Source organism: Canis lupus, chromosome 1, assembly GCF_011100685.1.
Source record: "Canis lupus familiaris isolate Mischka breed German Shepherd chromosome 1, alternate assembly UU_Cfam_GSD_1.0, whole genome shotgun sequence".
Lineage (NCBI taxonomy): Eukaryota > Metazoa > Chordata > Mammalia > Carnivora > Canidae > Canis > Canis lupus.
In genome coordinates, this window is record NC_049222.1 from 44,520,162 (window position 1) to 44,754,592 (window position 234,431).

Here is a 234,431-nt window from a genome sequence, read left to right on the forward strand (position 1 = left end):
CCTATTACTTTGTGTGAAGTGAGAATTCCATTTAAATCTGCACTTGAAATTTTACCTAAACTTTATAAAATTACAGAGGAAACTGGGACAATTACTGCTTTCTCTGCTCTTTGAGAGAGATTCAGGTTTGTATTTCATAGCTGACACATCTGGAAACCAGTGCTTAGAGCTCTAATGTCTCCAGACCCCTGACCTCACACATTGAAAAAACAGCCCTTTGACTTCATGTGGTATAAGGGGTGAACTCCTTCCTTGTCTCCCAACCTTCAGAAACTTAGCGAAGTCTCTGACCCATTCACATCCAAAAGAGTGTCCCAATCTGCTTGAAGACAAAATAAAACAATAGATTAAGATGTTCATAGAGTATACCCCCAGATCTGAAACAGTGCAGAAGGTTTACTATTTATTTGGAAAAAGTGAATTAAGAATCAAGTGGAATCATAAGGGTAAGGAGTTTACTCATTTTTATCATTCTACCATCAGAATTACTTGGCATCATACTTCACTACCATTCAGAAGAACTGGTTGGCATTATTACCCTTTATACACAGAGATTACCTCTAAAAAGTGTGCATTTTGTAGAGCAGGTAGTGATCTATTCAAAGCTGCAACTGTTCTTTTAAAATATATTAGACCAGAAACAGGACCTGCAGAAACCACGGTTGAATGCAAACAAGTTTTATAGCTTTGTGTTTCAGTAAAACCTCTATATACGTGTAGAAAGAGCACAAAGCAGTCTTCTACAGTATAAATGTTGCCCAAATGAACCATTAATAGCCCCAAATGTTTCAATGTAAGCATAGATATGCTTTTATTTTTCAGATGAGGTATCTTCAGTTATGATTTTTAAAGAATGGTAATATTAATATACATCATAAGGGGAGATAATATTTTGCAGACACTGAATTGGCCTTCTATACATCTCAGTGATTGCACACTTTCAATGAGTGGCCATTCAGAGCTATCTCATGAGTCAAAACAGAGTTTCCTTCTCCCCCTACAATTTATGTAAATCGAAACCAGGGAACAACTGAAAACAAAAGTTTATTGCTTAAGTTTCAACTAATAGTGCCTCATTCTTAGTGATGTGTGCATTGCCTATAAGAATAAATGTATATTTGTCTTATGGTTTCAGAGAAAGAACATAGAGGTCCTTTGGAGACAGCAAAGAAATTCATCTTAGTATTGTCACATGCCCTGTACTAAGCATGTTTAGCAAAAACATTCTTCAGGAAAAGATGTATTTTAACATTACCTACAACTTCCTTCTTCTTACTTTGCTATTGATCTTTGAAAGAACCTAAATCTTGAGAACAGGCTATCATATTTACTTCCAGTTCTCTTAAAGACATTCTGTTGTCTTCCTTCTAATACATAAATGTTTTGTTCAAGTTAGCCTTACCCACTAACGTTAGAAAGTTTTTAATGAATACACAGGGTTACAAAATGCCAAATGGAAATGAGAGAAGTGATACACACAAGGGAGATGCAAGAGGAGAAAAGGAGGGAATAGAGGGGATACTATGTTCCTGAAAGCCTAAGTGAAATTGAACACAGTCATATACACTGAACAACATAAGTGAGCTTTCTGAATATCATTACAGTAAACCTTTAATTAACAATTCCCAGAGAAAAGGGAGAGGAAATCACATTCGTGTGATCTAATGACTGAGATTTTACAGTCCATAGTGGAGAACAATGCAGATAAACTACTGAGAAAAACAATTATTTTTCCCCATTTTGAGGAGGGAAGCAATGTCCCAACAGTATATGATATATGCAAAATTTATATGTCTCATAGGCTCTCTTTTCTCTGGTTCTCTCAGAGATGGACTTCTGAGATGCAGAGATACTCTTCACATTCCATATCTTGTCGTAGCCATAATGTCACCACCCCACACTGCTATGACATCAAAACAACCAAGCCTAGAGATCAGTTGGTGCCTCTTCTGGTCTGTAGATTTGACTTCTACGGATACTCCCAGTTCTGAGTTAGGAAGGGCCAGTCACAGGCATACAATCTTTATTATGCCCTCCAAAGGTCTCTAATCTGAGATTACCCTATGAATCCACTGGTATTTGCATGCCATATTAGAGTTTTTACTTTCCCAAAATAAGACAATGCAATTTGCCATGAAATTTCCATTATACAGCACACCATTGAGATGCAGTATTAATTTCTACAGTTTTCCTGGCAGAGTAGCATATGTGATTTTTTTCTTGCCATGGTCAAGATATCATGCTCTAAAATCAGTGGACATTATTGCCTAATGAATCTGACTACCAGAGACTTTCAAAAGAGAAGAGTTCTCATTTATAAAGTAAATTAGGATAAAATGGTCAGTCAGATATTTCAGAATGCCTATTCCTTATTTGTCAAAACTCTTTGAAGTTTTTTTGTTTGTTGATTGTCCGGTTGGTTGGTTTGGGGATTTGTTGTTGTCATTGGCTTATTTTTTGTTGCTATTCAAAATTTTTGACTTCTCCCTGGGATATTTGTCATCATATACATGCATGCTCCCCAATTTTCTCTACTTAGTGCGTTTCCCTTTGTAATGACCAGTGTAGGAGGTCATCATTGCCAGAATAAAGTGGAAAACTGAGACATATCTTTGCTCATGGCTTGCCATCATGCTGGGCCACCTACATTCTCCATTTCATCAACTAATGTCCTTCTTCTCTGTATCATTTTGATGCTAGAACCAATCAGAATTCAATCTCTAATATACTGACTAGCACAAGAAACCTATCAGCTGATTCTTTCTTTGCATCTCTGCAGGCGGTAAACCTGCTTCCTATTGCCTGCTCTTGCCTCTGCAGGAGTCCATTCAAAAAACAGAAAAATAACAAGGCCTTCCTGTTACTCTCTTTGGCTGTGAGACAATTTGTTCCCATCTGCCCCCAGGCTCACCCAGCACTCTGACTCAGTGGGAAGCTGCTACTGATCATTGCTGTATTAACTCAAAACTCATTTGCCTTATGGAAATTCATGGCCCTTATTTCTCAAGAGAGTGGAGAAAACCAATAGGCCTCCTACCCAGAGAAGCACTTTCCATGTAAGCTACTACATCTATATAAATTAGGTTCAAATAGCATCAGGTTATTTTCAAGATTTATAAACTCAATATTGCAAATCATAGGAGCTGGCAAATAATTCTTAGGATCCCCTTGCTGCCTGTTAATCAATCACATAACTTCTACATAGATTGGGGGTTGTGGAATAACAATAATAAGGAAATCTTGTATTTACATCAAAAACTGCCCCATTGATTTTTGTTTGTTTTAATAAATTTCATCCATTTACTGGGAATGGGAGGGGGGTTAATGTTGATTACACAATTTCTTTTTCACTTTTATTATGAAATCCTTCCTATTCTAAGAATGAAATAAATCTTACCATATCCAAATTCAAAAACCAAATGTATACAATTTCTGTTAAGGCTGGTGATCCATTTATTGTAAGTAATGTTCACTACAACATAATTCCAGTCAAATCTAAAACCAGGGATAATCCATTGAAGTTACTTGCACCAGGATGTAGCTTGGCCCATAACATGGATATGCACCTAAAAATGTGAGCACCTCTTTTGAAGTATCATTTTCTCATAACAAACCTGAAGCTTCCAGTAGGAAATTGGGAGATCAATTTGGTTCCTTTTCTTATTGCCCCTGAAGACCATTGATGTGATCATGCTAGTTGTTTCTCACTGAAAAGTAAAGACACCACTGGGGTGGGGGGGGGGGGCAGGGAGCCACCCTATATACTTCATGCAGAACTGAGGGAGAGGAGAGGGGAATCCACTGAATAGTAACTGCCAGGTAACTGACCATGCTGCTTCCGGCATAAATGTCAAAGCCAGAAGTCTTTCTTCTGGCTCTGGTTTTGCACAGTACACAGATGTCTTTGTAAATAGTAGGAAATTAATATTAGATTGGATCCATAAACTCATTTTGACTCTGTTATGTTGGAATAATCTCAACCTCTAACTGTATTTTGTAATATTTTAAAGTCTAAGAAGCTCTTCTTAACATTTTATGATTTGGAGACTCCTACAAACAAAAAACAATTTGAGTTTGACCGCCCACTGTTTGAGAAAATCCATAATGGAAAAACTAAAATGTCAATAATGCTTTTAGATGTGTATTTTATTTCATAAGAACATCTACATTCACTTGGAAAAAAAGTTTTATACATATTCTCAAATATATATATATATTTCATCCATTCATATATATACATTCATATATATATATATTTCATTCATGGCCTGACAAACATGTGACTTTCCAAACTTCTGGGAATAGTTCTGCAGCCTCTTGAAGATCAGAGGAACCTGTGATTCTCAGAATGTCTGGGTTTGGATGAAGTTTCTGTGATCAATCAGGTGCTTTGCATTATATAGTATGTTTGAAAATAACTATCACAGATACACACACACATGTAGAAAAATGGAGCCTTGAAAATTACATGGTAATTGTCATCAAAATGAAAAGCAGTCAATGCAATAAAATGTATCAAGACCTTAGCTCTTTATTGGGAAGGTCCAGAATCAATAAATTACTTGCAAGCTCTTTTACATTTATACTCTGGAGAGTATAAATGTAAAATGGAGAAAATACATTCTCCATTTAAATCTTAATTTGAACTTCAAATTATGCTTTTATCTTTACCCAAATAATTAATTTCACTGAAAAATTTGAATGGTCACAAATACAGAATTCATAAAATTCAAAAGTACAATTTATAATTTAGTATTTCCACCATAAAAATATCTGCCATATGAATATAAAAATATACACTCCCATTAATTTAATGGGAATTTAAAAAAGAAATGCCAGTTTCCACTAACACAGCCTTCTCTTGGCAATACATTTTCTGAATTTTTCATCTACTTAATAATAATTCTGGAAACTTAAAACAAGTGATCTTGCTGCTTTTATTTAATTATGTTAAATGAAAAAAATTGCAAATGGAATTTTAAAATATTAGAAAATCTGTTCTATAAAATATAACAAATAGATGAGTTTCCTCAAAGTGTGAATCTAGGCATTAGGTGCTCTGTCACTTGTCATTAAATTTTTTGTAACATTAATGACACATTTTTGTTTTTCAAAGATAATTTCCATTAGAAAAGAGAAGGGATGCTGCATGCTTTTGATTATATTTGAAATTCAGATAACTAAAAACACTTAGTTTTAAAAAGACACACATGTTTCCATGGGAAAAATCAAATATTATTTTTAAAATGTTTAATTAGATTCTCTGTGGTTGATTTAGCACAAATATTTTTATACAGATTCTTGCCCACACTACCCACAAACTACTTTTTCCCCAGCGATAGAAATGTCAGCAGAATTATAGTTTCTTTTTTTCTATAGTTTGAAGTAAAACCTAACTCAAGCAATCAACTCTCTAAGCATTGATTTTGTTCTCATGGCTCCCATTCAGGGGTCTGAGAGAAAAGCAGAATCGATCCTTTTCCTTGAATGTATTGGGGATGCAAAGAGAGAAACAGATCCGCTGCTCTGCATATGGATTCAGCTTCTATGCAGCTTATATCCAAATGGCTGATTATACAAATGCCAACTGGTAGCATAAAAAGAAAAGTCCAGAATGGTTCATATTTTACAGATTTTCTAGCTAAGTAAATTAAAGCATGACCACATCATTAGAAAAACAGGATGAAGTCCATAGATTTAACAATGAGCACAACATGCTTCCTGTTTATTTTAAGAAATTCCCTGTATCTGTCCTTACCACAATAAGTCAAAAATATTGACCAAAGTATGTGTATTTCACCTACATGGCCCTGCCAGCAAAACAGAGACAAATTAATACAGTTGACCATCGAACAACATGGATTTGAACCCCATAGGTTCACTTTTAAGTGAAGATTTTTTTATAATTTCAGTCTAGTCCTATAAATGTAATTTTTCTCTTTATGATTTTCTAATAACATTTTCTTTTCTCTAGTTTATTTTATTGTAAGAATACTGTACATAATATGTGTAACATGCAAAATATGTTAGTTGACTGTTTATGCTGATCGTATGGCTTTCCGGTTAACGCTAGGCTAGAAGTAGTTCAGCTTTTGGGGGAGTCGACAGTTTTATGCAGCTTTTCAACTGCATGTCAGGGGTGATCAGTGCTCCCACCCCCCACGTTGTTCAAGGATCAACTGTATATTGTTGGTTGTGGTAACACTAAAGAGAAATGTTTTAAAAATACACAACATTTTTTTTTCATGTTGATGGTCTGGTAGGTGTTTCTTCAGTTTTTTAAGGTTTGGGGTTTTTTTTTTTTTGGTTTTAATTAATGTGTTGGTCCCATCATAATGTCTTTTTAATTGTAGGAAAATTAATATTTCACTTGCAGTAAAGACTAAGCTATCATTTTACACTTTATGCACATTTCCAGGTAGGAGAAGATGGTCAGCTCTAGCTTTCAAAAGAATGAACTGCCAGATAACAGTGATCTCACGTGCAGATCAAAATGTTGACTTGTACATCAAACAGTGAGCACATCAGTAAATTATGTTTGCCTTATTCTTATTTAACTGTTGAAGATAGTTGTATGTAAAAATATAAACTTTTGACTGTATTACTCTTATTGTGCATTGGTTATTATACATAACCATTTGGGGCTATATTGTGATTTTCTTGCATGTAATGTACAATGATATATATGTCTAATAAAGAAAATCTGTTAGTGATATATAGATTCTCCTCTTGTCTTTCTCATTTACACATGATAACTTACCTGTTTAAAAAGAATATTCTCCAAGTGAATGTTGTACCATAGATAAGGAGCCCAAGAATTGACTAACAGATGACTTTGATAACTATTTTTTAAGTTTTTATTTAAATTTCAGTTAGTTAACATACAGTGTAATATTAGTTTCAGGTGTACAATATAACGATTCCAACATCTCCATACAATACCTGGTGCCCATCAAGCAAGTGCACTCCATAATCCCCATCACCCTGTTTCACCCACTCTCTCACCCTCCTCCCCTCTGGCAACCACCAGTTTGTTCTCTATAGTTAAGAGTCTGTTTCTTGGTTTGCCTCTCTCTCTTTTTACCCCCTTTGCTTGTTTGTTTGTTTCTTTTAAGATTTTATTTATTTATTCATGACAGTCACAGAGTGAGGCAGAGATGTAGGCAGAGGGAGGAGCAGGCTCCACACAGGGAACCCAATGTGGGACTGGATTCCGGGACCGCGGGATCATGCCCTGAGCCAAAGGCAGACGTTCAATCACTGATCCACCCAGGCGTCCCTGTTTGTTTGTTTTATTTCTTAAATTCCACATATGAGTGAAATCATATGATATTTGTCTATCTCTGACTTATTTCACTTAGCATAAAACTCTCTAGCTCCATCTACATTGTTGCAAATGGCAAGATTCCATTCCTTTTTATGCCTGAATAATATTCCATTATGTGAGTTTATTTTATATATATATATATATATATATATATATATATATATATATATATATATGTGGGTGTATGCATATATGTATATGTTTGCTTTATTCACTCATTAGTCTGTGGGCGCTTGGGCTCTTTCCATAATTTGGCTACCATAGAAATGCTGCTATAATCATTGGGGCACATGTATCCGTTCAAATTAGTATTTTTATATTCTCTGGGTAAATACTTAGTAGTGCAATTACTGAATCATAGCATAGTTCTATTTTTAACTTTTTGAGGAAATTCCATAGTTTTCCACAGTGACTGCACCAGTTTACCTTCTCATCAACATTGCAAGAGGGTTCCCTTTTCTCCACATCCTTACCAACACTAGTTGTTTCTTGTGTTGTTGATTGTAGCCATTCTGACAGGTGTGAATTGATATTTCATTGTAGTTTTGATTTGTTTGTCCCTGATGATGACTGATGTTAAGCATCTGTACGTCTTCCTTGGAAGAATGTATATTCATCTCTTCTGCCCAGTTTTTTAATTGGAACATTTGGTTTTGGGGTGTTGAGTTTTACAAGTTCTTTGTAGATTTTGGATAATAATCCTTTATCAGATATGTAATTTGCAAATACCTTCTCCCATTCCAAAGGTTGCCTTTTAGTTTTTTTCAATTGTTTCCTTCACTGTACAGAAGTTTGCATTTTGATGAAGTTCCAACAGTTTATTTTTGCTTTTATTTCCCTTGTCTCAGGAGACATATTTAGCAAGAAATTGCTAGATGTTCAAAGAGTTTGCTTCCTGTGTTCTCCTCTAAGATTTTTATAGTTTCAAGTCTTATATTTAAGTCTTTCATCCATTTTGAATTTACTTTTGTGTTTGGTGTAAGAAAGTGGTCCAGCTTCCTTTTTTACATATTACTGTCTAGCTTATTGAAGGGACTGTCTTTTTTCCCACTGGATATTCTTTCCTTCTTTGTCAACAATTAATTGACCATATATTTATGGATTCATTTCTGGGTTTCTATTCTGTCCTATTTATCTATGTGTCTACTTTTGTGCCAGTACCATATAGTTTTGATCGCCTACAACTTTGTAATATAACTTGAAGTCCAGAATTGTGATGCCTCCAGCTTTGCTTTGCTTTTTCAAGGTTACTTTGGTTATTCAGGGTCTTCCATAGTCCTATACAAATATCAGGATTGTTTTTTTCCAGCACCGAAAAATATCATTGGCATTTTGATAGGGATTGCATTAAATCTGAATAGTGCTTTGGGTAATATAGACTTTAACGATATTTGTTTTTCCAATTCATGAACATGGAATATCTTTCCATTTCTTTGTGTCATCTTCAATTTCTTTTATCAGTGTTTTATAGTTTTCAGAGTACAGTTCTTTCACTTCTTTAGCTAGATTTTTTTCCTAGATATCTTATTATTTTTGGTGCAATTGTAAATGGGATTGTCTCCTTAGTTTCTCTTTCTTTCTTTCTTTTTTTTTTTTTTTAGTTTCTCTTTCTGATGCTTCATTATTGGTGTGTAGACATGCAACAGATTTCTGTACACTGATTTTTGTATCCTGCAATTTTGCTTCATTTATCAGTTCTAGCAGTTTTTTGGTGGAGTCTTTCTGGTTTTCTATACTGAATAAGTACTTTAAAATAATTTAAATACATGGACTTTGTCTCTTCTACTGTTTCTGTTTTTAAAACCAAAGTGTACCTAAACTTTAACAATGATGACTCTTCCATTTAGAATTGCTAGTCTAACTGTATAGAGAATTAAAAAAAAATCCTCTGCTGTAAAGTTCATTGTTGAAAATAAATGTAGGTACCTTCACTTCTAGTCTACTTTTCAAAAATGAATTTGATATCTTAAGTGGTGAAATTCTTTGCAAGAGACAAGAAACTCAATAGGGTAAATTTTGGAGCATACTTTAAGTTGTTAGGTATGATTTTTTGAATGGGGAAGCTGTCGCCACACAAAAACACTATGACAAGAAAAATTATTTTAAAATAATGTTGGATAACTGAAGATTACATATTTTAAAAAGATATAAACATGAACCTTTTGAAAATAAAAACCTTGGTCCAAATCCCAATATATGCAAATGTCTTCTCCGCCTAGTATTACCACATGAATTTCCTGAAGCACAGCTTTGTTCCTCTGCTCAAAACCTCTGAATAGTGTTCTAGGACCTAACTTTAAAATCTAATGCTTTCCTATGATATCCAGATTCTCTGCACTTTGTGTGAATATACCACAATTTATTCTTCCATTCTGCTATTAATGGATAGTTGGGTTATTTCCAGTCTTAAGCTGTCATAAACAATATTTATATGTCTATGTTTTCTGCACATATACAAATCAATTTCTTTCAGTACATACTTGAGGATGGAATTGCTTAGTAAACATATCAAAAGATTTTCTAAATTGACTTCATTATATTACTCTCCCTCCAGCAGTGTGTGAGAGACTTTCAGTACTACATATCCTTGCTAATATTTCATCTTGTCATTTTTAAACAATTCTAGCCATCTTGGTTGTATATAATAATATCTTATCAGGGGTTTAAGTTGCATTTCTTTGATAATAATTATGTTGAGCATCTTATCATACCCTCATTGATATTTGCAAATTCTCTTTTGTGAAATGCCTATATAAGTTTGTTTGACTATTCTTTATTGAGTTGTATGTCATTTTCTGTTGTTTTGTAGTTCTTTACATTCTGTGAATATGAGTTTTTATTGGATATATTTATTGAAAGTATCTTTTCCCATTTTAGGTCTTGATCTTTTACTTTTTCACAGGTATGTTTGGATGAATGAAAGTTCTAGACTTCAATATACTCATACACTCTAACTTATCAATGAAGGTGGTTTTTACATCCTGATTAAGCATCTTTGCTGACTACAAAATGAAGAAGACATTCTCCTATACTGTTTTCTAGAATCTTTTACCTTTTGCAGTCCATAATCCTTTCGTAATACACAATTATTTATGGATGAAATCAAGAAGGCTTTTCCATATGGACATTCAACTAACCAACCACCATTTATTGAAAATACGGGATCCCCTCTGCTTTGTAGTATACATATGCTATAACTCAGGTAACCTTATATATCTGGGTCTGTTTCTCTTTAATCCATTCCATTGGTCTAGTGACACTGTTTTACATACAGAAATTTTGTAAGGAGTCTTGATTATCTAATCCATAAGCCCTCTATCTTTGTTCTTTGCTCTCAAGATTGATTTTGCTATTCTTGGCCCTTTGCTTTTCCATATGTTTTAGAATCAGCTTGTTGATTTCTACAGAAAAGGTCAAAGAGATTTTGATTAATACAAAGTATTGTATTAATACTTAGGAAGGACCTGTGACTGGGGCATAGGGTTTGAGAGCTGAACAATGGAAGCAGCCTTAAGTTTGACTGAAACTAAATTTTAAAGGACTTTGAATGTTATTAAGGAATGTATGATTTATTCAGTGGACAGTGGGGAGCCAGCAGAGATCTTTAAGATCTCTGACTTAAGCAGGAAAGTCAGATGATTAGATTTGTATTTTTGAAAGATCACTAGGAGGCAGCATCCATGCCCAACTCCAACCACCTAAATTCCCAGATACTTTCCTTAAAAGTAGAGTTATATTTATATTCAGGTGCTAGGCAATGGATGATTCCCCCACCCCCGAACCTCAAGGCAGAGAAGTTGTTCCATGTTTAGAGTTGGGGTGGGGAGAGGCATCCCCACATGCTAGAGCAAGCATAGCCAGCAATGTGCCCCTTTCCCATGTACCAACTTTCAGTCCAAAGCTTGTTTTGGGAATCAGCAGAGTGTCACCCTCTCAGCCAGCTCATGTCTGCAGGAAAGATGTGTAGTTCTCTGGAATATCAAGATGATGAGAGAAGATACAATGGTTCTGTACTGGAGTTGTACCCAACTGACCCACCCATCCCCCTACATTCTCCATCTGCCTTCCTCTAACCCCTGAAAGAGACAGGGAACACAGTCAGCACTAAAAGTGCTGGACATAGAACACATATAGTAACCACACTGTGTACAATAAAACGCACAAAAAACCGCAACTTGTTAAAAGATCTTCATCCATGACTCAGACTCCTTTCATTCCAACTTCTGATCCAGACTGCAAGAGCAATCAAACAGTCCTACAAAAGTACAGACAGTTCTCTCCCAGAAACTGGCTGACTGAGCAGCTTATTTTAAAATTTGTATGCATTTTTAGGACAATAGTCAAAGAAACATGCTATTGGAAAAGAGGAAACAAGAATTGTAGTTAACCCACTTATCAGAAATAGATGACAGGAACTGTCTATTTAAATTAGATTTCATGTTGAGAAGAGAAGATCTCCGAGTCCTTCTTTGTTTCTCTCTCATTTCCTACACCATCATGGGACTTTCAGTCTGGTGGCCATCTGAGACTTGGACCATTTGTGTAGATCAGATCTATAGTCCGCATCCTGACAAAGCTTTGTTCACTGTGGGTATCATGGATTACTTGGAGCTGTCTTTTGCAAAAGCAAACTAGACCAAATTAACTAGAAATCTATGAGAATAGATGTCTTCTCTTACTAAGTCTGTGTACCCATCCTAAGGAATATTGACAGATTTCATCTCTATCCAGATCTAGTGGGATCTTTAGTTAGTTTTTTTTTTTTTAATTTGATCATCTCCCTAGTGACAGGCTCCATGTAAGTGTATAAAAACTAAACCAGCCACAGTGCCCAAGCTCTCTGAGCTACCTGGCGTTTTCATCCAGGCCTCTAGAGCCTCTCAGTCTCATCAAGGAGACACAGAGGCTCCCAACAATGAGCAGTAGAGGGCCTCCATTTACAATTTTCCTAGTGCAACCCCAATGCTGGCAGTAAGATCTTCCACTGAAACTAGACCAACTCTTTCTTAGAGGAAAAATCAAAGTAGACATATATTAAAATCACAAGCTAGAAAGAAAATTGAAAGAATTTGATATTGAATATTATTACCTAAAGAAGCACCAATGTAAATGTAATAGAAAAATTCAAAACTTCCTTGGACTTTTCTTCTTTTCAGTATTGAGTATTTTCACTCTTTTGATTTGCATATGGAAGGCAGATAAACCATTGTCTTATGAGTGTTTAGAGATTTTAAAGACATAATGCAGCTCTGCCCATCCAGAAAGCCTGAGACATATCTCAGGGAGGCCTGATTGGTTATATGGATAGCTGAATGAATGTGTCGGTTTAGGGCTATCATAAAAAAAAAGTAAGAAGCCATATCAAAAGGAGCACGTGCACAATATCCTACCTGTGTCATAACTTGTTATTAGTGCTGTTTTCCTGCCCTGCTATTTCTTCACCTCTGTTACCACTCCCTCACTCCTCCCATTCCTGACTGCACCAGAGCCCCATTTTGAGGCTAATAGTTAATATAAAATTCAACGCTCTGCCTAAGGTACAGGAGAGAAGAAGAATTAAGACGAAGCCCTATGGAAATTTATGATATTCAGCTCTTCTTGATTCTTCTATAAAGCAAAGGTATCAAATTTCCACAGAATAATGTGGCAACTAATGCTAGATATAGCCAACTGCAAGCTAAGCTCACCTGTACACCTCATGCCCACCTTACACTCCCTCTCTACATTGACGAAGGGACTTCATGTTAACCTCTTGACCCCTTTTCTGAGCCTCTTCCCTCACTGGCCCTACATCCCAGTAAACAGTCACCAAGGCACAATGTGAAATGAAGGCACAACAAAAATTTACAGTTCCTGAAGTCCAAATACATGGAGAATGCAATGGAAACTAGCAGGCATTTTCCATGATTTACCCATATAATGTGGATGGAGCTAGACTTCGAAGGATTCCAACCTGTTCACTTGCCATGGAAGGGTGAATGAGTGAAGCAAGCAGAGTAGTAGTTAGTTGCCCACACCTACCCCCGCTACTAGTTTGGAATGTAAAGTGCCTTTAAAGAACACTTGCTTCCTAATCCTGCCACTGACAATGACGATGTAAAGGGATATTGTGAACATTTCTCAAAACCAAACTATCTACAGTTTTTCTACTAAGTGCTTTATAGTTATTATTGCATTTAATCAGCACAATACCTTAACAAGTAGTACTACTAGCATCCCATTTTACAAATGAAGTAATCAAGACTGAGAGATTATATTCTCCATAAAACCCCGGTAGTAAGTTATTTCAAAACTATGCTCTTAACTTCCACATTGTACTACTTCTTTCAAAAATTATTCCCCAAGCATATAGGTGACATGCAAATGAAATATAAATAAAAGTCCATAATTAGAAAAACAGAGCTCAAGGTGAGCTTATGGTAAAGAGAAGATTACAGCTGTGTACACTGATAAAAAGAAAGGATAGATAGGAATATGTTTACTATTTAAAAATATATCTGTTCTCTCAAACATGCTTATTTTCCTTGGCATGACTTAGGCAACATCAACAAATTATTTTATGATTAAATAAAGAAATAAGCCTTTATATTCTCAGTTCTTGATGCCAGTAATTTTCTTTTCTAATGATAGAAATATTTTTTTCTATAATTTGGACAGAGGAAGTTAAACAGAAATTAATCACCAAGTGCTCCACATGTGGAGTAGAGGGGGTTATTGGAAATTCAAAAGAGAAGATTCTGGTCTGTTGACCATCTTACGACAATTATCTTACGGATCCAAATGGAGATGTATGGTCTTTATACATAAGACAGAGAATGATACAGATTCAGTCATCAGTTATATAATACACGTTTTATGCGCCATGAGAGTGAAAGAAGAAAAACCACTCCAGCCAAGTTAGCCTGGAAAAGTGGGATGAAGGAAGGAAGTATAGAATGAAAAATCAGGTGAGTAGGATAATGAGGGACATTAGAGGCAGAGAGATTCACAGGAGGGATTCACACAAGAAAAGGAATGACTCTTGGTAAAAACATGGCAACAGACCCAAAATGGAGTTGTTTTTGCTAAGCCACACGTCACCAATGGAACCTTAATTACAGTTTCAGCTTTACTAGAAATGGAATCTTCAGAAATGGAATCTTCAACCAATCAGGAATCTCCTGGCCAGCACTAGTAGGCAATCTTCCTGATGGACCCCTGCCCTCCCCCATAAGGAAAGAAACCTACAACTCAACAACCTGCCATGTTGCCTAATACCACTTCCTTGTTCCTGCTTCCTGGTCCCTGTTGCCTGTAAAATCTCTCATGGAGTATAGCTCTTCCAAGCACTTTTCTATCTGCTACATTGGACACTGCCTGATTCATGAATTGCTGAATAAAGCCAATAAGATGTTTACTCAGTTGAATTTTGGTTGTTAGCACTGAAGACACAGAGTTGGGTTGAGACTCATGTCTCTGCCGAAGGGCCCCAGAATTCATGAATAGCATGTGGTATTCACTTCTTCGAAATTTTCATTCAGAACAATACTAAGTGCTAGACAAGAGAGATAGAAAGACACCATCTTCATCTTCATGGGGCTCTGATCCCAACGTAAAACAAAACAAAACAAGAAATTAAAGCAACATCTGTAATCGTGTAGCATGTCATTAAAATTCTGAACTTTAGAGCCACACTAATCAGGTTGAAGACCTTGGCTCTCTGCTCACTGGTGTATCTTTAACCTCTCTGAGTCTGTTTCTGCCACTATAAAGTCACTAATAACTGAAATGAGGATCAAAGTCGACAGCTTACAGAAAGCTTTCAGTAAAAACAAAAAAGACAGGTACATAGTTTTTAATATTAATATTTTAGAATGCCTTCATATAGAAGTGATTCTCATCCCAGTTATTGACATAGGTAACATGATTGTTTTAAAAGATGCCAATGCCTGGGCCCCAACCCACAAGAATTATATCAGTTAAGGGTATCTAGTGGTGGGACCTGATAATCAGGACTTTTGACAAGTTCCCCAGGTAATTCTCACATGTCTGCCTTTGGGTTGAACACACAGAAGGGATAAGGCAGCGGGGGCAGACAGCCAAGGTGGATGTGCTGGGACTGATGATTCCTGACCTGTACAGTAGGTATGAAGAGAGAAAAACTCTCTAAAAGCCTGATATATGAAGGGAGCCAGTTTAGATTTCTTAAGTCTAAGTCAACATGACTGTGTAGAAACTTTATTCAAACCAAAAGCCTGATTTAGAGCCCACCACGCATACATTGTACATCTGTTTTGTGAATGAGTAGCCTAAAGAAAAACCATCTTATCCTTGAGATATCAATCAACATTCCAACTCCCTGCATTCCTTTGTGATGAAACTTCTGACTCCTGCCTATATGCTCATCGGTAATCCATAATCTTTTGAGCTTTTACAAGATATAAAAGTATCTAACCCTGTAAAAACAAAAACAAAAACAAAAAAAAACCTGTTCATTCTCCAGAGTATCTTCTTCCCTGTGACGGATATGTTTCCTGGGCAGCTATCCTAACTTGAGTTCAAATAAAACTTTCTTCCTTACTTTTAGAGATTCTGAAAAGTTTGCTCATTTTGTGCTAACAGGTATCAGAATCCAGCAGAAAAGATGGGAAGAGGACCAGGTGCACACCACATGTTGGAGAGGTCAAGAGCAATCCTCTGGGGACTTAAACATGGTTCCCCTTTATGATACATCTCAAACTCCTTGAGTTCTCCCCTTACAATCTCTTGTCTTTTTAACTGTAGGTTGAAAGAACAGTTAAACAACTGCAGTGGAAGGGACACGAATCAGCAGTAATACCTTTTGAGTGGTCCCATGTTCCCATTCACTCTGACCATGATCACTTCCTCCAATCTGGTCACTGGCATGTCAAAAAGAGTCCCTAATGTGGGGGTTACTGAGACATCCTTTTTAATATAGAATTGTCCTTAAAGAAAGGAAGAGAATGACTATGGTTGCAGCTGGCTATTACATATTTTCAGAGAAGCAATCAGGGTGAATGATCCTGATTGCTTAAAGACCCAGGCAAGTGTGTGGCCACTTACATCAGCCCCTATCGCCTGGCTTGCTAAAAATTTAATCAAATGCTCTTCATTTTCTCCACTGTAAATGAAAGGAAAGACATGATCTGCAGACCAAAATGACCAGAAACAACGAGCATGAGATCCCACTACTCACATTTTAAATTTCACCCTGATCAGCCTAGCCCAAAAGAAGAAGAGGAAGCACGTGTGCAGACTCCAGTAGTGACACATACCCCATTTGTATACCCTCTGTGCTGACAGGGGGCCTGAAACATTGATATGCAAGTCATTCTCCGGATGAGTCAGTTTTCTTCTCAAAGCAATTAGCAATTACCAGCATTTATTCAGTGAGCAGGATTCAGGCAGACAGACACTGACAGTCCGTCATTATCACAACAAAAGAACCACAGCTTTTATCCTCCCCAAAGGAAGTAAGACTTTAAGAACTCTAACTTTCGAGCTCTCGCTTTCTTCCGAGACCTATGATTTATTGCATCATCAACCTTAAAATAATATAAAGCTCAGTCATTTATTTATGAAGACCTGCTTATAGATAGATGCCCCTTCCAAGAATCACATGCCGCCCCAGAAAACTCTGAGACTATTAAATATAGATTTAATAGCTCAACCCACAGAGGGCGCCATCTCCACACTCATCACCATTGATTACCTTCTGAGCCCACCCTTTCTGCAAACCTCCTGCAGACTGCTTCCACTTTGTCACACTCTTAACAACACAGCTGCTCTTATAATGTAATCAAATCAATCATTATTTGCCACATTCCTATTATAAGACAGTACTAGACACTGTAGAAGCAAGAATGAGCAAATGATGCAGGTAGAGCCGCAGAGCCTAAGTAATGGAGCCAAAGCCAAACTGGAATGGAAAGCAATCCACTTCCAGCTCTTACTGGATGCACAATTTTGAGCAAACCATTTACCACTCTGAACTTTAGTATAGTTTCCTCATTTATCAGAAGGATAAAACCTACCTTACATAAAAGAGATAGTTTATATAAAGCACATTGCCTTACACACAATATGTAGGCAACATATATTAGTGTCAGAAGTTACCAGCTTGTCCCAGCTTTTACCAGCTGGTAAGTATAAATATTCTGATAATCAGCTCTACCCCCTAAGTCTTAGCCTGCACCCCCCAGTCCATCATGGCTGAGAGTTCAGCCCTTTCCATTAATTACTTCTCTATTCCCTCAGAAGTTTTGAGTGGAGTGGAGGTGATGGAATTCCTTGCAGCCCTCACCCACAGAACTTCAGACAACAAGGCTAGAATTCCAGCCCTATTGTCTGACATTCCATACTCTTGGGCTGCAGCACTACAAAGCATTCCCAGTCTACAAGCCTCCATTATTGCTTTGTCTTGGACCTCTCATGACCAAATTCCCATGTAGACCTGTAGTGCTATGGATTTCTTTTTCCCAGGATACTTGGGCACTTGAATTGCAGAGAAAATGCAAAAAGCCTAATCCTCACTCACTCTGAACCAGGAATCTGGGACCATGCATAGGTCATTTATTCAGGCTTGTTTCTACAGTATCTAATTTTGGCTTATTTCTATGCTACACTCAAGTGCTATAATTTCTCATCTGGATTCCATATCTCTCATGAAGGCATTTTCAAGTGGAGATAGTAGCTCAAACTGATGCTTCTTTGAGGGGACAGGTGCTAGAAACTCCTATTCCACTGTCTTGCTAATGTCTTTCCCATTGTCTGAACTTTGATAGGAATTTCATTAAACTTGTGTATCAGAGGACCTGGGTGGCTCAGTGGGTTAAGTGTTTGCCTTCGGCTGTCATGATCCCAGGGTCCTGGGATCAAGTCTTGCATTGGGCTTCCTGCTCAGCAGTGAGCTTGCTTCTCCCTCTCCCCCTCTCTTTGTGTGTGTGTGTGCACTCTCTCTCCTAAATAAATAAATAAAATCTTTTAAAACACCTATCAATTTGGGGAGAATTGACATCTTTACTGTGTTGAGACTTCTAACTTCTGAATAAGGTATGTCTCTCCAGTTATTTAGATTTATTTATTCAATACATTTAATTTAATGTATTTATTCAATACATTTGGTTTCTTTCTTCAATATTTTGTAGTTTATAGCATAGAAATCCTATATATTTTTGTCAGATTAACACCTAAGTATTGCACTTTTTTGAGTGATTCTAGATGGTATTCTATTTTTAATTTTAGTATCCATTGCAAATATATGGAAATACAACAGATTTTTGCGTGTGTGCATTTACCCTAAGTCCTGTGATTTTGCTGAACTCCCTTATTAGTTCCAGGAGGTTTCTGTTTGCTTTTTTGGCTTTTTATTTTTTTAAGATTCCTTGGGACTTTCTACACAAACAATCATATCATCTGCAAACAGGGGAAGTAGTATTTTTCCCTTGTGATCTGTATGACTTTTATTTCTTTCTCTTGTCTGATTGCACTGGCTAGAACTTCCAGATTCATGATGAATAAGAGTGGTGAAAGTGAACATCTTTGTCTTTTTCCCAGTCTTGGATGGAAAGCACTCAGTGTTTCACAGTATAATGTTAGCTATAGTTTTTTGGTATATATGCTTTAACAAGTTGAGAAAGTTCCCACCTATTCTTTAATTTTTTGAGAATTTTATTATAAATAGATGTTGAATTTGTCAAATGAACTTTCTGTATCAATTAATATAATCATGTGATTCTCCTTTAGCTTGTTGGTATGGTAAATATCTTGACTGATTTAAATGTTGAATCAGCCTTGCATTCCCAGAATAAACTCCACTTGGTCATAGTACATACTTATTTTTATATATTGCTGAGCTTTATTATTTTAAGAATTTTTGGATCTATATTTATGAGGGACATTGGTCTGCTTTTTTTCTCCTGACTTTATCTGGTTTGGGTACCAGTGTAATAGTAGCTTCAGAGAGCAATCTGTCCCCTCCAACCTTTGGCCCTCTCTGCCAAACTTCTATTTTTATAGTTCCACAAGCCCTGTTACTCCTCTTGCTCATCTTGTGGTCCTGCAATCCATCAATTAGGTATGACCTCATCTCGACCCCAACTGTGGACCAGTTCTTTTTCATGTTTCTTTAAGTTCTGTTCAATTAGATAGTAACTTCAAATTTCCTAAACCTACTCTGCCCAGACTAGAGAATCTCCAGCCACAATAACAGAGTCTCATTTCTAACATAGCAAAAGAATTGGTCATTAATATATACATACACATGGCTGTATGTATATGCATATAAATGCCCCAGGTATGATACATGTTCAATAAAAGAAGTTAATATTTATTTTGGTTACTTTTTTACAGGAAGCCCAACTGCTTGTTTCATTAATACATCTTGTATTTTTCTGACTTCATGCTGTCCCTTTGTGTCTCACACTAGCATTTTTAGTTCCTCTCTCACTCTTGTTCCATCTCTATCTCAAGATTCAGTGCAAACTTCATCTCCCCCATGAAGCCCTTCTTGACCACTCCAGCACACAGTTCTCTCTTCTTCTTCTGCACTTTTTATAATTATTGTCTGTGATACACATCCAACAATGAATTTATTCTTCTCCAGGATAGGAGGTAAAAATTCATAAGAATGAATAAAAACTGTCTTCACTTGTATAAACCATTGGAAAGGGAAGTTTGAGTAAACCACCAGGAGCATCTTTTGAAGAGGTAAATGAATTGCACTTGAGTCTAGGAGGGCCTGATGACCTACTAGTAAGCATTCATTAACTGTTTCCATTTCCAGAAAAACTGAAGAAGTGTACTTTTTCCTATTTTTTCCAATAAAATACAACTAATATTGAAAACAGGAAAACAATAAAGTTAATAAAATTAAAAACTATCTGTGAAAAGATCCATAAAATTGACAAATGTCTAGCAAGATTAACAAAGGAAAAAAGAAAGGATATAGACTACCAATATCAGGAATAAAACAGGAGTTATCAGACCCTGCAGACATCAAAATATACTAAGGAGATATTATAAACAACACAAACAAATTTGCCAACATAGATAAAATGAACCAATTTCTTAAAAATCATAAACTAACACAACTTGTCCAATATGAAATAATTTGTATACCCTGTATTAAAGGAAATAGAATTTGTTATTTAAAAATTCCCCAAAAAAGATATCTTGAAGCCTAAATAGTTTCACTATAGAATTATACTAAACTTTTAGGGAATAATTAACACAAACTCTACATGATATCTTCCAGAAAATAGAAGAGAATATTTTCCACTTTGATTAGCTATTATTACTATAAATATAAGTTGATTAAATTGTCCAGTGCAAAGACAGAGCATCTAGTATGGAAAAAATAGGATCCAAATTTTTGATATCTACAAGAGATTCACTTCGAGTTTAAGGATGTAGCTTTAGCAACATAGTTGAAAGTGAAGGGATGTAAAAAGATATTCCATGCAAGTGGTAACCAAAAGAAAGCATGTGTGGCTATACTTACATCAGACAAAATAGACTTTAAGTTAAAAACTGTCAAAAGAGACAAAGGCCAATATATAATGAAAAAAGGTCAACCCATCAAGAGGGTATAAAAATTGTAAATATATATGCCCCCCCAAATTGCTTTATAACAAAATGTCATAAACTGGGAGACTTACAAACAACAGAAATTTTTTTCCCACAGTTCTAGATGCCGAAAGTTAAAGTTCAGTGAATGAGCAGGATTCAGGTGAGAGTCCTCTTCCCAGGTGCAGACTCCTGACTTCTTGTTTTATCATCACAGAGTGGGAAGAGAGTGAGCTACCCTACTCTGGACTCTTCTTAGAAGAGCATTAATCCCACTCATGAGGGCTATCCATATTTATGACTTCATTACCTCCCAAGGATGCCACCTCCTGGTATCACCACATTGGGGATTAGATTTCAACTTATTGTGAAGGGGCACCAACATTCAGTCCTTAATAGTGATGTTATGTGGGACCCCATACATAGATAGGACATTCTGTGAGCCCCTAAATGATAGTGTTGGCTGAGAAACTTTAGAAAGGGAAATCCTAAAATGGATGCTCTTTAATGGGTATTAACATTTATTACAAAGGTCAAATCTTCACATATTATGCCCACTTTTATGAGTAGATTCTCAAGTTTCTCCCCCAGACCTCCTTGTCCTTGATGTTCCTTGGGCCACTTCTCTCTCCACACAAAGTGGATGATCTGGTGCATTGCCTGAAGTTCACACTCTTGGGAGGTTTTCCGCTCACCAGTGGCTTTTAGAGTTGCCCATAAGTGAAGCTGTAAAGGTACTAACAGTCATTTCTGGCTTGAATTTACACATCAACTCAACTCATTAATGACCCGAGTGCTGGCATTTTTCTCCTCTACCTGACAGAGAACTCCCCCATGAGATCAAATGTGTGAACTGAATGCAATAGTGAGAAGTGGCTCAAGTATCACTTTTTCATGGAATTTCCTATTCTCTCTGGAGCTGCTAAAGCCGTCTTGCGTGTGCTGTTTCTATTTCACAATGAATTTCTTCTGCACTGCTCTTACTTACATCTATTAATACCTACCTCTTAATGTTTTGTTCTGGCTGCGAAGTTAGCTGATACTGCATGGTAGACACTCTGCCATAGTTAGTATCTACCAGAGCTAAATAGCATGCTTGGAGCTTTTTTTGTTTGTTTGTTTTTTTAATGGTGAGTCTTTCTGTTGCAAATGGCATGGCCTTGGTCCAGTGACTCTCATATTAGAGATTGTCAGACTCCATGTTCTTTCTTTCTGTATTGTATATATCTCTATTACCATGGGGTTTCTTGAGTCATAAGTCCAAGCAACAGAATTACTTATAGTGTGGCCTATTTCTGCTGCCGAAGCCATTCTTGTTCTGGGCCTCACTTGAAACTAGAGGTTTCCCATGTCAGAACAATCTTCCCAAGTATAGAATATTTTAAAACTGAAACAGGCCCACCAAGCATAATGCTTCTTTCTTATTGGTCAAGATACAGTAACTTGGTCTCTACTTTGAATGAGATGTCCTAGTTTTTCCCAGGCCACTGGACCCCTAAATCTCTCACATATTTTGCAGGCTCCCTAATCTTTGTAGGGTTTATGTCTCACTCTCTGGAGTTCTTGAGTCTAATCATAGCCTCCAGTGCACTTGCCACTTCTTGCTCATCAAGTTCTTATTGTTTATTACATGATATTATCAAAATAGTGGACCAATGTGATCATGTGATGTCCTGTTTAAATGGTCCACTCTCAGATAAGGGAGGAAAATGACTCAATTTTTGACTATTTTGTGACACATACCAGCGGAGTTAATATAGACCTGGGGCAAGACCATAAATGTGTGTGGTCATCTGTCACATATAAACATGAAATGCCTCTGATCCTCCTTCCTGATGGATAGTGAAAAGAGTTTACTCACCTCGTCAAAGTCCATGTACTTGAGGTTGTAATCTGCTCTAGTAAAGATACCACATCCAACATAGCAGCTACAATTGGGGTTATATTTTGGTTAAGTTTGCAAGAATCCACTATAATTTGTCATGATCCATCTTGGTTTGCCAGAGTCACAGACTGGTAAATTAGTATGAGTTGTACCACTACTCTTATATTCTTAAAGTTTTTTTAGGGTGGCACTAATCTTTGTCATTCCCTTTGGATGTGATACTGTTTTTTTATTTACTATCTTTCCTGAAGGAGGTAGCCTCATGGACTTTTATTTGGCCTCTCTCACTACAATAGAACCAACAGTTCTTCCGGCCACTAAGTATGGCCATTCCAATTATATATTCAGAAACCAAATTATATGGGCCTTTCATCACTTGACTTGTATATGTCTCTACCCTACTCTAACATATGCTATGATATTCGGGAGTGGTTCCTGGGAATCAGCAACAAATTAGACCATGTATCCAATTTCCCTTGAAAATATATGTACTGTATATTGTTGGCTTCCCATATATCTTGTCTCTAGGAAAACCATATTTTATTAGCGATCTTCAAAGATCCTTATGGCCAGCAGATTTCCAGGCTGTCACTCTGACCTTGCTGTCCATTACAGCAATTCTGACTACCTTGTTGATAACAGGTGCTGCCATCTGGTCTCAACTAGTCATTGGCCGTGGCCACTCTGGCTGAGAATGGGGAACAGAACCTCCTGGCGTAGGTGGCTCTCATTTAGCTGAGGAAAGTTTTCTGTAAATGAGGGATGCTGTTAGCTACAAAACCTCATTGCAACTAGGGAATGAGAACTTTGGCCAGATGAAAGCTCTGGGCAGGTATCCATGGCATCCACAACAATAACATTTGGCAGTAGGATAATAACTAAATATCCAGGCACCCTGTTTGCCTGGGAATTTTGTCCCTTCCCCTACACCTCCTGCCCTGGACAGAACTGTCAAGACAAACCTAGTGCAGACTTCAGTGTTGGTAGAGTGTTTATGACTTCCTAAAAAATGTGACTAGAAAAATTAACCAGCATCATGGAACTATCTATAAATACAAGTTTGTTTGTTTGTTTGTTTAAGAGAAAAGATGGATATAATGTTCAGATTTATAAGGGTCAGGATGTCTGAAAAGTCTATGCTTATCAGTACATTAGAATGTCAACCCACACTCACTATCTCTATCCTGTGACTTGGCCACACCCTTGGTCAGTCTGACACCTCAAGGGCAGCTCATAAATCGAAGAATATGAAGCCTAAATTATCTTTGCTTTATGATACTTGATCCTTGAAAGTGACTTTGTAAGGCTTTGTCCTTAAATGCAGATATTATTAAAACCTGATCTGATTATTAAAATACTGTACCTGTAACACCTATGTACATGTGCTTTTAAAAGCTAAGACTTTTCATTTATCTTTCTTATGGTAAACATATTTGGATGAAATTAAACTCAAGTCACATAGTATGGCAAAGAACTTTCATGCTTGTGGTTAAAACTTGGAAACCCTAGAATTTCTGGGAGAAATTGATGGTTCAGGGGGACTATGCAGGGTATTTGAAATGAAGGTTTGCTATAGACAGAACAATGGCCATCTCCTAATCACTGGAAGCTTGTATAGGCTACAAAGGGGAATTAAGGTTGCAGATTGAAGTTAGGTTGCTAATCAGCTGACATTAAAACAGAGACAGTGACCTGGATTCATCAAATGGGCCCAGTGTAATCACCAGGTCCTTAAAGGAAGGAAGGCATGACTAGAAAGAAGGGTGCACAGAAATACAGTATCACTGACTTTCAAGATGGGGACAGGGAGCCAAGCAGCAAAGGAGAGAGAAGGAAATGTATTCTCCCCTGGAGCCTCCAGAAGGAACATAATCCTGCCAACACCTTGATTTTAGCCCAAGAAAGCCATTGTCAGACTTTGGACCTTCAGAACTATAGAAAAAAACAAAAACAAAAACAAAAACAAAAACAAACCCACGTTCCTTCTTCAATCTGCTAAATTTGTAGTAATTCATTACAGCAGTGAGAGAAAACTCATATGAGATTGTTGTAGGAAGCAGGAATATACTGTTATCAGTGCTAAGAGTCATGCCTTTTGCTGATCCCTTTGGTTTAGAATAATTTTTCCTGCTTCTATGTGGAAGCCCAGACATAATGGGTGGTGGCTGTATGGAGGAAAAGAGAGGGTAGGGCTCAACATGAAAAGTGGTAACTGAGAGAGAGAGAAAAAAAATAACCTTTTATTTGTTTGTGTAGACAGCAATCAAGGATGTGTGAATCAAGTTCAAATGCAGGCTAACTTCCTCTCATCAGTGATCCAAAATAAAGGCAATTTATTATGCTCTTTCTACATTTTTTCTGTTCATTCTTCACACAGAAACAGCTTATGCTTTTTAAGAAACATATGTGCCACAGGTCTTAATGTTATGATCTGCAACTTTTTCTAATTTTCTAAACAAAATGTGGGTGCCTAGAAATGATAAGGGGTACATAATGTGCAAGTCAAGTTTTATGAAGACCAACAATTTTGATAAATATATCTTTTTACTAAAAAGTCTGTAAGGTGAAGGACCACCGAAGAAGAGCCCATCAGTTATTATTGAAATAGATTTCCCAACATAATTAAATGCTGTATTTAAAAACAAAAACATCAAGTCTAGATCAGCTATTCTTATGATGGCCACCAGAGAGCACTGCAACCTTTGTAGAAGCTAAAAGCCCAGCCAGCAAATTCTTCCCAGAGAGTTTGTTCTTGAAGAAAGCAACACTGTGCAGGGCAGAAAACGAACACCAGGAATAGATTTCCATTTTTTTCCATATCATTTTACTAGATATGTTTTCTCTTGTTTTTATTTGTATCTTACAAGGCAATCTCAAAAAACATAATGCAGAAGAAATGAGCCATGCCTCTTTTTTTCAGTTCAAAGAGGACAGGTGACAGAGAATGAAAGCACAAGGAAATTGAAGATATCACTCCCACATTGTCATCTTGCCCCAAACACCATGCAGTGCTAAATGTCATATCCCCATCATGCAAGGACATTAAATTCTATGGTGATTACAGATCCTGGTGTTTATTTCAGGATGCTAAATGTCTCTATGGAGCATGCTTCCTCCCCTTTGGACTCAATATAAAGAAATATTGGTATAGAACAGTGAGATCTCACGGGAAGAGATCTGGAAGGACTTTTCTGAATGTAGAATCATGTTTAATGTTTTCCGTGGTCTGTGGTAGTACGGGGAAGAGTAAAAATGTGCAGAGGAAGCAAGGAAATTGCTTCCTGTCTCACAACATAGAAAAATGTGGAGCTGTTCGGTATCTTGTTCACAGAGAGGTGCGGCTTTCAGGGAAGGTAAGAATTATTCCTCCTCCTTAATCCATTCCCTATGGACTGTTAAGATCTAGTTTCAGGGGCTTTCCTTCTTAATTACAAATTACAAAACCCTGACATTTCTAGGACTGTCACCTGACATTTCTAGGACTCGATTTCTCTTGTGAGATAAGTACACACAAAATTGGAAGGAAAATAAAATGGGAAATCTCAAATACCCTATTTTATTAGACTGAAGAAGAGATATATTCTAAAACTAAACAGAAGTTATTGGTTATTTTATTATATATTTTTATTATATTATTGGAAAGGTATCCTCTGTACTTATATTACTCACTTAAACATTCTGTGTGGCTAAATATCAAAATACTACCTTTCAAGGAGACTATTTTAAAAGGGGTGTGTGCCCATGTACTTAAATATAGCTGGGATTTGTCTGGTACCTCTCCTTAAGAGACTTAAAGCATATTTTCTTTTGATCTCTCAGTTCTATGATATTGTTTGTCACTTCAAGTCTATCTGAGGAAGCTACCATAATTACAGGAGAAGAAATTGGGAGAGGAAGGTGGAGGGACTAACGCCTGGTCACTAGGCTCTGTCTCTGACATCTCCCGACATGCTTTTAAAAGAAAAAAAGTGAATTCCATTTCTTCTAACTACTTCTTCCATCCAAGGATCTCTAAGAAGCAGTGAAATTTCCAGAAGAAAGGAAAGGAAGCAGAGTGACTAGGTCACATGTCGATCCAGTCAGCTCAGCAGCCAGTGGCTGCAGGAGGGACAGTCACCCTTCAGCCCTGAGAAAAAGAGGAATTGAATGGTCCCACAGGTTTCCAGTGGATGACTTCACAAAAGCCACCATGGCCGTGGATATGTTTAGCGCAATGCACACATACCAAACGTCACAGGGCTGGGACCCCACAGTGACTGGGCAAGGTAAAGGGAGAGAGGAGTGGGAGGAGCTTATTTCCTCCCTGGTGAGAAAAGAGGAATGATAGTCCACAATCATCCCTGCAAAGACCACTAAGAGGGAAGGAGAGAAGCCTGAACACACAGATTTGCAAACTACAAAGTGCTACATAAATATAAGGCTTGGGTTTCACATTGAAATCTGACTCCACACACAATCTTTCTTAGGCTTCCTGGAGTCTTTGAAGTAGTATGCTTTATGATTCTTCCTAGATCTTTGATGCTACACAGAGATTAGAACTAAGAATTATTAAAAGCAGTATATGCCCATCAAATGTGGGACCATTCAATTCAGTGTATGCTGCAATGAACCAGCCATGGAGGTATCCTATCGGGCACTAGTCTGGGTCTGCAGGCTAACAACAGAGAGAAGTAGTCTTCCTTACAAACTCAAAGAGGAGTCCCATCCAGATCCTAATCCACAGCAGGTGCCCCAGGGTTGGATCTGATTATGCTCAGATTATCTGCTTCCTGAGCAGCCATGGTTCTGGGTCATTCCCCAGCCCTCAGACACTATGTCTACAGGAGTGGGTAACAGAGTCACCCTTTAGACCGCATGAAAGTACCCAAAATCCATTTCAGAGATGACCCAATTCCCAAGAATAAAATGGAAGTAATCTAGTTTTCCCAATATCCTTTGAACCAGAAAAATGGCAGGGTTATTCCTAAATTGAGTATCATGGAAAGTGTCACCCACTCTGTCACTTCCTACTGCCCCTCCCAACCCCAATTCCTCTCAGTGGCCACAGCTGAAGCTGCCTCACAGAGGCAGCCCCCTACTTCCTAACACAAAGTAATGCAGAATGGAAAGCATTTACAGAAAGGTCTTGACACCAATAGGCAGGCAAGCTTGGTCTAGAAGAGTGGGTGCAAGATTGGGCAGTTTGGTCTTTCACTGGGGGAGCTTCTGCAGAGTAAGTGCTTTAACAAAGCCAAAGCTTCTGGATTGACTAGACCTTGACAAATAACTGAAAGGTTTGATTCCATAATCTCTTGGACCTAATCTGCCTTTAAGTTTGAGTGCTCCTAAAGGAATTTACACTAAGTGGCCAGTTAAGTGTGCATTAATGAGAAGCCAAAGCAAAGCATGGAAGTGTATTCTCGAGCCCTGGCCAAAAGCTTCTGGAGCACTTCAATTTAAAAAAAATGGTTTCGGAGTTTCTAGATTGGTATCTCAAGCAAAGGGAAAAGAAGGTGAAAGAAAACTTTGCCATACAATTATCTCCTCCACTCATACTTCTCATTCCCTCGAATTTTGTTTACATTGTGAAGAGATTAAAGCACTGGCTGCTCAAAGCAGAAGCTTCAAGATCCTATCTGAGGACTCCCATGGTCACCGTTGCCAACAGTAAATTCACCATAAGCCAGGCCCCTGAGTCTGGGAAGCCATTCTATGTGGGGCAGGCACTCCTAAATGTCTGCTGGGCCATACTGCCTGACACGTTCTCTTATTTTATTTATTTTTTAAGATTTTATTTATTTATTCATGAGAGACACAGAGAGAGAGAAGCAGAGACATAAGCAGAGGGAGAGGCAGGCTCCTTAGAGAGCCCCATGTGGAGCTCAATACCAGGACCCGAGAGCACCACATGAGCCCAGGGCAGATGCTCAACCACTGAGCCACCCAGGTGTCCCACGCCCTCTTATTTTACAGAAGCTTCTAGAATTCTAACTTGTTTCCTGCGGTTTTTCTTTCTTCTTTCTTAATACTGAGGTTGTTTTTGTTTACAAAGTATTAACACTTCTGAGTAAAACTTGGGGAAACATTCAAGGACTCTTTCCATTTGGTTTGCAGATAAAATTCAGAGGGTTATTTCCATTTGAATGTCAAGCCACAGGTTCACTCTCTGAAACATACCCCGTGTGCGTTTTTGGCTGACAATTTGCTAGGGGTAAGGGCAAAATGGGTTTTTGGTGGGTTGTGGTTATTCGTAGGATGAAAAATATTTGTGGTGATTAATAAGGGAAGATATTACTTCTCTAATAACTTCATATTACTTCATAACTACTTCTCTATTAACAGCAGACCCCAAAATTTCTATCAGACCCCAGATAAAAGACTATCTTCACTGTGTTTCATTTGGTTTAGGGTTTGTGGGCATAAATGCCATAAGGCTTAAAAAGTTTATTTACTTGAAAAAATAACCTAAGGTGAAAGTCCTTTTCTGGTTAAGCGAGTGACACAACTCTAAGCACTCTGGGTTGAGAAAGAGAGGGAGCGAGAGGGAAAGAGAAGCTAGAAATTGAACCATTATTAATACATGCCTCCACATTTATCCCACAAGTTATCCTGAGCATTCCTCATACATCATAGTGCAGCATAAAAGCTCCACTGAATCAACAGTATTCCTATTTTCTCAAGCAAAAAAGTATATACTTGGAGAATATATATTGAGCAAAACATATAATTACTTTACCATCTTTTAAAACACTAGTAATTTGACCTTCTATAAATATACTTAAATAACAAACATATTATAGATAGCTATTCACATAGGACACAAAGTGACACGTAAATATACAAAAATAAAACAATCATATTGTAAGTCTCTTGTTGCTTTTGTGGGGTTTTTTGGAGTAAAGATATCAATCAAACCCATTCAGACACCAGAATTATCTTGTCCATCTTGATCTTGGGGAAACAATATAAATTGACACTGTGTATTGGCATCACACCCAGAGACAAAAGCAAGAAACATTCGTTGCTGGACTTACTTCTATCTCCTGCAATGGCTTAGAGAAGCTAGGAGGGAGTAGAGGTCTCTAAGTGTGATGACATAGATCTCTTTAGCTGTTCTGTGGAAAGGAAACTAATCAGATCGCTTACTCCCAACCCCAACCCCACCCCCACCTCCACCCCACACCTGGGTAAAGTGTGGAAACATCAAGCCTGTCTTTTGAGGGAGTGTTTAACAGAACATGCCACCTCCTTGGGCTATCCCACACACCAATCACTGTGAAGTATTTCTCAGCTCATGGAAAAGGCACCACCATTCCAGACCAAAGGTGAGAGATTTTGGTTCTGTAATACCACATTTGTTCCCTTCCAGTTTCTGCTGTAAAACACATTCCTCCACTCAAAGAAATGATTTGAAGAATTCAACTACCCAACCTGGTGGAATCTGTAGATTCTTCTTTTGGAAAAGAGAACATTTCTCTGAATAATTATCCCTGGTAAAACATGATCTTTGTCCATAGAACACTGTGATTCTCTTTAGAGCAAGGAACCTACACTTCTCACATCTCACTTAGAGCCCAGCATAACCATGAGCTCCGAGTAGAAACACGATGTTTGTTCAACTGGACTCAATCCCTCCAGTCTCAGTGTAAGCACTACAACCAGAATGAAGAGTCCTGTTGCTGTCAGAGTGGGTCCTCACTTTAGTCACATCTTTAGAGAAGGAGCCAATGCTTGAATAACTGGTTTCAGTTTTCCTTTTAAGGAAAGCTCTTATAACATCTCCAAAAGTTGCTTGGGGTAATATAAGGGAAGAAAATGCTGGCTTGTTCTCAAATAGAATTTTCAACACAGGCAGAGGAAGGTGGTTTCTCAAGTCCCTCGGGGGTGCCTTCATGGGCAGACATGGGGGCTCGCTGCTGCTGATAGATATCCTGGATCAGCAGGGTGTTCATCACCTTCCACTCCCTGTATTTTCTGGCAGTCAGCTTCGGATCATCCAGCAACTGGTTAATCATGGCCAGGTCATGTTCTTTACACTGCCCAAGTAGAAGATAAGGGGGGGGGGGGGTCAATAAGATGCAGTGAGTATCTTAATTTCAATAAATCCTCTTCAGCCCTTTTCAAATACACATATACATTCATCATAACATTATCAAAGTGTTTTTACACATTACTATTCTAATCCCTAAGCAAGCCTAAGAGATATGGCAGGACATCCATTTGTATATATTTGCCAAAAAGAAGTTAAGTATCCTACCCAAAGGCTATTGGAAGAACTAGACATCTAGCCAGGATCTCCCATGTGGCTTTTTCCAGATCAATTCTCATTCCATACCTCAGTAATATTTCTATCTCCAAGTGAGCATCATTCCATCTAAAGCTTATAATTGTATCATGTCATTGACCACCCAAACTTCACTATGAGTAAAATTGGGACACAGTACTTTCCCTAAGACATCAGATAATCCAACATATGTCTCTATTTTTATTAAATTATCTTGATTTTTTAATAACTCACACACATGTATTTAATTAACATATACCAAATTAATATATAGGCTATCTTTTTATTCAAAGACTACTACCCTTCCATCAAAACAGTATGTGTTCCAATGACACTAATAGAGCAAACAAATCTATTCATATTATTTTACCCCACCTCCTCTGTAACCAATAACAAACATTTCTGAAACGTCTGGCTCAGGTTAAGGGAATGTTCTATAATCAAAGAATGGGCTAAAAAATGAGATGTAAGAGCCTCCACAATCCAAAATCATCCAGTCCTGATAACTTTATCTCAAATCTACTCTTGTCCCTCTGACCATAATCCTAACTTTGGCTACAAAATGCAGTTCATCACATTTGATATGTCGCTGCTCCAATCCTCACTTTAAACCCCCCTCTGCACAGCAATGCAGGGCATCCACCTAAAAGGCTAAGTCCTCATAATGGCTCCCCTTCACATCAGAGGTTCTCCAGATTTGTGCTCCATTTTCTAACTTAACTTCCTCCTTACTTCCTGTTCAAACAGTGTTGGTGTGCATTTTCCCCACACAGAATCAGTTCACATTCCATGATACTGTGCCACATGGAGGACCTTCTTCATCTTTCTTCTGGTAAACTCTACTTCCTTGAGTTGGCTTTCACATGGAACACTTGCCAATCTTTTTGTACCAGATTTTACCACAACTTATAAATCTATACTCACTTCAGGCATCATATTCTCTAGAAAACGTTGTCTGAACCCCTAAATTGAACTGAAAGGCTTTTTTTTATGCTCTCGTGCCTTCCAATCCTTAGAACTTACCATGTTGTCCTTAGATGTTCCTGGATCTGCATGCCACCTATTCTAAAGCTTCTTAAGGAAGGTGACAGAAAGCATTTTATTCATCCCTGTATTCCTTGCTCCTAACACACTGCTGAGGGCCAGGGAGACATTCAATACATGTTTGTTATTGAACCAGTCTTTCTGTCTATCCCTAGGCCAGCATGTGTATAGCTAAAAATTCACAACCAGGCTCACTGGTTGCAGTTCAAATTCATGACCACAGCCATTGAGTGGCTTTTACTACTACCCAGTACTCATATTTTCCCACCCCTTTTCTCTCCCAATCTCCCAAATTACTATTTCAACACTTTTCATCCCTACTCAACCTCCTCCCCCATCCTCCCTTAAAGTTCATGACCCTGGGGCACCTGGGTGGCTCAGTGGTTGAGCGTCTGTCTTTGGCTCAGGGCATGAGTCCGGGGTCCTGGGATCGAGTCCCTTGTAGGGCTCCCACAGTGAACCTGCTTCTCCCTCTGCCTCCATCTCTGCCTCTCTCCCTCTGTGTCTCTCATGAATAAATAAATAAAATCTTTTAAAAAAAAACATTAAAAATAAAAAAGTAAAGTTCATGACCTTGTTCTCTATTTTTGTTTTTTGAGGAAATGGAAAAAATGAGAACATTTCTCTCAAATTCCTACTGCCCACTACCTACATCAATACAGGTATAACCCAGACTTCCTTCCTGTTCTTTTGGATGAAATATCTGTGCTCCCAGCAAAGGCGAATTTCTCTCCACTTGTGCAATATCACCCAACTCTCTCATACTCAAGAAATTCACTCCCACAATTCTCCCCTTTTTTGTGACTCATTAATTTCCCATCTCCACTTAATCATTATGCATGCTGTCACCTCTCCCATCTTCTAAGCCCTCTCTTAACCCCATATCTCTGTTCCAGCAAATGCTTCACTTTTCTCCTTGTCTCCAATGTCTCCCCTGCCCATGCCCATTCTCTCACAGACCCATTCCCATTGGGATTTAACCAAAACTGTTCTGGTTAAGGCCAATGACCTTCATGTTGCTAAATCCAAGAACTATTTATCTTCAACTTGTTTATCAACAGCATCTAAAACTGTTGACAACCTCTTCTTGAACACTTTCATCACGTCATTTTTGTGACATATTTTCTTGATTTTTCTCATCCTAAAATGACCACTTATTCTTAATCTCCATTGATGACTCCTCATTCTGGCCTCAGTCTTAACATTGGAAAGCTCCAGAACTCCCCGTTTAGCTTATTCTTTCTTCTACGTATATCCATGTTCTTGCCATCTCTTATGATCTCATGTCTCCCCTTCTCCCTATATACTAAGGGCCACAAATTTATCTTGCAAGCCTTATCTCTTCCCTGAACTTCATACTTGTTTGTCTAAACTTCCTCTTCAGCAGCTTTACCTAGACACTTATTAGGCATCTCAAATATAACATGTCCAAAACTAAGCTCCTATTGGGGTACCTGGGCGGCTCAGTTGGTCAAGCAAGTGATCCTTGGTTTGGCTCAGGTCATGATCTCAGGGTCATGGGATTGAACCCCTCATAGGGCCCCATGCTCCCCACAGGGTCTGCTCCAGATTCTATCTCTCCCTCCCTGTCTGCTCTTCCCTCCAAGTGCACACCTACTCTTTCAAACAAACAAACAAACAAACAAATAAATAAATACTTCAAAACTAAGCTCCTATTATTCTCTACATGCCCGACCCACCCCAACTTCCAATACACACTGAAACCTGTTCCTATCATGGCCTTTTGCAAAACACCTAATAGCAACTCCAGCTTTACAGTGGCTCAGGCCAAACACTGCAGTCATCCTTGATTCCTGCTCTCACTGCCAATCCACCAGCAAATCCCAAGTTCTACCTTCAACATATGTCAAACTATGGCACACTTCAGTTCAGGACCTTCCAAAGGCTTCCTATTTCACTGAGTAGAAGCTAAAGTATTATCAATGGCAATAAAGCACTATATGTTATAATCTCTCATTACCTTTCTGACCCACTGCTGTTCTCTTCATGCCCCTTCCTCCTACAACCCTCCAGCCACATGACCTCTTTGCCCTTTCTTAAGCCTACTAGGCATATTCCCACCCCAAGGCACTTACATTTTTCTCCTTTCTTCCTATAATACTCTGCCTTGCATAAGCTCAAGACTCACTCCCTTTCCTTTTTCAGACATTACTCACACTCTACCTTTCAAAGAGGCTTTTCATACCTATCTTAGTTAAAAATCAATCCATCAGCATTCCTCATCCTCATTCTATTCTCATCACTCAGCATACTATAAAATTTATTTACTTAATTAATTTCTTCTTGTACCTAAATGTAAGCTTCTTAAGGACAGGCATTTTTGTCTGATATGACCACTCCTGTATCATCAAAGGCTATAAAAGAATGATTCACGCATGCTAGACATTCACTAAATACTTGTTGGGAAAAAAAAATGAATGTTTGAAATAAAATGTGAGTGAATAATTATCCATTTGTTTTGAAATCTCTTTTATATCATGAACCCTATTTAGAGCCCAAGGAAATCCTTGCCATAAATAACAACAAAAAAGGTTTATATATATATGTATTTACAACAGGTTTTACAATATGTAAAAAGTTTACAATATGTTTTATATACATATTATTATATATATTTGTTTTATGATATAGAGATATAAATCTCTATCTATATATTTGCATATAATTTTAGGATTCTAGCATTGATAGCATTTATTCTATCCAAATAAGGGATCTGGTCTTAGATGATCCTAAACATTGGCACAAAAAAATGTATTATTTGTGCTTTACAATTAGCTTTAACTTCTGTTTTACATGAAGCATTTATTACATTTTCTTTTCTTTTTTTCTACTTTTTTTTTACTACATATATAATAGTTTGAGTGATAAGATTTACAATTCTGAATCAAGAGAGCAAGAATGTGATAATAGATGGAGGTTAAAATATATATTTAGACTCCAGGAAGGAAAGAAAAATTGTGTAGTGAGAAAATAACCAAAGAGTAATAACAAGCAGGCTGACCAAAAGGCAAAAGCAGAGGTTAAATAAGTGGGTAACTAGAAAAGATTGCTGGTAGAAAATCAAGCAAGGCCAAGAGAATTTTCTTTCCTTCCTCTGAGTTCTCAACATCTACATTCAAATAACAACCTTTTCCCCCCAAAACAAGCTTCCATCCTTTGATATCACCATAATGCTATTTATGTGAAGTTGTGTAAGGAGTTTTACTTTGCTCTTAAGAAATTTTGACAGGTAGGGTGAAATAGTTGTTGGGAATAAAGAACACACCATGATGAGCACTGAGTAATGTATGGGAGTGTTGAGTCACTATATTTCACACCTGAAACTAATACAATACTGTATGTAAACTATATTGGGATGAAAATTAAAAACCTAATAAAAATTATTAAAAATTATAATTTCTTCTACACAAAAAAAGTTTTGACATCTGCTTCAGAGAGAGAGCCTAATATTTTATTGAAAGAGCTAAATAAGATCTTTGCAGATAAACATAATTTAAAGAACTGATTTTCTTAAGGCAAAGTGAATTAACCACTCCTCTAAATCTGATCAAAGGTTTTAGGAAAGGTCTTTTCAACTTTGGGCTAACACTTCTCATACGGTTTTCAGCTCTAAACAATTCAAGTTCCTTATTATTTAGCTCAAGTCTGTGTTAAATTCTTTTTTTTTTTAAGATTTTATTTATTTATTCATGAGAGAGAAAGAAAGAAAGAGAGAGAGAGGCAGAGACACAGGCAGAGGGAGAAGCAGGCTCCATGCAGGGAGCCTGATGTGGGACTCGATCCCAGGTCTCCAGGATCAGGCCCTGGGCTGAAGGCAGCGCTAAACTGCTGAGCCACCCAGGCTGCCCTGTGTTAAAGTTCCTTTATGGACAAAAGAAGTAACTACACACACGAATAGAGAGGAAGGAAATTAATGAAATGACAGAAGGCTCTGCAGTGCTTCTCAGCACAGCACCCCAGTCAACGGCATGGCACACCGGTTCTGCTTCTCTCCTGCAGTGCAGGAGGCCCACTGGATGCTTTGAACTACATTTATGATATCCTTCTTGCCTTCTGGCAGGCAGGCAAGGTTTGGCAGGGCCTCTAGAAAATACCATCAAAGAGACAATGCTCTACTTTCCTTTTTGACTCCAAATAGTCAGTATATGATGACTTAAGACCTAAGCATCGGAAATGTGTTCTACCAGAGAAGTTGGGGAAAGCAGGGTTCATTCCTCTTTTGACATAGACCAGAATAATCCTGAGAGCAAGTTTAAGTTGTATCTATTAATTACTCATTTTAAAATAAAGACAGGCTTAGTCAAGAGTCCATGGATGTTGAATTATCAGAAATTCCTAAAGATCTACATTTACGGTATGACATGATGATTCGGCTCAACTTCCTAGAAGAATTTCCATAAAGAGAATTTGTTCCAATACAATCCCAATGTAGGGATTTTTCTTTATTTATGAAATGTGCCTATCACTAATATAAACATTATTGTTAAAAGTTTCCTTGTTTCTGCATGAAACTATGTTGTCTTTGCTTGTTCACATGGCAGTTTTGAAGTATTATTTAGATAAACATTTATATCACAATGTAATAAATATAGACAAAAATGCACATATAAAAATGTTTTTGCTTGGGGCACCTAGGTGGTTCAGTGGGTGAGCATCTGCCTTCGGCTTAAGTTGTGATCCTGGGGTCTTGGGATTGAGTCCCGCATCAGGCTTCCTGCAGAGAATCTGCTTCTCCCTCTGTCTATGTCTTTGCCTCTTTCTCTGTGTCTCTCATGAACAAATAAATAAAATCTAAAAAGATAAAATAATAAAATAAAAAGGTTTGTGCTTGATGAATTACAACAAAATGGACATATCTGTGTAATCACCACTGAGGTTAGAGGGAACCCTTATCCAGCACCTCAGAAACTGTACTGTGGCCCCCTCCGAGGAATTTCTTCCCTTCTCCTCAAAGGCAACCACTATCCTGACTGCTCTGAATTTTAAAGATAATTATGATTCAATTCAATTCAATTAAAGATAGTTAAAATAATTTTCATAGCCTTTGAATAAACCTACACAAACCAAATTATCTTTCTCCAGGCTGATGTGCTTTTTTTTTTTCCCCCAACAAGGCAATTTCCATATCAGCATGTCTTTCTATCTCATGGATTCCATAACATGGACTATGTTTCACCAGTCCCAGGATTACACTTTGGTGACATCTAAGAGATCTGTGAAAAGGGCTTTTTCTAGGAATGCAAAGACTGCAGATCTTCAGAAGGGTGTGGTGGATGGCCTCCAATGCTTCTTGCTCCCTGGCATTCTTGCCCTTATGTAATTTCCTTCCTTCAACATAGGCTGACCCTATGTCTTGCTCCTAATGCATAGAATGCCATAATTGTGATGTGGTGTTGCTGCTGAAACAGGTCTGATCCATCTTGTTCATTTACTGTTGCTGTCTTCCTCACTCTAAGGAAAGCCAACTTCCATTGGGAAAGCTACCATATGTTCACAGGACAAGGAACTGGATAAACAAGTGGGACTTCGGTCCAACAACCTGCAAGGAACCAAATCCTGCCAACCAGCATGTGACAGAGCTTGGAGGCACTCCTTCCCCAGTGGAGAAATGCATGCAGCCCCCACTGATGCTGGGATTGCAGCCTGTAGGAGACCTGGAGGAGAAGCATCCAGCCAAGCCAATACCAAGATTCCTGACCCAAGGAAACTATGAACTAACAAGTATTCATTGTTTGTAGTGGCTAACTTTGGGGCTATTTTGTTATCTCACAAGAGATAATTAAAACACTGGGAGAAAAGCAAAAAGCTGCTAACTTCATAAATGCCATGGCCACAGTGCATGGAGAGCAGGAGGGTCACAGAGAAGTGTACGGACGGCTAGTAAAACCTTTGAATTCTCTGTACAAACCTGGCCTCCCAGTGACCAGGTCAGAGCACAGTCCCATGACAGTCTAGAGTCCTGAGCTGCTGTTCTATGGAAAGCTAAACCCAGTCTTTCTCCTTCTAGAAATGGCCTGAACTGTCCAACCTTTCTTTAGCCTGTTCCTTGTTTCTCCCAACATGGGCTGCAATGTATCCTCCACTGACATACAATTTGTCTAGGCCAGTTCCTCCTCCATGAAAGTCCTTACTTCTCACCCTGATATTCTTTACCTCTTACTTATGGGCCAGTTGTCAGCCCCTCCATGACTTTGTCCCGAATGGCCTCAGATAGGCAGCCACGTCCCTCCACCTTCTTCCTCCCTCCACCAAAGCACTCAAGCTTCTATCAGCTACACCATTCAACACATTGCATTCTGTTTTCCTCTCTGTTTGCACTGTCTGGTGGTGTGCATTCAATGCTCCTGGAGACCAAGAATAGAGTCTGGGACTTAGAAAGATTCAGGAAATATTTGTCTAATGAAAAACATAGGAGTTCCTGGTTGGCTGAGTCAGTTAAGCATCTGCATTTGGTTCAGGTCCTGGGATCAAGCCCCACATTGAGCTCCCTGCTCAGCAGAGAGTCTCCTTTACCCTTTCCCTCTCCCTCTGTTCTCTCTCTCTCTCTCAAATAATTAAAGTCTTAAAAAAAAAAAAGAAAAATGTATTCACTCACATCAGTTATTATAGCTAAAATAGTAAATCTCAACATGTTATGTATGGCATATTACATTGAATGATCAAATATATTTATCAACTTCATGCATACCATAAAATATAACATATTTGGCTTTGAAAAGAGTTTACTAATGTCTTTCATCATTAAATGTTGGCAAATTTCTCTGCATTTGGGTTTTCTTTGTATAATTAAAATATTCCTCTGTCTTCTCTTTTCAGCCTCATTTTTTTGCAGCCTTTTGGGGTGCCTAGCTATTCTACTAACAGGGATATCTGACTAAGACTCATTCAGCCATTTCTTTGTAGCCTTGTTCTTTGATTGCTGGTATTTCTTCCTGGAAAGAGACTCAAATTCTTGATGCAAAAGGACATGTACAAGCCAAAATTAAATTGCAGAATCTATCAAGGCTTTTCAGAATCTATAAATCTTCTGCTAATGTGGAACTATTTTGCAAAGTTTCTCAGCCTCCTCCTGTTTATGCTATAATTTACATGTGAAAGCAATATGCTTTTGTTATGAAGAACCACTTTTGTTCAGGAAGCCCTGAAAATAGCCTCAGTATGTTGTGTACTGTGTGTCCCCCATTCCCATTGTGAAAACATCTGCTGGCTCATTACAATCTAGTATACATTTCCCATTCCCCATCTCTCATGGCGTTTTCTCACTCCAGAGCCTTGGGCTGACAATCACGAAGTCTTGGATCTATCTGAAATCTAGAGATTTTCTTCTGGATGTAGTTGGAGAAGAATGGTACTCTTTAATGAGTCAAGTGAAATTCCAAGATCTTATTTCATATCACTGCTTATTCTCACAAGAATATCTCACTCTCACTATCTTAAGCCCTCATTAACATTTATTGTGCAAGGTAAGGGATTTGAACTTTTATACCAAAGTGAATGTAAAGGTCAAAGCCCTATTTTAGGAAAGTGCACTGAGTGCTATTGTGTGAATGTTCTAGTGCTTCAAGGATGCCAAAGGTCATTTGACCCTACAGACGATTATACTTGTTCTCACTGCCCTCCTCTCCACCCATACAAACACACTAGTGAGCATGAATCTCTCTGCAGAACCAGCCATGCCATGCCCCACATCCACAGAATTCATCCACAATCTGAAATTTTTTACCTTCAATGTGCTATTCAAGGTTCGGATTTTGTGAAGTTTCTCATTTATGGATGGATTCTTACATCGCTTAACAAAGGACTTTCTCAACTCCTTTTTGGTTGAAGGCCGACGGTCCCCAAGAGGAGAAAGACTAGCTTGTTCTAACGATTTGTAGAGTTTCTCCATTTCATCATCCTCAGACAATTTTGTTTCTTCTATTAAAATAAAAAAAAAAAAAGCAATAACAATAAACCCAGTTAAAATCAAGTTGAGAACATTAGATGCTGTGGTCCTAACACAAGGCCTAACACAGCTGCTCTGCTGACACCTTGATCTCACACTTCTAACTTTCAGGACTGTGAGACAATAAATTTTTGTTGTTCAAGCCACTCGTTTATGGTACTTTGTTAGGACAGGGCCGTATTCCCTTTGAAGGTGCTAGGGAAGGATCTCTTTCAGACCTTCCTCCTAGATTTTGATAGGTCTTTGGCTTGTGGCAGGAGAACTCCAATATCATGGGGTGTTTTCCCTGTGTATAGGTCTCTGTGTCTAAATATCCCTCTTTTATGAGGATGCCAGTTGTATTGGATTGGGGGCTCACCCTCCCAACCTCTCTTAAATAATTACATCTGCAATAACCTAATTTCTAATAAGGTCACATTCTAAGGTATTTCTAAATTAGGATTTCAACATGAGAATTTTGGAAGGACAAAATTGAACTCATAATAGCCCACCATGTAACTCCCTTCCTCCAAAATCATGTCCTTCTCACATGTAAAATGCATTCACCCCATTCCATCATCTCCAAGAGTCTTAACCCATTCCAACATCAATTCAAAGTCCAAAATCTAATCCAAACATCATCTAAATGTGGTATTGGTGAGACTCAGGGAATGATTCATACTATGGCAAAATTCCTCTCCATCTGTGAACCTGCAAAACAAGTTATCTGCTTCCAAAACACAATGGTGGAACAAGCAAGCCCTTGCAAACTAATACATACTCTAAAGCTTGAGAACCATTGTCCTTGGTGAGTTTTAGTTTGTTTTCTTTTTTTTGTTTGTTTGTTTGTTTGTTTTGTTTTGGGGGTATTTTTCCCCCTGAAGAGTTTTAATGTTCTTCCTAGAACTGCCCTTTGAGAGAACAAATCCCCTTGTGATCTGTGGCTTTGAGCAGATAATGATCATTACACATACTCCCCACCCCCTTTCTTAACTACAACTTGCTAGCTTCAGCCCAAATGCATCCCGTGAAGTGACTCCACACAGGATCCAGGGGGGACCCACATGAACTGGGCTAAGCTAATGGCAGTTCCCTCATGCTGCCCATAGTCATTGATTCAGGGATGAGCATGTGCTTCAGGTCAGGCCACCTGGGGCTAGGAAGACTCAGTTCTGAGACTTTGGTTGGGGTATAAGGGATCAATTTCTCTTTTTTTTCTAAACATGTGATGATGTGAGCTAGAAGCCTGCAGGGATCACCCTAAGAATACTAAGAATGTAATCAATATATAGGATACAGCTAAAACATGGATCTTGGTGATTTTTTTGGAGCCCTTGCAACTAATGGGAGCCTTTGTTAAGCTACTCTCAGGGTAGTTTTCAGTCATGTACAAATGAGGACCCCAAGTGATACAGATTACCCAAAGAAAAATCTTCATCTTTTGATACTGCTTTAATATCCCACTAAGAACTTTGGTCCTTTATTCCTTTATTCTCTGAAAATAATTTTAAGAAAGATACACAATGAGATTTCTTTTTTCATCATGTCCTTTTTAGTGTCTATGTATTTCACATCTTATCCTGAGAATAAGCTTGATAGAAGGCCATCTAAAAAGTATGACATTAGGAAGAACTACAAAAAGGGGCCTCTCCAAAGGGGAGAGAAAAGCATATGATATTAATGTAAGAACTTCAAAATCAAGCAAACTTGACTTACTTTACAGTTTACTCTTGTGAAATTAGAAATATTTAAGCAGTAATTTTCTCTCATCTACTGCCAGAAAACTACCATGGGTGTTCTCAATATTTTTTCAGAAAACAGAGGGCAAAGATGTTGATCTAACTTTGTGACCAACTTAAAGTATTGGTCAGTAAACCCCTTTTCTTTCTACCAAAGCAGACTCCAAAAGGGGGAGATCTTCAAAACTGAGTTTGAACACAATTAGACTTTTTGACTCAGACTGTGTACAGAGTGAGTTTTTCTCAAATAAGCACATGAAAAGATGATCACATCATTAGTCATTAGATAAATACAAATCAAAACCACAATGAAATACTACTTTGCACCCACCAGGATGGCTAAAATTACAAAGACGGACAATAAGTGTAGAAAAGGATATGGAGAAACTGGAACCCTTATACATTGCTGGTAAGAATGTAAAATGGAGCCACCACTTTAAGGAAAAGTTTGGCAATTCTTCAAAAGCCAAACACAAAGTCATGATATGACCCAGCAATTACATTCCCAGGTATATACTCCAGAGAATTAAAAACATATGTTAGCACAAACTTGTACCTAAGTATACGTAGCAGTACAATTCATAGTAGACGAACGGTGGGAATAGCTCAAATGTTCATCAACTGATGGATGGCTAACAAAATATGGTATATGCATAGAGTGAAATATTATTCAGTAATTAAAAGCAATGAAGTACTGATACATAACAACATGGATGAAACTTGAAAGCATTCTGCTATGTAAAAGTCAGTCACAAAAAACACAGACTGCATGAGCCCATTTGCATGAAATGTCAGGACAGGAAATCCACAAAGACAGACAGTAGATTTAGTGGTTGCCTGGGGCTAGGGAAGGGGTAAGCAGGAATAGGGGATGATAGTTAAAGGCGTAGGGTTTTTTTTGTATATGTTGTGTTGAAGATGTTCTCAAATTAAGTTGTAGAGATAGTTGTACAACTCTGTAAATATCTTTAAAAACATTGAACCATTTTTATATGTGGATTTTATGGCATGTGGAATACTTCTCAATAAAACAACAAGAAAGTAGGTTTTTATGAGATTGTTGTGATAACTGATGATACTTGCACAGTAAAAATACTAAGGATGGTAACAGTGTTGGATTAGGCTGGAGATGTCAGAAAGCCTTAAGAAAATTAAATGAAAAGACATCTGACTCTCAGAGGGGACATTAGGATTGAGGACCCTGGGACATTTCAGACATACAGGGACACAATAATTTTTGTATGTCCTTTCCTTTTACAGCAAGGTAGGTGAGATTCTACTTTGAATATAGTCTTAATACAGAACTTTCAATGCTACCATATTTTTTAAGTAAACTTCAGAAAGTGAACCAAATAAGTGTGTAATGAAGAAAATAATAAAATGATTTCTTTAAATTTCTGTGTTCATGAAGCAGCTCAGTAGTGCTATTAAAGATTGTGATAATAAAATTACCTTTGACAATACATTGGTTTGTAATTATGTCAGAGTAAAATGATCATATTAAGACTACATATCAAATTCAAAAGATATTAAATTAGTAAAGATAAAAGTAATTTTAGAATCTTGGAATAATGTGGCATAAAGTACATTTCCTAAATGAAAAATAAACAGGGCTGCCTTTTAGGTAGATTTATTATTATTTAAAATATTTATATGGATATATGTTATCTTTATGTTAAAAAATATCAGAAATTATCTTTCTTCCCCATACACATTCCTTCCCCTGACCTAAATTTGAGAGCATTAATCATGAGAATACAGGTGTACGTGTGTGGTATTTGTGTGTGTGTGTGCAGTGTGTGTTGTGTGTGGTGTCTGTGTGTATGTAGTATGTATGGTATGCATATGTGTAGTGTGGGGTGTGTGTGTGTACAGTATGGGGTATGTGTGTATAGTGTGTGTGCATGTGTATGTTGCATGTACAACTTTATCTTCTAGTCTCTCAAGAAACAGTGAAACTTTAAAATTAACACATAGGTAAAGTGGACCTTTGGGGATTACTGAAGTTAATACAGAATTCACCTAAAATAGGACCAAATAATATTTAAAAAAATTCTCTATTTGAATTCATCTAGAAACTGGTGATAAAAGGAAGGGGCAAGTATGCTCAGATAAGGTTAGAGCTGTTGGGAGAAATGGGGAAAACCTGAAAGGTAAATGTTCTTGCTGTACTCCTGCTTCTAGCCATCCACCTTTCCTGGGGGGAACCTGAAACTGAAAGACTATAGATACGTCTGACCTCTAATAACTGGATTCCAGAATTGCCCACAAACATAAGGACGATAAAATAATAAAAGGTGATGTTAGGAGTCCAGAAAAAAATCCCTATTGGCTTTTTTGTGTCATAATCTGAGAGATGTGCAATATATCGCTAAATACTCAGGGGACATACCTGTGATCCAGCCATGTCCATGACCCAACCAGGAGCTCGGTATTGTTTTTACTGCTGCTAAGGGCTGGTCCTTAGGTCTTCACAGGGCCATAAAATGAGCATTCAATAATAATGGGAGCAGATGATAAACAGAATTCATAGGACAACAAAAGACCCAAAGGGTATAAGCACACAACAAAATACAACTTACACCTGACCCCAGAGCACAGGTCTTCCCAATCCCCCCAGAGAGGTTAGAGTCTTCCCAATCCCCCCAGAGAGGGCAGTGCTGGTATGTTAACCCCATGCCTTTATGAGGCTTCTGAATAAAGTAGTGTTCTAAAATCTCCCTGTTGTATTTTTATGTAAATATTGTTCTACATTATAATTTCATACTAGGAAGCACTAGATCATTTATCATATTTTACCAGATTGTAGAAGGAGCAAGGAAAAAGACTGCCAGCAAAGACCACTGGTCTGTCTCATGTTAGGAAGAGAAGCCAAGTCCATCATTCCCACCTCCCTTGTCTTCTACAGCGAAATAAATGATCTGACAGTCAAGGGTTTCCAGTGCAACTGCTAGCCTTCCTCTCAAGAGTGTATCTGCCTTCTTGCATAAAATAACAGGACGTTAACTCCCTCCACCACATAAGGCACTTTCCAGACTATCTCATCTAGCTCCCAAGGCTTTGCCAAAACTATTTTTATTTTGTGGAGGAGAAAAAAAAAAAGGAGATTCTTGAAAAACAGTAAGTGGTCTTTCCAACATGTAAATCAGTGATGGAATTAAGAACAGCTCAATTCCACACTGTGCAGGCCCATGTGTTTCTAGACCAGTCTTCTCAAACTTTAAAAGGCGAACAATCACCCATGGCTCTTGTTAAAATGCAGACTCTGACTCAGCCAGTCTGGGAAGGCCCTGAGCTTCTCAATTATTAACAGGCTCTCAGGTGATGCCAGAACTGCTGGCCTGTGGACCATGCTTTGTGTAGTAAGGCCAGACTGTCACAGATTTGTCATGTAACACCGGCTTCAACCCACGAGAAGAGAAAGGAACTGGAGTTAACAACTTAAAAGTAGGGACTCATCTAGAGAGCTGCACCTACTTTCTCTGTGACTCTTATTAGGCTAGCTCAGAATGTCTCAGGGGTCCAAACAGCAAACTTTCTCTAAATTTTGGTCACTGGAGCAGCCCCGGTGGCTTAGCGGTTTAGCGCCGCCTGCAGCCCAGGGCCTGATCCTGGAGACCTGGGATCCAGTCCCACGTCAGGCTCCCTGCATAGATCCTGCCTCTCTCTCTGCCTGTGTCTCTGCCTCTCTCTCTCTTTCTCTCTCTCTCTCTCTCTCTGAATAAATAAATAAATCTTTTAAAAAGTAAATAAATACATTTCGGTCACTGTAATATAGATTTAGACTTAAGAAAGAAATGGGATTTTTTTTTAAAATAGGATCTTTCTTGGTGACTTTAGCAAATGAGGCAAAACAACATTTTAACTAATGGTTAGAGAAGTTCACTTCTTTCCAAGATTATGCCAGATGAGTGTGCTGTTCCCTTGCCATCCTCCCACATAACCTACACTATTGTCTGCCTCTGACAGGACAGACATGCTCCCGTAGGCCCAGAATTTGGCTGTCGAGAACATTGTATGCAGATTATCTCTTTAAATGCAGCATTTTCAACTTTGCCTCCCCCACTATCTTATTTTTGGTGTTTCCTTGTGCTTTCTAGAATGTGGTTTTTATTTTCTACTTAGAACAGAAGTGCCAAAGGAAATTCATATGCCATATTTCATATCAGAATTTGAAAGGAAGCCTGTTTTGAAATTGAAAAAGTCTACATGATGACCCAAGGAAGAGAAGGTTAGCTCCTGAACATGAAATACTTGGAAAGGTTTATGTAGGAAGCAGTATTCCCTGCTTTAGGTGCAATGTTCAAAGTGAGAAAGCAAGACCGTGGAAGGCACTTATCACAAAAAGATAACTACATAGTCATTTCAATGTTATGTGTAGCCATTAATACTTTGCAAATGTTATTTAATAGAATACCTGATGCCAAGAGATTCAAAAACTTTTATAGGCTTTCTCTAATTAGTGACTTGACAACTCTCCAAGATAGCAAAAGACTTAGAATCATACTGTCAGATAATTTTGAATTATGTAACTAAGATAAATCTGGATAATTCATTTTAAAAGTAAGGATACTACTGACCAAGAACATTACCATAGGAGAATTTTGAGAGAGAGAGAGAGAGAGAGACTGCTTGCTCTTGCTATTGATGGAGAACAGCCATTATGTATTGAGTTTTTAGCATGTAGAAGGTCTCATATTAACCACTATAGACCTTATTATCTTTGTAACAACTCTATGAAAAAAAGTGTTATTAGCCCTCATTACAAGGGAGAGACTGTTGAAACACATAAAAACTTCGACCAAAGCCACAACGAGACAGACATAGTGATGACTCAAAACCTTCAGCCTTAAACTATTCTATACTATAAATATATTTGATGAACTGTCTTTTGAATAAAGCCCAATGAAGAAAGATTTCACATCAGGCAACATACAGTTAGTTAGATGATAGCCACTTGGACCACACACCAAAGCTTGGATTCTTGCTCCCACCATTCTGTCTTCCAAGGGAAAAATCCCCACCCAGAACCTCCGTTTCTGGGGTGGCCAGGTTTTACACTAAGAAACTCTATTCTCACAGGGCCATAGGGTACCAAACCAGGAAATTAATAAGCTGGCCAGCAACCTTGGAGAGAGGCTGGATGATCGGATTCTCTGTTGGGGCATTTGAACTGAGCACCTGGGGATAATCTGGTTCCAATCAGGAGCAGAAGCTGAGACATGGTCACAGCAGGCTAGGCTCCCATAAAATAAAGATAGAAGAGCTTAGAAATGGAGAATAGAACATTGGAAAAATAGTATTTGAAAGATGATTAAAACAAACAAAAAAAGAAGGCAGGCAAAATAAATTCTATGATAGAGAAATCAGATTGAGAAAGAGTATCTAAATAGAAAGCCAGTACTTTCACTTGTACTCTTTTAAGTCTGAAAGATGAGTAGTTTCATTTTGATTTCCCTCACTCTTTTTTAATTTTAGCTTTACATTCTCTACCAGAGTCATATACTTTTCTTTTCCTGGGTATTTGATGCTCCTGTTAAGTAAGGTGACTCAATACTCTTCTACCATATTATTGCTTTTATTGATAAGAACAAACCTGGTCAAAAAAAAAAAAAAAAAAGAACAAACCTGGTCTATTGGGCAATCTTTAATGTTGTTCTTTATTATTATTATTACATCTTATGGCAGTGATTTTTAGAAGCAATCTTAGGCTGAGTCTGTGGTCCAAGTATCTGATAAGCAGCTCTACATTCTTAAAACAGATATTCTAGGGAACCCTGGGTGGCACAGCGGTTTAGCGCCTGCCTTTGGCCCAGGGCGTGATCCTGGAGACCCAGGATCGAATCCCATGTTGGGCTCCCGGTGCATGGAGCCTGCTTCTCCCTCTGCCTGTGTCTCTGCCTCTCTCTCTCTCTCTCTCTCTCTCTATGTGTGACTATCATAAATAAATAAAAATTTTTTAAAAAACAGATATTCTATTTGTTTTAAAAATGTATTTGTCCAATCATATAAGCACCCACAATTAGGTGAAATATTTAACGTAGACATAAAATTTCTACATTTGCTCACATTCTAAGAAAACAAAAAACATTGGCATGCATACAAAAAAAGGCATTTCCGGGATCCCTGGGTGGCGCAGCGGTTTAGTGCCTGCCTTTGGCCCAGGGCGTGATCCTGGAGACCAGGGATCGAATCCCACGTCGGGCTCCTGGGGCATGGAGCCTGCTTCTCCCTCTGCCTATGTCTCTGCCTCTCTCTCTCTCTGTGACTATCATAAATAAATAAAAAATTTAAAAAAAAAAAAAAAAAAAAAAAAAAGGCATTTCCTTGGGATTTTTTTTTTCTTTTCAAAATCCTTGCAAGGATTTTTTTCTTTTCAAAATACGCAAGAGGTTGAATGGGAACTAAAAAGGGGGAAATAGCTAGAAAATTGCCTAAATTCAAGGATTCAAAGCCAATGGACTCTAGTTAAATATGTTGACCTTGGGTCCTAAACTATTGAGTCCATCTACCACGTGGGTCCATTTTGGAGACAAATGAGCACAAAATATAAAAATGGAAGATGCAAAAGGAGAGAAGGTATGGGGGAGAGTGAGGCAAGACAAAGGAAGAAGTTAACCTATTTTAAGTTCACTAAGCAGAAAATAAAGGTTTGGAGCAGATAAATGCTCTTACCTTTTTAAGATGGCACTCCCTTTTCCTTATCTCGATGATTATAGTCTAGTGTGATCTATAATTATTTGTATAACATCCTTCTTTTTACCTTATAGGAAAGCCACAGTGTACATATTTAGAGTTATGTATTTAATTATGGCATTAAATCTCTACTAGCAAACCTTTTCCCAGGAAATGATACCAATCCTAAAGAGTTGCAATTATATTTAGTAATATAAGAGATTGAATGTGCTGGAAAACTTAGAACTCATCCTGATTCCTCTCTTTCCCTTTGACATTTGATCCATTCATTTACTCGATTCATCCATCAAATACTCTGAATGTTCACTGTGTGCTAAGGCAGTGTATTTCAGAGACTAGGGATAGACTAAATAGACAAGAATATTTTATGATTTTTATACTCTTACATTTAATTGTATGATACATCCCAAATGCATATTCTTCTACCCCTGGCCCATTTCATTGCTATCAACTTAGTCCAGGCCACCATCATTGCACTGTTGACTTATCTCAACAACTACATATCTGGTCTACTACAGCTTCCTAATCCCATTTTCCAAATAGTGAAGTAATATTTTTAAAGCTTAAGGAGGGGATCTGAGTGGGACAAATTAGCGAGGGAGACAGATCATGGAAGACTCCTAACTCTGGGAAACAAATAAAGGGTTGCAGAAGGGGAGGTAGATGGGGGGATGGGGTAACTAGGTGATAGGCACAAAGGAGGGCAATTGATGGGATAAGCCCTGTTATACTATAAGTTGTCAAATTGAATATAATTTTTTTTAAATGTAAAACAAAACAAAACAAAACCTTAAGGCACACCATAACACGCCCCAGCTTCAAAAATCATCCCATTTCATTTAGAACAAAATCCAGGGATCCCTGGGTGGCGCAGTGGTTTGGCGCCTGCCTTTGGCCCAGGGCACGATCCTGGAGATCCAGGATCGAATCCCACGTCGGGCTCCCGGTGCATGGAGCCTGCTTCTCCCTCTGCCTGTGTCTCTGCCTCTCTCTCTCTGTGACTATCATAAATAATAAATAAAAAAAAAATTTAGAACAAAATCCAAACACCTTATGGGTTCCACTATTAGCCACATAAGCCAGCTGCTACCCACTTCTCCAATCCCTTTCCTGAGCTTCCCCTGCCCACTTTGTTCCAGCCACACTGGATTTCTTTCTGTTTTTTGTATAACTACAAAACTTATACTAGTCCTAGAGCTGTTGTTGCATTTTATTTTCTCTCTGTCTGGGGCACTTTGCCAGCTATTGTTCACTTGTGTAGGCTCCTTTGTGCCATTTGGCTCTCAGATCACCTTCTCAGGGAGGTCCTCCCCAAATAGTCATCTAAATCAAGGTCCTTCCTCCAACACCCTATTATTACATACTCCTACTTTATTTTCTGTATAGAACTTATTCACTACCAGAAATCATCTTGTTCTTGCATTTACCTAATTGTCTCCCTACCCTACCATAACATATATATACACCAGATTGTGAATTCTATGTAAGAGACCTGTTGCCTCTGTTGTTATTCATATCTCCAAATGCCAGTTGTGCCAGGAAGACAGTAGATTCTCAGTAAATATTTGTTAAACATTCATTATTTGGTCAAAAATTTTTTTTGATTTTTTTATGAGTTTATTTTTTATTGGTGTTCAATTTGCCAACATATAGAATAACACCCAGTGCTCATCCCCTCAAGTGCCCCCCTCAGTGCCCGTCACCCAGTCACCCCCACCCCCCGCCCACCTCCCCTTCCACTACCCCTAGTTTGTTTCCCAGAGTTAAGAGTCTCTCATGTTCTGTCTCCCTTTCTGATATTTACCACTCATTTTTTTTCTCCTTTCCCCTTTATTCCCTTTCACTACTTTTTATATTCCCCAAATGAATGAAACCATATAATGTTTGTCCTTCTCCAACTGACTTATTTCACTCAGCATAATACCCTCCAGTTCCATCCGCGTCGAAGCAAATGGTGGGTATTTGTCGTTTCTAATGGCTGAGTAATATTCCATTGTATACATCTTGTTCTTATCCCCTTCACCTATCCCATCAAATAAGCACAATGAGCTAATTTTGGAATTGCATTATTAAGAACTCAATAAGTAAATTATACTTATTAAATTCTGAGTATCTAGATGGGCCATAAGTAAAAAAATATATATTTTTTAGCTAGTTAAGAAAAAAAGAGGACACAAATTAGAAATGAAAAAGGGGGACATTACTAGAGATTAATTGGACACCAAAATGATAACAAAAAAATATTATGAACAACTCTATGCCCACAAATTTGATAACCTAGCTGAAATGGACCAGTCCCTTGAAAGACACATATATCATAACTAACATGAGAAGAAATAGATTATATGAATAGGCCTATCTCTATTTTAAAAATTGAAACATTGATAACCTTCCAAAACAGAAAGCGCTAGACCCCAATGGATTCATTGGTGAAATCTACCAAACATTTAAGGAAGAAATTATACCAATTCTCTACAATTTCTTTCAGAAAACAAAAGCAGAGAAAGTACTTCCTGACTTATTCTATGAGGCCAGAATTATTCTAATACCAAAACCAAATAGAGTACAAAAGTTGAAAACCATAGACCAACATGTATCATGAACACAGACATAAAAGTCTTCAACAAAATATTAGCAAATTGAATCCAACAATGTATAAAAAGAATTATATACCACAATTAATGGGATTTATTTCAGGTTTGTGAGGCTAATTCAATATCTAAAAATTAATTAATGTAATCCAGCACATCAACAGACTAAAGAGGAAGAAAAAAAACACATGATCCTATCAATGGGAATACAGGAAAAAAAAATTGAAAAATCTACAGCCCATTTATTTTTTTTTAAAAAATTCAGTAAATAGGAATAGAAGAGAATATTCTCAACTTGATACAAAAGATCTACAAAAACCTACAGCCAACTTCATAAATGGTGAGCAACTTGAGGCTTTCCCACTAAAATCAGTAACAAGGAAAGGATGTCCCCTCTCACCACTCCTTTTCAACACTATACTGAAAATCCTAGCTAATGCAACAAGAAAAGGAAATAAAAGATATACAGATTGGGAAGGAAGAAATAAGTCTTTGTTTGCAAATTACATTATATGACATTATGAAAAGGCAAAACTACAAAGATACTAAAAAGGTCAGTGATGGCCAATGGGGGGAAACAGAAGGGAGGGCTGAATAAGTGGGTTACAGAGGATTTTTATGGCAGTGAAAATACTTTACAGGATACCATAATGATGGATACATGTCATTAGGCATTTGTTCAAAACTATAGAGTACACAACCAAGAGGGAACCCTAATGTAAACTATGAATTTTGACTGATAATGATGTGTCAATGTAGGTTCATCAGTTACAACAACATCCTACTCTGGTAGAATAAATGCTACAAGTGGAGAAGACTATGCATGTTTAGGGGACAGATGGGAAATCTCTGAACCTTCTGCTCAATTTTGCTCTGAACCTAAAATTGCTTCAAGAAAGATAGAAGTCTACTAAAAAAATATTTTTCAATTTTATGCTTACTATAGTTGTGTAGTTTGAGGAAGATAGGACCTTATTTGCTTTAGCTTTAATTAGGAAAGCATAACATTGCAAGGAGAGAAATTAGAAAGTAACAATAAAAGGATAGTGCAAGAATAGATGTCAAAGGCTTAAGATCTTATCCTAATGAGAAGGGTCTCCCTGGAAAATTAACCTTTGAACTGTCCTTTCTAGCTGCAAATTCAGACATGTGTTGATATCTTTACAGTTCCTTGCTCTTGATGAACAGAGAGACATGTGTTCATGTATCCAGAATAGTCAAAAAGAGCCAGGAATATAATTATAGAGACAAGACAATGAATCTGATACCATGATGTTAGAAGCATTTCAAAGAATTGCACAGGTTTCTTCCCGGAGCAAATAGTGTAAATTGCAGGTCTCTGTTCTTGAGAAGACTTGTTGATCAGGGGAATAAAGTCATAGTTCTCTAAATTATGTCATTGACCTTTTGTTATTGACCTTTTATGAATCCCACTCAGATAGTCAAAAACATATTAACTTTGAAATTTTTTAAAAATATTTTCTGTGTGTGTTTAAGCTTTTATTTTAATTCCAGTTAGCAAAAATATGGAACGCTTCACGAATTTGTGTGTCATCACTGTGCAGGGACTATGCTAATCTTCTCTGTATCATTTCGATCTGTATGTGCTGCTGAAGTAAGCACTCATTTTGAAATTTAAAAGCATTCTTCTAAAACTATGCTTATTTACAGAAGAAATCAAAAGCTGAATTACTCTTAAAACTTACTGTTTGCAAATGGCCAATAATGAAAGTACTACATTATACAAACTACAAGTTCTAGTCAGAGGTACACAGAACCTGCATGTATTTACTAGGAAAAAGATAGGAAAGTGAATCGACTAGGCAATTAACTTAAGGAGCAAGCAAAGATCAAACAAAATAAATCTAAATAAAATAAAAGAAAGAATTCATAAAGATAAAGCAGAATCTTATTAAGTGGATAATAAAAATAATATGCAATCAATAATAGCAGACTGTATTTTAGAGTACAAAAGCAAATAAACTTCAGGCAAATTCAATTCTGATCACACAAGTAAGAAAAAAATGAAACATAAATATTAGAAAGGAAACGCTAAAATGGTCATTACATAAAGCTAAGATAACTTATCTAGAAACACTTAAAACAACTTCTAACTATAAGGTAGGGTGACTACTATAAGACAAACATAAAAAAAAGCCTTTTATTTTCACATCCACAATAATAGTGATAAAATATAATAGAATTAAAAGATTTCACTCACAAATGCAAGAAAAACTATAAAAGGTCTAAGAACAAACTTAATAATATACATGCTACACTTGTAAGAAGAAAATCTACTTAAAATAATACTTAGTACTTAAAATTGTAAAATGACCTGAGTGGAAAAATATACCATGTTCATAAATAAAGTGACTCAGTGGTTTAAAGATAGCAGTTCTCACCAAACAAATCTAAACAAATTCAAGAAAATTTTAATCAAAATCCAAATGTGATTTTTTTAAATTAAACTTGAAAATCAAATCTGAAAATTTACCTAGAAGATAGAGCCAAAGAGAGAAATGTTTTCCTGAATAATGAAGCATGCTATAAATGAAGAATCTAACTACTATACTGACAAAGTAGTGTCAAGGAGAGAAATGTTCTACTGAATAAAAAAGTGTGCTATAAAGGTAGAATCTAACTATAATACTGAAAAATTAGAAGATAAAAACATCAGTGAAAGACTACAGAGATTGCAGAAATAAGCCTATATGTATGAATTTTGATACTACAAGGTGATGATACAAGTCATTGGAGAAAGAATATGTTTAATGTCATCAGGCAATGAATATTCACTTACAATTAAGTTAGATGCTTATAATCATAAATAAAATGAACTAGTTATATTGCCCAAATTTGCAGGTAAGCTAATCTGCATTATTTCATGACATCCTCTAGGGTCTGTTAGCCACTTGGCACAGAGCAGACAAAGCAGGTAGATCATCTATGCTTGAGAACAATGCCATTGAAGTCAACAATTATAGATTCAAGATTTTCCCAATCGTAAATATTTACTTCTATTTTGAGATTCCTTCTCAAATTATAGTTCAAAAAGTAGAATCACTGGGAAATTTTCTAGGGACTAAATTAAGTAATAGAGATACAAAGACCAAGATCAGTCCTCACTTGATAGGCATGCTATGGAAGCCCTCCAGTCTCTCCTTTGCTTCCTATGTTCACTGCCACCCCAGCTACTACAAAAGTTTCCTAACTCTTCTGATTTTCTGTGTCCCCTTATATGCTTCTGCCTCACATTCTAGAGCTGACATAATTTTTCTAAAGCATAGAATCTTAGAGATTTGTCCAGCCTGACTGTTGCTGGCTTTTCATGACTTTAAAACAAATTGTGATTAATAATAATAATAATAATAATAAACCATAAATTATGTGACTACCTTGATTAGAAACAGTCATCCATTATCTACTGCAATAAACTAATGACTAGCCCAGTATTCAACATCATCCCCCAAATTTCTTTTTCATCCCTCTTTGTCGTGGCTCCCCTCTCTATGCACAGGTCCTCCCACTTAGATCACAAACTACTTAAATATGATCTTCCATATTTTGAGTTCCTACTTTCCTTTACATCCCTCGAGTACCTTCTCTCTCTCTGTGGCACTTACTTTACTCTGCTTTCTTTTTGTTAAATGAGTCTCATTCCTCCCACTCTCCCCATTAATATGTTAAAATTTTCTAGTCCAGAAGTTGTATTTTGTTCATCTGTGTCTTCCTGTTAGAGCAGAGTACATGAGTACATGTTAGGTACTCAAAAAAATAAGGCTAAATTGAATGGACTTCAGTATTCAACTTTTTTTTTAATGTTCTTTCTCCCTAAAGAAACATGCTGCTTAATTCCTACAGCAGCATCTAAATTAGCTAGCTAAAATAATACAGCATCCATCCTTTTGCAATCAGATTATGTACAACTTTTGGTAATATTTGCTAACCCGTAAAATCTGGCTCATTTATGTCACATTCTTAAGGTGTCATGCATATTTCCAGTAGGCTCATTTCTTCATAAACAATTCTTTTTATTCAACTTGATTCCCAGACTAGACTTGTACTTGATCATTTATCATACATCGAGTATAAGTCTTATTAGCATCCAGGACATTCACGATGTAAGTATCAGTAAAATCGTCTCCACTTTGTCAGCATGATGTAAATAGAGACATGCATGTGAGTCATTATGACATAGACATAAGTAATGTCCTAAAGGACATTACTAAAGGAGGCTAATAAAGGACATAAAGGACATGTCCTAAATGAGGCTAAATAACCTCTCACGGAAGAAGGAAATAATTCAGGGTAAAATTGAGTTGAGACTAACCCTATCACCTCTTTTCCCAGTATGTTTTGAGGAAAGACTCAGTGAAGAGTCTGGATAGCTCTGGAACTCCCAATGTGGAAAGGCAATGGGATGCAATTAACACCCTGCATTTTTTTTTATTAGCTCACACCACAGGGAAGAAACAAAAGGCTATTTCAATTCAGTATAAAATTCCAGCAACCACAATTTTAATTGCATAACTGCAAAACATTTCTTTCATTGTCGAAATAAAAAAGAAGGCTGTAATGCATGCTGCCTGCTTGTTTCAAGACTCAGTTATTAACCTTTAAGAATCTTTTCTAGGAGAAAAGCCTCTTTCTCCAGCAAATGCATCTTGAGACTGAGACTTAACCTAAAATCCTTACTCCTGTCTTGGACCATGTCGACACTTCATTCCCTGTCATAAAAGCATCCTGAACAGTATTTCAGACACAGGAATGTCAAGGCTTTTCTTTTATAATTGGCAGCTAAAGAATAATTTTTAGCAGTCACAGAAATGAAAAGCTAGCTTATTCTCTAACACACAAACACATACATGTAAAAAAATGCATAATACGCAGTCTGATTACTCAACAGCAAATCATTACAAACACAAGAAAAGACCTGGTTGCTGTTTCCATAGCAATGACTTTATGTGGTTTAACTCTTCTGGGAATTTAACCAAATCCCCAGCAGCAGGAGAAAATCATCAGCAAAAATTTTGTGACATATGGCAACTGCCAACACATAACCAAGGGAAAAATACTTTTATTTTATCTTCCTTTCTACTAAGAGGAACACCTTCATGTCAAGTTGTTTGAAGAAGCATAGAGATTTTGCTGGTCACGCTGCACTTAACTCAAAATTTTAAAATAGTAGGTTTCTTCTTCCTTAGATTAAAAGGGATGTTTGGTACCTAGCTAGCTCTGCAATTCATGCATCCCCAGAATGACGTTCGGACATGGACAGAGAGCTACATACATCTTTCCATGACTTGCAGCTTATTCATCCTCAAGGAAAAAAAAAATCAGTCTGCAGGGTCATCTCTCAGAAAAGAATGCAAATGGAATTTTACTGTTTTGCTTTTAAAGCCATCCTCATCCTGGGGTAGTATGTGTGTGTGTATGTGCACATGCACTTTTTAGTTCTACTTATGGCCCAATGACTAAAGAATTTTTCACAGGAAAATAATAGATGTGGTACTTTTTATTTGTGATTTTCTTTAGTTCAAGCAGCTCCATATCTGGAATGCTCTTCCAAGTATCAAGTTAAAGAACATGCAGTTCAAGTTACCTTAGTGCTCTCTTAGGTATATCTTTATAAGAACCAAGATTGTGGGGCGCCTGGGTGGCTCAGTCGGTTAAGCATCTGACCCTTGGTTTTGGCTAGGGTCATAATCTCAGGGTCAAGAGATTGAGCCCCACATCAGTCTCAGTGCTCAAAGCAGAGTCCTCCCTCTCCCTCCTTCTCTGCCCCTCCCCCAGCTCCTGCACTCACACAAGCTATTATGTGCTCTCTGTCTCTCGTTATAAAAATAAATAAATAAAATCTTTTTTTTTAAAGAATAAAGATTGTGATCGATATGTATATGCAGTTGATACCCAGTGAAAATGGTTGTCTCAGAATGAGGAAACACCTCCAATGACAAGGAATGCATTACTTTCCAAGAAACCCATTCAATTTTGAACCGTTTTCAACATTAAAAAGAAGTTTCTTATGCTGAGTCTAAAACTATCTCCTTTTTGCTTGTGCTTCTAGCCTCACCATCTGCATTAGTTTTGTACTTCTAAGGAGAAGGAGATTATGCCCAAAATTCCTTCTATGTGACAACACTTCTCAAACCTGAGGCCAGCTTACATCCTGTTTTCCAGCTGTTAGAGTCCACTGGTGACCTGCTGGATTCCTCACTGGTGCTGTTTCCACCCTCCTCCCTACCCTATCTCTTTACCTCTAGACATGTTATTCTGCCAATGACTTTTTTCACTCTACTTTTTTTTTTTTTTTTAGAGATTTTTAAAAGATTTTATTTATTTATTTATTTGAGAGAGAGAGAGAGAGAGAGAGAGTACACAGCCAGGGGATATGCAGAGGGAGAGGGAGAAGCAGGCAGGCTCCCTGATGAGCAGAGAGCCTGACATTGGGCTCAATCCCTGGACCCCAGGATCATGACCTGAGCTGAAGGCAGACACTTAACTGACTGAGCCACCTAGGTGCCTTTCCACTTTTTTAAGTGTAAAGCAGATCATTGGCTTAAATTAGGGGTATTAAGCAAAAATGCCATCAGTTGCCAGACAGGTAACTCAACTGGGTGAAGCATCTTCAGGTAAGGCCACAGGGAGTGATGACAACTGTGGTGACTTATAGAATGAGTTCTCAACCTGAGCATTCAAATTGGCATATTTCAAAATACTGTACACACACACACACACACACACACACACATACACAGGGACTATAGTCATGATCCTGGGCTTAAATTATCCTGAGACCAAATATTAAATTAACAGGGTATATCTAAAAATTTGAGAACTTAAACTTTCCCTGGTAAGGCTAGGAAAGATGGGAGAGCAGCCATTTGTGTCTTCAGGCCACTCTGGCAAGGTATCATGGGAATTTCACCAGTCAACCTTTTTCCACAATTACACTCAAAAAACGCAAACCGAACTCAGCATTCCCTCACTGCTGAGTATCTTATATTAGATAAGCTGGTTTTTACACCCAAGTAAACAAGGTACAGACCATCTGAAAGGATACATCATGACTGAAAACTAACAATAAAAAAAATCCATCTGCACAAACAATAAAGACCAATTATCACAGAGTATTAAGAAAGTTCATATTATTAGGGCACCTGAGGGGGCTCATTCGGTGAAGTGTCTGCCTTGGGCTCAGGTCATGATCCCAGGGTCCTGCTTCTCCTTCTGCCCCTCCTCCTGCTTGTGCGTGCACACTCTCTCTCAAAAATAAACTAATTAATTAATTAAATAAATTTACAAAAAAGAAAACACACCATTATTAATTTCTTTACTCCATTAAGTGTTTCCTTTGCTAAGACTTAAAATGTTTTGTTGTTGTTTTTTTTTCAAAAACATAAACTGTGCTCTCCTTTGTGTTTAAAAGATCTAGAGCTGGGGCACCCTGGGTAGCTCAGCCGTTTAGCACCACTTTCAGCTCAGAGCATGATCCTGGAGATTTAGGATCAAGTCCCGCCTTGGGTTCTCTGCATGGAGCCTGCTTCTCCCTCTGCCTGTGTCTCTGCCTCTCTCTATCTCTCTCTGTATATATCTCATGAATAAATAAATAAAATATTTTTTTTTAAAAAAGATCTAGAGCTGCCTTCCAAAGTGCATGCAAGTTGTCTGTCTCCCTGTTAACCATGCTGGCACCTTCAGGAGCCAACTCAACTCACAAAGACCCAGACCTTTTCAGTGGTTATGGCCCAGGGCAAGTGGATGCTCTCTATTTGTTCAGAACCACAACGTATCAATCTACAAAACCCTGCTCTAATCACCACAAACTCCAGGGCATAGAACATAGGACCAAAGAGGAGTCAAGCTTTTCCTCAGATGGGCGGAAAATCACATGTCTCCTAGCTGTAAGCATGTGTCCAGTGACCCAGTGGGTAACTAACAGCCTTGAAGTTGGTGTCTTCCACATACAAACTCCTCTACAGAAGCAGCCCTGGTGCTTAGCTCCACCTGACAGTTTAATTATCAAATCATCATTCATGACTTTCAACATTCTTTTTACAAATTAGCCTTAAACTTCTATACCCACACATCAATATTCATTCTCCAGAAAGGAGTAGACAACTTCTTGGTTTACCTCTGTCTGCCATCTTTGATCCAGTGGGCTGGTCTGGGACAGCAAGATGGTCCAGGTTGCTACTCAGTGAAGAAGTATCATCACTAGACAAAGAGTTCAAAAATCCACTTTCTGATGTGGCAAAGCTATTCTCCAGAGCCCTGCAACTGTTTGCTTCAGCAGGGGCAGATGAGCGCACTGCCACAGCAAACATTATAGACTGTTCCTCATTGTCAGCAGCGGCCGAACTGTTGCCCATGTCGATCCAGGACTGTCTGTCTCTAGAGAAGGAGGCCAAACTGCTTTGTGTCTTTATCGTACTTTCCAAGGAAGAGCAAGAACATGATTTGGGTGAAGATGAAGGTGCCTGCTGGGCAGCCTGTTTCATAAATAAAACCAAAAAAGAACGAAATAAATCATGATTAAACCAGCATTCTCTACTTTCCATTTTTAACAAAGGTACTCTAGTGTTTCAGAAACAAATTATTAGTCACAAATTATTTGAAAAACCATTCACAAGTTTTGGATTCCTTTTTTTTTTTTTCATTTGTTTTACCAACTGTAATTCAGAACAAAAGCTTTTTGTTCTTGTATTTAACCCCTGCTTTTTTTTTTTTTTCAAACAGCTGAAGACATCATATTTAGCTTTATATTTCAGTGATAGGGAAATAGCTGCATTGCCCTTACATAAGACCTTAATTCTCATACTTCATATGAGGATTATTAGTACAATCCCTTTTTATTCTGTTTGAGTTAAATCTGCTATAAGGGGAAATTAAAATTCTTAAGCTTCCACGTTATTTATTTTGAAGATTCTTTTTTTTGTATATTCTTTTATGGAGTTTGATTTGCCAACATATAGTGTAACTACCGGTGCTCATCTAGTCAAGTGCCCCCCTCAGTCACCCCATTCCCCCTCCCCACCACCCCTTCCACTACCCTTGTTCGTTTCCCAGAGTTAGGAGTCTCCCATGTTTTGTCACCCTCTCTGATTCTTCCCACTCATTTTCTCTCCTTTCCCCATGATCCCTTTCACTGTTTTTTATATTCCCTGTATGAGTGAAACCATATGATGATTGTCCTTCTCCGATTGAATTTGAAGATTCTTGAACAGATCACAGCAATGTTCATTATAAAACTGTTACAAAGACTTATAAAATACACTGAGAGAGAATTTCTCTGTTTGTATTCTGTATTTCCATTAGTTGCCAAAAGGAATGAGGTTAAGATTAAATTTAAATTTCATTCTATTTCTTATGGATCTACATGCCATGTTTAACTGACACACTGGGTGCTCTGTAATGTCTTATTAAAGAAGATAAAGAAACCTAAACTAATCTAAAAAAAGAACCAGAAGAAAAATGTATAATATTTATATTCACATGACAAGAACTACAATGACATTGTCCAAAACCAACTTGTGTAACTGAAATTGTTAGTGGGATAAAGCCAAAGAATAAACTAGGATTTTCTCCCAAAACCTTCAGAACATTGCAACCAACTCAGAATGGTTGATTTTGTTCCCATCCTGTGTGTTCCCAAGAATTTTGCAGGTTCTAAACTCAGAGTTCTAATAGGAAAAGCCAGTATTTACCCAATCTATGCTCAGTTTGCTGAATATTAGACATGCTTTATCAAATAATCAATAAATCCACTTTTTAGTAGCATGACGTTAAAATATCCAGTTAAGATACTGATTCATCACGTACACCTTATTAATAACATATTTGTACAGACATGAAAACTTTCATTCCAGAATGTGTCAATGAGTTTGTAAATCAGCTGTCTTAAATCACTCAGACCATTTAACAACTAAGAGCTTAATCTGCAATTCACTAAATAAAACCTTAGCTATCTAGAGGAGATAGTACATACCCTTCCAAGCTGTCCAAATAAATGCCAAGACTTGCTTACTCACTAGAATGATCTGCAAAATAAATATTAGCAAAAATACCATTCCAATCTAAGTCCTGACACGTTCCCCCATTGTGAGCTATTTTAGTAAAACTTGGCTTTGGTGGGGCCAGCTTCCTTTTCTGAAAAGAGACCAAGTGCAAGCTTTTCCTGTTGCTCCTGCTATTACTGTAATTTGATTAGCAAAATGGGCTATTTGAGCAAAAGCCTGTGTACATAGCTGCTTCAACACTTTCCATGAACCTTTCTGGACCTCAAAGCTCTGCTTATGGGCCAAGGAAAGACATGTTTATAGAGCACCAGAAATTTCTGTTAAGTATATTCCTTTGGGAGTACTACTCAAACATAAATGTTTTCAATCCATTGCTCTACTTTTGTACCATGTAATATTCATAAATGTGATTTTTAAAATTTATTTATTTGACACGGAGAGAGAGAGAGAGCGTACGCACAAGCACAAGCACAGGGAGCAGCAGGCAGAGGGAGAGAGAGAAGCAGGCTCCCTGCTGAAAAGGGAGCCCAACGTGGGGCTTGATCCCAGCTCCCTGAGATCATGACCTGAGAGGAAGACAGACGCTCAACCAACTGAGCCTCCTAGATGTCCCTATAAATTGATTTTTAAATGGAAAAAAAGAAGAGTGAGCAAGAAAAAACAAGGAAAAAGTAGAGAGATGGAAAGAGAACATGAAAAAAAAAAGATGTGTATTAGAAGAGATATTAACAAAATAAGAATCAAAGTGATCCTGGAGTGTCATCACAGAGGGCTCAATATGCAAATGTGCCTTAGAGATACTGTGGTGCTAAATCACAGGTGATTATTTCTACCATCTGTAGCTACCAATAGCCACAGTTAAACAGAGAACACTTAACTCAGTGCCTTATATGAACCATCCAGGTAATATACTCACAACATTTCTCACTGCAAATCAAATGACAGTCCTCCTCACTCTATCCCAGTGGATTAACACAAACCCGTCCTTTATCTCAGTTCAAGGACTGGCTCCTCCAGGAAGCCCTCAGTGGGCTCAGAGCCTGGTGGGTGCCTCTATCTGGTGCTCCCAGGCTTACTTCTATCATACTTGAGAGAAGTCATTTTATTTGTCAATGAATACTATAATTGCTGATTGACTCATTCATCTTTTTTGGTGAGCTACTTGAGAACAGGCTGTGTTTAAGTATTATTTTTACACATCTATTTTTACATCTATACCTGACCTACAGTTGATAATAAATTAATATCAGTACAAAATGGTCTAAAAGAAAAATAGCCCAGAGTAGTTTAGTCTCTTATGAAGGAGCACCCTGAAATTCTCTGTAGAATTTCTACAAATGATTTATCCTAATCCCAGGACCTGGCAGTGACAGTCACTGATTGTAATGCAAATACTCCCACAAAATGTTCTCATGATCTCCAACAAAATTATTATTTTACCTATTAAAGGTAAGTAATTGCATGGTGGTTCATTTCAGAACATTTGTGTTTTAAACATTTTACTTTTTGATGAGAAAATTTAAAGACATTTTAAAAATCTAAGTTTTAATGAGACTATATGATTAAATTAAAAATCAATATTGCTTTCCCATTTCCTCACAAATTTGCATGTCATCCTTGTTCAGGGGCCACACTAATCTTCTCTGTATCAGTCCAATTTTTTTTAAGATTTTTATTTATTTATTCATAGATACAGAGAGAGAGAGAGAGAGAGAGAGAGAGAGAGAGGCAGAAACACAGGCAGAGGGAGAAGCAGGCTCCATGCAGGGAGCCCAACACGGGATTGGATCCTGATGTCCGGGATCACACCCTGGACTGAAGGCGGCGCTAAACCCCTGAGCCACTTGGGCTGCCCTCAACCCAATTTTTGTATATGTGCAGCCAAAGTGAGTATGCTTTTTGCCATTTAATGTATATTTTTTAATTCAAATTCCAGTTACTTAACACACAGTATAATATTAGTTTCAGGTATAGAATTCAGTGATTCAACATTTACATAAGACATTTTTTATTGATCAAAGAAGCTCAGTTCAAATGTTGATTAGCTCTAAAATTTTTTTCTTTGACTTGTTTAAAAACATAAATTTGACATAGGGAAAAACAGTTTAAGACAGCCACCAACAGTCTGTCATTAGGAAGAAGTGAGTCAGCATATAGATTTTAAGCATATTTGTTTTTTAAAAGAAGAAAATACAGGAATAACTTAAGACTAAACATAATAAAACCAAATGAGGAAAAAAAAAAGGAACGTGTATGGCTTTTCTTTTATGGGCCACATTAATAAAAACAAATTAGTCAATTGCTGCCAAACCCCAAGAAATATTGTTTGTATTTCTACAGTATGCTAGTAGTAGCATTCTCTAAAAACCCAAAAATCTTGTAGAGCACACACCCCCATCTGACCCTGGCCTCCTGTATAATCATGGAGGACCTGCTCCTCACCCTAATCCCCAGTATCCTAGTAAGCTTGAAGAAACCACTTTACTGCTAAATCCTATTCCTTAACTTCCTCCTGCCACCATTACCCGCCCCCTCCTTACCTTATCTTCTCAGTTTCTCTCATATCCTGATCCACCCACTGGGTGGTCTACATTCCAACCAAGTTCAAAATCTGCCCATTCCTTTTTTCAGTTATGCCCTGACCTGCATCACCACCACCTCTCACACTAGATCCCTGCAACCCTCCCTCTGATTTATTTGCTTCTATCGTACCCCCCACCTCCCAGGACAGTGGGGACCTCTCCCGCACAGTAGCCTGAGTGGCTCTTTTAAGATGGAAACTGATCACATCGCATCACTCCTCTGCTCCAAACTCCCAAAGGCTCCCTTAAGTAACTCAAAACATCAAAGTCTTTAACAGGCCCTGGGGCCCTACATGGTATGGCCACTGCGACCTTGCAACCTCATTTCTGCTGTTCTCATTTTGACTCACTCTGCTTCAGCCACTGACCTCCTTAACTCTGCCACCTACACACCAAGGATATCTTAGCTCTAACTGTTCCCTTTGCATAGAACTCCCCAAACATCCACTTGGCTCTCACACCACCTTTCAAGAGTTTTGCTCAGACCTCAGCTTTCACTCAGGCCTATCCTGGCTACTCTGTTTGCAGCTACGACCCGACTTCCAGAAATCCTGTTTCTCCATAGTCACCATGCTTTACTTCCACTGCATAGTACATCATTTACTTAGTACATTGATTGTTTCTTACCAGACTCCCTCAACTCAGTTTGACTTCATGAAGAAATAGATCATTGCTTTTTATTTATTTATTTATTCATATGTCCCAAATATTTGGAACAGTTGCTCTCAACAAAATTTGTTAAATGAATGAGTAAGCGCATAAACATAGATCAAGTTACTAGACTATGCTTTTTAATGATTAAACTTAGAAAAAAAATATGTGTAACAGATTTTTAATGATGATTAAGCTCTTAAATCACTTTGTAACATCACTGAATAGGAAATATGAAGGAAGTCAGTTCCTTTTTTGCTCTTTTGTTGGTTTCAAGGAATTGTGGATTTCAAGGAATCATGGATACTGATTTCTACAGAGAAACTTCCAAAGTGAAATCTACCAGGTCCCAACTGTCTTGAGCTTTTTTAGCAAGTCTGTCAAAAGGTCCCCATTTCTAATTTCTCTTTGAATAAATGGATGTCCTTTCCTATCCATCCTGTGAAGTCTTCTCAAGAAGCAGCAGGATAAACAGAAACCTCTTGTTCACTCAGAGAAGATCCTGAAGTGTTCTTTATTCTCTTGTTGAATGTGGTCCCACCCGTTAGAAGCAGAGGTCCAACTGATCTTGTGCTGAGGTCTTAACCATTTGCAGCAATTAGAAAGACTGGACATTAAATTACATTTTTAATTCAAGATTCTGACTTTGGGGAGATGATTTTCCAGCATTGTATTAGTCTATAATTTTGAGTCATCATTCCAAAATGAAAGTTCATTACCCAAAATATCTTTTCAAAGCAAGAACTTAGAGAAAAAATGTTTCCACCTAGGCATATATAGCTCAGTCCTAGATAGCCTATCGTGGATTAAGCCAACACAATAAGCTGATTCATCCTCTGGATAAAAGTTACCATGAGTTTTTGAATTTTTGTATTTGAATAGAAAGCTTAAATGTTATTTTAACCAAGTGTCTTGCATGTCTATTTTTCAGAAACAAGAGGAAACAAAAACAAAATCTGCCTGGAAAATATGTGAGCCTGAGGAACATATTCTGTTTCTAAGGAAAATAAAATCTAACTGTTCAACATTTATCTATTTCTGATATATTTCTTCAGAAAAAAATGTTAGGAGCACCTGAGTGTCTGAGTCATTTAAATGTCTTCGGCTCAGGTCATGACCTCAGGGCCCTGGGATGGAGCCCCACATCCAGCTCCCACTCAGTGGGAGTCTGCTCCTCCCTCTGCCTCTGTCCCCCCTCGTACTCTCTCTCACATAAATAAATAAAATCCTTTTTAAAAGAGGAAAAAATGTTAACCTTGGTGGTCTTCCAGAAAATGCTCAACTTAGAACCTTAAGAAATAACATTTGATCAATGACTCAGAAAATTCTAGAGAATCCTCCCACTTCAATGACCCAACTTATTGGTCCCATATGCCTCTCTTCATTTATTTGTTTTGTAACAAGCATTTCCTGAGCTTCTACTGTAACATCAGGTAAAACTGTTATTGTATGATGCAATTGAGCCTTGATCCCTCATCTAAGAAGATAATTTGGTTGCTTTTAGTCTTTTTTTTTTTTAAGATTTTATTTATTCATGAGAGAGAGAGAGAGTCAGAGACATAGGCAGAAGGAGAAGCAGGCTCCATACAGGGAGCCCTGATGTGGGACTCGATCCCAGGACTCTAGGATCATGCCCTGGGCTGAAGGCAGACGTTCAACCACCAAGCCACCCAGGGTCCCTGCTTACAGTTTCAAGTAGAGTTCTAGATCTCTAACAATGCTCTTAGTAATCTGTGATACCAGTTGCCACTATAAAACTAAAAACTGCAGTATTTTAGAAACTAAAATAAATCATATAAGAATCATGAAGGGGTGGCAGACAGTAGGAGGGAGAGAGAATTTCAGGAAGAGAAAGATGAAGAACCAACCAAATCATTGTGTTACAGGTTAAAAAAAGGAGAAACAGGGGCATCTGGGTGGCTCAGTCGGTTAAGCATTTGCCTTTGGCGCAGGTCATGATCCCAGGGTCCTGGATGGGGAGCCCTGTGTCAGGCTCCCAGCTTATCGGGAAATCTACTTCTCCCTCTCCCTCTGACCCTCTCCCTCACTCATTCTCTCTCTCTCTCTCTGTCAAATAAATAAAATATTTTTTAAAAATTAGGACATACAGAGAAAAGAGAAAAGACAGAGGTAGACAGAGACAAAAAGAGAGGGAGGAGAGAGAGACAGAAAGAGAGAAACTAAACAAAATATATACTTCTCTATTAAACTAACTGGGCACATCTATTTAGTCCTTTTTAAATTCAGAAACTGATTTTAAAAGAGGAGAAAGACTACATTAAGGGCAAGTTATGAATATACTAAGATAGGACATATTATAAGTCTAATTCAAAAATTAGTCTGAATTTTACCATATTCAAAGTTTAGTTTTTATTTATATCTTAATTTAATAGGCTAGTCCTTCTGAATAGGAATTTTGATAAACATACTCAGTCAACAAATATTTATTTCTGGTCTTGGTTGCTAGCCAAATAAACTAGAAAAGGGACCGCAATTCTCCCCTCAGAGCAGGTGACAATAGTAGAGGTCATCATTTAAATGCTATTTAATATCCTAAATCCAGAAACTGGCAAAACAAATAAAGATGAAAACGTCATCACACAAAATAGAAAACTCTGGCAGAAGAGGTCCAGTAGGTGAAGGAGCTGCTGTAACCTATCAGAACCTATAGTCACTTGGGCCCTCGGATGGGCAAGTGCCATAGTGGGGTGGAAAGAGCCTATATGACAGAGTGAGACACAGCAGGGTATGTCCATCTCAGGTGCCCCATTCACTGCATGTGTAGCCAGGCCATTCTATCTGTCTGAACTTTAGTTTCCTAATCATGAAATAAGGATAGCCACATATACCTCCTCATGACCCAGCAATAGGAGACAACTTTTAAAATCAGATACAAAGACATAACCACAGCAGAAGAAATGGATAAATCTGCCACATTGAAATCCAAAACAACTATCTATAAAAAGAGATCATGAAACAGTCTAAAAAAGTAAAAGTCATGAAGCAGAAAAGGAGATGTGCCTTCCTTCTGACAAAGAGCTAACATATAGGATAATAAAGATACTTTACAAAAACAAAATAATACCAGTAAGAGAGCTAAAAATGTGCTAAAGACTAAACAGACAGTAAACAAAACAGAAAATCCAAGTGACCAATAAATATGAAGAGATGCTTGGCCTCATTAGTAATAAGTGAAATGCAGACTAAATAATACTACTTTTCAGGGTTATGGGGGTGGTTAAATGGTTATATACTTAAAGCACCTACATAAGTCCTGGCACATGGTAGGTAGAAGAACCATAAATAAACTTCCCCCAAAGATCCTTGCTTTATTCCTTTTAAGGGCCATCACTCTAATGCCAACGAGCATCTAAATACAAAGCAAGATGTCAAGTCTTAACATCCATTAATAACCTGAATTTACATTGGATGCTTCTAAAGCTGAGAATTAAACTTGGACTTCTCTCTAGAGAATACACAGAACACTTATTTCATGTACAGATTGAATCCACTAACCCTACTTCTGGCTTCCTGATACCCTTCGGACTCTAATTTTCTCTTCATCTATTGCGTTCATCCCCTTTGTGTTCATTTTACATTGTTGTAATGCACATGCCCAGGACAGGCACTTTCAATTCTTTCCGAAGACCATTAGGGTATAAACACTATAAAATAAATCTTTGAAAGCACTGGCTTACCACCCAGAAGCCCTCTGCATTACCCTAAGTCCTGTCAGCCTGATACATCTGTGGGTCCCATGCAAATGCACTGAGTTTGTCACACCAGGGGGTTGCTACGGAGAAAAGTGAAAAATCTGAAAATTATACTTGCTCCTTGGAAGGTACATCAATTTAGCCTGTTCTAAAAACTGATTGATCAAAGTAGATTCTATGCCACTGGAAGGAATGAGATCCATGCACTTGATCATGACCAATAGAAAAATGAGGTCAGTACGTACCAAAGGAGAGAAAGTCTCTGCAGAGTAAGGAGGGGGTGGTGTCTCCACAGCTATTTCAGGGTCCTCCTGTTCACTCTCACTATAACATTCTATACAAAAATGAAAATGTTTAATGTTTCAACACTGTCATCACTTATTCCATAATGCATGAGCAGAGGTTTTGCTCCATCTGGCTATTATAATTCCAATCCGTTTCAGAAAGGACTCATCTACTGAGCTACCTGGTACAAGGCAATTACATAAGAGGGAAAAAAATGAATAGCCATATTAGAATTTCTGCCCTCATGAGAGTGTAATACATAGGAAGAGGACTAGCCATGGCTCACGGAAAATAAAATAATTCCTCAAAAGAGGTTAAGAGTCATACACTAAGCTTCAATTCAATAGTGATTAATTTTGATCATAGGAGCTATCAGGAGCTGAAAATGGCTGGATAAGTAAACCATCAACAGTGCACACAGAGTAATGGGAGTACCAGGTTAAGGGTATAGGTTGAGCCAACTATATAAAGTCCCCTAAGGGACGTGGTAAAAAAATAAAATAAATAAAACTGAGGCTTTAGCACAGAAGGCCTTAAATACCAGGATAAAGAGAAGATCTTTGTGTCGTGATTTTTTTTCCTCACAATCTATAAACGCACTTCAAATATACAATGGTTATTTATGTTGTGGCAAAGAAGACCAAGGAAATGGTAAGGACACTGATTTCACACTCTTCCATTGTAGTTCTTTATTGTTTGAAATCAAGTTGCCACTTTTCCATTTCTCAACTTCAGCTTTTATAATTTTTGCTATCCAAAGATATAACTCCCCACCTTCCAATTTCCAAGATTTATGTGATCTGAGCACTTCAAAAATTGTATCAACTCTGTGACTCTGGCACTTAAATCCTCCATCCTCTCAATATTCAGGAGTAATTGCATCATTAAGAAGATTTCAACTCCTGTGGCTTTTGAACCAAAAGAGTTACGGACTGAGCTAAAAATATGGCCTGTGTCCCAATCTGACATTCAGTTTCCTAGCACAAACTTAGAGTAATTAGCCTCAGCATACACCTGGTGGAAATATTAAAATATCAGAGAGGAAATAGTGGGATGAAAGTTATCTGTCTAGATCATGACGAGATCATGTCTCTGAGTAAGAACTGAGTGAGTGGGGCAATAAAACATTTGTACTGGCAGTTGTTTGAGATGTCAGTGAAGCCTACAGCTGCTAATGTGTGGGTGAAGTGTAAAAAGCATTCTTAGCCAGCATGGGAAGCTATTCCATGTTGGTGAGTCTGTGTGAATTTGTCTGCTTCTACATATTTTCAGATAATTTCAAATGCCAAACTATGTTTCATTAGGACAAGACTATGCATAGAACTTGACATTGTATTTTCATCCTATCTCATCTTAAGATTACTAAATTTTCAGAAATTGAAAATAGAACATACCTTCATCCTTTGTAGCAGATTCATGATGGATTACAGCTAATCCAAGCTTGTTTAACCACCTAAAATTCAAATAGAAAATAAATGCTTAGCCAAAGAGATTGGTCATCTCCTATCTACCTTCCCCCCCATACCCCTATACCCTGAAGGAAGGTCTTGTGCCAGTCTTTACAACGCAATTGTCATAATTCTATAGTTGGTCTAAACATTTCCAGAAACAGCATAACTTTGTGGTATTGAAATCTAAAACCACTTGTTTGACAATACTTTGTTTACATGGGATATTCTTTGTAAGACAAGAAGTAAGGCTGTCCATTATCCAGTTGGCTAAGGTGGGCAACTATATATTCTAAATATCTGAACAAATATATCTTTTGCAACTGTGCATTTGAAATTTTTAGCAACCATCAAAACCTGTATCCTTGAATTTAGTAACCTGACTATTAAAGTACCATCTTTATAATTCTTAAAATGTAATTTTATTTCACAAAAAATAAAGAAAGGATGTCCATTTTTAAGCCAGATTTTTATATTAATCAATAAAAGATATGGCCAGAGTTTGACAGGTATTCCTAAGCTGCGGAAATGTTTAATTTCTTGAAGAATTTTATGTTAGGTAAAAATTTACAATGTCCTATCGTCTTAACAATTTACCATTTTATTGGCAATAATTTGCAACTAAACATCAGTAATAAAAATAGAACTAGACAAACTTGAAGGAACTCAAACTTGGCTCATGACCTCAGGCCATTGGAGTTCCTTTTCAAGGGATTAGTCAGGAACATACTTTATTACACAAATTCATGAAAGACAGAATGTGTCTACATCATATGTTCTTAGCTATATAACTTTCTATTTAAAGGGAAAATATTATTTTGGGGTGGTAATAATCTGATTTATTTCCTACCTCTTTCCAGTTTTCTATATTTTTAAAAAGTATTCCATATTATGTGTTCACTTTTTTTTTTTTTTTTTTTAGAAACCAGTGTATTCAGTAGTGGCCTAAGTCAACCAATACCAATAAAATAAAAAGAATGTTATGCATTTATTGACTCACTTATGCTTTCCATTTCTTCTAGTTCTGTATTGCTTCATGAACTATCCAGCATGCTGGTCCCTCACTACTGCATAATTGTTGCATATTCCCAAGTCTTTTCAGCTGTTAACAAATTAGGAATCCTTACCCAACCCTCAACCTGTCATGGTCCTGCCATATTTATTATTATTAATAGGAAATATATAAATTTCATTTTAACAAATAAGCAGAACTTTCTATAAGAAGGAAGATGAACTTCAGATGAATTTAAGAAGCCCCTCAGGGGTGCCCAGGTGGCTCAGTCAGTTAAGCAACCAAATCTTGATTTCAGCCTAGGTCATAATCTCAGAGTCATGAAATTGAGCTCCCAGTCAGCCTCCATTGGGGCTCCAATGGGCTCTGTGCTCAGTGGGGAGTCTCCTCTCTTTCTCTCTCTCTCTCTCCTCCTTCTGCCCCTCCTCCTGCTTGTACTCTCTAAATATATATAAATATTATATATTATATAAAATATATATAATAAAACATATATTTTTAAAGGCACTTTAAGAAGCCCCATCAGCACAATGATAAACATGAACTCTTTAATGGCCACTTAAAACCAGACTAATACATGGGCCCAGACCCCACTATAGAAACCAGAAAGTGTTTAAGACCCAATAGAATAAAAAACAACTGAAAAAAAAAAAAACAGGAAATCAAATAGAACAAATTTATCAGCCTCCATAGAATTTTGGGAAATGCATATTCAAACACAGGAAAATATTACCACTAGACTGGCAAAACTTTAAAATACTGATTTCTAGAATTGAGGAGGAAACATTCTCATCCTTTGTTCAGTTGAACTTCAAAATTGATACAGCCAATTTTAAGCAGGCAAGTTGACGATACTAATCAAAATTTAAATATCTACCCCCTAATTATAAATGTCTGTCCTACAAACCACAAATAAGTGTGGAAGAATGTTAATTCAACAAGACATGCAATGGCAAAAAGAAAAAAAACACTGATACAATATAATCATCCTTTAATAGGAAAATGGATAAAATATGGCACTAATTTCATCAGTACAATTAATGTTATAATGAAGCTAATAAAAAGACTGAGATAGGAAGCCTTGTGATGGCCTGGAAAAATCCTAACATACTGTTAAGTGAAAAAAGCAAGTACAGAACAATATGATTAGCCTGATTCACTGTACTTTTAAAACCTTGTATTTGCACATGTGCATGAATTGGCATGCAAAGAAAAGCATCAGGAAGGATGTATGTCCCTCATACTGTTAAAAGTGGTTAATCCTAGGGAGAGAAGATGAATTGGAGAGTGAAGCTAGGAGTCTGGGAAGGTTTTCACTTTAAATACTTCTGAATCATAGTATTTTTTACAAGAATATGTTTTGTGTGTTATTTAACTGAAGGAAACATTTTAAAGTACATTTCTAAAACTTGATCAGGCAAAGCACAATGTCTTTATTCACTTTCAAAATACCCAAACTAACTATTCTTAATTTATACCCGATTTCATAAGTGCATACTGACCTTCCCCCCAAAACAGCATCTAAAAATGAAATAGACAGTTTTTAACATATCAAGACAAAAAATAGTTTTGAACTGAGTAAGCCTGAAACAATAAAAGGCATTTCTAAGTTCCTTTCCAGAACACAGAAATACAGAAATATAGCAAAACGAAAGAGTATTGACAATAAAGAAAAGATTCCTCCCAGCTCTTACCCAAAACTCATGTCCTTTTCATTGCCACCATTAGATACTTGCTGTAGAAAACATGATCGTTCAGAATCTTGTTTGACTGTTTCCTTTCTAGAACCCACTAGCTTAGAGTACCTCCTTTGCTAAGAACTTTTTTTAAAACTAAGGCAGTAGAGAAATTTCTATTTGTGGCTAAATAGATGGATGCACAAAAAGACTTATATTTACATAAAAGAAGATGACAGATGTTTCCTGGGAGTTTGTTGTATATTAAATCGATGTGTTGGAGGAGCACAAGTGTTAAGAAATTGATATACAAAACAAGAAGTTTCTTCCCACAAACATCGTCTGAGAAAGGCAACTACCAACCAGTCTTTGTTTAGAAACCAACTCTTCCATTACCCTTAATTACTTACCCCTGTGCTTGTAAATTGAGGGTCCCTGCAGAACACACAGCATTTCTATTAAATGTAATTACCTTCCCCTTCATCGTCCCTGAGAGAAACGTCACTGCCAAAAAATGCAGTTTCCTAAGGAAACAAACTTCTAAAACAGGACCCGTCTCTCCACTTGCCAGTCCCTCCATCCCCAGATTCTCTGCATCTCACAAAGAAATACCCAGCTCCATTATCAACTGGCTCAAACTGGCCTCCTCAGTAAGAAAGAGAGCTCTTCAGGTGCCCCTCAGAACAAATCTTTAAATGTCATCTGCATCATTTGGTGGGAGAAGAGGAAGCTAACTTGGAGGCCCCAAAGAGATTCCACTTGGATGGCTATTAACACCACCAGAGAATGCCAGAAAGGACACTGGGAATTAATTGGTGGCTCACATCCATACTGACCCTCACTATGGCAGGGCTCCAAGTACTGCTGGGTGAGATGTAAGCCTTTCACACACCACCAACATACCTACAGCTTATTAATCAATAAAATTTAGTTACCAAAACAAAAAGAAAAATAAAGAGCTTTGTGAAGTTTTTTAAATCTTCTTTTGGGCATCCGCTCTTATTTTTCTCAGGCACTTGAGAAAGCCAGGGGGAGAGAGCTAAAATCAGAAAGAGTGTAAAAACAACTTCTCTCTTCATTTAAGTAAATAAAATTCTTGTTTGAAAGACTCAATTTGTCAATTCCTTGTCTCGTTATTTAACATGGGGTGTCCCAATGGTCTGTAAAGAGCCATTCTGCCCTTATCTGAAGGTTGTGGTGGGAGCTTAGGGAACAGGTGAGAAGGTTTCCAGCTAGATGAGGTTGCTGATGGGGCTTTCCTATAAGAAGGCACATGTGGGGGGGGGGGGGGCACCTGCATGGCTCAGTGGTTGAGTGTCTGCCTTTGGCTCAGGTCGTGATCCGAGGGTCCTGAGATTGAGTCCCACATCAGGCCCCCCATGGGGAGCCTGCCTCTCCCCTTGCCCATGTCTCTGCATCTCTCATGACTAAGTAGATAAGCTCTTTGGGGAAAAAAAAAGGGTGTGTGTGTATCCACAGCTTATACATGTTTGGTGAAAGGCAGCTTTTTTCTTTAGGTTTCTAAAGCAAGAGGGTAAAGAGAAATTAGAGCAGAATGATAAGGAAATCATTGTGTATAACTAAACAAAAGAGATTAAACCATAAACTCTTTAAATGAATTATGTATATATTCTTTATTTCTTTTGCCCAGGATCTGCCACTGTGGACATATAGTAGGTATTCCACTGACACATTTTTATTAGTTATGTGATGGTAATGAGGAACACTGAGAAATCTGAGAATAGGGCTTAAATTAAATAGAAGGCCCTCCAATGCCTCAAGCACCTCAAATATATATAGCCTCTTTCAATTAACAGCCATTGTGCTCACACTATAATCTAAACCAGCAGGGGTTGGAGTCGGGCAGGTAGTGCTCTATGCATATATTCCACTTACTTAAACAGGAAAAAAAAAAAAACAGGAAATGGAGTTAGGGACATAAAATTTTATGTGAGATGTACTCTGAGCAAGAACATTTTGCAAAATTTTCATGATAGAACATGGATTAGTAATAAACAGAGGGATCATCATGATAATTACACAGGACATAAGAAATGCTACAGATATTTTTCATGTAGAATTCTAAAAGCTGTGAGATTGGTCACAGTACTTTCAGGCCTTTCTCCCTGTGATGCTGATTCTCACTGTAACATTTTCTTATAATGACTTCTGTCCTTTCCTTTCTCAACTGAGTGGTTCCCTCAGAAGAATCTTATTACTTCTTCCTAAAATAGCCATTTTGATAAAGGTAGTTCTCCAAAATGCTTCCAAATAGCCTAGAAGAAAGTAAGAACACTTAAAGTGCTAAGGAGACTAATCCTTAAAGTAGCAGTAATAAATAAAACAGGTGATATTAACATATGCTTAAAATTCAAACACCTGACCAAAGTAATCTATTTCCAAAAAGATTGGATTTAGCAATTTTCTCTACTTACACACTCATTTCCTGTGCATTCTCAGCTGCGAAAAAAAAGGTCTTGATCTGTGGATGGCTGATCTTAAAAGCACTTGAAGGGAGAAAAACGCAGACACATGAAAAATTAGAAATTAGTGTAGTTATCAATGGGTTTGAAAGTAAATCAAATACAAGTGTAGAAATTCGTCTGCTTTCTTTGTAATTTACAAAAAATAATTTAGTCTCATTAAATATCCATTGCCTAATCTCTATTTCATGTAGAGAGCAGACAATTAATTTATCGTGTTGAGACATCCAGACTAGGACTGAGTCTTGGCTAGTTAATAGTTTCTATTTAAAACATATAGGCATATGCTTTTATTTTCATTTGCTAACTGCTTTGCTATAAAGAGACAATAAATTAAAATTTACAGTCTTAGAGGTGTCACTTAATATTCAATAAATTAAAATTTATAGTCTTAGAGGTGTCACTTAAATATTCAGATCAACCTCTTAAAGCAAAATACTTATTCAAACTCAAATACATACAAGAATTTTATTTGTAGGAAAATAATCAAGTATAGAACTTCCACACTGTGACAACACGTCAAAAAATTTATCCAAGCTACCTTCTAGGAGTAAAGGAAAAATATACTTATTTTTAGTTTAAAAGAAAAGTATAAAACACTGAAGATTAGCAATGAAATGCTTCCTCTTTACCACTAGACCGGAAGTCCTGCAGTACAGGCCAGCATTCTGGTAAGTAACCAGTTTGGTCAAAACCACGAAAATCAACACAACGTCATGTATCACTGGATATGTACAGTAACAATAGAGTGGCAGGGACTTAAAGCTAATTCAATTTTATTCATTTTCTTAGAAAAATCTAGTCAGTTGCCACTACTGGTAACATAGGTCACTAAGGAGATAAATGCTTTTTTCTGATAAAACAGAAAAAGATGTCAAAGGCAGAAGAATAAGAAAAAGGTCAAGAGGGCACATTTGCAAAATGCAGCTGGATGCTTTCATGAAAAGAGCACATGAATGGTTAGCTAATCTAGACCAGCTCTCCTGTGAGTTCTAGGCAAGCTCAGACTCTCTGAGCTGTTCCCTTCTCAGTAAAATAAGGACTGTAGGCTGGTGACTTCTTTGGTTCTTGTCTATTCTCAAATTTTTTGGACTTAAATTATATCAGAGTATAATCCCAAAGTCTACGGTATCTCAGAATTAATTCTATTTCAAGGATGACAATGTTATGAACTAAGTCAAAGAAAGTGGTCTTGCTATCATATCTTAAGCTCTAGTGAGTCCTATTGAACCAGTCATTCTCTTCACCCAGACAAGATCTTGACATCTGATCTCCCAGCCAATCCTGGATGGGAGCTTGTTTTTCATTCCATCTCAGACACAGTTGTCAAAAATATGTCATGCCAAGGCTCCACAGGGTTTTAAAATCCATCTGTTCCACAAAATGAAATTACAGAAAATAAGAGGTTAAAAGCTTACACTGTTTTTAGGATGCTAACCCATAGGTTCAAAATTCTCAGGCATTTGGGTGTTACCTTCACTAACTTCCAAATCACCACATCACTGGAGAAACTAAAATTATGAAGGGATGTTACCCTGGCACAGAGTTTTGTGGAAAATGATAGATAACTTACTGCTTTTTCTTGCATTCAGATGCTCTCTCTACAGAGAAATCGGGCAGATTGACAAATCCATCAGCCTTCTCTGCCTGAGAAAAATACATACAACAGATATGAATAAATGAGTCAATCCTAACAGTAAGTGTGTAAAGATCATACACATTGAATAGAGATCATATAATGAAATGAAAGAGAACAAAAGATACCTCCTTGAATCAGCATTGGACTTACCCAGATCCATATTTGATGAGAGAAATTAATAGTCTCCTAATAAGTCATCCAGAATCTTTCCATGAGAAGTACCATGACCCAGCTTAGGGATGGCCAAGGTATGACATGCATAGGACTTGGCCCAACCCCTTCCTGTATCCCTGGAAGATACCAGTGCTAACCCATCAGAGCTCTACTCTGCCATGTTAGTAGGCAACCTCAGTATCAAATTCACCTCCAGGAAGCCAGTTCTCATACTCCACTAAGCCACAAGCACAGAAGGTAGAATGTAACCAGCATCCTAGCATACGGAGGACAGAGGCCAGATTTTGGAGTTAGCAAATCAAGGTTCATATCATAACATACCTAACAACTTACTGGTTGTTAGAAGGCTTGAATGAGCTTAGATAAATAAAATGCTTAACAGATACTCAACAAACATTAGTTCCTCTCCCAAGTCTGTAGGCAGTTCTGACGGGATTAAACCATAGAACAGTATCTTAGAACATCTCAGTTCCATATCATTTCCTAGGAAGACTTTTTTCAAAGGAAAGTCTTCAGAAAAAAAATGACTCTTTTGGACATCGCTTGAATGTCCCTTCAAAACATCAAATATTCTATAGGAAATATAATTCTTGTTCTACCTCTCTGAGAATTTGTTAATCTTTATGGATAAAATATAACTACACCACAAGGAGGCTAGATTGCTTGTCAGATAGAACTCAAATATTCTTCCATCTACACTAGTGTCTCTGAGTAGGGAAATACAGTCCACAAGATTAATCCTTAATGACTCAGTGCTATTGGGAAATGAATTTTAAAAATTGATTTTTGAAAATATAATCTTAGTTTTAAAAGTCCACTAGCTATTAACTTAGCACCATGGCTCCTCCTACCTCATTTCATGATTCTGCAACTCTTTCCCTTATTCCCAACCTGAGCGCAACTCCTATACTTCCTTCAGAAAAATTAAACTGTGAAAACTCTAATCCTATGCCTGTCCCATCTTCCCTCTCCTATATGAGTTAATCTATCCAAATTCTTCACTTGAAATGCTTTCTTCTTACAAGGCTCAAAACTCAATTCTAAAGGGAACTTCCTTCTTAAAAAATTATATGTATCTATATATCTATCTATATCTATATCTATATTTATCTATATATCTATTATATATATATATATATACTCTCTCATTCAACTTAACTATTTCTTAATGAACTGTTTACTCACTGGATGGTGGTTTAATCAATCCTATCTCCAAAAGAATTTAAAATATTTAAAGAACATAGACTGTAGATCAACTTTTTCTACAACATACAATACTTCCTGTGGATGTTCATCAGCATTATATAAAAGCATGGTTTTGAAAAACTGTCAGGCTCTGGTAATTCTACTTCTAGATGTATACCCAGAAGAAGCAAAAGCAGGTACTCAAATAAATACATAAGCATCCATGTCCACAGAAATACTACTCACAATAGCCAAAAGGCAGAAACAGTCCCATCAACAGGAGACTAGATAAACAAGTTGTAGTTTATTCATACAATGGAAGATTATTCAGCCATAAAACCAAATGAAGTACTGATACAGGCTACAATGTGAATGAATCTCGGTAGCATTATACAAAGTGAAAGAAGCCAGACACAAAACATCACACATTATACATATAACTACCCAGAATAGATAAATCCACAGAGACAAAACACAGATGAGTGGTTGTCAGGGGCTGGGGAAATTGGGGAATAGGGAGAAACTGTTTAATGGGTATGAGTTTTCCTTTTGGAGGGTTGAAAATGTTTAGAACTAGACAGCAGTGGTGGTTGCACGAAATTGTGAGTGTATCAAATGCCCCTGAATTGCTTAGTTCAAAATGGATAAACTTGGGGTGCTGGGGTAGCTCAGTCAGTTGAGCATCTGACTCTTGATTTCAGTTCAGGTCATGATCTCAGGGTCGTGAAATCCAGCCCCGCGTCAGGCTCTGCACTGGATGTGGAGCCTGCTTAAGATTCTCTCTTCCTCTCTCTTGGCCTCTCTCCCCCTCTTAAAAAAATGGATAATCCTATGTGAATTTCACTTCAATTAAAAAACCATAATCTGGGATCCCTGGGTGGCCCAGCGGTTTAGCGCCTGCCTTTGGCCCAGGGTGCGATCCTGGAGACCCGGGATCGAATCCCACGTCAGGCTCCCGGTGCATGGAGCCTGCTTCTCCCTCTGCCTGTGTCTCTGCCTCTCCTTCTGCCTGTGTCTCTGCCTCTCTCTCTCTGTGTGACTATCATAAATAAATAAAAATAAAAACAAAAAACAAAAAAAAACCATAATCTATATTAGGCTAAAGTATTTTTATGTAAATTTCTATAATTATTTTAGAAAGAAAACAATTTATATTCACCATTTGTTTCTATTTCCTCCCCTCATTCATAGCTATGCCCACTGTTCCACAGAAGCTGTAGTTACATGAACCCCAATGATTTTTATGTTGCCAAGTTCTATGTCTTTTGTTCTTCAGTCAACTGAACTCTAGTAATTGATACTAAAACTCAAGGCCTTCCTCTAGAAACACCTCATTTCTTGCTTTTCTGACATATTCCTGCTGCTCCCTTTCTCCTCCAACTACTCCTTGCTTGCTTTTGTGAGGTCCTCTTCTCTTGCCTGTTTCTTAGATGTCAGTGTTCCCCAGACTTCCCACCACAAACCTATTCTCTTCTCACTCCAATACTCTCTCTGGGGGGACTACACAGCCTACAGTGGCGGCATGTATTGCCACTGCACACACACATATCCAAAATCTATACCTCAAACTGGGACTTTATCCTGAGCTCCTGTCCCAGAGATCTGACTGCTTTGCATACTTGTTCTCATGAGCATTCCACAGATTCCCTGTTACAGACTGAATATTTGTATCCGCTAACTCCAAATTCCTATTCTGAAGCCCTAAGCCCCAGTGTGATAATATTTGGATGTGGGACCTTTGGGAAGTAATTAGTTTTAGATGAAATCATGAGAGTGAATCCCATGATTAGATTAGTCACCTTATAAAAAGAGGAAGAGACCAGAGGCCCCCACTGCTCTCTCTCTCCTCCAAATAAGGTTACAGTAAAAAAGGAGACATGCAAAGGGCCAGAAAGAAAGCCCTCAGCAGACACAAGCTGTTGGCACCTTGATCTTAGACTTCGCAGCCTCCAGAACCATGAGAAATAAATGACTATTGTTTTAGCCACCAGTTGAAGATATTTTGTCATAGCTATACAAAGACACTACCTGAGAATGACAAATCCAACCACCAAACTTATTACCTTATTCCACAAAAAGCCTGCTCCCCTTTCTCCTGTGTTCTCTCTTTCATTGAATATCACCTTCAGTCCTGTTGTCAAACAAGGAAAGGTGGCAGACATCTTTGACACTTCCATCCCCTTGTCAGCATGTATACAAGTCATCACGGTGATATATCACCGCTGCCTCTGCCCCAGGTCTTCCTTCCATGAACCACCTAGCACCTCCTTCTGCTCACCACTGACTCTCACCTCACTTACTATCAAGTCTCTCAAACCATTCTCAACCTCCTTCTAAATCTGTCCTTTCCTCTCATTTGGTGCCCAAATCACAGTCACGGCAAATCTTAACTCCTTGAACACGCTTCATGTCACTTCATGTCCCAACTGCCCTTCGACAAAGTCTGAGTGCCTTAGCAGAACAGGAAGACCCGTTGTAATCAAGGTCTGCTTAATTACACTATTTCATCTCCTCCAATGCCCCTGGCCTCTCACTCAACCAAAAATAAACAAAAAATTGAAACAAAGAAAAACTATATTTCCATTTGTACTGAATTAGAATTGAGGCCTAATTTATGGCACTATTATTCTCTAGACAATTCTCTAGACAATTTATTTTCAATACAAAAAGCCCATCATAGATGATAACAATATAAAGTCAATCAACAAAAATCAAAATATAAATAATACATAAGTTGTAAATCTTCATTTGGGTGGATTTTTTCTGCACAACTGAAATGCCTGAGAGTCCTTCAACTAAGAACTAAATTGAATTTGAGTTGAAAGATACCTTAGCATTTCTTTAATAAATCTTTCCTTCATTAGCAAAGGCATTTGTTCATCGTACTGAAGACATTCGAGCTGTATTCAAAATCACGGATAATGTGTCAAAAATTACCTTTGCTTATTTGACTTGCAAAAATACCTTAAAAAATGACAATCACATTGGGAAAATCCTAAAGGAATGACAGTTTTCTCCTCTTCCTCCTCCTCCTTCTTCTCCTCCTACCCCCTCATATCACTTGTTCCTTGTTACATTAACTAAAATAACTTTCTCAAATGTATCCTTCCTCCTCAATAATTCCTAACTTTCCATAAAGTTACTTGCAAGTTCTGCATCAGTACCTGCAATTTTCCCTCTGTATACTAATGTAACAAAAATCTTGCTCTCTTGGGATGCAGGTGGCTCAGTCAGGTAAGTGTTTGACTCTTGATTTCAGCTCAGGTCATGATCTGAGGGTCATGAGATCAAGACCTATGCTGGGCTCCACACTCAGTGGGGTGTCTACTTGGGATTCTCTCTCCCTCTGTCCCTCACCCTCACCCTTGTCCACACCTTTCTCTCTCTCTCTCCTTCTCTGCCTCTAAAATAAATAAACAAAACTTTAAAAAATCTTTCTCTCGCCAGAGGTATCAAGCCATCCTTTGGCCATTGTATAACCATGTCTTACCAAGTCTGTCTGAATTCTGAAGTGAGACAATGGTTTTCAATTGCTGGTATGATGTTCAATAATTTCAAAGGTATTCTTTCTCACATGTGAGTCTATCCACTTTCCTAAGCAACTCTGATTTTGTTCATCTCATTGGGATCTCCTCTTCAGCTGCTTTATTAGACAGTACTGAATATACATTTTTATCAAAGCTGTTAGTACTACACATTCATTTATTCAACAAAGATTTATTATTATACCTTCTTTGTGTCAGGCACTGCACTATGTCAGACATCTGAGATACATCAGTGGACAACATAAACAAAAACTTCTACCCTTGAGGGGCAAACAGACAGTAGCTCAACGTATAAACACATTTATCAACATAAATTATATAGCCCATTGCATAAACACATTTATCAACATAAATTATATAGCCCATTGCAAGCAATAATTGCTATGAAAAAAAAGTAAAGTTGATCAGAGTTAAGGGGTTCTGACTACCAGCAGGGCAGGTTGCCTTTCTGTTCTGAGACTTATAATGCCCTTCCAACCTCACTCCCCTAGATACAGCTCCACAAATCAATTTGGTCTAACTTTTCCAAACCTTTCCTCTGCTCCTCCAAGCCTAGAATAAGTGCCCTTCTCTTTAAGTCCAGGGGCAGGCTTTGCTTCTATACTTCTCTTAACTGCATTTAGTTACCTATTTCTCTGTTTCTTCAGTAGACTGTGAGCACTTTGAAGGAAATGATTTTATCACTTATTGTTATATCACTAATACTTGGAACAATGAAGGTGTTCAATACACATGAAATAAATAGAGAAGTTCTATGAATAAATGAACGACAGGAACATTGTCTTTTTCTTTACAATAAAGAAAGTGCTAAAATGAGATGCAGAAGCCACTTTGGAAAACTGGCAATTTCTAAAACACATAAACATATTATTACTATACAACCCCAATATTCTATTCCCAGGTATCTACATGAGAGAAATGAAAGCTTATGCCCACACAAAGATGTGCATGCAAACATTTGCAGCAGCATTATTCATGATAGCCTCAAACTGGAAACAATTTAAACATCCATCAAAGAGTAAATAAATAGGGTGATCTACTCTTATGATGAAATATTGTATAGTGAACATGTGCTAAAAGATGGATTAACCTTGAAACATGATGTTGAGTGAAAGTCAGAGATAAGAACCCACATATTACTGGATTATTCCTTTATGTAAAATGTAGAGAAAAAGCAAATGTATGGAGACAGAAAGTAAAATAGTGGGGTTGACTAGAGTTGGGGTTGGCAATGAAGATTAACTATAAATAGGCATGAGGGGTTTTATTGATGTCATAAGAAATTACTTAAAACTGATTCATTATGATGGTTTCATCACTCAGCACATTTACCAAAAATTATTGAAGTGTAAATTTTAATAGGGTGAATTTTAAGTTATGTTGAATATATTTCAATAATATTGTTTGTAAAAATATGCAAGGAAGGTTTGGGGAAATAGAAAACCATAATGAATTCCCTCTGCTTTGGATGTCAGTAAGACATAAAATAAGGTAAAATATGAAATCTCAGCTGTTCCTATTGGTGACTCAACATGATTTGTTCAAACTTGAGACAAAACTGGTTTAATATTTCCCATATTCAATAGTTTAAGCTAAATTATGACTTCAGTTTTGGACTACAGGAGTTTTACGAAGATATTTCATATACAATTTGCCACACTTCAAACATATTTTTGAAAATTAATTAAAATGAGACATCAAATTGAAATATTTAAATGCAAACATCAGTATCCATTGCCATCAATAATGCTTGGCTTTTTCATACCACAAATACCTTGCAAAATAGACAAAATTACTTCATAAGTACTACATATATCAGAAAGGTAGACCTGAAAAAGAGTGTGTGTGTTATGAATATACATATATATTCCAGAGAGTAAGTAGGTTAAAGAAGACCAAACCAGAAACCAAGGAAGTGTGATATAGGAAACTGTCATATATTTCATGGTTAAAAATAAGAGGTATAATTATCTCTCTATTCTCGGTGGAATCATAATTCTCTGATTCTAAGAAAACTGATTTTTTACACTTTAATAATTCTGAAATCAAGAAGCACCTTAGAATCCATATGCGTTTTTAGTGCTGTATCCCCTGCCCCCCCCAAACCTGGTAGTAAATAAATTGTAGGTCTTTAAATGAATAGAATCTTAAATTTGAGGGAAAACAAAATATATGTTTCTTTGTAAGATGCTTTTGTATTTATTTGTGAATATGGATTTAACTCTTGCAATGACTTGAAGTAAATGTAAGTGAGGTTATCTAGTCAATATCAGAATCAGGAAAAGCTGAAAAAGCTCCATTTTCTCCAAATAAACCTGTGATTTGCTAAGTTCTGCTCTGAAACCCCCAGCATGCTGGTAACAGGCAAACTCTAAGCTCTAAGCAGAGCCATCCTTTCTCATGTCATCTTGAATGTGACATGATAAAAATTGTTGTTACTAAGTCCTCATAGTTGTCACTAAGTCCTCATAGTACACATAGACATATGACCACTATAGAAATCTGAGTTACAGTCTCTAATACACAAACTCATATGAATAAAAGAAAAGAGAACCTACAATCAATTGTGAAAGCTCTAGTTCTACAGAGAAACAGTCACTCTCAAAAATGGCTGCAGAGTGGAATCCATTTGGAGGATACTGGGCAGTAACTAGTAAAATTGCATTTACCCTCTGACTCAGAAATCCAACTTCTAGGATCTGTCATAAATACAAATATGTGCAGTAATGCACATTTTTGCAATGCATATTTGCAATAACAAAAATTCCAAATATGTATCATCGAGAGACTATTGAATAAACTGTGGCAACTACATGCAATGAATAACTCTAAAACATGACATATATAAATATAGAGTAACCTTCTGGACACAGTAGGAGAAAAAGTAAGGTACAGGACGGTAGTCATAGTATGCAAATTTTATGTACAACACAGATAGGATATGCCTCCACATATATACTTGCCTACGTTTGTAAAAGGAAGCTATGTAGGAAATGCAAACATAAAAGGAGGGAGCAAAATGGGCAGAGAAATAGGAATGAGAGCAAGACTTATCTGATTGTAATCTGTTATATAGTTTTGACTTTGGAATTAGGTAGATGATTTATACTTAAAAAAAAAAACTAAGAACAAATGAAGCAATTCCTAAAATTAAAAAAAAAATAGAAACAAATGGACCTAACTGAATATAAATGTGATGATGTCACCCCACACAAATTATAATAATTACTCCAAGATACTTTAGAGCACAGAATTTTAACTTTACATAGTTGGTGGAACATGGGCTAAGGACTTTTAGTAGCAACATTGTCATTTTTTTTTTGGAGAGTTGTGTGTGTGTTTTTTTCCCCCAGAATTCTCCCCACACACATAAAAGAATTGCATGAAACTCAAGGGCTCCCTCATTCTCTGCTTGCGCTAGAGGCCAGGCTGCTGCTCTGTTCTGATAAGCAACTCATCCCTCTCTTCCCTTCAGAAAGGGAAATGTACGCACATTCTGCAAGTATTACCTGGGCCCACAGGCAGAGCTGAGCGTATTAGCACTGAGCTTATGAGCACTGCAAGGGAAGCAAGAAAAAAATGATGTTTGCCTTTATATTGTCTTCCTCTCTTCTAGATATCGGAGCAGGCCTGACAGTGACAAGGCCTAAAATCCTGTTAAGAAATATGATAAACTTGAGAAACATCTAATAATAGCTAACGTTTGCTGAGTGCTAAGCATAGGCCATCAAGGTACTACCATCTTAGTCTGTGGATGGAAATTAATCACATTTGAGCACCATCATGAAACTGATTGGTTTTTACCTCATCATCAAACTAGATGGACATTATAAAATGAGGAAGTAATGGGGTTATTGGTAAAGAAACAGAACTCAGACCAAAACCCAGAAATCGGTTAAATAATTCTAAATATGAGATCAAACGGTCTCAATCAGGAGCTAAAATAGAAGATAATCTACAGTCTATGGATGGCACAGAAGAAGAACCCCAGATTTAGAATCAAAATATTTTGATGCAAGCCACTGACTGTGTGATCTTAACCAGAGCATGTAAGCTCTCGGGTCAATATCCACACAGTAAAAAAGCAGATATAGCCAGATCAAGGCTAACTAGAGTTAACATGGAGACATGTTGTCCTATAAAACTATTAGTTATAAAAAATTTAAGATTTTATTCACATTAATTCCCAGGCATCCATGATAAGAATGGGGAAAAGGAATAGAAAGAAAAGACAAAGAACAATCCAGAAAGAAAAAGATGAAGTAAAATAAGTTTTTAATCTGTCCATTGTCAGCTGAGTGCTCTGAACAGCTGTCTCTATGTCTTAGCTCTCCCTTGTCTTCTTTGTATCAGATTTAATTGCTGTAAAAAAATATTTTAGGAGCTCAGTTAAACATCCAACTCTTGATTTTAGCTCAGGTCATGATCTGAAGGTCATGGGATCAAGCCCTGCCTCAGGTTCCACAGCATGGAGTCTGCTTGGGATTCTCTCTCTCTTTCTCCCTCTGCCCCTCCCCCCACTCATGCTCTAAACAAACAAATAAATAAAATATTAAAAATACTTAAAAATTTTTGGACAACAAGAATACTAGCAAGCTCACTATCTTCTTCATCCATTACCTAGGTAATGTTTTTGTTAAAATTATCATTGCATTTGAGGGGTATCTGGGTGGCTCAGTCAGTTAAGTGACTGCCTTCAGCTCAGGCCATGATCTCATGATCTCAGGGTCCTGGGATCAAGCTTCACATTGGGCTCCTCACTCAGTGGGGACTCTGCTTCTCCCTCTCCCTTTGCCCCTCTCCCCTGCTTGTGTGTGCTCTCTCTGTCTCTCTCTCTCTCTCTCAAATAAATTAAATCTTTAAAATATATATCATTGCATTTGAGTTTAACATTACCTTATGAATATAATGAGATTTTGATCCAAAGAGACTCTATTTACAACAGCCTAGAAATAGATCCTCCACATAGAAAATAATAGTTAAATTTTTTAACTAATAAACAGCAAGGTCGAATTTCCTACAGAATCCACACATTTCTGGCAAGAATTATAAAAATGGACTGAAGCTTTGCTAGTGATAATCATGCTGGTTCTGAGGATGCTCCAAGGGGGAAAGAAAGATATCTGAAGGAAGCAGACCACTTGTAGCAGGTGCTGTCAGTAAGCCAATCATATGTCCCCTTCCTTACCACCAGGCCAGACTGGCCAGGCTTCCCACTGACAAGACCTGCGACTCTATGGGAGGGCTTCTCTGGCTGCCAGATTCCATTTCTCCTCCCATGTGGAGGTGTTCGAGAAGCACTGGCCCTAGAATGAGTTCTCAAGCAATGACTGATGGGACCTGGTATTTAAACACCTCCAGCTCCCTGTCCCTTGGGAGGAAAATTCTAAGGTACGTGTTTTCTAAAGGCTCTCAGAGTTGCCCAGCAGAACGTGGCTTCAGTTCCTCAGTCATAATTTGCCCACAAAGGAGAGTTTTACTAGCTAACTTTCCACTCTGTCTCACTTCCCCATTCCCCTTCCAAGTATTTCTGGTATCACTTCCCAAATATACTGCTTGTACCCAAATCCTCTTCTCAGGGTCTGCTTCTGGGCAACCTAAAACAGGATGCTATTTGTCTCACAGAAATGTTTCTCCTCATGGTTCTACTCATGAATAGCCCAACTGCATGGTACCATAATCTCTCTTCATTGTTTCCTCCTAAGTACCACCCAAGGCCATGACTACCTACTATCATATTAGGTCACATTTCAGTAGTGAACAAGAAGTGACTGGCACCCTATTCTATGATTTGTAAATCAGCTCTCCTAGTTAGCATTCTTCCTTTATTCTTCCATTCTCTTTCATGGAGTCATATTTTAAATGAAATTAAGTTACTAGTGAACTTTCTGGTAGATGTGAAGATAATCATTGCCTTCTGAAAGGGTATTTAAAAACAATAAGAAACCTCACAAAATAAAAGAGTCTTATGTTATTGTTCTCTGTAATATAAAATCCTGAGCACACAGGCCCTTCATGATCTGGCTCTGTCCAACAACATCTCTCACCTTTCAGAAGCCTTAAAACCCTAGAGATAATTTTTACCTATATAGTATTGATGTCTTCAGCAGGAAAGAAAGAAAGAGGGGTGGAGGAGAAAGGAAGGAAGGAGAGAAAGCACTACATAGGAAGAAAAAGTTTTAAATTAATAGGAATAAATGTGATAAAATCTCACCATTACAGAATAAATTGTATATCTTGTTATCTAATAAACATTATCTACCATCCATGGTTAGAGCAAGAGTGAGGAAAGAGTAAAGAAAGAAATACGATTCAGAAAATTTGAATTCAGAGAATTCAGTGTATTCTCTTTCAAAATCAGAAATTAGAAGAAATTTTTTAAAAAGTTCTTTTAAAATCACAGTCAATATAATACATAATCTTGTCTTTACACAATATATAATAAATCTTCCAATACTTCATGAACTTCTAAATATCTTCAAACCGTTTTCACGAGTTTCATGAGTGTTATCAAGGTATGACTCAACCCAACCAAAAATAGGAAAAGGTATTTCTCCAACGAGGGCATACAAATGGCCAAAAAGCACATGAAAAGATGCTCAAAGTTAATAATCATTAGGAAATGCAAATCAAAACTGCAATGAGATAATACTTAACACCATTTAAATGGCTACTTTAAAAAAAAGTATTTTTAAACATGGGGCACCTGGTGAGCCAGTTAGTTAGGCATCCAACTCTTGATTTCAGATCAGGTCATGATCTCAGGGTCATGAGGTCGGGCTCCATGCTCAGTGTAGTCTGCTTGAGATTTTTTCTCCTTCTCCCTTTGCTCCTCCCCCTCACATATATGCATGTTCTCTCTCTCTCTCAAAAATAAATAAATCTTTAAAAAATAAAATAAAAATAGAAAAAACTTAAGTAACAGAAAATAACAATCATTGTTGAGGATGTGAAGAAATTGGAGCCCTTATACACTCTTGGGGGCAATGTAAAATGGTGCAGCCACTATGGCAAATACATCGGTTCCTCAAAAAATTAAAAATAGAACTATCATAGGATCCAGCAATCCCCCTCCTGGGAACATAGCCAAAAAAAAAAAAAAAATTGAAAGCAGGATTTCAAAAAGATATTTGTACACTAATGTTCCTGGCAGCCAAAAGGTGGACACAACCCCAAAGTGTCCATCAGTAGATATGAATGGATTAACAAAATGTGGTATGCACATACAATGGAATTTCAGCCTTAAATAGAAAGGAAAATTTGACCCATGCCACAACATGCATGAACCTTGAAGACATTATGCCAAGTCAAATAAGCCAGTCACATAAGGGCAAACACTGTGTGATTCCACTCCTAGAAGCTATTGGAGTGGTCAAATTCACACAGAGAAGGTAAAATGGTGATTGTCAGGGATAGAAGAAAGAAAAGAGTATAGCATTTTAGTTTTATAAGACAAAGAGAGTGCTGGAGATGGTTGTACAAAACTGTGAATACACTTCTTGTCACTGAACTATATCCTCAAAAGTGACTAATGGGAAATTTCCTGATATGTGTATTTCACTACAAGTCTTCAAAATCAAAAAATAATTTAAAAAGTTTTAAAGATACTACTGCAAAACTCATTATTTGTCAGTAAAGGAAAATGCAATTACCATAATAATTTTTCTAAGACTGAAAGTATGAAAATCGTGGTTAATGTGCTGTGAATGAGCACCGTCTCTTTCACAGGTTTGAGCCATCTATTCACATATCTCATAAGCAGATAAGGAAGAAGGCACAGCGAGAGCAGCTAATTTGCTTGAATGTTAGTTAGCTAGCTGAAGGGTCAGAGTAGAATCTGTCCTCCTGATTCCAAATCCACGGCCATCTTCAACTATAGCATGTTATTTCCTTGTGTCCTTTTTGAAGACATTGTTTCTTTTTTTAAAGATTTATTTATTTATTCATGAGACACACAGAGAGAGGCAGAGACACAGGCAGAGAGAGAAGCAGGCTCCATGCGGGGAGTCCAACGCAAGACTGGATCCTAGGACCCCAAGATCACAACCTGAGCCAACCACTCAGTTGCTCAACCACTGAGCCAACCCAGTGCCCCTAAAGACATGGTTTCAAACATGTTGTCCTAAATTCTGACTCCTTTAAGAAATATTCAGTTTTTTTAATTTCCACTGTATAGTTTCCTTTTGAAATGTTCTTGAAACGTGCTCCAAGGGGGACCAAACGCAGCAGCACAGTGACAGATGAGTTCATCACTTAGCTTTTCTGTAGAAGCAGCTGGGCTCTTGGCCCTTAAAAAAGAAAGCTCCAGAGGGATAATAAATCTGCAAATGATGACCTCAGGAAAATCCTCAGCTCTAACCAAAAGTTCAGCTCATCCCATGGGCCATCATGTGTCATTCTATTGCTTGGGAAATGTGCACACAAGCCTCATCACAAAATCACGTATTACCTGAATTCTTCCTCCAGGTTAGGAATTACGCAGCTGAAGAATCCCCCAGAGTCTTCTAGTTCACTCCTCTGTTTTTAAAACTTAAAATTAACCTTTACTGGGGTTCGTTGGCACATTTTTTAGCATTGCCAGCACAGGATAGGTCATTCTTGCCAAAAGAAACCATTTCTGGTATCTAAAAACCTTTAGTACAATTCTTCTGCAACCCCAAATCACAGCATTATGTGATTTCATCTCAGCATATATCAAATTGTGTATATTGTTTTGATTTTTGAAAATATTGTTTTCAGATGCATTTCATCTTCTTAAAGTTGCTCTGAATTACATTAAGGATATTCTTCTTGCTCAAAGTGCACTTGTAAGAAAATAGATCCATAAAGAGTTATACCACTGACCTAGGGTTACCTAACTCTGCTAAGAAACTGCAAGACTAAAATCCAGGTGATATTTCTCCCTTAAACCATGTTGGTGAAATCCACCTTCCTGCTGCTTGCTTAACAGAATTTACAAATTGGGAAGCCTGGGTGGCTCACTGGTTGGGTGTCTGCCTTTGGCTCAAGTCATGATCCTGGGGTTGGGGGATCGAGTCCTGCATCAGACTCACCACAGGGAGCCTGCTTCTCCCTCTGCCTATGTCTCTGCCTCTGTGTGTGTGTGTTCCTCATAAATAAATAAATAAATAAATAAATAAATAAATAAATAAATTCTTTAAAAAAAGAATTTATAAGTTATATACACACATACACATATGTACACACATTTATACACATATTATGGCTGTATAAACATACATATATTTATATATAAGTTAAAAATATGTATCATTTTATTTTTAAGTTACATACATACATATACTTATGTATTCTATCACCTGTTGGCTATTTTAAGAAGCTTTAGAATAAAAGCCATTTCTGCTTTTAAATTCTATGGATCAATAAACAAACCATAGTATAACAACATGTGTTACATTAGAAATGACATGGAGGGACGCCTGGGTGGCTCAGCGGTTGAGTGTCTACTTTTGGCTCAGGGCGTGAGCTTCTCTCCCTCTGTCTGTGTCTGTCTCTCTCTCTCTGTGTGTCTCATGAATAAATAAATAAAATATTTTTTAAATGACAGGATATGTATGTGTTGGCATGAAAATATATTGATAATATATTGCTTAGTGAGAAAATCAAGTTACATATTAAACATAGTATCGGGCAGCCCCGGTGGCTCAGCGGTTTAGCGCCGCCTACAGCTCAGGGCATGATCCTGGAGGCCCAGGATCGAGTCCCACATCAGGATCCCTGCATGGAGTCTGCTTCTCCCTCTGCCTGTGTCTCTTCCTTTCTCTCCTCTCTGTGTATTCTCATCAATCAATAAATAAAATCTTAAAAAAAAAGAAAAAAAAACATAGTATCATTTTATTTTTGGAAAATATAGAAAAAATTGGAAACATATACACCAAAATGTTTACAGTGATCACACCAAGTTGGAAAGATTGTGATTCATTTAAATAAGTAACTGATCGTAATTCACTTATTTCTTTCTGTTGGCCTCCCATCTCCTTTTCTTTATTTTGCTTAATTTTGTTTTCTAATTTTTCTAAATGAACACATTTTATAGTATTTTTTAAGCATTTATCAAAATTAAATTTCCAACAAGCAAGAAGATGGATTGTACCAAAAACAGATAAAGTAAAACAAAGAGAAGTTGTGGAGACTCCTACAAAAGCACTGTGCCCTGCCCACCAGAGGAGAGACAGTGCTGCATCCCCTGAATGGGCACATCGGTCAGTGCTGTGAGCTATGAGAACGGGTCTCTCTTGCAACCCAACCTACATCACTAACCCTGGCATCCTCTTCCAAACCAACAGTGCCCGAGCATGTTACTGCCTCCTGAGAACAAGACAAGAGAAACAAAGGATTTCACAGTGTTGGTGTTTCACAATTGATTATGTAAAGCTTGGAAAGATTTTAAAGGAGAATCATATTGGCAACATAAGTCATTGTTCCCACATCATATGAACTGAACAACAAGAAGTTATTGAAAACAGTCTGCCCCAAATACAGGCTGAGCTGATCATAAAGCTTCAGTGGGAGACCATTATTCTCAAAATCTATTCTGGGACCTACCAAGGAAAATAAACATTAGGACACAGTGATAGATAGCATCAGAGACAATAAACAAAGTCCACTTTAAAGATCTTTTCCACATACTTGAAACTATAACAAGGGAAGTAATAGAATTCAAAAAGTCCTCAATCATTCTTACATTCAGATTTTGAGGGGTACTTACACTATCCTTTTCACCCTGTCATCCACCAGTTGTCTCCTTGAGGTAAAATGCAACTTATAGCTGCTAAAACATCCCACTTTGCTCATTAGACCCGTCAGTTCTACACCATCTAGTTTCCCCTCTCCAGGACAAACTCTAGGAATATATGTTGGCAAAGAGTTCATCACTTTTATACAATTAGTCTGAATCACCTTCTCCAAAGAAACATTTTTAAATATTGGAATTTCATTTGGGATACACTCAGCAGTTGGTATTTGAATTACAGAATAAATATGAAGTTCAACTAGAGACCCATTATTAATAAAACACCGCATTTTGGTATAATTCAGGGAATACATAAGGTGCTCAATAATGCTCTGAGGAAAAAAAAATAATGCTCTGAGGAACTGATTTACAGACCTAACTGATGATTAAGTAATTCGCTCAACAAATGCCTGGTGCCCACTCTGTGCCTAGTCTATAGGCTCTAGTGACACAGTTTAAACCAGAAAGATAAAGAATATACCCTCAAGTGTTTACACTGTAAGTGGGTAAAAGAAGAAGAAAAGAATATAGTAAGTTCTGATTGAAGTATTCATAAATTCCTCAGAAATTAAGACCTGGGCTGAGATCAAGAGTCACTCAACTAAAAAAAAAAAAAAAAAAAAAAAAAGAGTCACTCAACTGACTGAACCACCCAGGCACCCCAGTATGTGCTTTGTTGAGGGGGAAGAGTCTTCTCTTGCATTTATTCCATTTAGGAAATGTATTTTGTATCACACTGGACTTAGACCATTTATTTGGATGAATTCTGCTGAATGAACTTTGTATCTTTTGAGACAAAAACAAGTTCCTAAATAAAATTGAAATGTTGAAATACAAAAAAAAAATTTTTTTCCTAACCTTTGGTAAACTCAGGTAGAGATTTTTCCAAAATCTATGCCATCAGGTGATTGCTAATGAAATGTCTCTTTCCATTCTTTGCTTTTCTTATCTGAAAGACACTCGATATTCACTGAAAGTTTCAGAGGAGTTGTCTCACAGAAAGAGAAAATCTGGCTTTCAAGTGTCATTTTCTGCAAAAGTAAGTTCTACCTAATCTAAAAACTGGTTAGATCTTTGCTGTAGAGATTCTCATAAAACTGATTCCAAGAAAAATCCCTTCCTCTGAAATTCACATCAAGTTGCACATGCAGCTAAAGACCAAAAACACATGATACAGGCCCAACTGCTTGAACTCACAGACACAAGGGACGATGCAGACGGGGAGAGGGAAAGAGGTCACATTGGGGCTGGCAGATTGGATTCTCAAAAACTGAACAGTCTTCATAATATGTATTAAACCAGATATTAACCTTAAACCTCATCAGTTCTCATGAAACAAAGAGTTGGTCAATTTCACCTTTTCTGTGTGTGGCCCAGGGGCTCCTAGGAACCCTTTTGCTGCATAAGAGGAATAAAACAAATGAAATCAATGAACAGTTACTTTATTAAACAATGCAGGTTTCTAGTAATTTTATACAAAGATAGAATTTACAAAACTAAAAGAAACCAAAACACTAAAAGACAATGAATCTAAAGGAAATTCACATTTTAACCATATTCTTCCTCCCTCAGTGTTCATATTATTTTCTCAATCTCCCAGGCTCCCAAACTTGGACTCATTCTTATTTTACCCCCCAAAATTTTGTGTTTTATATCCAAGCACTGAACACATTTTGCCATATCTTACTGTTAAATGCATCCCCCATTTTCACCATGTCCACTCCAGGTCAGGAGTTCCTGTCTCAGTACCTGCATTTTGTCATATCTACTAACTGACCTTCTGGAACCTCCTTTATTCTCCAATGCATCCCATTTATTACTGATAAATTAATATTTTCACTTGCTGATTTCATTAGATCATTTTCAGACTCTCAAGAACCTGCAGTGACTCCCTACTTCCTACCAGACCAAATCCACATTCCTGCACTATGCATTTGATGCCCCCATGTACTGGCCCTGGCTCACTTCTCAGTGGGGATACCAGCCCAGGGAAAAGAGCCTGGCTTTGATATTGGTAGATCTTGTTTTTTAATCCCAGCTCTACCATTTACTCCTCACTCGACTTTGAGCAAGTTACTTCAATTCCCTAAGCTTCAGTAAACTCCCTTGAAAAATGGGAATAATAATATCTATCTTGCTAGGTTATGGGAAGTTAATATAGTGTCCAACACAGTGGGTTGGCACAGCTCATTTATATTTTCATTCCTTTGTTCACATATTCCCCTGACTGGAATGCCCATCCCCCCACCCTCCTTCCCTAAAAAAACAGAAAAAGAAAAAAGAAGCTGTCTTCCAAGGCAGATCTTAAGAAAATCTCCCTGAAGATTTTCCATATTCACTGAAATGCATGGAAATAATGTTTTCTGATTGGTGAAAACTGTGCTTAACTCATAAAGGAAATCTGACCAAGGAAATCATGCAGCTTTGGAAACTGATTAAAAAAGGGGGTAGGGGGGCAGCCCAGGTGGCTCAGTGGTTTAGCACCGCCTGCAGTCCAGGGCCTGATCCTGTAGACCTGGGATCCTGTCCCACGTCAGGCTCCCTGCATGGAGCCTGCTTCTCCCTCTGCCTGTGTCTCTGCCTCTCTCTCTCTCTCTCTCTGTCTCTCATGAATAAATAAATAAAATCTTTAAAAAAAAGAAAGAAAAAGAAAACATAGCTTCTTAGATAGGAAAAAGAAAAGAGAGAAACTTCCAGAGGTTTAAAAAAAAATCACTGTAACAGAACTCCCTCACATTTGGCCCAAACTATTTCCCCCTAACCCTAGAATTTACAGAATTCATCCATACTGCTCCATCTCCCTTTTTTTACTAAAAAAAGTTTTTCCCAATCTTTCTTTGATTGTGTCATTTACATAGCTCTGTCTCCTCTACCAGTCTGGAGGCTCCTAAGTGTAAGAAGAAATGTCATCTCTTCTTTTTTAACCCTATAGTAGCATTTACAACTGTTAGCCCAAATTATTTTTAATATCTCAAAAATACTGTAGGAAGCTATGTAGTTGGGTGGGTAGATGGGTGAGTGGGTGGATGGATGATAAACTTTTCAAGTTGGGTTCATTTAAAAAGAAAAAAAATTTAAATCTATTCTCTACAACTAATATTAAACTGTGCTCTGTTAATTAAAATCTAAATTGTTTAGGCAATGCCTTCAAGTTGTATACCAGAATAATGTATATGTCACCTTGTTGTATTTTAATAGTCCACACACACTCCTGAATAATGTAAGTAAATACACCGGTGAGATGAGTAAATGCTCTCTGAATAGAAACATTTAATAATGTCACAAATTTTAAGCGGGTTATATAATACACATTCACTTTATAATCAATATATCTGAGGTATGAATAAAATCCAAAATATATATCCCAAGGAACTAAGCAAGATTTTAATTAAGAATTCTTAGAAAAGAAAAATCAATTATAGCAAAAGTGGAAAAATCTAGAACCTTAAAAATATGAGATAGTTTTAATAACTAAGTAATAATATTAAGTACTTATCTTTTTACTAATTTATAGCGACACGCCTGAAAGGAAAAGGAACTCAGAACTTCACTCCTCCTTCACTGGAGTGAAGTTGGTCCCAAACTTCTCCCACTGTGCCTGGTATCCAGGTGAAGTGTTAGAGTGCAGGGGATTTCCCTGGGAAACCTTCCATCTCCCTTTCGACATTTCCACCCCAGCCAGGTGATCTTGATCAACACACCCTTGTTTATAACCAGATGCCATGGTTATGCCATGGAAATATGCTAAAAATCAAAAATAGCCCCTAATACAATGTCACCCAATGGGAGCAGCTGTGTAGGACTTACTTAGGACCATGGAGCTCTTAGCAAATCTCAAATTGTACCTTTTCCTGTATTTCTTTTTAAGATCACAAGTGGAAATCTCTTTACCAGAAAATTACTTTCCATCAAAAGCAGTCTTTATCCAACCCATTCTCAAAATTCGCAGAGGTAATGTAAATGCTGATGATTCTTAAACCTCGTGTAGTTTATGAGATCAACAAATATTAACTGAGTGCCCCTGCCCAGTTAAGTGTCAGACAATGCACTAAAAATATACTTGTGATCCTGCTCTGCAGATATGATCAATTATGGAAAATAGAATGCCTAATAAACATGTACCAAAGAGAAAGATGAGTATAAAACTGAGAAAAGCATAAGCTGCTATGGGAATAGGCAGAGGTGCCCTGATTTAGGTCAGAGGATAAAGTAAGACCATGTAGAAGAAAGGCTACATAAGCTAAAATTTGACTTCTGAGGAGGTCAATGGGATTGTGTGGGAGAAAGACTTTTGGGCATGAAGACAAAGAGTGTTCTGAGCAGAGAAACAGCATGTGCAAAAAGGCTTAAAGAGAGTGCCAGCATATGTGATGTTAACAAGGAATTTTTAAAAATTCTGTAGTTGAAGGCTGAGTGGTGACATAAGAGAGATACAGGTCAGGAGATTCTCACAAGCAAGGGAAGAAATTTATACTTAATCCAAGGCGAAAGGGAAAACAATTGTGTGGATTGTAAATAGCTTGGATTTTTATGGCTGTAGAATGTGAATGTGGTTTTGTAAGACCTGGCATGCACTCTTGCTTGCTGTAGCACATTCTAAGCACATTATATGGGGTGTGAAAAGAGCAGATGAGTGTCTGGACTTGACCTTTCTCAAGGAAATCCGGGTAGGGCTGTCTGAAGCAGCAAAGTGTCATGAAGGAAGAAGGTAGACCATGCATCCATTACTGACTAGCAATATAACAGAGAGGCATCCAGAATGACGAGGGTGACACAGCCTCCTCAGGTGGTGTCAGGGAACAATAAAGACAATCAAAGGCGTCCCATGAGATCACTGTACTTTCATATGAGAATTGCCCTAGATCCAGCCTCTAGAGCTGTTCCCTCAGAACCACACTGAAGACTGTCATTTACCCTGGTGTCTGCATGGGGTCAGGCTGGCATGTGGCAACAATCCCAGCTGTGGAGTCAAAGGAGGTCAAGGTGATCTGTTTTCCCTGCTTACTACTTGTGTCATTTGGGGCTACAAACACAATCCCCTGAGTCTCAGTCTTCCCAACTTTCAAAATATGGTAACAATTACTACCTCAGAGGGTGTTTTCTGAGAGGAAAGAACATGTGTGAAAGGTACCTAGAATATCCCTTGGCATAACAGTAGGCATTCAATAAGAGATGGTTCTTGCTGGGATGCTATTGGCTCCATTACCTCCCAGCACCAGGCCATGGAAGAAAGAATAGGGAATAGGGAAGAGATTATAACAAGAAGTTTGCTCATTAGGCATAGGTGCCTTGGGAGCTACTTTGTTGAATCTGAATTCTTTGGGTGGCAGAAAGTAAATAAATGTTCTTAGTTTGAGGATATGTGTTTGGCTCTTTTTTTTTTATATATTTTTTATTTATTTATGATAGTCACACAGAGAGAGAGAGAGAGAGAAGCAGAGACATAGGCAGAGGGTGAAGCAGGCTCCATGCACCGGGAGCCCGACGTGGGATTCGATCCCGGGTCTCCAGGATCACGCCCCGGACCAAAGGCAGGCGCCAAACCGCTGGGCCACCCAGGGATCCCTGTGTTTGGCTCTTATTTCACAGTTGACATTCACACGGATACCAGGAATATGACTGCTAATTAAGTATTCATTGAGTAGCCTTTTTTCCCCCGTAACAAACATATAATTAAGATGTCAGTATGTGCATGCACACCCACTCATGTGGGTGCATGTATGTGTGTGTGTAAAGAGAGAAAATTCTTCTATAACAGAATCATAGAATTAGGGAGTTGGAAGGTCCTTCTGTTATGTACTGCTAGTTTATTAGGGTAATTCCAAGGCCAGATAACAGTAAACCCATTCTCCATTCAGTGTTGCTAATCTAACTCTATTCAAGTATATGATCTGTTACCTGAATAGCTTTATACATTTGAATGAAGGCCAAGTGGAGACTGGGCACTTGAGTGTGTCTGCTGCTTTCTCCTTTTCCTCCTTCCAACCTCATCTCAGCCAACACTTCTGCTCCCTATGGAAGCATGAGATTCCTAATGCCCAAAATAGGTAACTGCCCTCTAAGTTGCTCCTGTAAGAGAGGCTTTAACCAAATGAGCCAATGAAGCTACACCAGCCAAATCTGTAATTGTGTGTGATTCAGAGGGGACTTCCTTTAAATTCAATGAAGACTGACCACATGCAGAACGTATTTGTTAAATAATTTGTTTGAGAAAATCAATGTCATACTTATATCTGAGTTTGTTACTTGCCACGGATGTACCATTCCCCATCAATACCCAATCCTTGCAACAGCCTCTGGAAATTCCCAGAAAGTATTAAAAGGTGTATCTGTAAGTCCTCTTGTTCTATGAAAGGTGCAGATTATCACTTGCTACAACTACCCAAAAGCAAGAGCCTAAAATAGTAGGAAACAAGAGGAAGAAATTTATATTGACCTTAATTCTTCTTAAGAAAACAGCTGTGTTTATTTAGAAACAATTACTGAGGATAGAAAGCGAGACCTCAGCCACAGGGTACCTTAAATTGGGTAAAACTATTCCACATTAGACAAGAGATGATGAATGTATCCAGAAAGGGAGATGAAAAGAGAGAAGAGAGATAGTAGGAGACGGCCTACGCTATAAGGCGATTCTTTCTTGCAACTCTCCCAAATCTTTGATAAAGTTGTTAAAGCTCACCAAAGCCTTGAAAAAAATTTTTTTTACAGAACTCAATGAAGGATTTTGTACCATGTGTCACATGGGGTGAAACCAAATAAATAAGCTTGAGAACAGGGGACTGGAGAAGGGTTGTAGAGAGAGAAGCATGGGGGTAGAAGGGAGAATGCTTATTCCAGAGCACTGGAGTTGAATGTGGGTCCAGTTTCACCAAATCTTTACAGGACAGGTGCCTAGGGGCACATGGGTAACATAAATTTCTTATTGATGGTCAGTGAATGTGTATTTATCTTACTAAAAATCTTGCCCACAAACTATACCCAGTATTTATATTACATTTATGAAGTTACATGCTCTAAAGCTCTGTTGCTTGAGTGATGAGCATCCACAGCCATATTAGAAGAATGGTATCACAGAAAAAAAATGTCCTGTTTATGGGAAATCCCTAAATAATTTCCCCTTAACTGATTAAAGGATCATCAAAGGATTGTTGATCTTCACTAAAAGAAACTCCAGCTCTCCTGAGATCAGCAAGGGCTACTCAGGGGTAGTGGAGAGAATTCCTATATGAAAAATCTCTACTCATTCAATAATCAACAACATCGTTGTCTTCAAAATGTTTCCAGGCAGCACAGATCAGCAACTCTTCTAACAATAACTTTACTTCCAGCCCTTCCCAACATTTCCATGAAGCAGATCACAGAAGTCTACTGCTGATTAGGGATAAATTAGGCAACTTTCTTTTCAAGTATTGTCTGATCATCACTCAACGCCATCACTTAGCATGTCAAGGAACAAGAGATAACCGTCAACAACACAGTGCTGGCACACAGGTAGTGATTCCAAAACCAACCCACCCAAGAAAAAAGGGCAGAGGAAAATATAGTAAAGAAGGAGAAATGAAAATATGTTCTGTGGACTGAATCAGTTTATACCACTAATAGGTCTTAAAGCTGATTCCCTTCTTTTTTTTCATAGAAATCTTAATAACACAAAGGTTCCATATAAAGTGCTGTCCACGTAAATCCTGAAGTGAGTACAATTTGTCATGGAATAGTAACATTAACAGATGCGGAAAACCTCCTTCAGTTAGGATATAAATTTGGACACCCCTCTCCAACCAAAGATGAGTCAAGCAGGATAATTTTTCTCTTACATAAAATACAGTAGAATAACCTACATATCTCTTGGATCACAAACGGTTTCTAGAACTCATTTGTTTATTTGCTCTGTTCCAAGTCCCAGAAATAAAAATGAACTTCCCATAGGAACCACCTGCTCTTCAGTGATCTTTAATCCATCCACCCTTGTCAAAGCGTTTGAAAAGGAGAAGACGGAAGACTCACCATTTGATTGCTGTACCAGTATAGCGACGTTCCCTTCAGCACCACCCAGAACTTTTTCCATTTGTTGCTCAGGAAAGTTCCTTTTTCTTTTTTCTTATATAGCCAACCTTGGCAGTCAGCATGTCCCAGGTCTTTACAGGATATCCTCCTCCGACTCATCGTGAAAAAACCTGCAACAATTATATGAAGAGGTAGGTAACATATTACCCTGGTTTATGTGACAGAGTGAAAGGTTACTGTTAACTGTTTACCTCTTGGGAGTTGGATTTTTTACCAAGATTTATGCAAAGTAAATGCAAAAATAAAAAAAAGAGAGAGAGAGAGTAATTTATTTTTAAGCATTCATTTGGTGCTTACAAGGTACAAGATAGGACCAAAGAAACAGTGAGACTGGTATGCAAGTGTAATTCTAAGAATATTATTCAACAAGGATAAGTTGAAAAAAAATAAAATCGGGAAGCTGGCAGGCACATCATTGCACTAACACAGCTCCTTTCAAAATAATAGCAGTCATTATGCAATAGATCGAGAAGGGTTAATGCCCACCTAAACACAGCCACTTCCCGACTCAGTGCCAGCTTTTCTAAGCTTTATTGACACACCACGAGGGATTAATCCAAATGAACAGCATGCCGTCATTTCTTAAAATCGATCCAAAAATAACCAAAAATTTAATCTGCCCTCCACCTTCTGATATTAGCATGAAGACAGACAAAAATCGGATCCCAAAGAAAGCATCGGACAGAAAACCCACACTCAGGCACACAAAAAGGGGAATAAAGAAACAAAAGAGATCTAATTACCTTGAGTTTTCTTTCTCTGCTTCTGACGCAAGGGAACCTGCTGATAATGCAGAAAGGAAAGAAAAGAGGAAATTTCTGATTGTGTTGTAACATTTGTAAAGAGAGAAGGAGGGAGGGGGTGGCAGTGTTTATGAGCAGGATGGAAGCTAAAAAAAAACTCTCCAAGCAGAGCTAAAGGGGAGCTACTCGCTGAGGCACAAAATGTGCTAATTAGAATCGGTATACATTGAGCTTGAACCTGAAAGACACATACAAAGATGCGTAACTCGGTCTGTATCACTAATGTTTCCTGTTTCCACCACAGGCAGCTTTCGTGCTACCACTTCAGTTAAGGCAGGATGATGTGCTCTGAAGTTCTTAAAAATAGTGAAATATTTCCCCTTTGATTGTGTGTGTGTGTGTGTGTGTGTGAGAGAGAGAGGGACAGAGAGAGAAGAAGAAAAAAACAGATTCTGCTTCTTCTCCTGCAATTTCTAAGTAACATCAATTATTTCTATAAACTGGGAAGATAATTGTGATCTCACACTATGACAGGTTCTCATCAGATTATTAAATCCATGGCCCTGCCCCGACCTGGGGTGACACCTAAACCACAGGAAATAAATATCCCAGAAAAAGAAATTCCACAACTTCTTTTGGTGACATTGAAGTAACTATCAACCCTCCTTATCAGGAAATTCTTATCAATAGCCAGATTTAAATTACTCACGCACCTCTGAATATTTCTCACACGTTCTACAGAAGATAAATTAATTTCAATTTCTATCTTGTACTAGCTCTTCAGATATTCAAATCAGACATAAGATATCTGAAACACACATCTTTCACAATACATTTTAAACAGTGTATTTGTGTCTGATCAGACTACCAGCAAAAACAGATACCAAAATAAACTGCTTTCAAATAACCTAGTATATGCGTGTGCATAGAAACATTTTAGATGAAAGAAGTTTCACTTTTTCTGCACAATATCTAAGATTAATTTACTCAGATTTAAAAGATTTAATCTTATATGTCAACAAGAAGAGAATTTGAAAACACTGTACCTAATCACAAAGCAGGTCTAATAGTCGGCATGTAATCTTACTATAGCATTTTATGTTATTGTAGAGGTACCTGGGTAATATTCTACATACCTAACTATTGGTCTAACAGCTATTCTATGTGGTTCTATACGTGTGAAGAGAGAATATGATATAGAGGGAAATAGGATGGCATTTGTAAATCTAGAGGCCTGAAATCAACTCCTTGCTGTCATAATTAGTAGCTGTTATTACACAGGGAAAAGTTGATTTACCACTTAGAGCCCACTTCCTTGTTTGTAAAATCAAGATATTTCTAATAATTCCAATCCTACAGGTTTCATAGATATTCAACAAGATTTCATGTGAAAATGCTCCAAAAACTAAAAAATAGTATATAACTATATATAGTATAATATTATGTTATTACAGATAAAAGCAAATGCTTCATACTAATAAACAAAAATTTCAGCGTTTTTAGGATAGATAGGATTTGTATTTCCTTCTGCAATGATGATGAAGTCAATGTGCTTCAATGAATTTCCTGGGAAATCTCATACTGAATTTTTATTTTACAAATGTCAGAAAAAAAATTTATCCCTAAAGGAATCAGTCATCTTTGCAAGAAAAGGACATAACAAAGGCAATATTGCCCTAAATTTTAGGCAAGGATAGATTTATTACAGTCATGACACATGTCTAAAATTTAGGCATATGATGATGGTCCTAGTCTCAGCTCCACATTTCCAAATCCTTCCCATCCTGATCTGCATCTTGGTCTGAAATTCCCACCCTTCCCTCAAGTGGTCTCCTGGGGTCTTTTTTCTGTGCAATTATCTGAAATTGGGGAAATCAGTACCTATTCAAGCATTTTAGCTCAAATATAGATATCATTTGGAGAATTAAAAATTAGGTGAGAGCCAAGACTAAAGGCAAAAAAAAGAGAATAAGTAAATTTAGATGTGGGAACAGAGGCATTCCCAAGGGTCCTAGCCCCAGATGAACAAGGTGAATCACACTAGTTCATATAAAAAGAGCAACTGTAAAAACAACAAAAGAAAGGAAATTCACGAGAGGATAATTGTAGAACCTGTGAAGAGAGGCAACGCTTAGGCTATCTTTCTTCACTGGGAATCTCTGAATCTCCTCCATCCACCCTTTCTGAGCTCCGGTGCGCCTGGGAGCACTCTCCAACTCCAGAGAAAGCCCAAATGAAACTGTAGGTGTTGTCTCAATTTTGCCAAGACTAGTCCTTGGTGTTTGCTAGATTCTTCTGCCTAAGGCTGAGTAAGAGTCAGAGATCCAAGCAATGGACAACACCTTGTGCAGGGTGAGCACCCAATACCAAGAAAGGATTTTTTTATCCAGACCGTCTTTAAGGAGGGCAAAGGAATTTAGTCATCAAGTACACCCTCCTCTGACAATACTCTCCTAAAACAAATTATTATAAACTGTTCAAACTGTTTCCCCCAACCAGAAACAGAGTGCTTATTATAGAAATAACAAATTACAGGGAGTTTCAGTTGCACTTGATGTATATGAATTTGAAACCTAGTGAGTTTACATGAGAGAATGAAAACAATCTTGAGAACTTCAGTGAGCTTAAGGTACATTTTACTCCTCACAACAGGAAGTGGAACCCACGAACTAGTCAGTTTCAAAAAGATCTTAGATGTGGTTCTTTTCACTAGGTAAGTGAAAAAAGCTAAACAGCCAGTTGAGCAATCTATGAGATAATTTTTCAATAGAGAAATTGCAACTCATTAATAACAAGTATCCAGAGCCTAATAACATCTTTCCATTGGGATGTTGTGCATAAAAGTGAAGAATTACTCTAAATTCTGAATTTGCACTAACTTGATTCTAAACTGTGGGGGAAATTTTTCTTTTAAATATCTATTTCTTTTTTTACTGGAAAACAGCACCTTTATTTTACAAAATGCTTACAAAAGTTCATTTGGTTACTAATCACTTAAAAACACAGATAAACGTGCAAAGAAACCAGTACAAAATATACAAAGGAACCTCCTTTGATGTTGAATGATGGTGCTAAGACCCAAGTTATTAGTACAGTGACCTCTAATCTATATAGTAATTCGTAAATCTTGCAGACACAATTTATCCCCATGATATATTAAAACTCACAGTGAGATGGTTTGTCATTACATGAAAGTTGATAATGATCCCGGTCTTTAGCCAAATTATACAGTGATATGTTACTCAATGGGCCCTGATTTATAACATTAACCAGTTTTCATGGCGTGAAGCCTCACTTCATTGTCAATTTCAAGCTACCAATGCTTAACCAAGCCACAAAATTCCTAAATATTTTATAGACAAGTCAGTTCCAGCTGACAGAGCTGTTAGGAATATTTTTCCACAGATGGCTTTCCCCCCACAAAGATCTTTTCTCCTTTCTGGAAAATTAAACTCAACTTTATAAAGGAAATTTTAAAGCTTTCAATTATTAAAATTTTACCAGAGGAAATACTTGAAAAACTCACTTATTTTTTTCAGAAGACTAAGCACCTAAATATTACTTGATAATTCATATGAAAAGAGAATCTCTAGTAGTGAAAAGTGGAGATAGATAATAGACATCTTAGGAGATTTGTGTGTTTGTTGTTGATATTATATAAAAGAGTAGGACAGGGAAGCAAGGACCAGAGTCTGAGGGTAAGGACTGAAAGAGGGATGACTAGGAAGGAGAAGGAGAGATGGGAGAGGAGAGAGGGGAGAGAAGAAGTCAGTGAGTGGAGCCAGAGAAGGGTGGAGGGACCAGAAGGGAAGGAGTAGGAGGAGGAGGAAAAGGAAGAATATAGAAAGTGAGGGAGAGTGGGATGTCAGGGAAAATCCTGGAGTTTCTAGCTTAGACAATTGAATAAATGACAGCAATGCAGACAGCATAGTTTTAAATAAACACGTTCAGTAGTAAATATCAAATTTGATGTTCATCTGAGGCATCCAAGTGGAAATGCTCTGTATATATTGTACTTAAGGGTCTGGGATTTGTAGAAAATCTGGAATCAGGATATAAAATTGGGAATCATCCATCTACAGAGAGTAAAAAGCTTGATATGGGATAAGATCACCATGTGTGTAGAATGACAAAGAACTGAAGTCAGAAAAAAAAAAAAAGAACTGAAGTCAGAATCTGAAGGAGGCCCAATTTGATACACAGGAGCAACAGAGCAGACAATCAAGGAGACCGAGTGGAATAACCAATGAAAAGATAAAATTAGGAGAGGGGTTGTTGTAGAAGTGAGGGAGAGATTCAAAAGAAAGGTGAGTCCAAGCCATCAAATGCTGCCAGAGTAAAAGAGAAAGATCCACTTACAGATATAGACTGTAGCCCCAAAAAACACATGTGCAACGGAAGTCACACAGTTGTTAATTGCAGCACTGTGGTGATAGTGCCCAACTGTAGGAAGCTGAATGTGTTTGAGTATGTGAGTGGATAAATAGTGTCATTTTCTTTTTTTTTTTTTAATTTTTTTTTAATTTTTATTTATTTGTGATAGTCACAGAGAGAGAGAGAGAATGAGGCAGAGACACAGGCAGAGGGAGAAGCAGGCTCCATGCACCGGGAGCCCGACGTGGGATTCGATCCCGGGTCTCCAGAATCGCGCCCTGGGCCAAAGGCAGGCGCCAAACCGCTGCGCCACCCAGGGATCCCAATAGTGTCATTTTCATTCACTGCTGTGCTCTATTAGAACTAGAGCTATAAGGAAAAAAAATCTCAAAAATCCTATATTGAAAATCAAATGTCTATATTAATGTTATTATTTATTGTATTGTTAAATATTGCTTATAAATACTAAAATTTCATGGAATGATAAACACCATAATGTAACCTGGGGCAAGTGAGAGGGAGATAGTAAAAGGAAGGCTTCGGTAGGAAAACACAACTGTATTTATATTTTCTTACTTTAAAAATAATATCAAGGGGCACCTGGGTGGCTCAATGGGTTAAGCATCTGACTCTTCTAACTTCAGCTCAGGTCATAATCTCAGGGTCATGAGATCAGGCTCCGTGCTCAACCAGGGGTCAGCTTGGGTTTCTCTCTCTCCCTCCCCCACTGCCCCTGACCCTGCTCGCTCTCTCTCTCTTTCTCTCTCAAATAAATAAATGAATTTTTTTAAAAATTAAAAACATTATCAAAAAGTAAGAAAGAAAAGAAGAAATATGTACTCAATGACTTAGAATATGAATATATTTGATGTTTATTTAACTTTTTGGATAGTCTCAAATTGCTTTCAAGGGCCTACTTACACCTCTCACAGTGTATAAAATGTTCACTTCTCTGCAACCGAAAGTGTATTTTGGTGACTTGTTTCAGAATTTCAGAAATCTTACTACTTGTTTCTTTTTTTAACTATTCCATTAATTTCTGCTCTTTATTATCCCTGTTTCTTCAAAACTCTTTATATTTACTCTGTTATTCTTTTTCTAACTCCTGCAGATAATATTTATCTCATTTATTGTTTTTAATAATACATTTAGAACTATACATTTACATCTAAATTCTACATATGGGGATCCCTGGGTGGCTCAGCAGTTTAGCACCTGCCTTTGGCCCAGGGCCCGATCTTGGAGTCCCGGGATCGAGTCCCATGTCAGGCTCCCAGCATGGAGCCTGCTTCTCCCTCCTCCTGTGTCTCTGCCTCTCTTTCTCTCTATGTCTATCATAAATAAATAAATCTTTAAAAAATAAAAATTAAAAAATAAATAAATAAATAAATTCTACGTATGTCTCCCTGTTTTTCAATTCTAACTCATTTCTTTCCATCCAGTAAGATACTCTAGAATGTACTTATCAGTTTCCTAACATAGGAGAACTTTTCACTAATTTTTTCTCCTTGAGTTCTAACTTTGTTGCTTCTTGTCCAGAAAACATGATCTTTATGATATCAATTTCTTGAAATATAATAGCATTTATTTGTGACCCACTGCATAGTTCAAATTTTGTAAGCATTCTATGTAAACTTCAAAGTTCCTATCTCTTTTATGAGTTTTGTTGCTGGAGCTAGAACTTTGTTAGTATTTCTATTTCTTTATTTTAAGTCTTTCTGTGTGGCATTTCTATGTGTAGGGTTTTTTGTTTACTTTTGCTTTTTTTTAAAAAAGATTTTATTTATTTATTCATGAGAGAGAGAGAGGCAGAGACACAGGCAGACGGAGAAGCAGGCTCCATGTAGGGAGCCCAATGTGGGACTTGATCCCGGGACTCCAGGATCACACCCTGAGCCAAAGGCAGACACTCAACCACTGAGCCACCCAGGTGTTCCGACTTTTGCTGTTTCCTTCACATGCATCCTATAATCAGATTTTTACTTTTTAAAATATGATTGCATGTGCCTCTTGATAAGTGTTTAATCAACTAACATTTACTGTAATTTCATGTTGAGTTTTCATTTACATTTATTTTATTTTTTCCATTTCTTTCATTTCCTTACATGGTATTCCCCTGAGGCTCAATTTAGTATTTTTAAATTCATCATGAATACAACATGTAATTCAGCACATTTTTAACTCCTGCTTCAGTGTCTTCTCTCTTGGTACTATAGTCTGGATTTTTATTTTTCTGTTAAAATGTTATTATTATCATTATTACCATCAATGTACAATTAAATTTAATGACATGTTATCAATTTCTGTGACCACATTTATTTCCTTTATCAAATGTCTGTTGGACTCATTTCTCTTTATGCTAGGGTATCTCCTTTAATGGATGTTTGTAGGTAGCAAATTCTTAATCTTTGTGTAAGTAGTAATGTCTTTATTTTGTCTTCAAAACTGAGTGATAGTTTAGCTGAGTATAAAATTATTCTCATCTGGCACTTTGAAGATTCTGATCATCTATCTTCTACCATTTATTGTATTAATTAAATTGCTATCAGTCTGTCATTCTTTATATGTAATCTATCTTTTCACTCTTTTAAGATATACTATTATCCTTGATATTGTGTAGTTTTATTATTGTGTATCTAGCTATGGAGTTATTTTTATTTATACTTCTCATTCCCAGAATGAACTTTTAATTAGAGAATTGTTATCCTTTCTTAAGCATGAAAAGTTAGCAGAGATAGTCAAATAATGCTTTTCTAATTTTTCTTTATTCTCTTATTTTGCAACTACTATCAAATACATATTTGTTCCTTTTTCTTAATATTGAATCTATTTCTCTCTTGGTGCCATATATGTCCTGTAAAAGTTTTTCAGTTTACCAATATTCTTTTTGGAAGTATCCAAAGCTGAGTTCATGCCATTTGCTGAACTTTCTATTTCAAAAAATATATTTTCTCCTCTAATACTTCTGGATATTTTCAAAACCCACTTATTTTTCACATTTTTAAATTTGTGCCTGATAATCCTTTAAAAAAATTTAGAGGATATTTTGAGTTTTGTACTTAAATTTTTCTGTCAGTCTTTTAAAAATTAATTTTCATTGTATATTCTTTCTTGGCATTTTAAAAATCTGTTTTGGAATTTAAGTTTGAAGAATATGAGTGGAGAAGTCTTATGCATTCATCTTTTCTCTCTCCCCCACCACCCTTCTCTCCACTGTGTCCATGGTTTCCTCTTTCAGTTTGGAGACTGCCTCTATGGGATGCAAAAACAGACCTACAATCATGTCCTAAGGTGACCATAAAGAACCATGCATAACCAGTCACTGATCTTGCTGGTGACTAGGTTCATCTCCTGATTTTGAAACTGTGTCCCACCTCCTCCCTCCCTAACCTGAAGGGGGCTAATTGCATAACCCCAGGCAGTGGTTCAACAACTGTTTTCATCTTTAGCCCCTTTCACAAGTAGGAAAGCCCCCATTTACCCATCATCAAGAAATGAATATAGCTCTCCTCATATTTAGTGAAGCATTTTTTTTTTTACCCCCTTAACCTGAGCCAGGAAGCAAACTACATCCTGTATCCAGACTAGCTGCCCATTAGGCCCAGAGCTTCAGACTTGCTTGCTGCTTTTCATTTCTGGTCCACAGAGATGATTACTGTATTGGTGAACCTATCTGTGGTTTTTGGTTTTCCATGTTGTTGTTTTTTTGTTTGTTTGTTTGTTTTGTTTTTGTCTAGCATTGCTCTATGTTTGCAGCAGAGTGGAATATTAAAGTGCAAACTCAGGATCATTACTGGATGGAAGCCAGTCATTCATTAATAAGAATCTATCTTGAAATCATAGTTCCAATGACAAGCAACTCTCTTTCTATAGTAGCCTCTATATACCAGCAAGACATCTATTCATTTCCTTCTCTGGACCTTAAACTTTATTGTATTATGCAGAAATGGCAAGTATTTTGATTAATCCATACTTTTGAATATTTTATTCCTTGTCCCATTTTTCATCTGGTTTAACCTTACTCATCCTCTCTGATCCAAGTCAAATGCCACTTCCAACATGAAGCCTCCTCTGACTTTAGAAGGCAGTTAGTTTCTATAAGAATCTTATATTCATGCAGTAATGTATACTTGTAGTCGTTATAATAATTGATTCATCTTATCTCCCCAAAATCTTGATGATAGGTACTATTCTTATCTTCCTCTCCACAAAGGAGAAACTTCATCTTGGTGTAGTTAAGTAACATTTCCTTAGATCACACTTAACAAGTAGCAGAGCCAAGATTGGGCCCCAGGCCAGTCAGCTACTAAGGCTATTTTTGAACTCTATATTACATTGCTTATCCTGTCTTCTATATTGACAACATTTTGCTGATGCTCTGAAGTAGACAGTATAATTTAACTGTTTATACATCGGTGTGGTACACATGTGGTGGTAACCCTACCCACCCAGTGGTCCAAACTAGAACCTGTGAGTAATCTCAGACAGGCCCTTTCCCTTAGTTCACACATTTACTCAGTCACTACCCCTGCTCATGTTGCTTCTTAAAGTTTTCAAATCTTTTATCAGCTCTGTAGCTGAATGACTACAACCCTCTTTAGATTCAATGACTGACCAAGACTTCCAGGTAGAATTAATGTTCTAGAACATGTCCTGACTTCAAAAGCTAGCACCTAGCCCAATGTGTGTCACATGGGGAGCACTTAATAAATATTTATCAAAAGATTAACTGTGTCTTATATAAATTTTTATTTCATATGATGCCTTACTAGTAGTCCTGGCACAAGTGGAGATTTAACAAATATCCAGAAAGCCATCTACTGCCTGATTACTCAGAGCTGAGAAATGCCTCTACTAAATAACAACAGCAGTGTTAAGCAACCTGAGATTGCTCCAATACCTTTCTCACCCTCAGAGAAGTACATGCATAGAGAAAAGCTTCTGGTATTGATTGACACTCAATTTGAACTCACCTGGAGTGTTGACCCTTGCTATTTTCTTTTATTGACCAAATCTCTACTTTTATTTAGAATACCATTTCCTCAAAAACTCTCACAGCTCTCTCCAGCATCCTGTTTTAACCATATCGTCCACATACTGAGAAACTAAAATCAAAGACACAAGAATGCATGGGGTGAAGGAGGAGGTCTAGCAGCAGGGATAGAAATTTTCCAGTGGTAGCTCACAAGACCCTACCCAATGATCCTCTCCCCAAGCAGCTGTCAGGCACTGCTCTGCTGAAGTCCTACTTGGAATAGCAAATATGTTGAACAGCTGTCCAGGTTTGATCTGCGCCTCAGGCTTGTGCACCACAGCACTGGCAAAGCCATCTTAACATAGCGTGATGTGCATGTGGCCTAAAAAAACAAGCTGCCAAAAGGTGAGCTCCCTTGTTGATCAAAAAATGTGAAAAACAAATTCCTCACTTCACTCCTGAATTATCCCCACATCCCTGAGACACACACCATAGGCATGGAGTTGGAGGGAGGAGCAGGCAGCTTTCCCATGGGGGCCAGAATCATGTCCAGGCAGTTCACTGCACACGGTACACAACAACCAGACAATACATGATCTGTAAGGACTAAATACTGAGCCTTCCTGTGAAGTATACACAACACAGACCAGTTTGCTGTCAGACCAGCCATCCCACAGATGGCAGTCCAGGAAACAGCAGATAACCCAGCCACAGCTCCAGAAATGAATGTCGCTTCCTACTCAATAAGCTTGTCCTCATTGAGCCTGGAAGCTGAGCCCAGTTACCATGATTTATAGGCAGAGGTTTTTGTTTCCAGAAAATGTTTTCCCTTAACATTTTATTTAATAATAAGTTATATTAATATATCTATTATTAATATTTATTACATTGATTTTATTTAAAATAATTCTCAAGAAATCACTATCATAAAGTTTTCATCAAAGCTGACCACTGGGGGATCCCTGGGTGGTGCAGCGGTTTGGCGCCTGCCTTTGGCCCAGGGCGCGATCCTGGAGACCCGGGATCGAATCCCACGTCGGGCTCCCGGTGCATGGAGCCTGCTTCTCCCTCTGCCTGTGTCTCTGCGCCCCTCTCTCTCTCTCTCTCTCTCTGTGGCTATCATAAATAAATAAAAATTTAAAAAATTAAAAAAAAAAAAAAGCTGACCACTGCTTTCTCATGAGAGCCATCCCTGAAAGTAAGAATTCTCAGAAGCTTTAGGTAAAAGAATTACACATGACAGTGTGTCCCATTTCTTCTGAGCCTCTCGTCTTTAAGGCCATTCTCCATTCTTAGCAAAAATGTGGTTACTACAATCTGAGAATAGAGAACTTTCTTAATTAAGCCTTTAAGATTCGGAAATGTGGTTGTTATTTGTTTATGCTTTTATTCATCTATTTCTTTAGTTTAGTGAGAAACTAATCGTAGAAGAAAACTAGTGATACTGACTTAGCATATAATACTTTGTTATCACCATAGCATGATGTGTGGAAAAGCTTCTAAATATCAAGGACTACACAAGTAGATTCTTAGAAATGTTTAGGGATTACACCATAGCTAATCATTACGTCGAAGATTTCCCAGCAAGCTATGACCTGGATCTTAAAGATGATTATGCTAATTCTTTCTTTCAGGCTACAGTTGGTAAATTATGACTTTTGTTTATTTAACCACCAGTTTTTGTACAATTACTTGGTGCCAATTCAGTGGCAAGCAAGCTCTCACACAGCTTCCAGTCAAACACAGAAAAGAGGAAGTTGAACAAGGATAATGAGGTCCACATGGAAGTGCTATTACCTACAACTGGGGAATCAGGGCAGGTACCCTACAAATTGATAAAAACAAAAGCCTGAAAGATGAAGACCTGAGCATGAGAGGATCTAATACAGAAATGCAGGTGTGAGCCTAAAGGCACCAACCACATAGTGTTAGGGCATAACTACATTTGGAGTAGTGAAGTCACATCGTGTGGGGCCTAATAAGTTATGTTTGAAACTATAAGGTTTATCCAAAAGCCAATAGGAAGCCACCGAACAGATGTCAGCAGGCGAGTGGCACAATCAGATCTGCATTTAAGAAAGTTCACTCTGGCTGTCTCATGGCAAGTGGACTGGAGGGGCAGATGCAGAGGCAAGAAGCCCAGTGGGCAGACAGAAGGGCATGTCTGTGAAGGCGAAATATTAAGAAGGTACAACCAATAGAACTTGGTGAGTTAATACGTTCAGTCCTATGTGAAGCTTTGGCTCTGAAAAGTCTGCTGTTTCCTTCAGAGAGAAAAGACTACTATCAGATAACAAACAACTCAGCTTAACAGGAAAAAATGCTCTTCTACCACACGCATAATAAAATTTCAAATGCTTAAAATCTAGTTTCTTGAACAGTTTTACTGGAACCATTTATCATACCAACCTCAATAACTATCAGGTCAGGATCAACAAAAGTACCTTAAAAGTATTGCTTTCCCCCTTCAGATGTAAGCTCCTCGTCATATTACCAAGCTGAGTGCTCAGCACATAAAGTTCAATAAATGTTAGGTTAGTGGAAATGAAGTGTAATTCGGGATGTGATTAGGTCAAATGTGTCAAGCATTCTGAAACTACCTAGCATAAAAATAGGTCTCCTGTGCTACATTTTATTTAGAGAACAAATGACAGCAGAAAATTGAACTAATTTTCTGAATGGAAATATAAAGTAGGGTAACCGCTGAAAAGCAGCTGGAAGAAATGCTTAAGAGAAATATTTAGCTATACCACCTAGACACTGATGACTAGGAGATAAAAATAACAGGTAAATAGGCATACAAGGAGAGTAGAGCTGATTGAGTCTTGGTGTGGAGGCTGTCTCGGGAAATGAGAAAGATCCATAAACAGCCAGAGTTCCCACCAATAAGGACAGAATCTACCTGCACCCAGGTCCAAGGGGAAACAGGTTACATATTACAGCAGTACTGGCTCTTGATTAGGAATTACATGGGTGGTATGTTGGCCCTTTGGTTATCACATCTGCAGTCTGTTCTAATAGCCAGAATTTTGTTTGCCTTAAGATGTGGATATTTCAACTTTTTTTAAATCATACTTCCATCTCCAGGTCCCACCTAGTACAAGGGCTGATACGTGATAGAGTCAAGGAGAGGAATCAGTGAACATTAAATGAATGTTTGAATGAATGAATGCACGCATGAGTGAGTGAGTGGATGAATGAATGAATGAGTTCATTAAAGTACTTAGGTGCTCTCTTATTATCATAGTTTCCATTTCTTCTTAAACATGTATGATGAACTCCTTCCAGTTGGAACACCACATTCTTTCAGTAGAATAGGGAAACATTGTAAAAATTAACCCCTCCATTACTCTTCTCAAGGATCCAACCATTCCAGCTCTCCTTTTCCATTTCTTTGCTCCATATAACACAAGCACATGTCCTTATAATCATATGCATTTTTTTAAAAAAAATTTTTATAAACATTGGGCACTATAGTCTTCCTATTTTACAAATCTGTATACCCACCTTCTTTTGCCCTTGACCACAGGAACCTCCTTTAACACCCTGTGCATATGCCTTCATATCTATTCCCAGCCAAGGCTCCAATTACAGCTGCACTTATGTTCTTAGTTCTTCCTCTTCTTTATCTTCATCGTGATTATTCACATTTCTATGATCAAACAACACCTACCCATTTGCATCCAAGGGATCACATTGTCCTTTTCTGCAATTTTTAGATGGCAAATTTCCCAGGGTACATAACTGACTATAATTTGTGTTTTCATTTTTAGTTTCCTGCAGTCCTGTCTCCCAAAGTTTCTACCATTTTCATTATTAACAAGTTTTTCCTCCTCATTTAGAATTAACATCAGACTCAAAGTGCTCTCATTGTTTTCTCTATTTCTGGGATATGAAATTGTTAACAAACCAGAGAATTAATCAGCTGCTCTGCTTTTTAGTAAGGTGTCCCTTCCAGGAGCTATCTAGTTCAATTTCTCCATCAATGTTCCTTCAACCTGCCTTGACATCCATTTCCCAATTTGCATCAGAAAACCACTGGCCATGTCCTCTATTTTCAGGAAGTCTCTACTTCCCCACTTTTGATTCTGCTTTTGGCTCTACTCCAGAAACTATCCTATGCACCCAACATGAGGTCATTAGATTTGCCAAAAGACGCACACCATACAATCCCACACTACCTCACATCCCCTTCTATTAGAAATATGCTATTTATATCAACTTTTTATTTTTTCCTGCATCATAAGTATACTTGGCTCAATTGACTTTCCTAAATAGGCAAATTTATAGCTGTAAAATTATTTTTAAAAAGTCTACAATGGGGATCCCTGGGTGGCGCAGCAGTTTGGCGCCTGCCTTTGGCCCAGGGCGCGATCCTGGAGACCCAGGATCGAATCCCATGTCGGGCTCCCGGTGCATGGAGCCTGCTTCTCCCTCTGCCTGTGTCTCTGCCTCTCTCTCTCTCTCTCTCTCTCTCTCTGTGACTATCATAAATAAATAAAAATTAAAAAAAAAAGTCTACAATGTCAGCATAATTATTGGCAGAATGTTTCCCAATAGAGGTTGCACGAGAGGTTGTGCTAATACCATAGTTGACCTAAAACACAGAGATACTTAAGTACCATCGTTACTTATATACCATCTGTTAAAATCATGGTTATGTTTTTTACCTTTAAAAGCAAATAGCAAAATAAATAAATAAATAAAAAATATAAATAAATAAATAAAAATTTTAAAAAATAAAGCAAATAGCTAGTAGTCTTAAATGTTTTGTGATCATAAGAAACCCCAAAACCTTACAAAAGGATCATTTAATTCCATGGTGGCTAAGGAAACAGAGGACAATAAATAGCTAGCCCAACTTAAGATCAACTTGTTTATTTTTTACTCATTCATCAAACTGATAATTAATATTTAAGTGCACAGTGTCTCGAACGGTACTTACAAGAGCATTGCCATCAGTAGCCATGTATGATGTCAAATTAGTAGAAACAAAAGCTAGAAGAGAAAAAAAAAAGGTTCTAAGTTAAATGTGGGATTAAAGTATTCATAAAGCATACATCTCTTTTGATTGATGAATTTCACAATAAAAGCAATTAATTAAAAGGGCTTTTAACACAGAACTCAATTAGCCAATATTTAAAACTAAGTTCATAAAATAACCAAGAATTTCATCTGCACATTGGTCAGTATTCTTTCAAGGCTACAGCAAGACATGCTCATTATTTACATACTTAATATTGTGCTAAATATAAACAAACTATTTTCTTCTTCATAATGAACAACACAGTATTCTGGAAATATTTGATCTATTGCTATTATTCTGATTGTATTAACTAAGCAATTTCAAAAATGTAACTAATCCCAGTGCCCCAGAAGTCCCATCTTTAGTGTGAAGATGAGCCCCTTTGATGTATTCTACTTTGTAGTGCATTACAAGTGGAAAGACAGGATGTTCTGTGGTTTCAAGAAAAGCAGACAAAAACAAAAAGAAAAAAATTCATATTTTCAAAATTCGACAAGCAAAAAACTTGTTAAACATTCACCAGCCACTGAAATTCTTCCCAAAGCAGAGAGACTTTCAGTCTCTGCCAGTGACACCAGAAATACAGAACCATGCTCTGTGTGACTTTATTCCTTATACCAATGGTTCCCAAATCTCAAAGAATGGATCCTCCTTTTTAATGTCAAAAACTTCGTATCTATATTATATAGATATGAATATAATATTTATTTGTAAAATGCCAAAGAGAAAAGCCACAGTAAAAAATGATAAATTTAACTGCTTATTTTTATTTATTTAGGAGAAAAGACTGAAGCCTAAGTAAAAATCAAATCACAAGCTGGTGAAAATATCTGCAATATATACTTAATACATAAGAATTAATTTAAAAAATGGGCAAAAGACATGAATAGATGTTTTTCCAAAGAAGACATACAGATGGCATGAAGAGTTGCTCAACATCACAGATCATCAGGAAAATGCAAATCAAAGATCAATAAGATTTCACCTCACACCTGTCAGAATGTCTAAAATCAACAACACAAAAAACAACAGGTGTTGGCAAGGATGGGGAGAAAGGGGAACCCTCTTGTACTGTTGCTGCAAATTGGTGCAGCCAGTGGGGAAAACAGTATGGAATTTCCTGAAAAAGCTAAAAATAGAACTACCCTACAATCCAGCAATCACACTTCTATGTATTTACCCAAAGAACACAAAAAATACTAATTTGAAGGGATACATGCACCCTGATGTTTATAGCAGCACTTTATCTGTGAAACAGCCCGGGTGTCCATTGACTGATGAATGGGTAAGGAAGATGTGGCACGTATATATACAACAGACTATTACTCAGTCCCCCAAAAGAATAACATCTTGTCATTTGCAACAACATGGATGGAACTAGAGTGTATTACATTAAGTGAAATGTCAGTCAGAGAAAGACAAATACCATATGATTTTACTCATATGTGGAATTCAAGAAACAAAGCAAACAAGCAAAGGAGGAAAAACAGACAAGGAGACAAACCAAGACTCTTAACTATAGAAAACAAACTGGTGGTCACTAGAGGGGAAGTGAGTGTGGAGAAGGGTGACATAGGTGATGGGGATTAAGAAGTTCACTTCATGATGAGCACTGAGTCATATATGGAAGTGTTAAATCACTATATCATACACATCAAACTAATATAACACTGTATGTTAACTACCTGGAATTAAAATAAAAACTTATTTAAAACATAAGATAAAGAGTTCTTATATACTAGTAAGTAAATAATAAACTAATAAGAAAACAAGTGAGGAAAAATTCAAAAAAATAAAAATACAAATGACTAATGTTTCACCTCATTAGCATAAAATAAGTGTGAAATAAAACAACATGATTCCATTCTTTAATCTTCAAGATTAGCACACACACAGGAATCAAGTAATAGAAGCCACATTTGCTGGAGATGCGCTGAAAAGAATTTGCTGTGTTGGAATGTCAAATTATTACAGCCCAGCTGGAGGGCAATTCTTCAAGATAATGATGATAACAATCAGTGACCACCAACATTTGCTGAGGCTTTACTATCTGCTATCAACTATGCTACACTACCGTACTAAATGTGCAAAGAGCTTTATAACATATCTTTTTTTTCTTTTTTTTTTTTTAAAGATTTTACTTATTTATTCACGATAGACATAGAGAGAGAGAGAGAGGCAGAGATACAGGCAGAGGGAGAAGCAGGCTCCATGCTAGGAGCCTGACGCGGGACTCGATCCCAGGACTCCAGGATCGCGCCCTGGGCCAAACGCAGGCGCCAAACCTCTGAGCCACCCAGGGATCCCCATATCCTTAACGAAAAAGTAGGTAAAAACATGTGCAGGGTGATCTCGTTCATTTTTTATCATAAAAACATAGGTTTATATACATGCATATTATACATCAGTGCATTGGGGGGAATGTCTGAAGGTATTTACAGCAAAATGTATACAATAATCACCTATGAGAATTGGAATAAACAATAATATATTGCTTGTTCCTTTATGTATTTATTTCCTATAAGTATTTTTAAAATAAAAATGTTCTGATAAAATGCTAGAAGTATTTTATGGACTCTATAGCAATGTATTCTTAATATCTATTGATTGAGCAAATACATAATAAGCAAAAGCTTGTTTGAATTCAGCAGCACTTTTAGGTAAAGAAGCTTGTAAACTTGTAAAAGTTAAGGTCAAAGCTCTGATTTGGTATGAACTGGGTTTAAATCTCAGGTTAGCAATTTACTATGTAATCTTGGGCAAGTAATTGATATTGTGGGACCTCAGGACTCTATCTGTGAAAGAGGCATAGTAATAGGATTTCCTTCTTAGGGTCAGACAAAAGTGAAGTTAGAAAATATATTTTTTTATTAAAAAAAAGAAATTATATATTTTTTAAGATTTTATTTATTTATATAAGAGAGAGTGAGTGAGAGAGAGAGAGCACGAGCCAGGTGAGGGGCACGGGGAGAAGCAGACTCCCCATGGAGCAGAGGACCCAGTGCCAGGGTCCATCACAGAACTCTAGGATCATGACCTGAGCTGAAGGCACACACTTAACAGACTGAGCCACCCAAGCCCCCCAGAAAATATCTTTATAATACTCACAGCAATACCTAACATGTAATAAATGTTTGATAAATTATTTTATTGTCATAAAACATATTTATTCCTTAAGCACAAACGTATTAAAGGTCAGCTATATATACCCTTTAAAGATAATATAAAGCATTGTTTATATAACTTTTCCTGACTCAGAGGGCTAAGCAGCCCCTCTCCTAGAACAATAGAACAGCTGAATCTATTGTATTCCTTAAGCCACTGCTAAATTCTCTGCCAATTGATGATTTTCATGTATCGTGCCATATGATTGTTGGAACTACCTACAAATAATCTACTGTTATTACTCCCATGTTTTAGATGAGATAGTTTAGGCAACATAGAGGAGGAAGTTAGTAACTGGGTATTTCCAAATTCAAATCCAGACTCTACATCCTGCTCTCTCTCTCTCTCTCTCTTTTAAGATTTTATTTATTTATTCATGAGAGACACAAAGAGAGGTAGAGACATAGGCAGAGAGAGAAGCAGGCTCCATGTAGATAGCCCAATGTGGAACTTGATCCCGGGACTCCAGGATCATGCCCTTGGCCAAAGGCCGATGCCCAACCACTGAGCCACCCAGGAATCCCCACAGCCTGCTCTCTTAACCGTGCAGTACCACCCTCACTCCCTCAAAGCCTCCCACAGGATGTTGTTCATAATTAACTCCTCAATGGCCATGGTATTTCATGAACCATGATGCTGTGGTCAGGTCTCCCTGGTTGGATGATAAGAATACCAATGGTAGAGACCAAGACCCAGTCTCCTTCATGCCCCAGGGCCTATCCCAGTAAAGCACTCAGCTTAGGCGAGAGTTGTCAAAATGATTTTTTAATTAATAGATCTATTAATTAGTGGGAATTATTATTTTAGTGGAAATCTAATCCCTTTGCTCAGCCAGCTTTCTTTCTTTTTTTTTTTTCAGCCAGCTTTCTAATGTAAAATAAGAAGAGCTGATAGAGGATGATGGAAGACAAAAAGAAAAAATTCATCTCTAATTCTTCCAGTAAGCATTGGGGTTTGTTCACAATACACTGCTCCAGTCACTAATATTAAGATTTCCTTTGATCATGTGGAATATTTCCCTTGTGCACATCGTATCCCTTACCCTCCTAACAATCCCTTAGGTGTGTTCACTCTGTCTACACCCATTGCAACCACTGTAGTGAAAGGCACCTCTCTCTTGAACCATTGCAGAAACATCCCAACTGGGGTCCTGGCTTGCTTTCCTGCCCAGAGTGATGTTTTTTCAATGCACATTTGACTATTCCTCTCTTTCTTTAAATATCTACAATGGCCATTGAGATAAAGGCTAGTATCATGAAAATCTACAAGGAAGCTTCTGCCTGGCCACTGCGTCCTTTCCAGCCCCATCTTGGATCATTTCCATGTCTCTTTCTTTCTTGATTCATTGGCTTTCTTTTTAATTTTTTAAATATGTTTCATCAATCTTAGAGCTTTGTGCCTGTGCTTCAACAGCCCCCACTTAAGATGGTTTATAGCTACCATCTTATTCAGCCCTTAGACCAAATGTCATTTAGTCAAGAAAGTTTTCCTGAGTTCTTATGAGACATCAACTTCCTTTTGCATGCTCTCATAGCATGTTCATTGTCTTTTATTCATAGAAGTTCTCATAACTGTACTGAGTTATTATTGTTACAATTAGTTCTTTCATATCTGACTCCCCACTATAGTATAACTTACCTGAAGGCAGGCACTGTGTCTTGTTCACTTGTTTACTACTGTTTCCCCAATCTTTGTACACAGGATGATTCAATAGACATTTGTAGAGTAACCAAATTAAAAATACAAACTAGTAGGGCAGCCCCTGTGGCGCAGCGGTTTAGCGCCGCCTGCAGCCCAGGGCGTGATCTGGAGACCCTGGATCTAGTCCCACGTCAGGCTCTCTGCATGGAGCCTGCTTGTGTCTCTGCCTCTCTCTCCCTGAATCTCTTTCTTTATTTATGAATGAATAAATAAAATCTAAAAAAAAAAAAAAAAAAAAAAAAAAAAAAAAAAAAAACTAGTAAAAACACTAAACTATAGAGGAGTTTCCATAAACAAATCCTATGAATTCCAAAGTGTTTTGCTTAGGGGAATGGTGCTGTCAGGAATATCCCTCTAGAATTCACCTTCCCAATCTGCAGGATATGGAGACTGTTGATGTCAGATTTCTCTGAATCAAAGAAAAATGGGTAGAAACACAATCAGTGGTACAGCTGGGGAAGAATAAAGCAGAGGGTGGGGCATACCTAGGCACAGAGCCATTGTAGAGGCTATGTGTCAGTGTTTACTTAATAATTTTAGAGTTTCAGTACATTATTTCTTGAAGTAGTAAACATACATGAAATCAAAAGTTTCACCAAGAAGCTTCAAAGATAATTTGAGGCAGAATCATCAAAACAATTTAAACTCAAATGTTGCTTCTCCTCTTCCATAAAAAGCACAGACCCATAATCCAAAAGAATTAGGAAATGAAATGGTGGTCATGGATACTAATATAAATATGTTTGCTTATTGTTTAGACAAGGAGAACCAGCTCAGCTAACCATGGTACAGCATACTTGTTATCTATATATTGACAAGCTAAATATGTAGCACCAAGATTTTGATAAAAATATTTATAAAGCACACAATAAAAGCAGTTCATAAAAAAAATGATGCTGACAAAGGTGTTTTGAAAGTAATAATTTTGCCTTGTTCCCAACACTTCCTGAGTGTATCAGTTTAAGCAAGCTGCTCATAAGTAAAAAGAGTTCAAGGAAGAAGGAATAGTTATTTGATATCTCTTGATAAAGGATTTTTTTTATGGAGGATTTTTGTATAATACCCAGGAATTAAAAGTGTATAAGAACCTAATGATAAGGCAACAAATACCTTTCATGAGTCAAGAAGTTTCTAATTCTTTGCTTTCAACAAGATTTTTAAAAATTTATTTTAATTGTTATTTATTAAAAGTAGTTGCTGTGATAGATCACATGAGGTATTTGACATATAGTTGGAAGGGGTTCAAGAGTGCTTCATTCCCAACTATTTATTTATGTGTAAAACAGGTCTAAGGTCACATACATAAAAACCAAGAAAAGGATCAAAATTGGTGCTGAACTCTCTCTCATTCTAGCAATAAATAATATTCACCTATAAGCAATTCTATAATTAGGGGGAAAGCCTCATATATTTTATTAAATGATGCATTCTCAATAAAAATATGTACCTCTTGTATTAATCATTATTTTGTCAAAATATCATATTCATGTTATTTGTTAAATTATGTACTAATAATTATAGTGATAACCCACTCCAAATGAAATCTTATATGGCTTAAAGAATTTGTCATGCACAAAAATTAAATCAATTTCAGTTTAAATATGTATTTTTTGCTGAAATGTATAAAACCATCAATGAAAGATTTTAAAACATATATATAATTGCATAAAAATCCATGGAATAGTAGAATAAAAATATGAGTTCCCGGAGGGTGGAATGGGGTGGAGAAGAAAACAGCAATGTAAAATTAAAACTCCAAAGATGACTTTTTAAAAAATATATATGTGAGACATATCAGATCTCTGCTATTTATATCACACAGGTTATAGTTCTTTTAATATATATCAAAAGAAATATACATATTTTTAAATATAACCTTTTATAACAAGATTTATCATGTGCCAGAAATGACATCTTTTGCAACTATTGAAACATATAATAAAAACTAGGTGACAATGTAAGGTGTCAAGGAGTATATAGGGCTTCCAAATTACTTTCTGGGTACACAACCAAAATAACATGTTTCAAAACTACAACACACATAAGCATTAGGGTCAAACATTTCACCTTGCCACTCATTAAATGTGGAAACTTCTTAGAATCACTTAGTTTGCCTAAATAGACACCTCATATGTTAAACAGAAATAATAACAATAAGCTCAGAGATTTTGTGAGAATTAAATGAAATATCACATGAGAAACTTGCAGGACCCTATGCATACTCACCAAGTGGTAGCAATTATCTTGAATGGGAGTAATTACCTGGAAATGGCTTTGTTATAGAAAACAATTCTTCCTGATGGAATTAGCACACAACTAAAGGATGTGAGCAAGTATGATAACAGGTTTCATCAAATAAAATAGCTTTTACTCTTCAAGGTTGATTAAACTCCCTATCCTACTCTCCTAGAGACATTTTGGGTGCCTTGTTTCAGAGTTTAAGGGTTTCGGGGAATAGTTTTCTCAGTCCCATTTGAGACTATTAACTTCTTTAAAAAACAACTCCTTAACACAACACCATATGAGACTCAGCCAAAACAATGAGGTCATAAATACTTTAAGTTTGTGAAATGAAATAAAATGTATTCCTGATAAGCTCTGTAACTAAAAAGTGGAAAACACATTTCATTACCAAATGAATAATAAAGCTAATTTCAAGGAAGAAAAATTCCTTAATATATACTGATTGTTATGGATTGACTATGTGTGTTCTCCACTCCCCCTCCCAAAATTCGTAGGTTTTGATTTAATCCCCATGTAATGTGTTTGGAGGTGAGGCCTTTGGATGCTGATTAGGTCATGACAGTGGAGTTCTCATAAATGGGATTAAGGCCATTAAAGAGGCCAGAGAGCTAGCTCCCTCTCTTTCTACCACACCAAGAGACAAGAAGAATTGGCAATCTGCAAGTCAGAAGAGAGCTCTTACCAGAACCCGACCGTGATGGCACCATGATCTTGAACTCCCAGCCTCCAGAACAATGACAAATCAATTTGTGTTGTGGACAAGGCACCCAGTTATGGTATTTTGGCATAGAAGCCCAAGCTGATGAAGAATCATTTTTCTTCACTAGATGCTGGTGAAGAATCATTCTATTTTGTTTCAGGCACAAACAAAATATAAGTTTATTCTAGCAATATATTTCAAGAACTGTTTAGCAAATTAGTTAAGTTAGAAATAGGGATTCTGGTCTTATATCATTTTAAAACTGAAGAATAAACCAAGAATATCAACATGCAACCAACGCTCTATTGATAAAGAAGGCAGTTACTAGTATAATTGGTACTTTTTGTTAAAGAACGAAGAAAGAAATTCCTAAAGGCAGTTATTGGTTCAGCTGATCCAAAAGTAACTTGCCTCCCCTCTAGACCTTATAATCTTTGGAATAATACAGCAAAATAAGCACCATGGCCAGTTTTAAAGGTTTTTGAAAAGGAAATGATTCAGATGAGTACCGGGTGTTGTATGGAAGTGCTGAATCACTATACTATACACCTGAGACTAATATTACATTGTATGTTAACTACCTGAAATTTAAATAAAAACTTATTTTAGGGATCCCTGGGTGGCGCAGCAGTTTGGCGCCTGCCTTTGGCCCAGGGCGCCATCCTGGAGACCCGGGATCGAATCCCACATCGGGCTCCTGGTGCATGGAGCCTGCTTCTCCCTCTGCCTATGTCTCTGCCTCTCCCTCTCTCTCTCTCTCTCACTGTGTGCTTACCATAAATAAAATAAAAATTTAAAAAAACTTTTTTTTTAAAAAAAGACAATTTATTGTGCTTAAAAGATAGCTCAGGTAGAATAAACTATGGCCTAGGTTTGTTCTTTTTTCACAGAGCAAGACAATGCTGAACTAAAATTTTAAAAACCAACATATTAATTCATAATGTGCTCATCCTTTAAAATTACAAGCCTGGTATATGACAAAACATTCTCAGAGCAGCAAAGAAACTTATAGAAAGTCCATGAACATGGGCAAACAATGTGCATTATTCTTAATCCAAGAACTAGAGCTAAAGAGGAAATAGAAAATGCTGGTCACTCTAGAGGCAGAAGTCTCAGACACAGAAAGTATGTAATATGTGTGGCAATAAACTGTACACTTAACCAGCAATGAGAGCCGTAAGCAAGCATCTTCTGTTAAATGGTAGTCTGTGATAGCAGCACCATAGGAATCAAGAAAGGAAATCCATCTTTGTTCTTATATAAAAGCAAAGGACATGGAAAAAATCCATTAGTTTTGCAAGTTAGCAGGAGATCTCTTGTTAAGATAGAGCAGGAGAGAAGGAAACAAAATATAAGAGCCCCCTATGAGTACAAACACAGTGATGTATGGCATGGGGATGGTCTGGAGTTATTACTTGATCCAAGAAGTTGAAATTCATGAAAGGAAAAATGCCTTTATCCAAATTATTTCAAACATTTTTTCTTTTCTTTTCTCTTCTTTTTTTTTCTTTTTAAGATTTATCTATTCTAGGGTGGGGGAGCAGAAGGAGAGGAAGAAAGGAACTCAAGCAGACTCCACGCTCAGTGTGGAGCCCAACCTGGGGCTCAATCTCATGACCCTGAGATCACAACTAAGCTGAAACCAAGTCCCATGCTTAACGGACACCATGCAGGCATCTGCATTTTTCTGTTAAATTTAAGCTCTATTATCATCTGGATTCTGATCTATTTCCTGCATGCTTTAGAAAATCTTATTCTTTCTTTCCTTCCATTTATTTTCTCCTTTTTACTGTTAACTTTTCCACTCATTTTGCTACATTTCTGCTCTCTCTCCACTTTGAGAATGAACTGACAGATGGTTTTCAGAGCCACAGCTTTTTTTAAAACAGAAACTATGATGATTAAAATTACTTTATTTTCAACACCACTAAAATACTGTGATACATCATCTGAAGAGATTGGCAGACCTCTCCCTCACTTGTCCTTCTTGCATTCCCACAGAAGCTGTCAGTCCTGACAATCAAGACTTAGACAGAAAAATCTACAAATCTAAGCAAGGAAAGCTCCTCTTTCAGCCAATCATGTCAATCTCTGCTCCCAACAGACCATTTTACCATAGTAACAAGGAGGTGGCAAACCGCAAGACATCTTGAACAATCTGCCTCTTTTACCTCCTGGAAGAACCTGCACCAAATACAAGTGGCTGTTGACCATGCCCCTTCAGGAGGCATGAAACTCCTTTGTGTCCCTGGCCCTTCTGTGAGCTTCTAGAACCCAAAACTTCAAAGATTATGGTCTGCACCCCAACATGCCTTTAGGGCCCAAGTGAGTGGGCAGGGCTCTACCAATCTCCCAATGGGGCCTTGGCATGTCACCCTGTGTCCATTGCTCCCAAATGAGACACTTTCCCTTCCCTAGCTCATAGAACTGACTAGATGCTAGAAGAGACTCATCTCTGTGGGGCTGATTCTGTTCTCATGATTGTCTTAAATTCCATAATGTCAGCCTTGTAAGTGATTGCTCTCACAGGCCTTCCAGAATTAGGCTAGTATGCTAACTTTGACTATTCAAATTTTTTATATAGGCAAGGGTCCTGCAAAACATATTTGTACACACACACACACACACACACACACCGTAGCAATCTAATACAATGCAGGTTAAATCTACATGATTACCTGCCTCTTCTTCTAGGCCATTGACAGATCCCAAGAACTTCTAGGAGCCAGGAATTCTAAAAACACAGTCATTCTAGTTGTGTGTTTAGGCCCAATCTAAGGTATCTGTGATTAAAACCCAAGGAACCTCCTCAGAGGTTTGTACCAGCACCAAGATGCTACATCAAGTAGGGAAAGGGCCATGAGGCCTAAGATGAAGCCAAAGAAAACATTGGGAGCCCCTAGGCAAAATATCAATTACTAGGTCCACTATAGTCTGACCCAGGATCACACCCTGGTTCTCTACAATGGCAGCCCCAAAGTAATGACACCTGATTATTTCACCCCAGTTTGTGAGGGTGAGCACAGATGCAGTGCTCTAAGATGAACCAGACAAGAATGGCAAGAGATGGCCCTTACCTTTCAACAAATTGCACCCCTAAATTTCTCTATTATTCTTTATTCTACAAGAATAATGATCATATTTTCTCTCCATGAAAGATAGCATCTTTCTCTGCTTGTAAAATCCAGACTCTATGTGCACTGTCCCGAGGCAGCCAGTCACCCTATTCAGCTCTCCCGAATGACCTTCCACTTAACACTTTCCACCAGTTACCTACTGCTAGGTAGCAGTGGTCTCTACCATAGGACCATTGCTGGCTGTAAAAAAAAAAAGCCAGGAAAACAAAAACAACAACAAAAAACTAGTACACAAGCTGCCTGCTGTTTGCACCTATTGCTGTGGAGTTGAGCCAAAAGTCCTCTTTTGTCTGGCTAACTCTTTCACTGAGAAATATCACTTTCACATGCCTTATGATTTTGCAACAGTAGTGCCCCAGGCCTTGTCAGACAGGAGAGGTAGAGACCGTAAGGAACTAAACTGCTATGCATAATCATGGGAAGGCTTCTTTATTAAGAATAGGATGACTAGTGTGACATTACCAAGACGGTGACAGAAATTGTTTCTTATTTTGTTCCTCCTCACAAAAAGGACAAGTAGCATCTATTCAAGAACAGGATACCACTGAGAGAATCCTAGAGCACAAGGGTGAGGCCAAAGAAGCACTGTAAGCCTCCAAGATCAAAACAATGCCTTAGAAGGATAAGAGAAGTGGCTACATATTGACTGCATTGCCCTCCCCCAGAACGGGCAGCATTATGTGTAGAGGTCTCCTTTGAGCCTCCAGGTCTTCCAGTGGCAAAAAAGAACCACCAGGGGGACAACCAGTCTCCGCCGGCATTGTGAGTCACTTCATAGGGAGCCTCTACTCTAATATTGCACCACAAGGATTACAGAGAAATTTGTAAGGCCCAGCCACCAAAAACCTGTAATGGAGAAAAGGGGAGGGCCTTACAAGAACCAGCACAAAGATCTTGGCAGACCAAGTTCATGCCTGCAGTGCCCAAGCAGTAATCCCAACCAGCGGTTTTGTTCATCTATAGAACCAAGTTGGGGCTGCATTATGACAGGGAACTCATGGGGGGAGGTGCAGGTCTGTCTAATATCCTAAAACAAGTTTTGCCAGCCCCAGAGCTGTTTTGCCCATACCCGGGCAAGGTGCTGAATCAGAGCCCCACCTGCTGTGGAGAGTGCCTTCCAGCTCCACCTGAGGAAAAGGGCTGATGACAAGTCCTGGAAGCTGTGCCGCCCAGTGGCGCTGGAGCCAAGAGATAAGTGAACAGAACTGGTCTCCTCCAGAGCAAAGCCAGTACCAAGTGTAAAGGTTTTCTGTGCTATATACTTGGGCAGGGGGATTCATTCACAGCCAAGGCTGAGAGTAGCTCCTGGTCCCTCCCCACCAGACAGCCCATTTTGGAAGTTGAGGATAGCCTGGAATTGCTCCTCTCCTCCTACCCAGGCAAGGGGGCTGAAACATAGCCCTACCAGCTGTGGAGAGTGTCTCCTGGCCCCATCAAATCAGAACACTGGTGAAAACAACTGAGAGCTGTATAGCCCAGTGGTGCTTGAGTCAAGAGTAGGGCAGACAGAGCCAATGGTTTGCAGAGCAAAGCCAGTTGGCCCTGTTTGGCCAGGGAACTCAGGGTGCAGCTCGGCTTGAGTTAAGACAACAAAGAGCTTTACTGGCTATAGAGCTGCTTACACCACACTTGGACAGGGAATCTAATTCATAGCCCCACTCATCACTGAATGTAGCCTTTAGCCTGTCTGACGAGAATTTAACCAGAGTGCACATGAAGCAGCAGGGCACATTCAACAGCCCTACATATAGTGGCACTTGAACAGCATAGCTGGTGGCTTCCCTCATCTGCAGAGAAAAACTGGTGGGTTCACCTGACCAGGGGATTCAGTGCACCCTCAGGCCTGACTCAGGTCCTCAAACAACAAGCTGCTTAGGCCTGGGCCCTGGCCTATTGTCCTCCCAGGGCTGGGATGCTAATTTATAGCCTCAACTGCTATTGAATATAGTACCCAGTCCCAACCATCTAGTAACCCCGACCAAAGAATTCAGGCAACTGTGGGACCTATCCTACAGCCTACTTGGGTAAGGAGCCAAGCCAGTACTCCTATACAACTGTGCTCAACCAGTGGCACACCCCCCTTTCTCCATCATTAGAGCTCAAACAGTTGCCTCACCCAAAAACAGACAATAGCAGGTCTCACCTGCCCAAAGATATTACCAGAAGACACACCTGGAAACCCAAACTGAGCTAATTGGTAAAAAAAAAAAAAAAAAAAAAAAAAAAAAAAACTAACTCTGTCTGGAAAAGGAGCCCCATTACCAACATGAAGAAATAAGGATTACATACACACACATACACACACATACACACACACACATACACATCAGGTAAATATGACACTGCCAAAGGAAACTGGTAAAGCTCTAATAACCAGCCCTAAAGAAATGGATATCAATAAATTCTATACTGTACCTAATATATTTTTTAAGATTTTATTTATTTATTCATGAGAGACACAGAGAGAGAGAGAGGCACAGACACAGGCAGAGGGATAAGCAGGCTCCATGAAGGAAGCCTGAGGGGGTTTCAATCCCAGGTCTCCAGCACCAACCCTGGGCTGAAGGTGGCTCTAAACCACTGAGCCACCTGGGCTGCCCTCTGGACCTAATATTACATTGTATGTTAACTAACTGGAATTTAAATAAAAACTTGAAGAAAAAAAAAAAGAAATGGATACCTGTGAACTGCAAGACAAAGAATTCAGAATAATCCGCTTTGGAAAGTTTAGTGAACTATAAGATAACACAGACAAGTAAACAAAATTAAGAAAACAATGCATGAACAAAATGAGAAGTTTGAAGGAAATAATAACCATAAAAAATAAATTCTCAAGTTAAAAAATATAAATTTGATAGAGTTTCAAAAGTAGATTTGACAATGCAGAAGAAAGAATCAGTGACCTGCATGACAGGACATGGGAAATTATCCAGTTAGAAGGGCAAAAATTAAAAAATGAAAAAGAATGAAGAAAGCCTATGAGAATTATAGGACACAATAAAAAATACCACAATATTTGCATTAAACCTGTTAGATCTATCAATGAATTTAGTAAATTTGCAGGATTCAAAATTGATACAAAACTGATACAAAAACATCAGTAGTGTTTCTATACACTACAACAAAATTTCTTTAAAAGAAGTAAAGAAATTAATTTCATTTACAATAAAATACTTAGGAATAAGTATTTATAAGGAGATGAAATAGCTCTAACCTGAAAACTACATGGCACTGAAAAAATAAAGAATATAGAAATAAATGGAAAGTTATTCTGTTTTCACAGACTGGAAGAATTAATATTGTTAAAATGTCAGTACTACCAAAGCCATCCTTTGATTTAATGCAATCCCTATGAAATTTCCCATGGCATTTTTTAAAATAGAAAAAAACCCTAAAATTTATGTGGAAACACATAAGACCCCCAAATAGTTGAAGAAATATTGAGAAGGACAAAGGAGGAGGTATCACACTGCCTAACTTCAAGCTGTACTATAAAGCTATACTCATAGAAACCAGATAGTAATGGCATAAAATAGACAAATAGACCACTAGAATAGAATTTGAAAGCCCAGAAATAAACCCAGGCTTATATGGTTGACTAATATTTGGCAAGAGAGCCAAGGGTACTCAGTGGAGAAAAGACAATCTCTTCAATAAATGTTGCTAGATAATTGGATATTCAAATATTTAAACAAATGAAATGGAACCCATACATTAGAAAGTGGAGGAGGGACAGTAATACATCTTCCAAATTGAGAAGGTCCTTTGAGACCAGAAAGCAAAGTAAGCCACTCCATACTGTTGACACAGTTTTATTCAGGGTAACTTACTGACAGTGGGATTGGATGGATAGATGACCCAGTCACTATGCAGCTATTCTCCACAAAGTGCAGACTTTAGTCCACAGCTTTTATAGAGTGAGGGGCATCATGGTGAGGTCAAAGGGTAGCTATCTAAAGTGGTGCCATCTGTGTGCCAGAGAGAAGTTCAAAACCAGCCTTCCTGCATTCCGGGGAGGGCATATATTAACCTCCATGTCATTGTGCCGACATGAACAAGGAGGGCCAAAGATGGAGTCGGTATTGTCAGCACTCCTACACTGTATCTTTCACCACCTAAACTTAACTTGAAATAGACAGAAGACCTAAATTCAATACCCAAAACCATGAAACTCCTACAAGAAAGCACAAGGAACAAAGCTCCCTGGCTTGGGTCTTTTTTTTTTTTTTAATTTTTATTTATTTATGATAGTCACAGAGAGAGAGAGAGAGAGAGAGGCAGAGACACAGGCAGAGGGAGAAGCAGGCTCCATGCACCGGGAGCCCGATGTGGGATTCGATCCCGGGTCTCCAGGATCGCGCCCTGGGTCAAAGGCAGGCGCCAAACCGCTGCGCCACCCAGGGATCCCTGGCTTGGGTCTTAGTAATGATTTCTTGGATAGGACACCTAATGCACAAGCAACAAAATCAAAAATAAACAATGGGACCAAGTCAAACTTAGAAGCTTTTGCTCAACAAAAGAATCCATCAACAGAGTAAAAAGAAAAACCTACAGAATGGAAAAAAAGTACTTCCAAGGCATGTATCTGATAAAGGGTTAATATCCAAAACATATAAAGAACCTCTACAACTCAAGAGCAAAAAACCAAATAACCCAATCAAAAAAAATGGGCAAAGGACCTGAACAGACATTTCTCCAAAGAAGATATATGAAAGGTCAATGGGTACATGAAAAGATGCTGAACATCACTAGTCACTAGGAAAATGTAAATTAAAACCACAACAAGCCCACCTCCATGCCTGTTAAAATAGCCATCCATCATCAAAAAGACAAGGGATGACAAATGTTGGCGAGCATGTGGAGAAAAGGGAACCCTCACACACTGTTGGTGGGTAAATTGGTGCAGCCACTATGGAAAACAGTATGGAGGATCCTCAAAAAATTAAAATTAGAATTACCATATGATCCAGCAATTCCACTTCTGAGTATTTATCTGAAGGAAATCAAAACACTAACTTGAAGAGATGCCTGAGCCCCCATGATCATAGCATTCTTCATAATAATCAAGACACACAAGCAACCCAAATGTCCATCAATAGATGAATGGATAAAGAAATTTTGCTATATATAGAAATTTTGGTATATATATATATATATATATATATATATATATATACATACAGGGAGAGAGAGAGAGAAATTTTGGTGCATATATATATGCAATGAAATATTATTCAACCATTAAAAAAAGGAAATCTTGCTATTTGGTACAACATGGATGGACTTTAAAGGTATTACACTAAGTGAAATAAGTCAGAAAAAGACATACATGAATCTAAAAAAAACAAGCAAACTCATAGAAAAAGAGATCAGACTTGTGGTTACCAGAAGCAGGGATTGGGGGAGGAGGAACAGTAGGACAGTGGTCAAAAGGTACAAACTTCCTATTATAAGATAACTAAGCACTAGAGATATAATGTACACTGTGATGACTAGCTAGCACTGGTGTATGACATAGGAGGAAATGCTAAGAATTATTATCACAAGGAGAAATGTTTTTCCCTTTTTTTTTGTTCTTTCTTCTTTTTTACCATATTTATGTCAGATGGATGTTTGCTGAAGCAATTTGAGTAGTCATTTCACAATATATGTAAACCAAACCATTATGCTGTCAGGGAATACAGTCAATAATAATGTGATAACTTTGTATGGTGACTGATGGTAACTAGACATCATGGTGATCATTTCATAATGGATATAAGTGTTGAATTACTATGTGGTACGCCTGAAATGAATATACTATACATCAACCATATTTCAAGAAAAAAAAGAAAAACCATCATGCTGCATACCTTGACCTTACATAGTGATATCATTTATTTCTCAAAAAAACTGAGAAAAAAATTTTTTGAAGAATAGAGTGACTTCTCTTAGAGGCTCTTACAATGATATTGGGCAGAATTACTACAAACTGTTTTTAGTCTGCATGCATGTCAACTCTATAAAGTAACATCACCTATACTTTCAAAAATAAACTACCATACAGAGCAAGTAGACCACCTGCATTACACAGCTAGGAAGTTATAAAGTCAAAATTTGAATTCAGGTCTTCAGACTCCAGGCTTTGGACATGAGCAGTATTGTCTCTTATAATAAACATTGCCTTTTTAACTTCTCCTTAGCAACATGCTTAATTTTCCTGCAAATAGTAAATCTCGTTACATTCTTGCAGGATGAAAGAGTAGCATAATTCTTGTAGCTACCGAAGTCCAGGCATACAGTGGGTGCCTAATAAATACCTACTGGCATATATTGACCCTATCTTTAGGATAAGTTAGAGTAGGTAAGTTATTTACCAAATTTGGACAATTCAGAAGGGGCTTATGTGACTCAAAGTAATTGACAGCTTGTACTCAAAGGGCCACATGTGTGTCCACAGATCAGCTGCCACTGGGTCATGCTGAAGGATCAGATCAGGAAGGAATAGAGCTCCTAGAAAGAGACACTGGAGAGCCAAACACAGCTTGTTTGGTAATTGAGTATCCTCTCCAAGCTTTCGTTCAGAAATAATGTGGGGCTGACCTCCCGGTCGTCATCCGAAATGGGCAGGCTATTCCCTCTTCTTAGCTTGCCAACAACCCTGATCCAAGTACCTGAGTTTTGCTTCTGTTGACAATGTTGGGTTAAGGTTTCCAAAACTTCTAAAGCAAGAGTGACAGATGTAGCCAAGACACACCTGTTTATCCTTTTGGAAGAATTGCTAAATTAAAGTTATTCTACATACCCTTCAATTGAGACATTTGTTGACACAATCCAAGCATACCATCTCCTTCAAGAATAGATGGCTTTCTCTGGCTGGAATCATAACACGAATGCAAAGAGACACCTAGTGGACCAACATGGTAAGTACACTAGTTAGCTGGAGACCAAAGACTGAAACACTGACTCCCTCATTTAACACTCTTTTGATTTCAATAGAGCTTTTTTTTTTTTTAACTACCAGAGTTTTAAACTCAGAAATTTAGGTTTTATAAATGAATATTTTGTGTTTCTTTCTAAAGGAAATGTTTGCTCTTCTATTTGTTTTTTAATTAAGCTATCTTACTGCATGAGTCCTGAGAAGTAATACAAAAATTATAGGACAGATTGTAATAGGCCAGACACTTCAGTTCACCTGAAGTGAACACAGGTATGATTATTCTTCTGTTTCCATCCATTTCTAGACTTTGTGTGTGAGATTTTTCCATTTGTCTTTAGGTTATTTTATTCTTGCTTTTAATTCAGTAAAGCCAAAGACTTTTTTTTTCCCAGCCCAGCTTCCTGTGGTCCGCCCAGCTTCCTGTGGCCCGCCCAGCCTTGTTACTTCACACTGCCTTTCTCACTCACACCTCACCTACACAGTTTTATATCCACATCTTCACAGTCAACTGGTGCACCTGCCACTCTTTCACCTCCCTAGATATAGATAACATCATCAAACCTCAAAAGTAAAAGTCTGTCATCACAAAAAACAAGGAATCAAAAAAAAAAAAAAAAAAAACAGGGAATCATCTCTTTTTTTCTTTACCCCATATTACTGAAATTTGGTTATGACCCAAGTTCAGATTAGAAATCGTTTTTAATTAAATAGGTATGCTTAACTGACATTAATATGACCTCAGGGACTCACGTTCATAGGATTCTAGATCTGAAAGAAGTAGGCTTATTCTGGGGGGAGGCAGATGACATTTACACAGTCTGATTACTCTCCGATAGCTGTGCTGTAAAAACCCATGTGGATAGTCCCAGGAGAATGAAGTGCCCAGTGCAGAACAAGAAGCCAAAGGATGCTGAGGCTCTAGATGTGGAAATGAAAAAGTGATTTTAGAAGTAGATTCTCCTCCCAACCACTCCAGCTAAAACTGAGTGGAACAGAGATGAGCTGCGAAGCCTCATCCTTCCCAAATCCTATCATGGACAAAACAAGAAGGTCCTTACTCCACCGTTTTCAATAAGTAAAGTGGTCTTTATTTTCTCCATCACATATTTGATGGTGAAATGTTGAAATTAGGAATAAACCAACCAAAAAAAAAAAAAAAAAAAGGAATAAACCAACCATGTTCACCATCATTCAACCACATTTTATTAGAAGGGCTCATTTAAGAATCAATTTAAAATTGTTTTAATTTTTATTAAATTTTAAAATTGATTAAAATTAAATTTAAAATTAATTAAAAATAAAAACTATAATGATTAAAAATAAGAAATTAAGATTGTATTTTCAGATGGTATTACATGTGGAAAAGGTCCTACACATGAATTATTAAAACTAAAAGGTGGAAGAGAAGGGTTGCTAGATACAAGGCCAATATGTAAAAATCAATATCATTTTTATATACTACAAAAATAGCACTAAAATAAAATTTTTAAGAAAATACATATACAGCAACATCATCAAACTTTCACATAATTAGAATGAATCTAACAAAAGATGTGTAATACTTCTACAAAGAAATTTGTAAATCTATAAAACATTATTGAAAGAAATTAAAGAGCTAAATAAATGGAGAGGTATGTCATGTTCATTAATTAGTTGACAACATTCAGGGGAATATAAAGATGACTATGGTTAATGTTTTTAATTTGCTGCTAATTCTACTATCTTATAGTCTTAAGGATTATCCTACCTTTTCTTCTAGAACTTTTATTGTCTGCCTCTCATATTAGATTGGCACTTTACTTACAATTGATATTTTTTAAGATTTATTTATTTATTTTTAGAGAGCAGGGGACAAAGGGGGAGAGAGAATGTCAAGAAAACTCTGCACTGAGTACAGAGCCCCAAGTGGGGCCCAGTCTCATGGCTCTGAGATCATGACCTGAGTGGAAACCAAGAGTCAGATGCTTAACCTACTGAACTTCCTAGGTACCCTTCTACTTACAATTCATTTTTTATCATAGCTTCAAATAAGAATAAAGTTTCATTTTTTAAATTAATTACCAACTGTTTGAGTATCATTTATGTAAAATACATCTACTTCCTCTTTGGCTCTAACCATAAAGGAAAATCTTCATAAGTTGGAACACTCTGAAATTAAGAATTTCCACTTACCCAAAGACAACATTAGGGATTGTAAAAGCGAGTAAGTGAATGAGGAAAGATATGTACAGTACATTTTATTTATATAATCCTATACCAGAATGTATGAAGGAGTTCTATAAATCATTAAGAAAGAAGCAAAAAACCCAAGAGAAAAATGGGAAAGGACTCAATAGCCATTTCACAAAAGAGGATATCAATTAGCCAAATACATAAGAAAAGGTGCTTAACCTCAGTAACAATCAGGGAAATGCAAGGCAAAATTGCTAAAATCATGAAATTTTAAAAGACTGACAATACCATGTGTCAGCAACATTGTAAAACTAATTAAAAAAACTCTCAAACACTACTGTTGGGAGTGTACATTGGAGCAACCATTCTGGAAAACTGTTTAGCAATATCTGCTAAAGTTGATCACATGCATAGTCTATGATCCATAAATTTTACTGTTAGGTGCACATGCATCAGATATGCATGCAAAATGTACACTGAACACATGTATAACAATGTTTCTAGCAGCTTTATTAATAATAGCCAAAATGTTCATAAAAGCCCAAATGTCCATCAACAGGAAAGTGGATAGTCATACAATGGAACACTACTTAGCAATAAAAAGGAAAAAAATTACTTCTACTTAGAGTCACATAATGCTGAGAGAAAGAAGACAGACACAAAAGAATATAAATAGGCAAACCTAGACCATCATTTAGTAAGGTACACTTGGGTCATAACAGTATAAAAGAAATCAAGGAAGCAATGAACTACCACAAATGGCACTACTAAAAGAAAATTTAAATCAAGAAGGAAGTCAAATGAGAAATATTTAGAATTTATCACCATTGAAAACACTACGCATTAAAATCCTTAAGGGATATAACAAAAGTATGTTTTAGAGGAAGATGTATATCTTAAATACATTTTGTATTTAAAATACATTTTTATTTATTTTTGTTTATTTATATTTTGTTTATTATATATTGTTTATTATATTTTGTTTTTATATTTATTTTTATACATTTTTATATTTATTTTTGTTTATTTATATTTTGTTTATTATATATTGTTTATTATATTTTGTTTTATTTATTTTGTGCAATGCAAGGAGGAATGAAAAACAAATAAGATAAGGGCTTACCACATGAAAATGGAAAAACAGCAAACTAGCAAACCAAGAAAGAAATAGGAAAAATAAAGGCAGAAATCAATGAAATAGAAAAATATAGAGAAGATTAATAAAACACAAAGCCAGTTCTTTGGACAAAAATTAATAAAATAGAACTCCAGCAAAACTGGTTATGAGAGGAGGAGACATTAAGTACAAATAAAAACTTCTGAGTGACAGCTCTTAGCCTGCCAATTATTCAGCCTGAAATTAACTTCAAAAATTCTATTCGGATGCAGGCAAACGATTAAGAAGAAATCTAATGTAGAGAGATTGCCTAATAACCCATGTTGCAACCTGCTCTCCTGAAAGAAGCAAAATATTCTTTGCCCAAATCTAGCTTATTCTTCCATACATTGGTCAGAGGGTGTAAAAATCTAATGGAAATTGGAAACAAAGTACGGAGAAAAGCAGAAAAAAAAATATTGCTTGTAAGTTTTTTCCAGGCAAAATCACTTAATATTTAAAGATTATTGTAACATATAAGGACAATTATATACACTCAAAATTCAAAATCAGGCAAGTTGAAAATTACTATCCTGTTTCTGAGTCTGCTTCTTTCTTCCACCTACTCATTTTGTCCCCTTTTAACAGAGATCCCACTTCTCAATGCTCACCAGAAGGATCTTCTCTTGGACATTTATTAATCTTTGTCTCACCAGCTCCTTTTACTTCCTCTCCTTGTGGCACTGTCAATCATATGGTCCCACATCCACAGTATATGGCTTAGGTTTGCCAATCATTCACTCATTTATTGAATATTTATTGGCTAACTACAAAGCAGGCATAGTTTTAGTCTGAAGATAGAACACTGAAGAGATAAAACCTCCTTGCCCTCCTGAGATTTACCTTTCATGGGGGTAAACAATTAACAAGATAAATTAATAAAATAAACGACATATGATATGGAAATAAATGAAGAAAAATATAATAGAGACAAGTAATTTAGAGGGTTGTCATTTTAAATACATGAAGGAGAACATTCTCGCTAAATCCATGACATTTGTGTGAAGACCAGAAAGAGGTAAGGAAGCAGTCAGTGGAAATCTAAGGGTGGAGCAGCCAGGTTTAGAGAACAGCCAAGGCAGAGGCCTGAACTGGGAATTGAAAATGTGTCTGGCATGTGTAAGGCACAGCAGGGAGGCCAGCATGGCAGAGGATGAGTGTGCAATGGGAGGAGAAAGGTAGGAGATGAGGCCAGAGGAAATATGGGAGGCCAGCTCATGAGGATCGTGGGTGGTCTTGTCTTTTGAGTTACTGTTAAAGACTTTGGCTTTTCATGAAGTGAAACAGGCCAGCTTTATAGAGTTTGATCTGACACACATGTTAACAGCTCTGGCTTCAGCATTAACAAGAGAATGAAGGAAGCAAAAACATAAACCCGGAGGCCAGTTACAAGGCTACCGCAGTAATCCACAGAAGATATGAGAATGCCTGGACCACAATGAAGGGAGAGGTATAAGAAGTAAATGAACCAAAGTATTTAACATCTTTGTCACAATGGCCAATTCAGAAAAGAGGTTAAGGTTAGCCAGGAAATTCTGCCTACAGCATTGAGGAAAGAGACGTCATTTTTTTTCTGAGATTTGAGCCATGAGCACAGGGCAAACCTGGAGTTAGCAGTGACCGCCTTGGTGACCTTGGTGACTCGGTGGGGAGGATAGAGAACAAAACCAAAACAGTGACAAGAGAGCCCAGGGAGACAGGAGGAAAAAGAAATCTTCCTGTGCCACAAAATGCTGAACTAGACATATTTAAGAAGATGAAGAGCTGAGTATGACTTATGGAATTGCAGAATTTCAAAGGCATACAAAGAATTCTCAAAGTTTACCAATGGGATAAAATGGTATCTACAAAGAAGCAAGAATAACATCAGATCTCTTACAGGCAACATGGAATGTTAGGGGTTATCCGAGGAATGCCTTCAAAGTTATGAATCCAAATAAAGGTATACATAAAATTCTATATCTAAACGCACAATTAATCATGAGGGCAAAATAAAGACATTTGCAGACATGCTTATTCTCCATGTGTCTGATATGAAAGTATTGCTTGATAAAATATTTCGATAAAAAGAAAAATTTAAGGAAGAAAAAATGAGATATAAGAAAGGCAAGAAAACAAACAAATAAATAAAACCATGAAGTTAAGACTCAGAAAAAGATGACCATACAATAGAAAAAAAGTCCCGAAGTATAAAATAAATTCAGAATAATCTATTAAAGTTGATCTAAAGTATGGTTTCTTATTTCCAGTTCCATATTCCTGGCACTGATTTTGCAATCAATTCTTACTGCACTTGGAGTTCCATTTAATTTCAAGTTATGGTTTTATAGAAAAGAAAAAGAAATAATGAAATATGATTAATAACACAAATGAAGCCTAGAGATGCATTGACATATGAGGGCCATTTTTTTCTTTAGACATTTTTTCCATAATTCACTATTTCTATACCTTCACTGCTTCCTTTTCAATAATCCTTGTTTTATTTATTCCTACCTAAAATTAGCACATGAAATACGTGCAATTAATACAAAGACATGAAAATTACTTACCTACATGGTAAAACATAAGGAATTACAAATGTGACTGATTCAGGAAGGAAAATTGTTTTACAGAAATGCCCAATTCAAGACTTTCCAGCAAAATTCATCAAAGAGGAAATTATTGACACTCATTAAATCTAGTTTTTCTTTCCTCCCTCGTGCCCCCCAGAAGACCACTGGCCCCAGGTTGTTGGGAGAGGTCACGTGACTAGTTCTGACCCATCAGCTCTGGGTGGAGGTGATGTGCATCACTTCCAGTCTAGAGAAGAGTATGAGTGCTCCACTTTCTCTCTTTACCCATCATGGCAAACCCTGAAGCCACCTGCTACCATGGTGGTGCCACGAAGAGGTGGAGCTTCCATCAGCCTGAGAGATCATGTGGAGAAGAGGGGACTTCCCCTCTCATGTGACCAGAACATACAGTGTGAATAAGAAATAAAAATTCCTTGTATTAAGGCAGTGAGGTTTCAAGGTTCATTTGCTACCACAGCATAGCCTTTCCACCCCCTGATAAGAACTCCCTGTGCCTCACTATTCATTTACGAAAGTCTTTGCTAAAAAATAAAAAAAATAAAAAATAAAAATAAAAGAAAGTCTTTGCTAAATTTCTTTCTTTTTTTTTTTTTTTTTTTTTTTTTTTTGCTAAATTTCTTTATGTTTAGATTTTTCCTGTGTAAAGTAAACTGACATATACCCAAGGTCATTAAACCCTTTTCTGGACACTTTAGCTGGAAAGTAGTTTTATTAGGAAAGACATCGGTATTTCTATGGAGTATAATAAACAAAGGAAAAATGAAATATCTGGTAATCAGAACATTTTCCTCCCTGAGTAAGCTTATTCCTCCTCCTCTCCTCCTCCCTATGCTCATTCTACATAAATAATAAATGCAGAAGATTTTCTGAGAAAGTGCCCAACTGATTTGTGAAAATAACCTCAAAAGACTGAGACTTTCCACTAATAATCTCTCAGTTTTGGGTTCTGAATTCTCATAATTGGATTCTGTCCCTTAGAAAGCTATATCTGTATTTTTGAACCAGAATTTAAGAGTACACAAATATTATTTAGCCAGAAAAAAAAATACCACAAATGATAACCTGTTCTCTTGATAATTTGAAAAGCTTACAGATTCTCTTTCAAACCTTAATATAAGTTTGTGTTTTTTTTTTTTTTCCAGCTAGCCAAGTCTCTCCTGGTAATCCAGTTGTCCCCAATCCTGTTCACATTGGCATATTTTGTGCAAAAAGAAAAAAAAATCATGAGCCTTCAGAAGAAAACATATGTGGTCATCTATTCCTTAACTGCCAGCTCACAAGATTTTAACATAGTTTATTTTAAACTGAGCCAGAAATCCTTGGAGTCCCAGTTGTTTTTCCATTAGAGGTATGAAATTCGGCCCCACGTGTTTCTGTTCTGGAAAAAGTCCATTGACGCTCTAAATCACCTGGTAACATAAATTAAGTAGGTCTTAGAACATAACCCTCATAGGCGCAGCAGGAAAAAATGAATTGGAAAAATACAACCTTGTGTTCAAAATGTATCACTTAAAACTTCACAATATTCACTGCCCAGTAGGAATATGTCAAAATAATTAGACAAGCATTCTGTACTTAAGAATGCTCTGAAATGTTGGTGGGAATGTAAAATGGTACAGCTGCTGTGGAAAACAACTTAAAATTTAAAATAGAATTAACATATGCCCCAACACTTCCACTTCTGGGTATTTACCCACAAGCATTGAAGGCAGGGTTTCAATGAGATACTTGTACATCTATGTTCACAGGAACATTATTCACAATAGCTAAAATGTGGAAGTAATCCAAGTGTCTATCAACAGAGAAGTAGTTAAGCATACTGTGGTACATACACACAATGGAATATTATTCGACCTTTTAAAGGAAGGAATTCTGACCTGTGCTATATAACGTGAATGAGCCTTGAAGGCATTTCACTAAGTGGAATAAGCCAGTCACAGAAAGAAAAATACTGTACAGTACCACTTACATGAAGTACTTACTAGCACTTCAAAATCATAAAGACAAAAAGTATAATGGTGGTTGCCAGGGGCTGAGGGGAGGGGAGATAGAGAGTTATTGTTTAATGTGTATAAAGTTTTAGTTCTACAAGATGAAAAGAATTATGAGGATGGATGGTGGTGGTAGTTGCACAGTAACATGAATGTATTTAATACCACCAAACATGGATATATTTAATATTTAAAAATGGCTCACATGGTAAATTTTACAGTATGGGTATTTTACCACAATTTTAGAAAGTGAAGAAACATTCTGTGAGGAACTCAAAATAATCAGGGGACCAGAGATGTAAGGACCTGTAAGTAAGAACTAAATATGAACTCTCTGGTTTCATCATACATACTTGGACTAAGAATCATGCCTTTAACATACCAGAGTTACTATAAAAACAAAGATCCTTTACTATTGCTTAATGACAATGGTAAAAATGAAAATTATTAATATGCTTTTGCATCAAGTTGGAGGGCGTTTTATTATCCTAGTAGCTGGCTCAATACTTTCTTTTAGGTAAACATCTAACTTTGCTAAAAAAAATACTATAATAAGTCTCTTTGTTGTAAAATCTGAGATCCAGAAGTGTTTCAATGCATGCAGAAAAGCCTACATGAGGCAATGAGGGGGAAGATGGGAAATTGAGCTCAGAAAACGATATGATAGAAGTAACATCCACAAGGTTGGGGTAAGGAGAAAGCAATGATTAGTCTGAGCTTTTTCTTCATGTTAGGTAGAACCAAGACAGCAGCAAAATACTTGAAGAGATCAGTTGCTGGAAACTCAAAGAAATCATTACCAGATGCACTCTACTCTTAAAGGTCATAAATTTGGGGGTTTAGTGAGAACTGTATAAGAATCTCCAAGAGAAACAGATGCCTCAACTGATGACAATATCATCCATTCATCTCTCATAACTAACACTGATTGAGTGCCTAACTGTATACTAAGTTTTGTTCTAAGAGCTATGGTCAAATTAACTCATTAAATCCTTGCATCAGCTTTAGGAGGTACTAGTACTATCTCCCTTCACCAGGTGAGGAAAGTGAGGCACATACATGTTAAGTGACATAACCAAGGTCACATAGCTAGTAGTGCCAGAGACGAGATCAAACCCAGGCCATCTGAATTCAGAGACTGTCATTTTCACCACTATACTGTCTGTGATTTTGTTCAGCACAAGATTTTCTATAATGCTTAGCAAAACTCAGATTATCTAATTTGGTCATTGGCTGACTATCATCTTCCATAGGAATTGTCAAGTTTTATGTTATAAGAGTCCATAGAGTTCATCTAACCTAGTGTTTCCATCAATGCAAGGTTCCCTCATTACATATCTTTTTCTGACAACAAGCCAGGTTCTTTCCACATACCTTTCATAACAGGAAGGCCCCTAATCTGAGTGTCAGAGGTGTTTTGCTAGAAAAAGTACTTGACACTTTTAAAGGTAGTAAAATCCACCAATTTTTGTCAATACCTTTGAGTAACTAGTTTGCAAACCACCAATGAAAAGCATAAGTAGGAAAACTATCACTTAAAATTCCTCAACGGGAAAAATAAAAAAATAAAAAAATAAATAAATATAAAAAAAATTCCTCAACGGGGGCTCCTGAGTGGTTCAGCAGTTGAGCATCTGCCTTCAGCTGAGGATGCGATCCCAGAGTCTGGGATTGAGTCCCCCATCAGGCTCCCTGAGGGGAGCCTACTTCTCCCTCTGCCTGTATCTCTCTATGCGTCTCTCTCTGCATCTCTCATGAATATATAAGTAAAATCTTTAAAATAAATAAAATAAAATATAAAATAAAATAAAATAAAATAAAATAATTCCTCGACGAAACATCAAATGTTTTGGGGTATAAAGGGTTCTTTACCATAGAAGGCAATGTAAGAGTATTATTGACCAAGTCACACAATCTGTCTCATGAATAACATATCTTAAATACCCCTATGTTGAAACAATAGGACTTTATGTGTTTAAAGACACATAAACAGCAAACCTATGCACTAAAACTAATTTTTTTGTCAGTGAGTTGGACAACCACAACAATGGGTTTTAACAACTACAGAAGGAAAAGAGAGGGCAATGCTCACCAAAAAGCATGATGGAGACTAATGGGTCAGGGGTAGCAATGTTTCAAAAATAGTTGTAATATAATTGGGAGTGGTAGAAAGTGCATGCCAGGGGCAGTAGTGATTATTATTATTATCGTTTGGCTCATAGAAAAATAATGGCACTTAAATTAATATACTAATACTTTCTGAAAAGTTACCAGATTTTCAGTAGTATCCTAAGAGTCACAAACCCAAAAAATGTGTCCTTGATAGATAGTTGTGAAAAGAATGCTTCCCTTGTTGGGGCATCTGGGTGGCTCAGTCAGTTAAGTGCTCAACTCTTGATTTCAGATCAGGTCATAATCTTAGAGTCTTTTTTTTTTTTTTTTTAAGATTTTATTCATTTATTCATGAGAGACACAGGCAGAGGGAGAAGCAGGCTCCATGCAGGGAGCCTGACGTGGGACTCCATCCCAGGTCTCCAGGATCACGCCCTGGGCTGAAGGTGGCGCCAAACCGTCAAGCCGCCCGGGCTGCCCTAATCTTAGAGTCTTAAAATCAAGCCCTGTATCGGGCTCTGCACTGGGTGTTGAGCCTGCTTAGGATATTCTCTCTCCCTTTCCCTCTTTCTTTCTTAAAAAATAAATAAATAAAGCTTCCCTTGCATTTCCCAGCAAGGGGGCTGCTTCTCCCACTCCCTATATCTCTGTCTCTCTCTGTGTGCTTCTCATGAATAAATAAATAAAATCTTTTTTTAAAAAGGGAACTAAGACATATAATAATTCTTTTTAAATTACTTTATAAATATAAAATCAGAAGAATGATGAGAAGAATTACACACATATTCAAAGAACTCCAGTGTTGCTTAGATCATTAGTGATGAACTTTAAAGGCAAGAACATCTTAGGATTGTTTTACTTTTATATTATAATTATTAAATGTAAATATTTTATTTGAATTAGTAGTAAATTTATATCAGTAAATGCCTCATTTCTAGAGCATTCAATTTGCATTTGGGCATCTAAACACACTTGCTTATAAAATAAATAAATCCTTCACATAATTATACTTCTATGGTACTTTGATAGTTACAGTATGTTCCTGACCACTGAGAGGGGCAAAAAAGATCAGTCTGTATATAAATTGCTTTTCTAAACAACCCTCCCATTGGAAATCAATTACCACCAAGAATCCATTTTCAAGGGAAATCCAGAGGACCAAAGATAGTTTGTTGTTTATTAATACTATTAGCTTCCCTCTGCATTAATCCTATTATAGTATGGTTCACAAATTAGAATAACAAAATGGAGTACAGGCCCTTCAGGTCATAAATATCACTAAAAAAAAATAATAACTCGTTTTGAACGTTTTTCAATTACATACCAAAAGGCTATGAGTACCCTCGTTCCAGTTCTGTTGCCTCTGATCTGTACCAAAAAAAAAAAAAAAGACAAGAAAGGGGTCATAAATTTTCTGCCTGGATCCAGTCAAAATCCTACCACATCAACTCCAAGAAGAGGCAACAAAATAGTAAGTTGCTCATCATAATAACAACCCCATGTCTCTCTTGAAAAATGACACAGGAAGTTCTAACTCAAAAGGAAAGAAGACCTAGGTAGTCAACTAGCAGGAAATCGTTAAAGCTGAGATCCCCTGAAATTTATTGTTTTTTAAAAGATAAAGTGAAAATAATGTTCAAATCCCTTTGAACACTACTCAAGATATATTATTATTTTACTTTTAAATATCTCGAAAGATGTACACATGGATTTAGAACTTCCATCTGTTTTCCTGGAATCCTGTCAGTGGAAAAGTGTTCCATATTAGTAATAATCATCCCATTCATTGCCTAAACCATAAGTTTAAAAAATGTATATTTTCTAAGACTTCATTTTTTAGGGCAGTTTTACGCTTATAGTAAAACTGAGAGGAAGTTACAGAGATGTCCCATATACCCCCTGCCGCCACATGCATATAGCCTCCCCCATTATCAACATCACTCACCAGAATGGTATTTTTTTTTTACCAACAATAAACCTACACTGACACACTGTGATTAGCTAGGGTCCATAACATACCTTACAGTTCACTGTCAGTGTTGTACGTTCCATGTTTATAGAAAAATATACAATGACATATATCTATCATTATAATATCATGTGATATTATATCATAGCATTTTCATTTCCCTAAAAATCTTCAGTGCTCTGTATATTCATTTTTCCTGCCACTAGCAAACACTGAACTCTTTATTGTCTCCATAGTTTTGCCTTTTCCAGAATGTCATATAGCTGCAATCTTACAGTATGTAGCCTTCTCAGATGGGCTTCTCTCAGTAATATGCATTCAAGTTTCCTCCATGTCTTGTCATGGCTCAATAACATATTTATTTTTAGCACTAAATAATATTCCGTTGTCTGAATGTATCAATTTCTTTATCCATTCACCTACTGAAGGACACCTTGGTTGCTTCCAAGTTTTAGCAATTTGTGAGTAAGCTGCTATAAACATCCACGTGCAGGTTTTGTGTAGACATAATTTTTCAACTCCTTTGTGTAAGTACAAAGAAGCATGATTGCTGAGCTATATGGTAAAATTATACCAACTTTTTAAGAATCCACTGTGTTCCAAAGAAACTGTCTTCCAAAGTGGCTCTACTATTTTTGCATTCGCATCAGCAATGTATGAAAGCTCCTGTTGCTCCACATCATTACCAGCATTTAGTATTGTCTGTGGTCTGGATTTTGGCCATTCTAATAGGTGTTTAAGTGGTTATCACAGTTCTGTTTTAATTTCTTTGATGACATATGGAACATCTTTCTACATGCTTAATTAATATGCTTATCTGCCATCTGTATATCTTCTTTGATGAAGTGTCTATTAAGATATTTGGTCCATTTTTTAAGAAGGTATTCTCTTATTGTTGAATTTTAGGAGTTCATTGTATATTTTGGATAACAGTCCTTTATCAGATATATCTTTTGCAAATACTTTCTCCCAGTATGTAATTTGTCTTCTAATTGTCTTTATATTGCCTTTTCTCATTTTTAGAGAAGTCTCTCATTTTAATGAAATCAACATATTCTTTTCTCTCATGGATCACATCTTTGATGTTATATCTAAAACAGTATCACCATATTCAAGTTTATCCAGTCTTTATCCTACACTATCTTTTAGGAGTTTGATAGTTTTGTATTTTATACATAGGTCTATGATACATTTTTAAACATAATTTTCTCTACCACTTCCATAAGTAGAAATAATCATGTTTGTGAAGGGTGTATGGTCTGTGTCTAGATTCATATCTTTGCATGTGGATGTCCAGTTATTCCAGGACCATTTGTTGAAGAGACTATCTTTGCCCCATTGTATTGTCTTTGTTCCTTTGTCAAAGATCAATTGATCACATTTATGAGGATCTATTTCTGGGCTGTCTATTCTGATCCATTGATTTGTTTATCTTTTTACCAGTACCACACTGTCTTGATTACTGAAACTTTATAGTAAAAAGTTGAAATCGGGTAGTGTCAGTCCTCCAACTTTGTTTTTCTCCTTCAATACCATGTTGGCTATTCTGGGTCTTTTCTCTCTTCATATAAACTTTAAAATCTATTTATCAATATACAAAAAGTAAATTGCTAATATTTTGATTGGGATTGAATTGAATCTATGGGTCAGTTTTGGAAGAATTGACATCTTGACAATATTGAGTCTTTGTATCCATAATAAACATGCAACATCTCTAATCATTTAGTTCTTTGATTTTATCCATCAGAATATTGTAGTTTTCCTCATATAGATCTTGTACAGATCTATATTTTGTTAGATTTATATTTTGTTAGATTTTGTTAGATATTTTGTTAGATTTATACCTAAGTATTTCATTTCTTGGGGACTAAGGTAAATGATATTTGCATTTTTATTTCAAATTTCCCTTGTTAATTGTTGGATATAGGAAAACAATGGACGTTTGTATATTAACCTTGTGTCCTGCAACCTTGCTATGATCAGTTATTATAGTTCAAGGAGGGTTTTGTTTTTTTTTTTTTGTCAGTACATGTCACCTGAGAACAAAGAGAGGTTTATATCTTTCTTCTACTCTATAGATATTTTATTTTCTTGCTTTATTGTATTAACTAGAACTTCTAATATGATGTAGGAAAGGAGTAGGGAGAGGAAACATCCCTGCCTTGTACCTGATATTAATGGGAAAGCTTTCTCATCATTAAGTATGGTGTCAGCTATAGGCTTTTCCGTAGGTAGTCTTTATCAATAGACTATCAACTATCAATAGATAGTTCCCTTCTCTTCCTAGTTTACTGAGAGTTCTTAACATGAATTGGTGTTAAATTCTGTCAAATGTTTTTCTGTATCTATTGATATGATCATGTGATTATTCTTTTTAAATCTATTGATGTGATAGGTTGCATTGATTTTTTTAAATATTGAACTAGCCTTACATAACTAAGATAAATCTCACTTGGTTATGGTATATAATTCTCTATATACTTTTTTTGGATTAGATTTCATAATATTTTATAGGGTATTTTACACCTATGTTCATGAGAGTTATCAGTCTGTAGTTTTCTTGTAATGTCTTTGTCTGGTATTGATGTCAGGAAAATGCTGGCCTCATAGAATAAGTTAAGACATATTCTTTCTGTTTCTGTCTTCTGAAAAGATTGTAGAGAATTAGTATAATTTCTTCCTTAAATGATAGAATTCGCCAGTGAACCCATCTGAGACTGGCGCTCTCTGCTTTGGAAGTTTATTTATTATTGATTCAATTTCTTTAATAGATGTAGACCTGTTCAGATCATCTGTGTCTTCTTATGTGAGTTTTGGTAGAGTGTGTCCTTCAAGGAATTGGTCCATTTTACCTAGATTGTCAAATCTGTGGGCACAGAGCTATTCATAGTATTCTTTTATTATTCTTTTAATTTCCATGGAAGCTGTAATGATGTCACCTCTTTCATTTCTGATATTAGTAACTTGTGTCTTCTCTCCTTTTTTTCTCAGTTAGCCTAGCTAGAAGTTTTTGATGTTATTGGTCTTTTTAAAGAACCAGCTTTTGGTTTCATTGATTTTCTCTATTGAATGCCTGTTTTCCAGTTCATTGATTTTTGCTCTAATTCATATTATTTCTTTTCTTCTTCTTACTTTGGATTTGATTTGCTCCTCTTTTTCTAAGTTCCTAAGATGGAAACTTAGATTATTGATTTTATATTTTTCTTATTTTCTAATATATGCATTCAATTCTATAAATTCCCTTCAAGCACTGATTTTACTGCAAGATTCTTCTTTTTTAAGCCTATTTATATCTCACAGTAAAATGAGATGGCAGAAAAACATGCTCTGTAAAGGACAGATACATTTTAAGAAGATCTATTTTTTAATGACTCATTTGTTCTGAATATTTGGGCTTTTTTAACATTTTAAATTTTCCTCCAACTTTTCATTTTTTAAATTCTAAAACTATAAGAAAGCTGTGGGAATATTTAACAATGAACACCTGGATAGCCTTCACTAGATTCCTAAATTATTACCATTTTGCCATATTTGCTTTATCTCTGTCTATATGTGTAAGTATTTTGCCAAACCATTTGAAAATTACTTATAAAGACATTTCACCCGTACAACTTTATCATGGACATCACCTCACACCAATCAGAATGTCTAAGATCAACAACCCAAGAAACAACAGGTGTCAGAAAGAATATGGAGAAGGGGAACCCTCTTGCAATATTAGTAGGAATGGAAACTGGTGCAATCACTCTGGAAAATAGTAAGAAGTTTCCTCAAAACGTTAAAATAGAATTTCTCAAGATCCAGAAATCACACCACTGGATATTTATCCAAAGAATAGAAAAATACTAATTCAAAGGGATACATATACTCCAGTGTTTAAAGCACCATTGTCTACCATAGCCAAATCACGGAAACAGCCCAAGTGCCCATTGACTGATGAATGGATAAGGAAGTGATGGGATATAGATATTGATATAGATATATAGGTATAGATAGATAAAGATATATATATACATAAAAATATCTGTGTATATATACATATATATGTATGTGTATACATATATTTATAATGGAATATTACTTAGCCATAAAAAATAATGAAATCTTGACATTTGTGATGACATGGATGGAGCTACAGAGTATTGTGCCAAGCAAAATATGTCAGTCAGAGAAAAACAAAAACCATATGACTTCACTCATATGTGGAGTTTGATAAACAAACCAAATGAATAATGAGGGGGGTCAAAAATAAAAAGAGAGGTAAACCAAAAAACAGACTTTTAATTATAAAGAACAATCTGATGGCTAGCAGAGGGGATGCAGGTGAAGGAATGGGGTAAATAGGTCATGGGAATTAAGGAGGACACCTGTAATGAGCACTGGTTGACGTATGAAGTGCTGAATCACTACATTTTACACTTGAAACTAACATTACTCTGTGTGGTAATTAACTGGAATTTAAATAAAAACTTTAAAACAAACTTTAGCATGTACTTCCTAAGAACACATATCCTACCATAATAATACTAATAAACGTAATAATAAACATACTTGGAGGCACCTAGGTGGCTCAGTGGTTGACTGTCTGCCTTTGGCTCAGGGCGTGATCCCGGGGGAGCCATAGGGAGCCTGCTTCTCCCTCTGCCTATGTCTCTGCCTCTCTCTGTGTCTCTCATGAATAAATTTTTAAAAAATAAACATACTTGGGAAATTTGAAGTGATATAATTATCTAAAATGCAGTTCAAATTTTCCCAATTGTCTCAGTGATGTCCTTTTTAATCTGGGTATTTATATTATATTTTATTTTAAATCCAGGGCTCACTCAAGGTCACCACTGCATACAGTGTCTTATGTATATAGTTCCTTTTGTCTCTGACAATTGACATTTGTGTAGAGTCCAGTTGTTTTTCGCATAATGCCTCTCAAATTGAATTTATCTGATTGTTTTCTCACAATTACACGCAGGTAAACATTTTTGGCAGAGGCACACATGTGAAGTGGGAAGGCTTTTCTTCTTTTCATACATTATAAAAAGTACAAAATAGGTCAGATTAATATTTTCTTTCAATCAATTTTACTTAGTTATTGCCTCCTAGACAGTAAATTTAGTATAACAGTTTGCAGTTTACAAAGCACTTTGACATGGATTTATTTACTCAATTTGTACACCCACCCTACAAGGTAGGTGTTTTTAATCATGTTTTCTTTTTGAATGCAAATTTATCCAAGTTTATAGAACCATGAAGACTGTATCTGAGGAAGAAACCCTGTGTTTTCGTGTCAAATAAATCTAGACATTTTTTTCTCTTCTACAACCTGCAACTCTCCATTGCCCAAACTTTGTGCCTAACAGTTCTAGTTGTATGTTAAATTACAAGGTAATGTAATATTATGCTTTATCAAAACATTTCCAACTGTAATGACTTGAAATTACAATAATCACAGCAGAAACAATATAAAAATGGATGAGCATTGGCTGTATTGAATGCCAAGTAATTGGCTTTTGTTCATGTTTATGTCTTTGCATTTGGCGCAACTAGTAATTCACCAGCTTTTCTTTTCTCCCCAGAACATGATTTTTTTTTTTTTTTGTCAATTCCTTCTACTTCCCTAAAGCATGAAAACAGCACTGGTTCATAGCATAGTAATTGGTATTTGTACAAGGACTTCTTAGCATATTAAATTAATTACTTTTTAATTTTCCTTTTACCCTTGGAACTTACAATCCCAGTACTGTTTAGTTTAGGGTCAAATCAAGAAAAGTTTGGCTATTAGTGCACATAACTTGATATACAACCAATAGCATGGATCCTTGAGTAGACATTCCAGCCAGTAAGAACATAAACAAGTTTCCCTAACTGCGAGTCAAGGGCACTGGTAGGGGTAAAAGCCAGACAACTTTTATAGTCATACTGAAATTCAAAAAGCAATCCCACCCATATCCAGGTAAGGTCAACTGCAGATGCTCATTGGGTGGTATTCACACTCAGATATACTATCTAATTCATCTTGAGTTCAGAAAGATCTTGAAGAAATAGGGTGATATTTTCCATTGATAAAAACAACTTTGCCACCTCCAAAGAGCCTCAAGCTCAGGTGACAGATCAAGATCACTTACCCTTTCATCCATGTACAATTTTCCAGCACTCAGTGATGTGAATACCTCATTTCAAAGTAAAAGAGTAATTTCAAATGTCTAAATAATGGGTGTAATATTATTGTCCTTGTCCAGTGTTCAATTTCATAAGGAAGCAGGGACAGAATCCTGAAAATATTCAACTTTCACAGAGTTCTGCAGGTGTATCATTTTCTTTTGAACTGGCATATTATTCACTCCCTTAAAAGAAAAATCTATATTTTAATCCTAGGAAATGCATTATTCTCATTGTTCATTTGGATTAATTTTCAGGCCAAATACAGTAAAGGAAGCTGAATTTGATATTTCTGCCCTAAGTATATACATTATAGCTGGACAGAGTGATGAAAAAATTTCAACCATAAAGTCTTTAATAGAACACGTATCATTCATTTTTTCCACCAATCCTCAACAGACTATTATCATAAAATAACAATGAGAAGTTGCCTGCAGTTAATTTAATCACTGTAATTTCCCAAAAAATAAAGATTGATGTCTATTGAAAATTATTCCAATTATGTCTTTGAAAATGAATTCAAAATTGTTAAAATTACTACTTTCAATCCTATATTAATCTCCACCAAGCGTTATTAGTTATCCTTACAATCTTCCTAGAGCAAAAAAAATGACATCAGTGCCCAACTTTTTTAGTTGGTAAAAATTCAATTTTGAGATCCCACAATTATTTTTAAAACTTTGCTTAAGTTTAATTCACTTTCAGAATACATCCTGAGAAGCAGTTTTTCTGCTTAAAAACAAAGACACAGCCGATGTTCATTTTATCGGATCACATAAAATCAAATTATATAACCACTTGAAAATAAGTAGAAGTAGAGAGAAGGGATCACAGAAACAATGTTGAAGGTAACAAGAGCCAACATTTATTGAGCTCTGATTATTACTTGATTTGGGCAGGCACGTGCTAAATGTTGTACAGGCACTGATTGTTTCGTTTCTACAACAACCCTATGAAGTGGGTCCTGTCTTTATTCCTATTTTACAGATGAAGACTACTGCCATGAAATCTGCTGCTCAGGCCAGCATCTGCAGCTCATTCATAGGTGGCTGCCTGTGTGCCCCCCAACCTCTGCTAGCCACACACTTGTTCCTCTCACATACACACACCTGTTTCTGGTCATTACTTTGATGAGAACTCTCTACAGTGACACCTGCCTTTCTTTGACCACAGCCCTCCTTTTGGAACCCCCAGACATTCTTGAAAAGGAAAGGGCTACAGAGGGGTAAGAACAGGGAGGCTCAATGCCCAGAGCAATGCTCCTCCTCCCATGCTGCCAGACTTCCTTACTCATCTTGGCTTTTTCCAGGGTTCCCAGGTCTCTCCTTCCAGTCCAGCTCCTCATGGGGGCCTGGACCTCTAGTCAAGTGTATAATGTCTAAAGCACCACAGCAGAGAAGTATAGCCCCTCTTCCCCAGGGCTCTAGGACCCATACGGTGCACCTGCCTCTGCCTGAGTCCTTCCTGCAGCAGGTCAGAGGCTCAGCCGCAGCTCCTTGGCTCTGCCAGCAAGGGAAGCGACCACTTTGACCCGTGTGTCCACATTAGCAGTGGGTTGGCTGCAGCCTCGCAAATCATGTTGGCAGACTCCCACCTTGACATGGCTCAAAATACTATTATTTTGGATCATTTGAATAATTAGAAATTATTCCAAATTATTAGCTAAGTGAAGGTGGCAAAATGCATGAGTGTCAGACTTTTCCATGATTTGATCCTTGATAGACTGTGAACTCTGTGTACATTTGATGAGGATGAAAGCAAGTACTGAGAAAAAGAAAAGAAAGAGGAACCTGAAGGACAGGAGTCCTTAGCCGTGAGGAATTTCCAGGGCATGTTATTGTGGGGACCTTATTCGCTTAGAGCAGGCCTGAGGCCAGGCATATGGAGGCAGGGGGAAGGGAGCCAGCCCAGAACGGGACATGAAGGCAGGAGAAGGCTAAGAACAAAATTCACTTCTCAGTTTTGCCACTCCCTACTCTACTTCCCCCAGACGCCAAACTATATCATCCAATCTCATCAGCCCACCCCAAAGTTCCACCACCCTTCCTAGACACTCTGTTAGTAGAGACTCTTCTGTGTCAACTTCCACCATGCAGGAAAATCCTCTGCTGACCAAAATGGATATTCCACATAAATGTTGTTTGCATGGATATCAGCTTCCATCATTTCTTCACTAAAGTGAAATAGGCTGACAGGACCCACTCATGCCAACTTCAGATGGTGGGAGGGCAGGAGTAGATAGTGCACAGAAGCTACATGTTTATTACATGGTAAATCTTTCCCCTTCTCTTCCCTAGTGGTCTAAAGTCACTACATTTCTAGTTATTTGGTCCTTCTTGCAGCCTCCTGATCACTACCACGGGCATGTTTTTAAACCCAAAGTTAACATGCACATCTGACAATGGTACCTACTATCAAATGCTGGAAGGGACAACATATATTCAGGACCTGTACTATGCCAATAACCATAGCATCTATGCCACTTATTAGAAATAAAGCTTTCAATATGAAAAAAATACATAGTTGCATTATTATAAACTTTAAAATGCAACAGAAAAGTTAATTAACAAAAATCATCCAGCATTGCCAAGTCCGGAGATACATACCCTCTTAATGTGTATTTCCTGCTCCATTTTCTTCCATTCACTTGGAAATTTGTAATGTAACCAGGGGTACTCCATATGTATAGCTTTGTGCCTATGAAGCCTAATCTTAAGAGTTCTGCATGGATGTGGATTCTAGCTAATATTTGAGCTGCTTGACAACTCACATTTGCTCCTTTAATCACAGCAGAGGCCCTGACATTCCACTAAGTTTATCAGGCATGTATGAGATTTTTAGACAGCACCCTAATGAGCTATAATGCTCTGAAGAGCATTCTTTTCTTATCTCAGTTGTTGAGCAGGAGGTCCTAGGGTGCAGAACAGTCTGAATGTCCATATGTATATTTTCAGTGTTTGAAAACCAGCACATAAAGCATAGAAATGCTTTTGAGAACAAGACCAGTAACACTTTCAAGGTTCAAGGATTGGGGCAATCTCAAGTATTGCATTGTTTAATGCTTCTGTGTTCTTTTGATGAAAGAGCTACATAAATAGCAGAATACAAAGATTGTTTAACTCAAATTCACTGTTAATAGGAAAACAGAAGATTCAAGGTCATCTGGCTCAATTTTAGAGAGCCATAAAATGATTTCCTTAAAAAAAAAATTTAAGGACACCTTAGAAAAATATATTACAATGACATTTCATAGACACACCACTTTGATTTACCACTTTCTCAAATTGTCCCCCAAATGTCTTTTTAGACATTGGTTTGTAGAAAACCTCTCAATAATAAGTCAGGGGGAATTTAAGCCAGCAGCTTAACTTCAACTTTCTAAACACTTCATGAGTTATTAAATAATCAATTATAGAATCTCAAATCAAGAAGATACTTTTATTTGTTCAGAATGTGCCCAGTTAGTTCAACTGAAAAATGACACAAACTCAAAATAAAGCAAAGGAAATGAGAGTAGCCTTCCTTTAAAAATGAAATACTGGCTATGCCTGGGTGGCTCAGTCCCTGGAGTGTCTGTATTGGGCTCAGGTCATGATATCAGGGTCCTGGGATTGAGTCCCACTTTGGGGCTCCCTCACGGGGGAGACTGCTTCTCCCTCTCCCTCAACCCCCTCATGCTCAAGCTCTGTCTCTCTCAAATAAATAAAAATATTTTAAAACGTGAAATATTGTTAAGGGACTCTTCTTTCCGTGGATCATGAGCAACTTCTATTTTTTTTTTTTAAGATTTTATTTATTTATTCATAAGAGACACAGAGAGAGAGGCAGAGACACAGGCAGAGGGAGAAGCAGGCTCCAGGCAGGGAGCCTGACATGGGACTCGATCCTCGGTCTCCAGGATCACACCCTGGGCTGAAGGCAGCGCTAAACCGCTGAGTCACCCAGGCTGCCTGCAACTCCTATTTAGATCGCAGCATTAGCATTTCCCTTTTCTCTTTCTCCATCCTCTCTTTCTCATTGTCTCTCTGTCTCTCTCTGTCTCTCTCTATGTGTGTCTCTCTGTCTGTCTGTCTGTCTCTCTCTCTCTCTCTCTCACACACACACACACACACACACACACATACACGATATCAAAGAAAGAAAAGACACTAGTATTTCTATTTGTTGGGGTACTTCACCCAGAAGCTCAGTTTTGCCACTCCCTACTCTGCTTTCCCCAGATGTCAAAATCACATCTTCCAATCTCATCAGCCCCCCCCCCCCCGCAAAGTTCCACCCCCCTTCCTAGACACTCTGTTAGTAGAGGCTCCTCTGTGTCAACTTCCTCCACAAGGAAAATTCTCCATTGACCAAAATGGATATTCCACATAAAATGCCGTTTGCATGGACCCAGAAGCTCTCCGCAAGTACTGCTATTTCCTTTACAGAAAGGTTGTGAGTCATCCATGACTTAAACTCTGTCATCGGGGGATCCCTGGGTGGCACAGCGGTTTGGCGCCTGCCTTTGGCCCAGGGCGTGATCCTGGAGACCCGGGATCGAGTCCCACATCGGGCTCCCGGTGCATGGAGCCTGCTTCTCCCTCTGCCTATGTCTCTGCCTCTCTCTCTCTCTCTCTCTCTCTCTCTCTCTCTGTGACTATCATAAATAAAAAATAATAACAATAATAATAATAATAATAATAATAATAAAACTCTGTCATCAAGGGTTAGCCTCCTAAAACCCTGAACAGTAAGTCCCCAGCAAGGGGCTTCAGGAAATCAGGTACCTGCTTTATGCCCATCTGTGTGCCAGTTCTGTGCAGGCGGAAGGAGAGCCTAGGGAAGGGCTGCTGAGAACCTGGGTAGGACGAGCAGGTCTGCACTTGTTGGTTTCACCCTAGACTGCTGGGCATACTTGCATTCAGAAAAGGGGTCCTATGGCTTTTTAAAAAATTATGAAATTCTGCATCTATACCCTTCTGGTTTATTTTCTGAAATTCAGACATTCTATGCCTGAATAATTTATAAAATCTATTATTGGGTTAGTACACAGAAAATGAAAACCCATTTTCAGAACTGTTAAAGCCAACTGAATCTAATATGGACATATTACCACTTCTAGTTCACCATTTTACTGCTCATTTCCTAAGACCTTATGCACAGAGGAGAAAATTTTTCCCACTACTATGTGTTTTTCATCTCTGCCAGAAGTAAAGGACAGCTTCTGTCCATCTTCATTAAAAATAAAAGTTTGGCCTCTTTGTGAGTAAAGACAAAAAAAAAAAAACAGGAAATTTTAGGTTAAACCAAGAATATTATAGGTTAATTATAGGTATAGGTTAATACCAAGAATATTATAGGTTAATTATAGGTATAGGTTAATACCAAGAATATTCTCACTTATTCTGAGTCTCTGAGCATTTTTATTTTTATTTGAATGCAGACTTTGAGAAAAATGGATTTTTTTTCTTTAACAAATAAGCAAAGTAGGTATCTTCCATCCAAAATATGCTCAAACAAGTAAATATTGTACTTCCCATCGGCTTTAAAGAAGCAGACATTTTATGTGCCTCAGCAATTTACTCTACTTTTGGATGTAATCAATAGACATTCCCCTTCCATAGGCAATAAAATTAGAATTCTTATATTCAAAAACAATAGGTTTCATTGTTGCCAGCTAGGAGTGGCTTTAATGGAGAAAGGGCCTCAATACTCAAATCCTGAAAAGAAGAGCTACCGACCAACTATTCTAAACCCAAAGTGAATATCTTTGTTAGACTTAGCTCCACATTTAACTGGCTTATAATCAATAAATCTGTAAAATAACTCAGCCACTTTCCAAAGCATATATTTTGCAGCCAGTTATCTTGGGGCATTTGCCAGAATGCTATATTAATCAGTTAAAATATTCCATGTGTGCTGTACTGAGTTTCATAATTGAAATGAGCACATGGTTCTATCAGGTTTAAATTCTCCAACATAAAATCACAGTAGTCATATTGTGTCCTATGTGTCTATGGCCTTAAATACCCTTGTATCTATGAATGGAAATGTATCCCAAACTGTTCCAAGTGGCCTTTTCTCATGCTGACCTTAGGCTAGTATGTTCTGAGATATTTGTCTGATTGGAACCTATGGTATGATCATACTCCTGTAATTGGGAACAGGGTCTTTCCAGAAGAGAGGTTACATTTCCAGTGTCAAAGAACTTGGAAAGATTTGGACTCTGAGACATGGTAGGAAAAATTTCCTTCTTCATCCTATCTTGGTTTTGTTCTCTTGAGCCTATCTATACTCTAAGAAATCTTACTAGTGGGTTCTATGAAGGAGCTATGAAGATGCTGCAGCCTCGTGCAGGCAGTCTTTGGAGTACCCTGGGAGAAAGGAAAGCAAAAAAGATACTATAAGGGTGAGCTGCGGTCTACCAGTTCTGAAAGCAAGCATTTCTAGAAATGGACATACTCATTTTGTAGTTAATGGGATGTACTTAATGTTTCTTACACTCTCTCCCTTGTATCATTAAGTTATTGCGAGCTGTTCAAGTATAGTAATAACTTCTAGTAATATTCTACTTCTCACTGGCCAATGCACCTGGCATGGCGACATGCTGGCTTGGGGCCAGAAGTTATATTACAATATGAACAAGTCTTATATCTCCCTGTGTCAGTGGGTAGGAGAGGAAAATAAGACTTCTAATGCACAGAACCCAAAACAAGTTTATGAGGAATTCTTCCAAACATAAAGCTCACAGCTGAAAGAAACATGAAAGAGAAATTCTAAACTGGGGAGCCAGCAGTTTTTCTAAATAATCAATAAAAACAAAAACCAATTCTGATCAACTTATGCTAGGTGACAAACAGGATTATCTTTCTATGTTCTTTAGACAAAATGACTTTACAAAATCATTATCATATAAAGAGTCAACAAAAATCACATAGCTAAAAATGTAGAGAAATTGTTTTAGAGATATGTCAGGCAGTTAATTTTTAAATTATCTTATTTTTCTAGGAAATGGGCTACTTTTGGTATTTTGTCAGCTTTTTAAAATTATAAATTTATTCTCATTTCTGTCATGTCTTTTAAATATTAAGTTTCTTACAGCTCTCTCTTTGTAATTTTGTATTAATTTTCCTAAAGAAGACTCTCCAAATTGTATAAGAGTCAGGCCCCACGAAGTCTGAATCCACCCTAGGTATCCAATTCCTCACATGACAACTTGGTCCCAGCTAGACTATGGCAAATGATGGGATGGTGGTGGAGGAGATTGAGGGGGGTGAGTCTAGAGACTGTGGCCACATTTGTGTGATCACCTCATGGGGCCTCACAATAGTGGTAGCCAAGAGATTCATGATGTCCTCCAAGGGGCATGAGAATTTCAGGCACAAGATTTGAGGCTGTATGACCAGGCACCCCTCCAGCCTTGAAATATTAGCATTGTATGTTGTTAAATATGCCTGCAGGCTTTCTGCTCTCTGAGCTAGTAAAGCATTTATTTAATTTCCAGCATGGAATAGCTGTGTTCTCATGCTTGCCAGGAGCATTAAATCCAACTGGCTGGTTCTCAGTCCACGTCAAACACTCGGTTACAATAAGCAATACTTATATAATGTGTTTAAAGGTATATCCATTACTCTCTATATCCCAGAGTTATTTACCACTCAAAGTGCTAAGACTCTAAGAGGTCTGTGATTCCCTAAAACTGTATGGAAAATTTAATGTGTGTCTGCATTTACAGCTTTCATCAGGGCCTCAAATTGGTCCATAACATGTAAAAATTAATAATCACTAGTCTATATTTCGAGAATAAGTACCTCCAACGAGGTGGTATTAAAAAAATATATAATGATACTTTGTACCTCCAAAAAGGTTTTTTAAATTATACTACGTATTTTTAAATCCATTTCTATATTAAGCTGTGCCAGCAGAAACATGTGTCATTGATTACACTAAGGAATTTTTTTTGTATATTTTTTTATTGGAGCTTGATTTGCCAACATATAGCATAACACCCAGTGCTCATCCTGTCAAGTGCCTCCCTCAATGCCCGTTACCCAGTTACCCCAACCCCCCGCCCACCTCCCTTTCCACTACCCCTTGTTCCTTTCCCAGAGTTAGGAGTCTCTCATGTTCTGTCCCCCTCACTGATATTTCCCACTCATTTTCTCTCCTTTCCCCTTTATTCCCTTTCACTATTTTTTATATTCCCCAAATGAATGAGACCATATAATGTTTGTCCTTCTCCGATTGACTTACGTCACTCAGCATAATACCCTCCAGTTCTATCCACATTGAAGCAAATGGTGGGTATTTGTTGTTTCTAATGGCTGAGTAATATTCCATTGTATATATAGATCACATCTTCTTTATCCATTCATCTTTCGATGGACACCGAGGCTCCTTCCACAGTTTGGCTATTGTGGACATTGCTACTATAAACATTGGGTACACTAAGAAATTATAAGAGATAGCTCAATGAAACAAAGGAAGCTTTTAAAAGTACCATTAATTTCATTACAATGTAGCATCACTGTGGACAAAATTGGTTGCCCCCCAAATTCATTGGGGGCATTCATATATCTAACCCCCAATATGAAGGTATTTTTGATATGAGCCTTTCAGAGGTAACTGAGCCACCGAGTGAAGACCTCATGATGGGCTTAATGCCCTTAGAAAGTTAGAGACAAGTGAGAGAGCACTCTCTCTCTTCCCTCTGAAGACACAGCAGGAGGATGGCCATATACAATGAGGAAAGAGAGGTCTCACCAGAACCTGACCATCCTGGCATCCTGATCTGGGACTTCCAACCTCCAAAACTGTGAAAAATAAATTTCTGTTGTTTAATACACTCAGTCAATGGTGTTTTGCTATAGCAGCTTGAACTGACTAAGACACATTATAAGGCAAGGTCTATAGAAGAAATTTCTCTCTAGTTTCAATAGACAAAAAGTTGGGCATCTCATTTGATTTTATAGGAGATGTAATCAGGAATCTATAACTGATCATTTCTTATCCTTTGCATTGTAAATCATATTAATATGTTGTACTCTAGTAAAGATCTAGAGCCTTCCCACATACACTTTGTGTATTAACTGCATTCAAAGACATTTCTCACTTTTCACACTAACCTTTTCTTCCATTCCTTCTTTCTTATCCATTTACTTGTAATTTTATTCTATTTTGCTGTATGCATTTATGCAACCTCCCTCAAATCCTTTCACAAACAAGGCAGATTATAAGTAAGAATATGAATGAACAAATGAAGGAATGAGATTTCCACTTGAAAATTAAAAATGTTAATGTTCATTACTGCATTTGGAATTATACACAGATATGTATTTGAAGAATTCAATTTATCTCAAACATGCTCATAAACTTATGAAAATGTATATTACAGGGGTTCTTAACTTAGGACTCATAGACACTTCAGGAGACCTACAGACAGAATTCAGGGAGTCTGTACACTTAGATGGGGGAAAACTGATCTTCATTTTCATGATCTCTAACTGAAATTTAACATTTCCTTCAAACACAAATATTGGCAATAAACCACGGAAGTATTCAGCAGTGTCTGTGAATTTGTTTCCTACGGATATTCCAGGTACACTCATCTCCCATTTGGGTTGTTGCAGCTATCTGAAAATATCACTTACACTCATCATCACCTTCAAATGTCACTACACTTGCTGCTGTTAGATTATGTTAATTAATTCATTTTAAAAATGCATTATTACTGTATCACAAATTTTAATAATTTTATTTTCATATATATTTGGTTTCCTTATAGTCCTTTGTATTTTGTCTTATACATTTTAAAACATTATTCTGAAAAGGGGTCCACAGGCCTCCCAAGACTACCAAGGGGTATCCAGGACAGAAAAGAAGTTAAAACTCTGACAAACACAAACTGTATTTACGTAGCATCTTTACAGAGTGTTTGCAAATATCTTACTGAGATCTGTACCATAGTTAGGAAATGGGGGTTTCTCTTGATTGGACAACAGTGGCATCCTCTTGTCAATAAAAGAGAATAGTAGAAGCAGCATGAGTCTTCCTATCCTTTTGATAAGGTAAGGTCACAATCAGCCCACACACAGCAAACCTATTTCTTAGGTCTGCACTCGAAACTTCTGAAAAAATACATTTAACAGCTTTGTGAAACTTTGGGTCAGCGTTTCTCTTACTGAGAGAGAAAAACAATTGATTTAACATTTAAAACCTCTACTAAGAAGCAGTACGTTTGACTCAATCATGTAAAGACTCAATATCTATTTTGCAAATTATCTGAGCCCCTTCCTAATATTTTTTTTCTCTCTTGCATGTCAAGCTTCTTTTGCATTTTTATCCGACACTTTGGCACTTCTAGCACAATTGGAATAGGGCAAGAATAAGGAAGTAAAACAAAAGGCTGTCAGTATGATTACTTAACATAGACTTCAAAATATTTTTAGTTACTGTTGTGACATTCACAATGAGGACCTGGTACAAAGAAGTGTGAGTGTCTGCGTGGATGTGTTGAAGAGAAGAGTATACATGCAGTAAGACCACCCCCAAATGGCCATGGGCAATGGCCTTTGTCCCGACTTTGGATCTAAGATTAGGAGAGGGATTATGGACCAATTAGGGAGATTCCATCTCCTCATGACACTGCAACCCCAGCGGGAAGCCAGAGTGAGGAGGGATATTGGATCCCTGGGATGGTGAAATTTCTTCCCTCTCTCCTCTGGGCCAACAGGAGGATATTGTCCCTGAGCCACCAGCCCAATTCCAGTGAAAGATGTAGTTGTAAATTGGAGTTCATAAATAAATAAGGCACCAGATTATCTAAAATCCTCTGAGTATACATCACTTTGTGTAATTAATAAGTTTCCCAGCTGGCTGATTTCTTATCCTTGTTCATGTTAGATATCTTAGATGACTGAATGTGTTATAAATGTACTATATACCCCCTACATACTTAGAAAAGTTGCCTGAAATTAATTTAATCTCCTACCAATGGCTATGGGTCAACTCTGAAAACATCCACTTTCTTGCATGGACGTATTACAGGGGTAATTTCCAGGATCCACACAGAGTCTTTGACCATTATTGGAACTGATGCTGAGAACTTTGGGTCCCTAAAGCTGCTTTTTCTATTTTTGTCTAATTCTTTCTTTTTAGACATTACTTTTATCCTCCAACTAGATTTGAAACCAGATATGCAATCATGGGTAGATTGAGCCCCTGAGGACATCGTAAACAGAATAAAAAGTACAATGCATGAGATTTGTTATTTGTTGTTTCTGACATCTTGTTGAGCATTCATAGAGTTTTACTGATTTGCTGATTCTTTAACTAGTGCCAGAAGTATGAGTTTATAGCATAACTTCCAAATAAATGAAATTCAACTGTACTTGGTTTTCTGGGAAAATCAACCAGAGAGGCTTCATTATTCCCATATACGTGCCTATATACAAACTCAAAACAAAGTTTATGCCAGTTTATGGCTGACAGAAAGCTTCTGTTGTTGAGTTAGCATCCTGAATTCAGTAACTGAAATATTTACAGACCTTGACAACCCAAACCACCAGGTCCCACTGACTGAAATCTCTGACTCACATACTCATTTTCACAGAGACAGCAAAACCAAGTGTTCCCACTTCCTCTTTCACCCAAGGCTTTATTTGTCTCACTGAGTTGTAACCACACAATGTGGTGGAAGGACTGTGGACATATAGTGAAATCCTTCTTCTGCCTCAACTAGCTGTGGCACTTTGAAGAAACTACTTTTTCTCAAGTCTGTAAAGTGTTTTCATCTGTAAAGTGAATATAATATAGCTTAGAACCCAGAGTGTTTGTGAGGATGAAGTGATATAATTTATTCAGTGTCAAACACTTAAGCAGATGCTTAAGAATTGTTTCCTATCATTGCCCTTGTTCCTTTATTTTCATGTTTATTGACTTCGCAGCACCCAGTTATATAGATCATCTTCAAAATACATAGTTATTGTCTTCAGTGAAGCATTGTTGATTACCAGCTAACAGCTTCAGTAATTCTTCCTAAATCCCCATCAGCTTTTGAATACAGTTGTGTGACAGCACTTCCCACAATGTCTTAGGAACATGTACGCATATATCCCTGTCAGTCCTCAGACTCAGAATTTCTCTGCGTGAGGGTTGGCATCTCCTGCACCATTGTATTCCCAACTTTTAGCCCATTTCCTAGGATATTTGCAAGCATTAAATAAATGAATAAAAGAATGAATTGCTATTTAGATATCTTAAACAAAAGTTTACATATATGAGGAGTTTCCTAATCTAGGATCATAGAAATTTGGATCAGAAGCCAGAGATCCAAAAAAAAAACAGGAGGCGAAGGTGACCAAATCCATGGATATTTCTTAACCATGGCTTTCCATTGATCTCCTACCACTACATCTGGTTCATAACATTAACCTGGGAAATTTCCAACTATATCTTCAATTCAGAAAAGAAAACAAAATTTCACCTGCATTTCTAGACAGAGTCAGTCAGCTATGCCTAAAATAGTCTATTTTAGATCATAAGAAAATAGGTGAGAAGGCTGGTACCCTGGCTGTCCACTCAGCTCTCTCCATGTCAACGCTTATTTAGTCAGGTGTCTTTCTTAGGAGGAAACAAAACAAAATAAAACAAAAACTGTAGCTAAAGAACCTGGTTCATCACACTTGCCTCACAGTTATTTGGACTCCCTTCTCCTTCACCCCCTTGGTACTTTTCTACAGTGCATTTCTCCATGTCCATGACAATCACCAGACCCCTCATCTTTGTGCTTCTCCCTAGATATTTTCATATACATGTGCCTTTACTAAGAAACCCCTTCCTCACCTTCTCATCCAAACTTATTTCCTCCAATTTCTTAAACCCTAACATTTTAGAGAAAAAAAAATGACCTTTAGTTACAGCCCAACAACACAGTGCAATTCCTTCATTTCTTTGCAGTCAAGAAACTAAGACCCAGAGATGCTTGTGACAACCATCTGTCAGAAAGCTCTCAGGATCAATACATCAAACTTTATCAGTTCCTCTTAGGAAAGCACTTACATGGCAAGGAAAAAGCAGGTGGATGAATAGAAGGGAACACCCACCAGCTCTATTCTAAGTGCTTTCATATGTGCTCATGTTATCTTCATAATGAATCCATTTTATGAGAGACAAATCTAAAACCCAGAAAGGGAAAAAAAGAAAGAAAGAAAGAAAGAAAGAAAGAAAGAAAGAAAGAAAGAAAGAAAGAAAGAAAGAAAGAAAAATATATAAAACCCAGAAAGGTCAAATAGTGAGGAGAGGAAGATGTCAGCAAAGTAGGAAAATTCTTTGTAGGCTCATCTCATCCCATGAACACTAGATAACTACCAAATCATCCTAAGGACCCTAGGAATTGACCTGCAGACAGACAGACCAAACTCCACAACTAACGGGAGAGAAGAGGCCACATGGGAGAAGGTAAGAAGTGTGGAGATATGGTTTAGTGGAGAAACAGATCATGGGTGCTTGAAGGGGAGGGAGCCATGGTCAGAAGAAGGACCTCCTCTTGAGAGAGGAGCACACAGGGAAATGCACAAGGGGAACGTTTCCCCAAAGCCAATGGCTTGGAAATTGAGAGGGTCTGAACTTTGTGAGTCCTTGTGAGGCTTAAAGCCTGGAGTTTTAAAGGTCAGCAGGCTTGGCTGGGATAGAGCCCAGAGGGCATTGCTCTGCTCCTGAAGAGGGCAGGCAAACAACCCAGGGGTCGAGGGTGTGGAAACTGTGATCTGGGAGAAGGTGTGGGGCACACAGAGTGGAGAATATTTGCTCTTTTCAGCATGTGTCCTTGAGAGACAGCATTCACAGGGATGGGAATAAATAGCTGACACCCCTCCCCTTTCCCACCCCTCAGTATGAACACAGAGCCACCTGCAGGATGCAGCACAGCACCTCACTGGCTGCCTACCTTGCTTACACCAAGCCCTACCTGACCTGCACTTTGGTGGAACTACCTTCTCAGTCCAGCTTGCCTCAGTACCAGTGCACCTGGGCCTTCCCCCAGAAGACCAGCACACACCTCTACCCACAACAGCTCTCCCAATCAGAGAGTTCTGCGGGCCCTCAGTTCTGGTAGAGTTGATGTCAGGTCTCAGTTCATAGTAGACCAGAGCACATCTAGTGAAAACGCACCACAATCAGGCCAGGAAGCAAATGTTGCCCACAGCAGGCAAGGAGAGCTTCTGCAGACCACTGGCCTGAAGGCTAGAGCAGCCAAGACACCATAGCAGAGTGTACACTCTGGAGACCCTCCCTGGAGCACCAGGCCCTGGGCACCAGTTAACCTCTTCTCTATAAGACCATTACTTTCAGGAGCAGGAGATACAACAGGCTTTTCTAACACACAGTAGAAGGCAGAGTCTTAGACAAAATGCCAAGATGGAGGAATTTATCCCAAATGAAAGAACAGGATAAGTCCGCATTCAGAGATCTAAGCAGAACATACATAAGTAACATGCCTGAAGGAGAATTTCAGGCAGCAATCATGAAGATACTCACTGGACTTGAGAAAAGAATGGAAGACATCAGTGAGACCCTTACCATAGAGATAAAAGAGTTTAAAAGGAATCACTCAGAGATGAAGAATGCAATGAATGAGATTAAAAACAGACCTGATGCAATGAACAGCAGGCTGGAAGAAGCAAAGGAACAAAAAAGTGATATAGAAGAAAACTAATGAAAAATAAGGAAGCTCAACAAAAGAGAGAAATAATTATGCAATGCAAGAATGGACTTTGGTAACTCAGTGACTCCATCACATGTAATAACATTTGTATTACAGGAGTCTCAGAAGAAAAAGACAGAGTAAAGGGTGAATAATATTTGTTTCAATAAATAATAGCAGAAAACTTTCCTAATCTGGGGAAGGAAATGGACATCCAGATCTAGGAGGCACAGAGAACTCCCATAAAAATCAACAAAAGCAAGCAAACACCAAGATATATTATAATTAAATTTTCAAAGTATAGTAATAAAGAAAAAAATTTTTAAAGCAGAAAGACAAAGTAAGTCCTTAGCTTACAAGAGAAAACCCATAAGGCTAGCTAGAGATTTCTCAACAGAAATTTGACAAGCCAGAAGAAAGTGGCATGATATATTCAAAATGCTGAATGGGGAAAAGCTGCAGCCAAGAATACTCTATCCAATTAGGCTATCATCTGGAATAAGAGGAAGGACAAAGAATTTCCTGGATAAACAAAAACTAAAGGAGTTCATGACCATTAAACCAGGCCTGCAGGAAATATTAAAGGGGACTCTTTGAATGCAAAAGAGACACCAAAAGTGACAAAGACAAGAAAGGATCAGAGAAAATCTCCAGAAACAGCAACAAAATAAGTAATAAAATCCCAATAAACATATCTCTATCAACAATTACTTTGAATGTAAATAGACTAAATTCTCCAATCAAAAGACAAAGATGTCAGAATAATAATTTAAAAGAAACCATCTATAGGCAGCCTACAAGAGACTCATTTTAGATCTAAAGACACCTGCATATTGAAAGTAAGGAAGTGGACAAATAGTTATCAGACAAATGGATGTCAAAAAAAAAGCCAGAGTAGCAATACTTACACTGGGCAAACTAGAGTTTAAAACAAACACTATAAAAAGACACAAACAGGGGCATTATATAATTATAAAGGAGACAACTCAATATGAAGATATAACAATTATAAATATTTATGCACCCAAAATGGGAGCACCCAAATATATAAAACAATTAATAACAAACATAAAGAAACTAATTGTAATAACAAATTATAGTAGGAGACTTTAACACCAATCACTGTTGTACACTTGAAATAACATTGTACATTAATTATACTTGAATTAAAAAAAAAAAAAGAAGAAGAAAGCATGGTGGTTGTGGAAAGAATAAGAACAGAATGAGAAGAGGCCAAAGATATGATAAATGTGATTATATTCCTTCCTGAAATATTTATTGAGTGCCCAAAATTTAAAATTTTACCACTTAATTCATTTTTTAAAAAAACTTACCCAGAAGTTAGCCTTGTACTTCATATTAATTTTAGATTTCTTGAGAAAAGGCAATAAAGGAATTAGAAATATACCAGCCCTTATTGCAATACATGGATGATAATATACACTTTTAATTCCTGCATTATTCATAGGTGGTAATATTCTTGCATATTTTAATGTGTTATCAGTATTAGAGGATGAGAATATTTTTCAACTTCAGGTTAGTTGTGATATCTGCAACCTAGGAACACAGGGACTGTCCATTAAAAATGAGGTATGCAGTCCTTCGTGGTTCTCATTTTGGAAGTGTAAACATGTACATTTACTTAAAAAAAATAAGGAACTCCCTTACAAGTATGTCATGTCATCTTAGATGAGGAAAGTTTTGTAAAGGCACATATGGGGAAGAATATTAATGTATGCTAAAATATACTGTCTCTTCCAAATGATATGATTTTCAAAAAGAAAAAGAAAAACTAACATTAATTAAACATTATGTATCTAGTGTTTTCTCCCTATTTCCAAAAATCTTTCAAGTACCATCCCTCACTCAGCTTTCTGAGTTAAAATACCCAGAGCTCCAAAAACCTCTTGTTCAGGGCTCTTATCAATATCAAAAATTTGTATTTATTTGTATGATTACAATTAATGTCTGTTCTATGGAAAACACTATAGAGATTCCTCAAAAAATTAAAAGTACACCTATCACATGATTCAGTAATCCTACTTTGGGTGTTTATCAGGAAATGAAGGAAGGAAATGAAACACTAGCTGGAAATGACTTCTGCACCCCTATGTTCATTACAGCATTATTTATAATAGCCAAGACCTAAGCGTCCATTGATGGATGAATGGATAAAGAAAATGTGGTACATGAACACACACACACACACACACACACACACACACACAATGGAATATTAGTCAGTCATAGATAAGAAGAAATCCTGTTATATATGAGAACAAGGATAGACTTCAAAGGCATTTTGCTAAGTGAAATAAATCAGATGGAGAAAGACAAATACAATATAATCTCACTTGGGGTGTTCTGGGTGGCTCAGTCGGTTAAGCATTTGCCTTTGGCTCAGGTCATGATCTCAGGGTCCTAGGATAGGGCCTCAAGTCAGGCTCCCCACTCAGCAGGAAGTCTGCTTCTCCCTCTGCCTCTGTTCCTCTCCTCTCTTGTGTGTGCGATCTCTCTCTTATGCTCTCTCTTGCATATACTCTTTCTCTCCCAAATAAATATTTTTTAAAAATAAATAAATAAAAATTTTAAAAACAACAATATGATATCACTTATATGTGGAATCTTTAAAAAGGAAAAACACAAGTTCACAGAATAAATGGGTAGTCACCAGAGGTGGAGGGGTGAGGGGTGGCAAGATGGGTGAAAGTGGTCAAAAGATAGAAACTTCCATTTAGAATATAAATAAGTTCTGGGAATGTAATGTATAGCGTGGTGACTATAGGTAATAATACTGTACTGAATATTTGAAAGCAGCTAAGAAAGTAAATCTTAAAAGGTCTCATCACAAGAAAAATTTGTAACTATGTGTGGTGATAAATATTAGCCAGACTCACTGTGGTGATCATTTTACAATATATGCATACATCAAATCATTATGTCATACATCTGAAACTAATATAATATTTATGTCAATTATATATCACTATTTTTAAATTAAGATAAAAAAATAGACCATCTTTAGAATTTTGATTTTCATCTTCACTACTCAGCTAATGAGTCTTTCATTGGATGCCTTTGAAAAGATAATGAAGCTACAGACCTTGTCTTAGAAAAATGCAAGACAAAAACAATAAAAGATTCGTGTCTGTCCCCCACTCTATGGTGACAAGCATTGTATTTATTTTGTTTCACCATTAATCCCCATAGGGTGCTGAAAATGTAACAAGAGCTCAGGATATGTGCTTAAGAACTGCTTGGCTGACAAAAGAAAACAACTGTTATTTCTACTTTCCCATCCAATACATCCTTTCTTCCATCTCTCATTCAACCACCTCACCTTTTATGTCCAGAGAAGTTAGAAACCATTCTTATATACTTGCTACCTTTCTTGTCCTATTGAAGACCAATCCCTACACCATGTTTGGGAGGCAACCCTCCTAGTTCTTCAAAGAAAGCACATTTATCATCCTTTCTCTCTCTTGTAACTTCAGAGAATCCCTTTTTACTTTCTTTCCTCCAAATGCATCACAATATTTGAATCCCACCTACCTCTAAAATAAAATCCCATCTGCAAAATCCCTTCTTACTCACTGCTTGTTTTTTAAACTTCAGTCAAGCTTCTTGAGAGAAATTTCCTCTTACTGCTCCAGTTCTCACCGTACACTTAGTTTTCAAAGCCCTGCAATTGAACTTCAGACACAGCTGTATCAGGATACTCACATCAAAACTGGCAGGCATTTTTTTTTTTTTTTTGCTTAATTCAATGGGTACTTTTCAGCGATTTCTTCCTGACTTCCCCCTAACACCGGATGCTGTCTCAATATTTCCCTTCCCTTGGCTTTTCGGACTTCACTTCCTGCCAGTCTTTTTTCCACCTCCCTGTCATCTCTCCTTAGATACCTTGCTCCCTCTTATCTCCTTCCATCTCTTAAATATTGGTGATCCCTGGGGTCCTTTTCATGTGCTTTCTTTCTCATATTACATTTTATTTAACTGTCACCAATGCCAAAGGGTCCCAAATCCCTATTTCAAGCCAGAATTACATTCTGAGCTCCAGAGATACCCATTCGATTGCCTACTGGCCATCTCCCATTTACAAGTACTATAGTTTCCTAAACATGCAAAAACAAAAAAATGAGCTTATCATCTTTTCTTAAAAAAAAAAATGTGTTCTTCATCCTCATCTCAACAAATGGTACTACCCATCCACCCTGTCCCTCAGTCCATTACCCACTTATGTTCTCTATTTTCAAATTATCAATAAATTAATTACTATATTAATTTCTAAATGAAAATAACTTATTGTTCAACTACATTGTGAAAATTATATCTAAAGTGCTTTTGTGTTATAGTTTTATCTGCCTTGTGACAAGTCAATGCCATACAAATGTCTTAGAGAATTTAAAAGAATAGAGACTCTAAGGAAAGATGGTACTTCAAATTAATGCTATAGAAATTATGCCTCCAAAATGTTTTAAGTAGCTAGAAAAGTCTATACTAGTGAATATTTGAAACACTTTCCTTCGTCATTTATCTATTCTATTGTATCAATTAAGCAAAGGCTTTTTTTTTTTTTTTTTTTTTTTAGCAAAGGCATTTTGAGTTAGATCCAGTCCCTGTTAGGCCCAGTCTTTGTTCAAACTATTAGGCTTTTCTGAATTAGTATTAAGTAAATAAGTTCCAAAATGATGTGTAACTGGGTGCATGCACATATAAAAGGGGCAGAAGAGTCCAAACTTCACCTCCTATTCCTGTTTCTGAGTCTGTTCCACAGATGGCCTTTGCCATGTCACCTTGAAATTTCCTCTGACATTAAGAAGGAAGTTTGCCCTGCTCTGTGGCTTATAATCATATCACTTACACTTGTGTATGCTTTATAGGTAATTGATTTCATTTTGGTCATAAAAACAAATCCTTGGAGTATGATCAGCTTGTTTTAGATGTAGAAACTGGACAGAGTCAGGGGAATCTGCTGAAGGTAATGACAGCAGGAAAATTAAAGCAAACATTAGGACCCCGTGCCCAGCACATCTTTCAAAAGAATGCCCAGCATCCTGGGAGGATGAATGAGATGCTGGTGTACTTATAAGTTTGATATTATCAGGAGAAATGAAGGAATTGATCTATCAATATACACATTGTACATGTTACCAACTAAAGATACTAAGGACATTCCAATCAAAGATCAAATCTATCTACCTGGAAAACATTTCCACATCTTTTCACTTTTTAAAACCTGTTCTTTCTCTAGTGTGTCTCTCTCTAGTCTAGTATCCTGAGCATTCTTTGGCCTCTTCTAACAGTGGAAGAAAACTCAGAAATGTATTGATTGTTATGGTTCTCACTGAATTCTCATACATGTTGACCATCTCAACAGTTGATCTCAAGACTTGACAGGAGAAATACAACATACTGAAAAGTTCTCAGTTTTGTAAAAGATGAAATGAGATAAGATCAGGACCAAGAAAGAAGTCCTTGAAAAGACCTTTTATCTCTAACAGTTTCAGGGATAAGCTCTCATAGAAGTGGGTTTCCTTCCCTTCGGGACCCCATCAACTTTGTAGTTATGCCTTTATTAGTGTGACTATCTCATTAACATCTGTCTCCACATCAGACTGAAAGCCTCAGGAAAACAGGTGGAGTGAGTGTTTTTGCTTGCCCTTGTACCCTAAGCACTTAATAGTCTTGGTGTTCAGTAAATATTTGTAGGACACTTCTGGGGACACGGGACAAATAATTCCTGTGTGTATGACATTTCTACAGGGAAAGAGAGAGACCATGAAAACTATAGAGATAAAGCACTAAGAGTGGGAGTCCTTAGACATCTGAAGAGCTTCAAAATACCACCAAGCCAAGGATTTTCTCTAATAACAGCTGTTTTGCTTTCATGAATAAACTGAATTATACAAGTAGCCCAGATCCCCAGTGTGGAGATCAATAGGAAGATCATTACTTCAGACATGGCTGCAATATAAGGCATTAGGCCAAGTGAAGAAAAAGGGTCAGAGGCTTCAGTTAATATCCTCTATGGCAAGGATCACTGATGGGAATGGCTGGTATCCGCCATCGATGGTGACAGTGTCCTAAGTCTCATATTTTATCTCTCAGCCCAGGAGCTAAGAGTACAGCTCACTAGTGCCTCTGTATTTGGCCATGGGCTACTGATTCCCCATCTGTCTTCAGATAGGGAAGAGAGAGTCAATTTAACGTTTTTAACATAAATACTTACTGGTTAATTAATGAAAATCAAGATATAGAAACATAGAATCAAGATTAAATGTGTAAATTCTTAATTTTTGCTTTATGTAGCACTTGGTAAAATACTGGGTGGGTTGCCTGGATATTGGCTTCTTTCACACTGAAAAGGAAGCACCACCTGCTGGCCCTTTGGCAGGTCCCTTCCTTCTTTTTCAGAAATCTCCATGTTTGGACAAGAACTATGATCTTAAGTAAGTCAAGTAAAAAAAAAAAAAAAAAGCCACAAACAACAACAACAACAACAACAACAAAAACAGATTGCTACCTGACACAATAGTGTGTCTAGATGAAAAAAGAAATAATTTCGGGTTAATAAATATATATTTGCATTTCAGATGCTTAGTTGCAAACACAATCCTCTCCTCCTGCAATTTACCCTCTGTGAAAATTACTGCACAATCTCTAACAAAATAAGTTTTATTTTATTGAAATAAGGGTGGCTTGTGTGTCAAAACTGGTAGGTTTATCGGCTTTCAACTAAACTTCTACTTAAGCATCATTTTTTTGAAAGAATAAGTATGACCCCAGAATATTTTCTGAAAGCATGTATACAATCAAATATATATCTCCTACCTATAGAGCTAGGAGAAATTCTACTTGCTAATGAGATCAAAGAGGGGGAGAAGTATGAGGGAGTATAGTAATGTGTTGTGGATAATTACTATAAATTCCCCCATACATGAACCACCAATCTCAGAAACTAGAATACACTTAAATATTATTACAAAACCATATTGGAGATATATTTGATATTTCAGGATGAACTTTGGATTTCATAATGTGCCTACTCATAATTATAAGGAAGTTCTATAAAAAGTAGACCATATCTGATTTATTTTTTATTATCCTGGAGCTAAATATACTGTCTTCTAATTAAGTATGTTAAATAAACAAATAAATGATGTTGCCACAACTGAGAAGTGTCAGAATATGGAATTTTATTTAATAGATGCTTAGGTTAAAAAAAAATTGGTGCTTAGGTGGTATACTAATGTAATATTAAGAGGAAGATAAAATAACATTTTATTTATGCATGTATACCACATATATGTTTTAAAGATTTTAATATAGGTTCATTCAATCAATTCTCAAAATAACCATATATTGTACAAAGGGTTACTAACTCTCTTTGCCAGAAAAGGGTATAGAAGACACTTAACTATTTTTATGAGACTACCAAAACAAAGAAGGAAATTATGAGAAAAGAATATTATTAACAAATGTCCCACATGAACACAAACACAAAATGCTTTTAAAATATTTACAATAGGGATCCCTGGGTGGCGCAGCGGTTTGGCGCCTGCCTTTGGCCCAGGGCGCGATCCTGGAGACCCGGGATCAGGTCCCACATCGGGCTCCCGGTGCGTGGAGCCTGCTTCTCCCTCTGCCTGTGTCTCTGCCTCTCTCTCTCTCTCTGTGTGACTATCATAAATAAATAAAAAAAAAATTTAAAAAAATAAATAAATAAATAAAATAAAATATTTACAATATAGGGGCACCTGGGTGGCTTAGTGGCTGAGCATCTGCCTGCAGCTCAGGTCGTGATCTCAGGGTCCTGGGATTGACTCCCGCATCCCCCATGGGAAGTCTGCTTCTCCCTCTGCCTATGTCTCTGCCTCTCTATCTGTGTCTCTCATGAATAAATAAATAAAGTCTTAAAAAAAATAAGATTAAATTAATAAAATAAAATATTTGCAATATATAAAAAGCAAAATATATTCCAGGAATACTAGTTTGCTTTCACTTTCAAAAATCAGTAAATATAGGGGCATCTGGTGGCACAGTCAGGGAGGCCTCTGACTCTTGGTTTCTGCTCAGGTCCTGAGCTCAGGGTGGTGAGATCAAGTTCTGTGTTGGGCTCTGCAATCAGCGGGGAGTCTGCCTAAGACTCTCTTTTCCTCTTCCTCTGCCCCTTCCCCCGCCACTTCTCTCTCTCTGTGTCTCTCTTTCTCTTTGTCTCTCAAATAAACAAATAAATAAATCTTTAAGAAGTATCAATCAACATAATTTAGCACATTGACCAATGAAAGAGAAGGATTGTGTCATAGTAGATTCAGAAAAAGCATTTGAAAAAATTCAATACTCCTTCCTAAAAAAATAAAGAACGTCAGCAAATTATTACTAGAATTTCTTCAATATGAACAATGACATGTATAAAATGTTACAGCTAATATCATACCTAATGGTGACCATTTACCAACTAAGATCAAAAAACAACACCAGAATATTCACTCTCACCATTTCTATTTAAAATTGTTCTGATTGGTTTAGCCAGAATAATAATCCAGGAAGAATAAATAGAAAGTATAAAACTTTAAAAAGAAGGAATAAAACTCTCTTCATTCACAAACAGCATGGTTATACACACAGAAAAATCCAAAGAAATCTACAAAACAACTATTCCACAACTAATAACTGAATTAGCAAGGCCTCAGGAAATAGAGTCAACATACAAAACAATAATATTTCTATATAACAGTAATGAACAAATGGAAAAATTACATTTAAAAAATAATACTCTTTATAATAACATCAAAAAAACAAAAAATATGGATAAATTTTGCAAAAGATATCTAAAGTCTCTGCCCTAAAAATTACAAAACACGGCTAAGAAAAATTAAGAGAGATCTCCAATAAAGCTATGACAGCTGAGACAGCATGATATTGGTATGAGGAGGTAGAAATTGACAATAAGACAGAAGAGAGGGTTGAGAAAAAAAGACACACTTTTATAATCAAACTATTTTCAAGTAAACATCAGAGCAAATCAATGTGGAAAGAAAAGACATTTTTCAGTAATACTCCTGGAACAAGTGAATACCTTATAAAAAAAATTTAACTTTGGTTCCTACCTCATAGACCTAAATATAAAAGTGAACACTATAAAGCTTCCAGAAGAAAATAAAAAGAATACTTTCAAAAACTTGAGGTACATGAAGATTTCTCACCCAGGATGCAGAAAGTATAACAGAAAAAATTAAAGATTTCTTCTCACTAAAAATGACATTAATAGGGGTGCCTGGGTGGCACAGTTAATTGAGCATCTGACTCTTGGTTTTGGCTCAGCTCATGATCTCAGAGTTGTGAGATCCAGCACCATGTCAGGCTTTGTTCAAAGTGCAGGGTCTACTTGAGACTCTCTCTCCCTCTTCCTCTACCCCACCCCACTGCACCTGCTTGCTCTCTCTCTCTCTCTCTCTCTCTCTGTAAAATAAAGAAACTTTAAAAATGACATTGATAGACTATGCAAACCACAGATGGGAGAAAATATTCACAAAGTGTCTATCAGGCAAAGGACCCATATCCAGAATATATAAAGAATTCTTTCAACTCAATAATAAAACGACAGACCAGCTAAAGATGGGCAAATGATTTGAACAGATACTTCACAAAAGATCTACGAATGTCCAAGAAGCACATGAAATGATGCTTAACATAGTGAATTATTAGGAAAACCCACAAACCTGCAATGAGATACTACTATAATGACAAAAAAATAAAAAGAAGTGAACAAGATGAGAAACAACCAGAACTCTCAGACATTACTAATGAGCATATAAAAAGCGACAACATTCTTTTTAAATGATTGGCAGTTTCTTAATAAACACAACATACCTTCTGACCACCAGTTCTACTCTTTAATATTTACTCAAGAGAAAACAAAACATGCCTCTACACAAAGACATGTACATGAATATTCATAGTGACTCTATTTATAATAGTCTCAAACAGAAAACATTTCAAATGTCTAAAAAGAGGAAAAGAAGTAAACAAATTGTGATATATGATACAATAGGCAGCAATAAACAGAAATGATACATGCAACAGCATAAATCAATCTCACATGCATTATGCTGAACAAAAGAAGCCAGATCCGTAAGTACATGCCAGGTAATGCCATTGATATGGATTCTGGAACAGACAAAACCAATCTGTGGAGAAAGAAATCAGAATGACGATTGAGGCTGGAGAGAGAAGAGCAGCAGGACTGACTGTAATAGAGCAAGAAGAGAAATACTCTGGATCTTGGTAACAGCATGGGTTATATGAATATGTGCATTTGTTAAAACTCAGAACTAAAACACTTATGAGCGGTGCACCCCACTATATGGAAACTATACTCCAACAAAGTAATTTAAAGTGAAGATGGTTATTAGACAATATTATTTTGATGAAGTGAAAATTAGACGTGAAACAAAGCAATAAAATAGGGCAAATTCATTCCACTCTTCCCCTCTAGGAGTCTAAGCTCCAGGCTGTGGATGAAATGGAAAGCACAAATCTGTTTTCCTTTCCATCTGACTAGAATCACAGCATGCTTCTCATTTTAAAGATACATATTTTCCAAGCAACATGCTCCTGATGTCAATAGTTAACCCCCCCTCCCATTTGGCCCATAAACCAAACCTATCCTCATCATCCAAAACCTGCAGAAGATATGGGGATCAGTTCCAACATTAGCTGTGTTAGTAGAACTATGTATTTCTGTCTCCAGCAGGATGCCTTCCAGGGAGACTGTCAAGGGTAAGTCTGAATATATATGATTTTTACTTTACATGCTGACTTTAGAACTTAATTAGGGTAAGCTCTGATTTTGCAGTAATTGTTCCTATGTAAGTTGATAAGTAATATATGCTAGATCCAAATGAATAACTGAATTCCTATCAGATGATTCTTGCTGCTCTGGTTATAATTAAGTGTACTGATTGTACTTGAAGTGCATTAAAATTCTCCTTAATCCTTTTTCTTCCCTCCCCCTACCAAAAATCATGAACTATTTATAAAACTTTCAGAGTCTCTTCATTTGGTTTTACTTATCTGAACTCATAAGCCATGCATGGTAAATTTCAGACCTATAATTTGTGGTTTCCTGCTTCCAAGATTACTCCAGAGCAGTTCTCCTGTGACTGTTTTGCTAGTTAAATATTTACACATATTCACGGGGTACACAGGCAGTTCATATTTGACATGATTTAACAGCATCTACATCTGTTTCTCATTATAATATGACTGGAAAATGTGCCTACTAAACATTTTTTAATATAGTTGTCCAAACCATTGTTTCAACTCTCATCTTGAGACATTTCTATGTAAAGAAAACAAGTTAAGATGGCCCCTCTCGGGCCCTGTTTCCTTCTCAATTTCCCTTCCTCTGGCTTTGGATCCTCTCTTGCTAGCAATCATTATTTTCCAAGTGTAACCAAAATATGGGTAATGTCTTATTTTTATCAGTGTGTTAAAGACACAAAATCAATGGGGATGTGAAGGGAAAATAATCTATGTAAATAAAAAAGCCAACCAAATGTAAAAACTGGCTTTGGGTTTGGTACTCCAAGGTGAGCAAGACTGCATTTGAATAAAGTCCCTGCAGATATAAAAATGCTTCAAAGCTGTTTCATGTTCCCAGTGCACAACTTCAAGCATGGTCCTTCCAAATAGAAGACAAAATGAAGAAGAAGAAGAAGAAGGAGAAGCAAAAGGAGGAGGAGGAGGAGAAGAAAAAGGAGAGGAAGAAAATGAAGGAAAGGAAGAAGCAGCAAAGAAAGTTTTTGACTTTCAAGAGATAATAACTTCTAAGTCCCCCAAATTTTAAATCACAACACAAACATCTGTTCTAACTCTTCCCCTGTCTGTTTAACAAAGTGAATCAAATTTTAAATTCATATATTTTCCCAAAAAATATAAAGCATAGTTAAATTAGGAGAGTATTCTCCTCAGAACAGTAATTTAGAATAAATTGATATTGTATGAATTTCATTCTGTTGTTTTGGGTTTCAATCCACAAGCCTGTTTTCTCATTTCTAGTCATATATTGTTACCTGAAGCAATCACAAGGTACCATGAAAACAAAACGAAAACTCCTGGGTGAATTATAAATCCTAGAAGCCAATCATAGTTCATATGTATCAAAGAAGCTAAAATCAAAGGGATTAGGGATGATTATTTTCAACCATTTTGAGACTCATTTTTCCAATTTGTGTCTAACTCAAGACCTTCATTTTTTTTCTTTCTTCTTCCCTGATTATATTTTGGCCCCTTCACAGCTCATTACACTCTGGAAAGAAAGAGATTGGATAAAATAAAACGAGATGAAACTAAAATGAGTGCAATTGGCCTCAACAGCCCTGAGGAAAAACTTTTAAAAGGCCTAGAAAACTTGGCTCTAATAAAACTTGTGCATCTGAGGATTTAAATAATCTTCAATATTCTTAATTCCTGTCCTTCTGAGACATAGTTTGTAGAGATTCTATTTTATGAAATAATATGAAATTTTCTCAAATCCAGCTATCACACTGTATACTCAGAGAAGCACTTCCTAGGATACTATATATTTTCTCAAACAAACAGATATAAAAATAGATATATAGATATGTATGTACATACATACACACGTACACACACATGCATGCACACACATAAGTAAGTGTTAATTTTGGTTTGCTGTTCTGATACTTCAAATACCTATACTGATTTTAGAAGAAAGTAAGTAATCACATTATGTGAATAAACAACTTGCAGATGATACAAACATTTTTTACTTATGAACTATCATTACATAGTAGATAAACATTCCAGGAAAGAGGATAATATGTACATTTAAATTTCTTTCTCAGCTTCTAGACAGGTAAAACATAATGAGTATCCAAAAACCCAAAGAACATTATAAAATCTGCCAGAAGGTAGAGAAGGGAATAGTTCCCAACTCTTTTTATGATGACAGCAGAACCTTGATACCAAAACCTGACATAGATATTATAAGAAAATTGCAGACCAGCATCTTTCATGAACATAGATGTAAAAATTCACAGCAAAATACTGGCAAAATTGAATCCAGCAATATAGAGAAAGGATATTATATCATAACTATGGGGAGTTGATTCCAGATTTAACATTTAAAAATCAATCAATATAAATCATCATGTTAACAGAATAAAGAGAGTAACCCATATGATCATTTAAATAGATGCAGAAAATGTATTTGCCAAAATTCAAAACCCATTTGTGATTAAAAATATGAAAGCATGCAAGTTATAGAAGGGAACTTCATCTCATAAAAGGCCATCTATGAAAAAAAGAAACTTAGAGCTAACATCTTATTTATGGTAAAATATTAAGTACTTCCCTATTGTTAAGAACAAAGCAAAAGATGTCCCATCTCACAACTTCTACTTATTCTTGTATGGGCAGTGATAGTGCAATAAAAATAAGAAAAAAAAAGACTTAGAGACTTAGAAAAAGACATAACTGTCTTTTATAGAAAATCTTAAGGAAAATCAGAGGAGTCTGGGTGGCTCACTTGATTAAGCATCCGCCATCAGCTCAGGCCATGATCCCAGGGTCCTGGGATCAAGCCTCTTGTGACCTTCCTGCTCATGGAGAGCCTGCTTCTCCCTCTCCTCCTCATTTGTGCTCTCTCTCTCACTATCTCTCTCTCTCTCTCAAATAAATCAATAAAAAATTAAAAAAAAAAAGAAGGAAGGAAAGTCTTAAAGAAAATCAAAACCTTGTTTAGAAAATCCTAAGGAATTCATGTAGAAAATCCTTTTTTTTTTTTTTTTCATGTAGAAAATCCTAATAAATCTTCTAAAAGAAAATTCTTAGAAGTAATCATTGAATTTAGCATGGTCACAGGATAAAAGATTAATATAAAAAATTCTATTATATTTCTATATAGCAGCAAAAAACTGAGAAATAATATTTTAAAAACAATTCCCTTTACCTTATCATCAAAGAATAAGTAGGGATAATTTTAACCAAAGCATGTAAGATCTCTAAACTGAAAACTACTATGAATTGCTGAGAGAAGATCTAAAGAAAATGTAAATAAATAGAGACATATGATCATGGATAAGAAGACTTAAAATTATTCAGATATCAATTCTCCCTATACTGGCTGGTATGGTCAATTCACTCCCAAAGAGAATCACCAGCAAGCTGTTTCTGTAGAAATTGACAAGCTGATTCTAAAATTTTTGTGGAAATGCAATGGACCTATGATAGCAAAAATAATTTTGAAAAAGAAAAATAAAGGTGGGGGATTCATAGTACTCTCTAATGTCAAAACTTATTATTAAGCTAGAGAATCCAGACAGTGTGGAATTGGTGCAAGAAAAGATAAGTAGATCACTGATATGAAATAGAGAATCCAGAAATAAATTCATACATCAGTGAATTTATTTTCAACAAAGAAACCAAAGTAATTCAAAGGGAAATGAAAGTTTTTTTCTTTTTTTTTTCTTCAAACAGATCTGGAAATTTGGATACTTCTATAGGAAAAAGTAAATATCAACTTTTACTTACTCTAAAAACAAAAATTAACTTAAAATGCCTTTTATATTCAAAGTAAAAGCTATAATAATGTTTCCAAATGAAAACATAGGATAATACCTTCACAATCTCAGGGTAAGCAACGATTTCTTAGATGTGACACAAATTGCACAAAATATAAAATAATCTAATAGATTAGATGAAATAAAAAAAACATAAGCTATTGCTCATCAAGATTTCTTTTTTTTTTAATATTTTACTTATTTATTCATGAGAGAGGCAAAGACATAGGCAGAGGGAGAAGCAGGCTCCTTGAGGGAAGCCTGATGTGGGACTCAATCCCAGGACCCTGGGATCACACCCTGAGCCAAAGGCAGATGTTCAACCACTGAGCCACCCAGGCATCCCGAGATTTCTTGTTTTTTAAGATTTTATTTACTTACTTGAGAGAGCTCAAGCACAGAGAGAGAGAGGGAAAGCCAGATGCAGGACTCAATCCCAGGACCCTGAAATCATGACCTGAGCCCAAGGCAGACGCTTAACCAACTAAGCCACCCAGGCACCCCTCATCAAGACTTCTTAAGATAAAAAGGCAAGTGATAGGCCAGGAGAAAATATTCATAATGAATATATGTAACTAGAAGACTGTATCCAGAATATATAAAAAATCTAACAAATAGGAAAAAAGATGAACAATCCATTAAAAACAGAAAATAAACTTGAGCAAACCCTTCACAAAAAAAAAAAAAAAGATATAGCTAATAAGTATATGAGAATGTGCTCAACATTTCATCAAGGAAACACAAGTTTTGCTTTTAACAGGATAACTTAAATCAAAATAATTGACAACACTGAATATTGAGAGTAAGTAGGACAACGATGACACTCAGTATAACTACCGGATTTTAAGATAGGACAGACACTTTGGAAAATGTTTTCCTATACCTACCCTACCAATTTCACTCCAAGTAATTACTCAAAGAGAAAAAAACTAAATGTCTTCAAAGCTTTTCATAGTAACTTAATTATAATTATAATAACAAAAATTTGGAAAAACTCAACTATTCATCAAAAATAATGGTTGAATACATTATCATATATCCAAACAATGTAATTATATTCAGCAATGAAAAGAATGAACTGCTGACATGCAAAGCAACATGAACCATCTTAGAAACACATAAGAGTACTTACTGTAAAATTCCATCTATACGAAGTTCAAAATAAAAAATAAAATAAAAAAATAAAAGGAAAACTAATCTATAGTGGATAAAAATCAGAATAGTGTAATACATAGTGAGTGGAAATTTACAGAAAGGAGGTTCAGAAAACCTCTGGAATAATGGAAGAGTTCTATTTCTGAGTGTAGTGGTAGTTATATGGGTATACACATTCATGAAATTTAAAATTGTACACTTAATAAAGAAGTGCCCAAAAAATAAAAGGATAGAAACATGTTTTGAGGGCATATTAGCCAATCTGAAAAGCCAATCTACCAAAACCAGAACAATTTAAACAACAAAATAACAAAATAACAAAAATAAGGATTCCTTCATTTATTCATTCAGTAAAGGTATGTTGAACGCTTACTATGTGTCACATGTCAAATGCTTACTATGTGTCAAGCAGTGCTACTGGTAGTAGAGAATCAGTGTGGGTATGGTCTATAACATCTTTAATATCTTCAAGTTTATAATCTAGTGGAAAAAAAACAGATTTTTAAAAACTTAATAATTAAATCATCAAGGGAAGTATTAGAAAGTAATATCAAAGACAAAGGGAGAGAAAAATGTGAAAGTGTCTGGGTGGCTCCTTCAGATTGAGGGAAAACTTCTCTAAGGGGCTGACTTCTGACAAAGATCTAAATGGTTAGAAAGATTTTACCATGTAAAGTCCAAGAGGAAGAGTACTACAGGCAGGAGGAATGGGTAGTGCAAAACCCCTCATAAGTACAAGCATTTCCTGTCAAGATGGAGTAACAGATTCTGGGTTCACCCTCCTTGCTGAAACAACAACAAAAATAGACAAATTATATGAAACAATGGCTCTCATGGCGTTGGAAGTCAGGAATGTAGGACAGTGATCCCCAAGAGATAAGAAACCAACAAGGTAAGTCTCAAGATTACATCAGTTGAATGCATGGAGAAAGCTTTCAGTCCGTAGAGGAAATTGAGAACTCAAAGATGAGAAAACTCAGAAAGACCTCTTTGCTGGAGACTCCAAAGCAATCAGTTCACAGGGCAGAGGAACAGAAAAAAGACAGCTATATAGAAAAAGGCCTCCAGAGGTTTGCAGAGGATCTCCTTTCAGACTCACGAGGAGTAATGGTTAATAGAGCCAACAAAGGAGATAAAGTAAACTCAGAAAAAATAATCACGAAGAAGACAGAATAAGAGAAAAGGGAAGAAAAAATCAACATGGCAAATAGAAAGCAAATAGCAATATGGTCAGTTTAAAACCAACCATATAAATAATCATGCTTCATGTAAATGCTCTGACACTCCAATAAAAGACATAGATTGTCAAATTCGATACAAAAAAACAATATCCAACTATGTCATATAAGAAATGCATCAAAAATAAGGACACAAATAGGTTAATAGAAAGGATATAAAGAGATAAACCTAAAGTAAATCAAAAGAAAGCCACATTAATATCAGAAAAATATATTTAGGGCAAAGTATAGTAGCTGGGATATAGAACAGCACTTCATAATGACAAAGGGATCAATTCATCAAGAAGATCTAAAAACCCTAGAAGTTTATGCAGCTAATAACAGAGTTTCAAAATACAAGTAGCAAAAACTGATAAAAAAAAAAAACTGCCAGAAAAAAATAGAAAACTCACCATTAGTCAGATTTCAGCTCTTCTTGCTCCTGCCAGCAGTGATACATGTGTTAAAATTGATGAACCTACAGTGACACATCATTATCCAAAGTCCATAGTTTACAGTAAGGTTCATTCTTGCTGTTGTACATTCTATGGGTTTTGAAAAATCTGTGATGGCATGTATCCACTAGAATAGTAACATAGACTATTTTCATTGCCCTAAAAATCCTCTCCCTACTCCCAACCCATCAACCTCTGATTTTTTACTGTCTCCACAGTTTTACTTTTTCCAGAATGTCATACAGTTGAAATCATACAGTAGTAGCCTTTTCAAATTGGCTTCTTTCATTTAAAAGATTCCTTAAACTTCCTCCATGTTTTTTTTTTTTCATGGCTTAATAACTCATTTCCATTTAGCATTTTAAATATATTCTAGCCTCTGGATGTGCTACAGTTTGTTTATCCATTCCCCTATTAAGGAAATCTTGGTTGCTTCCCAGTTTTGGCAGCCACATTGCCCAATATCTATAAACATCCGTTGTGCAGGTTTTTGCTGCGACATAAGTTTTCAGCTCCTTCGGGTAAATAAACACAGAGTACAATTGAAAGATAGTATGGTAAGGATAGGTTTTGTTCCATAAGAAATCACCAAACTGTCTTCCAAAATAGCTGTGCTCTTTCAAATCCTCATCAAGGTATGGGCGTTCTTATGGCTCCACTTCCCCACCATCGTTTGGTGTTGTCAGTGTTCTGGATTTGGGCCATTCTAATAGATTGTTTTAATTTTCATTTCGCTAACAAGGTAAGATGTTGAGCATCTTTCATATGCTTATTTGTCTTCTGTATCTTTGGTGAGATGTATGTGCAAATATTTTGCCCATTTTTTAATCATGTTGCTTGTTTTCTTTTTGTTGAGTTTTAAGAATTCCTTGTATATTTTGGATAGCAGTCCTTTTATCAGATACGCCTTTGCAAATATTTTCCCAAATCTGTGGCTTGTCTTCTTATTCTCTGATAATGATTATATTTTAATGCAGCACATTTTATTTTTTTAAGATTTTATTTATTTATTCATAGAGACACACACACAGAGAGAGAGAGAGAAGTAGAGACACAGGCAGAGGGAGCAGCAGGCTCCAGGCAGGGAGCCTGACGTGGGACTCGATCCCAGGTCTCCAGGATCACACCCCGGGCTGCAAGCAGTGCTAAACCACTGAGCCACCGGGGCTGCCCATAATGCAGCACATTTTAACACTAGCTGTGCCTTCAGTTCACCAAGTCTAGCTAGGTATATATTGAAAGATAATTAAGATAAAAATAAAAGTAGTGTCAGAAACACAAAGTCACAAAACATACTCATAGGTCCTGTCACCCAAGCATTAGCTGCTATTCGCAAATCCACTTAGACTTTTGGAAAATTAACAAAATGAATTCTGTTGATGTTGTTCAGCAAGTCAGATTTTTCCATGTGATTGTAGGCACCCCTAAGATCATGGAATGAAGAGTAACAAAAAGACAACAAGGATGGAAACAATGATATTGTTTGATATTTTGCTCCCTGCTATCATCACTGTTACAGTGTTTAAAAATTACGGAAACTTTTAAGTTTTCCTTTGTGGCAATGGTTGTTTGTTTTATTTGTTGGGAGCAATGTGAGGGATCAGTTTTAAATAACACACCCTTGTTATTCCAATTTACACAGCTAAAGTTGTTAAACTGAAAGAAATGTAGATTTCCAAGCTTTAGATAAGGTCAAAAATGTCAAAATCTTGCCTATCAGGTCACCTTTCTCACTCTTCACTATCTACTTTTGTAAGTTTGGAATTTTCCATGATAACAAAGTTAATTTTTTAAAAATGAATGCTTAAATACATTGAAATTTAGTAATGTAGCTTAATATCTAATAGCATGTGGAAAACATCTAATAAAGCCACATTTCATCAAATTAATTTTAAGTAAAAGATTTGAGCTTATGAGATAATATAACTATTAGAGCAAATTAGGGGAATTTATTTCCTTTTGAAGATGAGAAAGCTATCCTAAGCAATATACGAAACCCAAATTCCAAAAAGATTAGTGAACATGACTACATTAAAAAATGTTTTTTTCTGCACAGAAAAAAAAAAAACCACCATACAAAGTCAAAGACAAATGATCAACTGAGAAAAATATTTCGACACATATGACAATGAGCTCATTTCCTTCATATATAAAGACCTCTTACAAATCAGTTATAAAAGTCCATTAAATCAATAGAAAAATTGACAAAGAACTTTGAGGCAGTTCATAGAAAAGAAACACAAATGGTTTATAAGATATGACATCATCAAGAAAAGAAAAATAAAATGTCAATATTATATAATTTTTCATTTATTTGAAGCAATTCTTAAAATCTATGTCATTTAGATATTTAATTGAATAAAATCAACATGTAGAACTATCTATATGGTGTGCCTCTACCTGTTTAAAAACAACCATATACGGCACGCCTGAGTAGCTTAGGGGTTTAGTGTCTGCCTTGGGCTCAGGGCCTGATCCGGGTCCAGGATAGAGTCTCACATTGAGCTCCCTGTGGAGTCCTGCATGGAGCTCCCTGTGGGGAGCCTGCTTCTCCCTCTGCCTGTGTCTCTGCCTCTCTCTCTGTCTCTCATGAATAAATATAATTAAAATCTTAAAATATATATATAAATGTAAATGTGTATATATACACACATATATGTATGTATGTATGCTTAGATATGCATAGAACATTCTAGAAGAACATTATGCAAACTGGTTACTGTGGTTTCTTCTATAGTGGGAGTCTGGAAGTCCTAGATAAGGAGTAAGCATAACTTTTCATCCTGTGTTCTTTCAAATGTTTAAATTTTTAAATGAATGTCTGTATTACCTTACCAATAAAGAATACCTAGTTAATAAACTGTTTTATTCAACAAATATTTACTGAGCGTCTGCTTTGTGCCAATCACTCTTTTAAGCACTGGGAATACATAGAGTGGGCAATAACGTGAATCTCTAACATGATTCTGGGGGGAAGATAATAAAAGTTTTGAATGAATTCTGTTCAGCCTAGTAATTTTGACTGCAACTTCATGAATATTTCCTTTGGATGTCCCTTTTTTAAATTTAAGTGAATATATTCAGTTTTATATAAAGTAGTTGCTAGAGTTTCTTCTTGACACAATTGTCATTATCATAATTAGGATGGACCTTGCTGAGTTAGAAGAAGCAAGATGAAGTACATCCTTTATGCTGCCATATGTATTCATATCATTTAAGAATTTTGTTCTCTTTGCAACAAAACTTCCAATCCTCTGTCTTTTTTATGGTTTATCTATTTTTTTTAAATGTTTTATGTATTTATTTGATAGAGAGAGAGCACAAGCAGGGGGAATGGTGGGCAGAAGGAAAAGGAGAAGCAGGCTCCCTGACATGGGGCTCCATCCCAAGACCCTAGAGATCATGACCTGTGCCCAAGGCAGACACTTAATGGACTGAGCCACCTAAGATGCCCCTATCATTTACCTATTGAGAGTTAGGAAGCTTCTTACTCCCTTACCAGTTAATCCATTTTTTTAGAATTTAATCTAACTTATGTCCTAAAGATTCAGAACAAAAACAATCCCCGAGTTGCTTACTGTTCTCATTTCCATTGCATTCCTAGATCTTTTCCCCTAGATACAGAACAACAAGGTCAACAAAATGTGAAGTTACATCTGTTAAGACTGATTCACTTGCAAAGAAAAAAAAAAACATATTTTGGTTAAAGGGTGGAGTAAGGCAAAGAACAGTATTTCTAAAACATGTTTAATGAACCCTAAGCTTGCTCAGTTCTGCCAGAAAGGTGTTCCTTGGCCAATAAACTGGGGAAAACTGCTTATTAAATTTCCCTACAATTAAGGGTGCCTGGCTGGCTCAGTTGGTTAAGCCTCTGACTCTTGGTTTTGGCTCAGGTCATGAACTCATGGGTGGTGGGATTGAGCCCCACAATGGGCTCCTCCCTCAGTGGGGAGTCTGCTTAAAAGAATCTTTCTGTCTACCCCTCCCCCTTTCTCTCTCTCTCTCTCTCTCTCTCTCAAAATGGATAAATAAATCTCAAAAAAAAAAAAAAAAACTCCCTATAATAAAATCTTTTTCCATGTGGGAGATTTACAACACATATCAGCATGTTAGAAGTGAGTTAGATAGACAGTTCGGTAGTCATGGCTGGGGTCCCTAACAAGAAAATATGGCGTCAGGACAGCTAAGATAAAATAGCACTGACATCCTGTTTTGCAGCTTAGACAGGAGTGCACTAGCATTCTGCTTTGCAGCCTTTCCAGAAGTGACTTCTGCAAAAGTCCTAAAATAAAACAACGCAAGACATTTGTCCCTATCAGGGGCAAAGGGCAATTAAGACATAAGCCCCCAGATGTCAGCCAAAAAGATCATCAGCACGTGGACATGAACCTAATAGGTAGACAACTACCTGGCCAAAGCCCCAACTGGCACAACTCAGCACACCCTAATTGCTAAAGATAGTTCCACAAAAAAGCTCACAAAAACCCCTACACTTAGAAACTCCAGGGGCACTCCTGGCTCCCTCACCCTCCCCAGGGGCTTTATACTCTTGTTCAATAAACCTTGCTTTGCTGCCTATCACTCTTCATCCAGTCCACCTCTTCATTCTTCAAAGCAGTGTGACCAAGAACCATGGGCAGTAAAAGCAAAGAAATCCTGCAACAAGCATATCAGTGGCCCTAAAAAAAATTCCTTCAGTGAAGATGTTTGCCTAACATTGGATCCTTTCTTCCTCTCTTCTCTCTGCCACAAGTTAGCACTGTGACCTCACTTAGACTCTGATTTTCTCCAGCCTCAGTGTTCTTCTGTCTCAAATCTAAGAGTTGATGCCAGATGATGTCTGAGGCTCCCACTTCACTTTATCATTCTATATTCTTGATTTCACCTAAGAAAAATTAAGCAACTTCGGCATTCAACACTATTGAATGATTCAAAACACAAGCCAAGTCAATAATAATCTGCAAAAAGGGAGTTTCTAATATTTTTTATGATTGACTAATGTGATATGGAGTGATACTCAACCTAAAACACCAACTGGTTTATTACAAATAGCAAGGAAAGATATTTTAAATTTCTTTCCAAGGCTACTAAGCAGAAGTCTCAGAAGACAATGAATAATTACCAAACTGCACAAAAAAGTATTAGTTTAGGTTCTATTTTTTCTGGTTCTAAACGGGAAAAAAATTTAAAGCTACCTTCTTGTAAAATGACTAAGAGTAATATTTTTTAAGTAACTATTCACTGAGCAACTTTGTCATGATTTCCTAGATCGGTCATGCAAAAAAAGAAAATAGGTTATTTCTTCATGGATTCCCTACCCATTTGACTGCCAGAGAGTCCTGCAACAGCCTTGTATTATGAAAGTCCAATGGCCCCAAAGCCTAAGGAAGCAAATGAGGAAAAGAATAGATTTCTGGACAGCTCTATGTTAATTAAGAGATCTCCTATCATCAGGGGAATTTATAATCTCAATTCATATCAGGACTAGTTTTAGTATTGAATCTTTTTTTCCTCACAGCAAGCTCCAGAGCATGTTCTGGCCCCACTCTGGAACTCATGCAGTTAAAATCTCTTATTAGGTCCCAGCTAACCTGAAGCTTCCATCTGTAAGAATTATAGCATAACATACCTCTGCGGCAAGGAGCACACTCTTGTTCACCAGAGAAGAAGAAACTGAAAAGACTAAGTATATGTGGGGTAGGAACGACTGAAATTCCATATGGCCTACCAGAATAGAATACTTTCTCAGAGGGATAATCCTCCCTGATACAACACATCAATAACCAATAACAACAAGCACAGAATCCAGTTTTTTAAGTGTGGGACAAAAGAGATCCAATCCAAACCACTCCCTTAAAACAAAATAGGATGGGAAACAACTTTCCTTTTAACAGAATACCAACCAACTTTTAAAATTACAGCTTCTCTTTCAGCTAACACTCTGCCCAAGAAAGTTCTACTGGTTGCAACTCTAAAACCAATCCAAGAATTTTCTCTTCCAGGGCCCCTCACAAGTATATTCAGCCATGAAACCAGGCTTCTTACATGATGATTACCTCTTGACTTTTATCACACACATTGCTTCCAAGACATCCATGGGCAAAAATAGCCTGGCTTAGTCCTGAAGTGTGACCCAGCATTTCCCAGTCTATCAGCTGAAGGTGAACCTTAATAGGAATCTTGTATTTTCATTTGTAAAAGACACAGTTCCCATCAAGAATATTCTGCTACAATTTCATTCATTCACATTTAGACAAATACAACTAAAGAATCAGGGATCATGACATTTTCATACTTCATACCTGCAAGACATTTGGCCTATTCATCTCATCTTGTAAAGCAAATGCAACTTCTGGTGAAAGGCTGTGAATGACAAATATGTATCTGAGAGTCTAAGCTCAGGAAATCAGGAAACTAAAATTGACTGTTTTATGTATGTATTTAAAATCTTTCTGGAGCACCTGGGTGGCTCAGTTGGTTAAGCTCCAACTCTTGATTTTAGCTTAGGTAGTGATTTCAGGGTCATGAGATCGAGGCCCACCTGGGGCTCCTCAGTCATAGAGGAGTCAGCTTGAGAGTCTCTCTCTCTCCCAATGCCCCTCCCCCCATGCTCTCTCACCCTCTCTCAAATAAATAAATAAATAAATCTTTACAAATACATAACAAAAAATAACCTTCTGATTTAAAAATCTTGAAAAAGTTTGAAGAGATCCTCTCCTTCAGAGACTCAACCATTCTGTGGAGGTTCTGCTGGAATCCTCTCTCTTCTATGGCAATAAGAGTGCCTCCCTTCACCTCCATCCTGTGCAGATTTCCAAATCACCAGAGAAACTACCAGGTAGAAAGCCAGTCCAAATATCCTCCAAGCCTAAAAGAGGTCGTCACTTAATGAGGGAGATACAAGAGAGAAGGGGACACTGGTAGGGGAATTTGTTGTAAAATAGTTGCATTACAGGGTCAGGAAAAGCTGTCAGTAAAGATATGTGTGATTGGGATATCCCCACAATAGCTTATGAAATCTAGATAGTCAGGTGACATTGAGGCAGACCTTGTGGGGATCTTGGAAGGGACAGTGGTTAGGGAGACTTGAAAGAAACTAGATCTAATGGAAAGGCCAGCATTAACTCCTACCTGTGGAAATACAGGTCTGTATCTTACCCAAGAACACCAAAACTAGATGGGCTTCATTTCCTGATGGTCTTCAGTGTTACTGAAACTGCAGTCATGGGCTGCATCATCATACAAGCCAATTCATTTCAATTTTTCAACCATCACAGACTACCCCCTCAACCCTGACAGCTTGTACATGCAAAGCCTTGACAGAAAAGAGTTTTAGAGGAGAAGAAGGATGAAATCAAGTAAATCCACCACCTTCATAGGCAAAGAACAATCCCTCATTATCTAGAAAGACATTTTAAATGAGAAAAGCCAAAAGAATCTTAAAAAATAAATGATGTGGACTTTTCTGTTGGGCAGTTCAAATTGAGAGGATCTAGATCAGGCCTTTATCAGCTCAAGGCTGGACATGTAGGACAACTGGTTTGGTAATCTGAATTGGTGGTCACTTGGAAGGATCTGACTGGATAATTCATGCACTGGTGTTAGTAACTCATAACAACTTAAAGACCTTTCCCTGCTAAGAATGTATTCATTTCAACCCAGATTTAACAGTGAAGAACATTGAGGACTAAGGAAATCTAGACAGTGAACTAAGCATTACTTCCAACCAGTTGTACACATTTGGGAAATAACAGAATATCTTTGGACCTCAGTTCCCTATCCATAAGGTGGTGGTGTTAGAGTAAATGGAATCTAAATTCCCACCCAGCTAAAATAGGTTTTGTGTCTGATTCTCCGCAATAAGCATTAACATTGGGTATCGGAGACAGATGAGTAAGGGCCTCCCAATCCCAGCAATACATGCCTAATGGGATGACCCAGGCTTCAGGGGCAGGAGATGATTAGATTTGAACTCAAACTTCACCTTGATGACAGATCAGTAGTGAATTTATTGACAAAGGCCAGGCAATAGAATTCTCCAAAGGGGGAAAAAAATCTGTAAGAGACAGTAATTAGAGCTCAAGGCTCAGCTAAGCCATTCACTAACAGCATGGTGTGGACATACCATTGAACCATTCTGAGCCTCAGTCTCCTCAATGGATGTACTACCATCTGCCCTACCTACAGACAGCAGAAAGTCTTTGTATCAATATAAGAAAATAAACACATACACTCAGTAGATTGTAAATCAGCCACAGCTCAGAGCTTCCATGTGAAGAAGCATTTAGGATTTAGAAGGTCTTCCTATGAAAGAATAGAACAAAAACAAAAGCAAACACAAAAGCTAGAAAAACATATTTTTAAAGATTTTATTTGTTTATTCATGAGAGACCCACAGAGAGAGAGGCAGAGACACAGAGGGAGAAGCAGGCTCCATGTAGGGAGCCCAATGTGGAACTCAATCCTGGGACTCCAGGATCACACCCTGAGCAAAAGGCAGATGCTCAATCGCTGAGCCATCACTAGAAAAACATTTTTGAGAAAGCAGCTTCCTACTTGCCCAATCCTAAAATATAGACACTAAAATATCAATCTATGACACTTCTCTAGGCTCTCCAAGCACATAGGGCAGATTTTCAATGGAAATGTTTGCATAAACAAACAAAAACAAAAAAAAAAAAAACAAGGCAGCTAAACCTGAGTCTTTGTCATACTTACCCAAAGCCCCAGGGGATGTAAGACCTTCACTTTAGCCAGAGAATCACAGAATCTTTCCTTTACACCAGGAGACCAGGCACAGGCTGAAGAGTTAAGCAAACTGTAAAGCTCGGCAGAGAGAGTAATCCAATGTGCCTGAATAATCATGAAAAAAAGAGGTACAGAAGCTGGCGGTAGGAGGAAATAAAAGATATTTGACCACAGCCAAGATTGCCTGGGGAGTACTGATTGGGTTGAACAAGTAGGAAAAAAGAAAATTGTTCTTACTTGAATGGCCAGTTGGCCAGGAAGAAAAATATTAGACACCAAAGATAACTTGACCCAGGGACAAACACAAGTACGCAATATCAATGTATAATATAGTAGGACTGGAGAAAGAGCTATTCACCCCTAAATGAGGAACAAAGAGAAACTAATGGCTTTTTAAAAACTTATACCTAACCAAGATCATTTGTTTGGATCAACTCTCCATGAATTCACAGAAGAGTATAAGGAGAAAATCCAGAGACTGTTGGGCAATAATTCAATTTTAAACATGACAATAATGTAAGTGCATCTGAATAACCCCACTAGCAAGAGGAAACAAGTGGGGAACCAGGGTTAGATCAAGACTTGAAAGATAGGGGAAGCCTGGGTGGCTCAGCAGTTTAGCACCTACCTTTGGCCCAGGGCATGATCCTGGAGTCCCGAGATCGAGTCCCACATCGGGCTCCCGGCAGGGAGCCTGCTTCTCCCTCTGTCTGTGTGTGTCTCTGCCTCTCTCTGTGTCTCTCATAAATAAATAAATAAAATCTTAAAAAAAGAAAAAAGACTAGAAAGATGGGTGTTCCAATTACTCTGTGAAACAACAGTTGAAGAAAATTGAGGTCAGGGAACCTCACAAGAGAGAAGCTCGAGAGATAGCAAGGCAGAGAACCAAAAAGTAAATCAGATCAGATGCTATAGTTGACAGAAAGACTGAAGGAGAAATTTGAGAGAAAGAGAGAGAGAAGAGTGCATGAAAGTATAAGTGGTAGAAAATCCTGAGTCGTGAGGCCTACAGATAAGTGGGGCATGTGATCAACCCTGAAAGATGCTGAACCCAGGAGGATGAGTACAGAGAAAGGCCCCAGATTCTACCAAAGTGGAGTCTTTGAGAGCAATGGTAACAAATATGAGCCTGTGAGGCAGAGACAGAGATACTCAATGCCCAAACTGAGTCCAGGACTGAGGGGAAGCTCTTGCTAATTTGCTCCCAATGCAAAGGCCATGGAAGTAAATGTTTAATGCAAAGTGGAAATGACCATACCCATGTCCAGAACCCTGCTGTTATAAAGAATACCAAAATGTGAAAGCAAAGCTGCCTCACAGGGAATCCCTGAGGCTTCTTGCTCTGCTTACTCACTCTTGCTTCGATAAATGCTCTGGTGCCTCTGTCCTCATGTTAGCTTGCTGGCTTCCCAGCTCACAATAGCTGGGGGGTCTGATGTTCCTCTCAAGGCAACTGATTTGTACCTAGCTTTGGAGTGTTTATGAGTGGTCACAAAATAAAACTAACTGGTACTCTTGTGCCCAGCTCAAATCTTACTTGACAATTCCCTCTTAAGTCCCCATTACCTACGCAAAAGCAGCTCTACTTGATTAATCAAGTTGAAAATCCAGCTCCAGGAAATCTCAGTAGCTTGTGTTCCAGAGTGAAATCTAGTTCTAGCTGGAAAACTTTGGCCAAGAGAGTTCAAGCTCAGATCCTTCTCTTTGACAGATGGCTGTAACTAAATCTAACCAAGAAATGGTAGTGTTAATTCATATGATATATGGAAAACTAAAAGGTAATCTCGTTCATGCTTTTGCAGTGAAACACCTGGAAAATATTAGGTATTCAGTAGGCATGTGGTGAATGTTGAATATTCAAAAATGGGCTCCCATCACATTATATGATTAACATTTATATTCACTAGTGAGAATAATTATTTGCCTTTTCTTTTTGTCAGAGTGGCAAGAGAGTTTGGGGTTTACGGTTCAACGAGGAACCAGAAAATAAGGCTTTTAGCAAAATTTGCTTCAAGAATTCAACAGGTTGAAAGAACCAGTTGTTATAATAGACCTGTAATTTAAGTGAATTAATAAAATGTTCTTGTTGCAATCGTTAATTTGCTTAAAAAGCAGAATCTGCAAACACGTTCAAGAAATTAATGAGACTACATATGGTCACGAGACTATAAAAACTATTGCAAACTTCCCTAATGCTATGCTTGCTCTGAGGTATCCAAACAGAATAATCATAAATAAATAGTCTAAATTTAATAAATTATGTATTTAATAATTTAATAATTAATTAATTAATTAATTAAATAAAATGAGACCTACTATAAGTTCAGCCAAGTGAGTTGTGACATGTGGTACTGAATTGCATTCTATAGAAGTGAACAATGTCAAACTGAAGTTCCTGGGAAATATTTTGAGTCAGCTTCATTTCTCTCTTTTCTGAGAGGTCTGTATTTTCCTATTTTAAACCAAGGTCTAGGGGATCCCTGGGTGGCGCAGCGGTTTGGCGCCTGCCTTTGGCCCAGGGCGCGATCCTGGAGACCCGGGATCGAGTCCCACGTCGGGCTCCCGGTGCATGGAGCCTGCTTCTCCCTCTGCCTGTGTCTCTGCCTCTCTCTCTCTCTGTAACTATCATAAATAAATAAAAATAAATAAATAAATAAATAAAAAATAAAAAAAAAATAAAAAAAATAAACCAAGGTCTAATATCAATATAATATTTGCCCATGAATGGTTAAATGTTCTATTTCTCTCTGACATTAGAGATCAGTACACAAGACTTAAGAAAGCATTTTTCTTCACAATAGGGAAAAAAAGAACTACCTTATTCAAATCTGAAATAGAATTTCACAAATTTCTGTTGAGCATTTTTTTTTTTTAAGATTTTATTTATTTATTCATAAGAGGCACAGAGAGAGAGAGAGAGGCAGAGACGTAGGCAGAGGGAGAAGCGGACTCCATGCAGGGAGCCCGATGTGGGACTTGATCTCAGGTATCCAGGATCAGGCCCTGGGCCAAAAGCAGCACTAAACTGCTGAGCCACCTGGACTGCCCTCTGTTGAGCATTTTGAAACAGATTATATAAAATGAATAACAAGTCCAAAGAAAATTGAATATGGATCAATTAAAAGAGGAAGAAAAAAAAACAGGCCCTCTGGGTGCACAGTCCGTCGAGCTTCCAACTCTTGGTTTCAGCTCAGGTCATGATCTCAGGGTCATGAGATCAAGCCCCCCATTGGGCTCTATGCTCAGCACAGAGTCTGGTAGAGATTCTCTCTCCCTTTGCCCCTCCCTTGCCTCTCCCTCTCTCTCTCTCTCTCTCTCTCTCTCAAATAAATAAATAAAATCTTTTTACAAATAAAAGGGGAATCAAAAATTTATTTTTAGTTTTGGGCAGATTAAATGACTCACACAATGATGTTTTCCTGCTAAAAGAATGTTGTTCTGCTAGAGGCGATTATGGTAATAAGAATTAGGGTAATTTAAACTCCATTGAAAAGGGGATTTAAGAGATTCTTATGTTGCAGAGAAACCCAAGAATATGCTTGAAATTCCTGGCTATTTATGCTGTCATTAAAATAGCTTGGTGGGTACCAAATTAATTTTATGTGTCTGAGGACTGATTAAGCCACTATAATGACCTGATGGCTCATTGATTAGGGAGTTTCCATTTGCTATCTACTTAAGGTTTTAGATTTTATATTTGGACCAAAGCATCATCACGTTGCATTATTTTCCATGTCAGAATATTTAACCTTCTCTTCCAACATACAACTTGAGGAAGTAAATATCCTCCCAAGTAGACACAAATGTTCCATATCCAACAAATGACCACATTGGTACAATAATCTGGAATCCCTAGCTAGATGCAATTTATAAAAAGATGCCCTTTTAGAGATTTCACAATAGCCTGATTTTCATTTTGTAAATGTGTTTCATTGTTTAGTGTCTTTATTCATTCCCATTCAATGATGAAGTGACTCTACTGTTTAAGGCCCAATGCCACAGGTTAAAGTCAGAGAAATGAGTCATGCTGGATTTGGTCCCTAGAAATGTTTGCCAGCAATACAGATGAGCTTATCACTAGCACTTAAAATGACTTTTATTCTTTCCTCTTGTATGGTTTCTAGGGCTGTAGTAGCAAAATACTATAAACTGAGTGGCTCAAAACAACAGGAATTTATGCTCTCATAGTTCTGGAGATCAGAAGTCAGAAATCAAAATGTCTGCAGGGCCATGCTCCCTCTGAAACCATAGGGGAGAATCCTTCCCTGCCTTTCCCTAGATTTCTGGTGCCGGGTGGCAATTCCTTGGCATTCTTTGGCTTACAGCTATATAATTCCAATCTCTGTCTTTATCATAACATGGTGTCTGTGTGTCTGTCTTTACAGGGCTACCTTCTAATAAAGACACCAGACATATTGGATTAGGGGTCCAATCCATCATGACCTCACCTTAATTCAACTAATGACATCCACAACTACTTTATTTTCAAATAAGGTCACATTCTGAAGTACTGAGTGTTGGGACTTCCACATATGTTTATTGGGGAGGGATGCACAATTCAGCCCATGAGACTTTTAATCCTTTTCTGCCAGTAATGCTCTTGTATGCCAAAGGAGTCTCTGCATAGTAAGAAACTGGAAAAGGAGCAAAGATAGAAGGCCCCCTTGGTTTACAGCACTTTTACTTTCTTCCACAGCAGAAAACATACTGCTTAGGAATTTTTTTCTCTGCTTTTATAGATGAGAAGACTTATGTGTAGAGAAGTGAAATGCTTTGCTTGGTAGCACTCAATTGTCATATGTCACAGGCAACCCAGATCTCCTAAGCCCTTGTCCTATACTGCTCCTGCTAATACATAAAGCCTAATCAAAAGCCCCATCAATATGTTGTCCATAGACATTCAAAATGCAAATTGGATATTTTCAGATGGGTAAGTTATCATTATAAAAGAGCCACAAGGAAGATGCTTCAGTGCTGAAATTGTTGTGTGCCTTGACGGGGGTTGCAGACTACCCAAGGATGGTCCTGAGAGCCATGAATGCTACCAGCCACCAGGTCCCTTTCTTCCTCTCTGGTTGAGTAGCAGTCCCAATATAATCCCACCAGACCACCTAAAATGTAGGCTACCGTGACAACCATATGTGCTATTTTATAGGGCATGGGCAGTTCCCTGAAGAAAAAAGAAAAAGTCCTTTGCACTCCCCCTCAGTCGGGAAATGGAGAGGAATTTCACTTAAGGAGATTTCAAGGTGGACAATGCATCTGTTCAGACCCATTCTTTGCCCTCTCATTTTTGGCCTCAAACCACTGGCTTATGTAAGAAAATCTCTAAGGTGAATGAAAACAACATAGGACCCTGTAACACAGTGGTCAGGCCACAGGGGAGACACATGAAGATCTGGGTTTGAATCCCATCTCTATCCTGGGGATTTAGAAAGGGGACTTTCCTCTCTGGCCTTTGGGTTTAGGGAGAGGACGAGTCTTATTTCCTGGGATTGTGTTGAGAAGTGACTGAAATTGTTCATGTAAAAGTGCTGGTTATGGTGCCTGGAAGTGTTCAGTAATATCGTGGGTATTTATTCAGTGCTGCACACATGCAGCATTCCAAAAATGCTACACACTCTCTACCCAAAAGCCAATTTTGCTATTTCTAGTTCAAGTCATATTCCACACTGGGCTATTTGGGCAGTAGGTATCTTGTCTGTTAGACTAATTCTTTCCTTAGCTTGCTCTCGCTAATGTATTCAGACATTTTTGAAAGAGCTTAGCCACATTCTAGTAATTTGGGGGTGAATTTAAACTGGCTAAATTTTACTTTTCATCTACTGTATTTCAAAAGCTGTTTAGTTTGGGAGGCCTGTTTTTCGTCTTTTGCCCCTTTGACAAATGTCTCTCACATGATCATTTCTGAGACAAAGGAGAGTAGCTCAACACCTGGGAGACCAAGTGTTTGATTCCAAGTTAGTCTCTGATCAGGGACTCCTCCATAGTGACAAGCTGGCACTGGCACCATGACATGGGATGGCCAATCCCAACAACAAGAATTATTTCTTGACTTCACAAAAATGTTTTGCCAATCTCTCCCAAGATGATAAAGTGTTAATATGCTTGAAAAAAATTATGCTTAAAAAAAATTACTCTTATGCTGGAAACTCTAAACATAATTTAGAACTATTAACTATGGAATTAACTGTTGAACTTGCTAGAAAGTCATCCAGGTTGAGAGGCAGTTATAAATCATCTAGAGGAACTAACCCATTTTTTAACGTGATTCTAGGGACTAATTAGACCAGTCAGCCCCAAGTGGGATCGTATTTGTTTATTTCCACTTTAGAGTTATCACATGATTCCATACTAGTCTTACTCTCAAAAGGAATCCCCGTATGAACATTAAATCACATAAATGTGTCATTTCTTAGATTGCAATGAACCACAAACATTAGCACACTATAAGAAGCCACTTTTATTTTATTTCTGGTGAAAGATTAAAAGAGGGTAAAATATTTGTTCCTTTATTTTAATTCAACATTTATTTTGTATTCAGATTATTGAGGTAATCCAGATAATGCTTCACTAATGGAAAATTTAGAAAAAAAAATAAAAAAGTGCAGAGACAAATATAACTATCAGCTATAAATCCACTAATTATATAGTAACATTTTAACACATTTACCTCAACCTTGCTTCTCTACCATATTTTTACATAATTGAAACAGTTGTGCTTCTGCTTTTTTACTTAACATTAATAAATAACAATTTATGGAAATAAACATCATTGTACTGATAGTATTCCTTTATATAGATACACTGCATGTGCTTAACTTAATCCTGATAACTAGGCTTGTAACATTTCTTTGTAGTAGGTAATTCTTTAAAAGAATCATGCTTATTTATGTAATTTAGGAAATATTGAAAAGCATAAAAAATATAAATTGGTGGTTAAATTTTTAAATGTGGCTATGATGTTGAAAATACATTGACAACTGTCATTTAGTGAGGATCCATGAAGTAGCAGAGCCTGTGCAATCAGGTTTGTGATCTTCACACACAGCCCAAAAGCTCAGAGTATTATAATCAGCACTTTACATGTCCAGAGGTCATAGCTTTTGAACAGATGGATCCGACCCCAAGTTTACATTTTCTCCTGGCTATGTCATATTGCTGTCCCATAATCCCCTGAACTCCACCACCACATCTACCACCACTGCTGCCACCATTACCTCTACCATCACCACCATCTCCACCGTCTTCACCACTACTTCTACCACTTCCACCATCACCTCCACCACCAGCTCCAACTCTATACCATCACCTCCATCACCACTATATCATTCATCCACTCAACGAAAATTGATGGAGAGCATACTATGCGGCAGACACTATTTTGAGCCCTCAGGGTATCAGAATTCCCTCATTTGCATGATTTTTTTCAACACCAAGAGCTCATGGTTTAGGATTTTCTTAATTTCCACATACTGTTTGCCCTATGAAACATGCTCGCAAATTGTCAACCTGTGTTGGCATTACCAGTTCCCACAACCTAGTCTCCACGCTGGATGAAAAGCAGAAGTTAGCTGTTCAAGAAGGATACCCATGTCAAAAGGAAAGTCTCAGGCAATAGTCATGAAGTAATAGCTTATCTCTTATTGCCACAGAAAACTACCACAGGAAAGAACTTCCTATTTCCAGACTCAGCTGATGTACACATTTGCTTAACGCAGCTTGCCTGCAATAGTTTACACACAGACCCTCCCCAGAAAAGACACTTGATATAGAAGGAAAGGAAGAAAATGGAAAAAAATCAATTGAAGAATGAGTACCTCAACAAATACATACACTGAAGTCTCTATCCTCCATACTTGCACAAAAGAAACCCATAGTCTTTCTGTTCCTATTTTCTATGTAAAATAATTTGTGGTGGAGGAATCAGACTCTATATATGACTGTGCCCTGCCTAGGACAGTAGTAGGAACACATCGGCCCCTTGCAGAAAAATAAAATCCAAAATGACAGCCAAAGATGCCTTGGTGGGTGGTAACTCGGACTCTTACAAGTAAAGTTCTTTCACATATACACAAAGAAAACCACATATTCACATATACCAGATGTCCTTGGTAAAAAACCTCAGGACCAACATTACCTAAGTTGTCATTTATATACAGGTATTATTTCAAGCCTGTGGCTTTTACCTAAAAGTAAAATCCCCTCCAGCTGCCTACATACAAAGAAGACTCCTCCACAAATAACACAGCTTCTCAAAAGAGGGCAGCCACAGAGCATTTCCTCCAAGCAAATTCCTCAGGACCCAAACAAATGCTAAATTGTGCCTTTCTAAATCAAACCCATGGTCTGTGGTCCAAGTGACTGTCAATACAACATCCATTCAAGAAACAGAAAAGCAGAATGAGCATCCAACCATTCTCTAAGGGAATTAAAGAGTAATTTTAACACTGGACTTCCCAGCAGCAGATTCATGAAGAGCTGAGCAAATATCGTGTCGTATCCCAAGAGTCACATTTAAAAACTCATCACCATTCTGAAAGAGAGAGTGCTAACGTATCAATTACTTTGTCATCTTGATAAGCCAGGCAATGACTGATACATCAGCCAAGGAGTGATTTTACTTACATGCAAGGGAAAGAGAGTAAATCCAAGAGCTGACTGGTTATCCCTGAATTCAGAAAACTCATAATCCACTGAGGAAAAGGCCGAGGATTCCACCCCAAGCAGCAACAGCTCTGGAGGCTCAGTCTACACAGGACTACAATTAGAAGCTGAGCAGAGACTGAAGCTCTTTCGAAAGAAGAGGAAGTGTCATCTCTACTTCCTCAATTTTCTTGTTCTTTCCTCTTATCATTATCTGTGTCCCTTCCTCGATTCCCAAATCCAGGGCACTATGCACGCAAAGCATGCGCGGCCTGTCTGCCTGACTCCACTTATCCCCAAACACTACCCAATGTCTTCAGTTCCAGGACACATGTACAAAACATCACCCAGTTTTGCTTTCCTGTTTTGGAAGCAAAGATGTTTATTTACAGGCGGAGGGTGGGAACATTTGCAGAGCTGTTCTCAGTATGTTCACTGGAGATGCCGCTCCTTAATCATCCACCTCTTTTAGGCTCAAACTTGCTTCAAATTTCTCTCTTTCCTCTTCTCCTAATAGTTTATAAGGATCCTCTAAATAGAGAGCAAAAGCCTTTTAGTGTAAAAATAAGTCTGAGCCTGCTCCTGTTTGGCAGCACAAATCATAAATTCTCAATAGCAAAACTCGTCTTTCCCACACCAGGCAAGGAAATGACATGCTGAGAGTGAGAGAGAATTTGAACTCCTCACCAATACATTTCCAGGCCTCACACCTCTCCTTTCCAGCAGTAGCATCTTGTTTCTTTAGACCTTGGGAAGAGTACGGTCTCACTATATTTACAATCTGCTTTCAAAGAAAAGGAAACAAAGAATTGAGGAAACATTATAATTGAGCTCATGACCAATGCCATTTTCCAGAATGTGGGAGCTACTCATTAGCATGAATATTGGTTAGCTGATTGCATTGACATTTAGAGGCTTAAAACAACCAACACCTATGACCTCAAAGCCTCTGTGGGTCAAGAGTCTGGGCCTAGCTGGGTTCTCCTGCTAAGGGCCTCCCACAGGCTCAGGGGGTGAGGTGGGGCTGCAGCCACCTCAAGGCTCAACTGGAGAAGGAAACTCCTCCAAGCTCACTCATGCAGTTGCTGGTAGGATTCAGTTTCTCACAGCAATGAGGCCGAGGGCCTCAGTTCATGACGGCTGTTAACCAAGGCCACCCTCTGTTATTTACCACATGGACTTCTCTGCAGGGCAGCTCATGACACGGCAGCTGGCTTCACCAGAGTTCAAAAATAAGAGTGAACAGGAAAGAGAAGGAAGAGCTGATTCCTGGTTAAAATCCTATATAGGTGGCCCTTCAGGCCTGACCCCAGCAGGCTGCAAGGGGAAAGCTGCCCTCTCCACACCGGATTTGGTGACAACCAGTACACTGCAGTCTCTGAGGGGAGTAGCAGTGAAGGTCTCTGGGTCCCCTCGCCCATCATGCTCTTTTGCATATTTACATTCTCAGCCCCAGGTGTCTGATGTGGGGAACAAAAGCCAAAGAAAAATTAAATTTCCTTACTACCTACAGCCCATTGACCAGTCCTTGAAAGAGGCAGAGTGACCTTCTCTGGGAGCTCAGCTGCCTGCAGGTTAATACTTGACTAAGGGCAACAGGCAATCTTAGCCCGACCCCCAGGATCCTGTGAGTCTACTTTAACATATAAAAATTCCTTTGGAAACTTCCTTTATCTCTATCCCTAAGATACATGTTGGCAATCATCCCCCAAACATATGACCCAACGATATACATCTGAAGCAAAACCAGAGATTTCTTGGTTTATATAGTCTCCTTAAGCATCTATCTCCAAGAGATCAGAACTCCTCAACACCTGGATTCTCTCCTCTTGACACACAATGAATCTACACCCTCCAAAGAATGACCAGGCAGAGCTTCGTCGGTGGCTACAGCCTCACCAACCCCCCAAGATACGAAAGCATGCTGCTCCTTCTATCCTCCTTTGTAACCATTTAGAAGGGCTATTTCCTGGCCTGCAACCACCTGGAGCAAGGAGAAAAGGGTCATTCTGGGTAAAGAAATAAATAATTCAATTGACCTTAGATGTTCCTCATTTGACAATATGTGGATAACAGCTGTCATTCTAGATGGGAACCAGTAGCACTTGATTTGCATTAACTGGCAAAAGATTCAGGGCAACATTTTCAAAAGCCAAGCAGAAATCCTCTGTATTTCGTGTTGTATGTCTCTGCTTCTTCAGAAGTTTTCAAATTTGCAGGTTAAACATAGCCTACATCCCAACATACCCCATGCCCTACAAACCAAATGTCAATTAAAAATTGTGTCAAAAATAATAATGCTGTTGGAGAAGCAGAGAGAGCGGGTGCATATAATTTACTATTCAGTGAAAGTGATTGCCTTTGGGGAAGACAAAATAGACTGAAAAACTTCAGTCTCTGGTTGCAGACTTCCTCTCCTTTTCTTTATATTCATTTCATAAAAAGATAAAAATTAAATTGAATCTGGGGAGGAGTGAAAGGATTTTTAAAAAGATCCTGTAATTTTGACCAGAAATAAAATGCAAGTTCTCTCTGTGGCTTCTTGTTTGTGTGAACTTCTGTTTCTGGAAAATGCTGTCTTGTCTCCTCCCTGCATGGAGTCGTCCCTCTGGGTCTCCGTTGTGGGCAGCAGCTGAGAAGCACCAGACAGTATGAAAAGGACTTAGTGTCATCAGGAGCAGGGACTTGCCTTTCATCAGGCTCTCAGATGCCATCATGGAAGGCATCCCCAAAGGGCATGTCATTCACATTTATGGGGCCAGGATTGGAGCCACTCAAATTCCGTAAGCACAAATCACCTGATTTATAGAAGCAGAATAATCCTCAAAGTGGCTGGACTTCCAGTTCAGGATGAACTCATCACAGATTCTTTTTGCCCTTCACCCTCTCTCCCCAGATTCCAGTAAAATGATAGGAAAAGCATAAAAAGTATATAGACCCACAATAACAAAAGTAAAATTAGAGGAAGAGCATTAGAGCTTAAAAGATTTCAATAGACTTCTGGAAGACGGAGTGACAGGGGAGGGGTATGAAATGCAGGGGTGCAGGAAACCAGAGCACCCCATCAGTAAGACTCCACAGAGTGCTAGAGAAACTGGCCATCTGTGCAGTGGAATCCCCAAGAGGATCAGGACTCAACAATCCAAGACAGGTTTGAAAATATAAATAAGTGATGGGGCTGAAGAAAAGGAAGATTGATTGAAAGTCTTTAAGAACCTGTCCCCCACCCACACACACTCTTTTCAAGTCTCCATCAGCCTCTTCTTTATACAGCAAGCATGGACCAGCCATTCTGTCCACCACAGGCATTATTATGGAGGATTCTTCTCTAAAAATAGTGAAATTATGCAAAGAATACAGACAAGGTACGTGGATAGAGGCACTTCAGAGTGAGAACTCCACATTCCAGTCCTAGAGCATCACTTAGCATGTGCTGGAGCATAACACCATCTCCCTGTTGGGTAACCATGAAATGTTGTAGAAGAGTGGGAGAGGTGGTCTTCTAATGGGTCTCCCTACAGAGATTCATGAATATATTGTATCCATAAAAATGAACAGGGTGCTAAGAAAAATAAATAGCCTGAGAACAAGAAAGAACTTTTGGATATTATAAATATGATTGCGAAGTAAGGATTATAATGGAAGGGTTGGGGGATAATTCAAGTAAGTCCTTCAAGAAATATTATTCAATGATCTCATCAAAGCAATAACAAAATATTTCCCATAATAGAAGTCCATGAGTATTCAGATTAAAAGTCCTGACTGAATGCTCAGAATGAAGAATTTCAAGGTATTGTAAAAGTCCCACACTCCCAAGACAAGGAGAAAATGCTAAAATCTCCTCACTAGAGAAAACAAGTCAATTCTACAGACACAAGGAACAGACCCCTTCTAAGTAGCATTGAGAGTTAGAAGGCAAGTGAGCAAAGTTCTGAAGGACCTTAATTTCGCCCTAGAATCTGTATTCACTCATTCGGCACAAATTTTGGAGCACCATTCTGGAAATATGGCAGGGAATGAGCAATAAGGAACATTTTGCCTTGCTCCAATCAGGATGGGGTGCTCTCTAAGCAAGACAAGTGTCACATTATGTGTTCATTAATAATAAGTGCTAGGGAGGGGGAAAAAAGCAAGATAGCAATTATATAGAGTCAAGGGAAGAAATTGGCTAAAACTGGATGAAGTAGCAGGAGAGGACTAAGAGAAGATGACCTCTGAGTAATGGTCTGAAGGTGAGCTGGATGATATCTGAGGAAAGATCATGACCAAGTGCAAATGTCCTGGGGCCTCCAGACCCTCACAGTTCACTTGAGGAAGAGCAAGGAGGTAGACCTGGCTGGAACTGAGGAGAAGGTGTCAGAAAGATAAAAGAAGCCAGATCATCCATAGTTATGGTTAGGTCACATGAGGTCATAGCACTTGGGTTTTTGACTCTAACCAACTAAACCAGGAGTCAGCAAACTTTTTCTGAAAAGAGCCAGATAGTAAATATTTAAATAGTAAATAGTTGCAATCCAACTATTCAACTCTGCTGTTTTAGCATGAAAGCATCAATAGACAATATGTAAATGAATGAACATGGCTATGTTCTGAAGAAATTTTATTTATGGTCAGTGTTAGAATTCGAATTGTATATAATGTTCTTGTGTCCCAGAATATTCTTCTTCCTTTGATTTTTTCTTCAGTCATTTAAAAATGTAAAAAGACTATCCTATAACTTATGAGCTGCACAAAAAAACAGGCAGCAAGCCAGATTTGGCCCCTAGGTAGTAGCTGCTGATCCTGAACTAAATGATCAATTGAGAATGCCTATTTTCAGGCACAGAAGAGCTGACTCAGAAAGACCACCTCTTACACACTCTTTCTTAGGAAGTTACTCGATGATATCCCTAGCAAAAAAAAAAAAAAAAATGGAATAAGCCAAAATACAGAAGAGGAAGTGGAATCCAGGAAAGAGCCCAGGAATGTGGACAAGGGATGATGCTCAACAGACCGGCATCAGATAGAGCATGAGGGGAAAAGTTTCCCAAAACAACGTTTCCAGGAGCAGGAATGCAGTCACAGAGTGTGGTACTGTCCTTGAAAATACAGAGTAACTAGAGGAGGCAGTAAAAGCAAAGAGAAAAAAACTGAAAAGCAATTGGAAAATACCAAATCAAAAAAAAGAAAATACCAAATCATATAAATAAAAAAAGTTAAACAGTGAAGTGTAATTACTCTAGGTTCTTTGGCTGTAAGGAAAACAATAATTACAGTAGTCACAACATTAAAACACTCACAACTGATTTTCAATTTTGAGGATCAAGATATGTAAAAAACACATAAAATAAGAAGACTATAAAAAAGCCTTGACAGTATAAATATGCTGGACTATGTAATATGGTAGCTGCTAACTACTGAGATTTTTGTTCATGAAAATGAACTACAGTTTAACAATTCAGTTCCACAGTCACACTGGCCACTTTCTAAGTGCTCAATGCCACTTGTGTCCAATGACTCCCATCTGGGACCACACAGATAATAGAACATTTCCACTGACACAGAAAGTTCCATTGGACAGCACAGGGGAATCTGGGAAGTAGACAGAGGGGTTTGAGGCACTATGTGAGCGGTCAGGAGATGCTGCATGGGCAAGAAACAAAAGTCACCCAAATAACTGACAGAAGCATTAAAAATGGAGGTTTGATTGTAATGGGAGGAGAACAGAGACGAGGCAGTTCTCAAATGAGCTAAACTGTCAACTCTTGTTCCCTGAGGTCAATAGCTAGTTTCTGAAATTGATAAAGAGCATGGAGACAGTATATAGAAATCCAGAGGAGGGGTGCCTGGGAGGCTCAGTTGGTTAAGTGTCTGCCTCCTGCTCAGGTCATGATCTTGGGGTCCTGGGATCCAACCATACGTGGGGTTCCCTGCTCAGCAGGGAATCTGCTTCTTTCTCTCCTTTGGCACCTCCCCTCTGCTTATGTGCTCTCTCTCTCAAATAAATAAACAAAATCAAGAAAGAAGAAGAAAGAAAGAAAGAAAGAAAGAAAGAAAGAAAGAAAGAAAGAAAGAAAGAAAGAAAGAAAGAAAGAAAGAAAGAAAGAAGAAAGAAAGAAAGAAAGAAAGAAAGAAAGAAAGAAGAAAGAGGAAGGAAGGAAGAAGGAAGGAAGGAAGAAGAAAGAAGAAAGAAAGAAAGAAAGAAAGAAAGAAAGAAAGAAAGAAAGAAAGAAAGAAAAGACCCAAAGAGTGCAAGCAGGAGAGCTAAGGGGGAGCCTGCAGAGTGGAGAGGGTTATAGCAGGGGAGCTGAACGCCACCCCCCCCTGCTCTTCCAGCTGTCCATCCTTCAAGGTTCAGCCCACAAATCACACTTATCATATTTTATTATGTTTGTAAGCACATATGACATGTACCTTCTCGAGGCTCTGTCCTTAGGCCCCCATGCTTGGTTTAATGTTATGATGTCAACCTTTAAAAATTCTTAGTAATCTGTGAACACAGTTCATTTCGAACTGGGTTCTGCAAAGTATGCAGCCATCTATTTATACACTTGGCTCCTAACTGGACTGTCAGCTCTTTGAAAGCAGGGATGGATCCTTTCTGAGATTTGTATCCCCATGAACCAATATAAAGGCCATTTGCTTAACTGATCCTTATATATATATTTTACCTCTGGGGGCCATCATTTTATACTCTAAAATCCAAAAACAAAATCCATCTTTCAGGAAAGCTATGGAGTCACTCTAACACTATCCATAAAACATCTCTGACTCATTCTCTGATGCCTGAAGTGCCAAAATTATCATTTTATTCCCTTTGGGGGCGGGGCATTTCCTCCTCTTGCACTATCAAATGTCTCTGGGAGAGGCAGTGTCTAAGTTTTGTTAGTGAACTTTAACTAATATGAATTTGTCACATCCCTATCGACAGAATTAACCCTACCCCAAAAGAAGGCAAATCATTTTAAGCTCATACTTTGAGCTCATACTTTGAACTCATAACAAGGAGCTGTGTTCCTGATTGTGGACTATGTTGCTAAAACATATACACAAATAACTCAAACAGCTTTCTAAGCCTCAGCCATCACAAATCTGGGAAGTGAACATTTCAGTGTTATATGTGAAAACATCAACACTTTTTTTGAAAGACATACTATCTCCAACACACATAACGCCATCTCTAATTTCTGCCTGAAATATTTTTTCACTGTTTCCACCAATTAGATACCAAAACCTTTACCTGATTATTCATTATTCAGTATATTTATAGAATGTGTTTCTTGTGTGATGATGTGCTAGACAATGTGCTAGAACCTGAGGGCCGTGGCTGGGAAAGGGGGAGGGGTCAGGGACCCAAGAAGATAAGGAGGATAGGAGGCAGTGTGGGACAGTTGTTGCCAAACAGAAGAAGTAGGAGTGGTCAGAAATAAAAGAAAATAATCTGGTTGGACCTCCTTGAGCCAACTTCCCAGAGAGGACAGTGCAAGTGCTGATCCTCAGAGCACAGGTGAGAATACTGAAAATGAGATGACAATCCACATAGTGGGTGAAGGTTCAGGAGACCAGCAGGGTGATGACCAGCCTGGCGGTACCCACTGAGCTACAGACTCATAAGGAGTGTTTTGGAAGTTTGTAGGGGCTTTCCTTTGTCGCAGTGACTGAGAGTTGTTCCTGGGGTTGAGTCAACTGAGGCTGAGTTTTGTGATGGGGGAAGTTTGACGTTCCCTGAAACAAAAGGCAACCCTCATAACAAAGAATCATCCTGTGTCCCACAAAACTTCAGATGTCCTCTTAAATGTGAATAGTGTGTTTTAGCTACCTGAGTTCAGGCACAAAGCATATTTTTTAGGCTTTAGTACCATTGACCTATCTAGGAATGTTACTAATGTTACTTCCAAATTTATCTTGTAAATTCGTTTTATTTGGAAGTTTGCAAAGAACTGCTCACCATTTCAGAAAAGTACAGGAAGCATTCACTGGCAGTCTTGCTTATGGAATCGGTCTGGAATCAATAGCTGTTAAATTCACAATGATTTAGCGTATATATGAATATGGTTAGTGAAGCATGACTTCAAAAGCAAATTTTTTAAATAAAGTATCAAAATATTTAGTTAAATACTGTTTTATTTAGCTTAAATTAAAACTTAAACTTTATTAATTGAAGCGAGGATCTGTTTGATTTGTTTTCCTAGTGTGGTTGTGTCTGAACATTTGTATATTAAAATATATATTACTTGGGGTGCCTGGGTGGCCTAGTCAGTTAAGCCTCTGATCCTTTGTTTCAGCTCAGGCCATGATCTCAGGGTCGTGAGATTGAGCTCCATGTTGGGCTCGGAGCTGAGACTTTCTCCCTCTCCCTCTGCCCCTCCCCCACTCTGATGCACACTCTCTAAAAATAAATAAAGAAATCTTTAAAAAACATACTATTTTATTATAAGCTACCTTTATATTTCATTTAAGACATCAAGAGTTAATAGAGAGTTTACTGTATGCCAGGCCTATTCTAAGAGCTGTATATATAACTCCTTGAAGCAAGTATTATTACCCCCATTTCAGAGATCAAGACACTGAGGCATAGAGAAATCAAATCATTTGCCTGAGGGTTGATGGCTAGCAGATAGGAGAGCATGGATATGAACCCAGGCAAGCTCGTGCACTTAGCCAAATTATCATATGGCATAATATTTACTTTTTCTAAGTTTATGGTATAAGTAGGTTATATTATTTATGAATCTCATTTCAAGATAGTAAACAGGGCATTTTAATACATAGTATCTCAAGAAAAGAGGAGCATGGAGTCTGATAAGGTTGAGAACCATGGTACAGCTAAAAATGTATGTGAAGGAGCAAGTAATGAGAAATAAAATTCGGAGGACGGCTAAGGATTATTAGCCTAGCTCACCTCACCAGGCAAGCCAAGGAATGTGGCCTGAGGTATTGAGAGGGATCCCTGCCTCCTTGCACTAAGAAACATTCTGAATATAATGTACTTTCCTAATATTCTATCCTTTCTCTATGCAGAAAATGTCCTTGTTAAGAGGTGAAGGATTCTCAAAGGTAAGGATTATATATTTTTTCACTCTAAACCCCAAGGTACAATGTCTGGTACATTATGGTCCAGTAATATTGGTCGAATTAATTATACTTTCCAGTATTAAAGACTAGAAGGCAAAAACTTAGGGTTTTTTCCTCTCTTTCTCTCTCAATATACTTCACCCCATAGGTGCTTGCTTAATTAGCAAAATTAACAGTTCTAATCTGACACCTTTGGGGTCTCCCTCTTACCAAGCAAAGATCCCCATTATTAGTCTCACATAATGGGCTCTTTTATCAGCTTAAGATATCCTGTGCCTAGGAATTCCAACATTTCAAACAACCATTCCCTCTATTCCAGTAAATGAGATTGTGCTTAGGGCATTTGAGCCTGAATTTTTGTTTTCAAGATTTTCTCCATTTATTCATGAGAGACACAAAGAGAGGCAGAGACGCAGGAAGAGTAAGAAGCAGGCTCCACGCAGGAAGCCCGATGTGGGACTGGATCCTGGAACCCCAGGATCATGCTCCGAGCCAAAGGCAGACGCTCAACCGCTAAGCTACCCAGGTGTCCCCTGAATTTTTTTCTTAATAGCGGCCTGCTGACAAATCTCATGGAGTCTGCCATACTGTTGGTTAAGAGCCTTGTTTTACCATCTCTGAATCAAGCCTTAATCAATAATAATAGGAAGACCACCCTCAGGACATGATGCAACATCTCACCCATGTTTCCATTACCTGGTCTAAGAATAGGGTGGAGCCAAGGTTCTTTAGGGGAGGCCAGGACTAGCTTAGACATATGAGCCCCAGCCAGAGTAACTTTGTAGTGAAGCAGACCTTTGGTAAATGCAAGTCTCATCTCTCACCTGCAAGGGCTTCTCCCAAAGGACCCCTTCCAACCACATGTAGCAGAATTCTGCTAAGCTCTCTTTCCGCATCTCCACATTTTCCAATGTGTCTGTATCCCTTGACCTGGCCCAGAGGCTCAGCTTCACCAGATCTTCTCGACTATGCATGCCATAAATCAACAGACACCTCAACACCCATAAAGGTGAATCATGGCAGAGGCAAAATGAGAGATTTTCACAAAGTGGAAGATGAAAGAAATGGAAACACGGGTAATGGGGTGGGTGCTTGAAATACTTTAAAATATATACCTGCAATAAAGTTTCCAGGATATGTTATCTGTTGAATTTTCAAGCTATTACTAACAACTAGGTCAGCATAAATCAGAAGCATTGTAGAATAAAGTAAGGAGTTCTAAAAATAAGGAGTTATTGAGAGTTCCTTCAACCTCTACAGGTCCAGAAATCCGCTGTATTGTAAGTTTAAATACTTCTGTGATTATAATTCCCTCCACACTATAAATCCCTAGAACCTAGGTTCAATACCTTGTCCACTGATATATCTCACAGTGCTTAGCACATAGTAGGTACTCTGTAAGTATTTGCTGAAAACTTGAGGGAAAGATAGAAGAAGTGAAGAAATGTTGTAAGTGGGTATATTCATTTTCCATTGCTCTTGTAACAAATCATCATAAACTTGGCGACTTACAGCACCATAGATCTCTTACCTTATAGTTCAGGAAGGCAAAAGTCCAAAATGGGTTGGCACAGCCATATTCCTTCTAGAGGATCCAAGAGAGAACCATTTCCTTACTTTTTCCAATCTCTAGAGGCTACTGAATTCTTTGGCCCATCGCCCCACATCACTCCAACCTGTGCTACTGTTGTCACGGCCCCTTCTCTTAATCTGACCTTCCTATCTCCCTCTTCTAAGGACCCTTATGATTGCATTGGGCTGACCCAGATATCCAAAATAATCTCCCAGTCTTAAAATCTTTAACTTAATCACAACCTATGACATGTAAAATAACAGATTCACAGGTTCTGGGGATTAGAACATGGACATCCTTGAAGGACCATATTTCAGCCTACCAACAATCCACTTCTTTTTTAAAGATTTTACTTTTCTTGGGATGCCTGGGTGACTCAGCAGTTGAGCATCAGCTCAGGGCGTGATCCCACAGTCCCAGGATCGAGTCCCACATTGGGCTCCCTGCATGGAGCCTGCTTCTCCCTCTGCCTCTGTCTCTGCCTCTCTCTCTCTCTCTGTGTCCCTCATGAATAATAAATAAAATCTAAAAAAAAAAAAAAGTTTTATTTTTCTTAAGCAACCTCTATCCCCACCATGGGGATGGAACTCACAACTCCCAAGATCAAGAGTTGCACACTCCACTGACTAAGTCATCCAGGCATCCCTTCCTTCACCTAATTCTAAAAGTTTTTAATGCACAGCTTTTTTATTCTATAAGCAGCTAATCCTATCCAGAGTGTGAAATATTAATATCTTCCAAATGCCTAGCTCAGTTATTAATACCAACTGAGCCAAAGCAGGGGAGACATTAGGTTTTCTTTTTCCAGATTCCTGTCTACCTTCATGAGTAAATCACCAAACTTTATCACTGTAGCCTTCTGATAAATCCCAAATCCATGTCCTTCTTCAAACCCACCTGCCACCTCACTGCACTGTCAGACCTCACCCTTCACAGAATTGCAATACCTCTCCAGCCAGACTCCTCACTGCCAAGTGAATTTCCCTAAAGCCATCTTTACTGATTCTAAGTTTTCAAACATGCAAATCTGCCACTGCCCAGGAGCTGCCCGTACACCTCAAAAAATATTTGCTGAAATACTTAACAGAACTGGTGATCATAGATATTGATTTGTAAAAAAAAAAAAAAGTTCAGAAAAGAGGTCCTATAATCTATGATCTGCTGCTTCCTTATTTGTGAGGGATTATTTTGACTGGATTTCACCTGTTTCTACTACATGATTCAATTTTGTAAGGAAGCCCATTACTCGGGTCAGTGAGTTCGTGTGTAATTCACATGAGCAGACACCACATATTTATCACATTAGCTTTCTTTCTTTTTTCTTTGTTTTTTTAAATGTTATTAGCCAACATATAGTACATCATTAGTTTCAGATGTAGTGTTCAGTAATTCATCAGTTGCGTATAACACCCAGTGCTCATCACATCATATTAGCTTTCTAAGATTGAGAAGATCAATCACAGGAGTTTTTGATGGACTCTTCAACCTGGACTAACTGATCACTGCCACCAAGTGGCAAATGTTGTCATTGGAACAAGCAAGCACAATGGACACAGCAGCCTCTCTCATTTACTCTTTCCATTGCAAGCAATAGATGCATAAGGAAGGTCCTGAAATAGACCTCAGACCATGGCCCAGTGAGGCGCTGTTGAGAACAGCAGTTGGCAAGATTTTTGCATCACAACAGGAAAAAAGAGGTAAAAATACTAGTGAGCTTCGCCATAGAAATTATTTTTAACTCATACTTTCTACATTCAGCTTTACAAAACACAGTGATACCTGGTTTTCTTGACATTAAAGGGACTTGACAATCCAGAAGGTATTTTCAAGGTAACCCAAGCTATGTCTTTAAGAATTAATATTTATTTTTATAGCTCGACCATCTATCATGGGCATGTATAGACGCCTCCCTGCAGTAGAAATTAGAACAAAATGATGTGCCTGTTTCTCTCCCACAGCAGTGACAGGCCAGTAGCTGCTGAGAGGGCTGGTTCCTGCTGTGTCACCTTGTATATTCTCCGCTGTCCAAGGTCAGGCCTGTTCTTGTCAGCACAGAAATCCACCTTGTCCCTGCTTTGGGGTTTCCTGGCCACAGGGATGCTGACTTATCCTAACCAAACAACACACAAAAACGAAAACCTGAGAGCAGAGGTAGGTATTCATTTGAGATAAGAAATACAACACGTGCTATATTGACATTAACCTCACTGCTCTTTTCTGAACCTGTATCAGGGGTTAGGGGCAGGGGCAGGAGGATGGAGGGGGGAGACATAGATTACCCTTAACAGAGAGAAGCAGAGAGCTGGATTCGGAGGGCAGTTCTGCTCCTGTTCTAGTTCAAGTAGCTTCACAGTAAGCCCCCTTTGTCTGAGATAAATTGCATGAGTATCTGTTTCTTGAGAACAAAGGGATGAGTTAAAAATACTATTAAACATGAGAGTCCTTAAAGATGGTGCTTTGTTGTTTTATGTATGCTTTTAATTTTGGGACATTTGAGAATTTTTTGTTATTGTTTACATTTTTGCTATTCATTTCTAATTTTATTACAAAATAGTAAGAATGTAAACTATCCAATTTATTGTTTGTAAAATAGATTTATAATTCTTATTGTCCAAGTATGTGATTAATTATTGTATATCTTTAATGAACACTTAAAAAAAGGTCAATTCTCTGTAATATAAAGAATTTATGTCTATTAATTTAACTTTCAAGATATGTCACCACTCTTAACTCTTTGTCTATTTCATCTACTTGAACTATCAAAGACTGGGAGAAATATGTGAATTTTTATGGCACTTAGATATTTGTCAATTTCCTTTTATCTTTCCAGCAGAAGTTATTTATGTTTTAAGTTCATGTACTTGGGCTTATACAGGTTTTTGACTATTACATCTTCCTTGTAGATTGTACCTTTTATCTAGCATGATACTCCAGAGAAATACAAATCAAAACTACAATGAAGTATCACCTCATACCTGTCAGAATGGCTAGTATCAAAAAGACAAGAAATAACAAGTGTTAGTAAGGATGTGGAGAAAGAAACCCTTGTGTATTGTTGGTGGGAATGAAGCTTGGTGCAACCACCATGGAAAACAGTGTGGAAGTTCCTCAAAAATTAAAAATATAAATACCATACAACCCAGTAATTCTGTTACCAAGTATTTATCCAAATAAAGCAAAAACACCAATTTGAAAAGATATATGCACCTTTATGTTAATTGCAGCAATAGCCAACATATGGAAGCAACCCAGGTGTTCATCAATAGATAAAAGGATAAAGAAGATGTGGGTAAATATATATAATAGAGTATTACTCAGCCATAAATAAGTATGAGATATTGCCATTTGAGACAACATGGACTAGCCTAAAGGGCATCATGCTAAGCAAAATAAGTCAAAGAAAGACAAATATCATGTGATTTCACTTATATGTAGAACCTAAATAACAAAACAAACAAAACATGTGCTTGCCAGAGGGGGGAGGAAAGAAAATGGGCAAAATAAGTGAATGGGGATTAAGAGGAACAAACTTGCAGTTATAAAATAACTAAGTCACAAAGATGAAGAATACTGCATAAGGAATATAGTCAATAATATTGTAATAATGGTGTATGGTGACTACATTTTTGCCTGGAAATTTATCTTATCAGAAATTTAGTAGACTAATCTTTGCCCATCTTTTTTATGCTTACACTTCTAACTAATTTCATTTTTGATGTTTTCTTATGGTTGTTTGTAGCATATAGCATTTGGTACTTTATAAAATCATACTTTCGGATTTTGTATCTGCTTGTGTCCATCAAAGCTTCTGTACGTGGCCCTTTTGTCAGCTTGTTTTATGTTTTCTGCTGGTCTGTACTCCCCTGGTGCTCCAGGTTCCATGGCTAGAACCTGTGACTAGACCTAAGTCAAGTAGAGAATCTCATCTGTCCTGTGCTTGTCCAATCAGCGAGATACCAGCATTTGTATAGGAGCTCTCAGGGGAAGATTCTCTTTCATGCTGAAGTTAAACTTATCAAGATATGAGGTTAGAGCTGCAAAGTCTGCCTTGCTGGACTTAGAACAAACCAACACAATAGAAAAAAAAAAAACTGAGAGGTAGAAAGAAATAAGACTCCCAAGGCTTTGGTCAAACCCCAGAATTCAGCTACACTTGAAGATAAGTCTACATGTAGGCCAGGCACAGTCTACCAACTACCTGCAATGATGGAAATGTTTTATGATTTGCACTGTCCAATATGGTAGCCATGAGCTACATTGTGACTCCTGAAAAGGGAGAGAGCAACAAAAGTGGTGCCTAGCTGGCTCAGTGGTAGAGCATGTGACTTTTTATCTCAGGGTAGTGAGTTCAAGCCTCAGTTGGTCATGGAGACTACTTAAAAAAAGAGAAAAGAAATGAGGCTAGAACAACTAAGGAATTGATAAAGATAGTGCATTATTACAAGAAAAACACAAAGATAAGTATCTTGATTAACTTCACAGACTTTGTGGCAGAGCCAATACTGTAGCCAGATCTCCTGGAATCTACTCCTATACTGTGAATATATGAGCTGAGATTTGTAGTAACTAGTTAACAAGGCAGTAATGAGGAACTAATAAGGTCTGTATCTGATGTACGGACTTCTGACCATTTCTTTTCTGTTTTGTGTTGCTTATGTCCACTGGCATCAAATATAAACAAGTCTTTAGAGCTAAGTTATCTCTAAATATACCAAGTATAAAGAAATTGTTCTTATTATGTTTCTTTCCATCAATGAAACTGATGTCCCAGATGTGAGGATCATCTTGCTGAAACATTTGTCAGTTCACTGATGGCTAGTATTCATTCAGTTGATCAGGCTGGCCAGGCAGGGACCCCCTTCTCCCCTCACCAGGCCATGTGTCTCCTGCCCAAAGCTGGACCCCTTGTCCAAGAAAACAAACTTTGCTGATAGAGGAGGACCTTCTTTGGTCAAGGGTATATGAGTAGCTGCGCTCTCCTGTTAGAACCTTGAAACAAGCTCTCAAGGTCCATTTGTAGAAGGTGGGGTAGTCAAGCTTCCCAGACACATCCAAATAAAGCACCACGAGTGGCATTCTGCTTTCTTTCTTTGTGTTTTTTTTTTTTTTTTAAGATTATTTATTTGACAGAGAGAGAGCACATGCGAGCAAGGGGAGGGGCAGAAGGAGAAGAGAGATACTCTAGTAGACTCCCTGCGGAGCACAGAGACCCATGCCCATGTGGGGCACAATTCCAGGATCCTGAGATCATGATCTGAGCCAAAATCAAGAGTCTGATCCTTAACTGACTAAGCCACCCAAGCCTAAGTTGCAAGGACGTTTAATTTTATCTACATGTCTTTTGCCTTTATTCTCTTCATCAAGATGGAAAATGTGCCTCTTGAAAAAAGTAGTCATTGAACAGCCTGACTAAGCTTCTTGTCAGTATCTGATGTAAAGAGCCGTACTGCATACTTTGCATCCTACTCACTGTACTAAAGGGATCATGTCAGGATAGCAGCCTGGTTCCTTTTCCCTTTTGCATGAGCACTGCTCATTAACTTTTGCCTTTCTCTTGCTTCAGTCTATTTAGAGATTTTTAAAATATTTATAATAATATTGTGGCATATTTGGATTATAGTTCTTGCTAAAATGCCAGCTCTCAATTTTGATAACATGTAGCTACTAACTCAGGAAATTTCTGGAAATTTCAGGAAATTTCTGAAGCCCCAAATATTCACCTATGACCTCTCATAGATTATGCCATTATTACTGCCTCAAATATGTCCCAAATGGGTTGCCAAGAAGTCAGGAAATGCACATAGCAGCCAAAACTGAAATGAGCTAAAATGTAGCTAAGGGGTTTTTTGTTTTATTTTTTGTTTTGTTTTTTGGCCATGACATTTCTCATTTAAATTTTTGCAAACCCAAGTAAAAAGGAGAAGATTTTTTTTAAATATTTTATTTATTTATGACAGATACAGAGAGAGAGAGAGAGAGAGGCAGAGACACAGGCAGAGGGAGAAGCAGGCTCCATGCACCGGGAGCCCGATGTGGGATTCGATCCCGGGTCTCCAGGATCACGCCCTGGGCCAAAGGCAGGCGCCAAACCGCTGCGCCACCCAGGGATCCCAAAAGGAGAAGATTTTTACATGTTATGATAATCAGGAAAAAAAATGAGAATCAGAGCCAAATCACTCAGTTTTAGGGTAGGGCCTGGGCTGCACCAGTCAGAGGGTGGAGAAGCAGGAGAAACAGGGACCCCAAAGAGACTGGAAGTTGGAAGGACTACTCTCCTCTGCAAGATGGACAAAAAACAAAACAAAACAAAACAAAACAAAACACCTATACAGCTTGCAAGTTAATTGTAGCAAGTTCTATAATGAAATTAAAAAAAAAAATTCTCCTTTTACCACCACCATCTTTGCAATAAGACAATCTAACCTTGGGTTTTTGTGGGGGTTTTTTTCCTTTTCCTTTCCTTTCCTTCCCTTCCCTTCCCTTTTCCCTTCCCTTCCCTTCCCTTTTCTTTTTTCTTTTTTTTTTTCTTTTCTTTTCTTTCTTTTTTTTCTTTTTTTTCTTTTTAGATTTGACTGCTGCTCTAAGTTCTGCATTTCAAGGGGAAAACAATTCCAGACTCACTGCTCTCAGCCTTGCAGGAGCCCTGAGCTATACTACTTGACCATCCTTCCACACAGCAAGGAAGGAAGCAGACACGTGCTAAACTCACTGAACACACTCTCAGCATCACCAGTGAGCATGAGGCAGAGCTTCTGTTCCCACCAAAGGGAGTGGACCCTCCTGTAGGGTGATCCAAGCATCTCCCCCTAGAATGTGTGCATCCTGCTCCCAACAGGAGTTTGCAAAGAGACTCTCATAAAGAGAAGGAACACAAAGGCTGAAAGCCCTGTTCTATTTGAAAAACTGAGTCCAAACTAAGAGTCTAACTAAAAGGCCATGACTGGCAGCAAGTACGTTGAGGGATAAATTAACATAAAGCTGAATGTGCAGTTCAAGATCACATCTGTAAGTTTCACCTCTTAAAATTAAGAATATAAGAAGACAAATGCTCTGGGAATCATTTTTGACCCAAAGAAGGAAAAAGTTTGGGGAGAAATCGTGTCAGGGATTAACTCAATCAGTAACAGTAGCTCTTTGTAATTAAACTTTAAAAATTTATATTAGGATGATAATATGTAGGTGGCTTTATTGTATGATTGTCATTACCAGAAATTGAGAAATAAAACCCATTCAGACACTGTCCCCATATACACGGAGTCCACATTCTGCAGAGTTCCATTTGCTACTATGAATTTGCTATTATGAATGGATCTGTAACTATGGATTTGTTACTATGGTTTAGTCAAATGCACGAATTTGTTACTATGGATCCGTTATTATGGTTTAGTTAAATGCCAGGACTCCAGCAACAACATGGTGCAAATTGCAGTTACTGAAGTACATTAACTGTGAGAAATTGAGTACAAACTGCTGCTAGCTTCTCAGCCCCCTAATCACTACATAATAACAGACGCAGCTCATGATCAGTGACCCATCATGCCATTTCTTCCGTATCCATCAGCGACCAGTCACTGGGCATCTGATATTCAGCTCACCAGCCAGCAAGATACACACAAAAATGGATCATTAAAGGCATGAAAATGAAAGAGCAGCAAAGAAACAGAAAGTAATAAGGCTGGAAGAAAATTTCTAATCAAATAAATGTGAGTGGAGTCTGGGTGGCTCAGTTGGTTAAGAATCTGACTCCTGATTTCAGCTCAGCTCATGATCTCAGTGTCCTGGGATCTAGCCCCATGTCATGCTCTGTGCTCAGCTGGAGTCAGCCTGAGGATTCTTTCCCTCCTTCTCCCTCTGACCCCCTCCCCCTGCCTCACACACATGCGTACATGCAAAGGTTCTCTCTCTCCTACCCCCACAAATAAATAAATAAATCTTAAAAAAAAAAAAAAGTAATGTAAGTGGAATTAGAAACAGCCAACCATGGGAATGTGGACACTGCCCACATCCTGAAGACTATTGATAAGCAGCCATAGAATTAGTAAAGGTGAAGTTAGCCACATAAGTGAGGACAGTGATTGTGACACAAAACAGGAAGGTATCCTAGAAGAAGTGATGTGTGTTAAATAAATCAATAAATAAAATCACATTAAAGAACTTGAGAGTTATTTTCCATTAAAGCACAGAGGATAAAGTATTGGAGGCTGATTCAAACTTAGGAAGAGAGTGTGACCAGCTTCAAGATAGAGGAAAGATTCGAAGAAGGCAAGCACTGTACAAAGTATTCTTGTTACATTTTTTACAAAGAAATAAAGACATCTTAATTCTCAATGTTTTTAACATTCTAAATTGGATGATACTAAATATATATCAGTTTTACTATTGCTTTCATTTCCCTACACATTTATAACTGACAGAGAGTGTTTGATGTTTTGACAAAAATTTTCAAAGTTCACAGAAAAATTGTAATTCTTCCCATTGATTATGGGAAGTATCAGCTTGCAAAGTCATTCTAATGGTCCTGCACTGCCACACAAAGCAAGGACTGTCTACTTTATTTTTCTTTATTTTTTATTTTTTGTCTATTCTATTTTAAATGGGAACGTGAATTCCAGGGTTTTGACGGCTTTCTGCTCAACTCACGGATAAGTATGCTCTTGATGAGAATTCCCAAGGCTACATCACCTTCTGCCTAACTTCCATTGCCATGTGTCCCCCAAAAGAAAACAATGAATGGTCTTGGTATCATGACATCTTTAATCAAAATTAATCAAAATTAAATCATTTTTAAAATGATTTAAATCATTTTAATGATTTTTTCCCAGGGATCATCATCATTATTTCACATACAAAGAAGACTATTTCAGAAACTGCCCCATGGTGATTATCTGCAATTCAAAGGCAGAGAGAGTTCTGGGGCACCTGGGTGGCTCAGTGGGTTAAGTGTCTGCTTCTCAGGGTCCTGGGATGGAGTCTCACATCAAGCTCCTTGCTCAGCAAAGAGTCTGCTTCTCCCTTTCCCTCTGCTCCCCCACCCCACCCCCGCTCATGCTCTCTCCCTCTCTCTCTCTATCTCAAATAAATAAATAAAATCTTAAAAAGAGAGACTTCTAAAACTCTGGGTGTTCCCTATAGCAAGCACCTTTCCCATGGCATGCTGAATATTCCTGGAGTGTAGTTGTCATTTTCATGCCAGTTTTTGGCCTCCAAATGAGGGATGTGCCAGCATTTGTCCCCACAGTCTAGGCTTACATAGGACATGTTGCATGTATTATCCTTCTATGCTGAATAAGTAGCTGCTCACTGGAAAGCCTTACTCTCTTGCAGCCCGGGGCATTCACAGAGTCATTAACAGCTGTCCCCACCCCTCCACCCCTCACCCCAGCTATCTGATTGCCTAACTCAGACACCTGTTTATCTTTACACCCCTGGTCTCTACCACAACACCTATCACCTAGTATGTGCTCAGTGAATTCTGTTTTGAATGAAAGAATGAATGATTCCCCGAGTCTCACTTCAGTAACACCTCCTCTGGGAAGCCTCCCCCTCCTCCACCAAGTAGACCACAGACTGGGCAACTCTCTCCTCTGAACTTGCACCTTCATACCTTTGTTTCCTGATCAATGCTTTTGTTATCTTTCAAAAGTAAGTTGAAGTCAATGTCTTTTTTCTAGGGTCCTCACTATCTCATCTAAAGTTCAAACTCCTCGCTTGATGTTCTCCATTTAGTTGCTCCTTCATCAACTAGGATTTTTCAGTCACTGGGTGTGTTGTGAACAAGTTGAGGGCTCTCTTCTCAATGCGTGATCTGCATGGAGTGGCCAACAGACAGATAATTGTGGGACAAGTCAGGTAGCACAGTGACAAAGATGTACACAGTGTGTTTTGATAGTAGGGAAAGGGGCACCTAATCCATCTTGAGTGCATAGAAAGGAAAGCTTTCCCCCCCCCCCCCGAGAAGGCAGTTGCTTGGATGGTTTTAAGGATGAGTAAGAATCTGCCCACCAAAGACAGGTGAAGGGGAATGGGGGCAGGCATACTTTATTTGCATATGCTTAATTTATCGGGAGACCTAATATATCGGGATGAAGCCCCAGCAGTCTAGAGGGAGTTTCGCTGCTCCTTACTGCTTGGTTGCACCCCATTATGTAGATGCACCTAATTTGTTCAACCAGTCCCCTACTGACGGACATTGATATTTCTCCTTCCCTTATCTCCCATCATAAGTCACGCTGCAGTGAATGATACTGTGCATCTTTGCTGCATTTTGTATTTTTACCAGTTGTAACTCTGGGATAAATTCCTAGAGGTGTATATATGTTAACTATGCTGGAATTAAAAATTTTAAAACATGGGGAAAAAATTCCTAGGCGTGTGATTGCTGGATCAAAAAGTAAACAGGAATATAACGTGCTAAATACTGCAAATTTGTAGGAGTTGTGCCATTTGTATTTTTGTTAGCAATGTATGAGAGCGACAGGCAATTTATAGAAAGATGAGGAAAATGGTGATGTAAAAATCTCGGTCTCAGAGACACCTGGGTGGCTCAGCAGTTGAGTGTCTGCCTTTGGCTCAGGGCCTGATTCCGGGGTCTGGGATCGAGTCCCACGTCGGACTCCTGCAGACAGCCGGCCTCTCCCTCTGCCTATGTCTCTGCCTCTCTCTCTCTCTCTCTCTCTCTTTTCTCTCATGAATAAATAAATAAAAATCTTTTTAAAAAAATCTCGATCTCAGAACTGTACTCCTGCAATGTCCACAAGAAAGGACAAGTTCAAAAGTGTAAAGCACCAGGAATTCAGAGCTAAAGAGGCTGAATCATAAAATCCAAACATTTATTTAAATGGCTAACAAGATGCAAAGGAATAGACAAGCTCCTTCCTCCCTTTTGTCATGCAACAGAACAAACCAAATATGCCAACTCTCCTGAAAATAAGGGGAGGGGGTCCTCTCTATCAGGTGGGGGCAGTAGAAGGAATTAACAGCACATTACCCCGTATTACTATTTCAGGGTTCCTCCATTCCCCAGCTTGATTTTTCCACTCAAGGGAATCTCACAACCACAAAATTTTCCTGCCCAAAAGCTTTTAAGATCTTTGCCTTCAATTAGGGGGACCTGTCAGACTCATTCCTGCTCCTCCCCAGACCCACAAGTCCTCATTTTCTCTGAAGCGGAGGAAGTCAGGACGGTTTGAAAGCTTAGCAATTTGAACCAGGCAACTCAACTCCCACACCTGAATCTGTTGTCTGGGTTTTCTGTTTGTGGGGACCAGATAAGGGAGGCAGGTAGTGTTGTTTTATTTATCTGTGTATGTATATTGGTGTAAATAAAAGTGCTATATATACGTGTAAATACAAGCACAACCCACTCCTGCAAGGTAAAAACCAGAATATGGCAATAGCCTGGAATTTTCCTGGGTGTTGCTGCTTGATCCTATCCCCCTCCTTTTCCCCAAGTCTTCTTAGAGGATGGAGATGCATGTCTGCATTTGCTGAGAGTTAGGTGATTCCGCGGGCCACTTTTGCCTCCTTTTGTCCTAAAGTCCTAATGGATGAGTCTACGTTGTACCCACAATGCTTAGGCTCCACATCCCAGGGCTGAGGTAAGAATTTGCCCTGGGGAACACTTGCCTGTCCTTTCCACTCATTATTCTCAACTCACTGGTGGAAGTCCTGCCCTTCTCACAAATCCAGCAGTGCTTTATTAAAAAAAAAAAGAAAGAAAGAAAGAAAGAAAGAAAGAAAGAAAGAAAGGAAAGAAAGAAAGACAGAAAAGAAGAAAATAGAGAGAGAATGATCGAAGAGACAGAAACACCACCTCAAAACAATAAATCAAGAAGAAATCCCTAGAAAGAACAAAGAAAGAAAGAAAGAAAAAAGAAAAGAAAAAAAATCTCCACCATAATTAGTTTAAGATTTAGTCGTGGCGCAGCCGGAGGACTCTCCATGGTACCTAGTAGCCCAGACTGCTGAGAGTGGAAGTCTGCGGGCCATCGTTCTTGCCTCTGGTCTTGGGATAGTATCTCCCTTCTTTACTATATTCTAAGGAAGGATTCCAGGAAATCTAGGTGCCACTAACCCTTAAGACTTTGATTACCTATGACAGTTACAAATAGTAGGTAGTGGTTACCTGAAATCCTGTCTTGAAGGAGGTTTTTTTGTTTTTTTGTTTTTTTCTGAGCACTTCAGGAATGTAAGGTCAATCTCCAGCGAGTAGGCACATGATGAGTGACAGTCTCACAAGAATTCAAACTCAACAGCCTGAGGTCCAATGTCTGCATTTTTCAGACGAATGTATATTTTTACTCTTCAAGGATTAGTCCTTGATTACCCAGAACTACCTTTGAAGCCCTAGTCATTAATAAGGTTGTAGGAATTTTAAAAACAAACATCTCCCTGCCTACCCCATTGCTTATCTCATCCTTCATTCATGCCCCACTTACAAATCAGCCTCCCCAAACCCCAGCTCCTGGCATCCCTTTGATTGCCTAAATCCTAGCAAATGTTACGCACTGCAGAAACATTTTATTATCTGAACGCCTGCCTCATCTCAGGTCCTATTCTGACCATTCTTAATGACTAACTCTAATCCCTGGTTAATACTCACCACTTGACATATTAGTTAACTACCACTGTGTCACAAAGCCTCTAAAATTTAACGGTTTGGAAAAGCAATAAACATTTATTTTCCCCCGCACAGTTTCTGTTATGCAGAAATTTGGGGGTGGGGTAGCCTGGCTGGCTTAGTTGGTGGAACACAGGACTCTTGATCTTGGGGTTGTTAGTTCAAGCCCCACATTGGACGTAGAGATTATTTTTTAAAAATATTTTAAAAATCTTGGGGCACCTGGGCAGTTCAGTTGGTTAAGCGTCTGACTCTTGATTTCAGGTCTAGGTCATGATCTCAGGGTCATGGGATTGAGCCCCACATCAGACTCCAGACTGAGTGCAGGGTCTGCTTGTCCCTCTCCCTCTGCTCCTCCCCCCTCTCACTTGCTCTCTCTCTAATAAATAAATAAATCTTTAAAAAATAATAATAAAATAAAATATTTTTTAAAAAAACAGAAATTTGAGGATGGTCAATCAGGTGGCTTGGGATCTCATGTGAGGTTCCTGTTGGGATGGCAGCTGGAACTGTGGTCATCTGAAGATGACTAGTACAGGATCCACTTACAAGTTGGCTCATGCACTTGGCCGGCAAGTCAGTGCTGAGTGCTGCAGGAAACTTCTATTTCTTAGCACATGGTCCTCTCTGAAGGACTGCTTGAGTGTCCTTACAACATGGCAGCTGGATTCCTCCACACCAAGTGGTCCAAGAGAGAGTAAAGTGGAAGCATCAACGTCTTCCATGACCCCCTTCACAAGTCACTCACTGTCATTTCCACGGAATCACCATTGGTATTCCAGGTTCTTTCTATATTCAGTGTACAAGGGAACCACACAGTGGGATGGTAGAGAAACTACACACCTGAAGATGGAGATCACTGGAGGCCTTCCTGCAGACTGAGTACTATACCTGGCAAATATTTTTCCTTTAAAAGAGGTCCCCAAAGCCCAACTTGTTAGTCTGTGAATGATCCCAGCAGGCTGAGTAAAGAGCAGAGGGCAGTCTGTGTGGCTCAGTGGTTTAGCGCTGCCTTCGGTCCAGGGCATGATCCTGGGGTCCCGGGATTGAGTCCCACATCAGGCTCCCTGCATGGAGCTTACTTCTCCCTCTGCCTGTGTCTCTGCCTCTCTCTCACTGTCTCTCATGAGTAAATAAATAAAATCTTTAAAAAAAAAAAAAGAGCAGAAAGTAAGCTTTTATGTTTCCTGCATAGAAGAAGATGATTTCACATTTTTGCAAGAAATCTCTGAGCTTTGGGGCTTATCGCCTTACATCTTTTTTGTGATTCCAAGAATGAAATTACATTTCATGATTAAAGAGGAGCAGCCAAGTGGAGAGAAACAATGGGATCATGGCAGAAAGTCGTTATTCAAATGTTCTGAAGTCTTCCTCTTGAGAGTCTTTTGGTTTAGAAATTTTCCACCAAATAACAAGCTTCATTCAGTGAAAAATGTTCTTGCCCTTCTACCGCTGACAGTAACTATCATCATAGAATAATGGTAGGCTACACTTTTTTGTGTGTGTGTGTGTGTGTGCGTGTGTGTGTGTGTGTTGTGCTCCAGAATGCTTGATATGAGAGCACCCACAGAGCTTCTGGAATTTCCTTACAATCTTCTAAAGAGGAAGAAAGCCGTAAGTCTAATTATAAAACAAGGTGAGCCTTGTCACTGCTAGGTTAGCAAGCCAGAAATCAAAAAAGTTCAACAAAGCAGTGGCTTAAAAATATTTATATAAAATTTTGTTCAGTTGCCAACTCCCTGATGAAAGAGGTACTTCTAGGTGCTTCGATATCACCAAGGAATATTATCAAAGCTCTCTCCTCCTCCTGAATAATCAAATTTAAGAAACACTTATGAAAAGATCTGTCACCAGAATACTGGAGATTTTTCTAGACTTTCAGGAGCTACCAAGAAAGCTAAGACCCTGCCCTCCCACAGCTAGCGGGTCTCTGCTCAGTGTAGGAAACTTCTTACATCCTATGCGGATTTTCACGACATCTCTTCCTCTTTATCAGCTTATAATAAGACATAAAATCCAGTGATCTAGAGATTCCATTTGGAGACATCTTCCTTGCCCTGTCCCTTCTACCCTACCTGCACCTCCCACTTTCCCAGGAGCAGCACACCTGAGGAGGGCAAGAACCTGCCTCCACGAATGTTTCTCCCTCCAAATCTGATGCCTTCAGAGTCTCATTCAATCTAAATATTCTCTAAATCCACTCAAGTGTGTACTGTGAGCCTGCCCAGGAATTACTTTCAGATTTTAGGCTGTTTGTCCTGCTGGTGTTGCAGTTTTCTGGTATAATAGCAATCGCAAGCAAATCTCAGCCCCTGGCAATTCATAAAGAAGGAGTATGTCCAGGGCTCCACCACAGCCTTGAAAGCCAGGAGCATCTCTCCTGGTGACAGAGGATGACACCTTTCCCAGCAAAGAGGCAGAGGAGTGGGAGAAGCAGCAGCTTTTTCAAATGGACTCTCTGAGCTTACATCCATCCTAGGAGCTTTCTTCTTTCCCCCCAGGAAGAAAAAAGTAATTCTGCTCCATCTGAACTAAAGACTCACTCAGATTTTTTTATCCTATTTATCTATATCAATTTCCCTTCTCTGTCTCTTATCTATCCCTCAGATCACTGAGAATTCTTTGACAAGGCACAATGCTAAAGCAGCTAGGTTTATGCTGTGGAGCCCTTAGTCTATTCCACCTTGAAATATCTCAATTTCCTAAAGACATTTTTTTTAATTGGGGTAATTGACACATAATATTATATTAATTTCAGGTTTACAATGTAATGATTCATTTGGATATATTATGAAATTGTCACCATAGTAAGACCAGTCAACATTCATTACCACAACCTGCTACACATTTTTTTTCTTGTAATGAAAATTTTAAAGATCTACTCTCTTGGCAACTTCCAAATATGCAAATACAGTATTTATTACCTATAGTCACCATGTTGTACATTCCAACCCCCAGGACTGATCTGGTTTTTTTAAATGTTCTGACTCTCTTCACCTATCTCACCCACCCCCATCTCCTGCCTCTGGCACCCACTTATCTGTTCTTGGTATCTATGAACTAGGATTTTGCTTTGATTTTTTTCTTTTTTAAGATTCCATGTGTGTGTGAAATGATGTGGTATTTGCTAAAGATATTTTTCTACACTACAGATTAACAATCTTAAACCCTTCCATTAAAAAGCAATTTTAAAGCACTTATGGATTACATAATATACAGATTCATGCAATATTGTTAGCATTCAGCCTCCCTAACAGGGATGCACATTTCCTACACCTCCCTTCCACCTGTCAGTCCCTAGGATCAAAAATGACAACAGTCTCCTGAAATCCAAAGATGAGTTACTCCTCTGTAGCTCCTCAGTTTTGAAATGGGACCAAGTTTTCAAGACCTAAAACTTTAAAGGGAAAAATGAAAAAAAAATCTTCAATGGCAATTATCAAAACATGAAGGGAAAGTTACCTTGTTCCATTTGAAAATAATCATTAAAAATATAGGGCAGCCCAAGTGGCTCAGTGGTTTAGCACCTGCCTTCAGCCCAGGGTGTGAATCTGGAGTCTTGGGATCAAGTCCCATGTCAGGCTCCCTCTGCCTGTGTCTCTGCCTCTCTCTCTCTCTCTCTCTCTCTCTCTCTCTAATAAATAAGTAAAATCTTTTTAATAAATAAATAAAGTAAAAAATAAAAATATGTTTACTACGACTGTAGCAGTTGCCCTGTAAGTGTGCCTGATGTATACTGATTGCCCCTTCAGAACCATTTGTCACTCCCCCAAACCTTCCTGGTACTCTGACCCGTTTTGGGCCACAGGAAGCTGCCCTCCTTGGACTGCTCCATCAACCAGGCTCTTCTGCCCTCCGTTTTCTGATTGAATCCTGCCAATGGTGGGAGGCACTGACAGAAGGAGAGGAAGGTCAGAATATTCTCTTTCTCTCTCTCCCTCCCTCGCTCCTCTGTTTTGGCAGTGATCTTCTACTGAAGATCATGGCCTCCCATGGGCATCCTCTCCCCTCTCCTACTGCTTCATGGGTTCCAGGGACGTCTCCTCCCCCAACTTATGGTCCTTCCTGCTGATCTTGGGATGCTTCACTGTCCCTCAGGAGATCTCTGCATCTGACAACACTTCTATAAATAACCCATTCACTAGACTCTCATCAATGACCCCTTCTGAGGGTACCATCTGTTTCCTGCAGTGACCATGACCAGTTACTGTGCATGACTGACTTTTTTAGCCTTCATATCAATGCATCAAGCATTTCACTTTTTCCAAATGAAAAGTAAATTACAAAAGAAAAGAATAAGCCAACCATCGGGGTGCACAACTTGACATAACTAATAAAATAATTTAGGCATTGCGGCAAAGAAAATTAAAGAAAGATGTTTTCTTGTGTACGTTATTTAACTGAGGCAGTAGGAAAGGAATGTTAAGAGAAGCAGGAATGTTTGTCAAGTTCAGAGTCCATGATAGCCGCAGATCGCTGCATGTTGCAACCACATGAGTAATTCACAGTGGATATGAACATGCATATGTAACGATTCTTCTACTTTTAATTAAATATAAGAAACTGGCCAGCCTTGGAAATTAGAAACATACATATTCAATTATTTTATTAGGCCTTATTTAAAGAGAAAAGCTTTTTATAATCAAATGTATTGTGTATTTTGACATCTGAAACAATAGCTTATTAATAAAAACTAATCAGACTTAACAGTGGAATCTTTAGAGGAGATATGATTCTTTCTCATCCCAAAATAGGTTTAAATTAGCTTTTCAAAAGAGTCAGCTAATTTCCTGGATGTAAGGAAGAGTAAGAGGTTCTCATAATTGAAAAGCAACCTGCTTTTCTCTTTTGTACAGAAAAACAAGCTCAGGAACACAAAATTGAATTATTCATAATTTGATCTTAGATTCCTTATACTACATAATCATCATTATCGGTCCATACTTGTCCTTCTCTTTTACTTTTTCACTTTTAGTTTAAATAGAATAAATAAATACCTATGTACCCACTATGCTAACCAAGAACTAGGATATTACTGACCGGCAAACCTCATGCACCTCCCCAGCCGTCTCAGGACCACCTGGTCTCAGGCCTCTGCCCACACCTGCCCAAGCTCACCTGGGCACCCGGTTCCCTGCCCAGGGCTGATCCAGGAGTGGGGTATCCCCTTGACCATCACCACCATGTAGCCCAGCCAACCACCTGCACATCCAGGTTTCTAGTTCTTCTTTAATGGACTCAGGTGAAAGACCACACTGCGTGGCATAGGCTCTGGCATCCTGAGCAGCCACGAAACAGGCTAGGTGACACAACACAAAAGTATAAGGACTTTAGCTTTCACAGGCAGACCCTGACCAATGGGAGACTAGAACTGGAAGGCACTGGAAGATAAATTCCCTCTTCATTCTCCCTCCTTAGAGCTTTCCAGAGAAGCCCCACTGAACAGGACACAATCCCTAGTGACCCACTGTGCCTCTTCATGACTCATCCTGAAGTGGTAGCCGATAACGCTGTACATCACTTTGTGTATAGTCTGCTCAGACAGCCATAACAAAGTACCACATACTGGGTTTAAATAGCAGAAAGTTACTTTCTCACATCCCTGGGCTCCAGAAGTCTGCTATCAAGGTCTCAGTAGAGTTGTTTTTTTCCAAGGACTTTCTCCTTGGCTGGTAGAGGGGCATCTTCTTCCTGTGTCATCACATGGTCCTTCCTCTATCCACACACGTCTGTGTCCAAATTTCCTCTTATAAGGACACTCATCATACTAAATTAGAGCCCATCCTAAAGACCTCATTACTTCTTTAAAGACCTTATCTCCAAACAGGGTTGCATTCTGAGGGCCAGGGATTTAGGACTTCAACACTCAACACATAAATGGGAGCGGGGTCGGGAGGGGGTGTGGTAGGTGGGGGGAGGCACTGTTTAACCCATAATGTTTTGTACTGTTTCTTTTTTAAAAAAAGATTTTATTTATTCATGAGAGACATAGAGAGAGAGGCAGAGACACAGGCAGAGGGAGAAGTGGGCTCCCTGCAAGGAGCCCAATTCAGGACTCGATCCCAGACCCCAGAATCACGCCCTGAACCAAAGAGCAGATGCTCAACAGCTGAGGCACCACCCAGGCGTCCCCATTTTGTATTGTTTCATTTCCCTTTTTTCCTCACTCTCGTTGTCTTGGATCTTTACTTTGCATATAAAGCATCAGTACTTTAATCCTTGACTCCAGTGAGAACTGGGCCCATTCACACAACAATCCACTGCATTCCCCACCTGTGGGTGCTTTCCTTTCTCAGGCTCTTATCACCCCAGCAGAGGTAACATCCTGAGCCTGGTGTTTATCACTCACTTTCTTTTCACTTTTCATTTAGATGTTATGTCTAAATAATATTTTCTTCAGTGTTACCTCTTTTAGAATGTTTTAGAGAGTGTTATCCTATATGTTGAATTCTGACACTTCCACTCAACATTATGTTGATAGAATTCATCTTTGATGTGAAGAGCTACAATTCATTCATTTTCATTTGCTGCAGACTATGCCATTGTAAGAATAAACCACAGTGTAAACATTATTGCTTGGATGGGCATCAGGTTGTACTGTGCAACAAAAGCAAATGGCCAAACAGCACAAAAAAGCCCCTCAAGACCATTTTTGGGGGACACTCAGAAAAGCACAGAGTACAGGTCCCATATTATCAATTTCATCTAGGGCATAGACAGAAGTCTAACAGAGCCCAGGCCTCAGAGCCTAGGAGAGAGCCCCTAAATCTCCCAGGATTTTTAAGGTGCATGATGAAAGAAGCCATAAGCCCTCCCATGGTGTGATCAGAGTTGTGTTTGCAGCTGACATATTGCCAGCTAGCAGCAGGATTGACCTCATTAGCACTCATGGTGAGGAACAACTGGCTAGCTCCTCCTTCCGCTGTAGCACCAGGAAAATAGGATCTAAGCCTTGCATTGGATCAGATTTATTGCCCTAAATAATGGATCATAGCCAATTTCCATGGAACTATATAGGAGTTCAATTCTTTGGGATACCAGCTTCCTGAGGATCAGTCTTTGACATATTAGTATTTACTGCTCAGGTAGTTACTATTTTGTTCTCCAGAATACATACCCAGGCATGAAATTCCTGGGGCTATGATATATGAATGTTAAATACTAATTCAACTTCTCATCAGCAATGCATATGAGGTCCCACTGATCCTCCTAGTATATTTTCCTGGTATTTTCTAGTTACTTCATCTTTACCAATCCATTAGGTATAGAAGAGTAGCTCCCTGTAGTTTTGATTTAGATTTCTCTGATGACTACTGAGTATCTTTTCATGTGTATATGGGCCATTTGCATTCTCTTTTGTGAAATGTTTTTTGCTCATTTTTGTATGGATTTGTCATTCTCTAACCAATGTGTGAGAAGTATTTACATATTCTTAATGCTAATCCCTAGAATTTATCCTTTCCCAATTGGTAGGCTTCTTATTTCTGTACAGTATCTTTTGATAAACAGAAGTTCTTTGGGGGCCTAGTCAGTTAAGCCTCTGACTCTTGACATCAGCTCAGGTCATGATCAGGGTGGTGAAATTGAGCCCTGCATCAGATCAGGTTCCTTGCTGGGCATGGAGCCTACTTAAGATTCTCCCTCTCCCTCGGCCCCTCCCTACCCTCACCACTTAGGCATATGTGCGAGCTCTCGCTCTAAAACAAAACAAAAACAAAACAGAAGTTCTTCACTTTGATGTAGTTGAATCTATCAACACTTTCTTTTATAGTTGACCCTTTTGTTGTCTTGAATAAGAGATCCTTCCCCAACTCAAAGCCATGAAAATATATAATCTCCAAAGTGGTGCATGGGCCAAGAAATAAATCATAATGGAAATTAAAAATTAGATGGAGCTGAATAATGAAAATACGACATACCAAATCTTGTAAAATAAAAGTAATGTTTCAAGGGAAACTTATAGTCTTAAATATTAGTATTTTAGAAGCTGTATATTAATGAGCTAAGTAGCCAACTTATGAAACATGGTGGAAACCACTAGTCCTCACTAATATCCCTTTCCCTTCTGCCCTTGGTGCCATGATCATCGTTTCTAGGCTGAGTTGTTTATGAGGCTTCACTTTCACATGGCCCATACTCCAATCTACCAGATGGATAATGCAGGGTGAGCTCCAAGTTAGAGAAACCATAAAACAGGAGTAGCCTGGGTGGCTGAGTCCCTGGCTGGAGGAGGGCTCTCCTGGAGAGTTGCCCAATCCAGAGCATCCACAGTGGACTGTGCACAAAGAGCATGTAAACTCTTCATGTGTTGAGTCACTGCAATATGTATGTTGTTTCAGCATGAACCTAAAATAAGAAGTTAAAAAACAAACCAAACCAGAATAAACCCAAAGGAAACAGAATGAAGGAGAAGGTACAAGGGCAGAAATTGCTGAAATGGAAAACAAAGAAGCAGTACAGTCTCAACAACAGGACAGCTGTTCTTCCCTGAACTCTGGAAAAGCCATCAGATAACAGCTCTTACTCTCCTTGCCAAGAGTGTTTTCATCTCCCCACACTGCTCACAAGAAGCACTCATTGAGACCCTATGTACTGAAGTTGTATGGGCTTATTTCTCCAAGTGCCAAACAAATGTGCTGTATTTTCTCCCATCACAGCTGCATGAGGAAAACACCAAGGCGAGAGCGCAGAGAAAGAGGCCAAAAGTCAGAGAGTAAAGGTAAAGAGGGCAAAAGGAAGAAAGGCCTGAAGAGCAGAGGGCAGGGTTTCCTGGGGCGCTCAGGACAAGTGCTCCCCGTGCAAGGGATGACAGAAGCAGAGTATTGTCATTTGTATGAGCCAAGTATTTTCCATTGCCAAGAATAGAATCCAATCCCATTTCCCATATAATAAGTGTACCCCATGTTTACAGTTAATTCTACAAGAGTGCTTTTGATAAAAATGCCCAGATGCACACATCAGGGAAAAACAACCATAAATAGGTCCGGTAATCCTCATCATTAACTGTGATTTGCAAAGGAAGGTTTTTGTTTTTTTTTTAATTTAACCATCTGATATTTATTCCTTTAAATCTTTTTTTATTCCTTTGTTTAACTGCATCATAGTTGAACACCTCCTGCTACTCATCATCTTTTCAGAGTGTGGATTCCCGGAGGGTGCACGATCCCTGCTTGTTTCCATAAGTCAGCAGAGCACAACCCCACAAACTCAGGCGAGCCCAGTGTGGCAATAAGCAAAGGATGACGTTATTGTAAAACTGGACTTCAACAATCTCACATGATTGCAACAGTATTGTTTCTTGTCTCTAAGCCACAGCGATAATATTCTCAGTACTGCTGTCACTCACCCCCTTGGGATGAAGGCTCTTGGAAATATATACTGTCTACTCAACAGTCTTCATATTTACTCACTTGGCTTTCTTGGGCCCAAATTACTCTCCTTCAAGAAAACACCATAAAACTGGAATGGTCCTCTGTCTTGCCTAAATTTATGAGAGTGTTCTCTTGCCCCTTACTCTCCATCTGCCTAATTCGAAACTGCCCATATAAGTCTTATATGAGTCCTCTGTAGACTTCTGAAACAGCTTACGTTCTCAGCAGTTACTGTAATCTTGTAACTAAAGAAGCTGTTGTTGACAGCCAGGGTGTATTCTTCCTTTAAATATGCTTGAGTTCTGACACCTGGTATAATGTTTTTCTTTAGAAAGAGAGCCAATGTAATGAAATTCTATATGCAGTAGTCTGCAAAAAAAAAAAAAAAAAAAAAAAAAACTTAATATAGGATTTTTTTTTTACAGAAAACCTTAATCATTTTCTCTAATGTTTTTCTGACTGTACAGTCATTAATTTTTCCATCTAGTTACTTCAATAATATTTGCTCTACTGCCTACCATGGGAGTTATACAGACTCTGCTTTAGAAAGGCTCATAATCCAAGCTGGCGAGCCAAACATCTAACAGGATGAGTCAATGCTATAGAAAAACAGGAGAAACCAGTTAATTACATCCAGCGTAGGATCAAAGAGAGCCTCATAGGGATGGCCTTGGGACTCACCCCAGTGACTGGATCTGGAAGGATGAATCTATCCTCAGGATTTAAGAATCCAGAACTAAGCACTAAGTAAGAGGTGTGAGAAGAGCACTAGCTAAAATTAGGTGGTTGTTAGTTAAAATTAACATACAAATCGAATCTTATATCCTGGCATTTGTATCTTATGTTGTCTAAAGGGTATAATTCAATTAACATCACTGAATACCCTCTAAGGGGGCACTTCAGCATCCCTTCATTGAGGAGGTCTGA

The 234,431-nt window shown here is 37.7% G+C and overlaps 1 protein-coding gene, 2 long non-coding RNA genes and 2 other non-coding genes across 27 annotated transcripts; 2 read left to right on the top strand and 3 right to left on the bottom strand.

The window, feature by feature from the left end:
• Positions 1–25,002: 25,002 nt before the first annotated feature.
• IPCEF1 (interaction protein for cytohesin exchange factors 1) lies at positions 25,003–201,172 on the bottom strand. Of its 23 annotated transcripts, none has more exons than XM_038526377.1 (13): positions 200,870–201,168; positions 144,598–144,641; positions 133,135–133,236; positions 115,323–115,375; positions 101,029–101,065; positions 100,226–100,395; positions 76,499–76,572; positions 74,878–74,949; positions 69,701–69,759; positions 68,267–68,355; positions 59,191–59,548; positions 39,830–40,023; positions 25,003–30,793 (listed from the first exon to the last, which is right to left on the bottom strand). In XM_038526377.1, the coding sequence occupies exons 3-13, from the start codon at positions 133,169–133,171 to the stop codon at positions 30,587–30,589; spliced, it is 1,350 nt and encodes a 449-aa protein (XP_038382305.1). In that variant the 5' UTR covers positions 133,172–133,236; positions 144,598–144,641; positions 200,870–201,168; the 3' UTR covers positions 25,003–30,586. The 23 variants fall into 23 exon arrangements, with proteins under 23 accessions (XP_038382305.1, XP_038382304.1, XP_038382303.1 ...); XM_038526376.1 differs by having other exon boundaries at positions 101,029–101,068; XM_038526378.1 differs by lacking the exons at positions 25,003–30,793; positions 133,135–133,236 and adding exons at positions 36,839–36,897; positions 123,196–123,359 and having other exon boundaries at positions 101,029–101,068; positions 200,870–201,172.
• On the bottom strand, positions 52,577–52,679 carry LOC119869848. The gene has a single exon (XR_005354853.1). It is a non-coding gene; the product is annotated as a U6 spliceosomal RNA (small nuclear RNA).
• Positions 62,645–62,751, bottom strand: LOC119869885. Its single transcript, XR_005354876.1, has one exon. It is a non-coding gene; the product is annotated as a U6 spliceosomal RNA (small nuclear RNA).
• On the top strand, positions 100,060–124,744 carry LOC119875962. Its single transcript, XR_005353691.1, has 3 exons — positions 100,060–100,416; positions 119,428–119,508; positions 124,730–124,744. It is a non-coding gene; the product is annotated as an uncharacterized LOC119875962 (long non-coding RNA).
• On the top strand, positions 176,605–178,093 carry LOC119870755. Its single transcript, XR_005353692.1, has 2 exons — positions 176,605–176,860; positions 177,744–178,093. It is a non-coding gene; the product is annotated as an uncharacterized LOC119870755 (long non-coding RNA).
• Positions 201,173–234,431: the final 33,259 nt, after the last annotated feature.

What these genes read in the sequence shown, in the direction of transcription:
- IPCEF1 (XM_038526373.1), bottom strand. Translation starts at nt 123,358, where the DNA reads ATGATTCTTCACCAGCATCTAGTGAAGAAAAATGATTCTTCATCAGCT. An exon ending in GCCATCACGGTCGGGTTCTG is followed by an intron (nt 115,376 to 123,195) that starts GTAAGAGCTCTC and finishes TTTCTCTTCTAG; the next exon opens with CTTTTGTTTCTACTAATTTG. An exon ending in GCAGAGAAAGAAAACTCAAG is followed by an intron (nt 100,396 to 101,028) that starts GTAATTAGATCT and finishes TAATTGTTGCAG; the next exon opens with GTTTTTTCACGATGAGTCGG.